Source organism: Acomys russatus, chromosome 11 (genome assembly GCF_903995435.1).
Source record: "Acomys russatus chromosome 11, mAcoRus1.1, whole genome shotgun sequence".
In the NCBI taxonomy this organism is placed as follows: domain Eukaryota; kingdom Metazoa; phylum Chordata; class Mammalia; order Rodentia; family Muridae; genus Acomys; species Acomys russatus.
In genome coordinates this window covers 29,364,961-29,653,318 of record NC_067147.1, presented here as the reverse complement: position 1 = coordinate 29,653,318, position 288,358 = coordinate 29,364,961, and the positions used below count along the sequence as shown (strand labels likewise).

The window sequence follows — 288,358 nt, the reverse complement described above, 5'->3', positions numbered from 1 at the left end:
CTTTTCGAGACAGGGTTTCTCTATAGCCCTGGCTGTCCTGGACTCGCTTGGTAGATCAGGCTGGCCTCAAACTCACAGCGATCCACCTGCCTCTGCCTCCCTAGTGCTGGGATTAAAGGCACCACGCCTGGCTCCCCTCTTTTTTTCAAGGAAACTATTTTTAAGGAAACTATTTCAGCTGGGCCTAGCCAATCACCACTTGCCATCAGTACTGGAATAATAAGCCACATTAAAAGGATGTTCATAAGGATGTTCTGCTGATCACTTGCCCAGTGAATGTGGCCTGCATCTCTCACAGTACTGTACCTGACCAAACCTACCAATCACATGGTCTCTCATCCATCGGAACTAACTTGGTGGCCTCAAATGCCGAGAAACATTCCCAGCACCTCCATGGCGGCTCAGAACCACCAGGACCTCCAGTTCCAGGTGCCCCTTTGGCTTTCTTTTTTTAAAATTTTTTTTAGTTTTTCGAGACAGGGTTTCTCTGTGTGGCCTTGGCCATCCTGGACTCCCTTTGGCTCCCCTTTGGCTTTCCTGAGCACTGCATACATGTGGTGCACGTACAGAGATGCAGGCAAACACTGTACACATGAAATAAAAATGAATTCAAGAAAGGAAGAGGGGAAAAGAAAAATGCTTGTAAAGGAAAATGACACATTAAAAGAATGATTTAAAAATACTAGACAACTCCCAGCCAAGGGTGGGAAGGAGTGTGCTTGAGCACAGCACAGCCAGACCACGAACAACGGTAACAGAGATGGAATCTAGGAGGTAGCCAAGGGCAAACGGGCAAACTTCTAATCGCAGAGCTTAGGACTAATGGTCTATGGAAATTATAGGAAAAATAACAGATGGAGTTTGTAAGAGCCCATGTTCCCTAAGTGAATCTTAAAAGTACTAAATAAAACTCACTTCTGTCAACAGGAAATGGACGGAACAATACTACAAAATTACTCCCACTGGAGTCCTCCTTCCTTCCATCTGTGTAAAATGAGAAATACGATTCTGGTATGCTTGGTTGTCACTGTAGTGGCCTCTTGCTCCCACCCTCAGCAGACATACCTGGTCCACGGGGAAAGGACAATTCTGCTAAGAAGGAATTAAAGAGACGCTGTATTGTCATCTGGTTTCTTCTGTAATGTAATTTTCCCTTTACTTCCCCAAACTGGAAACTAGTTCAGGATCAAGATAATAGCACAGATCGAGTTATTTTCCACAAATAAGAGTTACAGTAGCTTAGATACTGCAGACCAATCTCTTCTAAAGTCAGAGCTAGCCACTTCGCATGCGGTGAGCTACTGAGTCCCAGTGGATAGAAGGCTGGAATTACAGGACAGTGAACTATTTCAAGGGTTCCAAACAGCAAACAAAATGTTCCATGCAGTATCAGTGACTGCAGACACAGAGGACACAATCAGATTTTCCTGGTTGGTTAGGATGCCTGCTTTCCCCATCTGCTGCCTTCAGTTGATGATTCTACTATTCCATCACGTACAGTATTATGTCAGGTACAGAGGAGAAAATGAAACAAAACAAACAAACAAACAAACAAACAAACCAACCAAAAACAAAAAAGCAGCTGGAACTTGAAGTGCCCCAGGGACTCCTTCCTTAATGACTTTTCCTAGCATCCCTTTCTCTTTCTCTCTTTTCTTTTTTTTAGATTGTTTGAGACAGGGCCTCTCTATACATATCCCTGGCTGCCCTGGAACTCACTATGTAGACTACACTGGCCTTGAACTCACAGGGATCTATCTGCTTCTGCCTCCAGAGTGCGGGACTAAAAGCGTGAGCCACCAGGCCTGGCCATTCCCTTCTCTCACAGATTCTCTTTTGCCTTCTCGGCCTCATCTTGGTCAGATGCTGGGAATGAACATTCTAGTGATGAGAGACACTTAATAGTTAATAAAACATTTGACACTTGCCTTGTGTATACTAGAGGGAAGAAACACAAAAAACAAACACTGGGTATATCAACCTTAATCCAGAGTAGACACCATTTTTCTTGGAGACAGGGTCTCTCTATTCTCTACATAGCCCTGGCTGCCCTGGAACTCACTACTTATAGATATCTGCCTGCCTCTGCCTCTTGGGTGCTAGATTAAAGGCAGAATCCACACCAGCTACAACCTTACAAATTAACAGCCAAAGGCTGGGCTACTTCCAGACTTCTCTATTAATCAAATTTATATACCTTCTTTGTGGCTTCAGCCAATTTGAAACTGCTTTTCTGTTTTCAGTGACCTTATGGAACCCCACAGGAAGCACAGAGGGATGCCTCTATGTACTCAGTGCGCCTCCGTGAACCTGGACTTACTCAGATGTAAGTACAGGAGCTGCCACTGTTCTTGGCTTACTTCAGTCTGTAGGCTGAAAAATGCTCGCCTTTGTGGTTTACAAAAAGAAGCTCAACCAACCAAGTAACAGCAACTCCCCACTTCTTGACACTTTCATGTAATTGTATAAATAGTTACTTTACTGTGCTTAGCTTTTAACAGACATCTATTCATAAACTTCAGACTGCTTTAAGTTAAAATGATGTATTTACAGAACCCAACGCTATTTAGAGCGTTTTAATCCAAGGGAAACAGTAGAAAGTAGTTTAAATATAGTGTTTGCAATGCAAGTAACAACATGACGGCTGCTTTTAGTTCTGGAGAGGAACAGAGAAATGGTGTGGTCTGTGCTACGGCCTGTGCTTACCTAATAAGTGCAAGACTAGCCAAGCTGAGTGGTTTAATGCTGTAATCTCCACCCAGGAGGCTGAGGCAGGAGACTCTAAGAGTTCGTTCCTAGCCAAGGCTTCAATGCTCAGCAGCATCAAAGCATAAAAGTAAAATAACAAAACCCAAGTCTTACACAATTATGGAGAAGAAAATAAGCCTGACGCCCACGTTATCTGGAAGGAGGCACCAAAAAAACTGATGGGCCAGTTTCTAGTTGATTCTGTCTCCATGGGCTATAGGCATCACGTGACTTTAAGGTGGGAGAACTGTCCAGAGTACAAAGCTTTGATTCTTTCCAGATCTCTAAAAGGTTGCTGAAGTAGAACTTTTAAAAATCTTCTAAAAATTAACCTCCTTCCCTCTCTGTTTCTTTCTGTCTGTCTCACTTTCTGTGTCTGTGTCTGTGTCTCTCTCTCTCTCTTGAGACAGGTAGACCAGGCTGGCCTCACATTTGCCATAATCCTCCTGCTTGCCTCCCTGTGCTGGGATGACAGGCATGTCATCTCTGGCCAACACTGCTTTGTTATTACTGATGTTATCCTGGTTCTGGGGCCGAAGGCGGGGCTGGGTGTGTCAGGCAAGCACTGTAACGAAGCAGCAGCCTTCCCCCACGGTCTGTGCTTCTGTTCTTGCTTTAAGCTCCTGCCCCGACTTCCCTCTGATGCACTGTGAGAGAAAATAAACCCTTTCCTCCTAAAGTTATGGTGCTTATCAGGGCAGCAGAAACTCTTAAGTAAGACACCAAAAGAGCAGTGCTCCTTTATCTAGACAAACGGACAAGTTTCACATCTTACCTCGATAGTAGGCCTTTGTTATCGCATCAAACTCCTCTTGACCTGCAGTGTCCCATAACATCAGCCTGACGTCTTCATCATTAACTCTGAAACAAGAGATGCATTTATTCCATACAAAATGCAACAGATGTATGTATGTTTTTATTTTTTAAACCAAAAGTCTGAAAGCTCTATTGTTGGTTTCACTGAAAGTCAGAGCAAAATCATTTCAAATGATGAGCTGCTCCCCACAGTGGAAGTGCAGCTCAAACATTACACTGTGTCTGCTGGTTTTCTCCACAACGACCATCTGAGACAGCGGCTCTAAGGTCAGCAGAACTGGAAAGAAGAATCCCTTGGGAAGATCATTTTCGCCTCTTACTACACCATTCTAAATGGGGTTTGGTGTCCTAGCAATGAGATGAGGATAGGGAAGGAAGCAGCCTGCTTGATAGACCTCTACATGGAGGAGGAGGAGGAGAAGAAGAAGAGGAAGAAGAGGAGGAAGAAGAGGAAGAAGAAAGAAGAGGAAGAGGAGGGGAGGAGCAGCAACAACAACCTGCCATGCAGTTGACTATCACTATGTGGCGCTGGAGATCAAAGCCAGGACTTGTGCGTGCTAGTCATGTGCTTTCCCCACTGCTTTCCAATGTTATTGTGAATTTTAGATTAGCGATGCACAGCCACCCGACTCCTGGAGAATGGTCAGGCTCCAGAGCACAGGCATGCTGATCCACACCTGCAGTCCCAGCCCTGGATCCTGAGATAGAGCAACCTTGAATTCGCGCTGTGTTATAAGACATGGTCTCAAAGCAGAAAGAAGATGCTACTGGTTTTCCCATTAACTGATCAACATTTGACCTTGCTCTGAGTGTTTCTATTAAATAGTGCTTGGTGAGCTCATGCCCAGCAGCCGCAGACGGAGAGCACTGTAACTGCTCTATGAACAACACCTCTCTAACACAGTGTCTTTCTCCCTGAGGCACACAGAGCCTCCTGCACTACAGCTGAAGCCATGTGAGACAGCCAAATCATCGCCACAGTTGAAAGTGTGAAAAACGTGGTACTACACAGAACACAAGAGGAAGGACACGTTTATTGTGTCAGGGCAAAAACAAGGAGGATAACACCTTATTTGACCACAGCTGGGAAAGCATGTGTTGGACAACCTGGATGTTTTTGTCTATCCAATGTCTCTCCTTTATGTATCTAGTAAGTGACCACAAAAGCAATGACTCTGTTGTTACAGATATTTTTAGTAAGTAGGGGAATCTGCAAATACAGATTTGAGTGAGGGCAGGAGTATGGTACACTGGTTAAGAGCAGGCACATACTGCTCTTGCAGAGGCCCCACGTGTTCTTCCTGGGTCCATATCAGGTGCTTCACAACAGCTTGTAACTAACTCCAGGGGATCTGTAGGCATCTGCACTCATGTGCACACGCGCCCCCACCCCTGCAACACTCAGGTGCACATGCCCCCCACCCCTGCAACACTCTGGTGCACATGCCCCCCACCCCTGCAACACTCAGGTGCACATGCCCCCCACCCCTGCAACACTCAGGTGCACATGCCCCCCACCCCTGCAAAACTCATGTGCACATGTCCCCCACCCCTGCAACACTCAGGTGCACATGCCCCCCACCCCTGCAACATTGAGGTGCACATGACCCCCCACCCCTGCAACACTCAGGTGCACATGCCCCCCACCCCTGCAACACTCAGGTGCACACGCCTCCCATCCCTGCAACACTCATATACACATATCCCCTCACCCCTGCAACACACATCACTAAAAATGAAGCCTATAAATACTGAAAATCAACTAATATTCAAAATATTAAATTATGTTTCAGATCCAAGTACAAAATACAAATATCAAGACAAAATGAGTCCTCTTAAAGTGTGTTTTAAGAAGGCAAACACAGACATACCACAAAGATATACCAAGGCAAAGCAGAATCAAGACCACCATTATCTCTGCTGCAAGTTAGCAAGTGGCAGGTGAGTCAGGCACAGCATATAAGAGCCTTGGAAGCTTGAATGACAAAAGGCATCACTCCCGAGTGTCTGAGCATCCAACTGGATTTACTGAAATAGGAGTTTCTTTGGGTGGGCAAATCTAATGCCCCTAGCCCTATCCTCCCTTACTTCCTTAAGATAAAGGTACATAATTGTATTTCTGTGTTCTATGTAGTGTTGTTCAGTTTTTAAGGGAAACAACAGGTGTCAGGGAGAGCAAGTGTAATTCTGAAAAATTAGAAGGTGGAGGCAGGAGGATCAGGACTCAAGGCCACACTTACCTACATGAGACCCTGCCTCAAAAACATTTTTAAAAAAAGAGGCATCCTAAACAAAAGGAGCCTCTAAGAAGAAAACTGTAAAACAACTGGAATGTTCCTTCTAAATAACACAGCAGGTAGAACTCAGTTGAGTCCATTTGTGGTTCAAGTCCCCAAGGTGTTACTAATAAATACAAAGCACACAGAAGTGAGATGGGAAGCAGAAAAGAGGAAAAGGGAACACATTAGGGGAAAGAAAAAAGAGAGGCAAAGATTAAAGTACACAATAAACCAAATAAACCACCAGCCACAGAACCCTGACAACCGTTGCAGGCCTGGCATGACAGCACACACCTATGATCTTCGCACTGAGGAGGCTGAAGAAGATGAAGATAGCAGCTTGGGCTACAAGAGAACCAGGCTCAAAAATATAAACCTATGGGTCAGGTGCAGTAGCTGAAGCCTGTGTAATGCAAGCACCCGGGAGGCAGAAGCAAGCAGATTGAGAGTTTAGGGTCGTCCTTGGTTACAGAGCAAGGTCAAGGCCAGTGTGGGCAACATAAGGTCTTGTTTAAAAAACTGAACAAAACAAAAACCAAGAAAACCCAAGAGCACTCACTGCTGCATGAGCCGCTGCCACTTGCCACCTGGCTTGGATGATGGCATGGCCATTTCTCTTAGATACTTTACAAATCAGAAGCAGAGGATGAAGTGCCAAATACGTACTGAATCTGTCGCTCCAAGAAGTCAACACCAATGGTCTTCTTGTAGTCTTTCGTAAAGATGCCTTTGCAGTATCTCTGAATCATACTTGACTTTCCAACTGCCCCATTTCCTACGACCACCATCTTGATGGCCACTTCCATATCTTCCTCCAACATTTTTGAAACAGAAATGGGCTCTGGACCAGCTCTAATTCCAGGTGATCAGATCGTCTCTCTCAAACCTATAGTTAAAAAATGAAACTGTTTATATCAAGAATCACGTAACATTGCAATAAGCTGTCTGTAAAACTGAGGCTCCCTTCCGTTCCACTTTCTCCTTTGTTAACTTCTGAAAGATAAAGACCTAGTCGCACAATTCTCTCTCATAGAGACAAAGACTTGGCAGTGGAGCTGAAGAACTGAAGTTATTACTTAGCCTCTCCAAGATGCAGTTTCCTGGCAATAATATCCATCTCACAGGGTTGATGACCAAGGATGCACATAAAAACCTTAGCAATGAGTAGGCTCCACATGCAAACACTCATTTTATGTAACACAAATCCCACAGAAGTGTAACAACAAATCCATTAATAGATACAAAACCTGAGACCTGCCTTTCAATCTGAAAGATATCTCTTTTTTAAAAAGCGCCCCACAGAAAGGTTTTGTGGTCTAATATACAGTCAGGTGTCAGACTGAGCTCCTGGTGAACTGTTTCAGGGTTCGAATTACAGAGAGTGCTGCACAAGTTACCTAAAGCAACAAAGTCTTTGGTTTGAGACCAGTTATACTTTGTCAGACAATCAAAGTAATAGGATATGCCTATGTTTAGAATATGCAAAGAATAGAGTATGTTTTACATTAAAAAGAGTGCAAAGACAATTTCCTGTACTTCTTAAAATGACCAACCCACTTGGGTAAACTATTTTAACTCCCTTTATTGGAATCCCATCACTACACACACTGACGCTGAAATGCAAGAATACTCCTAAGCCTTTAAAGTTGTCCCAGGTACTTCATAAATTTGCATGGTCCTAAGACTTTTCTAGAAGTCCTTGTCAAAGAGGGCCTTCTGTGAAGATCTAACCATACATGATCAGAAACCTCAGAGCAGTACCCTTTGAATCTAGTTCTGAAGAGAAGCACAGGCTGGGTACGGCTGCGCAAACCCGCAATGCCAGCAGCACTCAGGAGGCAGAGGAAGGAGGATCACCACAAGTTTAAAGTTGGCCTGGTCTACCCTGAGACAGTGTCTCAGAAACACAGAACCAACCAAGAAAAACCAGGAAGCAAAAAAGGGTGCAACTTAGCCTTCTTTCCCAGAAAAATACCTGTACTGTCACCTCTGGCCTCCACTGCTACATTCATACTTTCCTAAGAGGGACAAGTAGAGTGAGGCCAGCTGTGCTCCCTCTGGGGTTCCTCTGTGCATTGGGCTCTCCACCAGAGCACTGCAGGCAGGATGTCCTTCCTCGAAATCCTCCTTTCGAAGGTGTCAAACAGCACTGCAGTCTTAACACCCTTCTCTTCAGCCGTCTCAGGAACTTCCCCCATAAATCTCTCACACTGCTAATTCCATCTTGGCATTTGCTTGGACGCTCTCCCCCACGTGATTTTATAATCGAGTAAGTGTTAAGAGCGATGAGCCTGTGCTAGTAACTGCGGCTGATGCTGGAATCTGAGAACTTTAAAGGGTGGTCATGATTGGATCCTGGGCTCTGAGAGTACAGTTTCCAGGTTCTAGGATGAAATCAAGACTTCAACTACCAGCCTCTTACTACCCTGAAGTTCAGGAGCAAATCTAAGGCTAGCAGGTGTGGTAGCAAGTGCCTTTATTCCAACCCTCATCCTGCACTTCCAAACCACTGTGGGAGGGAGCTGGAGAGCTGGCTCAGCGGTTAAGGGCACTGTCTGCCTTCACTGAGTTCAACTCCCAGCAACCACATGGTGGCTCACGACCATCTATAGTGGGACATGATGCGCTCTTCTGGCCTACTGTGGGGGTACACAGTGAGCTGTCATCTCAGAGAACAAAAATAACAATGCGATCTGCAACTCTTACCAAGATCTGACCTCGTTCATCCAGCTGTATTTCACATTGGCTCACTTTCGGGAAGTCAACTTCCTTTTCTCTAAACAATTCTTCACCCTAGAAGTTGTGAAGTTCAAAAAAAAAAAAAAAAAATCAATAATAATATCAGGAACAAAAATGAGCCATCTCTCCAGCCCTATAACAACTCTATTCATAATCACTTAAAACTGAAAACTACCCAAATATCCTTCAATGGATGGATAATATAATTGCAGATATTTCGCACATTCACCTAATTATTTAGACATATATATAATGCTAAGTATTATATTTTATATATAGCTATCAAAATAACCAACATGGCTGCATCTTGAATCTCAAAGGTGTTATATATTTAAGTCACTGAAGTAAGCAATTATTAACATCTCAAAGTGTTACACTTAAATGACGTTCTGAAAACAGTAATTTCCAGGAAATCAGGGATAGGAGGTATGATATAAAAAGACAGCACGAGGTTTTAATAGATACTAGGGCTGGTTTTATATCCTGACTGTATTAGAAGTTACATGAATTTAAAACTCTCCAAATGGTTAATTTTTTTAATGTGGAAGTTTAAAAAATAATAATATTTAAACAAAGATGTGAAAATTGACTGTAGCTCCTGGCATTACTGTAAAGATTCTCAGAAACTAGAGTAAAAACACTGCATCCCAGCATTGAAGAGGAAGAGGCAAGTGGATCTCTGAGTTTGAGGCCAGCCTGTCTACAAGGCAAGCGCCAGGCCAGCGAAGGCATCATAATGACACCCTGTCCCAAATCACACACACACATATAATTTTTTAAAATGCATCATAATAATTATCTTCTTAGAAAAGCACAATTCTAAGTTTAATTAAAAACTAGCAGTAATTATAAATATCTATCTATCCCTCTCAATTTTAAATCACTTGGCAACCAATGCAACCTCTCGCGTCAGCAAAGGAAAGGAAGGGTTAACTTGCTAATGAAAGGGTAGCGGGTTTGTCTCTGACGTCGAGTAACAGCCCGCACTTTAGAAAAAGCACGGGAATTGTTCTACTCGGGAGTCCCGCAGCTCTGTGCGGACCGCGCCCGCGCCAAGTTCTCACACATTCGGGCTCCTGCTCCTGGGAAACCACGGCGACGATCTGCGAGCCGTGGCACGGCAACGGAGCGGTCCAGCGGTCCACGCGCGGGCAGTCCCCACGCCGACCGGGAGCGGAGCGCCGTCCCCGCCCACAGCCCGGGAGCCCGCAGCCCCGAGCCGAGCGAGGCCGCGCAGGCCGCAGCAGCCGCACTCACCTCCTGCCCGCAGCCCGGAACTCTCGGCGCAGAGCCCGCAGCCCGGACCCTGGAACCCGCAGCACCGAACCCGGAACGCACAGCCCGCCGCACCGAGCCCGGCTCCTCCCCGCGGACGCCTCGCGCCCCCGCCGCTCTTTAAGAAAGAGTATGGTTTCTTGAGAACTTTATTCGTATCCTGGTTACCTGAGCCACTAGCCGAGGATTCCTGACTGCGGCGGGGATGGAGGGCGCGCCAGACTCCCGCCTGCCGCGATGAAGAGCATGCGCCACGTCGTCTGCGCATGCTCCGCGCCAGCCCCGCCCTGCGCTTGCCAGGGAAGGAGCGGGTTGGGTTTGTATAGCCTCAGGCCTTGGTACCCAAGGAGACCCAGGTAAGCAGGATGTGCAAACCTACTGAAGGAGCTCCTTGTTTCCCTACGCGGTGCCAGGCTTCCAGGCACCTCAGAAATCTGCCACTAACTGAGACGCACCTGGTAGCACGCAAGGGATAAAGTGAGAGAGAGAGAGAGAGAGAGAAAAAAAAAAAAAAAACTACAGTTGTTGAGTGAAGACAAATCGCATACAGCTTGCAGGGTATGACTGGACAAAACAGAAAAGCCTAAGATGGTTAACAATTCAGAGAATCGAGCCGCAAAGGAGAAGTTTCCGCAAAAAAGCAAAAATAAGTTTGCTTCAAAGGCGGTGTGGTTGCACGTGTCTGTAATCCTAATACCTGGAAAGATCGTGGCTGGAAGATCAGAAATTCAAGGCCAGCTAGACCCTGTCTCAAAATAAACTTGCTCAGTTGCTTCTGTATACTTCAGAATAAAATAAAACAGAAAAAGGTGCTATGAAATACCAAGTGCAATAACTGAATTTGATTGTGACGCTGGAGCGCCTCCTTTGTAAAACAAGAACCGGGCCTGGAGAGATGGCTCAGCGGTTAAGAGCGCTGACAGCTCTTCCAAAGGACCCGGGTTCAATTCCCAGCACCCACATGGCTAGCCCACAACTGTCTGTAACTCCAAGATCTGACACCCTCGTACAGGCATACATGCCAATGCACATAAAATTTAAAAGAAGAAAAGAAAAACAAGGACCATTTGTTACAATTGTGTACCCTTTGACCCCAGTTCCCTGGGCACACAGCTGATAGGAACTGTACTCATAATGAAGAGGCAAACAGGTGTCGGAACACCCATGGCTGCATCTGTCCTAAATGTCCCCAGATAGAAATAACCCAAAAGACCATCAGCAAACTAAGATACCTTTCCACTGTGTAATGGAACCACTGCACAGAGAGCAAAGGACTCTTCAGACTGTAACCAACAGCACGGAAAACGACAGACACAGCTGAACATAAAATTCTAGATAAAAAAGTACACGTTGCATGTTAAGTCCGTTTTTTTTCCTTCCTTTCTGGTTTTGGGTTGATTTGTTTTGTTTTTTGAGTCAGGGTCTGGCTATATACCCGAGGCCGGCTAAGAACATGCCATGTAGCTAAGGTTGATGTTCAACTCACCACCCTCCCATGCCAAACCTCTTCAGGCTGTGCCATCATGCCAAGTGTTCGGTTCATTTCTGCTGTTACTTCAAAAAATCTCGACACTAGTGTTTTCTGAACTAAAAGGGTTTGTGCAGCCATTACAGATGGGGGGAAAAAAAGACCTGGTCCAGGAAGGAGCCCCGTGTTTAGCAGCAGAGCTAGTCAAGAGCATCTTTAAATGAAATTTTGACAAAGAAAACTTACATTGGCCATAGCTAAGAGGGTCTATATGAACCACTTCTTGTTTCAATGCCATCTTTTCTTTTTCTGGTTTTTGTGAAACAAGGTTTCTCTGTATAGCATGGGCTATTTTTGAACTCACTCTGTAGATCAGGCTGGCCTTGAACTCAGAGCTCTGTCTGCCTGCCTCTGCCTCCTGAGTGCTAGGATCAAAGGCCTGTACCACCACTGTCTGGCTTGCTTGAAACCTGTCTTAAACAGAATGCTGTGGGCATTGGAGTCCTAGAGTTTTGAGTCCTGGTTTCAACTTTCATTCAGGAATGTGGAAGAGTCTTGGCTTGGTTCCATAGCAGTTGGCTGTTAACTTCCCTCGCTGCCACTTGCCCAGACCTGGGCCCACTCCATCCTCTGGTCTTTGTAATTAAATATAAGACATCCTGGAAAATTTCACTATAAAGAACAAGATGGAAAGATTGAGATGCTGGAAGTCAAGGTAGTAGTTCTGTGATGTGAAAGGAATTGCGTTTGGGAGAAGGGGCCTCCTGGGTGCTGGGAAGATAATCTCTGTTCGTCTGCAGCTCAAGCGCTACTCTCATCCATATTTTTCTCTGTATGAGAATTACACCTCACATATAGTAATTTTTAAATGAAAACTTTCAGGTTTAAAAACTAGATTACTTGTCCATGATAAAGATCATTTTTGAGACATCAATGCCATGTCACCAGTAAGTTTAGCTCCCGGATCTCGCTGGAAGTTCTTACCTTTTGTATGAAGTAACATTGGAATTTACTAAGAAAAGGGTTTAATATAAATGGGCATGAAGAGAGAGAGAGAGAGGCTGAAAGAAAGGATAGTGTGATATTGGTTTTAATTGTCAGAGTGACAGAACCTAATTGGGCCTCTGGGTGCATCAGTGAGGGATTATTTTGGTGCCATTAAAACCCCACCCACTGTGGGTGGCACTATTCCCTGACTGGAATTCTGGCCTATACAAATAGACAAAGGGAATGGAGCAGGACGTGGCATTTTCTGCTCCGCATCCCAGATGGATGATGCAATGCACCAGCTGCTTCAAGCTCCTGCCTTTGATTGAGACACCACAACTGTGAGCCAAAAATAAACCTTATCGCCCTTAAGTTGCTTTTATCACAGCAACAGGAAAGGGACTAGAACAGTATTGTCAGTCATGGTGACACACTCCTGTAATCCTAACTCTTAGGAGGCAGAGGCAGAGACAGAGGCAGGAGGATTGCCTCAAATTTGAGGCCAACTTGGTCTATGTAATAAGTTCCAGGCCCAACAGGACTGGGCCTTAAAAAGTAAAATATTAAAGAAGTAAGTACATAATGAAAGAAAGCGATAACGTTCCATGGCCTAGAATAGTGAAGGACTTTTCAAAATGGAGTCTTGAAGTTTTTGTGTGTCATAAGAACAGAAACGTCTGATTTTGATGGCTGTGAAGTTGTATAGCTTAAATAACTTAAAGGATTGAGTTAAATGCTTGAGGGTTGGTTTAGGTTTTGTTGATTTTTGTAAATGAAATCACAAGGTGGGCTCAAGGGTGCATTTGACAAGATTACAGGCTGATGAGACAGTGACAGGTTAAAGGGGGGTCTAAGAAAACCCTATTATACCAGAAACAATGATCCTTGCTTCATAATAAGAGCACTGGAGACTCATAGTAGCATAGGCGTGAGAGTTTGTATCACAAATGTGCAAGGCTGAGTGAGCATGCGCCTAGAATGGCAGGTACACTGTTGAGTGCTGAGAACAGTGTTTGAACACAAACAGATAACCCTTCCCTGTGTCCTCTTACTGAGCAAGCAGGAAGGTACTCATGAGGGCCTTGTCATTCCCTCCCACATCTCTCCTTGCCTCAGGAAGCTCTACCCTCTGAGGCACATGCCATTGCAGGCAAGCTTGGCTATTAGGAAGTTTCTAGTCTCTACTCCTAGTGTAAGCTGTGGGGAAGCCTGGATAGTAGCTCAGCAGGGTTTGGAGTGCAGCAGAGCTAGACTAGGAGGCATCAGGGGTCACGTGTCCTATGTTCATTTGGAGCTGGAACTAACATAGCTCAAGGCAACTTTTTGCCCCCCAAGACAGGATTTCTCATATAGTCCTGGCTGTCCTAGACTCATTTTATAGATAAGGCTGGCCTTGAACTCATAGAGATCCACCTGCTTCTGACTCCCCAGTGCTGGGATTAACAATGTGCACCACCATACCTGGCTGGCTCAAGGCAACTTTGAAAACAAATTCTCAGATTTTATTTTACACAAAGATATTAAGACACATTTTTGCTGTAAAGAAGGCTTGTGGTCTCGTTTGAAAAGTGTGGTTGATTCTCAGCCAGTTGGGGTGAGGGAGCCCTCTCCTGTCCCATGTCACATGAATTTTCCACTTTTCATCTTGCTTCAATTTCTTCTTAAAAGATTTTGATCCTTTGATCACAAGGATTGATGAGAGCCAGCATTCCATTTTCTAAAGCTTCTTCAGGCAGGATAGGAATGTAGACCTGTGGTGATCTGAACGAGAATGACCCCCATAGGCTCATATGCTTTCATGCTTGGTCCCCAATTGGTAGAACAATTTGGGAACAATTTGGAAGTGTGGCCTTGTTGGAGTGGGTGTGGCCTGATTGAAGTGGGTGTGGCCTTGTTGGAGTGGGTGTGTCACTAAGGGTGGGCTTTAACATTTTAAAACACTAAGTGTCAGTCTCAGGGTTCTTTCTATGCCTCCCATTTGCAGATGAAGATGTAAGCTCTCAGCTGTTCCAGCCACTATGCCTTTGCTCTCCCATCATGGACTCTTAACTCTGATACCATAATCTCACTTAAACAGTTTCTTTTATATGTTGCCTTGGTCATGGTGTTTTGTTGCATTTTCTAAATGGAAAGTGGAGGACTGTGGGTGAACGAAATCTGGAAGAAGGATGTCATTACTGAGGACTTCAAAGCGCATGAACACCAAAACATACAAAGGTTACTCTGTCAAACCCTCAGAGTAGCACCACAGAGAAGACATTTCCTGCCATGAGCTTCCTGAAAGCTAGGATGCCAGTGAATCAGTACGCTTGGCAGCACTGTGCCCGGATGCAGCTCTTCTTGTTCACAGGCCTCACCGATCTCTTCCTAACCAGGTGTGACAAGCACAATACGGCTGAGGTGGAACAAGAAAGACCGGTAGGGGACTGTGGCAAGGAGGGGGCTCCAATGTGCAAGACTGCCGTCTTCTTGTTCCTGACCCGCTGCCTAACTTTGTAAAACGTAAAGATCAAGTTTAAATGAGCATGCTGCCCTTTCACAACATCGAGAAGCGCAGATGATGAAGGTTACCCCTTGCCTCTCCCATCTGTATCTCTGTGTCAGAGAACTTCCGGGCGGGTGGAGGAAGAGCCTGGCTGGAAGTGATGACATCTGAAGTAAAATCTAAAATGCTTGAAGGTGTCTTACCACAGTAGAGTACAGTTTTGGTGGTAAAATGCAGCTTACTCAGAGTGCCATTTTTTTTCAAATGATTTTAAATTTTGGAATGCAGAGATTTTTGTTTTGGTTTGGTTTTGGTTTTTTCAAGACAGGGTTTCTCTGTGTATCCTTGGCTGTCCTGGGCTCACTTTGTAGACCAGGCTGGCCTCGAACTCCCAGTGATCCGCCTGCCTCTGCCTCTGCCTCCCAAATGCTGGGATTAAAGGCATGCGCCATCGCCAGGCTGGAGTGCAGAGATCTTAATAAGCAAAATTTAAAACCTGTTTTTTAAAAAAAGCTTAATACATAATCTAAGGACACAGTGCATGAGCTCTCAGGTGTATATGCACATTACTCTACTTTTGGGGTTTTAAATTTGTCTTTGTCTTTCTCTTGTATGATAAAATCTTTACTTTTTAAGGAAATCAGCAAACCAAATAATATCATGGATCTTATTGTATAATTGCTTTAAGTAATACTGTTAACAGGAACCAACAGTCTAAGGGTGTGCTCATGTTTGCTACTCTCGTCCTTAGCAGAAATATACCAGCTTTATACTGACTGCTGCCTCATGCAAGACAATACCTATTTCCGTGTCAGAAAGAATGTTCTTGGCTTTTAAGAAAGTATGGTGGTTAAAATTCATTGTCAACTTGGTGGGACATGGAAACAAATCTCTGGGCATGTGCAGTTGTGTATATTGATTGTCAACTATACAGGATATAAAATCACTTCAGAGATGCATCCTTGAGCATTTTTGTGAGAGATTTTCTAGCACAGGCTGATTGAGTTTAAAGACCCAGTCCACCTCCCCCCTGTCAGAATTAAAGGAAGAATGTGAGCTGAGCCCCACATTATCCCTTCCTCACTGGATGAAGTGCAGGCTGGGTATTATTGCACTACCATTTGTGTCTTGTGTGTGTGTGGGGTGATGGTGGAAGTTCATCTATTAAAAAACCCAACTGATACAAAACAAAGTGAAGAGAGTGCTAAGACTTAGGACTGAATTCACAAAACTCTGTGCAGACATATTGCCTCTTTAGTGTCCTTGTGTCAGTGAGATAATGCTCTGCACACAAATATGGCCACTTCTGTCCCTTAATACCTATAGTTAAGTTACCTTCCATGGCAAAGGGGATGTTTTAAGTGTGGATCAGTATAATTACAAGCAGTCCTCATAAGAGCAAAGCAGAGGGCCAGAAATAAAGAAGGTATGCAGTGTGAATGGAAAACGTCCCCATAGGCTCATGTGTTTTAGCAGTCCATTCCCAGCTGGTGGCTCTGTCTGGAAAAGCTGTGGAAGCTCTTTTCCTCTCCCATCACTCCCTTTCTTGTCCTAGACAGCGTTGCCTCTATTTTCATACCATCTACATATAGATATAAACATGCAAGATTGTACACACACACACACACACACACACATATATTAAGAATTACAAATGAGAACATGCCAGTCTTTCTGAGACTGACTAATTTGTTTAACACGGTTATCTCTACCTTCCCCTGTTTTCCTGAAAATGACATTGACTATGTCTTTAAGGCTGAAAGAAATTCCACATGAACACAGGACGTTTCTTCAGCTATTGCTCAGTTGTTGGACAGCTGGTTTGTTTCATTTCTTAGCTCCTGTGAACAGTGCTACAGTAAATACTGATATGCAGATAGCTCTGGGGTACACTAACTTGTTCTTTAAGTAAAAACTCATCAGTGATACAGCTGGGTCATATGGAAGACCTCTTCTCACGCTTTTGAAAAAGCTCCATACTGGCTTCCATAATGACTAGTTTACATCCCCACCAGCAGCGTACAAGGATTCGTTTTGTCTGCATTCTTGCCTGAATTTGTTGTTTTATTAGCACATTCTAATCACACATAGTTCCATGATAGGACTGCCATATGTGTGTATAGTGTATTTTGCTCATACTCCCCTTTCTGTAACCTCTTCTGTCTTCCCTCCACTGATGCTGATGCTGTCATCTTCTCAGATAGTTCCTCTTCTATTCTCCTTCCTTTTCCCTCTCCCTTCCCCTCCCCCGTGGTGTCCCAATGAGTTTAATTAGGCTTGCCTACAAAAGCAAAGGCGAGAAGCTATTTATAGGAGCTATTTTCTATAGGATCCCTATCAGTGGGTATACCACCAAAGAAGCTCTCTCTCTCTCTCCTTATTAACTACCTATTGATACTCAGAGAAGAAGGAGGCCTCATGAGCCCCTCCCTTCCTCCATGTACAATCTTAGCAGGTCTTGTGTGCATGATTACACTTGCTGTGGGCTTTAGCTTCTTTTTACAAGTCCATAAGACACACAAGTTATTCACTTGAGATTTCCCAGGTGTTTTTACGCTTACTTATTGATTGGCTGATTGACTCTCATTGGGTCCAAGGTGTGTATGTGGAAGTGAGAGGATGATTTAGGGGAGTCAGTTCTCCTCTTCCTCCCTGTGAGTTTCAGGGATGGGAGGCAGCTTCTCTGACTTGATGACAAACACCTCTCCCCCTGAGCCAGCCACTAGTCGCTCTCTGATTTCTAAATGAAGGCACTAGTAGTTATAAGCTTTCCTATATGACAGCTTTCACTTATCTGAGGGTTTGGTGTATTTGTTTTCATTTTCATTCAATCTCAGAATTAAAACTTGCTTTATTTTGATTTCTTCAATGATTCATTGACCATTCAATAGTGTGCTCTTTAAGCTTCATGTGTTTGTTTGTGTTCCATGCTTTCTCCTGTTATTGATTTATGTTTCCAGGATGGTCAGATAGACCAGAATGGGTTATTTCAAATTTTCTATGTTTGTTAAGACTTATTTTGTATCCTATTGTGTCATCTCCTTTAGAGAAAATTCCATGGTTTCTGAGAAGAATGTGCACTCTGGTATTTGGATGAAGAGTTCTGTATATATTTGTTAAGTCAATTTGATCTATGCTGCCAAATGGTTTTCTGTTTAATTCATAAGGATGATTCATCTAGTAACAAGAGTGGAATGTTGAACTTATCCATTGTTCCTGGGTTGGGATTAAGTTATGACTTTACGTTTACATGTATGTGCTGTATGGAATCGCGTGCACCTGGGCTTGATGTATGTGTGTTTAAATGGTAACATCGTCTGATAGATTAGTGCCCTAATTAGTATGATGCACCCTTTCATGTTTTTTATCTTATTTTTAAATATGTGCGTTTGGTGGGTACATGTATGGGGACCTTGCATGCAGGTCCCCTCAGAGGCCAAAAGAGGGAGTGGAGACTCCCTTAAAGCAGTGGTTCTCAACCTTCCTAATGCTCCAACCCTTTAATATAGTTCCTCATATGTGGTGACCCAACCATAAAAGTATTTTCGTCGCTACTTCATAACTGTAATTTTGCTACTGTTATGAATCATAGTGTAAACATCTGTGTTTCCTGATAGTATTAGGTGACCCTGTGAAAGGATCATTCAACCCCCAAAGGACTTGTGACTCACAGGTTGAGAAACAGTGCCCTAGAGCTAGGGTGGCAGGTGGTTGTGAGCCATCCTACATGGGTGCTGAGAGCTGAACACTGGCCCTGAGGGAGAGCAGAGGGTGTTCCTAGCTGATGATCCATCTTTCTAGCCCAGAAAGGCTCTTTTCTATGTATTCTGACTAGTTTTGTTTTGAAGTCTGTTTCTTTTTCAGACATTAGAATGATGTCACCTGCTCCTTTTCTTTCTATTTCCATCTGCTTGAATGCTTTTTATAACCTCTCATCTGGATGTGGGGGAGGTACGTTTGATGGGGGTGTGAATTTCTTAGAGGCAAAAAAAAAAAAAAAAAAAAAAAAAAAAAAATCCTATTTTAATCCAATCTGTTAGTTTGCATTCTTGATTTGGGAACTAGGATAGCTAATATGCTGTTAGCACTAATATTCTGTGCTTCATTTCCGTCCTTCTGTGGCTTTCTTGTACTGTTTGGTATTTTCCTGTTCCTCATTTTCTTACCTACTGTTCTAACATCGTCTGTTATTTCCTGTAGCATTGTGGGTGTGCTTATTTTTCTTTTCAATCTGGAGAGTTCCCTCCAATATTTTCTTTTCCTTTCCTTTCCTTTCTTTCTTTCTGATTGTTTTTTGAGACATGGTTTCTCTGTGTAGCCTTGGCTGTCCTGGATTTGCTTTGTAGGCCAGGTTGGGCTTGAACTCACCAAGATCCACCTGCTTCTGCCTCCTGAGTGCTGGGATTAAAGACATGTGCCACCACGCCTGGAGTTCAGTATTTTCTGTAATACTGACTTAGTTATAAATTCCTTTAGCCTGTTTTTGTCATAGATTTTTACATTTATATATCCTATGTGGTATAACCATATATATCCAAGTGGATTTTTCTTAAAAACATTTATACAAGTATATATTGTGCATTTAGCCTGTGCCCCCAACTCCAAAAAAGTTTTTTTTTCATGTGACTTAGAATTAGAACTGTGTATTGATCACCAAGAGTAATGTCTAGGCACACAGCAAGTTAACGCTGGAAACAGATGGTGGGAGCAATTTGAAACTGAGCCAAGCTCTTTGAGTTACAAAGCATCCTTCAGATTCATTTTGCTATTCATGGAGAGTGATGAATCACACTATTAACTTACCTAATTGTCCTTAGCTGCAGCTATGAGATTCAGCCTCACACTCCTTTAACTCTCATTAAACAGTCATTTAGATGGAATGCCGTATTTTGAAGGCACCTTACACTGAGTTAGTGATTTTCATTCAATATGCTCTGGTATTATTTGAAAATCACAGAACTCATTGAATAGTATATATTTAAACTTACACAGTACATTTTTCTCTGTAGATTCACGGTAAAAATGGTCACTTCCTCCTCTCACATTAGAGGCCGTGTTATTGTGCTGTGAGTAGATGTGGCTATCTCGGAATAAAGATGAAAGAATAATTATGAAAACATATGAATTTGAAAGGCTATAGACTAAGAGCACAGATTTCAGGTACTTGGCCCCCAGAAGCGTGTATAGCATGGGGTGACATGCCTGGGTGGTGTCATATGAACATGTTATAAGAAGTAACAGTCTGAACAACCTTTCTTTCCTTTTCTGCTTCTAGGGGAAAAACCCCATATTTCTCCCACATATTTTATGAACAGTTTTTCTTTACCTTGAAAATTGGGTCAATTGTGAGAAAAAGTCTTTTTCTAATTGGATCAGTTGTTTGGACATTTGTTGTGATCTATATTGAGGCTAGACTAACACCAACCTGCCCACCCAGGGCAGGCCAGGTGTTCCAAACAGGATGTAGACTAGCTCAGGGAAAAACCACAAATACCAAAACAGCAATATTTGGCCCAGAGAGGTGGCTCAGAGGCTAAGAGCACTGACTGCTCTTCCAGAGGACCTAGTTCAATTCCCAGCACTCACATGGTGGCTCACCACTGTATGTAATTCCAGTCAGTTCCAGAGGGTCCAGAGAATTATATGCATGACCAAATGCCTGTACACATAAAAATATAAATAAATTGTAAAAAATTAAAAATAGCAATAACTGGGCCGGGCTGGAGAGATAGCTCAGAAGTTAAGAGCACCATCTGCTCTTCCAAAGGTCCCAAGTTCAATTCCCAGAAACCACATGGTAGCTCACAACAATCTGTAATGAGATCCGGTGCCTTCTTGTAGTGAGTAGGTGTAAATGCAGACAGAATACTGTATAAATAATAAATAAATCTTAAGAAAGAGAGAGAGAATGACAGAGAGAGAGAGAGAGAGAGAGAGAGAGAAAGAGAAAGAAACTAAAAGTCCCCATTCCTCACTTTCCACATTCCTAAAACAGCTACTGTTAGAGAAACAATAAAATAAAATAAAATAAAATAAAATAAAACTAAAAAAATAAATAAAACAAGTCAGTGCACTCCTAAGATATTAGCAAAGAGCAACAAAAGAGAATTGCTGCAACATAGTGATGGAAATCCTGCAGAAGGGCCTAAGACAAGACTTCCAGAACTTTTGCTTCAAGACAAATTAATATGTGCAGTCAGAGGCAAGAGGATTGCTGCAAGTGTGAGGCTAGCCTGGACTACATAGTGACTTCAGAATGAGATCTTGTCTCAAGGGGAAAAAAAAAAAGAAAGACAAAAAGACATTAAAAGAAGATACCATTCCTGAGATATCTAGAAATAGAAATACAAATCAAAGTAACTCCTGTCAGTGAGATCTCACGGAGTGCCTGATCTCTTCAGCACTTCAGCAAAACCAATCACTGATTCTCAGGGTGGCCCCACGTGGCAGATGGAAGTATTATTCCTGTTTCATAGGTGACAAAACTGAAGAACTGAGACACAAAGACTTGAAGCAACTCCATTAAAGACACATAACTAGAGAAAGTAGAAACAAGATTCAAAACCCACTGTTGTAACTACAGGCTGCCACAAGCAGTTTACCATCGCTTCAAACTTTTGTTAGTTTCACCTCAAAAATCCATGGGAGGGGTTCAGGAGGATGGCCGATGGTCAAGGGTTTGTCAGTAATGGACATTTTTATTTTTTGGTTTCTTGAGACAGGGTTCCTCTATGTAGCCTTGGCTGTCCTGGAATTTGCTCTGTAGACCAGGATGGCCTCGAACTCACAGAGATCTACCTGCCTCTGCCTTTTGAGTGCTGGGACTAAAGGTGTGTGCCACCACCACTCAGCTTTAATGAGCCTTCTTGTGTGGCTTCAGGATACCATGAAGCTGATGCCCCCAGCACTTCTCCTCAGCTCTTCTGTTGAAGACTTTGGCCTGATTGACAGGCTACTCCAGAAGCGGTCTCTACCCTAGAAAGCATAGTAGCCCTTGAAGAACACAATGAACCACAGCAGGGACCAAATCTCTAATGAGTAAAAGAGTAAAGAGGCATGCCAGCCTAGCTCCCTAGGATCCAAGCCGGGCATGTTTCTGCTCTGGGCCCTAACAGGGCACTGGCCACCAATGAATCAGACCAGCAGATCCTTTGAAGAACAGTAGTTCACAAGACAAGTGCCCCATCAGGGTGTGCAGACATCCTCTGAAGCCAGAAATGCTGTGAGGCAATCACTTTAGGCATTTCCTAGTTTTCTATGTCTGATTTTGCATGGTGACAGTTTCTTCTATTACATGATCCCATTCTTTTTAATTTTATTTCTTATGATTCAATATGTGTGAAGCAGAGACAAAGGGAAGAAATATACTGGCTTCATCCTACAGGCCCTAACCTGACCCAGAAAATATAACCAGGAGGAAGGGATTCTCTGTGACACACAACCGGGCACAGCAAGGCAGAGACAAGACTAGGACAGAGTCCCTGCCCCCATGGAAGTATCTTTCTCCTCTGCTTTCTCAGAAGATGCCTCTGCCTTACCCAGGCACCCTTACTCTTGCTTGCAGGTAACAGGAGACATTGGTAGGACACTAGAAGGTACAAGAGAAAGTTGTTTTCTTCTCCTTGTTTTGGCTCAGCCCTTCTGGTTTTGATGGTGTTAGATCCTAATTGCAGCTGCAGCTCCACAGCTCTGGAACTCAGCAGGTCTGACAGATCTCACTGGGAGACTGTCTCTTCTATTGTTGGGTTTAGGTACCTTGGTATTTAGTTGTTAATTCCCCTAAGCCTGCCCCAACCCGCATAAGAGCATTCTGCATGAAGTCTTTTCATTTGAGCAATTTGGATTGGATTCTGTGTGTAGGCAGAGCCTTGCCTGATGCTGGGCCTCATGCCTTCCTGAGTGTTGGCTCTCCCCTTCTGCCAACAACAGCAGTATGGCACAGCCAAATGACTGTGGCTCCAGTGGCAGGCTTACTTGGCTCTACTTTGGATTCAACAGTGGTAATTCAGCAAATTGCTGTATGGAAAAAGTTAGATAGCATCATTGTAAATCTCCATATCCTTGCTTGTGAAGTGGCAGTGGGTCTTATGACCAGCTTCGGTTGGCTTATATTGGAAAATCAGAACCTGACCCAAGTATTCCAGGCCTCATCACTGTTTTATCCTAAAACAAGGTCTCACAACACAGTCTTCCCTTTGTATTCTGTTTTTCAATGCCATGAATCTCTTTTCTATTTGACTAAAGTAGATTAACTCCCTTCAAATTATCTCTACTCATTTCTAGAAGTTTCTTTAAACAATCTCTCCTTTATAGTTGTCTCAGACTGCTGTCCTGTCATTTTTCTTCCGCCCTAGTCCCATATATTTATCTTCTGTTGTCAGGGTCACTTACTGAGGCTTTTGCCAAGGCTGAACCTTTCCCAGTGTCATAGCCAATCTGTGGAATACAATTTGTGCCAAGGTTGTGGACTTTTATGCTCCTTACTAGTCTAGGCCATGGAAGTCCCCCTTGTGACCTAGGTTTTGTGGGGTTAAAGGGAGAATGGCCACCTAGGCTCTGAGCCATTTCAGTCCCAAATAGACTGGGCTTCTAATGCTCAGAATCTCTCATGTCATTACACACACACACACACACACACACACACACACACACACACACACACACCACAACTCGCAGGATAGTTTGCCTAATTTATTAAATATATCCACCATCAAAGAATGGAAAAGGCAGGGTCGGTGAAGAACATGAAATCTGTATGCCATCTATAGAGAATCATTCCTACCACCATGATTTGCATGGAGTAGATTCCCAATACATCTTAAATGGTATCACCACGAAAATGGAAAACCCATTTCCTGACATTCAGATAGCACAAATATAAACATATATATTGAGATGGAGTCTTAGGGTTACTACTCCTATGATGAAACACCATGACCAGAACAAGTCGGGGAGGAAAGGGTTTTTTGGCCTATGCTTCCGCATCACTATTCATCACTGAAAGAAGTCAGGGCAGGAACTCAAACAGGACAGGAACCTGGAGGCAGGAGCTGATGCAGAGACCATGGAGGGGTGCTGCTTACTGGCTTGTTCATCATAGTTTACTCAGCCTGCTTTCTTATAGAACCCAGGACCACCAGCCCAGAGAGGATCCCAACCACAGTGAGCTGAGTCCTCCACATTAGTCACTAATTAAGAAAATGCCCTACAGCCAGACCTTATGGAGACATTTTCTCAACTGAGACTCCCTCCACTCTGATAACTATAGCTTGTGTCAAGTTGACGTAAAATTAGCCAGCACAGATGGCCTCTAATTATGTTACCCAGACTACCCTGAAGCTCAAGTGATTTCTTGCCTTAGCTTTCTGAATAGCTAAGACCACAGGCAGGTGCAACATGCTTTACCAGATGGTAGCAGGTTTTTTAAAGTTTAATTTATATGTTACTTCTTACCAGCAGTCGGCCTTATAAACTAGTTTCCTAAGGCTGGTTACAAAGTACCCTAGCAGGGTGGCTTGAAGCAATAGATGTTTATTCTCTCACATCTCTGCCGTTTAGAAGTTTGAAATTAAGGTGCAGAAACCGCTTTGCCTTTGTTAGGGCAGTCTGTGTTGTCCCTTGTTGGCTTAGAGATGTGTCACTCTAGCCTCTGCCCTGAGCAGACTGATGGTGCCTCTGCTTTCCCATGATACTGTTATGTAAGGATAACAGTGGATCAAGGTCTTCCCTAAAGACCTCACTTTAGCCTCCTTATACCTGTGAAGACCCATTTCTTTTTAGAATAGCTGCTCTTTATTCCTTGACAACTTTATATATGCACGTAATGTATCTTGATCATAATCACCCTTAGTTCTCCCATCGTTCTCCTAGAACACCCCTCAATACATCTTCCTCCCATGTTCATGCCCCCCCCCTTTATTTTATTTTTTTGATTTTTGAGACAAGGTTTCTCTGTGTAGCCTTGGCTGTCCTAGACTCACTTTGTAGACCAGGCTGGCCTCGAACTCACAGTGATCCACCTGCCTCTGCCTCCTGAATGCTGGGACTAAAGGCGTGTACCACCAAGCACGCGCCCTCCCTATTTTATTTTTGTAACCCACTGAGTCAAACTAGGGGTGTTGTTGCAATGTTAACTGATCTTGTTGCCTTGACCTTGTGCAGGCACCCATAGTTTCAGGGAGTGTCCCATATCCAGAAGACAGCACTTCGCAGCACTCTTCCCTGTCTTCCAGCTCTTCTATTCTTTCCACCTCCTGATCTACAATATCCCCCAAGCCTTGCCGTGTGTGAGATGTGATGATGTAGATGTCCCATTAGATCCAAGCACTCAATAGTCTTATCATTAGGATTTCTGCACTGTTGTCCACTGTAGAAAGAGATTGCGAGAAATACTAATCTATGAGTATAAACATAAATATTTAGAAGTCAATCTGACAGCGTGTCCACTTAGCAAAGTAACAGTAGTAGATTTCTTCCAAGGCCTATGAACCCTTGAGCCAAGGGCTTTGGGGAAAGCTTACAGTACCAGGCATGAGCTCCTTCTGGTGGAGCATCCTCAAATCCAAACAGAAAGCGATTGTTTACCTGTTTAACCTTCATGCTACCATTGCAACAGTGAGCACATCTTGTTAGGCATGTTGGGGTCCTAGCAGTCACAGTCAGAGACTGAGTAAGACTCCTGATGTCATTTCCCCCCCCCCAGGGAAAATGTGGAAGCTAGGTATTGGAGAGCAAGTTTTTAGGCCACTTTCGTTTTGATCTCTATGTTCTGTAATCAAAACATGTTGTATCTTTAGCAAAAGGGTGTTATCATCTAGTTCTGGAAGGCAACCAAGAGCCTGTGTTGTTTCTTTAGAGCCTCCCTTGACCAGCATACATGGGGAAGTACTGCACGCCCGACATTGAGATTTTCACTCAATAACCCATGTCTTCTGGGGGAACACTCTATTTCTAAGATCACATTTTGACATACTTAAGAGTTCAACAAATGTTCTTGGGGGACACAATACAATTCACAACACTGTCCAGAAATATTCTAAAATTTAACAGCTACAATTTTACCTCTGCTTTGACATTTGTCACGCATAGCTTATTTGTCCTCCCCCATACATTACAAGGGAAGAAGCTATTCCTGATTCGCTTTTGTGTCTCTGATAATACTTAGTAAGCAGCTGGGTTGGGACTCACGCCTCCCTTTTCTGAGTCATGGCCAATCTACTCGATAAAAACATGGTGTTTTCTCCCTATTATATGCATCAGGGAGTTACTTGTGTTTTCTGCTCTTTAGGTGATTTCCTCCTTAAAACAGTGTATATCAGAAAGATGGGTTTGATAAACTGAAGTAGTTGCTTACAGTCACTTCAAGTGGCTCAATATTTATTGGAATTGAACAGAGGGCTCCATTCTACCAGAGAAGCAATCTTGTTTGTCTCAGGTTTATAGCTCCTTTTTCCTCTTTTGCATTTCCAGAATCCTGATGATGCTCTTGGTGACAGTTGCTATGGAAGTATTTTAGTATTGCCTACAGTGTTGGATGGTGTGGTACCTGGAGCTGTCATTAATTCAGATTTATGATGATGCCTAAGCTGCAGATTTAAATTTTGTGCTAGTTTTCTGGTCCTGTAACTGGTTCTCAGTAGGGAGGTGATATGCATTTATTTTTCACAGGACTTATCACATGATATTTTTTCTTTTTTTATTGTCTTGATGTGCTCCTCTTTGGTAAACATATGCAATCCCTTTGATGCCAGTATGGTGAGGTGTGGCTTAAACACGTGAAAGCTGCAATATTGTGTGTGTGTGTGTGTGTGTGTGTGTGTGTGTGTGTGTGTGTGTAGCCAGGAGTTTGATGTCAGGAGTTTTCCTTGATCCCTCTCCACCTAATTATTTTTGGAGATATGATCTCCCATTGAGCCTGGAGTTCATCATTTCAACAGCTGGCCTGGAGTCCTTCTGTCTCTGCCCTAGCACGGGGTGGGGGAATTTTTACGTGAGTTCTGGGAGTCAGTCCTTCATACTTACACAGCAAACACCGTAACCACCGAGCCATGTCCTTAGCCCAAAACTGCAGCCTTTTAAAGATATATAGTTTAAAGACTGAGACTAAATAACGAGAGGGAGATAGAAAACTGAGCGTTCTGGAGTCTTAGCTTCTGATCTCTTTGTAACACGGGATTAGTAGCAGTCGTATCTGTCCCATGTACTTGAGTGGATGGACATGAGGGTCACAGGATTCATGCCTGTAGTTGAAGCTGTGCAATGCTATACAATGCTCCAAATCATCATTCTTAGTAACATCTCCAACCTGAATAATCCTGACTCTGTCCTTCACGCAGGCCGTTACATTCTTCTCTGGTTAAGATCTCAGTTGCCTTTATGGAATCACCATACTGTAGTATTTCAGATCCATCAGGCTGTGTGTTTATCCAGTCCACCCTTCCACTACTTTTTTTTTTTATTTTAAAGAAGGGAGGAGTTTGACCAAAGATTTTAATTATTGGGTTGATTTTTTTCAATATCTTAATTTTTTTGGACAGATGTTTGGTATGTACCGCTGGCCTTGAACTCTCAGTGCTACTGTGTCATCCTACTAAGTTCTGGGAATAAATGCATATATCACCATACCCAGCTTCAAGTTATTTCTTTGATATAGCATCTCTCTGTTACCAGTTTGGGATGTACCTATAATTTTGCTCCTATGAACGCTTTTGTGTTTGCTTCCACTTGGTTTAATCAACATGCAGCTTTTGTCCGCGGTTAACAAACAACCACTTGCTGGAGTACAGCACACAGGCATGGGGATTTTGACAATTTTCAAAGCAATTCAGAATATATTTAGTGATTGATATAGTGACATAGTTTAGTTTGGAAAAATGACCAATTTGTTCCACAGATGCTCCAGAAGCTGACATCACTGCAATTGAATGAAATTTGTGATTCCTTGCCTGACAGCTCTAGGTATTTTTATTATGTAGATCCTCTTGAAGACTTTTCAGTTTGCTCATTTGGAACAAGTTGGTGAGTTGAATGTGGTTAGTTCCCAGACACTGAGTCACTTTCCAGACCTGTGCACATTTCCCCCCAGCTGACATTCCCCTGCCAGTAAATGGTCCAACTTCTCCAATGGGCTGTCAGAGCACTCTTAGCTCACTATTAACAGCAAACAGGCTTCTTGTCCACTCTTAGGAAAATAGAAGAAGTCACATAACTTCCTTTTTAAATGATAGGAGAAAGAGATAAAACATGGGCAACGAGAAATGAAATTTCCAGGCTCAGGATTATTATCACCCGTAACCTCAACCAAACATCTAGAAACAAAAGGAAAACCTACACTTCTCATACTCTTAAGTAGAATACACAGAGTTTCTCCCCACTTTAAATATCACATAGCTTTAGTATGAGTCGGTTTAAGTAAGTCAAGAAACAGGGTTTTGGTGGAGACAACAGCAGTTTCGTGTGTTTGAGGATCTTCACATGGACAGCTGGTCACAAGCTCAAGGTCATGTCTCTGTTTATAATTGACTATCAAGGCTATTTCTGCTTCTAGGAAACAAATCTGGAAAAGCTACACAACCAAGAGTCAATATAACTCCTTTTGCTAAAGGGTAATAATATTAATTCTGAAAATAGCAAAATCTTCAGCTTTACCTAGCCACATAATTACCCAGACAAACACTGCAGCCACAGCTGCTTTATGGGACTGACCAAAGTGACTGTCTAAAGTCAAGCCCCAGTTTAGGTAAGCACATACTGCATGGATCTGATTCAACTGTGCCTAATATGCCCCATATGTGTTCTTCATGAATTCCCAGGGAGGAGGGAGAGCCATTTGCTGTTGAATTGTCTTAGATGAACGTTCATGTGTGTGCTTGGTAATTTGTATGCTTATGTGTACACATGCATATTAAAGCCAAAGGTTGTTGATTGTCTTCCCAATCTTGTTCCACTTCCTCTTTCTCCTCCTTTCATTTCTTCTTGATCATCATCATCATCATCATCATCATCATCATCATCATCATTACAGAGACAGAGTCTTACTATGTAGCCTTGGCTGGCCTGAAACTCACTATGGAGACTAGGCTGGCTTTTAACTCATAGAGTTCCGACTATATTTGCCTTTGGAGTGCTGGGATCAAAAGCACATGCCACCTTGTCTGGCTCCACATTCCTTGTTGACATAGAACCTCTCGCTGATTCTGGTGCTCACTGACTTGGGTAACTTGGCTGGCCATCAAGCCACAGAGATCCTCCCATCTTTGTCCACCTCCAGCACCAGGATTACAGACATATGTCACCCCTGGGTTTTTATGTAGGTGTCTGGGATCAGAATTCAGGTCCCAAAGCTTTCATGGCATGTCCAACTCTCCAGCGCTGGATTCTCTGCCTTTACACTTTATTCGCATGTGTATATCCTTTGTTAGATTAACGTTTTTGCAGGTTACGGATTATCTCTAGTTTGACTATACATTTTTTTCCCCTTTCTCACATAAAATGTTGAATGGAACTAGTTAACTCTGGAAATGGAGGAAGCATTCCTATACTGTGGTGGAAAACAGACGACTTCCAAGCTCTCCTCTACCCATCCTGTAATGCTGTGTAATAATTGCCATATGCTAAGCCCTCAAAGGAGTTCCCTCTTAATTTAAGAACCCAAGGGCAGGCATTAAATTCTCCCTGATTTTACTGAGCATTAAATGCTTGTGAATCACTCTTGGCTTGATATTAGTCAAAAATAGTCTTGTTAATTGTTTAAAGCAGTTGCCATTGGCATCTCTCTTTAATTAGATTTGAATATGCCATTTCAGTGACTAACATCCTAGAATAACAGAGATGATTAAAAATAATCAAGAAAAGGAGAAAGGGGTTGTAAATTAATAAAGGCTGGAGACTGAAGCAAAAAATAGAGTCCGGGTTACAGACAGTAGAGAAGGTATGATTGTACTTAACTGTTGGAAAAGACCTGAGAGTCGCGAAGAATGAAGCCTTCACCCTGCCCGCTGAAGGAGAGGCCCGCGCCCTGCGGGAGCTGAGCACACAGGAGCCATCTGTTCAGCACTGTTCGGGCTTTGAAAACAAAAACCAGACCATCCTGGTGCTTCAGTCTAAGTGGGGTGGATATAAGAGAGCCCTGTGAACAGTGTTGAAGTTGTTTGGGTGGAAAGAAGGTTTTGTGAATTATGTAAGCTGTTACTTCATCCACCGCAGATGAAGGGTTGGCGGTCTGCAGGGACCTCAAGAAAGCACCACATTGCCGTTCTTTCACATCAGGAATGTAGCCAGAATACCCACAAGATGGCGCTCAAATTGCTATGTATAGTTCTGTGATCTGTGGAATAAAATATTATAAACTGTTAGAGTGAACACCACCAACTGGACAGAAAATAGTTTTGTGTTTTTGTTTTTGTCTTGGTTTTTTGTTTTTGTTTTTTCAAGACAGGGTTTCTCTATGTAGACTTGGCTGTCCTGGACTCACTTTGTAGACCAGGCTGGCCTCGAACTCACAGGGATCCACCTGCCTCTGCCTCCCAAGTGCTGAAGCTAAAGGCATGCACCACCATGCCTAGCTAGAAAATAGTATTTGAATTGCTCTTCAAGATATGAATGTATCATATAGTGAAAGAACAAGCACAGATTTTTAAAAAATTTGTGTCATCAAAATATTTTTACTTGGTTCCACAGAGATAGCACACACCTTTAATTCCACCACTTGGGAGGCGGAGGCAGGCAGATCTTTGAGTTCCAGATCAACCTGGTCTACAGAGTGTGTTCCAAAACAGCCAGGGCTACACAGAGAAGCACTATTTCAAAAAACAAACAACAATAACAACAAGAAAAATTATTTACTTAAAAGGTGGGAGTGGGGATGGGAGGAGCTTCCTTCCAGCCAAAATTCACATTCTTGGTAGGAAATTAGATTGTACTTTGTCCTTTTTAAATTTTATTATTTAGTTATTATATATATATGATTTGTGTATGTATATGTATGTATGTATGTATGTATATTTTGCCTGCATGTGTGTTGCAACATATTTGTACCAGTGCTGCTTGATCCAGGTCCAGGACCCTTGCAGGTGGGGATGAGTTGGTGCAGAGTCAATGACACAGACTTCAGAAGTCAGGCAGGTGGCAAAAGCAGGAAGAGGGTGCCCCTTTATACCCCACCCACCCACCCAGAGCGTCCCATTGGCTCCTGGACTGCAAGCTTATCATTTTCTGGGCATTTCTGTGCAGGTCTCATGTGGGCTTTATGTGGAAGCCCAGCTGCACATGTGCATTATTTAGCAACAGGCTATGTTTCTGATCAATGTCAGGCTTGGTTCCTCCTACATCCTAGAGCCAGGAAGGTAGGAAGGGAGTTTGACCCCTTGGAACTGTAGCTATAGATAGTTGTGAGCTTCTGGCTATTGGGAATCAAACCCAGGTCCTCTGGAAGATCACCCAGTGTGCTTACCACCTGAGCCATTGCTCCATCCTCATAGCACTTTCTTCTGTTATACTCAGATGCCTTAGATCCCCAAAGACCACCAAGAGTCCGAAGCTGTATGCAAAAGCAAGGAGTCTATTTTTGCAGAAGTCCAGCATGCTGGGATCACCATTTAGACAAAATGGCGATCCTGAGGTGAGCGCTCAGGCTCTTTTTAAAGGCATTCAGGGGAACTCCAATAGATGGATTGATGCCCTTTAATATGATTGGAGGATTCAAACTGAAAAAGTGAAGGCAGACTGAAAAGGTGTGGGCAACCTTAGTCAGCTGTTATGAGTTAATCATAAGGCAGTAAACTAACCTTGAGCAACCTTGTGTTCTTCTGGCCAGGTGGCTAGGCCGTCCCTAATTGGCTGCCCATTATCTGTGGTATTCCCAGTAACCGATAGGCTCATTTCTGAAGAATGGAGTCTCAGGCATGCTCCAAGCTAACAAGAAACTGAAGCCTGTCATGGAGTCAGCTAGACTTATTTAGCCAGGCCTCCTCACTTCTACTGAGCTTCCAAATGAATTCTAATATTTTCGTTACTGGAGATTTCAAGGCTTCACTTACATTATTTTCCTAGTTAGCCTCAGCTGTCAACTTAGGACAGCCCAGAGTTAGCAGAGGGAGCCAGCCGGTAAGTAGCATTCCTCCATGGTTCCCAACTCCAGGTTCCTGTCTGGAGGAGCTGCTGCTTGGCTTCTTCCAAAGGTGGACTGTGACCTAAAGCATAAATTCAGTAAACCCTTTTCTCCCCAGGTTGCTGTTGGTCTTGGTGTTTATCATAGCAACAGACAGGAAACTGGGACAATTGTCATATTGTTCTTGAGATTTTCCAACTTTACCACATGTGACATTTTTAAGAATATCATGTTGAAAGTAGGAAAATATAGATGAATAATTCTGCCAAAGTAGTGATTTTGGAACAACAGGCAAAATAAAGCAAGAAAAAGAAAGAAAGAAAGAAAGAAAGAAAGAAAGAAAGAAAGAAAGAAAGACACCTTAGTTGTTGATGCAAGAAAGTGTGCCAAATGTTATCAGTGGCCCTTGAGTCTAGTCTTCCTTCATGCTGGGGAAGAGCTCTGCCATCGAGAGGAGCCCACTCCTGAGACTAGGTAAGAGTAGAATATTTAACTACTCATGGTTTGCAGACTACATAAGGTACAATTTTTAAGTTTTCCCAGGCCTGTCCCTTAAGTCAACTGAAGTGTAAGTTGCCTCCTCTTCATTCTTAGTTGTGCTACAGGGTCCTAGAGAACTCTCATCTCACAGGAGTTAGGTGCCATTACTAAGTCAAAGTTTGACAAAAGCTCTGGAAAGATGGACACCCGAGTGAGTGCCTCGTCTCTCTCACTACACACACAGTACAGTTGCTGTCCTCCTGCTGTAGATGCCTGTGCAGGCAGCTGGGACCCTGCCTATGTTGGGGTCTTTGTAGAATTGGACTTCATCCCCATAAGTTAAATGGAATCCCCTTTTACTGCTACCAAAAGGCCAACAAAATGTCCACAGGATTGATGTTCACAAAACCTAAACTATAAATCCACCTACATGTTACCTAGCAAAATGAATTAGTCAATAGTCAGATACTGGAATATTATACAACAGTAACAAGGAAAGTGAAAAGCTGTGAAACAGTTGGACCTGTTGCATCTACCTATCAGCTCAGCACTGAGGAATCTGTGGTAGGAAGGTTTCTGTGACTTTGAGGTCAGTCTGGGGTACTTATACCAGGCCAATCAAAGCTACATGGAAAGATTGTTTTTAAAAAACAAGGAAGCAAAACCTGTAAACAATTATATAACAGAAATGTATGTTCAATTTTTTTAACCGATATATTTTATTAACAACTTAGTGACCAAGCATATGTCACTTATAACCCGACTAACCAAAACAATAGGAAATGAGGATTAATGGACACAATAACAAAACCATAAGAATATCAGTTCCGAGGAACAATTCTCCTGGCACAATCTGCAGGATTTCTTCTGCTGGAACCTAGGGTAACCAGAACCCAGAACCTCAGCAGGAGCCAGAGCCCCGAAGCTTTCTCTCAAGGGGTTCTCTCTAGGAGCATCTTGAAGTGCAGCGATGAATAGCCAAAACTATCCCAAGTCTTCAAAAAGCCCTGCCTCCAGTTCTGGGCTCATTTATATATCTCCTCCCAGAGTCTGTTCACGGGATCTTTTCAGCTGGCAACAATTAAGCTCCTGCATGAGGTGGTTGCTCTTCTAGTGAATTAACCTCACCTGTTCTCTCACGAGACCGTTCTAATCCTTCACTTGGGATCCTAAAAAACAGGTTTATCTCTCCTTCACAGAAAGGATTCAGTTATAATTATAATGGAACTTTCTTAGTTTGTAAGCTGAATGGTAGGTGCAGAAATGACCATGAGGATATAATTATATATTTTTTTTCCCAGAAGTTTTGCTTTCAGATAACGTCTGAACTGTCCTAGATTTCACTATGTAGCCCAGGCTGGCCTCAAACTCATGTTAACCTTCTTGCTCCAACCTCCTAAGTGCTCAGATTATAAGTGTGAGTCACCACGACTAGATAATTTATGCTTCTTTTTACATATCTCAAATAAACAAAAGGAGACAAGGTAGGATTAGGGAGGAGAGGAGAAAGAGAATGGGGTGGGGCAGGGGAAGAGTGAGGAGAGAAGGATTAACGTGGGAGGGCGGGGTGGAAATACGAAGAACAGAAGGCACGTGAGTTCCAGGAGGCGTCTTGTCAGTCAGGAAGCCATGCTAGTTACAGATTTGCCTGTTGTTCTTCCCTAATGACCTAAAACTCAAAGGCTTGACCCTCAGACCATGGCAGTGTCGCAAGAGTTCAATTCTAAGAGGAATGCCCTTGAAGGGATGTTGGAGCCCCATCCCTTCTCTCCTTCATCTCCTGGCTCCCATGGGTTAACCACATCTCCTTGCCATTCATTTGTTACTGGTCCAAAGCCTGAGCCCAGATAAAGCTTTCTCTTCTAAAGTTAATTTTATGTTCTGTGAGAAGGACAGAGTGCTAGCTCAGTCACCGTGAGATGCAGGGAAAGGGGAATGCAGGGAAGGAGTCTGAGGTCAGACTGCTAGGGAAACTGGATGGGATAGAGAGATGGGGAGCCATCCTTCAAAATCTGATGGGCAGACTCTATCAGCATGTGCTTGTGAATCACAGTGCTCTGCTTTGCCCTAGGACACAGCCATAAGTCCACTGCTATGGTGCTTAGACATCTGACAGGCCAGTCCTTTCTGTGTCTAGTCTATACACGAGTGTAAACTTACCAGCAAGGAACCCAAGAAAGAGAGAGATTCACAGGCTGAGCAATATGTCTTGGATATTTTGTATCTGTTATATAATTATACAATGCTGAATGATGGCGGCATAGGGTCCCTGTCAACAAGGAGTTCAAAATCTTAGATGAACTGTGGAACCTCCTCTGTCTGCTTCCTACGTGTGCAGATTGCAAACATGTGTCACAGGTCCTGACCTTGTGGCTTTTGTTTGTTATTTGATGTATTTTTTCAGGTAAACACACTTTGGTTGGGGTACTAAGGATGATCCTGGGGCCTGTACAAGCAAGAAAAGTACCAAACCACAGAGCTACATCCCTGAACTCTGCCTTTAAAAAGTTCGTTCTTTCTCCCGAGGATTGAATTCAGGGCTTCCTGAGTGCTAGGTACTGTACTAACTGGACTGTCCCTGTTATGTAGGTCAGGCTGGTCTTGCACTTGAAGCAGCCCTTCAGCTTCCCAAGTGCTGGAATTACAAGCATTATGACACCATGCCCAGTTTTTCTTTGTTAAACCTTTAAAATTTTGAAATAAATTTATAGTCATAGAAGTGTTTCAAAGGCAGTATAAAGTATTAGTAATAAGGCTGTCGGTCCAGCACTCTCCTCGCAACTGTGGACATATTCCTCTCTCCCATGGCCGCTAGTATTTTCAGTGAAATTTGAATTGTCTGCTAATTAGAATCAAGAACCACCACAATGCTGGCATCATGTGCACACTCCCAGCCTTTAGCACAACTGTGCTCAAACAGAAGTTCTCTGGAGTCAATGCACTCACTTGGGAAGTGGGGACCTGAGACCGAGGCAGGATACTAGACAGGGCAGTGTTCTTCCCCTTGGGATTTCAACATCTTAGCTCTGTGAGGGGGCAGCTCTGTGCACCACTTCCAGGTGAATTCTTCCGCACTAAGGCATTGATACATGACTGCTAAGTCTTGTTCCTCATGAGGAAAAAGCCATAAAAATGAAGTTTCCATGTGATTTTGGCCGATTTTGACTCTTGAGTTTGGTCCAACATTACTCAAAACCAAGATGAGCTCTGCTAGGACGTAAAACCCTGAGTTGAAGTCTATATTGTCCAAGTAAAACATCACATACTGCAACAATTACCCTGATTTCGCTGGGCTCAGCCCCAGCCTTGCTCATTCGTTCTGAGAACACTTGAGTGCTCTTTGTCCTGCAGCACCCTCCTGTTCTGCTGTGTGGGGTTGTCTGTGCATATTTCTTACCATAGTATGCATTTCCTGAGAGCAGGGCCGGGCACACTTTCTATGGTGGTTTAAACAGTTTGCTCATCTGAACTTAATTCTTTATGTCTTCTTCTTGGAGGTGCCCTGGTGCCTCATGGTTTTAGCTAGTTCTTTTAGACTTTTAGGCTCTGGGGTGTTTCTCAACTGCCATCTACATGCTTCTACTTCGGTGGCTTGTGTTTGCGAGGTCTTCCCATTGATCCTATTGGTTAAGGGCCAAAGTGAGTTGTGTCCACCACACCATTGATAACCCCGGTGCCTCGGAGTATGAGCATCTTTGTAGATAGTATTTAGTAAGAAAATTAAGGTATGGGCGCTGGAGAGATTCCTCAGCAGTTAAGAGCACTGGCTGCTCTTTCAGACATCTTGAGTTCAATTCCCAGCGCCCACATGGTGGCTCACAACCTCACAACCATCTGTAACGGGATCTGATGCCCCCTTCTGTCATGCAGGTGTACATTCAAATAGAGTGCTCATATACACAAATAGATCTTAAAATAATAATAATGATGGTGATAAAATCTTCAAAAATAATTAAGGCAGATAAGAATGATCCCTAATCCAATATGATGAGTTATCTTTTGAGATAACTTATAGGATCTCTTTGCTGGTCTGGAGCTCACTGTATAAGCCAGGCTGGCCTTGAACTGATAGAAATATACCTGCCTCTGCCTCCTGCCCGCTCACTGTGTTTAGCCAACAGTCGTTACTAATGCACCCCTGACTTATTCACAGACATGTGCTTTTGTGGACAGTAAGTTATATCACCAAGTTCTCCATGAGTGACGCTCACAAATATGAGAGTCACCAATTTGTTTCACTGAGATAAATGGACATAGTGAATCCTTCTGAAGTGGCAACAGCCCAGGAATACAGCCTTGAATTCAAAAGTAAGAGTTCCGTCTGGGAGAACTTCTCAGTGAGTGGAAATTACGGAGCCCATATGTAAACATGTTGCCCTTGGACATTAGATGTCAGATAAGCCATATGCAGGATACTGTAACAATTCCAAGTTTTGTCTTTGAGTTACCTGTGTTGGTCAGTCCTGAAGGCTATTAGTCATACTGCAGAAAGGTCATGCTAAAGACAGTCTGAGTTTGCTGCTGTGGAGATACAACCCAGGGCTCCTGCCACACCTCCTGCATCCTGGGGTTTTTGTTCTTTCTTTCCTCCTTTCCTTCCTCCTCCTCTTCTTCAAAACTTTCTCACTGTATAGCACATGATGGGCTTGGATTTATGATTCTCCTGACTCAGTCTCCCAAATGCTGGAATTATAGTCTGATTTCAAATATATTTTAGCCGGGCGTGGTGGCATACGCTTTTCATCCCAGCACTCGGGAGGCAGAGACAAGTGGATTGCTGTGAGTTTGGGGCCAGCCTGGTCTACAAGGGAGTCCAGGACAACCAAGACTACACAGAGAAACCCTGTCTCAGAAAACAAAACAAAACAAACCAAATATGTTTTATTTACTGCCAATTATACAGGACACAATGCATAGATAAAATGACATCAAAAGATAGATTAAAAATAAGTATCTTCTCTCACTCCCTTATCCATTTTTTCCATTTGTGAGTTAATTGTATGACTCTGGATGTAAATCAGTGATAGAGTACTTATTTTGGGGGTACAAGCCATTAAATTCTGTACTCAGCAATGCACACACACACACACACACACACACACACACACACACCAAACTACAAAATAAAACTGTGTGAATAAATTATAACTATCATGGCATTATTATAGCATACATAAAAACAACAGATTTTCAGGAGGTTAAGGGGTAAGATCATCGCATGTTCAAAGCCAGCCTAGACTATTTAGTGAGACCTGATTTTAAAAACAAAACAAAGCAGCAAACTAGTAATTTTTTTTAAAAAGTTGTATTTATTTAATTTTACTTGTATGCCCGTGTATTTGTGTGTGGGTATGAGCGTGCGAGTGCAGATGCCTGCAGAGGCCAGAGGAAAGCAATGGCTGCCTAGGAGCTGGAGATACGGGGGTGTGAGCTGCCCGAAATGTGCCCTGGAAATGGACTCAGGCCCTCTGTAAGAGCAGCACAAGCATTTAACTGCTGAGAAATCTTGTCATCCCCTAAATTTGTAATGTTTAATAAATTAGCCAAATAGTTTTAGAGGGAACCTTGACGTACATAGTACATTGACATGCCAAACGCACACGTTCCTTGACACAGCTACTTCAATACAATTGCAAAGACACACACAGATGTGAGCGAGTGGATAGTGATTGCATTATAATTTGTACTAGTGAAAATGTGCAGATAAATTAATGGTTAAAGAAGCTGGAGAGATGGCTCAGAGGTTAAGAACACTGGCTGTTTTTCCACAGGTCCTGAGTTCAATTCCCAGCAGCCACATGGTGGCTCATAACAATCTCTGATGGGATCTGATGCCCTCTTCTGTCATGCAGGATACATGCAAATAGAGCACTTATATACATAAGTAAGTCTTAAAAAAAAAAAAAAAAAAAAAAAAAAAAAAAAAAAAAAAAAAAAAAAAAAAAAAAAAAAAAAGAAAGCAAGCTGGGAGGCAGAGACAAAGGCAAGTGGATCGCTGTGAATTTGAGGCCAGCCTGGTCTACAAAGCGAGTCCAGGACAGCCAAGGCTACACAGAGAAACTCTGTCTTGAAAAACAAACAAACCAGACCTTAACATTTACCCTTAACAGTTCATATTCATCAGCATTAGGCAGATTCCTTTTCAGTGCATGGCTTCTATTTTGTGAAGGGTTACGATCCTCTCCCACTGAGGAATGCTAACTTTTAGACATGGTCCAGTGGGAATGAAATCTTGGCAGCATTGACAGCATCATATTTACACCTTCTTCAGTTTCCAAAGCTCAGCCAACTGAAGGAAAATATTTTCATCAGGAGTTTCGATCAGAAAGCCAAAATCAAGAATGAAAACACATCTCTGGGGAGGATTACATCATATGGCACATGGAAGCCCATCTGGAGTGAGGGGTAAATATGAAGGAATTCAATTCAGTCCAACAGGCTGCTGTGGCATGTCTGCTCTGTGCTAGAGATGGGATAGAGGCCGAGGGAAAAACCCAGAGATGGTCGTCAACATCTCAGGACCTCGTGGTTTAGGAATCAGACCTGTATTTAGAAAAATAAGATATTGAGAGTAGTTTGATGTCACATAGGCAGTTACAAGTTGTCAGGATCTAGCTGGATTAATGTGAAAAGACCTGACCACCTTAGATGCTCTCGCTGAGCAGGCTACAGGGACAACGGTGCTGTCAATGCATAAGGTAAACTGGATTCGAGGCCAGTTCTTGAATTTTTTTAGGCAGCCTTTTCTTTCAAGCCAACTTCTTTGAATGGCAGTTACTAAGATGATTTGAGGTAGATGTGTCTTGTCCAGTGGCATTCAGCCCAGCTCAAATTTAAATAGAGGACAATTATTTCTCATAATCTTTGGACAGTACTGTTATAAGATGAATTCTTCCAAAAAGTTAGTTTGACCAGTACGAAGACTCTTCATGCCATGCCTCCCAAAGCGCTCAGAGATAAGAGAGCAGATGAGGATGTCAGACAGCAGAAGTTACTTCTCTGGAAGTCTCCCCACTGAGACTTCTGGAATCCATTTTCTGAAATCTCGTTTTCTTTTACAATGTTACAAGATCTCTTTGTATTCCCTGGAGGAAAAAGGAGCCAGCGGGAAGGTCCCACCAATGCATCTCCCTCATCCTGAAGGCTACTAGTGTCTTGAGTCAAATCATTGTCTACCCTTCAGTATGTATTTTTATATAAGTTCTGAGTTGTAGCACTTAGAATCCATGAGAAGTCAGACGATGTACTCAACATAGGCTAGTTTTTGTTTTGTGTATGTGTGTATGTGTGTGTGTGTGTGTTGACATTGTCTATGAACCTGAGCTCTCTAAGTCAGTTTGTCATGTTTCTAGTCCTGTTGAGGGACAGGGATTGTCAGCAGAACCCAAAGCCAGAGAGCCATTTTGTCATATGACTATTAATATTTAATTTAATTTAATTGATGATTATTATGGTGCTTATTACTTAACCACTATTATAAAAATAAATATACACTGACGTCTGTTAGATTTTTAATATTCCTATATACTAGAACTGGGCAGAAACTAACCCCTGAAGCTATCTTGTCTAATCCCAGCCAAAAATCTCATAAATACTTGAACATGTTCCAACTGGGCCCACTTCTTTCCATCGCGCCAATCCTCAGAACAAGATCCTCCTGGCCCCGTGCTTCTTCTCTGCCTTAACCTACGGCCACCTGCTCCTTTCCTCCTAGTCCCCTCTCACCCTTCCCTCGATCCTGTTTTCCCAAGCCTATGACCCGTCGCTCCGCCTACCTCTCTTCTGTCCAACCCAGGTGTAGGCATTTTTTGTAGGTCAATCAGGGATAATTTTAGAGGCAAGGTTACACAGTATCATTTGCTGTACATGAGCACTTGCTGGTAGAGCAGTAAAGTTCCCCGGGGACAAATAATTAGTGGTCACTCCAGACTACGGTACACCACCATTTAGCACCAGCTACCTTGAGATGTGCCATGATGTGTTAGAGGACACAGAGCCCAACAGGGAAGGCACCTCAGGAAGTCACACAGTGACCCCTATTCTCTCTCTACTTCCCTTCTCCTTTCAGGACTAAATCTAGCTGTAAGCACATGGCACAGAAAAATGTTTATATATCCCAAACAAGTCAGTATCAGTGAGCAGGCAAGAGGGACAGAGTGATCTTTAGGTGACAGATGGGAAGCGAAAACACCTAACAAATAAGTGTAGGCTCTAGTGAGCTGTTTCCTTATGTCTTGGGCATCGTTCATGTTCCTGTGCTTACTTCAGCTGCAGTGTATTTGTTTACATCATTTGCTCTGTTTTGCTTTTTAAATCTCATTGGGTAAAAAGACCAACGGTTTATTTACCCATTTCCCTAGCAGTGGATAAGATCTGGTATTTTACTATTTTGATGTTCCTATGAATAGTCTTGTTAGTGGTCTTTTGTTTGTTTGTTTGTTTGTTTTTTGATGTTCAGGTACAACATTTCTCTTGAGTCTATAGTGCTGAGACTAGAACTCGTGAACTGAGGCCAACAGATTGAGGTCTGCCACGTGACACTAACTTGGCATCTGTTCACCTTCTTCTGAAGCACGTGGGGGCCTTTGGTACTTTCAGACTTTCATTGTGGTTTTGCTGTGCATTCCCGTTTCCTGAGTTGTTAGTGTCGTGTGACATGCTCTCATATGTTTCATCATCACCGTTTCCCCTGTCCTGAGGAGACTTCAGATCTCCCTCCACTCTGTTCTATGGTGTATTTATTTATTTACTTATATTTTTGGAGACAGGGTCTCATTGTTTATAGGCTGACCTTCAACTCACTATATACTTAGGGATGCTCCTCCTGCTCCACTTCCCCAGTGCTGGGATTACAGTATGTGCCACCACACTGGCTCTTGTGTTGTTAGGGATTGAACTCAGGGTTTCATTCATGCCAGGTAAACACTCTACCAACTGTGACGCATCCCAAACCCCTGCTTTTTTTCTTATTATATTTGGATAGTAATATAGTTACATTTGGATAGGAATCCTGTTGGTTATAACTGTTCCCATTCTTTGGATATTAAAATGCATGTGTATTTAATTTTAAACTTAAGTCCTTTATTCTAATGTGCCCTCCAAAATCAACTCATTCTTTTATATTCACCCTCATTATTTACTCTGGTGACCTCTTAATTTTTAGCTTGTGCTTTTAAAGTGGTTAAAATATATACAACACAGAGTTTGCCATTTTATGTGTAGGGTTCAGTACAGGACAGTATGCATATTCAAAATATTGTGCAACCATCATTTGCCAAGAGCGCCCTGTTCAGGGAGCTTACTAGGCATGTGGGCTGTCTAGGAGGTGATCTGGTGTTTGCAAGGTCTTATACCATGATGTACCCCAAAACTGCTTCCAGCCTCTGACATGCTGTCAGGAGCCATTGATTTGGGAAAGTCCAGGAGGCATGAGAGATCTCTGGAGGTGATCCGATATTTGCAAGGTCTGTATTGTGAGGTACCCCAGAACTGCTTCCAACCTTTGACTACCCTGTCAATTGTGCACTGCTGTATCTCTCTGAAATCTGGCATTAGAGCCGGGCATGGTGGTGCATGCCTTTAATCCCAGCACCCAGGGAGGCAGAGGCAGGTGAATCACTGTGAGTCTAAGGCCAGCCCGGTCTACAAAGCGAGTCCAGGATAGCCAAGATTACACAGAGAAACCCTGTCTCGAAAAACCAAAAATAAATACATCTGGCATTGGTGTGAATTGTTAGCTTCTGGGTACTGACCAGCTCTGATTGAGCAAACTTCCTAGAGGATTTTATTGAAGATGTACTTTTTGTTATCCAAATGAATTAATCCCTGATTATGGAATTCCTGATATGGCTCAAATAGTTTTAAAAGTTAAAGTTAGTTTATGGCTGCAATAAATACCTTTGTGGACCTCCAGATGCCTCACTTAGGATAGCCTACCAGCAGATTTGTGGCTTCAGATAAGCCTCCACCGCAGATGGCACCACAAATCCTGGTATTTGACCATAAATATAGCCAAATTTGTTTAAATTCCATGTGAATCTATATGGAATGATGTTACCTAAAGATGTCTGAATTTACTCTGTTTCTTAGAATGAAAGACAGACAAAATTATTGTCCTGAGCTCATATGAACTAAGAGATAGCTGGACAATGTATAGTCAGGTCCATCCTAACTGATAGGTTGTATACTCTTGTAAGTTTCAGACCCTGTTAACCTTAGACCCTGCCAACCTTCGTCATTTTGAACTCACCATGAACTTACATAATGGATACATAGATAAGAAATGTTTAGATTTAAAGCATGTAACCTGTTGTATTTTAGAATTCATCTGCTTTTGTGATTAATTGTACTCTTCTGACTATGAGGTAATTCCCTTTTCTCAGAAGTATATATATGGGCTACAATAAATGTGAGCAGGAGGAAAAGGAGAAAAGGAAGGAGAACGAGAGAGAAATGAAGGGGAACAAAGGAGAAAATGAGGGAGAACAGAGGAGAAAAGATTGAGCAGCTTAACTTCAGTTGAAGTTAAAACGCCTGACTTCATCCACCTTTTCTCCTGGTCCTCTTCTCTTGAACGTATGTGTGGGAGTGGTTTATTTTCTATCTCTCTCTCTTACTTCTTATTTCTCTATAGATTAGCAAATAAGTTAGCAGACTCAGGGGCATCAGCCTTCTATGGCTAATAAGCCTAAGTTTACACCAACTTATTGGAAATCTCCGCAAAGAGGCCTATCTACAGATCAAAGAGCCTCCTTTTACGACCCCGTGCAGTTTCCAGCCAGAAGCCGCTTTTACAGCCTCAGCCATAGGAAAAAAGGTGGTCAGTTTAAGTTCTCCTCAGCCGCAGTACAGCCAGTCCCTAAAGAAGAAACCTTGGGCTCTTTTTCCCTTTCTCTCCTTTTTCTTCTTTCAATCCTGATCAGTTGCCTGAGCCATCAGCTCTGGTCACCCAAGAGATAAAGTAAATTAGAAGGGCATCCGCAATCCAATACCAGAGAAACTACCCTGGACCCTCTCCAGAGCACCAGCCGGGCATTAACAATCATTGCTCTCCATCTCCCAAACTGTTTATATTTTTCTTTTTTTGTAATTTATATTGTAAGTGTGTGTGTGTGTGTGTGTGTGTGTGTGTGTGTGTGTGTGTATGTGTCTATGTATGGACATGTGCATGTGAGGCCAGAAAAGGGGATTGGGTCTTGGGTCTTTTGGAGATAGAGTCACAGCTAGTTGTAGATAGTCTGACATGGGTCCCTGTGCAAAAGCAGTACATACACACTCTTAATTGCTGTACCCCCTCCAGCCTCCTATGCTTTTATTAATATCTCCCCCTTTTGAAATATGGTCTTGCTATGCTGTTCCAAGTGGCCTCCAAATCCTGGGTTTAAGTCATCTCACTACTTTAGTCTTCTAAGTATCAGAGACTACAAGTGCGTGCCAAGTGTGCCTGTGTCTTCATGTACTGTTTAAGGACATCTTTGGTACAAACAACATAAAGACCATGTATATATTTGCTCTGAAAGCCTCACCATTTTGCCTTTCTTGAGTAGGTTTTCAACTGGCTGGAGTTGATATCTGTGGAGAGTGAGAGACAGAGGATAGAACTCCTCTCCTCAGCCATTCGTCCCAGAGTCATTTAGAGTTGTCCATCTTTTCTCCATTGACTTGAGCAGTGCATCTGCCACATGCTGGTCTTATTTACAGCCGTGGGACCACTTCTCCTGTCTCTATTCTCTCAAGTTGTTTTGCTTATCCCTATTCCAATATCACAGTGTTGTAAATACTTTAAGACTGTAACAAGTTTTCCTTTGATACATGGTCCAAAGGTACACAGCTGAAATCTTTAATTTTCTTATTGTCTTTGCTTCTTATTCGTATTCTTATTCAGCCTTTCCCAGCGACTCCTTTTAGATTTTCTAACGCTTCTCCAAAAACTGTATATACCCCTCCTTTGGTTGAATTGTTCATTGCTTGGCAGTTATTTATAGCAATTCATATGTTTATTTCCCTTTTCCACTAGACTATAAAGCTTAAGAGAACATAGATTTGGGACTCTTTCATCAGAAAACACTAACCGGCACTTAATAGGGCTAATTGATATTTCCAGTATAAAACAAACCCTGTTCATATTTGGAAGGGCGCTTCTTCCACCCTGTAGTACCTCTTAAGGTTACACATACTCTCTCTCTCTTCCTCTCTCTCTCTCTCTCCCTCCACCGCTAGACTAATGTATCCAAGGGAGAAAGGATGGGATGCTTGTTTTTAGATTTTTTTCATAGCCAAACTCTCAGAAGTAGGAAATGATGTCAGGAGGGTGGAGGGAGCAGAATGTGGCCAAGTTTTATGGTTCAGCTCCTCCCCCACCGCCCCTAGTTGGAAAGGCATCTTTTCCTGTGCTTTCCATTGTGAACAGGGCTGGTGGGGATTAGAGGTCACAGCATGCTCACTGGGTAAAGAACTGTAGCACATCCTTGGGCTTTAGGGCAACACACCCTAAACCAGGGGAAAACAGAGATGCACGTTGACTTGCCAAGTATGGCAGCTAAGCTCTCAACTGCGTAAGGCACCAAAGAACAGGAGTTGTCGGGTGGTGAGGTCAACTGTGGGTGAACGCCATCTGGGCTAGCCTGTCTGCGGCTGGCATTGTCCAGCACAGGCACTGAATAGAGCAGTGATGATTCACGGAAATTATGCTGCAAAAGGGACTCTGTGCTTTATTACAGGACAAACTGGGGAGCCGAGTCATCCTGGAAGGAATGTGGATCAAGTTTTCAGATGAGGACTCGGAGTTTCTTAGGTTATGGTCATATTTGATTCAAACCATCTGTTCAATGTGAAGCCAAACCCAGCATTTTACTCACATGTCTCTCTGGTCCTCATCAATCTTGTTTCATAAATATTTATTGAAGGCTCTTGGAATCCAGGAGCTGTGGTTACCAAAAATGGCACGGTAGTCCCTGCTCTTGACTGCTTATGGTTTAGCGAAAGTAAATTTGTGTATATTTTTCCCTTTGTGAGGTCAATGTCCATAGTTGGTGAGAGTCTGCCCCCTCTCCCAAACAGGGTTTCTCTGTGTAGCCTTGGCTGTCCTAGACTCACTTAGTAGACCAGGCTGGTCTCGAACTCACAGTGCTCTGCTTGCCTCTGCCTCCTGAGTGCTGGGATTAAAGGCATGCGCCACCACGCCCGGCCCTGCTGAGAGTCTTGTTTGCCATCATTGTTGATGAAACGGATGCACGAGAAAGCTTGTTCACTGAAAGCACCTTTGAAATGTCTGTGTCATTGTGCGGTATTGCTGTGGTGACAGGGATTGCTACTTTTCAACTGCCTCTGGATACAGAAAACAGTTTTTACAGTGTGCAGTGACCCACATTGACAGCAGGAAATAATGATGCTGACATAGCTGATAGACTCAAGCTATTTTGTTCTCTGAGATCAAATATAGGCTTTTTGGGGGCTGGAGAAATGGCTCAGCACTCAGGAATACTTGCTGCTCTTCCCAAGCACACAGGTTCTATTTCCTGCCGACACACGGTGGAGTATGGCCGACTCCAGTCCCAAGGGATCTGATGCCCTCTTCTGGCCTCTGTTTGTCACTGCATGCAAGAAGTGGACATACAAGCAGACCCTACACATAAATTCATAAAACACCACTACACGTAAATACATAAAACTCCAAATGAAATATAATTTTAATATGATGTTAAAGCAGCTATTTCATGACATAATAAGGTTTTGATAAGGTTAAACATATTTTCCTAGTTATTTTACGAATTAGTCATAAAATGACTCTAGTTATTCCATATTTTAATTTGAAAAATTTTGGTAGGCATTTAAGGGATTGTATGAAGGTATGAAGATAAATAAAAGGGGCTGTCTGAAAAAAGAGCTCAAAAATCAAGCCACAGGTGATGCCATGAACCTTTGGAAACTGTACAGAATTGGCTTATAGGTGCATTTCTTTAGGAGACAACTCATCATATTTTCTAGTAGCTCATGTTCTGAAAACTTGAAGACCCTCTGTAGTAGAGGGTTCTAAACATATAAAAAAATAAATCATAAACATGCACTAAATTCTAGCACTTGTGAGGCAGAAGCAGGCAGATCGTTGTTAGTTCAAGGTTGGCCCGGTCTACACATCCAGTTTCAGGCCAGCTTGGTTGACATAGTGAGACCTTGTCTCAAAAATAGAGTGTGGAAAGAAAATAATGGCACCATATAAGAATCATAAAGAATGGAGGCTGGTGGCTCACGCCTTTAATCCCAGCACTTGGGAGGCAGAAGCAGGCGGATCTCTGTGAGTTTGAGGTCAGCGTGGTCTACAAAATGAGCCAGGACAGCCAACGCTACACAGAGAAACTCTATCTCAAAAAAAAAAAAAAAAAAAAAAAGAGGGGCATTCAAGTGAATGACATCATTGCTGATAGTAACAAACATTTTCATATAATTAATAACTTTATGAGCTGAATTTTCAGTTTGTATAAGGATTTTTCTTTAATAAATTAAATATATACATACATACATATGTGTATATATATACACACACACACACACACATATATTGGTTTTTTGAGACAGGTTATCTCTATTATAGCCCTGACTGCCCTGAAAGTCTCTTTGTAGACCAGGCAACCAGGCTGGCCTCGAACTCACAGAGATCCACCTGCTCTGTCTCCTGAGTGTTGGGACTAAAGACATATGCCACCAAGCCTGGCTTAAATGTATATTCTTTAATTCTTGAAAGTATTAACTTTTTGATGTATTTATGCTAAATCTTTGCTTTAAAATAATTATGTGAACTTTTTTAGATGTACAATTTTATGTTTTATATGGCCAGATACTGAGATATTTTTGCTTTGTGATTTCATTTAAATTTCCACGGTATCCTCAGACTACTCACTGTTCTGTGCTCCAGTCTCTCTCTCTCCCCCCCCCCCTCAAAAGCAGTTCACACGTTTTAGGAGGTTTTTTGACTTGGTGACGTCAACTGTGTGTATGCCACTGAGGGGAAGTGTGTGTTCTGCTGTCGTATTAGTGAGATCAGGGCAGGGAGACGGTTGGTAGAGTAGAACTCCCTGATGGTCATGTCAGCTCTTTGTCAGGCAACCTTTACACATAAGCCTTTTGTTTATGTGGAAATTGGGGTTAATAGTAGAGCCTATTTTGTGTGGCTTGAGAATAAAAATTGACATACACAGTGGGTGAAGCCAGAGCCAAAAGCAGATCTGCAAGCAAGCAAGAAAAGGGTTTACAGAAGGCACCGGAAGCTGCAGCAGAAGACGAGCAGAGGGGGTGCAAAGTGAATCAGTGGATAACTGTCTTCAGTTACTGTATATTTATTTTGCATTCCATGTGTAAATACTTTCAGTGTACAGAACTAGCTATGCCTAATTAGGGTGCCCTTTTAAAGAATTTAAAATCTTTAAGTCAGTTTTTTTCTAAATAAAGCATCATCAGAAAAACAATTGACATATAAATAGGTTCTGGTACAGGGGACAGCCACCAATTTAGTCCATCTTAGGTGGGTATTTTTGAAGCTTCAAAAGTGTTAAGAACAGATCATACATTTCTAAACTCAGCCACTCCCAAGGGCTCCAGTCTGGGGCTTTTGTAAGGGAGACACGCCGCCTAGCGGCTACAGAGGGCGGAGGCGCTACTAAGCGCCACAGGAAGGACGCGCATCCAGCCGGCTTCCCAGTGGTTTCCTAAGCATTTTCAGTCAATCCTGCAGGTTCCTCCACTCCCTCAGGTCTGTGCTCGGATGTTACCCTACGAGGAGCCGCAGGAGAAACCGAGTACATCGCGGGTGGATGCACAAATATTATTCTTGCAGCTGTTTTCTCATCAGGAAAATGAAGGGAGCGTTGCTAACAGAATGAAGGACAGTCCTAGAGTGCCAGGAGCAGAGCGGACACGGGCCGGCTCCACTCCACCTCCCCGAACGAAAGCAGAGAGGCAAGCCCTCCATTAAAGCCACCCCCGGGTTTAGTAGTCTCAGTTGCACGGACTCTGGCTGCAGCGTGGAAATGTTTGCTGTTAGCATTGCAGCACTGAGTCCCAACGCCGGCTCCTCGCGCTTGAAGGGCAGCTTAAGTTCTGCAAAACAAATGAACAAAATCCACAAACACTTGTATTCAAGATGTTTTATTCCGGGCGTTGTAGCTCAGCCTGTAACCCCAGCACTTGGGAGGCGGAGGCAGGAGGATCGCCATGGGATTCCAAGTTAGTTTGTGCTACAGTGCAAGACCCTGTCCCAAAATGAGCCAAATTCTGCAAAGAAAACAAAACAAAAGCCAGAACCAGCATGAAAGAGGTTCAGCAAACCGAACGGAACGCACCGCCCCAGCAGCGGCTCCCAGAGCTCCCGCGCAGCTCACCGGTGGGCGGGACGTCAGGGGTGGGACCTGTGCGTCACATTTCCGCTTCCGGTTCCAAAAGAACTCTCCCGCCACTGGGAAAGAGTAGCTGTCAGCGCGGTTGTTCCTTCCAGTTTGGTTTCTGGCTGGTTAAAGAGAATCCTGTTGATTTGTTTGGGGCGGAGAGAAATCGTAGAGTTGAAAGCTTGAAGTTGACCTGGTGGCACTGAGTGACAGGTGATATTTGCAGGGGGTGGCGGGGGGGGGGCGTTGAGGGGAGGACGCCGGCCGGGAATGCGCTGGGGCCCGGGCGGGAACTTGAGGCACTTTTGAATGTTCTGGAAGGTTGAGTTTAAAGGATAGATTTATAAGTCTGTTCCTCAGAGTTATAAGATGAAGAGTAAGTCTCTCATCCAGGTACAATGTACTTTTTTCCCCTTGGTCACCCCCAACCCCACCCCGGCCCCCATAAAACTTCATCAGGGCTTGGGTTCCCAGCCGTCTGAGAGTGGCGACTCAGACTAAGTGAGGAAGCAACATCTTTTGGTTTGGCTTCCCTCTTGCCAAAACGGCCACCATCTGCATCTTTTCCAGTTTAACTCTTTCTCTCACTCGACTCCGTTATCACAGATGTCTGCAGCAAATAGGTCATCGCCTAGGAATAACTGTCAGTGTGTGTGTGTGTGTGTGTGTGTGTGTGTGTGTGTGTATGTACACGAACTTGTCTACTTTGTTGTCTTCAGCTCATTTCCATCACTTTAACATTTTCCCCATCACTTAAACTTTTCTTTTTATCCACTACTTTTAAAAGGTGGTCAACATGCAGTTCTCAGGAAGGATTCGGAAGAAGCTGCGATTGGCGGGTGACCAGAGAAATGCTTGCTACCCCCACAGCCTTCAGTTTTACCTGCAGCCACCGTCAGAAAGCATATCGCTGACAGAGTTTGAAAACTTGGCTATTGATAGACTTAAGTGTAAGTCAAACGTTTGTATTCTTGGGAAGCGCAGTTATAATTTGTGGCGGCAGATGAAGGCAGTTCGTCTTTACTCAGCAGTCCACTCGACATATATTGGTGGCTTGTGATGGAAGGGTTGTTACTCATCTACTCACTGTAGCGTGCATATTGAGTACTACTATTCCAGCAGGCAGAGATGAGTGATGAGTGATGCAGTCCAGCGGTTTGTTGAAACTGTGTCTATGTGGAGGCAGACATGTAGGGTAGAAGTCACACCTCAGATTACGTTCTGCTTCAGTCGAAGGAAATACTAACGCTCCTGAAGCATGGACGTGAGCGTAACTAGCTTAGTCTAATTAAGGAAGGGTTCTTAGAGAAGTTGAAATTTGGTCTGATTTCTGAAGAAATGAGTAGACAGTAGGGATTTTCCAACAGAAGAAGTGTAGGGCTTTCCCAAACTAAGATAACGGTCTCTCCAAAGACCTGGAGCTGTGAGAGAGCGCTATGGTTTCCAGTGGCTAGTTCAGGGTGAGTGGACAGGTGTAGATGTCTGAAGGCATACTGTGCCTTGCAGGATTGGAGTGTGAGAAGGAATGTGGGCAGTGAACTGGAGGCCTCTTATCCTTTGGGTGTGAACGAAGAAATGAATGAGCTAGCCATGAACTAAGACAGATACTAGCAGATTCTCAGAGTTCCTGTTCCATTCTTGCTGGAAGATTCAGGAGATGGGAAACTGTTAGGTTTTCTTGGAGCAGCAGAGTAAGAGCTGTTGACACAGGAGAAAGCGCTTATTACTGTGCAGTGTGGTGAAGGCAAGGGGAAAGGGTGTAGAGAGGTTAGCAGCATCAGCTGTTTCCTAGGATTAAGGTGGTGACTGAAAGATCACTTACACTGAGAAGGTAAGGGTAGTGACAGCGCCAGGTTTGACAGGAAGAAGAGCAGGAAGTGCTGATTATATAATGTGACGTACATACCGCAGTAGGATGGAACCCATGAAACCTGGGTCTGTGCTTAGGCAGCAATGTAAAAGAGTCTCATTTCTGGTGTTAAAACATGCCTGGGGGAATTTATGTGAGGCCCTCTTGTACATGGTTTTAGGAATGATTGAATAGTTGTGGCATCAGCTGGGCGTGGTGGCATATTGCCTTTAATCCCAGTACTTGGGAGGCGGAGGCAGGTGGATTGCTAGGAGTTCGAGGTCAGCCTGGTCTACAAAGCAAGTCTGGGACAGCCAAGGCTACACAGAGATACCCTGTCTCGAACCCCCCCCCCCCCAAAAAAAAAGAATAGTTATGGCATCTATTCAGGTGGCCCCTTTGGATGACCTGATGCTGTTTGCTGCTGTGTAGTCTCGAGTTATCAGGAAATGAAGGCCCCTCCCCTTTTCATCCTTTTCATCTTATTACTGTGCTCAGCTGAGGTATCTCCTGATTGCAAAGCTTTTCTTCACACTGACACACAGGGTGTGATGCACACATTGGTTCCGTGGTACAGCAGGAAAGATCACCGACCACTTTTCCATCTTCCCTCGTTGAGAATCTCTGGTGTTAGATTATTTTCTATTTCCTGCACATTGATTGGGTCTATCCTCTTAAAAGCATAATTTGTGTAATGTATGCACAGAAAACAAAGTTGTTAATACTGTCATGTTCTAAGAACAAATAATTAGAGAATGTGTTGTCTGTAGGTTTTATCTTTGATTTAGTTTTTTTAAAAAAAAATTATCTTGAATTCATACTTTTTTTTTTTCTTTTATTCTTTCCCCTCTAGTGCTAAAAACAGTTGAGAATCTCGGTGTGAGCTATGTGAAAGGTACAGAACAATACCAGAGTAAGTTGGAGGCTGAGATTCGAAAGCTCAAGTTTTCCTACAGAGTAAGTAACAGAAGGATGGCTGTATGTCAGTCTGTTTGTGCTTCTGTGACTGGTAAGTTACGGGAAAGGTCTCTTATTAGGCAGAGCTTTTATATAGATGAATGTAGTTCAAAGTGCTCAAAAGGATACGGTTTGCTGAGGTGACTGAGATGTACTTAGATGGTTATGGCACTGCACTTTCCTCAGGACTGCTGTCCCTCTTACTGCGCAGCCGTCCTCGGCATTGTGCAGGTGTTTCCTAGTCCCCTTGCTTTCTACCCACTGGCTGACTACAGAGATCACCTGTGTTTTCTGTGAGGCACAGGGCGATGCGTGCTGTTTCTTGCTGCTTATTCCAGGAGCATTGTGTGGCTGCCTGGCTCAGACGGGGACAGTTTAGAAGGCTTTCCAGAGGAAGGAGGTTCTGGAGTTTTGGAATTGCTTTTTTGTCTTGTTTTGTTTTTGGAGTGGGTTGTTCCACAGTCGAGGCTTCCCTTGGACTTGTGATGTAGTCCTGGTTGGCCCTGCACTGTTGATCGCCAGCCTCTGGAGGGCTGAAGTAGCAGGCGTGCCGTACCACATCCAGCTTGGGGTTGCATCTGGGCAGATATGCTAACATTTTTATTTTGGGCAGATAATTGCCAGCAGCAGTTTGATAGGGTCGGCTTGGACAGGAGAGAACAGGAGCCTGGAGTGATCAGTCTGAAGCTTTGTGATATTAACATAGACTGAAAAAATTTAGTGGATTATCACAAGAGGAAGCCAGACAGGATAGTTACATGCCCAGGTCTCTACTTAGGACCTAGCTAGTTAGTTAATTAAATAGCCAATAGAAATAATTCAGGGGAGGAGAGGTTTTACTTCATCGCAGCACTCAAGGCATGGCAGATTTCATGATGGTAGTAGTGAGCAGTTGGGGTTCCTCACCTCATTGTGGCAGCCAGCCAGCAGAGAACACAGGTCACAACCAGAAGGGGTTGTAACCCTCAGAGGTTACACCTAGTGACCTTACTGGCCTCCTGTAGCCAGTGAGGTCTAAAGGTTCTACAACTGCCAGACTAGCACCACCAGCTGGGGACCAAGTGTTAAGACACTTGAGTCTGTGGGTGACATTTCGAATTCAAATGGCACCAGTTTGGATGGTTGGTGATATTTTAGGGTGTGGCCTACAAGAGGAGCCAGTCCTGAAACCAAGATGTTGGATTTTGTTATAGATGTAACTCGGACATGCTTCTGACAGTGTCTTGTGGACATCTGCATAGGCAAGTCTGGGTTTGGAAGGCGGGTTTAGTGGGAGTGTAGGCTTCTGAGGCAGTTAGAATGAGCAAGGCTAAGTGAGAACGCACCAGAGAGATAGAGAAGGTGATAGGGGCAGGTTGAGGAGGAGGTGCTCTCCCGGAGCGAAGGGAGTGGGATGGAGTAGTCTGGGAAGGAGATAAAGAATTAGATAAAGAACTAGAGAATTTCTCTCTTTGTGAGAATAGGAGATGAACTGGGATAGCAGTGTCACAGAAGCCAAAGGATAATAGTGGCCATGTTAATCATGACAGGAAAACAATACCAGCCATTTGTATTATGCTTATTTCGTGCTGAATCTGGCTGTAAGTACATTACTTATGTACTTGGTACATTTTATCATAAGAACTAGGTAATGTAACCATCTTATTCTGTAAATGAGGACATTGTTTTCTTATACTTCGTGCTCATAAGATGGTAAATGGTAGAGCCAGAATTTTAACTGGGCATTTTATTTTTTTTAAAAGATTTATTTATTGTATTTATTGTATATGAGTGCTTTATCTGCAGAAGAGGGTATCAGATAACATTATAGATGGTTGTGAGCCACCATGTGATTGCTGGGAATTGAACTCAGGACTCCTGGAAGAGCAGGCAGTGTCCTTAACCACTGAGCCATTTCTCCAGCCCCTGGGGCATTTTATTTTGTGATAGTATTTTTTTTTTTTTTTTTTTAAATTAAAGATTTATTTATTGTGTATACAGTATTCTGCCTGCAGGCCAGAAGAGGGCACCACATCTCATTACAGATGGTTGTGAGCCACCATGTGGTTGCTGGGAATTGAACTCAGGGCCTTTGGAAGAGCAGACCGTGCTCTTAACCTCTGAGCCACCTCTCCAGGCCGGTGACAGTATTTTTAACCCCAACAGTTTCAAAACCCTAAGGCAGATCACATAAGATAAGTTGTACAGTGTGCAGTGGGTTTAGAATCTGTATGGGCCCTTGCACATGGGGCAGGGACCAGAATAGCAATAGTGGCTGGAGGAGAGAGGTGGTGCGGTGGGTATAGATGCTCTTACGAGATGCTTAGCTAAAATTTCTGTGGAGAGGCAGGGAAGAATGTAGATGTTGTAGGGAAAAGGGAAGATGTATATAAAACACAGAGATAGGTGATACACATGTATGTTAATTTTAGTTTTTATTTGTGTGAGTGATGTGTGGATGTCTGCTGGCATTCTCACCCATGTTGCTGCATGTGGGTTGATCAGTGGCCAGAGATTGACTCTGGGATGTCTTTCACAATCATTTTTACACCAAGGGCCATCAGCAGCAAATGAAGGAGAGGTTTTAGTTATTCCACAAGGAAGGCACCAGATGCTGTGTCCATGGAGATGGGAGGGAAGGCACCAGATGCTGTGTCCATGGAGATGGGAGGGAAGGCACCAGATGTTGTGTCCATGGAGATGGGAGGGAAGGCACCAGATGCTATGTCCATGGAGATGGGAGGGAAGGCACCAGATGCTGTGTCCATGGAGATGGGAGGGAAGGCACCAGATGCTGTGTCCATGGAGATGGGAGGGAAGGCACCAGATGCTGTGTCCATGGAGATGGGAGGGAAGGCACCAGATGTTGTGTCCATGGAGATGGGAGGGAAGGCACCAGATGCTGTGTCCATGGAGATGGGAGGGAAGGCACCAGATGCTGTGTCCATGGAGATGGGAGGGAAGGCACCAGATGCTGTGTCCATGGAGATGGGAGGGGAGGCACCAGATGCTGTGTCCATGGAGATGGGAGGGAAGGCACCAGATGCTGTGTCCATGGAGATGGGAGGGAAGGCACCAGATGCTGTGTCCATGGAGATGGGAGGGAAGGCACCAGATGCTATGTCCATGGAGATGGGAGGGAAGGCACCAGATGCTGTGTCCATGGAGATGGGAGGGGAGGCACCAGATGCTGTGTCCATGGAGATGGAGGGAAGGCACCAGATGCTGTGTCCATGGAGATGGGAGGGAAGGCACCAGATGCTGTGTCCATGGAGATGGGAGGGAAGGCACCAGATGTTGTGTACATGGAGATGGGAGGGAAGGCACCAGATGCTGTGTCCATGGAGATGGGAGGGAAGGCACCAGATGCTGTGTCCATGGAGATGGGAGGGAAGGCACCAGATGCTGTGTCCATGGAGATGGGAGGGAAGGCACCAGATGCTGTGTCCATGGAGATGGGAGGGAAGGCACCAGATGCTGTGTCCATGGAGATGGGAGGGAAGGCACCAGATGCTGTGTCCATGGAGATGGGAGGGAAGGCACCAGATGCTGTGTCCATGGAGATGGGAGGGAAGGCACCAGATGTTGTGTACATGGAGATGGGAGGGAAGGCACCAGATGCTGTGTCCATGGAGATGGGAGGGAAGGCACCAGATGCTGTGTCCATGGAGATGGGAGGGAAGGCACCAGATGCTGTGTCCATGGAGATGGGAGGGAAGGCACCAGATGCTGTGTCCATGGAGTTGGGAGGGAAGGCACCAGATGCTGTGTCCATGGAGATGGGAGAGAAGGCACAGATCCTGTGTCCATGGAGATAGGAGGGAAGGCAGCATGTCATGTGACTACAGAATCCCAATGCGGTTGGGGAAGGTGCTACAACAGGGGCCTTGGGGCACTTGAAGTCTAAAGCTGCTTTTCTACGAAGTGAGGAGGGAGATGATTATGCATCCATCCCAGCTTTGCTGTTTATAGGCTTTATGCTGTTTGATCTGGAGTGCCTCCGAAGGGTGTAGTGAGACTCTGGTCTCCTCCGCTCTTGGCTGTTTCCCTGACACTTCTATGCAGCTCTGCTTCAACATGTGCTCCCTCCCAAGAAGCTCTACTTTGCCACAGACTCAAAAGTAGCAGAGTAAATGACTATAGTCTGTGAGCAGAAATGAACCTTTCTCCTTTTCAACAGCTTATCTCCCCTCTGACTAACTTTGTTCTGAATGGTTCTTTGACTTCTTAGTGCCTAAATTTCCTCATCTTTCAGATAAGGACATAGGACTACTTTCACTGTACAGTTTTTTGTTTTTTTTTTGTTTTTTTTTGGTGGTGTTTTTGTTTTTTGAGACAGGGTTTCTCTGTGTAGCTTTTCCTGTCCTGGACTCACTTCGTAGGTCAGGCTGGCCTCGAACTCACAGAGATCCGCCTGCCTCTCCCTCTCAGGTGCTTGGATTAAATACGTGCACCATTACTGCCCGGCTTATTCAACAGTTTTAAAACTGTGTTTGTACATTCAGAACTCATTGCCAGTGCCTAGTAAGTGCAATGCACATATTCAGCCTTGATATTTTTGGGTGGATAGAAATTCACTGGCATTGATAATTGTGTACTTCAGGTTAGAGGCTGAATTTTATAGTTCACATTCCTGTAGTTGTGTATTTTTTCTCTAAACGTTCTCAGCATTTGGAGATAGGACTGTAGAGTGTGGTTATATATTTAAAATTAGAATTTAAATACAATTTCCCCCCATACCTAGAACAGTAAAAATGAAAGAAGTTAAGGGTTGACTTCGGGAAATGATTGTGAGGGTGAATACCCGGGGTGTAAGGAAGATAGGAGGCGCACCTGACAGGAAGGGAGTAGTTGGGGCCTGCTTGGGAGCTGCACTGGCTTCTTGTGTGTCAGCTTGACCCGAACTCTAGTCATCAGAGAGGAAGGAGCCTCAGCTGAAGAAATGCCCCCCATGAGATCCAGCTGTAAGGCATTTTCTCAATTAGTGATCAGCGTGGGAGAACCCAGCCCATTATGGGCGGGGCCATCCTTAGGCTGGTGGTCCTGGGTTATAAGAAAACAAGCTGAGCAAGCCAGAGAGAGCGAGCTCCGAGCAAATCAGTGAGCAGCAACCCTCCATGGCCTCTGTCTCAGCTCCTGCCTCTAGGTCCAGCTCTGCTTGAGTTCCTGTCCTGATTTTTTCCAGTGATGGACAATGATCTGCAAGTGTAAGCCGAATAAACCCTCTTCTCCCCAACTTGCTTTGTGGTCACCGTGTTTCTTCGCAGCGATAGACACCCTAAGGCAGGAGCTTCCGGTGAGGTAGTATGGGTCTTACTTTCACCTGGCTGTAGTTGGGCTAAAACAACAACTATCCTGGAAGGACATTAAGAAATGTGTTTTTGAAACTCCTGTTTTACCGTCAGCCATGTTGCATCAACATTTCTTTGCGCCTCTTGCCACTCTTACTAGCTGATTTATCCCTTTGGCTTTGTCTTCCAGGAGAACTTAGAGGATGAATATGAGCCGCGGAGACGGGACCACATTTCCCACTTTATTTTGCGCCTTGCGTACTGCCAGTCGTGAGTACACACCTACATCCTCAGATTCAGATCTGATCTCGCAGGCTATAGTCGGTGCATGGGAGGTTGTCGTGCTTTCGAGACGACTGTAGAAATACTCAGAATACATCGAGGGAACCAGCGTGCCGTAGGCTGAGCATGGTTGCATAGTCTTTGACATAAGTTCTTTTACTGGAAAATACTGAAAAAATTTATTGCAAAGGTGCTGGGTATCTAGAGGGAGAGGCTGCACATTTTGGGGTTTAAATTTATAAAGTATTTCATTTGGAAGACAACTTTTGATATTTTACAAGAAAAAAGTGGTAATATTACCAGTAAATATATATTCAAACACGTAGTTGAATTTGGTAAAAGTTTTCTAATTTGAGATGTAAAAGCTATTTTCAGCTGTTAGTCTGTTAAGTATAACTCAATGCTGCCCCCTAGAGGTAGAAAGGGCTAATTGCATTTTTTGCAGTAACTTTACCACTTACTAATTTTTGGTCAAATAGCAGCTCTGGTTGTTTATTTTTATTTAGGATATGAGTTGAGTATCCTGAGTTGCTTCTTCTCTCAAGAGCATAATGGTAGCATTTTGGTTAATAGCTTGAGACCTAGAGTTTTGGCTTTATAAAAAAAATATGTAGTTTATATAACCTACACAGTCACTGAATTATTGGCAGTCTATAAAAGTCATCTCAAAAAATGAAACTGTATTTTACATGCAGTAATTTTATAATATAATGCAAATGCCTGTGCTATGGATTAGTATATTCTTGTTTTGACTTTAATATATTAAAGTTACTATAAAGCTTGCACTTTTAGTTGACATAGTTTACTCATGTTAATCTGTTCAGAGATAAAATGACTTTTAAGATTTTGGTGTTCACTTTATGTGGACAAAACCACTTGAGAAAAAGGAGGAGTGCCTCACTTCCCAATGTAATTGGCTCTTTGAAAGTTACTCCAGTGAGTGAGAGTGTGGGGGTGTGGAGGTATAAAAAAAGAAAAAAAAAAGAGAAAGTTACTCCAAATGCAGTGAACTTTTTTTAATGTTAATCAGTGATTATTCAGGTTTCCTCAAAATACTGTGTATTTAACTCTTTTGTGACATCCCAGGCCTCACCTTCAGTGTCCGTGTGGAAGATGGTAGTTTAGAGTCCTCATAATCTGTGTTGGGTGAGGCGGGGTGCACATGCGTGGTGATGCTGTGGACCCCTCCTCTTTATTGCAGAGAGGATTTGTCTGCTCTTGACAGCTCTCTTGGCACCAGACTTGCCTTGAATATTGTTTCAGAAAAGCCCTCCAATCTAGTAATCATTGAGTTTTTAACTTATATTCATGTTTCTGTTTCAGTGAAGATCTTAGACGATGGTTTATTCAACAAGAAATGGATCTGCTTCGATTTCGATTCAGTATTTTACCCAAGGATAAAGTTCAGAGCTTCTTAAAGGATAGTCATTTGCATTTCGAGGCTGTAAGTGTGTATGTGTTTTTTGTATTTTCTCCTTCCTTCGTGTTATTGTTGTTTTGGGGTGACTGGGTGCTACTATATAGTCCAGGCTCAGACTTAGGGCAATCTTTGTGTCTCTCTAGTGAGCACTGGGATTTCAGGCTATCACCATGCTGGGCTTATAAATATATTTTTATACTTATTTGAAATTGTTTCCCCTTTATTATCTCCTTTTAAGTGCCGATATTAGTAAGTAGAGTTCTAGCTCTTTATGTCTTTTTCTTAGGTACGTGGCTCAAACAGTAGCTGATAGGAACTGATATTTAAAAGCACGTGACGTCTAGAGAAGGTTTGTTGGTTGGACAGAGTGAAGGAGTGAACTACATTCTGCAGTTATATAAAACAGAAATGTCTGGGGAATTTAGCACAGAGAAGTGTGGTGGATAGAAGTAGAAAGTGTCCTAGGTGGATCTGTGCTACTGACAAAGAAAAATTGTTTCTGAAAGGTTTCAGTAGTTGAGGGAGTGGGACTGTTTGTGACTTTGGCGTAGGTGGAAGGTTCTTGTCCTGTCTGCAGATGCCTCCTGTGTGTCGAGGCTTGTTACAGGTCAGTGTCACCAAGAGGACAGGGGTAGTTGCTTTTTCAGAACTCGTTTTTTTTTTTTTCTCTCCACTCATGGTTTTGATCAAATTTGGTTGCATGAGGAGAGGCAACGGACATTTAAGTGTCTACTTGGCAGGTGCCTTTTCTTCTTCTAAGTGCCCCTGCGTACTGTCCCCCTATGTGGTGGTATCTAGTGAGTCCTTACACAGGTTCATTGGACTCGAATCCAGTGCTCCCACTTTGATTGTGGCTTTGGGCCTCGATGAAGTCCATTGTTGCCATTATCAACAGTTAATTTATCTTAAGAAAAGAATCTAACTTCAGCCACGTTTATGCGTGTGTCTGGGCATGGGACATGCATATGAGCGTGGGTGCCCATGGAGGCTAGAGGCATTGGATCCCCGCAGGTGGAGTTATAGGCAGTTGTGAGCTTCCTGACATGGGTGCTGGGAATCAAACCCACATCTGTGGAAGAGCAGTTTGTGCTCTTAAGTGCTCAGCCATCTCTCCAGCCTTAGTTTATCTTTTCTTACTAGAAATAAATAATTTTTTAACTACACTGTTATTAAAATTATTGATTTCTAATAGAAGATTGAAAAAAGTTGTCCTTGATGCCTTTTTTAAGCTACAGAATGTCTGAACACATCACCACATATACTTTTAGAAAGTAATTTATTTAGGTACTGGAGAGGCAGCTCAGTGAAGGGCATTTGCTGCTGTTGCAGAGGACCTGGCTTCAGTCCCTAGCACTCAAATAAGCAGCTCACAACTGCTTGTAATTCTAGTTCCAGGAGATCTGATGCCCTTTTCTGGCTTCCTTGAGCCCCAGGCATATATGTAGTCTTCGTATACACATGTAGGAAGTCCTACAGACACATTAAATAAAAATAAATCCTAATCATATGTGTCTCTTTAAATAGAATCACTATATCTTGACATCCTGCTTTGTAAAGTGCCTTCTCCAGGGATGCAGGCTGCAGCTTCCTCTTCTGAGTCCCTCAGTACACTCTCATCTACTTCCTCACAGCACTTGGGCCTTTGTTGCTGTTCTGTATTTGCCCCTGGTGTTTTACAGTCTTTGTGCAGCTTAGTGTTATTTGTGTTTGGTTTTGTAGGTAATGAAAATAAATATTTATATTCAGGTTGACACGATTACCCAGCCGCTTCAATGGCCTTGATCATTACAGGTTTAAAATCAGGGGATGCAGATAAACCTTTGGAATGTTTATTCAGAGTGGTAAGCAGTGCACGCGTTGGTGCTGTGCTGTTATGAATTTTACTCTTTAGTACCTGTTAGTATTGGGCGTCTCCTTTCTGGGACTGTGCTCCTGCACTTCTTGCTGGTGACAGGGCTGCATTACCCACTCTCTCTCAGGCACATCTTACAACTGTGCTTTTTAAAAGTTGGTTTTTTACACTAAAAAAAGTCAGGGTGTTTTAATTTTATTTTGAGATTATAATATAATTACATTATTCCTCTTCCCATAAAGCCCTTCCTGCTCTCTTTCCAATTCATGATCTGTGAATTCTGCCAACTTTGTATTAGAAGCTTTTGAGAAAGAATTAGACTTGTGCTGAAAACGTGGTGACTTTTTTTGATCATTGTCTCTTAAACAATGTAGTTACCCACATAGCACGTATGTTTATATGTATTAAACATAGCCCATGGGGATGGACAGTGTAAGGAGGGCATGTGCATGTAACTGTGCCACTTCCATACCCGAGCTTCTGCTGAGTCTGGTATCTGGGCCCTGGAACCTGTTCACTGCAGGCACCATCCAAGATTCAGTCTGAAGTCCCGGATCCAACCTGGCTCAGTGTTAGCTCCCAGGTCCAGTGTTTCTCATGAGACTTAAGGCAACTGATCTGTGATCATGTAAAATTAATTTTATGTATACAAATGGGTGTGGGGGGTGGGGCGGGCAGGAGGCACTTACATTCAGGTGTTGCTGACAGGCTTACTCCTCAGGTCCCTGTGCATCTTTTCCATCTTACTTTAGGCTTTCCTAATTTTTACCACTTCACTCCTGGAAGTGTGTGTATTAGCTTCAGTTTGATCCAAGTATGTAGTTTGCATTTGAAGACCATCACCCCTAAGCAGGGATTAGTAATGCCTTCAGACTGGGGACAGAGCGAGGGTTTGAGAACAGTTATGAGCATCTGTCATCTGAGATAGTCTTTGAGGAGGAGGCCATGGGACTTGTGCTTTAGGTCCAGGCACATGGGATGGCAGAGTGAGGAGCTGCGGTGCTGTCATACCTTCATCCTGGACGCTGCCTTCCTGGCACACTTAGTCTACCTGGATTTGCAGTGCTTGTGTGCTTTGTATATATTTCTTTGTCTTTTCACTTTTCTTAGGGCTACAGTGACTTCCATCTTCATCCTCATCTGTAAGACAAGGTACTTTTACATCAGGAGGTGATGTGGTAATGTGAATTACGTGTACTGGGTGTGGTGGTGCACGCCTGTAATCCCAGCACTTGGGAGGCAGAGGCAGGTGGATCTCTGTGAGTTCGAGGCCAGCCTGGTCTACAAAGTGAGTTCAGGACAGCCAGGGCTACACAGATAAATCCTCTCACGAAAACAACAACAACAACAACAACAACAACAACAACAACAGCAAGAGCAACAGCCTCCCAAAATATGAATTATGTGTTTGCTTTGATAGAGAAACACGTTCAGAAAAAGGTCTCGTTGATTCTTTTGCACAGTCTTTTCTCTTTCCTTCACTTTTGTGTAGATTGCCATGCTGATGTTATTTCCTTCCCTTTTGTGTAGGTTGCCATGCTGATGTTATTTTATTGGGTAAAAATCTGGAAAAAGTACACTGGCTTCTTTTCTGGTCTTGTGCTGTATGCTTTTGACCCGGCAGTGTGCTGGTCCTTCTGCTTATTTGGTTTAAACTTGAGTTTCTAGCATGTGGCATGTGACTCATGGCACGACAGTGTACAAGACAAGAAGAACTAACACGCTGTCCTTTGCCTTGGGAGCTTGGATGCTAAATCAGGTTTCTAAGAAGGAATAGAGAGGATGACGTATTGTCATCTCTGAAGATTATATTGGATTTCTCGTAGCTGAGTTGATTGACTTAACCTTGAGTCATAACAAAGGTGACTGGGCATCCTTAAACAGACCGCAGCAGTGTCTTCAGGTGGTCAGTTAGGATGGCCAGGCCTTGACAGCCATAGCCTCAGACAGCCCAGTGCCCGATGGCAGCCTGACAATACACTTGGAGGCTTTAAAACGTCTTAGTGTAACTCATTTGACGAGCCAGTGGGTCTGAAGGCAGGGTTCTTTCTTGCACTCTGAGAAGATCAGGACAGTAAAGATGGGCAGGGGACTGCTCTGTGTGCCACAGACTAGATCTGATGCCACTAGAAAGAGCTCGTGCTGGTCAGCTGCCCTTGAGTTCCAGGAAGTGAGAGTTTGCGGAGAGGCTAGTAATCTTATTGCTTGACTGTCTCAAAGCACTTCACATAAAAGTTTGATGGTTTATTTTTGCTTATTTTAAAATGAGTGTCTTATCCTACACCTGGCTATTAGGATTTCTTATCCCATATTTCAAATACCTTTTTTGTTCATTTTTCTCTTAGAATATGTTTCATCTCACTTTTTGTTGTTATCATTAAAAAAATACTTGTTTGTTTGTTTTTGTATGTATAAGCGTGTGTGTAGGTGCACATACCACCACACACAAGTGCAGTTCAGAAGGCAGCTTTTTGGTGGAGTTGGTGGGTTGCTGTGATCAAACTTAGGTTGCCACCCATAGTGGACAAAGCTTAATTTGTTATTTATGAATTTCTTAGGAGCCTTTGGATGCTTTTCTTTGGTTAATATTGCAACATTGATTTAGTCTTTACATATGTGATTTCTTTTTTAAATTTTAATTTTTTTAGACAGGGTTTCTGTCTGTAGCCCTGGCTCTCTGGGAACTCATTCTATAGACCAGGCTGGTCTTGAACTCAGAAATCTGTCTGCCTTTGCCTCCTGAGTACTGGAGCTTAAGGAGTGCTGTTAGCCTGATAGGTATTGCTCTTCTTTGTTCTCTCTGTATAAACCTATCTTAATAACTTACCTGGTGATTTCAGTGTAGGACCACTGACTGGAGAGCTCTGTTCACTTTACACCTGGGACAAAGTGCTTGTGAGAGTTACAAATATATGGTAAACTGAGGTAGAATATGCAGATGTAGGAGAATAGTGGGCAGGAGAATACATCTTTAACATTTTTTTGAAAATTAATTCTTATTTTATGTGAATAACTATTTACTTGTGTGTATATCTGTGCACTGCATGTGTTCTGTGCCTGCAGAGACCAGAAGGTTCCTTGGAACTTGAGTTACAGACAGTTCTTATCCCATCATGTGGGTGCAAGACTAGTCAGTGCTTGTAACCACTGACCCATCTTGATGGCCTTTAACATTAAAAAAAAAAAATCATTAAATTTAATTAAAGATATCCATATAGTATGTTTTGGTCATGTTCTTTCCCCTTATTCCTACTCACCCAACTTCATAATATTTTTTTCTTGTAAGGCAAGGGGGAAAAAAAGCATACAAAAAAGCATACAAAAAAGCATACACACAACCCTCTCTCCTCAAATAGAATAACAACCAGAATCCCCAGAAGGAGTTTTGCGTTGGCCAACTACTCCTGAGCCTGTGGCCCGCCCTGGGCCCTGGTGATACCCAGTGCCACTCCTTTGAAGAAAACTGATTTCCCCTCATCCAGCAGGTGTCAACTGCAAACTAGCTTCTTGGTTAGAGGAGGACCTTTGTGCTCACTTCCCTTTCTCCTCCGTGCTGGGGTGTACATACCTGTGCCATGTGTGTGCTAGAGCCCTCGGAGCTCAAAAGAGGCATGGCATGCACTGGCATTGGAGTTGTAAGTGATTGTGAGCTACCATGTAGCTGGGAGCCAAACCTAGATCCTTGGCATTGACCCACCTCCCCGGTCCCGAGGCCTTCCTTCCTACGGGGCAGCTCACTTCATACTTTTGTTTTTCTAGTGGCCTGTAACATAAAATACAGACCAACCTTATTTTATGTGTCCCAACTGGGCAGATGCAATGTCGATAACTTATAATTGGAGAATAGAGAAAGGTTTGTTGAACTCTCAGCTAGTTGAGAGCTATTCATCTCTGCGTATCATGGCAGGCAGTCCTTTGTAGTATGTTTTAGAATGCATAGAATTTGGGTTTTTCTTATAGAGTTACAGACTTAGATTCTGTTCAGAAGGTGGCTTAAATCTAGGGATTGCCAAAATGTGGACTTTCAAGCTGAATTAATTACCTATTGAAGACTAAAATTTAACATATGTAAACATTTTCAAGCTAACTTGTGGAATTCACATATTTGTAAGTTTTTATATAGTTTCAAAATATAAAATTCCTTAGAGTCACATTGTTTGATTATCATACCTACAACTCTGCCCTTGGAAAATATGACTTTAAATTTGTTTAAGTTTCCCATGTAAAAGGTATATCCTAAATGTTATAGTGCAACAGATAAATGTACATGTACATCTGTACATAAAAGCATAAAATTGACCTTACTAAACATCATATCTAGTGTAAAGTATTAATGAAAATTACTGTGAGATGCTGCTCGTGTTTTCTGAAGCCATTCTGAAATACTGAAATACGTATTTTCATTTCATAATCATTTTAATGTTTCCCATCTTCTCCAAATGCCCTAAAAACTCCCTTCATGGTTGAGGTCATGTGCCAAAGCTTAGTTTGAAGTCTAGGTCAGATTGGCTTTTCTAGATGGTTTGGTGAGGATAGGCATCACCTTGGTATGCTCCTGGGTGTGGTGGCGCATGGCTGTAACCCCAGCGCTTAGGAAGAGGACAGCAAGTCAAGACCAGCCTGGTTCCCAGTGAGTTCCAGGTCAGGTAGGGCTACAAGTGAGACTCTCAAAACAGTGAGAACTAGGGATGTGGGTAATGGCTTGTAAAAAGTGGACAAAAGAAAAAGGCCAGGCGTTGGTGGTGCATGCCTTTAATCCCAGTACTTAGGAGGCAGAGGCTGGTGGATTGCTGTGAGTTTGAGGCCAGCCTGGTCTACAGAGTGAGTTCCAGGACAGCCAAAGCTACACAGAGAAACCCAGTCTCGAAAAACAAAACAAAACAAAACAACAACAACAACAACAAACCCCCCCCCCAAAAAAAAAACAAAAAGTTGTGTTTTCAGTGATGTTTTAGCTAATCTTGCTTACACAGCTCAAGAGAGTAGCTGTAGCAGCCACTATCCCATAGTTCTGGTGCTGCTTTGCTGCTCTGCGACGGTGTGTGAGAACAGACCAGTTGTGTCCCTGTTTGGGGTGTACCTCCATTACTTCTTTACCTACATGGTAATGTGGCTTCCAAGACTTGGTGCTTTTCTCTTGCCTTTGATTCTCCATGGCTTCCTTCTCTTGTTATCTCTGTTAAGTCCGCTGTCCCCAGACCCCTGTTGTAAACAACAGAATCTCTATTGGAACTTAATCTTTCACATACTTCGGCTTCTTTGGGTGACTCAAGGGTTAAGATCGCTTTGTAAATATTAGGAAGTAAGCCATATCCAATCTTGCATGGGGTCTTTATTTCCTGAAGGATGCTGCTGACTGCATTGCGCTGCATCACCTAGAGATGTAAGGGGAGGAAACTGATGACCCACAGCTAATATTTGCTGTGTCTACTGAGTGCTGAGCACTTGGCTGGGTGCTTCCGTGGCTGATATAATTTAATCCGACTCCACAAGCAGTCGGAAGATGAGAGCGGCCAAGCTCTTCCCCCAGTCAGACTAGTGGACATTTTGAGATGCGTAAATGAGAAAACGTTAGTAAGTCTGGATCAGATTTTTTTCCTCACAGGTAGTCCTTAGGTAGCATGGAAAAGAAATGACATTTGAAGTGACATATATATATATGTCAACAATATTATCTTAACCCTCATACTATGTCTGGGGTCCATTACTACCCTGTTTACAGCAATCTGTGCACTAACCCAAAATGACATTAAAAAAATTGTAGCATTCTCTACATCCAGCCAACTGGGTCTAATAATAGTAACCCTAGGTATTAACCAACCATACCTAGCCTTCCTTCATATCTGCATACACGCCTTCTTCAAAGCCATACTATATATATATATCCCCCAAAGCAGGAGGTGGGGGCTTTTTGGGTCTTAGTATTGTTTGGCTGTTCATTGCTCCACTTCGAGACTCTCCTAGAGAGAACCTCTCCAGAGAATGCTTTGGGGCTCTGGGTTCCAGGTGCTGTTCCAGGTTCCAGCAGCAACTTTGGTTAAATTGCTGGGCTGCTGAAATCCTGCCAACTGCGCCAGGGGACTCACCCCTAGGAACTGAGTCCAAAGAGGTCTAAGTACCTCTCCTGTTCCCATTAACCTCTTTTCTCTCCTAGCTAGGGTAGGTGGGTTGGAAGGGAGATGTAAAAATTAAAGAACCCCAGATAAAGTATGTTTGGAGAAGGTCGAAGCCTACACAGCTATGAGATCAGAGATTTTCACTAATGTTGGAAATTAAAGCATTGACTATAATTTTGCCAAAATGCTTTCTTTTAACTAACAATTCTTATGTGAATTAGGACCTAAGTATATTAAATATGCCACAAGTAGTTTCCCATCCTGTAATCTCTTGAGGAAACATACAGCTTAGTTGTTCAGTTTCATTTGTGTGTGGGCATGGGTGTGCTCATGTGTGGAAGTCATAGACGGAACTTGGATACCCCATTTTTTGCTCTCACTTTATTTTGGAAGTGGGGTTTCTCACTGAACCTATGGTACCGTTCTGACTCACCCCCATATCCTTTTTTATCTCTGCCTCCCAGGCCTGCACATGACAGACATCTGTCCACATGCAGTTTTTTTTATGTGGATGCCAGGAATATGAATCAGATCTCAATGTTTGTGTGTCACACACTCTCTCCTCAGCCCCTCCTTACCTGTTTAAGAACATTTTTGGATGTGTCAGTTCATGGCTCATGGTTTACTCATGGGATTGTCAAAGATCATTGTAAACTGAAGTCCAGACACCAAGCTTTGTGCTCCAGTTTGGAATAGTTACATTCAATTCACCAGGCACAGAACAGTTAAGGACTTGAACAGATTTTCCTCTTAGCTCATAAGAAAGAGAGAGATTATCAAGGGAGTGTTGCAGTTAACTTACCAGTGTGGCCTAATGATGTTTATTATCAGGCCTATAATTATTACAGTAGTATTTTCTAACCTGCTAGCAATCAGTCAAGACACAGACACCTGTTACATTTTGAAATAGCCTTAGTTAACCTGGGGCAGGGCAGATATTTATCCCATAGACTACCTCCCATAGTGGGGCAGGTATGGGATCCCTGTCCCAATCCCATGCCCATCTGCTTATAATAATTTCTATCAAGCTACCTCCCATCCATAATCCCAAATACTTCCTAATGTTCTTCAGCTGGGCCAAATCCTCCATCCACACTAGCCATGTGCTTCTCCTCCACCTAACCCATATGATGGCGAGCTTCCTCTCTTCTCTTCCGGTTTCTCTTCTTCTTTCCAAGCTTCTCTCTGTTTCCCCAAGCCTGGGAATCTTAGCCACACCTATCCCATTTGCCAGGCCCCGCTGTGATGGCCTTTTTTTAAAAAAATATTTAATTTTAATTTATGTGCATTGGTGTAGAGGTGTCAGATCTTAGAGTTACAGACAGTTGTGAGCTGCCATGTGGGTGCTGGGAATTGAACCCAGGTCCTTTGGAAGAGCAGGCAGTGCTCTTAACCACTGAGCCATCTCTCCAGCCCTGTGATAGCCTTTTATTGGTCAAACAGGTTAGGCTCTTAGGCAAGGTTGGTTACAGAGATAGCAAGCAGTAGTTAGCATCAAAGTACATCAGACAAACCTCCAACAATTCCCCTTTTCTGTCTAAATAAGAAGGCCATTCTTTTTAATGTACAGTAAGAACAATTATGAAAAATTATAAAAACCAACAGGTAAGACTTACACACATAATGTCTAATCAAAAGATATTTGGCAACCTTGAAGAAATATTATCTATTCTATTTTGGTGAGTCTAAAGTTTTGAACCTAAATCGATATCTATCAAAGCTCATATCTATCAACCTAAAAATATCTATCTAGACCAAAAAGTATCCTCTTAACTCCTAAACAACTAAGCTTAATTTTAAAACTATCTGGTCTTCAACCCCATCAGACACTTGAGAAGGAATAATATTAATTACCTGAGTAAGCAGGAAGTACAGGTTAGCAGCTTCCAAAATGAAAAAAATGGTAGAGACAGTTTGTTCCCTGAACAATCACCCAAAACTCTCTCTAACATTGGAGCTTACTGATTGTGTCATATTGGGCTTTTTAGGAGGGCTTGTTGGCTACTCCAGGGGCTCTGGACTATACAGAATACAGTCTCCCCAGTAGACCATCTAGATATTTTTAAGGTATTTTTGGTAGGTGGTATTATCACATACTTTAGGCATTTAGGAGACAGGATGCTGGAGTGCCTACAGCACCAGATAGCTCTATAACTGAATTTCCCCATGTCTTCCCTGATGTTTTATGGTTATGTGGCGACTTCTCCCCAGCCATACCTTTTCCAATTATTGAACTGAGTATCAAACAGTGTTTGATAAATCAACATGAAATACTAGCTCTGTTTTGCTTTGGGATTGTAGCTAGCATTGTATTGTAAGTGTTAAAGCATTTGAAGATGGTCAGCTTTGGTCTCTCAGAGCTGAGAACCACCTGTGCCTTGCAGGTCCTCAGTGACTCTCATTTGTACTGTGTAAGTGAGTAATACTAAAGAAGCTGACATTCCAGATGTGTTGGGTTTGTATCACAAGTTTTATTTCTTGTGGAATATAATCTTCACTTTAGCTCCCAGTGTCCCATCCTTCTAGTACCTGTTAGAACACAGGACCCTCTTAGTCGAAGAGTCAAAGCAAGATGACAGTGGTAACTATTTGTGCTCTCCTTGATAAGCATGTGAAAGCTCTTTGCTGTGGTGAGTGCATCATGTCCCAGAATCTGTGCGGGGTAGGTGAGCCAACTTCCTTGAGAGAAAGTATCAAGACCGACTGTGTGTTCTCCGGCCCTTTGGAAGGACAGCCCTTCTGTTCCCTTTAGAGACATCTTCTCAGTGCACGTAATGAAGATGCCTTTCTCCTAGGACCATGCCGCCCACAGAATGAGGCTTCTGGTCTTGTGGTCACTTTTGTATACTTTCACTGGGTCACAGGTCTCTTGTCATCTGCCCCATGTAGCTGAGAATGACCTTCAACTCCTGCTTCTCCCAAGTGCTGGGATTACGAGCATACTCCCCCATGCTCACTTTTACACAGTGCTGGACACTGGTCCCAGAGATTCATGAGTGCTGGGCAAACACTTGAGCAACTGAACTCTACCCCCAGACTGTCTATTTTCTTAAATTGTCTGTTCATGGTTCTGACATAAAATATCCCGTTTTGAAGAATAATAATCATGAAAAGAATTTCAAAATGGTTTTGGCCAGTGACATGGGTCAGAGGGTAAAGGCACTTGCCACACGTCTGATGCTCTGAGTTTGATATCTGGGAGTCACACAATGGAAGGAGACAACTGCAGATTGTCTTCTGATCCTCATGTCTTCATGCATGCACCAGGGTATGTTCCACTCTGCAGCAGATAACCAGGTAACTGTGACTTAAAAAAGATGGTGTGTGGTGACTTCTTACAAAGCTGTTTCCCCCTTTCAGTTTTTGTTATTGATGACGATGATGATGATGATAGTGAGCCCAAGCGGGGGGCGGGGTCTCTAGTCATTGTAAACCACCGAGGATGTTGTTTTTGGAGTAGAGCACCACAAATTTGGAGTGTCTGTAGGCAGGTCCAAGGTGGGGGCGTCTACTGACTGAGGTGCTAAGTTAGGCTCTCTCTAGATCCTCTGAGAAGGCTCACCCTCTGAAGCCGGGTCCTTTTCCCTGCATTGTTCATCAACAGTGGCTGGCTTTTCTGCTGCGCTGTGCACACAGTTCCAGGTCTCATTTCTAGAGTTTTGTTTAATTTTATTGTAGTGCTATATTCGTTTTAGTTAAAGGAAATACTTTGTGTCCCAGTGTTAATCTTGGTTCTTGCACACAGTCTTATGACAAGGAAATTTGTCTTTAAATTATGGAAAAGAATAGGGGATGAGGCTAGCAGGATAGAAGGGCAGAGGGCACCGTTAAAGGTTTTTGAGGAGCACCACGGCACCGATCTCTGTGATGCAGATAACTACAGCAGCCTCGGTTGAGACTTGGAATGCTGCGGAGGCATGCTATTTCTGAAGTACTCCTATGTGAGCAAGCCTGCGCGAGAGCAGGGAAAGTTAATCCTGCTGCTTCCTGTGATCCCAACTAAACTACTTTAGCGCCTCTTTTATTTTATTGTGGAATTGAATGAAACCATCTACATGAATTGCACAGTCCTTGGCAAGTACATGGTACATACTGTCTTATTTAATAAGCCCTTGGATTATGGATATACAAACTGAACTGATTCTAAGACTTCTAACTCTGGAAATGGTGTTAAATGTCTAAAGTGCCACGTGTGGTAGTGCTGGGTGTGGAGGTCTAGCCTTTTTTCATTGTAGTACTTGGGAGGCAGAGACAAGTAGATCTCTGGGTTCAAGGCAGCTGGTCGTCTACATAGTGAATTAGGCCATCCTGGGCTATATAGAGACGCTCTGTCTCAAACATAACAGAACAAAAGTAAAGTTAGAGAAGAGATCTTATTAGCAGCAACACTTCTATACATTCAGTTAGACTTTCAGGGTTCTGAAAATTGGCCAGTTCTAATCTTAGCACTAAATTGTTCGACAAATATGTATATTACTTTTGGGTGTTTTTATAAAAGCCTTCCTTTTACATATTCTAGTTAGTATATAAAAGAACGGGTTTCATTATGGTATTTCTTACATGCATGTCATCTTTATCCTCACTTTTAGAACTCTCCTCCCCAGTCTCCCTCCTTCCTGTTGACTAGACCCCCATTACCCTCCCTTAGAGTCCCCTTTCTCCACTTACGTCGTGTGTGTGTGTGTGTGTGTGTGTGTGTGTGTGTGTGTGTGTGTGTGTGTTTATGTAGTTAATTCTAAATCTAAGGTGTATATTAGGGAGCACATGCAATGTTTTGTCTTCCATTTGACTACCTTCTGGCTTTTAAACCCTGCTTGATGCCGACTTTGGCTTAGTAGTTCCTCTTTGTTTTTTCTGTTTCTTATAAATCCCTTCACTTTTTGGAGCTTAGAGGAAAGTTCTTGATTGAAAATGAAATGTTCTTATTTCGGGAGGCTGAGAGTGGGGTAAATGAGAGGTGATGATAATAAAATTGAATATATTCTGACAGATGTTTTTTCCCAAGAAGATGGGCTGCAGGGAACCCACTTGGTTTTGGTATGTGTTTCTTTCTTGGCTGACAGGACTATTGTGCTCTAGAAGTGTCATTTGGGGGAGCCAAAGGACTGTGGTTATCAGCGATCCACTCAGTATAGAAGAGAAAGAATGAAAGAAAGTTCATGCTTTGCAGGGGTGTGTGTGTGTGTGTTTGTGTGTGTGTGTGTGTGTGTGTGTGTGTGTGTGTGTGTGTGTGTGTTGTGTGTGTGTGTGTGTGTGTTTGTTTGTGTGTGTGTGTGTGTGTGTGTGTGTGTTCTCTTTCAATAGGAAATGGTTAGAAGGTTATTAAGAAGTGAATTACATGAAACGTTCAGCATATGTGTAACTCAATTTGAACGTTTTACACTTGCATTTTGTTCATCCTGATGATATCTTAAGAGTTTAAGAGACTCCAGTGTTTTCAGATGAGTAGAATAAGTGTCATGTCCCATCAGAGCCATAGTTACTCCAAATGCAAATGGATTCCTTGTCCCATTGAGGCTTGGGTTAAATATTAAAATTCTCAGCAGTCCTTAGAGCTTTTCCAGTCAGTGAACAGGCTGAACTTTACATGCACTCGGAAACTTTCTTAACAGCGTTGCCACTAGAGTAAGTGCTTACCACAGTTTTGGAAGTGTTTGGTTATCAGTGGGCACCAGAGCCTGGGCTGTGGATGCAGGTTCTTCACGATGAATGTTGTACACTAGACTTGGGGTTTAGAAAGCAGGGCATTCATATCTAGCTCTCTCTGGCCTGGTTTTCCTTTAGCTTGTCTATTTAGCTGCCCCTGTCAGTCAGCTGGCTGTGGATGGCAGCTGGGCTGTTCCTGGGCCCTGCTTTCTTCTTCCTGTGCGGTGATGGGATGGAAGTGCCTTACCACAGGCTCAGGTGTGTAGGCAGAAGCTGCTCATTCTCCCCCCTCCTTGTTTCCTCCCTCCTTCCCTCTCCCTGCCCTTCTTCCTCCTCCTGCCCTTCTTCCTTCCCTCCCCCTGCCCTTCTTCCTCCTCCTGCCCTTCCTCCTTCCCTCCTCCTGCCCTTCCTCCTTCCCTCCTTCCTTCCCTCCCCCTGCCCTTCTTCCTCCTCCTGCCCTTCCTCCTTCCCTCCTCCTGCCCTTCTTCCTCCTCCTGCCCTCCCCCCTTCCCTCCCCCTGCCCTTCTTCCTCCTCCTGCCCTTCCTCCTTCCCTCCCCCTGCCCTCCTTCCTCCTCCTGCCCTTCCTCTTTCCCTCCCCCACCCTTCCTCCAGCTTCTATGTTCTTCCTCCTTCCTTCTGTCCTCCTTCCTCTCCCACGCTCTCACTTCCTCCTTCCCTCCACCCCGTCCTTTCTCCCTCTTCCTCCTTCCCTGACCCCTGCCCTTCCTGCCTTTTCCCTTTTTCTAAGAGTGTTAATTGATTTGATTGTGCCTGGAGTTGACTCTGGAGAGTTGATTAAACAAACAAACAAACAAAAACCTGAATCTTTTTTCTTTAGAATTTTTTATTAATTTGCCCAGGTGGACAAAACTATCCTAACTTTTGTAAAATGCTGGATTTCAAGAAGTGAAGATTAACTTAAATTATATTTCTTTGTTTTTACTGGATATGCTGTAAAATTAGATAATTAACACAGTTTAAAGGAGATAATTAAGCAAGATTTAGAGGAATTCTAACTGGTGAATACTGTTTCACCTTTTAAAACTAAGGCATTTTACTAAATTATGTAAAATACTGATTAAAAGGCTTAATTTGTTAATCATCTCAGTTTGATTAGAGACAGATGCTGATTATCTAAGTGGACCTTTCAGAGATGACTTTCATTATTTAAAATCAACTTGTCAAACTAATTAAGACATTAACTTAAGGAATCGCACATGCCAGTAGTTACCTGTGTGCTAGTTCTGAGTCAAGGCCTTGCAGGGTAACTCACAAGTGCTCGGCACTAAGGCTTCTGGGTAAACACTGAAGATTTCACTGGTCAGGCTGGGGGTGTAGAGGGCTTGCCTGGCACGCCTGAAGGCCTGGGTTGCTTCCCAAGCACCTCAAACCGGTTGTTGCTGCACATGTGTCTGCAGTCCTAGTAAGGATAGGGAGGTGGAGCTGGGAGGACCAGAAGGGCCGGAAGTCCAAGGCCAGTCTATGCTACATCATCACTTTGAGGCCAGATGGGATACATATATGAGCCAGTCAAAAACCAGAACAAAGCAAAGTATCAAAATGTAAGAGTTGGACGGACCTTCCTTCCTTCCTTCCTTCTTTTCTTCCTTCTTTTCTTCTTTCCCTCCTTCCTTCCCTCCTTCCCTCCATCCTTCCTTGAGCTTATTGAGCTTCTTGGATTTTGTTAGATTTTCCTGGTCTCGCCCTTGTTAGAACTGTTGGGCTTTGGGCTCTGATCTTCCCCCCGGGTTTTCTTCCTATTATAAGGCAGAGCAGCACACAGAAGCAAAGGTTTATGCATAGAAAAGGAGGAATGCAGCACACACATATTCCAGGCTGTCTCTACTTGTAGCCAGATCGTCCTTTACACAGCTAAGAGGTGGCAGGAAGCAGAGGTCAGCGTGGGCCAGTGTCAGGGAGGCAGGGCGATTGTGAGTGCTCTCCAGGCTTAATGCTCCTAGGGTTGGGTGCCACTGCTGTTTATCAGGTGTTCCTCCTCCCTGCTTTGTTTGCTTATGTGTAAGTCAGAGGATACAGTGACATTACCTATCAGTTCAACGGCCACAACACAGCTGCAAAGCATCAGAGCAGTGTCTGCTACTCAGAACGCTCACAACAAGCTGTTAGTCATGAACTGTTGTTTTCATTCTTCCAGCTTTTGCATAAGATTTGTGTAAGAATGGTGTGTGTGTGCGTGTGTGTGCTGTGTGTGTGTGTGTAACATTGGATAGAACTCAGTGTGCACTTGAATCATTTCTATGTGCTACATGTGTATTCCAAGTTAAAGAAGTTGAGGAACTATAGCTAATAGAAATAGCTAATGGAGCTGGTCACATGGCCTCAGGTGGTGTTCATAACTACCTCTTCCTACTGCCCATTTCCTGCTACTGTCTGTATTTCCTCCACCTGATGATGAGCACTTAAAAAGTGGGCTTTTAAGGTACAGAGGGAGGTTCATTTAAAGCAAGCTACTTTCTTAGGATATAAACAGGTTATAGTGGGCTAGGATAAAGGTGGCACAATGTTCCCCTCTGGCAGATTCGTCATCCAGCTGTTAGCTCTGTTACATGCCTGTTAGAGTCTATCCACTTCCATTCAGCTTCATTGCCACTCTTGTCATTTGGGCTATCATGGTTTCTCACTCAGCCCATCATTCACTCTGAAGTGAGAGTGTAGCCCCTGTACAGTCCAGTATGTGTGTGTGTGTGTGTGTGTGTGTGTGTGTGTGTGTGTGTGTGCGCGCTTGCACACTTGTGGAGGCTGACGAGAGTGTTGAGTGCCCTGCTCTATCTATAACTCCTTGAGATAGGACCTCTTACTGAACCTTGAGCTAGGCTGGTAACAGGAAGCCAGGCAATCCCCATCACCCCTCCACCCAATAGTGCTGGGGTTACAGGTGCTCACAGGGTTACAGGGCCATCCCCAGATGTTTTTGTGTGGGTACCAGGATCCCATTGCAGGTCCTCATGTGTGTACAACAATACACATTCTTACCTACTGAGCCATTCCTCCAGCCTCATTCATCTGATTTCTTAATCACCATTCCTTTCAAGTCTAAGTGAATGCTGTTAATTTTGGAAATGTTTTGCTTCTTTGATCTTAAAGACTCTTCTGTCTGCTTCACCTGGTTCTGACTCATTAAGTCAGGCCTTAATATTGCATAGATTTTTCTTCTAGACACTTCTCCAAGATTGTCCTAGAAATGTATACTTGGATTAGGTATTCTGTACTGCTCCTATCAATGCTTTTGTGCCTGAGTGTCAACGCCATCCTGGCTGTGAGTTCTGTCTTTTCAGAGTATGACCCTTCTGTCTTACTTGTTATCAAACACGATGTCCAACCTATAGGAAGTAGTTAATATATGCTGGTTTAATGAAGGGGTAAGTAAATGAATTAGCTCCTTTCAGTTCAGTATGTGTGTGTGTTTGTGCACTCGTGAAGGTCAGAGGAGGATGATAACAACTGTTACCCAGAACAGAATATAGATTAGCTTCCTAGAAACTATTTGGCTTTTAAGTGTTTATTATGCTGTTATTATTGTTATTTTACACTATTAAATTTTGGGTTAGTTTGTTATGCAGTATTATAATTGAAATTGACAGCTAAGATAGGACTTCAACTTTCTTAACTTTGAGTTAAAAAGAAAACATTGCATCCATAGTGTGCCCAAATAACCCTTCTATGATTTGGAAAGGTATTATGAAATATAAGGAAATATTTGTTACTCAAGACTGTTGGTGTGATAGTTAAAATTCCAATAATCGGGTGAGTGGAGAAAGTAACCCTTAAGGGAGGGGCCAGACATTTTGCTGACAAATACTTTTACCTTCTAGAAAATTGGTATGAAAGGCTGCTTAGAAAGAATTAGTTGAAGAGGGTGGAGAGATAGTTCAGTGGTTAAGAGCCCTGGCTGCTCTTCTGGAGTACCCAGGTTCAGTTCCCAGCACCCACATGGCAGGTCACATCTGTCTGTAATTCCAGTTCCTGGGGCATCTGATGCCTTCTTCTGTCCTCTTGAGGCACCAGGCACGAATGTGATGCATAGACAAACATGCAGGTAAAACACCTATACATGTAACAAATAAAATAAAAGCAATAGGAGAAGTTTGTGACCTTTTCATTCTGAAGAAGATTTGCTTGGGGTTTGAGAATCTTTTTGAGACTTCCAAAGATAGCTTTTTCTGTTGGAGGACACTGGGATGGCAGGTGTAACATATCAGGCGTGTGGTGATGAGGTTATGTTTTTCTGTGGTGGTCTTCATCCTTGAGAACTTTCCAAAATATAATGTGCGTATTTTACAGCCTAGACTGTGGATTGTTCCTTCTGCTTGCTAACTACAGGTCATTTAGGATGTGGTAAATACCTCATATATTAAGGGCATCATGCAGATGCTTCTGGGGGCATTTAAAATACTTTCTTAAATAGGAAGAGAGATAGATGAATGGATCAAAGCAATTCTAAGGTATTATAGATACCACACCATACAGACCTACATTCTGGTGTGGCCTTCGAAGTGGCTGTGGATTTTCAGCCTTTTTAAGATTTTTGGGGAGGGGGGAGGGCTGTGGAGATGGCTTAGAGGTTTAGGCACCGGCTGTTCTTCTGAAGGTCCTGAGTTCAGTTCCCAGCAACCACATGGTGGCTCACAACCATCTATAATAAGATTTGCTGTTTTCTTCTGGCATGCTGGCACACATGCAGGCAGAATACTGTATAAATAATAAATAAATAAATAATTAAAAAAAAGATTTTCAGCATTTACTGCTCTCCACTAGTTCTTGAGATGAGGTTTTGTTCATGAGGCAAAGACTACTAAAGTTATATAGAAAATCTGTGGGGATAGTTTTTTGTTGAAAAACTGAAAATGCATATATAAAACCAAACCCTTTTCTTCTGTCTAGGAGGCGGAGCAAGTGGCCCTCCTGTATTGGCAGGCACTGTGGCAGTTCTTGTGACACTTTGCTTAAGGACAGCAGAGTTCTAGGTGGATGCAAACACTCACATAGCCATTTGAGTCTGCTGCTCACCTTCAGAATTCCTTAAGTTGCATCTCCTTTGAGTTTTAATGATCTTCGTGGAGACGCAAACCAAAATAAATGACATGCAGCATTAAGAGTCTTCTTTAGTCCTATCCCTTGGGGAGAGTGAGGCATGGGAGCTGCAAGTCAAGGCTGGCCTGCACTATATAGTAAGGTCAATGGCAGCCTGGACTATATAGTAGGACCCTGTCTCAAAAACACAAAAAATTTTTTTTCTTCAAGGTGCTATTATTTCTGTAAAATACATATAGTATTTCCTACTTTTCTTTTATCAAAATTAACATATATAACCTGGGATGTATAGATAAGGAACAGTGACTGGAACCATTAGAAAGCAATCAGTGTCAAGATTATAACAGTGTTATAATTGATTTAGAATTCATTAGTTCGGTATTTGCTCTTTCATTCTGTGGTTTTTGTGACATAGCAGGTGGAGTTGGACGGGACCAGAAGAAGACACCGGAGGAGTTACAGGAATGTTAGCTGACGTGGGGGCTCACGTTAGAATTAGACTATATGCTCCAGACTCAAGGCTGAGGTGCCCCCGATAAAAAGAGCAAGGCAGAGGACCGACATGGGCAGTGCACAGTTCTTCCTGTCACCTTTGGAGTTAGAGGACACAGCCTTTTGTATTTGAATCTTATTTTAAGTGTCAATAAAGCACTTGGGCGTTGACAGAATGTAATTAGGGATGTAACTGTAGTTCAGGACAGGGTATAGCCAAATGGAGGAGGCTGTTGTGGACCATGAAGTGTAATGTGTGTGAGGCATATCACAGGGCTTTCAGTAGGTATGGATAAGAATGCTAATTTTGGGCTGGACAGATGGCTTGGTGGTTAAGAGCTCATATTGCCCTCGTAGAGGACCTGAGTTCTGTCTCCATGTTGGGAGGTTCAAAATATTAGCTCATAACTGCCTGTAACTCTAGTTCTGGGGACCTGGGAGTATCCCTCTAACCTCTGTGGGCAACCACACACAGGCACATATAATTAAAAAGAATAAAATGAAATTTAAAGAGAATGTTAATTTCATGGTAGGTGTTTTGAATTGATGAGAGCCAGAGCTGTCAGATTGGGCTAGGTGGCTGTTGGGTGGCCCTTAGATCCTTCCCTTTTAGTTGGCTGCTTTGAGTGGAGTTGTTATTCAGCATTCTCTTTCACAACTATCCTTGCTGTTTTGAACACAGCACAGTGGCTCTGATGGGCTTTATTCTCACTGCAAGGCCCATTGCAGCCATGGCCAGTGTGGAAAGTGGCCAAGTCCTCACTCAGGAAGCCTTGCTCTAGGCATGACTGTTTCAGACACCTAGCCCCAGCTTTGGGAGACTCCATTATGTTTAAAGCTCACACTTGCTCAGGAAAGGAGAGGAAGCAGCGTTCCAGTGACTCAGCACAAAGCCTGGGATTGCTGCAGTCCAGAGCTGCCGATCCTTGGGGCTGGTCATGTTTGTATGTGCGGCTGTGCACAGGAGCGAGGGCTTGCCACTTGCTCCTTCTTTTCTGTTTATATAAACAGGCTATTTTATATTAGTCCAGCTGAGTCCATGAGATGTTGCATGTTACAGAAAATTCACATAATCATGCATATGTAGCGTGGGAGACTGTGAAAATACTAGTTTTAGGAAACGGTAGGATAACTTGGTGTTAGAATGTTTGATCTAGTCTGTGAGTTATGAAAAAAGAAAAGACATTTCTGTGGTTAGGCTAATCAGGAATGTTGCATCACACTGGCAGAAAGGGGATAGAATTCTGACAGACAGCATGCCATCCATCACCTTGGAATGTTGGGATAATTGTGTGAGTATTAAAGTGTTTGGTCAGCATAGTAGGAAGTGCTTTCCAGTGTTTAGTGCCGGTGTGCGCATGTGGACTGCTCCTAGAGTAAATGCTCTCTCCCTTTGCCCAGGTTCAAGGCAAAGCTAGTGTTCACCCATTTGAATTTGAATACAGTGGACATGTAAATTTAATAATTCCCAACTTGTTTGAATTAATCTACAGATTTGATTCATTAGAGTCTGCAAGAGAAAACAATAGCAGACTGATTTTCTGAAATCAATATGGCAGCGATAGTGATCTCGGTTGAGGACACTTGCCACCTTTCCTCCCTCGCTTAGAGAAGTGATGCTCTTTAGTGTCCTGATAGCTGGTGGACTTGGAGGACTTCAGCTGTCATCATGGTTTTCATTAATCAGGGTTTGACTGTCTCTTGTCCAAGAAACTGGAAATGACCAAGTGGCTGTCTTATGTAAGGACAGACTCAAGTGCAGTTGAACAGTTGTCTACTGGGCTGCATTGTGAAAAACGGGGAAAGAAAATTACTTTCTCTGTGTTTTTGGGAAAACATTTGCCAGTTGGAGCCTCAAAGAAGATTGAGTTTGGAAGGTTTTTAATTGTGCACTGAAAGGTTATTGCAGAAGATAACATAAGGGAGCGTCATAAAGAAGAAAATCGGAAGCTCAGTAACGGAACACTGGAGAGAAGCAGGCGTCCTGCCAGCTGACTGAGAACGTGGAGTAAATAGTTTGGACTTAAAGAAACAGTAACACATTTCAAAGACTTGCTTCCCTGAGTTTACTAGTAAATCTGTGAGAATCAACTCCAAGTGATGTGTGAAGCGTGCTCTGCTTAAAACACTTCTTGCCTTTCACCTGTAATGCTGGAAGGTGAGAGGGTTTATGAGTAGTTCATACTAAACTATGGGAAAAAATGGAGTAAAATGAATTATGATATTGTAGTTTAGTCTCTCAACTTGATTTGTAGTTAAATAATATTTCCCAAACAGAAAAACATGTGGGTGCGAATGTGGAAGCAGGAGATTTAATAAAGAATATAAATGGAGCCAGGCCTTTGTGGTGCACACCTTTATTACCAGCACTTGGGAGGCAGAGGCAGGTGGGTCTCTGAGTTCGAGGCCAGCCTGGTCTACAAAGGAAGAATTCTTCTCCAGCCTGCCTCTGCCTCCCTAAGTGCTGGGATTACAGGTGAGTGCCACTGTGCCAGCTGAGAATTCTTTTCTATTTGTTCTGCTTAGATTTCAGTAGGGTTCTTAAATATATAGATGGTGTCTTGTCTAGAGCTTGGGAACTTCTCTGCCGTCATTGTATTAAAGCCCCCATTCTTTTGGCTGTCTGGAGTGCCAAGCAGATGTGTTATAGGTCTTCTTAGTTTTTATACCTCACTTTCTTCTTTCTTCTTCTTAGCAGTGCTTATCTGCTGAGCTACAGAACTGTTATCTCTCAGTTTGATGCTTCCCTAGTCTGTTTTGTTTACTCTACTCTTAATGAAATTTTGATTTTGATTATTGTGATTGTAGATTCTCCCCCTCCCCCCCGCCAAGTGGTGAGGGGTAGGAGGTTGGACCTAAGATCTCCATACATACTAGGTACACACTCCACCACTGAACTAGATCTTGAGACCTCTTTTTGGGCCAGTTTAAAAAATTGTTTTATTTTCTTACTTACTGTGTGAAATGCGTTTATTGGGATTGTTCCCTAGATCCTGAATTAGCTGCTTTCCCTGCTTGTGCTGGTTGGTGTTTGTCACCTCGACGTGAATCTGCACGTACCTGGGGAGAGGAACCTCACTGGAGAAAAGGCCTGCCTATAGGCAAGACTGTGGGAGCTTAAAACTTGGTGGGAGAGCCTGTCCCACTGTGGGTGGTGCTGCTCTGGCCATATGATCCTGGCCTGTATAAGAAGCAGGCTGAGCAAGCAAGGCAGTAAACAGCATCCCCTGGGTCTCTGCTTCAGTTTCTGCCTCTTCCTGCCTTGAGCCCCTTCCCCTTGCTCCCTTGATAAGGACGGCCAGCCGTAAGCCAAGAAGAACCTTTCCTCCCTAGTTGCTTTTGGTTAGGTGTTTTACAGAGCAACAGAAGGCTACCCGAACAAACTCCTGGCCTCAAGAGATTGTCCTCAGCCCCCTCTGTCACTGGGACCGGTGCACTGGTTCCTTTTCCCCACATTGTCATAAGTCCAGCCTCTATTGGTAGAGAGGGGCTGCTGTTGAGACTTAAATTAAAGTGAATTCCTTCTAAATTGATATTATAAGGTTCATGTAACAGCTATATTGCTTTAATTGTTTCAGTGCCCATGTGTCCATTAGAAGAACTGGTGAAGGAATGCTTTTATTTAATAGTGCTATTTATTTTTACGTTGACCCAGCCATGGCTTCATAATATTTAACTTATTTCATGGGTATCTTTGTTAATTACTCATTTTTTGCTCCATTTCTATCACTGTCTCCTATGATGTGTTGTGCTCTGCTCTCCCCTGGAGTGCTTTCCAGTTAGCACAGCTGAGCATTCCTGTTTTCTTATGTGAGTTTTATCTTTTGCTAACCTATATGTTTTTCATAATCTCCCACTGATAATTGTAGTCTTTTGGTATTTCATTATACAGCACTTCCCCCACTCCTTGGTCTATATTTTTTTGAATTTCTTAGGTTGAATGCTGTCACCGTCAGTATTTGTATTTATTAGTCAGGGAACATGTATTGTAATAAAAACTAAGAATCTATAAGTAGAACACCTTTATACTTAGGCTCATGTTCTAGTAAAAATTCATAAGTATAAATTCCTATACTACAGTATAAAGATATTGCAGTATTCTGTGTTGAAGTGAATGGCTATATATAGGCATAGAATAAGAATCACGCTTTTTGAGGACCTGTGGGGAAACTTTGCAGAGATAATGTGTGAGATGTATGAAATTCTTCCAGTAGAAACATAAGGTGTGGAAGGGTATTTCAGAGATAGTCAGTCTATGTGACGTCACAGAGGTGAAGGTCATGGTGTACCATAGGAAATGCAAGTAAGTTGGTGAACAGAAGACAGTATATTTTTTAGAAAGAAAAGTAAAACTAGGAAGAATTTAAAGGCCCAAGAAAACCTTACTGGTCACAGGCAGCCTGTGTAGTGGGGATAATAGGGAGGGTCAGCTGTAAGAATAGGAAGTTGCCCGGGAAGAACGTTCGTGAGTGTGGGCTGCGGGGAGGCTGACCGGTGCTGGGCTGCGGAGGTGGAGTGTGCCTGTGACAGAATGTGTTTTAGTCATCTGCGTGACTTCGTCCATTGTGAGCAGTGGCAAGAAGGTTTATGCCGTGATGTTGACAAGGTTTGGGTTTGGACTTTGTCTTTCCACCTCCTGAGAAGACTCTGCATAGCAGGGTGCCAGAAGGTTTATTGCCTTCAAGGTGCTGGATGTCACAGAACAGCGAGCCATAGAGGAGGAGGCCCTGACTAGGTAGAGGGAGTATGTAGGTTAGTATTTGCTAGGGCGGTGTCCTTGAGAGATGAACGAGGAAGAGCTGTGTGAGTGGAGCGGGTCAGTAGAGGACCAGGTGGAAATTGGTACCTAGGAATGAGTTCAGCAGAGTACGCGAGTGAGTGAGGTGGACAGGGGATGGTGGTTGGATTAAGTAGGAATAACTGTAGGAGCAGAGGGATGCCAACTGAGGGGGAGATGAAGAGGCACAAGAGGGGAGTAATACAGCTGAAGAGTCAAAGAGAACTTAGCTTCCTGCTTGGCATAGATTGTATTGTAGTATATTCTAGTTCTTTCTCTTATTTCTATATGATTAGATACTTCTATATGTAACTCACTTTCTGTTTAATATACTTTTACATTTGGTCTTAGGGATGGATCTAAGTTTTGAATAATTAAATTTTCCTTTAAAACTTTAAAAATTACGTTTATTTATTATTTATTTGTGTATGTGTGTGCATGCATATGTGTGTACATGCTATGACGTGTAACTAAAAGGCAAAGGACAACTTGCAGGAGTCACTTGTCTCTTTCTCCTGTGTGGGTCCTAGAGCTTGAACTCAGGTCATCAGTCTTGGTGGCAGGTGCCTTTCCTGCTGAGCCATCTTGCTGCTCTTGAGTTAGTTGGGATTTCTTCATGCTGCTATCCAAAAGAGTCTGGATGGTCCCATTTATTAGATGGTGCCTTATTATTTACTCATCGTTACTTTAGGTATTCCTGTATTAACAGCATATTTGTAGGCCATATTGACCTAAGAGCGATTCGGCCATGCATTGGAGAGAGGTGGAGATAGTTACAAATACATGACTTGAGTAGAGGTGACTTCTGGATTTGATGCCCGACATGGGCTTTCTAGGCTCCCAGCTCCTAGGCTCCCAGCTCCAGGCTGGGATATGGCATATCTTACAGTGTGCCTGTGTGTGCGGGTGGTCTGTATTTCTCAGCACACCCGTTGCTTTAGCACTTCTACTATGACTTACACTATTTATGTGTAGGCTGGTGCTTTAGTGCCTGTGTGTGCACTGCATGTCAGCAGGAGCCTGCAGAGGTCAGAGGGCATAGAATTCCCTGGAATTAGAGTTTTGGCAGTTGTGAGCTGCCATGTAGTGCTGGGAACTGAATGGGGGTTCTATAAGATCAGTGCGTGCTCCTAACTCTTGAGACATCTCTCCAGTCCCTCCATTATGACTTTTCAATCTCTTTTTAGCTGTAGTTGCTTGAATAGTTTCTGGAATTAGGTCTCTGGGATAAGTCATCTCAGGTCTCTCTGAGGCTCCCCTTTGCCCCCTTTGCCTCCCCGTCCCACCCCCAGCCCAGGCCAAATGGCTTTCTTGGCCATTTGCTCCAGAGGCACAGTCCTTTTCTCCTGCTCTCCACAGGGCTGGAGGGTACCCTAGGCCTAGCAGAGCTCTTGTTCCTCAGGTGAGTACAGCAGCCAAGCCTTCTCCTTTCACAAGAGACTGCTGCGTTCACAGTTCCTTGCTTTCATCTGCTTCTACTGTTACTTTGGCTTGCTTAGGAGACTGGAGATTTCTGGTATAAATTAGTCTTTGCTACGTAGCCCCAGATGGCCTGCTATTTGCTATGTGTAGCCCAGGCATCCTTGAACTCAGACTCTTCCCTCAGCTTCTGGTTCCACTGTGGTCGTAGTAGTAGTAGTAGTAGTAGTAGTAGTAGTAGTAGTAGTAGTAGTAGTAATAATAATAATAATAATAATAATAATAATAATAATAATAATAATAAACTTTATATAATATAATATAATTATAATTCTATTATGACTTTATTTTAAAGAAGTTTGCTTTCCTATAGAAGAGAAGATTTGTGCTTTAATTAAAAAAAAAGTAGTCTTTTTAATTGTAAATTTTGGTACATTCCATATGTGCTCATTCTGCTACAGTGGAAAAAGCACTGTTAATGTAACCAGGTGATTGATCTTTACATCGATCAGCTTGGCAGTATTGCAGAGACATCAGCATACTTATTAGAATGTCAAGATGTTAAATTATCACCCATCTTCTAATATAATGCTTTAAATGATTATAAATGACAGCCTTGTGAGTGACACACGACAACACCCTATACATTTTAGTTAGCACAAGAGCTTAGTGGTGTTTATTTCCTTTCTGACTTTCTGACTTTGTGTTTGTGATTTTCCAATTAATTTTTTTCCCAAAAATATGACTGTCTTTTGTACATTTAAATGAAGACATAATTCAGTTGAAAATACAAAAATAATTTAATATTTATTTTAGCTTGATTAGTATCTGGTTATAACGTTTATGTTGCAACTATAAAAACAAAGAATAACAATACTTGTCCCTGGTCACAGGCCAGCCAGATTCCAAGGCAGGGCACAGAGATCTCAGTTCCCAATGGGGGGCATGTCAAAAAGTTCTCCAGCTGCTTTTTTTTTTTTCTTTGTTTACATTTTTATTTTTATTTTTTTTCCTTTTTTAAAATTAATTTATTCATATTACATCTCGATTGTTAGCCCTTCCCCTGTTTCCTCCCCTCCCTCCCATTTCTCCCCTTCTCCCCTCCCCTATGTCTGTGACTGAGGGAGACCTCCTCCCCCTATATATGCTCTCAGAATATCAAGTCTCTTCTTGGTAACTTGCTATCCTTCCTCTGAGTGCCACCAGGTCTCCCCATCCGGGGGACGTGGTCAGAACAGGGGCACCAGAGTTCGTGTGAGAGTCAGATCTCACTCTCCACTCAATGGTTGAGAGTATCATGTTTGTCGGCTAGGTCTTGGTAGGGGTTCGAAGCTTACTGCCTATATTCTCCTTGGCTGGTGCCTTAGTTTGAGGAGGACCCCAGGATCCAGATCTGCCTGTCATAAAGTTCTTCTTGTAGGTTTCCAGGACCCTGTGGGTCCTACTATTTCCTCTTTCTTCCATGCTACTCTTGCCTAAAGTCTCAATCGGATATCCTCTCCTCTGACCCACTTTCTTGGTAAGTAAAGATTTTCATGGTACGTATCCCTTGGACTAGTGTTTTGATATAAGTGAGTATATACCGTTTGTCTCTTTTTGCTTCTGGGTGAACTCACTCATTATGATAATTTCTAGATCAATCCATTTGTCCACAAATTTTGGGAATTCCTCGTTTTTAATAGCTGAGTAGTATTCCATCATGTAAATATACCACAGTTTCTTAGTCCGTTCCTCTACTGAGGGACACTTAGGCTGTTTCTATGTTCTGGCTACTATGTATAGAGCAGCTATGAACATGGTTGAGCATATGTCCCTGTTATGTGTTAGGGCATTTTCTGGGTATATTCCAAGGAGTGGGATGGCTGGGTCTTGAGGAAGCCCTATTCCCATTTTTCTGAGAAAGCGCCAGATAGCTTTCCAAAGTGGTTGTACTAGTTTGCATTCCCACCAGCAATGAAGGAGTGTTCCTCTCTCTCCACATCCTCGCCAACATGTGGTGTCATTTGAGTTTTTGATCTTAGCCATTCTGATGGGTGTAAGATGGAATCTCAGTGTCGTTTTGATTTGCATTTCTCTGATGACTAACGAGGACGAGCATTTCTTTAAGTGTTTCTCGGCCATTTGATATTCCTCTGTTGAGAATTCTCTGTTAAGTTCCAAGCCCCATTTCGCAATTGGGTTATTTGGTTTTTGTGGTGTTTAATTTCTTGAGTTCTTTATATATTTTGGATATTAAACCTTTGTCAGATGAAGGGTTGGTGAAGATCTTTTCCCAGTCTGTAGGCTGTCGCTTTGTTCTCTTGACAGTGTCTCCTGCCTTACAGAAGCTTCTCAGCCTCATGAGGTCCCATTTATAATTGTCGACATTAAGGCCTGGGCTGTTGGTGTATTGTTCAGGAAGTTGTTTCCTGTGCATATGTGTCCCAGGCTCTGCTCCACTTTTTCCTCTAACTGAATTAATGTCTCTGGTTTTAAGTTGAGGTCTTTAATCCACTTGGACTTGAGTTTTGTGCATGGTGATAAATAAGGGTCTAATTGCATTTTTCTACATGTAGACATCCAGTGAGACCAGCACCATTTGTTGAAGATGCTATCCTTTTTCCATTGAATGGATTGGCTTCTTTGTCAAAAATCAAGTGAGCAAATTTGTGTGGATTCATCTCTGGGTCTTCGATTCGATTCCATTGATCCACCAGTCTATTGCTTTGCCAGTACAATGCTGTTTTAATTACTGTTGCTCTGTAGTACAACTTGAGATCAGGTATGGAGATTCCTCCAGAGGATCTTTTGTTGTATAGGATTGTTTTGCTATTCTGGGTTTTTTATTTCTCTATATGAATTTGAGAATTGATCTTTCAATATCTTCAAAGTATTTTGTAGGTATTTTGATAGGAATTGCGTTGAATCTGTAAATTGCTTTTGGTAAGATGGCCATTTTTACTATGCTGATTCTCCCGATCCACGAACAAAGTAAATCCCTCCATCTTCTCATGTCATCTTCAATCTCTTTCTTCAGAGGTTTGAAGTTTTTTTCGAATAAGTCCTTCACTTGCTTGGTTAGAGTTACTCCTAGATATTTATATTGTTTGTGGCTATCGTGAAGGGAGTAGTTTTCCTAATTTCTTCCTCTGCCTGTTTGTCATTTGTATACAGGAAAGCTACTGACTTTTTTGAGTTTATTTTGTATCCTGCCAATTTTCTCCAGCTGCTTTTTATGTTCACAGTGACAGTAACGATTAGGTCACAGGGCATTTGGGAAGCAAATCATTAATAAAGAACCTATATTTTTTAGAAAGAGTAATAGCAATATTGTACATTAAAAGCAGAAATAGCCTTTACTTTAGCACACATTTTAAGTTTCATGATAAAAAGACTCAGTTGTTTTTGCTTGTCTGTTTGAGTGTTCCCAAGTACAGTGTGCTATACTTGCATCTTTAATGCTGGCCCCACAGGCCTTTCACCTCTAGTACAGGTTTGCTTTGCATGACACTAATACCTAACCTCCTTCCCTCCCCAATCATGCCTCTTTCCATAGGGGATTCAAGGGAAGTTAGAACAAGATAGAGATGTCAAATTATATACGAACAGTGCTAGATAATTAGGACCCGACAAACAGTAAATAAACACATCACCATCTACCTTGTGGTTAGAGCCTCAAACAGGAATTTCTCTCACACCTTCATTTGTAACTCATCAGTCTCCACCTCTAAAATGTGTCCTGAATCTTTTCACTTTCATTTCCTGCTCATTCTCTTTTAATTTAGGCTGGCATTGTCTTTTTGATAACCAAGTTAAATCTCTTTCCTTTTAATCCCTCTTACAATTTATTCTGCTCTCAGTAGTCATTTAAAACCCAGTAAATAAAATCTTACCTTTCCTCCGTGATGCCTCTGTTGAGTGTCCCTCTCAGTCCTCGCACAGGGGGCCCAGGCCTTGGGTGCTTCTTTAAGCATCCCCTTCCCCACAGTGCACCATGCCTTCAGCTTGGCCTGTTTTTTTTTTTTTTTTTGCTTCAGGCATCTTTGCTGGTGTTCCTGTAGGAGATGCCTCTGCCTCGGGTTTTGTGTGACGAAGACTCGTCCTTCAAGGTTTTGTTTGTATTCCTTAAATGACTAGAAAGTATCCATTCTGAGGGCTTTCTCAGTTTTCAGGATAGGCTGTCAGCTGATGGCGTCTTAGGCTTATGTTTCACAGACAAGATTCATCGTTCTCGCTGGAGCTGTCTCTTGTAGGTGGTAGCAGGGTTAGGTACGGAGTAGGACTTCTGTCTGGAAGACAATGGATGGCTTCTAGGAAAAAAAAGCCAGATGAGATGTCATTTTAGGAATTTATAAGTTGATTTTTAGGGAAGAGGATTCTTTTTCCTGGAATATGATTTTTAGACTAGTGATATGTACAGTAAAATCATTGTTGGAGAAATGTTGAGGAAAATACACATCAGGACCTAGTTTAAAGGTCTGTGTGGTGCCTGGGCTGGTAGTTTAAAGTGCTCCACCAGGGGCTGGAGAGATGGCTCAACAGTTAAGGGCACTGACTGCTCTTCCAAAGGACCTGAGTTCAATTCCCAGTACCCACATGGCAGCTCACCCACCCTGACACCCTGACACAGACATATATACAAGTAAACACCAATGAATATAAAATTAAAAAAATTTTTAAAGTGCTCCACCGGCCATTCTGGTAGGCATACTTGTTTAAAGACTGAGGCCTGAGAGTGTGGACTCAGGTAGAAAACTTGTGGTCAAACCATATAAGCATGGTGGAATATTGTTATTGGATGTTTATAGAAGCCTAAACTTTGGAAAGCCATATTTACAACTTTGGAGGCCATTGTAGTAGAGCAGGATTTGCAAAGTGCTACATTCAACATTGTTATTTTGGATGGAAAGGAACTAATCAATACCATATATTCACATACATGGTATCTATATAGAACATACATTTATTTATTCTTTTGTGTTTTTATTTTCTCTTTTGTTTTCTTATGTAACATAGACTGGCTGAACCTCCTCAAACTTAATTATCTCTTGCTGCCACCTCCCAAGTACTAGTATTATACCACTATATCTGGCTTTATTATAATTACTATTAATTTTTAGTATATTTAGTTTAAATCTTAATTCCCTTTATTTTAATTTTTCTAGAGAGAGTAGGTAGGGCATATTTTAAGGATATAGTACATAGCACTGTATACTTATAAATAAATAAATATGGCTTTACATATGAGTTTAAGACACTTTATTGATGAGAATATTTTATGCAAGCCAGGTGGACTCAGTATTTCAGTCAGAAGAGTTATGTACTGATATAGCAAATGTCCTTGTTATAGAAATGCTGCCTGCCCATGCTGCCACAGTGGGCCAGCTGTAGCCTGCCCGTGCTGCCACAGTGGGCCAGCTGTAGCCTGCCCATGCTGCCACAGTGGGCCAGCTGTAGCCTGCCCGTGCTGCCACAGTGGGCCAGCTGTAGCCTGCCCGTGCTGCCACAGTGGGCCAGCTGTAGCCTGCCCGTGCTGCCACAGTGGGCCAGCTGTAGCCTGCCCGTGCTGCCACAGTGGGCCAGCTGTAGCCTGCCCGTGCTGCCACAGTGGGCCAGCTGTAGCCTGCCCGTGCTGCCACAGTGGGCCAGCTGTAGCCTGCCCGTGCTGCCACAGTGGGCCAGCTGTAGCCTGCCCGTGCTGCCACAGTGGGCCAGCTGTAGCCTGCCCGTGCTGCCACAGTGGGCCAGCTGTAGCCTGCCCGTGCTGCCACAGTGGGCCAGCTGTAGCCTGCCCGTGCTGCCACAGTGGGCCAGCTGTAGCCTGCCCGTGCTGCCACAGTGGGCTAGCTGTAGCCTGCCCGTGCTGCCACAGTGGGTCAGCTGTAGCCTGCCCATGTTGCCACAGTGGGCCAGCTGTAGCCTGTCCATGCTGCCACAGTGGGTCAGTTATAGTCTGCTTTGTGTCAATTTGACTCTAGACTTTAGTTGCTGTAGCAGGAGAGGACCAGGTAAACCATGTTTTTGCTAGGATTAACACATTACTTCTGCTCACAGTTTCATTGGCCAAAGCAAGTCATGGGGCTCTACCTGGACAGTCCTTCCTCAGGAGGAAGCTGTGCACGGTCAGCAGCAATGCGGTCTCCACACATGCCTCCATTTCTCTGGTTATGATGCACTCTGAAGTTCTTAATTCCCTTTCAGAATCTCCAGCAAAGTGACACGGTTTTCCTAGTTTCAGAGTTGATGAATACAAAAAAGGGAAAACAGCAACAGAAACCACCTAGTTAAAATCCTTAATTCTGTTAGGAAGGCTGGATGAGACAGCATGCAGAAAAGATTAAATATAAAGTATAGAAACAGAACTTTATCCAAATAGTGGGAGTCCAGTGCATTTTTTGGTTTGTTTAAAATTATGATTATGCTCCATGCTGTTGGAACCCTGAGGTACTGACTCCTGGCTGTGGGAGTGGCTAGTGTGAAGTGAGGACCTGGGAGTGGAGGTAACCAGAGCAGACTAGCATAGCTCAAATTTCAGGGTCCCTGTTGGCTGGAAGTCAAAGTTGAGCATCTCTGGAGTAGCCGCACATGTCACTTACAGAGTTGGACCCCTTTTAGAGCAGTGTGTTTACAAACTACTTTTCAGGAGAGGTGGGTTCTGTACAGGGTTGTGAGCTGTAGTGGTGATCTTGCTTGCTTTATCAGTACCCTTCCAGACCACGTCCTGTGGTAGTTCATCTAGTGAAATGATACATGTATGGAAATGGGTTCTTGTTGTAAATATTTCACCTTATTTCCTAGGAAAAAGCCATAAAAATAGAAACTAATCAAAACATACATTGCAGAGGGTAGTAATAAATATTGTTATCAAGAGTGCGTTATTTGGTAGATGTATTGTAGGTACCTCACAAACAGCATTTCCTTAACCCTGTCAAAGCTAATGAAATATGTACTATTTCTTCATTTTGTTAGTAGGATAGTGTAGCGCGAGCTAGTTAAAGATTCAGAGTTGAGTTGCAATGAGAAACCCTCTCTCAAGTTGATGATCAGGGCAGTTCAGTATACCTCCAGAGCAGTATAGGCTATCACCACTGCCCTTGGTTGCCTCCCAGAATATTGCCAAAGGCACGGTGTGCACAGGGTGTGCACAGGGCATGCACAGGGTTTGGGGCTGGAACTGATCTGGAACCCTACTCCTTCCCTGAGGCGTCGCTCTCAGAGTGTCTGAAGCTGTTAAGAATAGACTGGTAATAATGACCAAGATATGGGATTTGTGCCCCATTGGTGCACAAGTGGCAATTTTATCTTGAGGTTTACCATCAGTTGCTCAGCAGGAAGGAAATCATCCCTGGTACTGTAAACCTCGTGAGAGGAGAACCTACAGCTGCCACTTTCCTCATCAGTATAATCTCCTAACTACTCAAAGTACTCATCGTTATAAGCACTTGTAAATGCCCGTCATCACCGAAGCTTCCTTCTGCAGCAGGAGATCATTACAGAAAGCCACACTAGTTAAATGCAGACAACAATTGGCCGCGAGATGCCCAGCCCTAAATGATACTGTGCAAACACGCCTGGACCTTGGGCTAGAGGAACGTTGTAGAAGGGGGCAGGGAAGACTGCTGGGAGAGTGTGCTGTATAACCTCGATAGGGAAGCTGCGCCCACGAAATCTCAGCAGCATGGGTGCCTAAGCAGGACCTGAACAATTCCAACAGTGGTTGACATTCCTGCGTACATAGGGGAAGGATCGTGGGCCTGACTCATAGAACTACAATCAGTTAACAGCTGCTGAGAGAGGGAGAGTTAGTCTTTGCCAGGGATGAACTTGTTAACTGATTCTCCAATACCAAGTGGCCAGCCCAGGAAACGCTTGCAGGCAGCACTGAGCAGCAGCATGTATTTGTCTGCTCATGCATTCATATGTGTGTGTAACAACAATGGCTAGGGAAGACGGCCTGTAAATTAGAGAGGTTAGGGAGATCCGTGGTAGGCTAGGAGCGAGGAGTGGGAGGGAGGAAATGATGAAACGATGTTTTAATGAAAATGGAAACGTCATGTTCTTTGTCTGTACTAATGTTCTTTGTAAAGGGCCCACTCTGTCAGTTTTGCCTCACAGCCTGTAGCGGCCCGAAGCAGGAGGCAAAGCTCTTGCTCTTTCAGAGGGTGAGTGTGTTTTCTGATTGCTGCAAACAAACCTGCTCACATTTCCCAGGAGAGACCTAGAGAAAAGGCGGTACACACGGTTATTCTGGGAATTTGAAATAATCAAATAACTAATAGTTTATAATAGTGAGTGAAGTTTCTAATAGTCATCTTGCATTTAGTGAGTTTCCTTTTTAAAGTTTTAGTTGTAACTAGATAAATGAAAGCCAAAATATGAATGACAAATGGGTGACCTTAAATATTTAATGATTTTTATGTGTACATCTGTTTTGCCTGCATGTATGTTTTGTGCCACATTGATAGCTAGTGACTGAAGAGGTCATAGGAGAGCATTGGATTCGCTGAAACTAGAGTGATGGACAGTTGTGAGCCGTAATATGGGTGCCGGGAACCAAGCCTGGGTCCTCCACAGCAGCAGATGTGCTCTTGACTGCTGAGCCATCTCTCTCCCGCTCCCGAGTGAAGGTTTTAATTCACAGAGCAAATGTGATATTTATTCATAACAGGAAGTGACATGAAATTTTACATTAAATATATTAGGCTACTTTGGAAGGGTGAATTAATTTTATCTTTTTTCTTATATTAGTGAACTCAGTGCCTTGTAGATGCTGGGCAAGTGCTGTAGCACAGAGTTACATCTTCAGAGTGTGTTCCTATTTTCCTAAGTTCTAATGTAAGAAAGATAACTTTCTGTTTTGGGGGAGTGTATATAGGGTTCAGAGGAAAAAAAATCTTATTACATGCTTTTCTTGGTTGTTGTTGTTTCTGTTTTTAGAGACAGGGTTTCTCTGTGTAGTCCTGGCCATCCTGGGATCAGTCTATAGACCAGGCTGACCTTGAACTCACAGAGATCCCCCTGCCTTTGCCTCCTGAGTGCTGGGATTAAAGGTGTGTGCCAACAAGCCTGGCTCACTTGTTTTCTTAATCTTAGCACTTGAGAGATTAACAGAGATCAGCTGAGGGAGGCTAGTCTGGGTCACATGACACACTACAAACAATCCAAATACAGTTTAAAGGTTGATGTTGGTTGCTTTATGAGTGAATGCTGGCTGCTTGTGCCTTAGCTGTTCAGGTATGTGCTATCATCACTGTTTCTGCTTTTGTGGGTTTAACTTTGGGTATTTGTAGAAACCAGGCAAGTAGAAAGGGGCCATTGTAGTAGACAGGAAGATAGTAGTGAGGATTTCATATGATGTAGATCTTTCAATATTTACTTTTGTTCCACTTTTATCTTTACTTCTGAACCTTTTTTTTTTTTAAAGTGGGAGAAAATTTCTCTCTTTAAAAAAGTATGTATTTTAAAATTTATGTGTATAGGTGCTTTGCCTGCATGTATGTCTGTGCATCACATGTGCGCAGGGCCTATGGAGGTCAGAAGAGGGAGTCAGGGCCCCTGGAATTGGAGTTATAGAAGATTGTGAGCTACCTTATGGGTGCTAAGTGAGCCCAGGTCCTGTGGATGAGCAGCCAGTGCTCCTAACTGCTGAGCCCCATCTTCTTGTTTTTTTTTTTTTTTTTTAATAGAATTTTAGAGTTTAGAATTTTTATCTAGTTAGAGCTGTCAGTCTTTTTTTGAGGACATAATCAGTGTAAAATAATAAAACGTTAGTTGTTCCTTGAAAACGTACTCTTTTAAGTTTTAAGTGACTATAAACCTGAGAAATAAGCCATTCTTAACTTTACTAGATACTTTAACACATTTGCATAACTCTTGATTTGTTCAATGCAGCTCAGATTGGCCATGAACTCATGTCATGGTTCCCCACCTCCCAGTTATGAGATGGAAGACTTTAACCTGAACTTTTATTATGGTTCTTGCCTTCTGACTGTTGCACTTTCCCTCTCCTCTATTTTTATTTTTATGTTTGAGACTATTTTATGTAGCCCAAGCTGACCTTAAACTCTCTTGTCTCCACCTCCTGTGTGCTGGCATATAAGCACACGTGCATGCCTGGGTTTCTGTATTGTGAGGATCTTAACCCAGTCACACTCAGTAAGCAGTCCACTAACTGAGCTACCTCTGTAGGCCCTTTGCTGCTGTTCTTTTTATGTATGGCTTCAGATACTGGCAGGAAAAAAACCCTGAAAATATTGTAGTTAAATTTTCTGCCACATTTTGCCTTTGTTAGGGGTAGTAATTACTTAGCAACCATTTGAAATCTCAAGACAATCGGTATATTAATGTGTTTTTATAAAGTGTTTCTCTACAGCAGGAAAATGCTTTGTTGAAACTGAGGGGATTTGATTTTTAAGCCGCATAAAATGTGTTTCATCTTAGATAAGCGATGAAGAGCGCAGTCTGCGAGAACAGGAGATCATTGCATCCTCGTCAAGCCAGAGTGGGGTGAGGTGGGAGTTGGAGTCTGTTTATAAGGTATGAAGGCACCTGCTAAAGCGCCACCCTTAGCTTTACCTGCATGTTTAACTCACACATGTGTATAGTGCCTCATCAGCCTCTTCCTAGTGTGAACACATCTGGCTGCCACACTTAGGAAGTTGGACCAGCCTTCACACTGCATCCTTCTCACTCTGCTGGGGCTCCCACCCATCCCAGGGCATTCTATTGACGGAAAACCTTCTGGGCATTACTTGGGTTTCCTGTGTATGGTGTGGGGTGCCTCCCTTGTCTCTGTTTTTTTCTCTAATACTGTTTAATTGGTACTTTTCCAGAAACTTCTCTTGGCTCTTGTACATGCTTTGGCTTATGGCTTTGTGTGGTCTCATTGCATTTGGGTCCTGACTGTAAGCCAGCCTACTTGCTTTCCTAGGGAATGAGCCTTAGTGTATGGGGGTTGCTGTTTGTCTCACATCACCCCCTTCCCATTGCTAGACCCTCACTGTATCTGTTGCTTCTGCTTAGGTGTTTTTGTTTGCACTGTGGCCACCATAGTAAACTAGAGGCATGACTATCACAGCAAAGGACATGGCGGGTCATTTAGCTTCTATCCTCATTACCTTTCCCAGGTTTACAGATTTGGCCTGGGGGGTTCAGAGGAATTCATTTCACTCACTAAGTCATAAGCCAGTATCAGATGAGAGTAGACTCTAGACTGGACTAGAGCTTGCTTCCTAATGCAGTCCTCTTCTTTTGCCTGCATTGCACTGACTCTTCTTCCCCGTGCCTGTGTTGTGCCTAGTGAGCCACCTGTTCCATGCTGTGGCATACAGGGCTCCCTGTAGTTTGATGTGGTTTGATGTTCCACAGGCAGTTTTTCCTGTCCTTAAATAGATGATGAACTCTTTGGGGACATGAACTATGCTGTTGTCATGGAAAGCAGTACATTTGTCAAACATGTACTGCTTGAGATTATGGGCTGGAGACATGCCTCAGTGCCTATGACCTCTTAGTGCTCTACCAAGAACCCAGACTTGGTTCCCAGAGAGCGTGTTGGGTAGCTCCCAATTGCCTGTAAGCCCAGCTCCAGGGGCTCCAGCACCAGTCTAGACTCTGGACAGTGAACTACGATGTGCTGCTCAGAGCCATACGCAAACACACATGTATAAACATAATTTAAAAATAAATTAAATTAAAAAACATTTAAATGACACATGATATGTTCGCAGTAGAGGTGTTGCCAGGCACACTGATGGCAGTTGTGTGGAGTCCGCTGTTGCCTAAGGCTTGCGTGGGCAGGCAGTTTGGGAAAAGTTCCATCCTAAGCTTTTGCTTCGTTTTAAAAAGAATGAAAAAATATTTTCCAGAATGATGATTTTCACAGTCAACTAAGGCCGTATTATGGTCATAGTGGGATAATTCATAGGATTTAATCTTTGTTTCATTTTAAATAAATACTTAAATGCTGAAGCAGACTTTACCAGCAACACTGAAGGGTCATTAATTCCACTTCTTGGTGTTGAGAGAAGCTTTCACATACACTTCTCCAGTGGAGGAGTAGAGTCTTAGATGAGCAGATTTGGAATTGACTTTGATTACAAGTAACTTTTAGCACTGGATACCTTTTTTAAAAATAAAAATCAGGACAACACTATTTGACACACAATTCTGAATCTTCCATGAGGTGAATATAGTGCACTTAGAGGTTTTGAAATAGCAGTTTGAAATTTTGGGGTTTATAATCCAGAAATGTATAGGTTACAACTAAAGGCATTCTGTTTTGGCTCTTTGTTGTTATTGTCACTGTCTTTTCAAACACAAGCTCTAAGACATCTGTTTTTATGCTGCTAATTCTTCCTAATGCTCACTGTTTGGGTTTAAGGAATGCATTTTCCTCCCTTCATTGTGGAGCCGCTGGGACGAACGGGTTTCTTTACCTTACTGTGTGAAGACTTAGGGTCTCCTAGCAATAGTCACTGACTTGCTTCCTGTTTTGCTTTGACTCAGGTCCCCTTTGCGGATGCTCTGGACTTATTCAGGGGAAGGAAAGTCTACTTGGAAGATGGTTTTGCGTACGTGCCACTTAAGGACATTGTGGCCATCATCCTGAACGAGTTTAGAGCCACACTCTCTAAGGCTTTGGCAGTAAGTGTTGCCTTTTGTTTCTTTATTTGACATAAATCCCTGATGGTTTTTTTGTTCTGTGCTCTTTTACCGAGTAAAATAATTTAATTTTCATAGTGACATTTAGATTGCCTGCGGTATAGTTGTTAATTGTGGCATCCGTAGGTTTTTACATGTTAGCCTCCACACTTGGTTTTGTTATTGTTTCTTCTAATAGCACTAGCGGTTGACGGACTAATTATGGCAGTGGCCTCTGTGGGTTATTCACCAAATCATTTCTGCCTAGAGATGTGGCCCTTAAAAGCACTGTGGCCTTTGGTGGAAGTAACCTCTAGGTTTCTGTTGTGAACTGTTGTTTTTATCAGCAGAGGGCATCATAGAAACAATCTTTTCTAGCGAGCCATCTGTGACTCAGCTGTGCCCTCAGCTTAGAAGAAAGTATTTGTAGTTAAGGACTAAAATCACTGACAGGCTACTGCTGAGTAAATAGCCCAGTGTTATGTGACATTCGAGGGAGCTGTGTGTCGAATAAATGGCAGTATATTCAGTTTGTTGAACTCTTACTCCACTTAGCAATTAATCTAGGTCAGGTTTGTTGGAAACACCCTTATCAGTACTTAACTTTTTTTTCGTGAAGCTATGCATGTGTGGATGTGTGATGGTAATGACGGGACGTAGGGCCTTGTGTGTGTGCTAACACACGGACTACTACTGAGTATACTCTTAGCCTGACTACGTATTTAGATGTTAATATTCCTTCTTCGTCTCTAATTCCATGACACATTAAAAACCTTTGTAGTTGATCCTCTTAAATTGTTTCTTCATTTCTGTCCCAGCATGTATTTATAGATGACAGTAGTGATGTCATCACTATGGGCATATTTGTTTGTAGGTTGGGGTTCTCTTTCTCCTGTGGTTCTTGATTTTCAGTCCATTTCTCTGTTGGCATTTTGGACAGTGCTCTGTGTGAAAGAGGTACATTCTTTTCAGGACATTACTCAGTAGTAAATGCTGTCTACCAAATCCTAGAAGTAGCTCCTGTTTCTATAGTCACCCAGACCATGTATTTGAAAGCTTCTGGGATGTTGGCATCAATGTGAGGCTGCCATGAGGCTCCTCCTTCTTCTCTGTTTCTAAGGCAGAAAGCATTCTGATGCTCCCCTGCTTCAGGGATGTGGGACATACTTTTTACACCAGCTTCCCAGATGCTGCTCATAGAAACAAGTCTGTGGTTTCCTAAGCAATAGCAGAGTGTTAGTCTATAAATTCAAGAAGTCCAGAGGTTGTATGAGTGACACTTGTCCCCATTAGTGTTCCAGCTGTTTCTCTGCAGTTGTCTTTACCCATGTACATGTACATATGCATTGTCCTTGGTTTGGTTCTTCTTACAGTAGCAAAAGTGGGTAAGACATCATATCCCTGTAGCATACCATCCACAGAAGCTTATTTGTTCTTGAATTCTGTTCTTTGTCTTAGTATTTCTTACCCTGGAAATGGCTTAAGACACTTGCCATGTTACCCCTAGGACTGCTCTATCAAAGTACTGTAAACTCAGGGTCTCAGAAGACTCACTCCTTTTCTCTGACTGTGGAGGGTAGAAATGTGGGACTGAGGTAAAAGCAGGTCCGTGGCCATCTGAATTGTTGGAGAACAGCCTTTCAAGGCACTCCAAGTTACTGGCTTGTGACAATAAAGCTGTAGATTTCACATGGAATTCTATGTATGTGTCCTGAATGTCTATTTTTATAATAATACCAGTTTATTGGATTAAGGCCCCTGCTCTAGTATGTCTACAGTGGCCCCATTTCCAAATGTATTCACCTTGTGAGGCAGTATCAGTTACAGCTTTAACACATCAAGTGTGGGGGGAGGGCTCATTTCAACTGTATCGTATACCTAGCCAACTGTCATGGCTAAAGGACTGTCTGGCCTAGGGCTGTGGTTCTGCCGCTTTGTTTGGTGGTTCATGGGAACAAGAGACTCCACATGTTCCCAAATTGCAATATCCCCAGCAGAAATGCAAGGCTTGAGTGGAGGGGAGGATGCTGTGGTGGCAAGCCAAAGAACCTTTTAGTGTTTCAGAGCTAATTCTGAGTAGGTGTTTTACAAAGCCTAAAAACATTTGAGAATCTTTTACCAGTTCATTTTATAACTATTGTGGGGAGCATTTGCTAGACATTTGTCTTTCACACACTTCACAGTGTTGTATGTGTATTTCCTGTTTATCTCCCTGATATTACTTGTGGAAAGAAGACCATATGGCAGATTTTCACAAAATTTTACTTTTTCTCCCTATTGTCTGTGTAGAAAATGAGCATAAAGACAAAATTCTGTGTGTTCTTTTTTCCCCTTGCTCATTCTCCCCAAAACGTAACATTTTTTCAAAGATTTGAAGTGATCACTTTACAGAAAAAAGTATGTCTAAAACATCAACTTTCTGTAAACAATTTGAGAATAAGACCCTGCTCTTGTGACTTCTGGACCTTTCTGTGTGAGTCCTGTCAGCAGCACATTGTCCCTCACAGCCACAGTTGAGCTGTCACCTAGGCTTTGCCCAGCCTGCTTTCAGCTGCCCATCATGTGTTTGAAGAGTCCTAACCTAAGTCCCACATGCTGTGAGTTCTCTCTTCTAGCCTCGCTGAGCTGCACCCATTCTTAGCTTCTCCTTCACGCTCATGGACTTTTAAAAATGAAATAGTAGGCATTTTATAGAACATTTCTCACTTTAGCTTTGTTTAATGCTTCTGCGTGTTTTAAATTCAAGCTATGTATTAAACAAGAATGACAAGAGTGGTAGGTACTGTGTTTTTGTCTTATTGTAGGATAAGTATTGACACTTTTGGATAAGGGATGCTATGGCCTGATGATATCCACCATAGGTTACTTTGGATGCTGCTTGAGAACTACTTTGGAGAGTGTGGGGCAAGTGGAAGCAGTCCACATAGTCATTCAGATGAATTCACTAATTTATGCATATTGAGCCAACCTTGTCTTTCTGGGATGAAGCCAACTTGGCATATTATATAATCCTCCCAACGTGTTGTTGAAGTTTGCTTGCAAGTATTTTGTTAAAATCTTTCTATGTGCCTTAGTTACTATTCTGTTGCTGTGAAGAGATACCATGACCAAGGCAACTTTTATAAAAGAAAGTATTTAATCAGTGGCTGGCTTATAGTTTCAGAAGCTTAGTCCAGTATGGTAACAGGCATGGCGGGCATGGTGCTGGAGAAGGAGCTGAGAGCTACATCTTAATCTGCAGTCAGAAAAAGTGAGAATGGGCCCACCATGAGTGTTTGAAATCTTAAAGCTGAGTGACACACTTCCTCCAAAAAGGCCACACCATGTAGACTTAGCTTTTTCAACAACCTACTTTATTTAGGGTTCTTAAATGCTTCTACCTCCCTTCCAACCCACTGACCCAAAGGAGAAGAGAAAGATTAGTAGGAAAGGGTGTTGTGGACCTCTTTTGATGCAGTTCCTTGGGGGTGATTCCAGTCTTTGTCATCAGGACACTAGCAGACTGGCAAACAGCAAACAACAGCTGCGCTGGCAGGAAGACTCTGTCAAATTAGCACAATTCAGAAGTGGCAAGACCCCTCTGAAGCAGCACAGGTCAGCGGGAGCTGCAAGACTCAGACGGAGTGCTATGAGAGGTTCTCTGAAGTGTTTTTCTCTGCAAAGGGATGTGTAGAAAAGCAAACACCAGCAAATCAGGGAATCAATTGCAAAGCATAGGGTTGCAAAAGTGTTGTCTCACTGTCTGTAGGCTTCTATTTGTCCCTTCTCAGAGTCCACAAAGGATGTTTTCTAGCTGGCAAAAAACCCCCACACCTCTTACATGAGACAGCTTCCAGCATAACACCACACACCCTCTCACAAGTCTGTTTTCAGCTAACAAAGGTCATGAGTCTGTTTTCAGCAGTGGAAAAAAAACTCCCACACCCCACACTTGGGACCAAAACAAAAAACATATTCACATTACACAATTGAGTTTTTAAAGAAACCAGATAGTTCCACTTCAATACCCCCTAATCCTTCTAATCCTGTCAAACAGTGTTACTCCTTGGCATTCTGTATATGAGCCTTCGGGGGGGGCATTTTCATTCAAACAATTCTATCTATGTTCATCAAAGGCATTGGTATATAGTTTTCTTTCTTTCCCCTCCCTTCTTCCTCCTCTCCCTCCCTCCCGCTCCCTTCTCCTCTCCCTCCCTCCCCCTTCCTTTCTTTACCTGGTTTTGGTATCAAGATGATACTGGCTTCATAGAATGAATTTGGTAGTGATCCTTCACTTTCTATTTAGTGGAACAAGCTAAGAAGAATTGGCACGAGGTCTTCAGCAGATGCCAAAGACAGCACAAAGCAATGCAAAGACTATGCCATAACCACCACTCATGACATATCACCAAGTGACCAGTTCCCTGATAAGGGAATTCAAAATGTTGAGAAAGAATTTAGGGTCTTAGTATTCAAAAGAATTAACCCTCACATAGAAGAGTCAAACAGATGCATAAATTAAGAAAAAGTCTCCCTGACTTTGACAAGATAGTCTCTAAAATGCATTAGTAAATTGGAGTTGAAAGTTCAAAACATGGAGGGAAAATTTAGCCAAAAGATTGGAACATTGAAGGAGAGAGTCAGATAAAAACTACAAGAAACATTGTGTTCAGCAGAAAAGAACATGCAGGAGAATGAATTTCAGGGATGAAGGTCAGAGTCAGGACAATAATACAAATGGACATATAAGAATAAAATGTTAGGGCATATGAATAATAGTTTCAAGAAGTCTGGAACACATTCAAGAGACCACACCTGAGTTCTGATGGTGTACTGAAGGAGCACAGGTAAAACTAAGTGGCGTGCACAGACTGTTGGTGAAATCACAGGAGAAAAATTCAGAGGTTTACAGAAATAGGCTTTCAAGCACAAGAGACTTATAGGCCTCCAAGTAGACATGACCAGAGAAAAAAAACCTCTCCATGACATATTATAGTCAGGGTGTTAAAAATACAAAGTAAAGAAATTATCCTAACAGGAGAAGAAAAACACTAACTTACGTAAGAAGGCAGAAACACCAGAATTGCCCCAGGCTTTTCAACTGCAAGCATAAAAGCCACAATGAAAGAAGTATTTCAGGCTGTGAGGGTAAACAACTGTGAACCAAAAATATTATATCATGCAAAGCTATCTTTCAAAAATCAGGAGAAATAAAGGAATTTCAAGAAAAACACAAATAAACGCAGTTCATGACAACCATGCCAGCACTGCAGAATGTTCTTAGTGGAGTCGTTTATAGGGAGGAAGGTGGCATAACTACAAATAAACTCAGTTTTGAAGAAAAAACACAACAACACAGCAAACCCTCAAAACTAATACAGGAGCCAGAAAAGAAACAAGAATCCAGTGACCCAGGGCATCTGTTTTAATTAGAGTGTCTTTTGCTGTGATAAAATACCGTGACTAAAAGCAACTTGGGGAGGAAAGGGTTTATTCTGCTTACACTTGCATATCACAGTCCACCATTGAAAGGAGTCAGGGCAGGAGTCCCAGGCAGGAACCTGGGGGCAGACACTGAAGCAGAAGCCATGGTGGAGCGCTGATGACTGGCTTGCTCCTCATGGCTTGCTCAGCCTGCCTTCTATAGAACCCAGGACTTCCATTTCAGGGATGGCACCACCCACAATGGACTGGGCCCTCTCACATCAATCATCAGTCAAGAAATTGCACCGCAGACATACAGGTCAGTCTGGTGGAGCATTTTCTCAATTGAGGCTCCCCCCTCCAAAATGACTAGCTTGTATTAAGTTTATATAATAGCTTGCATAATTTGGTTTCTTTAAAATGTCCTTTAAAACTCCTTTTCTAAGTTCAGTTTGTCCAAAATATCCAAAGTTTTTCTAAAGTTTGCAAAGTCTCTCTAAAATATACATGCTCTTTAAATTAAAATAGCCAAAGTCTCTGTACAGTTCCAGAGTTTTTATAAAATTTCAAAGTCTCTTTAACTGTAGGAAAAAAAGTTATATTCTTATCCAAGAGGGAAGAACCAGGGCACAGTTACATTTAAATCAGTGCAAACCAAAGTTGAACAGTGCAAAGCTCAGATTCAAAGTCCTGTGGCTCATGACCTTTTTGTCTTCAAAGGCCTTGGCACTGGAGCTTCTTCAGCTTTGCCACCCACAGCACAACGCTGAGCGCTCAATGGCTCTTCCAGCCCAATGTTCCATGCTCCTTCTGCCATCCTCCCCACCCAACATGGTTAGCTCTATCTCAGCCACACCCAACTCCTTGCACCACTTTCTGCTTTAGGATCTCTGTTACTGTGATAAAACATCATGGCCATAGCGACTGGGGAAGGAAAGGGTTTATTTTGCTTATACTTCTGTGTAACAGTCCATCATTGAAGGACATTAGGGCAGGAACTCCTGGAAGGAACCTGTACACAGGAACTGAAGTAGAAACCATGGGGGGATGCTCCTTACTGGCTTACTATCATGGCTTGCTGAGCTGGCCTTCTCAGAGCACTCAGGACTGCCTTTCCAGGGGTGGTACCACTCTAAGTTAACCAGGCTCTTCCACATTAATTATCAATCAAGAATAGTGTGGTCAGGCGTTTTCTTAATTGAGATAACCTCTTTTAAAACAATCTGGTTTGTGTCAAGTGGATATAAAATTAGTTAGCACAATAAATCAAATTTATGAAAAATAACTAACTCCTTTCTATAGTAACCTTAAATGTAGATGGCTTCAACCCATCACTAAAAAGATACAAACTAAGGGTCCGGATGAAAAACAAGAACCCACTGTATTACTGTCTCCAAGAAAAGCATTTAACCAGCAAAAGATACCCAAATACTACTATCAAAGGATAGAAAACAGACTACTAAGCAAACAGAAAATGTAAATAAGATGTCATATTTATTTTTATATGAGACAAAGTAACCTTCAACCAAAAACTTACTAGAAGATATAAAAGGGATAATATATATTTATAAAAGATACAAACATTTGTACATCAATTACTGGAGCCTCTAATTTTATAAAAAAAATAAAGATATAAAAAAATCACATAGGTCCTGACACAATACTCTCAAATTTAGATAGGTCTTCCAAATTAAAAACAAAGAAATTTCAGAGCTAAAATATATAATTTGTGAACTGTACTTAATTGATATATACAGTGTGCTCCACCCAACAGCTTAAGAAGATATATTTTTCTCAGCAGCAATAGAACCTTCTCTAAAACTGATCTCATCATGGGGCACAAGTCAAATCTCAAAAAATACAAAAAAATTGAGATATACCATGTCTCCTATCAGACCGTGATTCAGTACAACTACAAATTAACATTAAGAAAAACAACAGAAACCACAAAGTACTTGGAGACTAAACAACAAAACTTTGAATGAATAGTGGGTCATCTAAGAAGTTAGAGAGGAAACTAAAGAATTCCCAGAGGCAAAAGGTAATGAAAATATCCTATTAGAACCTCTATATGCAGCCAAAGTAGTCCTCATGTTAAAAAAAAAAAATCTGAGAAATACCAAATAAATAACCTAATGGTGCACTTCAAGGCTCCCCAGAAACAGCAAGCAGAAGACCCTAAATTCAGTAGATAGCAAGAAATAATAAAGATTAGGGAAGAAACTAAAATAATTTAGATTAAAAGAGAACTACCCAAAGTCAGCCAAAGAAAGAGTTGGCTCTTTAAAAAGTTGATGAGATAGACAAACTCTTAGCTAATCTGACCAAAAAAAAAAAAAAAAAAAAAAAAAAAAAAAAAAAAAAAAAAAGAGGGAGGAGATGCAAATTAATATAACTAGAGATCAAAAGGATCCTATTAGTACTGACTTGAATGAATTTCAGAACATCATTTGAAATTACTATGAAAATTAGTATTCTGAAAAGCTAGACAACCCAGAATAGAATTTCCAAAGCATATCATGAGCCACAATTAAGCCCTGACGATATAAATAGTAGACCTACTATAAGCAATGAAGTTGAAGCTGTTACCAAAGACTCTCTTCAAAGAAAATTACAAGACAAGCTGGATTCACTGCTGAATCCTATCAGACTTTCAAGGAAGACCTCTTACCTTACAAAATGTTTTTGATTATTATCTTTTTTTTTTTTATATTAGAGGAAAGTTTATTCTTCCTGAGACTATGTGCACAAAGTTTATCTTTCAAAATAATCTTACAAGCCTTGTAAGTCAAGCAGTAGAAAATGCAGTAAAAGAACAAACAGAATTAAGGTACCAGTTTTGTATTTGGTTGAGAAGAAAATTACCCAACAAAACTCATATCTTTTATTAAATGATCTGTCATCAACTTCCAAGTTATTATATCCAAATAAAATAGTATGTATTTTATATATAAACAAATATTGATTATTATCTTTTAACTGAAGTATATTCACTATTGAACAGTGGTAGCCATTATAAGATGGGAATATAAAAATGGATGTGAAAGCAACAGAAGTAGACGTAGTAATTTCTGTGCCATTTGAGTAGGCTGTGTTGCATTTACCTTCTTTGGAATCATTACTAGAAAGTACTGGTGTTTTTGCTGGGAAGCTGTTTGCAGTAGGGGTGTGGAACAGAACTGTTTGGGGTAAATGAGTTTATGCTGGGTGTGTTGAACTTATGCAGTTACCAGTGTACTGTGATACATTGTTTTGGAATATGTATGTACATATGTGTTATATGTACATATTGTTTATATCTGTACATATTAATTTAGTAAATATTTTATTGACACCATTGAACAATAAATAGTGAGACATTTCTAGGTTCCTGATTCATTAAGTTCACTCATTGAAAAAAGCAAACCAGTAAATACATGTGAAAGTGTTTTGACAATTCCAAACTGTGATGTGCAGTAGCTGTTCAGTTAAAGGGGTAGACTTTGGTGAAAAATAATATGATAGGGGTCTTTTTTTTTTCTTTTTGATTTCATTCTACAGTGCTTTACACAGTATGCATTTTGTCATGGAAATTGATAGGGAAAGCTTTAATGATTCACTCATTTTTGGCTTTCTTTGGTGTCTTGTTGGCAGAACATGTTATTAGCATGTGTACCTGGAATTTTGAGCAGGAGAGGATTTTAGAGTTGTATCATCTGTTTATGGCCTTTACTTTTTTCTTCAGATATTAAAATACAACTTTAAGTTAACAGATAATTGTCTCAGTTCAGTCTACTATAGCACGTTATCATATACAGTGTAGCAAAAGCTGCAAGCATCACTTCTGCATGTTCTGGAGGCTGAGAGAACCAAGGGCCTTTGGACCTGGTGTTCGTGAGAGCCTGCTTCTGGATTGGCATGTGGATTGTCTTCGTGTTGCATTCTCAAAAGGTGTGCATAGCGAGAGAGAAAAGCACACACGCTTGTATTTTTTTATATAGGCAATAAGCCCATTTATGACCTAGTTATTTTCCAAATGCTAACAGACCATTGTTTGTCCTATTTATTTTGTATGGTGGAGCTTAGCACAGTGCTTTCTTAAAAGTTACAATACTGCCGAGCGTGGTATTACATGCCTGTAGTCACAGCGCTCAGGAGGCAGAGGCAGGCAGATCTCTGTGACTTTGAGGCCAGACTGGTCTACAAAGCGAGTCCAGGACAGCCTGGACTATAAAGAGAAACCCTTCTTGAAAAATCAAAAAAAGAAAAAGGAAAAAAAAAGTTACTTTTATTAACTCTGAGAATTTCATACATGCATACAGTGTATTTTGATCATGTTTACTCCTCTCCATGATGGTTTCTTATATAGGGAGCTCTCTATAACAGTATGAGTCGGATTTCTTTATTTTATCTATGTAGGTTTAATTCTAGAAAGGTTGAATGGCTTCTGTGGTGCTTTGATAAAATGGCCCCATAGGCCCATACGAAGTGGTACTATTAAGAGGTATGGCCTTGTTGGAGTAGGTGTGGCTTTCTTGGAGGAAGTGTGTCAGGGGGCGGTAGGCTTTGAGGTCTCAGAAGCGCAAGCCAGTCTCCTGCTGCTTGCATATCAAGATGTAGAACTCTCAGCTCAGTCTCTAGCAGCATGGCTGCCTGCGTGCCACCGTGTTTCCCGCCATGATGAAACCACTGAAGCTGTAAATTAGACACCAGTTAAATGTTTTCCTTCCTAACAGTAGCTTCAGTTGTAGTGTCTCTTCACAGCAGTACAACCCTAAGACAGCTTCCAATCTCTGTGGGGTGGGTCAGTAGAGAATGCAGGTCTTTTACCACGCGTCTCACCGGCGGCTGGCGTTCACTGGTGTTTAGACTAGGTCCACCCAAGCCGCTCCTTTGTGCTGTTTTCTGGGATCACCCGCAAGCAGTGTTTCCATGAACGTTTAGTACTTCAGTGGCTGTAGATAAAGATCATGCGGAGTCAACTTGTGACGATTGCTACCGAAGTCTGATGGGTTATGGGGACTGTATGCTTGGATGCTTTTTTTCCTGTAAAATGCAAGTGGGATGGCCATGCTTCAGTTGTGTACAAAATGAGCCCAAAGTACCTGATGATAGGTGCCAGTGTGACATATGTAAACCTTTCTAGACTCTCAATGATGATTATTTCTGACTTAAGAAATCCTACCTTTCAGTTTTTCTCTTTCTCCCTCATTTGTAGTAAAAGTCAGGCAGTCCTGCACTCGTCTGTAAGTTCCCCTCTTTCTAAACTTCTTCATCATATTAAGAATTGTAATTACCCATTTGAAGACTTCACTGCAAACTGCTTAGACCATAATGAATAGCCTTACACACTGTCTTCTTTCTTTTAAAGAAGAAAGAAGTAGTGTGTAGACTCATGAGTATGTGAAATGCCAATTTTATTCCTGTTGCTTACTTGTGATGAGAAAATATCAGCAGATTCAGTTGCTAGGAAACAGCTGATTCCTGAAATAGTTTTGCGAGGAGGGTACTTATAAATGTAGTTCTTCAACAGTTCTGCTCTCATAGGAAAAAAATGTATTCAGTCACTACGAAGAAAGTTGTATCACCTGTTGGGTTTTCTAGTTAAAATTTTTTTTGCACAAGGGGAGCTAGTAATATGAAAACTGTTACAGGATTGATGCAGCGCTGAGGGTGTAATTTTTAAAAAGTGACTGGACATTGAAAAGTAGTGATTGTGTACCTGTGTGACTTTGAGTTTTAGTTTTTTGATTCAACATTAATGAGAAGAAGAACTAGAGAGGAGGAGATAAAGTCTAGCACAGGTGGCACGTAAGAATTAACATCAGGAGAAACACTGGATTCAGTAAGCCAACTTTATCTTCTAGAAGTAGGATTGCCAGGTAGTAGATTAAGACACTTACGTTTGCTTCTTCATTTCAGTTGCTTAGTCTGTGCCAGAGAAAGAATACTGAAAAAGGAGTGTTTTTTTTTAAATTGCCATTTATTTTTGTCATAACTATAATTTTATGTTTTTGAAGCAGGGTCTCGTGCATATAAGGAAACACTGTGTTACTGAGTTCCCCCCAGCCCCTAGCAGAAAGATGTTTATTTAGTATCAAGTCAATAACTTCTTATAAGTATGCCCTGTGTCAGGCAAAACCACTGCTGGGGAGACAAATCTCACTGAGCTTTCAGAACACAGCAGGGGGAAAGATGTGAACAGTGCGTCTTGTGGTCAATGAAAAGAGAAGGCTGTATGAAGTAAAGACAGGAAACCGTGCTGAACTTGGTCTGGGAATTAATTGCACAGAGGGCTTCAAAGATGTCAGTTTTGCCTTGAGTTCAGCAAGGCGGTACCTTGACCATGTCTCTTTTGGAGGGCAGGGAGTGGAGAACATGACAGCTGCTTTATGCATTCTTTGCCTTGTCTGTATTCTGGACTGGTTGAGCCTGGCCACAAGTCTTCCTGCCTGCTCCATTCCTCAGCTGAGCACTGTTCACACCCAAGTTCCTAATTCTGTGTGTTCAGCTTCACTGCTTGCCTGTTTAATTGCACCTACACATACAGGACTTTTTCAGGAAGTATAGATTCTATCTTCTGATTTACACATGTTGAAAATTTGTGTCTTAGAAATAAAATCCCTTGGAAGCTTTTTCTCTTATTTAAATAACCCTGTGAGGTTAGGCTGGCAGTCCATGCTTTAAAAGTTGGAGCGATGCAAAAAATGTTTCCTTTACCATGCCTGAGTAAGTGCAATCTAAAACTCAAAAGAAAAAGGAAGTTGTGACTACTTGCTCCTATAGCTAAGCTGTCCAGGAGAGGTGGAACAGGGATAATGTGGTGCAAGCTTGACTTCCCTTAAAATATCCAGGGTCAGAGGGTTTTGGTTTTGTCTACGTTTTATTTTTATTTATTTATTTATTTATTTTAATGATTAAAAATTTGCATGAATGCGAATTTTGATTGCGTGTGTGTCTGCTCTCAGTGGTGCATATGCGGGGTGGAAGGGAAAAACTTGCCTATTTCTCCTTTAGTTTCATATAATGTTAAACCAGTTGTTTAATGTCGAACCTTGACCTTCACCGTTTCTCTAAAGGATTCTTTCGCTGGGTAATGGCGGTAGTGAAAGGCAAGTATTTTTCATAACCTGGACTTGAGATGGGTTCACAGTATTGTTGTGGCACAATACAGTCAGAGTATGTCTCTTAAATCCTCGTACACTTTTCCCATGGCCATGGCCTCTCAGTTGTGGTGATGAAGGCCCTAGCTGCTTGGCTTCATTCTCGGGCTGCAATTTGGCTGATCAGCTCTCTGCTCTCCTCATCAAGGCAGCTAATGCTTTCTCAGAGTTGCTGCTCTTCTTTGTTGGGGAGAGTAAGTATTTTATGTCACCAACCACTTTTGGTAGAGTCAAGCAATGGATTGTGATGCCAACTGTGTATTCACCATGGAGTGATTGGTTTTGCTGACTGTAGGTGAAGTGTAGCTAGTGGGCATGCACACTCTTCCACTCAGGGATGCACTGCTGGGAGGCTTGCTTTCTCAGGCATGCACCATGCAACTTCTAGTGAGTTGGAGGCACAAGGAGCTTGAGCTTTTTAGTTTTTTATTTTTTATTTATTCATTTTTCCTGACAGAAACTGGGTTGAGATATAAATTGGAAATCAGGACTGTTTTGAATCTAAGATAGCCTTGTGTGATTCAGGGCTCCATGGTAAGGGACTAGTAACTCTTATTTTTTTCTGTTTTTAGTGTTTTGAAATGATCTGGGTTGTCCTATCTTCATCACTTAAACTACTAAGTTCTGATTGATCACTCTTAAGAATTGAGAAGCAGCAACTCCTGGGGATGGGATGTTTGTTCCTTTGCCTTCACATATCTCAACATGCCAAAGTTTCCCTGTGGGAGGCAGCAAGGCAGGGTGAATAAGAGCATCTTTATTAAAACATAGAGCACTTTTAGTTGGTTAGGGCTCAGCCCCCCAAAGAAAAACCTGCCGGTAGTGAGTGAGGGATGCTGAAACAAACATACTATTTCCCACTTTGTTGTGCCCAGGTGCTGGGAAGGCTGTCACAGTAGGCTTTGTCTGTAAACACCCTGTTTGCATGCTCTCCTTTAAACCACCAAGGCTCTTCCTTTATGGTTCATTCGTGCTTTTGTACACTGTATTTTAGAGGGAGGACTTGGTAGCTTAGAATAGTGGTTCTTACACTAACTCTTTTAAAATAAAATCTTAATACTTCCCTTTTGTGCCTTCATAGCCACACCTCAAGTTGTATGTTTCTCTCTCTTTCCTATCTCTAATTTTGTTTTAAACTTTTTCTCGGTGGCACATAATTAGGAGGTAAATAATTAAGTGGGAGGGATTTGTTAGTAGCAGCTTTAAATGTAGAAAATGAAGATACTATAATAGAAATAGCTTAAAGAAATGAACATGGAAAACAGAAGTTATGTATCTGTGGTAGAACTGCTGCTGGGCCATACCCTGCCGTGTTGTGTGTTGGTACGCGATTGTGTCAGCTTATTTACATCGCTATCACACTTCCTTACACTGCTCTTTATTTCCCCAGGGCTTCCTTTAAAGAAATGATTTATTTATTCATTTTATGTGCATTGGTGTATTACCTGCATATATCTGTGTGATGATGTCAGACTTGAAGTGGAATTACAAACAGCTGTGAGCTGCCATGCAGATCCTGGGAATTGAACCTGGGTCCCCTGGAAGAGCAGCCAGAGCTCTTAACCTCCAAACCATCATCTTTCTAGCCTTGTCCTCAGTACTTCTTAATATAGTTGGCTATTGGAGGTGTTTTGTGACATACACATTTACTCTCCATTTTTTCCTCAGCTATTTTTCAATTTGTTTTGAAAGCTACATTAATTTTATACAGTGATATATAATAAAATCAGTATATTATTAAGGTTTAAAATATACTATTATAAAATAATTATTGCCATTCTATTTTTTCTTTTTCTTTTTCTTTTTGGTAGTCTTGAATACTATTTATTATTGCGCAAAACTTACATGAGTTAATAAATAATGGTGACTTTTCCCAATAGCAGATCACACTATTGATTTTCTTCAAGAAATGGTTTTAAAAAAAGGTGTGTGTCATTGCACCCAGCATTCTTTTTTTTTAACCATGTAAGTTTTGCACAATAATAAATAGTATTCAAGATTACAAAAAAGAGCAACATTGCAGGTAAATTGCATAGTGACTGCCTATGAAAGTGAGTTAATGGTATGGAGTAAGTTGGTAAGTTGGAAGACTTTTATCTCTCTCCTGATTCCACCCTCTCTTTTATTTTTGTTGTTTTTTAAAGACAGGTTTCCTCTGTGTAGCCTTGGCTGTTTGGGAGCTCACTCTATAGATCAGACTGGCCTCAGAGAGCCTCCTGCCTCTGCCTCCTGAGTGCTGGGAGGGATTAAAGGTGTGAACCACCAGGCCTGGCCCCAAAGGCTTTCTTGTTCATATATAAAGTTATAAGGATAGAAGGGAAGTCATGGTTTATCTCCACTGCATTTTATTATTGAAAATATAATTAGCTTGTGAAAACATGCAAAACTCCAAGTGAGAAAATTGTACTCAATTTTGATTTTTTTGAAGTAAATCCTGGTGAGGAGAGCTTGTTTGCTGGTTTAGGTCTGTGGGACTCTGTTGAATGACAGTTGTAACTTTATTGGGAGATCTTGGTTCTGTCTGTCTGTCTGTCTGTCTGTCATTACCAAAAAGTATTGTGAAGTTTAGTTTGTAATTCCTGCATGTAGCATTGCTCAAAATATACAGTTAAATGATTAACAAAATTTTTTGCTTGTTGTAGGCCTAACCAACTTTGCATACACAGTTATATTTACCTTCAAATAACACAGGGACATGCTATACCTTAGATCAGTAGGTTACTTTCTAAATATTTATATTCTCTATTTCCCTTTTAAATGATTGTTTTTCTTAGTTTTTTGTTTTTATTATATAATCAAGAGCTATGCTGTATTTACTTCTTTTTTGTTTATTTTTTTGTGCATATGTGTGGTTGGGCGAGCCACGGTCCAGAAGTAAAAAGTCAGAGGACAGCCTGCAGGAGTTGGCTCTCCCTTCCACCATGTGAGCCCTGGGGATTGAACTCAGCTTGCCTGGCTTGCCAGCACACGTTTGTACCTGCTGAATCTTCTCACTGGCCCCGTTGTTGTTTTTTTTTGAACCAGAGTCTCACTGTGTAGCCCAGGCTAGTCTTAAACTTAGATCTTCCTGCCATAGTCTCCCATGTTGACTTTTAAAGATATGCAGCACCAAGCTTGGTGAACTTTTTATGAGCATTATGCTTCCTAATTATGCATTACATATTACATATTTTATATTTATGATTTTTGTGGTGTTGGAGAGCAACCTAGAGTCTTGCACATACTGGCAAGTGTTCCCCACTCACTTCCTATATATTTTACTTTCTTTAATGTTAATTAAGAATTTATGTTTTCATGGTTAATTTTTAGTATGTAGAATTGGTTTAAAATTAATAATAAAGATGGTGATGATGATGATGATGATGATGATGATGATGATGCTGCATCCCAGTAAGAAAGCTCATCCTTGGAGAGTCTAGTTCTCCATCTTTCAATAGACATTTCTTGACTGTAGTTCCTTGTCTATGGCTGGGACCCTGTAACATTTTCCCTCTTTCATGTTGCCATGTCCATTGATATGGCCATTGTTTTGGGCTCGTTTATGCAGCAATTTACAGACGGCATTGCTTCATGGGCAACGTCCTGGTATTCTGGCTCTTACAGTCTTTCTGCCCCCCTTGCCATTATGATTCTTGAGCTGTAAATGCCGAGCTGTGATGTAGATGTATTTGTTGGGGCTGGGCCTCCACAGTCTGATGATTTCTGTACTGTCCTTACCGCTGTAAAGAGAGGCTTTGTTGGTTCTGGTTGGTAGCTACCTTACCTGGTGAAGGTGGCTCATGTGCAAAGAGACTTTGCGGGATTTGCGTTGGGAGCTAGGCTTGTGGGCTTGATTATTCCTGATCTTAGTGGAAGGAGTGGGGTATACTTGGTCTTCCAGTATTAATTATGGCATTAGTTCTGTGTTTTCAATGACCTTCTTTCATCAGAACCAAGAAACTGCTCTCTACTTCTAGAATTTTGTCTGGAGTATTTGTTTTTTGTTTGTTTGTTTGTTTTGAGATGACTGTGTGGTTAAACAAAATTTCAGTTTATTAATGTGTCTGGTTTGACTGATTTAAAAGCATTAAACCAATTTTACATTTATGGCATAAATTTTCCATGTCAAATTTCTTTTTTTTATTTAAATTTTTTATTAATTTATTCTTGTTACATCTCAATGGTTATCCCATCCCTTGTATCCTCCCATTCTTCCCTCCCTCCCATTTTCCCCTTACTCCCCTCCCCTATGACTGTTCCTGAGGGGGTCTTCCTCCCCCTGTATATGCTCATAGGATATCAAGTCTCCTCTTGCATGTCAAATTTCTTGCTAAATGTTTTATTATTTACCACAAAGGATGTTAGCTTGGAGTTTTGTGGTACTATAATATCCACCTGATTCCAATACTCAGTTGTGCTTCCCCCATGAAATGATTTGAGAATTTTCTTCTCTTTATTTTATGTGACATTGTAGTAAAAGTCATACAATTTAATCATAGAATAGAATTACAGCCAGGCATGGTGGGTCACGCCTGTAATCCCAACACTCAGGGAGGCAGAAGCAGATGGATCTCTGTGAGTTCAAGGCCAGCCTGGTTTACAAAGCGAGTCTAGGACAGCCAAGGCTACACAGAGAAACCCTGTCTTGAAAAAAGAAAAAAAGATGCCCGCCAAACCCAACCCAAAACAAAACCAACAAATGAATGGAGTACTTAAGTTGTCATTTTTTTCCATTTCTCCATAAAATAGATCTCAACCAATATTGTGCTATAAACTGGCTTGATACTTTATAATTAAAATGAATAATTTTAATACTGAGGTATTTTGGGGGGAAACTGATTAAAATGTTTTATACTAATTTTAAGATTGTAAGCCATCTTGTAAAAAAATTGTGAGTATCAGAATATGTGAAGATGGAATTTTATAGCTTATAATGTTGATTATATGGTATGTAACATTTAGAACAGTCTTTCAAAATCGTTTTCTTAAAATATCAGGTTTCTTTCTTTCTCTCTCCATTTCTTTTTCTCCTCCTCCTCCTCCTCCTCTTCCTCCTCCTCGTCCTTCTCATCCTCCTCCTCTTTTGAGACAGGATCTTACTATGTAGTACAGGCTTTCCTCAACCTGTTATCCTCTTGTCACAAGAATGCATAACCCTCACCCAACTTAATAGCATTAAATGACTATATTATTTATTATTGAGATTTTAAAGTATTTTATTTTATGTGCATGACTGTTTTGTCTGAATAGATGTACATGCACCATGTGCTAAAAGAGGGTATCAGGTCCCCTGGAACTGGAATTACAAATGGTTGTGAGCTACCATGTAGATGCTGGGGTCCAAACATGGGTCCACTTTAACCACTAAGTCATTTATCAGCCCTATCATGTATGTTTTGGTAACCTATTTGTCCATTCCACTGACAGAACTTTATCATTTCTAGTATTTTTGCAGTCACATGCAATGTTGTATATACATCTTATGTATGCCTTGGTATTTATTTTTGGTATGTTCATGCAACTAAATTAAATAAATTTAGAAATTATTTTGTCAGCAAGTCTGCTTCTTTTGTCTGTGTATGTGCATGTTTCTGCATGTGCAGGTGAAGGTGTGTGTGTGTGTGGAGTCCAAAGGCTGATGGTCATTGTCTTTTTCAATGGCTCGCCACCTTAGTTTTGAGACAGGATCTCTCACTGAACCTAGAGCTCACCTATGATGTTGCTACACTTACTGGCCAGCAAGCCCCAGGATTCTCTTTTTCTCCCACTTTTGCCAGTGCTGGCATTGCATGTGCATGCTGTTAGGTGGAAATAGTATCTTAGTGCTTTTACTTTTGCTAGTAGGGAATGATTGAGAGGTCATATAGAGACCTTTAGATTAGTCTGGAAAGTTATGCAACAGAAGTGTCCTGAGGAAGTAAGTTTCTAGAGTCAAACAGACACAGAACAGTAACTACATTAGGCCATGCAACTTGTAAGGGAAGAGGGAGTCTTCATATGTTTAAATGATTGGTTGCTTTTCTTGGAAGTGGGTTGAATGATCTGGATTATAAGAGCCATGGTCTTATGTCCTGATTTCTGCAAAATACCCCAGCGTTGGGCTGACTTCCCTTCACACTGTGTGAAGGTGTGTCTCTGTATTCTGTTGTTGAATACTACACTGAAAGCCAAGTGCTGGCAGGATCTTGGTATTGTCATTTCTATGGTTCATCCCTTGCTATATATTTATAAATGTTGTCTCGCTGCCTATTGGTTGTAATAAAGAGCTGACGGCCATTAGCTGGAGCAGGAAGTAAAAGGGTGGAACTTCCAGGCAGAGAGAGTTACACATGGGGACTCAAGAGAAGTGGGAGCATCGCGGAGGACACAGAAGAGAACAGATGCTGACCAGAGCAGAGCAGGGAGGTAAAGCACTAGCCCTGTGGTGGGTCAAAGTGATAGAATAGTTGAGTTTAGACTGGAGGCTGCCGCAGCAAAAGTTCTAAGCTTTAAACTATATAGAAATATCAGCATCATTATTGAAATCACTGCCAAGTCCGAGAAAGTCCTGCAATACCCTAATTCTTCTTTCACTTAAAGAATCTTCTGTAGCTCCAAGCTTGCTTTTTGTGGCTTATGCCGTTGATGGGAGTTTTGAGGAAATAGAAGCTTGTTATCAGAACATAGGTGTTGGAGCATTTGGAGGTAGGCCACATTTCTCACAGCTCTTATACCGATCTGCTCAAAAACAGTAATTTGGAAGAAGTGAAAGAAAATAGCAGTGAAATTAAAACTATTTGAAAGCTTAGAGAGAACATTTTAGCTTGTAAGGTAAATTTGATAGGCAATACAAGTTAAGAACACGGTGACTGGCAAACACTTGGCAGACAAGAAAACAAAGGATGGGAATAGTCTTGAATAAAAGTATGTTTTGGTGAATAAAGAAAGTCTAAACTGTGAAGTGGAAATTTTGTTACTTTTTTTTTTTTGTAGTATGTTGTCTTAGGGTTTCTATTACTGTGATTCTATTACATCATAACCAGAGTCAACTTGGAGAGGAAAGGGTTTATGGATCCTGAGTCACAGTCCATTAAGGGCAGCCAAGGCAGAAACTCAAGCCAAGTGGGAGGCAGGAGCTGATGCAGAGGCCAAGGAGGGATGCTGCTTACTGGCTTGCTCCACATGGCTTGCTTAGCCTGCTTTCTTATAGAACCGAGGATTACCAGCTGAGGGGGCACTACCACCCACAAAGAGCTGGGCCCCCTTTAATCTCTAATTAAGAAAATGCCCTACAAGGCTTGCTTGCCTCCAGCTTGATTTTATGGAGGAACTTTTTAGATTGAGGTTCATTTTTTTCTCAGATGACTATAGCTTGTATAAGTTGATATTAATACTAGCTAGATGTATGTATATTAGTTATTACTATTTTGTTGTTGTTGCTGCTGTGGCAGAATACCAGACAGAAGGGACTTGAGGGGGGAAGATGCTCATTTGGGCTCAAGAGGGAAAGGCAGGGTGGGTGACTCTGGCTGTAGTAGTGCAGTGAGGTGGCAGGTTACTCACACTTTGGAATAGAGAGCAGAGAGCGCTTGGAGTGTGACTACAAGTAGATATTGATGTCTCACTGTCACATTCCCAGTGACCTAGTTCTAGTTAGGCTATAGTCTTACAGCCTTCACAATCAATAGACAGCTATAGTGGATATTAACATGTTTTTGTTTTGATCCCACGTGTGGGATGGGGAACAGACTTGTGAGAGATCAGGTGATGTTTATTCACTAGAAGGGGCTTTTTTTTTTTTTTGAGACAGGGTTTCTCTGTGTTAGCCTTGGCTGTCCTGGACTTGCTTTGTAGACCAGGCTGGCCTCGAATTCACAGTGATCCGCCTGCCTCTGCCTCCCGAGTGCTGGGATTAAAGGCGTACCAGCTGAAATGCATCTTAGTACAGACTCTGAGAGGATATCTATATCTATATATATATGCCCAAAAAGGACATTGGGCTTTTTGGGTCTTGGTATTGTTTGGCTGTTCATTGCTCCATTTTGAGACGCTCCTTGAGAGGACTGCTCCAGAGAACACTTCGGGGCTCTGGGTTCCGGCTGCTGTGGTTCCAGGTTCCATCAGCAACTTTGGTTGAATTGCTGGGCTGCTGAAATCCTGCCAACTGTGCCAGGGGACTTGCTCCCAGGAACTGAGTCCCAAAGAGTTACTTCTCCCATTCCCATTAACCTCTTCTCTCTCCTCTCTAGGGTAGGTGGGTTGGAAGGGAGGTATAAGCATTGAAGGACCTCAAATAAAGGAGGTTTGGAAAAGGTTGAAGCCTACAGCCAGCAGTTGGGGACCAGTGTTCCCACACATGAGCCTGTGGTGACGTTTGTGCTGAAGCTGCAAGAATGGGTGCATTCACTTACTGTTTGTGTATTTTAAAAAACATTCTAGGCAGGTTACAACAAAACACACTTGAATAGTAAAGGAAATAGAAAATGAGAAGTACCGAGCAAATCCTAGATCCTGCATGTTGGCTGTTCCAGTTGGTCTTTATAGTTTGCACTGGACTTTCTTCTTGGGAGTAAGAGGCAAGAAGGACATCAGTGCTATGCTAGTGAGTTAAAAAGATTTACTGATAGAAAATGCACTGCTGAATATAAAAACCAGTGCATTATCAAAGTGGCCAAGGCTTCTGTCTTGAGATCTTGGTAAATATTGAAGTAGACAAATATGATTTCAGCTTTTGTCTCTAGGGTTTGGATGTGTCACCTCGACTGTGTATAGTGTTTTTTGGGAAGGTGCATAGCATTGCTGCTATGTTGTTGAAAGATGTGGATTATTTAATATAGTCTCAGAATCTAAGTGCTGTGCAGGTAGATGAAAAGCAGTGTTAGAGCAGAGGCACTGGCTCACTGTGTCAACGAGGGTCACGCAGAGGACGTGATCAGAGTCTGGGAAGATTTGGAAAAGTGAAGAACGGCCTCCAGGATGCGAGTGACTCTTTCTGGCGCTCTGTTGTGGCAAGGATTGAGATGTGCCCGGCTGCAGCTCGGCGTGATGCTATCAGAGTGGAGATTGGTAGGAAGGCACTTTTCATTCCTTCTGCAAAGGGTGATCACACACGATACAAAACTGAAGAAGGGGAATGTGTCCAGCACGGCTGAGAACGCAGACACAAATGGACGCATTGTTCTTTTTGCAGCTTGGCGTTCCTAGTGTTTATTGCACAGCACTGCCTGTTACAAAGGTTCAGCAGTGCCTATAGAATGATCAATTAAAAGAAGAAATTGAGAGACAAGTGTTTTGTATTAACTTGTAACATAAAACACATATAAGATAGATTTACCATGTATAAAAGAATTTATTTTAAAAGGAACATTCTGGATTGTGAGCTATTTACTTTTCTAAAAGAGGTCTGATGACAGTTTATCAATATTGGTTTCCTTAGGCTCTCGGCTATCTCCAGTGTTTAGCAGGTGATAGTGATGTAGAGGAAGTGTGTTTCTGAAGAATAATATCATGTATTGGTAGATTTGTTATTAACTTTATAAGGAAAGGACAGGCTTAGAGCAGCTGCATACCAGTGGCTATTGAAGCCTTGGCACTCGACAGTAACGGTCTGTGATGTGACTCTTCCGTATTTGTTTCCACTCAGCCTGCTGTGGCTGTTGTATGCTTGGTATTCCTGGTATGAACCTAGTATCCTACTCAGTATTTGTGCCGAACAACTATTTAAGAGTCTGCTGTATGTCAGGTGTAGACTGGGACAATTTAAGTACTAATGTTCTTGTCTGGCCAACATGTAGGAGTGAACACTATCACTCTATGGTTAGTAGCTATGCATGCTGATCCAGAGAAGGAAGAGTTATCTAGTTGTTAAACATTGTGAAAGCAACAGTTTTAATCTTGAAAATAAGGAGTTGTTCATTAATTTATTCATTCAGTTTTCACTGGTTAGATAAAAGGACGAATTCATTTATGAGATATCATGTGTATAGCCATCCTGATAATGATCTGCAGAACACAAAGACACATATGAACCATTGTTTTACCAGGAGTTTACCCTTAATAGAAGTATATAGATGATTACACACAGATTGAAGGTCTGAGGGAACTACAGTGAGAAAGAAAACCTCGTAGAAAGAGCTTTTGCACACAAAGGAGAACAGGACATGCTGTAAATAAAGCTTTGGAGTGGGTACCAGTGTCATGACAGTAACACTCAGTGAGAAGTAATGAGCTAGGAGACATGAGATGAGGAGAAATTTTATGGAGGTAGCCCAAGAAGAGAAAGTTTGTATTAGTCAAAAGTAGTTTTTTTTTTTTTAAATTTAAAGAAGCCCAAGTTTGAAGTTAAAAGATGATTAGAGACTAAATTTAGAGGTGGTTGTATCTCCTGTGTTTTTATGTTCTTACTAATTTCATGAACTATTTCACAGTTGCCTCCTTGGCCCATGCTCTATAAAGAACTCAGGATTGAAACCCTTTTCATTATTTGGCTTTGCCATGTCACTGAGAGAGAGGTTAGCAGCTTCCTTCCCAGACGCGGTCATCTTTCATGTCTCTGCCCATGCTTATCTGTAAAGGTGAAAACCCATGGTTTCAGGCCATGGGAACTCAGCACTAGATTATATTTTAAAAATGAATTGCAAGAGAAATAGAAAATAATTTTGGTGGTAACAGGTCTGTTTGCATATTGGGAGTCAAGAAGCAATGACTTCAGTTTGGTCATGTTTGGCTTACAGTGCCTTCCATGCAAACAGACCCTTGTGAAGGCATCTGATCCATTATTGGAAATCAACCCTAGTATTCAGAAAACAACTGTGGGCAGAAAGAGTGTTGTTCAGTGGGGTGATGACATTGTCTTGAACATAAAACAGGGCAAGAGGAACTGAAGACATAGCCATAGGGGACATTCATAAGTATGGGGTAGCTAGAGGAAGTGCAGGCCGAGGAAACTGGAAAAGGAATGTTCTAGAAGGATGAAGTCAACCCAGGGTGTAGTCTTCTAGAAGACTAAAAACCTAGTTATTCTTGAGCCACTAATCAGGTGTATCAGTGGATCAGAGGTGATGGAGAAGATGGAGCGGAGGCCGTTTGTGTTCTTGTGATTTTGGGGAAAGACGTGGAGATGGAGCAGGCCTTCAGTCAGTAGATAAAGGACTGAAGTAATGTCCTTAGCAGAAGAGATGGGATCTGAGTCTGCTCAGATTTCAAGTGGGTATTTTGAACGTGAGTCGTGAAGTCTAGAACCAGCGGCACAGCCCTGTCTTGAGAATGTTGTCAAATTGTTGTTTTTGTTGGCTTGGATGACTTCACTGATGTTTCAGATTCTGTTGTTTTAATGACCTGACAGCCCTCTAGTGTGGGAAACTTGGGTGAATGTTTTGCTTTAGAAGTTAGTGCTCATTAAGTATTATTATGTAAGCAGTAAGCAAATGCCAGTGAGTGTGATCGTTTGTAACATCTGCTCTTGGTGCTGATGTGACTGTTGTGAGAACGGTTGTTAATAGTTTAACTGTCATATCTTAGCCACACTGGGGAACAATAGATATTTCCACCCTGTCTTCCCTCCCTTCTATCTTTGCCTTTCTTATATATGCTGACTTCATTATTGCCAAAGGAAAAGCTCGGCCACTGATGGGCAGAGCCCCTGCCACTCAAGATTTCATTTTCCTGTCTGTTTGAAGTGCTGTCTTTTTACATTTTCATTCTCTCTATTTAGGGCCATCTTTTTGCAGGTGAGATGCTGATAGAATTTATCTGCTGAAAATGAAAGCCTGTGCTCTTGGATTTCTGGCTTCAAAATAATCATTCAGAGTAGATATGAGATGTAAGAGCAAGATGAGAGGCGCAGAGATGCCAGTCTTAATTTATAAGAGTTTCCTTATCAGCAGCACTGGACCCTGACTGCTGCTGCTCTTCAGAATGTATCTGGGATTGTAATCTGAATTGTGGTATTGCATCAAACACACAGCTTAAACCTACAGAACTCTGGTTTTCTTGTTTAATTTATATAGTCGATAGAAGGTACTGAATTTAACAGTAATTTTTATAAAAGCTTTACATTTGGGCTGGGAGATGGCTTTGTCGGTAAGGTGCTTGCTTTGCAAACAGGACCTGAGTTCCGATCCCAGGACTATAATCATAGTGCTGGTGCTGAGGAGACTTAGTCCTGGGTCTTCCTGGCCAGACAGCCTAGCTCTATGTTCAGTGAGAAACCTTGTTACAAAATAATGTTACAAAAAGAAGCCATTGAGGAAGACACCTGAGGTCAACCTGTGGCTCCCACATGCATGCACGTGCAACCACCCATGTCTGCAAACAGATGCTTAACGTCTTCTGATGTTGTTTTTGGGTAATGCTTAAAAGTTAGTTCCAGTTTACCTTCAGCTTGTGAAAGAGTTGAATAGTATTACATTTCATGAAGGCTTTAATTAGCAATACACCAGTGGTCATCTCATTTAGAATTTGCTTCCTCATAAATTGGTCTTTTAAGTCACTCTTCCGTCTTCGGCTGAGATCAAATATAGTCATTCTTCTATGCATATGGAAGTCACATCTTTTAGGTAGCTTTTATTATTATTGTTTGAGTTACTTTCTCTTGCTCTAATAAATGAACCTTACGGGAGGGTTTTCTTTTTGGGGGTGGTGGTGGCCCACAGAGGGCTTTAGTTCATCATAATGGAAATACAGGGTATTGGGTATGGGGTAGTGGGTGACCAGCAGGGAAAGCATAGTGTCGCGAGCAAGAGGCTGGCTGCTCACGTTACATCTATGCTCAAGAAGAGAGAGGGCATGAAATGCGGGCTATAAAGCCCTAACACCCGCACCTTGTGACCCACTTCCTCCACCTGGCTCCTCTTCCTAAGGTTATACAACCTTCCCAAACAGCGCCGCCAGCTAGGGACTGAGTGTTCTGATCCAGGAGCTGCAGGCTCATGTCACAGTCAAAGTGACAAGGTCCCAGGTAGCAGGAGCATCTACGAGAAAGAAGAATGGTGAAGCTCAGCCAGGTCAGCTTGTGTCTATCAGATGCCCAGGGAAAAATGGGTGCTGTCAAAGTTTGGAAGTCTTAGCCTGACCTCCATTTTATTTTAGTAATTTAACAGAGGTGTTTTTGAAAAAAAAAAAAAAATTCATTATATTCTCTTTAGGTAGAAATGTTGACTGTTGAAATTTAGAATTTACTTTAGAGATTAAGTTTCTATTAAGAAAGACTTTAAATAGTTTTGTTAGTCTGTCAAATTTTCACTGGTGATAGTAATGTTTACATTTTTTTGATGAATGATGTTTTTCATGTTGTGTGGCTCGTATACAAATGGCGGTGTTTTATGCTAAATAAGTCTTTTTCCTAGATGCAGCAGAGCTCTGTTTATACTGTGACCTTTAGACTAAATTGGCAAGTATGTCAGGCCTGCTAAGAGTAGGATAGAGAGATGCATTTTGCAGGGAGATCCTTGGGATGCCCCATTTACTTGAAATGTTAAGCAGTGAGATAAAAGGCTTTATGTTGAAGCATGGGTGTTTCAAAATGATGATTAATGAGGACCTTGTCACTTGGAATTCACTTCAGGTACTGTGTTTCCAGTGTCAGCTCAGGGTTGCTCCTTGTAACACCAGGGATGGTTTTATAATAGGCACACACAAGGTTAGTATGCTATGATAATAGTGTAGCAAAGCAGTAAAGACTCAGTGTCCTTTTCACTTTGAAATTGACTTGTTAATCTGTCTAAAGCCCATTTTCATATCTTCATTAATATTTTACCTTTGTATTATTCTGATAACCTACAGCCCTTAAAAAAATCTGGGAACTGCTGGCTTAGAAGCATATTTTATTAAACTTCTCTGTGCTTTCCTAAAGTGCCTGTTATTTTCTATTACTTTTCAAGTAAGTCTACACATAAACTTCCTTCTAAGCATTGACTTCCGGAGTAGAAGTAACTGCATCGGATAAGGTGGAAGTTGGGAAACTTGTGAGAAGCCCAGTTGGTATTCAGGGCATAAAATGAAGTCATGATAGTCCTCTTGAGGTAATTGGTGTGACGTGGCAAATTGACCTGCAGCGTGCAAAACCAAGGGAAGCTTCCTATTGCCTCAATAAACATTCCTTACTAATTTAACTTTGCGGGACGAAGCTGCCTGGTAACTTCAGCCCTGAGAACAGTAAGCACTGTGATCGCCATGATCAAGACAAAGTGACCATCATGGAGTGGTAAACCACTGAGTCGATTCAGGAGCCTTAAAGATCTCTCTGCTGAGTTGAAAAAGAATGCCCCTTCCCCCCAATAGGCTCATATATTTGAATGCTTAATTATAGGGAGTAGACTGTTTGAAAAGATGAGAAGGATTAGGAGGTATGGCTTTGCTGGAGTAGGTCTGGCTTTGTTGGAGGAAGTGTGTCACTGGGGTTGGGATGGGCTTTGAGGTTTCAAATTTCCAAACCAGCCTGTGTCTCTCTCTGTTTGCTACGTATGGATCAGGATGTAGCACTCAGGCACTGCTCTGGCACCATGCATGCTGCCATACTCCCACCATGCCCCACTATGATGATAATGGACTGAGACTCTGAAACATAAGCAAGCCCCCTTGTCCCCCAGTTGAATGCTTTCTTTCTTTTTATGTGAGTTTCCTTGATCATGGTGTCTCTCCACAGCAATAGAAACCCTAAGACAGTTATTGTCTGAAGGGGGAAGCATACTTTTTGATTCTATATAAAGTACTGGTATGTGCCTGTATGTGATGGTGGTGTGTGCATGCCTATAAGTAGGGGTGTGTGTGTGCGCACATGCTTGAATATGCTATGCTGTACACGTGGAGGTTAGAGAACACTCTGGGAGTTGGTTCTCGTCTTCCATTATAGATCCTGGGAATTGAAACTCAGGTCCCAGACTGTATGGCAAATGCTTGTATCTTTTACACAATCTCACTGACCCCATTCTAGTTTTTTTATGGTGAATTTAAACTATATATTTTTATCTTTTTTGAAGCAGGAGTCTATGTAGCTTGGGCTATCCCTGAATTTACTATGTAGCAGAGGATGATCTTGAATTTCTGATCCTCTTGTTTCTATTTTCTCAGTACTGGGATTGCAGGGAAGCATCCATAAATTTAGTTATTTGATTGTAAGTATCCTTACTTTCTTCTTTCTTTTTTTCTTTCTACAGAATTATTTCTTACAATGTGGTCTAATGTGTAACAATATTAGATGTTTGAAATGTTAAAGATAAAAATCCTCAAGCATATAAAACATTCGGTCAACGCAAGTTTAATTTTTTTTAAAGAGTTGATAGATAATTCTCAAAATCCAAGAATTCTTAATAGTCTGAGAAATAAGGAGAGCTGTGGTAGGATACAGTGTGCCCAGGGATCTGAGGTGCAGAGTGGCAGAGTAGCAGAGAGGTAAGAGTTCTGTCTGTCTGAGCCATGTATGTTTTTAGTAGTGCACCTCTTCCTCAGTGGTCAGTGCCATCATTGTAAAATAAGTAAGAAATCAGAATAGCTTATTTGTGTGTGGCCCTTGGACATATTAGTTTGGAATTATGAGGGTGTTTTAAAACTTAAATATATGTAGGCAGCTAATAACTTAGTCTTTATTTTCATATGAGAAATGTAATATATTTGTGATATATAAAATATGTAAGGTAACTCGTATAGATATTTACACAGATATATACTTTACATATATCAAACTCCACAAAGTTTAAATATACAAGTTTCTAATTTAGTAAGAAGAACACACTCATGTAACTACTACCTAGAATAAGCAACTTGTGTTCTCAGCCTGAGACAGCCAGTGAGTGATTTCTGCCTTTATAGATTAGTTTTGCTTTTGTTTTGTTTTGTTTTGCTTTGGAGTTTCGTAAGCAGAATTTTGCTTAGCCAGCTTTGTGTTTCTTATTTGGTGGATCTAATTCATTTCTATATCTAAATAGTGTCCCATTGTATGAATATCCCCAAATGAGGAAAATATGTAAGCAGGTATTTTAGAAAGAAGGATAGGTGGATGTTCTTAAACCTGTAAAGAAGATTTTCAGCATGATGGGTCTTAAAGGAAATGCCAATCAAGCTGAAACTAGAAGCAGCTATCTTCCAGGAACAGCTGAAGTTAAAAAAAAACAACAACAAAAAAACAAAAACCCATTACCAGGGCTTGACAAACACGCAGCAGCAAAGTATTAGGTTGCCTCTGGGGCATAGAGTGATGCTCTGTGCCTGTCAGTTATTTCCAGCTTCCCAGCCTGACCATGCTTTTACCTCATAGGTAGGAACCCAACCAGGATTGGGATGTGACCTGGTGAGGATCTGGTGTTTGCCTCTTTTCAGAACTGTGATTACTCTTGAGAACATCAGCCATAACGCACACCATTATGGTGCCATGGAAAGATGACGGAGCATCTTATGTGGTTAAGCATGGCTTTATCATATGATGCAACATTGTTACTCCTAGATATTTACTCAAAAGAAATGAAAGTGTGTGCCCATAGCAGCTTTATTATCAATAGTTCTAAACTGGAAACGATTTTGTATTCACCAAGAGGGAGTAGATAAGATATTCTGATAGGTTTTAGAGATTAACTCAGTTTTTATATTACTATTTGTGTGTATGCATGTGTGCGTGTGTGCGTTTGTGCATGTGTACATGTATGCATGTGTGCATGTAAGCGTGTGTGCATGTGTACCATGGATGATAAGCTTCTGGAGCCAGTCCTTGCACCATGCTTGAGACAGGCTCTCTGCCACTGCAAGGGCGGCTTCTGGAGAGTCTCCTGTCTCTGCTGGGGATTACAGTTGATCTGCTTGTATGCTTGGATTCTAAACTGAGGTCATTTGGTTTGTCCAGCAGGTGCCTTTATCCACCAAAACCATTTCCCTAGCCTGATTTTACTTTTTATTTATTTTTATTTTTATATTTCTTGTACTTGAGGTTTGTTCATGGTTAATATAGAAATGTGTCAAATTTTCAGGAATACCAATGTGGAAGGCTTAGTAAACCAGTACCCAGGTCTGTGTTATAACAAAAACTATACTACAGTGTATTTGCTTTTTTCAGTAGAAACTAAAACAAGCAAGATGCAGGGTGGGGTTTGTGATGCAGAGTGAGTTAGAGGACACCAGCTGCAGTGTGCTGCGGCATGCTCTACCTCCTAAGAACAGGTCCCTTCTAACTGTGGGGGCTTAGAACTGACTCTTAAATAGGGCTTTGGTGTCAGCCTGGCACAAATTAACATACACCAAAGGCTGTTTTGCTTTAATACTTCCTGGAGTCTTTAGCTCTTAATTTTGTTTGCTAAGTTTTCTTTTAAAAATTCTGTGTGTGCATGTCTGTCTGAAAGTGTGTGGGTCAGAGGGCAGCTCAAGGGTTAGGTTTGTCATGTGGGTGTGGACGGACACATGGATTCCACCATGGAGCCATCTTGCCGGCCCTATGCTATGCTGTAAGGTAGAATTCTTTCCACCATGGAGCCATCTTGCTGGCCCTATGCTATGCTGTAAGGTAGAATTCTTTCCACCATGGAGCCATCTTGCCAGCCCTATGCTATGCTGTAAGGTAAAATTCCACCATGGAGCCATCTTGCTGGCCCTATGCTATGCTGTAAGGTAGAATTCCACCATGGAGCCATCTTGCTGGCCCTATGCTATGCTGTAAGGTAGAATTCCACCATGGAGCCATCTTGCTGGCCCTATGCTATGCTGTAAGGTAAAATTCTACCATGGAGCCATCTTGCTGGCCCTATGCTATGCTGTAAGGTAAAATTCTACCATGGAGCCATCTTGCTGGCCCTATGCTATGCTGTAAGGTAGAATTCCACCATGGAGCCACCTTGCCAGCCCTATGCTATGCTGTAAGGTAGAATTCCACCATGGAGCCACCTTGCCAGCCCTGTGCTATTCTCTGAGGTAGGATTCCACCATGGAGCTATCTTGCCGGCCCTATGCTATATGTTCTGAGGTTTTTTTGTTTCCAACTATACACATTTCATACATAGTTGATGAGATTTTTAAGAATGGATATGTCAAGCTTGCATTTTAAGCAAAAAACTTTTCTGGAATGGTATTACTTGTTCTACTTAATTCTCCATCTCATCAAATAGTGAGAATTTATATCAGTATTGTTTGTGTTACAGTTTTCTTTTGGGGGGTTGTAGTTTATCTATAAAGGACACAGTGCTGTCCTGTTTGACATGCTTAGGGGGATGAATTCTGTTGCCACTCTGGTGCTTTCCTGCAATGGAGAGGTGGAAATGAGACGTCCTGAGCTCTTTACTCACTGTGTGCATTGTTATGCTGCTTTGTCTAGAATTAAGACTATTTTAATTTGAATTTACAAATGAAATTTGGGAGATTAAGAGCAACTTTCAAGCTGTTTCAAGTTAATTTAAATTTTGATGGAAAACTCAGAGAGTGATAATTTCCTGAGGGGATGGGCGGGATCCTGTGGTTGCTTCAGAGCAGAGAAAGCCTAGATTAAAACTAACTCTTGGGGATGGTAGTCATAGTGGGCATGTGGCTTAATTTCAGGCACTTATAATTGATTTTTTACTTTACACCCTCAAAGTGTGTTTATACCTTGAAAGTAGTTAAAGTTTCTTTAATGAACAAAAAGTGTTAATCCTTTCATTATCTTACTGATGAAATATAACTTTTGAGGCAGCTTTGTAAGAATTGAATATGAAAAAAAAAAAAAAAAGGACTGAATATGAATCAACACTGGGATGAAGTTCTCATTGTCCCTCCTTCATTAGTACCTGTGTCTGAAATCAAACCCGGGAAGAATGAAATCAAGCAGCAGAAGTGTAGTGTGGGATTGCCCTTGGTGTCCCAAGCCTGTATTTAAATCAGCCCTGTCCCCAGGTAAAGAGGCTTTGTAAGAAGAGATGAGGCTGCTGGTAATCTTTGCCTAAAGTATTGATTCTCAGTTATTTTCTTTGCATTTATTCAGAGTTTTTCTCCCTGGGACAGCAGACCTACAAGTATTGTGGTGAGGTGAGAGTGTCTGGTGGGGGACAACTCAATGTCGCAATTTTTAACTTGGGGTTGGAGGGAGTGAACTGTGCCTGGCAATGGAGCCTCCAGTTTGTTCTTCATGCTTCTTTGCGGAGACTGTGATTTTTCCCTAAAAGTCTCTGTCAAGACTTTCCCCTAATATTTCAGACTAACATAGATATAGTTACTCTAAAATAATATGGATATAGGAAATAAATTGTGTGTACACACACACACACACATATATATATGAAAAATAGTACAGACCATTCTTATAATACACTTAGGTTTCCTCAGCTATGCAACTTTATATAACTTTACTGGTCAGCTTTGTTCATATCTCATCAGTTTTTAGGTCTTATGTGTCCTTTATATATGCTCATGTGACTATTCTGTGATACCTATGACTTCTTCCATCATATAGAGTTTTTGTTCACCCAGAGAACCTTACCACTTCAGAGTAACAGCCTCTCTAACCCTTGGGAATCTGAGTCCACTCTTTACCACCATCTGTGGGTTGTAGCTAGAATGCTGTATCCATGGAACCACGCTATTGTGAAAGAGGGAAAGATATTTGCTAAGAACGCCAAGGCCGACTATCCTCCACAGCCTACTACACTTGTGACTCAACTCTGCATCTAACAAGCACAAATAGAGATTTATAGCCAAAGAGCAGGGTGGGGCTCAGGGGCTGGATTATTACTGATTATTATTATTAAGCTATCAAGTTTAGCAGGGGCTCTTCCTAAACAAGTACAAGTGTTGAGAGCAGAGGAATTTTAGTAAACAGCCTCATCAGGATTCTTGAGACTTGACAAAAGTGTGTCAAAGACAGAATCAAAGGACGCGGACCAAGTCAGAAAGGGCACTTTGAGGGGCCCTGTTCAGGCTGTGTTAAGGAGAGAGCTTTGTTCCTGTTCTGGACTGAACTGTGACATGACCCTTCCCACCCAACAGCCACATGTTGAAGGCCTAATATCTGTGTGTGTGTGTGTGTGTGTGTGTGTGTGTGTGTGTGTGTGTGTGTGTGTTATATTTTTTCTCTTTCGTAGCAGCTTGACTATAGTTTCCCCCTCTCTTCTAGACCCCATTCCAACCTCTCCTCTGCATCCACTCACTTCTTTGTTCCTGCTCAGGAAAGTCAGGAAGGCCTAACATCTTGTACTTCAGAATATGACAGCAATTAGGAAAGGGCCTCAAAGGGGCAGATTAAGATGAGCCTTTGTGAGGCCCTTTGATTGATGTTTCCTTAGGAAGAAGAAATAAGGAGACACCGAAGGCTGCAAAGGCAGAGGACAGGCCATGTGAGGTGGCAGGGAGAAGGCAGCTATCTTATTCGTGCTCTTATGAGAAGAAACTCCATGTCCAGAGCCTGGAGCGCCTACGGTCCAGTGCTGTCAGATTCTGTGGCTACTCTAATGTCCTTTACTGTGCTTTTACATGAGTCTCTTCTTTGTAAAGGGCACTAATACCATTTGTGAGGGCTCCATCCTCATGAACCAATTATTTCCTAATCCCAGCCACTGCCTTGGAGGCCTGTGCAGGGGGCTGGGATGTTAGGGTCTCAACAACAGAATTTTGTGAAGAAATACACATCCAGTCCACTGTAGTAGCCACCCACATAGCAATAAAGAGAAGATTCAGAAGGTATCAAGCCAGCAGACACTGTAAACGTTGGCATGTGTCCTTAGAACTTTTTGGTTTTGTTTAAATTAATTTATTTAATGCACACAAGTGCCAAGCCTGCTTGAATAGCTGCATCACATGCATGCCTAGTGTCCTTGGAAGCCAGAGGAGGGCGTCAGATGCCCTGAAACTGGAGTTACACAGATAGTTGCGAGGGAGCCACCATGTAGGTTCTGAGACTTAAATGAATGCTCTGTTCAAGAGCAGCAGTGTTCTTAAGCACGGAGTCTTCTCTCCTTCTCTCTAGCCCTGAGAACTCTATTGTTTTATCAACATGGTCTGTGATCTTTTAGTTAGACAGCATTAGCAAACTAATAAAATATAGTATATCATCTGTCAAGAATGTTTTAAAACAGCCTAATTCTCCATCTGATGGTGTATTCAGTAGTTCATTTCTTTCCATTGCAGAATAGCATTAAAAACTGTAACTACACGTGTGCCCATGTGGAGTATGTGTATGGGAGTACAGTTGCTTGCAGAGGCAAGAAGAAAGTTTCAGCTCTCCCAGAGTGGGAGTTACAAGCCAGCAGGTACTGATGCTGGGAACAGAACTGCTATTCTAAGAGCTGCACACATGCTCCGGCTATCTCTCCAGCTCCTGATCAGCATTCTGCTGTGTGGGTGTGTGCAGTCATGGATATGCACTTTCTCTCTTGTCACAGGACATAGCTACTTCTTAGTTTTGCCATGCCGTGAACATTTATTTTTAAGGTAGAAATGTGTTTATTTGTCTAGGGAAGTATCTGAACTAGGATTATTGAGTTATGTGGTGTCTGGAGTGGTGCAGTGTTTGCAATCCTCCTGGCAAGGTGTGTGAGTTTTGGTTGCTCTGGATTCCCACCAGGACTTAATATTATATACATATATATTTCAAACAATTTTTATCACAGAGACTTTTATAGGCTTCTGTAATTGTGCTGGTGTCTTGTCATGGCTCCATGCAGTTTAGAATGGCTTTCATTGGAATCTCCTTAATGGTCAGCTTTTTGAGCAGCTTTCATTGCTTGCTTTCCATCTCTGCCTTTTTACTGGCGAAGTCACTGTTTCCTACTGTGGTTCAGATTTAGAGCTTTGCAAGCCTGCAGCTCAGCCGGGGTTGAGATTGGGGATGAAAATAAAAATCATTTGTCCTTTGGAGAATGGGAACATTTAGGGGTTGGAAAATTCTTAGTTCAGCCACAAATAGCTCTTTGAGGGGTCTGTCTTTGAGTTGTGTTTTTTAGTAAGAAAATCTGGGGCTTGAGTGAAGCATTCATTTTTGCTGGACTGTTAAAGTGCTTGAGTATTTCTCAAGGAGAGTAAGAGGGAACCACTTTCTATCCCTTTGCATATTTGCTCATGGTATCTCTGGCAAGTAGCAAACGAAAACCAAGATCTGGAAGACAACTTCATTAAAGTCTGCTTAAGTAGGTATGGAAATCAGAAAGCAGTCTCTGCTGGTAGTTTTAGTTCTCCCTTCAATCCACATGCACTTGTGTGTGTCCGTGCGTGTGTGTGCACGTGCGTGCGTGTGTGTGCGTGTGTGTGTGTGTGTGTGTGTGTGTGTATGTGTGTGTTGGGAGCAAGAAGGCTTTTATGTGTTGCAGGCTGGTCTTGGCGTTCCTTATGTAGCTGTGCTGACTAGCTTTATGCCAACTTGACAGAAGCTAGAGTTATTGTAGAGAAGAAAACCTCAATTGAGAAAGGGCCCCCACCAGATTAGCCTGTGGGCAAGCCTGGGGTGCATTTACTTGATTGATGTGGGCGGGACAAGCTCACTGAGGGCAGTGCCACCCTTGGGCTAGTGGTCCTGGGTGCTATGAGAAATTAGGCTGAGCAAGCTACGAGGAGCAGCAAGCCTGTAAGTTAAATAGCACTCCTCCATGGCTTTTGCTTAAGTTCCTGCTTCCAGGCTTCCACCTAACTTCCTTGGATGATGAACCTACACATTGTAAGATGAAAGAAGCTCTCTCCTCCCCAAGCTGCTTACAGTCATGGTGTTTCATTATAGCAGTAGAGACACTAACTAGCACAGAAATTGGTACCAGGCAATGGAATATTCATGTATTTTAGGTGCAGACTGTGGAAGGACTTTAGAACTTTGGGCTGGAAAAGCCATTGAGTTTTCAGACCTTAGTGGGCTGTTCTGTGGGAACTTGGAAGATGAGACTGTTGAGAGAGCTATGGATGACGCAGGCCTAGCTTGTGAAGCTTCAGAGAGAAACAAGGAGTTTCCTGGGGATGTTGGTGTGATATTTTGTGCTAACAATCTGTGGTGTCTGGTCAGCTGGAGCCAAAGAATAAGCCGAGATTAACAAGAGACAAGCACTTTACCTTGATGAGACAAATAATACCGGTCATTTGTGGCTGAGAAATTAGTGGTTAAGAAGAGACCAGCATCTTCTGGCTAAAAATCTTCTGGGGGCGTTTCTTCAGGGTCAGCACATAGAAACTGTGGTATAGAGGTAAGGCTGTACCTTGTGCAGCCAGCAACTTGGTAATGTGTAGTAAGTTTCCTAGGTGGTGCTAGTTTTGAAGCTGTGAAGGGGCCATAGAGAGCAGCTGAGGCTTAGCACCATGGTAAAGCTGACATCTCTGAATGGAGGCCAGGAGAGCCATTAACGAAAGTATAGCCTTAGTTGTAGTAGAAGGCCCAGGACTGAAGGGGCTATGGAGACCAGTTGGTGCTTGTCACCTTGTGGTAGAGTCAGAGTCCCTGAAGAGAGCCTAGGAGAGGTTATTGGTGAAGTTGTAGCACCGTTGAAATTGATTTCAGAGATGCCAGTACTATGGAACAGCCACCAAGAACAGCAGGTGTGGAGTGGATCTGGTCTGACTCTGAAATGCTCTATGTATGCTGTGGCAAGCCCATTGGTACCCAGAAGATTTTGAGTCCCAGAAGTCTAACAATGACCTTTATGTTTTTAGACTTTGGGTTTGCTTTGATATGATTGTGACTGTGCCTCGTTCTTTGCTCTTGGGATTCTTATCCCAAGCATTTAACTTATTTTTGATCCCATAATTAAGAGTCTTTGACACTTAAGAGATACTTTGGATATTTTAAAGAAGAAACTTTAGAATACTAGAGAGACTTTGGAGAATTAGAGAGATTTTGGATATCTTAAGAGTGAATTTTAAAAGTGTTTGAATTTTTAAAACTGTGTAATTTTTTATATTGTGTATTAATATTAGCATGTCATCTTGGGGTCAAACAAGAAAGGAAAGGGTCTAGTTGAGTATTGATGTGTTTGTGTACCAAACTGACAAGGAGTAAATCGTACAGGCTAGTTTTATGTCAATTTCATGCAAACAAGTGATTTTAGAAAAGGAACTTCAGTTGAGAAAAGTCCCCATCATATTAGGCTGAGATACATTTTCTTGATTGATGATTGATGTGGGAGAGTCCAGCTCACTGTGGGTGGTGCCACCCTTTGGCTTGTGGTCCCGGGTGCTGTAAGAAAACAGGCTGAGTAAGCCATGAGGAACAAGCCAGTAAGCTGCCCTCTTCCACGTCTTTGGCTTCAGTTCCTGCCTCTTGGCTTCTTTCTAGCGTCTTGGATGAAGGGCTATGAACTGTAAGCTGAAATAAACCCTTTCTCTTCCTCCAAGTTGCTGTGGCTGTGGTGTTTTACCTTAGCAACAGAAACCGTAGCTAAGACAGTAGCTGAGAATGACCTTGAAATTGTGATTGCTCTGTGTCTGCCTCTTTAATGCTGAGGTTACAGGTGTGTGCTACCATACCTAGTTTTTAATGGAGCTAGGAATTGAACACAGGACCTTCTGTATGCTTCTCAAGTACTCTACCAGCTGACCTACACCCCTGGTCAGTGTTGATACTTTGTACAGAAGTTTCTGAAATCCTGAAAAGCTACTACCAGTAGGGGTGGGTTGGGTTGTGATGTCTTTACTAAGGATGAAATTAAATCTTTAATGTAGGTTTAATAGATTATTTAAACAATATGTAGTTTTAATGTATATCTTCTACTGACATCAGATATTTTCTTCTTCTTTTCCTCTATCTCCACCTCTGTTTATTTTTATTTTTATTTTTTGAGACAATGTCTTACTCTGTAGCAAATGCAAACTTTAAAATCAGTAGCTCAGGCTAGCCTCAAACTTGTAGCGCTGATTCTTCTGCCTCATCTTCTTGGAATTGAGATTAGAAGTCCGAGGCGGAGAGCTAGATTCAAGTATAAGTTTCAGTAGTTTCTTCAAATACCTTTACACTAGTTTTAGTAAGATTGGGTATGTGAAACCAAGTTGGAGAAGCTTTTCATTTTTTTTAATTAAGTTTTTTCTTAGACAATATATTTTTATTATGTTTTTCCCTTCCTTCAAGTCCTCCCAGATACACCCCGCCTCCCTACCCACAGAAATTTGTATTCTTCTCTCCCTCTTTAAAATGAAGACAAAACAAAACAACAGAAAGTAAACCACACACACACACACACACACACACACACACACACACACACACGCGCGCACACACACACACAAACAGAAATAAAAATAAAGAAAAAAAAAAGACAAATAAGACAAAAATGCTCAAGTGAATCAAAATGAGACAAAAATTACAAATATACCAATTAGTTTGTTCTGTGATGGCCAATTACTCCTGAACACTGGCCATGTCCTGAAGAGTGGTTATTAAACCCAGTGAGACTCCCTTGGAAGAAAATGATGTTGCCTTTGTTAGTGGGTATAGTGCATATAACTTCTTGGTTCTGGATGAGAATTCATGTCCACTTACCCTTCCAGCTCTGGTGTTCCACCTGGCTTGAATCCATATAGACTTGCATGCTGCCAGTCTCTGTAAGTTCATACATCCCCTCTGTCTCTTGTACTCATGTCACCCCCTCTTTCCCATAGAGCCCTGATTCTTGAGGGGAGGAGCTTGATGCAGACATCCCATTAGGACTGAGAGCTCCAAAGTCTGTCTCTCTCTGCACATTGTTTACTTGACACTTAGCCATGAGCTTGCCTCTTAGAACTGCCTTCGCTCTGTCCCATAGGGTTGGGTATGCTGTGTTTACATTTTTTTCAATTCTAAAAAGTTTTTGCCTTCTTTCTTGTTTTCTCATGATTAATTTTTTTAAATTCAGTAGTGAGTTGTTCAGTTTCCATGAGTTTCTATTCTTTCAGTTGTTGACTTCTAGCTTTTAGTTCATGGCAGTTAAATAGGATACAGGAAGTTATTTCAGTTTTCATATATCTGCTGAGACTGAAGAAAGTTCCATGAACTGCTGAGAAGGTATGTTTGTGTGTGTGTGTGTGTGTGTGTGTGTGTGTGTGTGTGTGTGTGTTTGTGTGTGTTTGGGTAAAATGTTCTATAAATGTCCATTAGAGCCATTTAATTTATGATATTTAACTGCTTAGATTTTGTCTAGATAACTTGTCTACTGGTAAGAGTACTGCCAATCGTGGTGTATATTCAAGTCAAAAGTAGCTATTGAAGTCACCCACTATCTGTGTGAGGATCAGTATGTGCTGTTAGCTGTAGGGTTTCTTTTACAAACTTGGCTGCCCTCCCATTTGGTGCATAAATGTTTAGATTCCCAATATCTTCTTGGTGGATTTTTTCTTTGAGTATGTAGTGACCTTCTCCATCTCTTTTAGTTAGTTTTGGTAATTTGGTTTGAAGTTTATTTTGTCAGATATAATATGGTGACACCTGCTTGCTTCTTGAGTCCATTTCCTTTGAATGTAGTTTTCTATCCTTTTACCCCTAGAAACTGTCTGTTCTTCATGGTGAGGTGTGTTTCTTGGGATGCAGCAGAATAATGGATCCTACTATCTACTGCAGTCTGTGTTTTTTGTTTTGCTGTGCTTTTTAAATTGGAAAATTGAGACCATTAATATTGAGAGTTATCAATAAGCAGTGTTTATTGGTTACTATTATTTTGTTGTATAGTGTGTGTTTCCCCCCTTCTTTTGATTTACTATTTAGGGGTTACTTATTCCTTGTGTCCTCTTGCTGTGCAGTTAACCTCTTCAGACTAAAGTTTTTCTTCTAGGACTTTCTGTAGGGGTGGTTGATAGATAAAAGTAGCTAAAGTTTGGTTTTATTTTGGATTCCCCCCACCTCTGGATTTTGGTCCATAGTTTTGCTTAATATTGGTCTGAGCTGGCATTTGCAGTCTCTTAGAGTATTTGGTGTGTCTAGTCCCTTCTGGCTTTTAAAGTCTTCATTGAGAAGTCAAGTGTTATTCTAATGGACCTTTCTTTATATGTATGTGTTTTGGTCATTTGTCCTTGGAGCTCTTAATATCCTATGTTTGTTCTTTTCATTTAGTGTTTTGATTATTATGTGTTATGAGGAATTTCTTTTCTGGCCTTGTCTACTTGGAGTTCTATATCCTTTTTGTACCTTGATAGGCAACTCCTTCTTTAGGTTAGGGATGTTTTCTTCTTTGGTTTTTAGAAAGCATTTTCTGTGCCTTGGGCCTGGATCTCTCCCCCTCCTATCCCTGTTATTTACATCTCCCTGGCGCACTTGTCTTTTGCCTGGATTATCTATTCCCTGTGAACCAACCCCTTCTAAAACCTTTTTACATAGATAAACCATGTCGGAAGCAGCCTGATGCAGTGGGGGGGTTTAGATTTTTTGTTGACAGCACATGCCAGGCTCTGGGTTTGAGTCTCAGCATCAAAATAAAAGACAGACAACAAAAACAACTTGATGAATCCAAAGGACTTTGAAAGGCAAGAAGAAACAATCTACCAAAGACTACACCATAAGAAGTGTTCTCCGACAGTGTGGTGTCTGCTCCTGAGAACCCGGCTGCAGGCCTGAAGTGCTCTGTGAGCTTGCTCAGGTCTTTCTAGTAGCAAAGGAGTGGGTGTGACTGACGTGACTGGACTTGGCCTCCAGCCTTCACTTCAAAGACTCTTTCTTCTTTATTGCTGAATGAAAGCTGTCTTCTGCCAGGGCAGAACACAGCCAGATACTAGCTAAAATGGAGGAAGCATTGTATTCAGTAGCTGGTGGCAGCAGGGCACAGCCGGGCTCTATTTGGACACATGTTCAGGTGGTTTGGACATTTTAAAGATATGTATTCTTTTAGTTTGTCAATAAACTATGTAACATTTTTTTTTTTTTTTTGAGTATGCTTACTCATTTCAAACTTAAAATCTTTTAAACTTCTGATAGATTATCCTACTGACTATTTAGAAAATCAGATTTTGGGAAAATTCAACCATCTTCTTTTCATTAATACAGTTACCCTTACCTCTGCCTTTTGTCTGGTCCCCTCTTTTCTCCTTGCTGCCTTCCTCATGGGTTTTGTTTTTTCCCTTGATGCTTTAAGTTCAAGAACTTGCTGTGTTTGCCAGCAGCTCTATTGACTAGGTTGTAATTTTTAAAGGCCATCAGAGCAGCAGCGTTTTGGTTGAAGGGCATTTAAATGAGTGAGGAGTAAACAAACCACATTGTGCTATAAATCCTTATAAGGACCTTAAGTTTCTTCTAGAACATAATGTGATTTTTCAGTTGTCACCTTGTGTGAATTACAGATATCATCAATCATGCGAGAGAAAAATTCCTATTTAAATGTTTTGATCATTTGTCTTAAGAAAATGTGATTTTTCCGCTTTTTTAGAGTCAGAATCTTATAAGCAATAAGGAGTGGATTCCCACTGGCAGTACTGACCACTGGGGAGTGTTCATGAGTGAAATGCAGGTTGACTTGTCTTAGATTAGATACTGCTCACACAGCCCTTAGGGCCCTTGAGCTCTGAGTCAGGGTTCAGTGTTGATGGGCAGAGCACATGTAATGTGAATGTAATGAAATACATCTCTCTTTGCTGCCTTTCCTGTGAAGGTTTCACTGCTTTGGTTTTGATAAGTAGATCTTTTCTTGTTCTTGAGGAGAACTTAAATGAGAAGGTAAACTAGGTCTTTCTTCCTTCTGTAGATTCCTCAGTGTACTCAAGTTGCATAGGTCCCGTAAGGTATGTCTTGTGCATATATGTACCCTTAAGAAAAAATTATTTTGTGGATTGCCTTTTAATTATTTTCAGGTATTTCTTGTTATTATGGTGTTTCTTGGAAATAGACACCTAATGAGTAGCTTTTATAAATTTACCTGCTTAGGGTTAAAGGTTATCTTGTGATGTCCTTGTCATTATTTCTTTGTTCTTTGTCCTTGGTCATTCTGCTCTTTGCTCCTTGTTTTTGCTCAAGTTTTCTTCTTAGAACACATTTGAAGAGTGTATATGCAGTGGTAGGTTCACAGAAGTGTAAAAAATGTGTTTATTGGTAGGCCCCAAACTTTATTTTCAGAGTAGGGTTTTATAAGATTAAAGCGATTGAAAGATGATTTATTTATTAGCCATTACAAACACCCTTATAGCATTTCTTTTTGATTTTCATTTAGATAGTCCTTTTCCTTTGTATTTTTCCACAGTGTTGGGATTGGTTCTTATAAAGAATTTTTAATCAGTTCTCTCCCAGGTTCCAGTCCACACTTAAGTAAAGTGATACCATTGGCTACTAAAAGAGATTTGATGTTTCTTAACGTTGTTACTAACTGACAAAAGGTTGGTTTTCAGCCTCCATGCATCTTTTGTGCAACATTTTTAATAGATATTAGACACAAGAAAACCATTTAAGAAGAAGTTACTTGCTTTAGGATCACATTCCCTTTACTTCTTCAAGTGTGATTGCTCCTTGATTTCCTTTGAAGCAAATGCACGTGTGTGCTTGTGTTTTGGAGCTCAGTCTCTCTGGGTTCCAGGGTCTCCCATGTTCTTACTAATCCAGTCTCCATGAAATTTCTCGACATTGAAGCGTACTTCTGAGCTTTGCCTGGCAGCATTTGAATCACATGCCATCTACCAAGGTTTTGCCACAACTATATTCAGTCAGCAAATTAATTTGTATCACAGCAGCTTTGTGTATTTGCTTTGTGAAGTTCACTTTATGTTAATCTTTTCCTTATCCAAATTCCTGGAAAAAAATGGAAGTAAGGCCTTTCTATTTTCTTCTAAAGCAAAATTCCAGTAGAACTCCTGTGGTGGTTTGAATGAGAGTGGCCGCCATCAGCTCACATACTTGATCCCCAATGTTTGGGAAGAATTAAGAGGTGTGGTCTTGTTGGAGGAGGGCTGTCATCGAGGAACTCCCTCCTCTGTCTCTCTGACTCTGTCTTTGTCTCTCTGCCTTCTGCGTGTGGATAAGATGTAAGCTCTCAGCCACAGCGCCATGTCCGCTTGCCTGCTGTCAGGAGCCTCGCTGTGATTGTCATGGACTGTAACCCTTGACAACCGAAGCTCCAAATTAAATGCTTTCTTTTGCATGTTGCCTTGGTCATGGTGTTTTTTAAGCAGAGGAGAAAAGAAGAGTAAAATGAATTTGTGTGTGTGTGTGTGTGTGTGTGTGTGTGTGTGTGTGTGTGTGTGTGTGTGTGTGTTTATGTGTGTACACATATGCAGTAGAATCATGAGTTTGGGGTGATAACCTATGTTCTATTCCAGGAACTTAGAGCTGCTTATAATGGCTTCTCTGGCATTACAACTTTTGCACATTCTCCGTGTGAGAAAAGGATCACACATTATCCTCAGTATATTTTCCCATTTGCTTAATGAAAGGGAATTGACTGTGAAGGACCTCCCAGTCATGCTGCTTTCTCTGGTGCTCACTGGCCCTGAAGCTGCCCACTACTCCGCCTGTTGCTATGGCTCTGCACAGATCCCCAACTGCTGTATGTTTGTAGCTATGCCAGCCATTATGTTGCCGACTCATCCATGCTGAGAACAAAGGGAAGATGAGAGGGAAGGCAGACTGCAGTTATTTCATACTCCACAGACTACTCACAGCCCATTACATTTTCTTGAGAAATAATTACTTCTAGTGACCAGACCTCTCTTGTAGCCCAGGCTGTTCCTGAACTTCTTGTGTAGTTGAGGGTGACCATAATCTCTCATCCTCCTGCTTCACTTCCCACTCCCTCCCTCCCCAGGTTCCTCCCTCCCTTCCCCAGTCACCATAGCAGGCCTTGCTCTATTGCCCATGTTGGCCTTGACTTTATAATCTTCCTGTCTTTGCCTACAAACTGCTGGAATTACAGGCATGTACCATCACATGTATATAGTGTATTAAAATAAAATTCACCTAGGTATGTGTCTTAGTATGTAGGAGCCTGATACTCGCGAGGAGCTCCCTCTTCCTGGAGTTGGTCCTGGTTACTGCTGTCTCAGAAGAGAAACACAGAGGCCAGACTCCTTTCCCAGAGAGGCCGTGCTTGTCTAGCCTATACAGCTCTTGCTTTCTAGAGCAGAAAGTGGCTCTCCAGCTCTAGGAACAGTGTGACTTACATATGTGCCACCAGTGCTGCTCCAGCGGCTCCTTTACTACAGCTGCTCCATCATGCTCAGACATACCAAATGTTTTCTTGATACTCAGTCTTAGCATCAAGGTCTTGGTCAAGAACAGTTTGCAGCCTTAAATGTCTTATGAAATCGAAGGATCCTGACCCTTGAGGATAGAATCCATCGATTTCTTTATGTTCTTTTTCTTTCTTTTTAAAAAATACATCCCCTCCCTGTTCCCCTCCCCCACCTTACCCAGGTCTCTATTTCCCCTCAGAAAAGAGCAGGACTCCCAGGAATATCAGCTGAACATAACATAATGAGAAACAGTAAGACGAGGCACAAACCCTCATATCAAGGCTGGATGAGGTAACCCTGTAGAAGGAAAAGGGTCCAAAGAGCAGGCAAAAGAGTCAGAGACACCCTCGCTCTCACTGTAAGGAGTCCCACAAAAACACCAAGCTAAACAACTACAACATGTATGCAGAGGACCCATGCAGACTCTGTGATTAAAATTGCTGCTTCTGTCTTCGTGAGCCCCCAAAAGACCTGTTTAGTGATTGTGGTGCTGCATGCCTTTAATCCTAGCACTCGAGAGGCAGAGGCGGATCTCAGGGACAGCCTTTTCTACAGAGGAAGTTCCCGGAGAGCTAGGGCTACCTCGAGAAACTCTGACTCAAAACACAGAATCCATTTCTTTACAAGGCACAGCCTTGCCGTGTTACCCAGGATGACCTTAGACTCAACAATCTTACCTCTACTTTGTCTCCCAAGTAGGTGGGATTATGGACGTGCACTAGTATGGTTAGCCTTGAGTTCTTTTGGACTCGAGATGTCTCAGATGTCTGGTCTTACGCTTTTTCATCAGGCAGAGAGAGTTCCAGGATATCCTAAGTTGCAGTGTGAGACTCTTCAAAACAAAAAGGCTTTAAAGAACAAAACGAAGAGAGAGAAGAGAATTTTGAGGGAGACGGTATAATGAGCGGGCAGAGGGAGTTCAAAATACTGTACTTGGATCTAACACCATTTTGGGAGATAAGTTATTTAAGTTGGAATTTTGGATAATAAATAATAATGGACTGATACATATGTAAATGTCTATCCTAGAGATGAGTATTTAGCTCAAGGTGCTGAATTTATGTTAAGAATTATGATCAAATAATTTCTCATTAAATTGGTAAACATTTGCTCGGAAATGGTTTTAAACAGTTCTCTTGAACCATTAAAATAACTTTATTGCTCTTTTTATGTCTGGCACTAAACTTGAGAAACTAAATCTTACTGCAAGGAGAATGAGATGACAAAATGTCAGGTCAGATTGTACAATTATGTAAATACAAGCCCATTTCCCTCAAGGAGAACCACATACCTTTTAAATGAGATCAGTCAACACCTCTCTCAAAATTGCTTCATTGAGCTAATGAATAGACATTTTTACTTTTGAAATACTGCATTTTTATTCACTTTATTAACAGCTCTCTTTGTGTGAGTAAATAAATCACTGGGCTGCTGCTAATTCTAAGTGCCTGTAATCACTAAACAAAGGGCACTATAGATTGCACATGCTGTAAACTACGCGTGGAGGCAATGCCTTTTCATCATCTGTAACTTTAATGGAAAGAAAATGTTAATTTAGGGAAATGAAGTAGACCTCTAAGTATGATTGGTGAATAGACCATTAGGTTAATTAAAATGAGGATCACTGCTGTGGTGGAGCTTCTGGTGTGCAGGGGACAGATTCATTTAGTGCTTGAATAGTAAAATTCGGAACCAGTCTCTCTGAACCTAGATTTACTGCAGACAGAGCAAGATTGATGACAAAGGCCTTTTATTTTTGTGTCATTTACCTTTGCCTGTCACATACTTGTCATTATAGAGAGCCTCCTACTTGAAGGTGGAAATCTGTAGAGTCTTTGAAAAAAAATGAACTAAATATAAATTCCTTTGGTGCATTATATCAGATGAATTAACTACAAAACAAGACTAAGCAAATGTGAAGTACTCATATTTTGTAATTTAATACTAAAAAGGTCAGAAACTTAAAAGTTTATTGATTTGATAGATTAATGCATGTCTCAGTCCCCATCAGACAAGTTTCCTTGTGCAGTGGATGCCAGTTAACACAAAAACTTATAACTGGTCAAAATGCAGGGAATAAGGGTCTGTGGAGTGCTTAGCCACATACTCGCTATCAGTGTTGCCCTCCAAGCCCCAACTAGCACTCACGGATTATCATGGAAGAGGGGGAAAAGAAAGAACCAGAAGTTGGGGAATAGCAGAGCAAAATGGCGTCTTCTACACGTGATGGAACTGTTATATGTATGAACTCTTGGCAGCTGTAGTTGTCTGCACAGGTTAAAACATTGTGTGTGCCGGTGTGTGTGCCATTTCAGAGGGTGGATGGTCTCACAAGTTCTCATCCTTAGCTGAGACTCTGTTGACAGCTTCAGGGAGAGGGAGAATAAGTTTTCTTTCATATACGCTCTGAAGTATATGAATTAGTCCAATTTATACTTGATGGGTTTAAAAAAAAAAGAGCCACAAAATTGGGAGGGGGAAGGAGTGGGTGGAAGATCTTGGGACATATCTACAATCAAAATTCATTGTATGAAAATAAGAAATTCTCAAGGAATTACTGTAAAAGTTTTATATTAAATATTTGTTGGCTTGTAAGATTGCAATTGGGATGACTTGTGATTTCTTAGTTGTTAATTCTTTTCTGTGTCATAAACTAGCTTGAGACTAATTTGGTAGCTTGTTACCTTGGTGACCACTTTGCTGTTTTAGTTTACTAAACAATTCAATGCTTCGTTGCAGTATATGCTTTTTGAAAGAATTTTGCCTGCTTTTTTATTTTATTTATTTAGTTTTAATTTTTTACTTTTTGGTCTTTGGTTTCCTATTTCAAGCATCTTAGTGCAGTGCTGATGGGAGGCAGCTTTTCAGTGAGTGCTTCCTGCTTTGGTTAAGACGGCTTGGCATGTGTTAAAGAGGTACTGAGCTCAGTGTGGTCTTGAGTCATCCACTTCCCCCGCATACGCCTACTTACTCCTACTTAGGTCTTTCTTTTATCCAGAGTTAGATCATGTTGCCTAATAGTCATCCAACTTCTCATTCCCCATTAGCTTTTTTCTGCCATCTGAGGATGAGTGAATAAATGTATGTCCGGGCTACCTGACTCTCTTGAGACTGCTGAATGATGCTATCTACAAAACATGGTGGACCACATTCACAGCCATCACCTGGCCACGTGCAGCCCTCAGGTTGGCATCCGTGTGAGCGATTGTAAAGTGAATGATGATAAACCTAATGATTTGCGTGGTCACTTAAATGAGAACTTGTTCCGAGCCTAGTACTTCATGGGCACTTTCTGCCTGTTAGGCTTTCCTGGGAAGATTGTAGAGATTAATAACAGAATCAGCTCCTCTGACTTCGTAAATCAAAATTTATGGAGCTGAGATTCACTTTTTCTTCTTCCAGACACTTAGTTTTGAGAAAGTGTTTTTTTCTTGTTTTTGCTGTACTTGTCTGTCCATTTTCCTGAATTCTTAAATGACATAGGAAGCACTTAATGAGTTTCCATAGGATGTATATTTAGTGTTTTCAGGATATATAATATTAACTTAGGAGAGCCTGATCCAATAAAAATTTAATGTTTATATTAGAAGTGAATGCTTACTCTGCAAATGGACTCATTCACCTTATACTTCTTATAAATTGTTGACTTACACAGCAGCTCTCATTTTTGTCTTATTTATTTATTTTTCCTACTAAGGCCCACTTAATGTGTTTAACATAAATGAAGGAACTGGAAAGATTCGTTTTAACTGAGCTGGGCCAGAACATGTAGGACAGAAGGCAGAGATTATAATCTTTCTTGATTTCAAGATTATAACTTTTCTTAATATCTCCGTTTCTTTTTTATGTATGATCTTCATTCCCAAGTCTTCATCTTTCCTTCTCTCAAAGCTTCTGTTTCCTTGAGAGTCTTCGGTCTAGTCTTGACGGTGCTGTCTGCTGTTCATCACCTAGTTCTTTCTCTTGTTTGTATTCCCAAGGAAGTGACCTGGGCTGATCTGTGTGTCAGTTACAGTAATGCTGCACAACAGCAACCAAGGGCACATATTTTCTCATCCATCCTAGTTGTTTTGGTTGACTGGGAACTGTATTCTGTATTGTCTTTATTCTAGAATTGAGACTGTAGCCATCATTTGACACATTCCTTGGATTAAAGGGTGTTAAGTTCTGCACTGACTTATTTAGAAAGAATATATCAGTTTACTTCACTTTTCATTCATCAGTCAAAACACCCAATTACTGAAATATTAATAGCATAAGGAAATATACTGCTTCCATATTGAGTGGGCAGCACTAATGCCTTTAGTAACCTCCAGTTACGCCACCTCACCTTTTTTTCCCTCTACAGAACACACACTTGTCTCTTCATAGGAGATAGTTAGAAAGTCTGGCAGGAGGAATTAGGTCTCCATACTCATGAGACTTCTGGTAGCTTCTGGTATGTACAGTGTACTTGCCCTACAAGGTGAGGCTGAGCTATGCGACTTGCTTGGCTCCTGAAATATGGGTAGCACTGATATATGCAAGCCTGGACTAGAATCTTTAAATGGAGTTACTGTGCTATGGCTTGAATTCTTGTATTTTTGACCTCCAGAGATGTTACTAATAGCAAGAGTTGACTTGATAGAATAGCGAGTTTGGAGTTAGGCTGTGTAGGCTTGAGTGTCAACTCTGCTAATTTGTGATGGAGGTAAATTAAATTTTATGGTGCTGGGTTTCTTATAAAATGAAGGTGATTATGCCTACCTGACAGTTCTGACATGAAGATTGAATTGGGTGGCTTTAGCAAGGTGCTGAGGATGGCACTTCATAAGCAGAAGAGTTCATTGCAGGTCATGTTTTTTTCTTTTCCTCCTTAATATCTGTTATTTAAACACATGTATGCAAAAAATGCCCTAGTAAGGATTTAATTGTGTAATTAGGAACTGGGTAAAATGATCTTTATTGATGACCCTTTAGTCCAATTTTTAGAATTTCCTTCTAGTTTTAACTCAAGATGTTCTAATAACTATTCTTTTTCACAAATGATAGAATAGTGATGCTTAGTTTTATAATCGACAAGATTACAACATACCTCTGAACTTTAATCATTATAAGTTAAATGCCTCTGCTTCTTGAGTACTTAGGTTTTATGGAGAGGCTTACTACCACCATCACCAACAGTCTCATCCATGCAGTTGGCCTATCACCCTGCAGTCAAGAAAATGTGCACCAGAGCTGGGTGGTAGTGACACATGCCATGAATCCCAGCAATCAGGAGGCAGAGGCAGGTGGATCTTTGTGAGCTTGAGGCCAGTCTGGTCTACAGAGTGAGTTCCAGTACATCCAGGCCTATGCACGTACATCCAAGTACATCCAAGACAGGGTTTCTCTGTTTAGCCTTGGCTGTCCTGGACTTGCTTTGTAGACCAGGCTGGCCTTGAACTCACAGAGATCTGCCTGCTTCTGTCTCCCAGGTGAGTGCTGGGAATTCAGGCTTACTGTGCTGTTTTCAATACCATGAAAAAAAATCAGGTATGGTGATGTGTCTAGTAGCATAAAAAAAGCCCCCCTCCCGTGGATTGCTTTGCCTAGCTAGACTCACTTGTGCTTTCATAGGAATTTTAAGATTGCTTTTCTTTTTCTGTGAAGAATGCTGATCGACTCTTTAAATTGCTTTTGATAGGTTGGCATGATTACAGTATTTGTTCTAACAATTGCCCAGCATGGGAATTCTTTCAATATTCTAGTACTATCTCCAATTTCTTCTTCAGTGTTGTAAGGTTTTCATTATAGAGGTTTTTATTTTGTTTTTGTACCCTTTCCTAAGTTTATTCTACGATGGGTTTATTTATTGAGTCTTTTGAAAACTTTTTTCTCAGTCTGATTGTCAGTGGTATATAGGAAGATTACTGATTTTTGTATGTTTATATTTTATTCTGCCACTTTGTTGAAAGTGCTGTCAGTTCTAAGAATTTTTCTGGTGGAATCTTTCTGGTCTCATATATTGAATCACACCAGCAAACAGAGATACTTTGACATCTTACTTTCCTGTTTGTGCCCCTTTTATTTCTTTCCCTGTCTTCTTGTTCTAGTTAAGACTTCAGTACTTCATTGATACTAGTAGATCCTGATTTTAGTGGAAATATTAGGTATAGGCTTGCTACATCTAGTCTTTAGGATGCTGAGATATAGTTCTCCTATTTCAAGTTTCTTCAGGACTTTTAATATGAAAGTGTGTTACGTTTTATCAAAAGCCTTTTCTGCATCTATTGAGGTGACCACGTGATTTCTGTTCTTGAGTTTAATTTATAACATTTATCAACTTACTCACTGAACCATCCTCATCTGTGGAGTAAAGCCATCTTGATCATGGTGAATTATTTTTGCCGTATGTTCTTGAGTTTGATTTATATCATGTGTTTAAACACTTGGCGTCTACATGCAGTAGTGCTACTTTGGGAAGTTGTGACACTTTGAGGATGTCATGATCATGATGGATGTGAGCCACTTAAGGGTTATGGCTTCACTGTGGCTCTGGCCTCAGCTTTCTGCTTTCTGGTCGGCTGCCATGTGAGCAGACTGTAAGTTCTGCCATGGATCAAGCTAGCACACCAGGCTGCCTTCACCATGGTGGACTTTGTTCCTTGAAACAGTGATCTCAAAATAAACCCCTCCGGCCTAAAGTAGCTTCTGTCAGTGTTTAGTCACAAAGTAGCTAACACAGATGGTATGGCAGCCTTGTTATCCGTAGGTCCAGTATTGCTGTTTGCTCAGATCTGGAAGAAAAACTGGATACTTTGCTGCTACAAGTAGCTTGTTAGATACCAGGATGATGAGGAATAGGGGGAAAAAAAAAAGAAAGAAAAAGGCTATGGTTGGCCAGTAAGTGTCAGCAGAAATGATAAGGACATATTCATGGATTTAATGTTCAGTGTAGTAAGAGTTGGTGAGCCCTTGTAACAGCTTTGATGGGTTTTCAGGAACATCCCTGGGTCTCAGTCAGCTCTTCCTTTGAGAGTAAGGCATTGCAGTCTCACAGATGGCAAGGCTTCAGAAAATCACAGAGTGGATAAGACTTTCAGTGCTCGTTAAGTTCTGTCTTCCTAACAGGTTAAATACATTGCTGACAGCTTCATATCTCTTTTTTTCTAAAGAATGCCTTTGAAGAATCTGCTATTTCAAATCTTATCATAGGCCAGGCTTATGGCCCACAGGCTGATTTCCCTTAAAAACAAATAAAGAAACAAATGGCAACCCTTAAGTTGAGCTTTGCAGTTGACTTGTAGGTGTGACTTCTGAAGTCTCTTTGGCTTGATTTACTACCAAAGTGATATTGTTAATTTTATGAGTGCTTTTAAGCTGTGTTTTCTTTGCTCTTAGAATTTCCCTATGAAAAATGAAGAATGACTCTTTAGCCAAGTTTTATTGGGATAAAGATCAATTTTATGAAGCCTGATGACTTTATATTCTGAATTTTACCTGAGCAATGTTCCCGTTTAACTGAATGGTGTATCATATTGATTGTCTCTTTCATCAGCTCCTTCATTGATTGATGACACAGAAAGATGTACCTTGTTGCACGGGGGTTAGAACAGGAAACTACAAGTTCTTCATATCTCAAGACAGCTAATTTATGAATGTATTTATGAATGACATGATACACGAAAGACAAGGGAAGTCCAGGATTTAGTTAAGACTGGGGAGAAACAGCGGAGAGAAAGAGAAAGCGCTTGTGGTGATCTAGTATTGAAAAGGGAAGGGCAGTTACCTGGGCAGCCAGCAACCCTCTTATGCTGGCAAATGAGTGGCTGGGCTGACCTGATGAGCACAGTTGCTGAGCCTCTATTGGAAGACATTGTGCTGCTTCTCACACCTCTGCCATGCTCACTGCTGTATTTTACTGAGATAGCAACCTCATGGTTCAGGACTGTCCTAAGTCACCTGGCTCTGCCAGTGTCTTCTGGCCAGGTATGTCAGTGCTTCTGGGTGTCTGAGTGACGTTGTAGAGTGTTCAGCATGCCAGGTATGTCCATCTAATAGTGAGTTCAGTCTAAGTTCGAAAGTGAAATTTTAGCAATCAAGATGGGTTGTTGTTTTTGCTAATCATGACCAATTTTGGACAAATTTGAGGATGGGCACCTTTCCGAAGATACTGGGGAATTCACATTTCTTCAAGACCTTCTGGACAGAATCTGTGCATAAACTGTTGGTGAGCTTTAGAGGCAGATAGTGCCTGCTGGTGCCTTTCACTGCATTGAATTAGCTGCTTCTGAAATGGCATATAAACAATAGCAGTGTAAACCAATCCGTTCCTGTGCCTAGAGGTGTTGCAGGTGTGGCTGCTGCATCACATGTGCATCACTAGGAGACAGAGAGGTGATGTCTACACTCAGTGTTCTGACCTATGGCTAAAAATGACTAGTAGCCTAACCTTCCGGGAAAAAAAGCATGCCTGACAGGAATTCAAGATGGTCTTTGGGAATATAGAAGTTCTAGGCCCGGATGGGCTACATAAGACACTACGTGGGGGTGGTGGTGGCAGTGAGCATCAGACACCAAGTGGGGCCACAATGAGCATTAAAGTCCCTCCTCCATATCTTGGTGAGTAAAAATGTCCTGCTTTGCTTTTTTCCATCCTTATGGTGAGAGTAGATAAAGCTTGAGATAATGAATATATGCAGGCCAAGTTCGAGTGTCTGTACAGAGATAGTTCTTGTCCAAGCCACCAACCCTTGCAGTTGTTCTACTTTCCTGTCCATTGCTGTGGTAAACATCCTGAATTAAAGCAATTTGTGGAAGGGGGGAAAAAAGCATGCCTGAGATACCACCAGTCTGGAACCAGGGTGCCCATACAGAGAGCTAGCTTGAGACGACCACCAGTCTGGATCTATGCAGGCTCAGATTGGGAGGGGCAGGTTGGCACCACTAAGAGGAGCAAGTATGTGGTGGAGAAAAGGAAGAGAAAGAGAAATGGAAGGATATGTATGGGAAGAGAGGCAGAACTGGAGAGGGTAGTGAGGAATAGCCTGAAGTAAGTAGCCGGAGATACCATGGTAGGGTCCTGGCCCGTGCTGCCAGCTGGTCCTGGAGTCAGGAGAGCAGGAGAGCTGGCCCTGCCTCTTACCTGCTGCAGCTCTTGGCATAGGAGGCTCTTTACCTCACCTGGGCAGCACAGTACAGCTGGCCCTGCATGTGGGGGTTGCAGGTGAGTTAGCCCTGAGGATGTGAAAGCAGGAGAGCTGGTGGGCTGACCAGCTTAGATACTTCTCAGGCCCAGACCCAGGGCTTTGAATTGCCTCACTCCAACCCCATTGATGAACTCCTGGAGTGAAAGAAGGGACCGATCCTACAGATCTAAAAGTACAGGATCTCCATGACACAAGGCAACAACAGAATATCCAAGAGGAGTCCCAGTGAGGTTCCAGCATTGATATTGTAGCAGAAGCCAGAGGCTTCATATCAGACCAGTGAGTCATTGCACTGGACATTTACAAACAAAAATTGAGGACAAAAGAGAATACTGTGGGACACAGTGTGATATGCTACAGTGTGATATGCTGTGAAGTTTTTTTCTTTTGGGGGGAGGTTACAAGGGTGGAAGAAGGGTACAGGTGATGGGGAGATGAGTGGGCTTGGGGTGCATGATATGAAATTCACAACGAACCACTAAAAAGTTAAAAAAAAGAAAGAAAGAAAGAAAGAAATCTACTCACAAAAGCATACTGGTTACAATAAGAGAAGATTCTTGGAGAATTAAAGTACTAAGGATTTAAATGCTGTTGATAGCAAAATATAGCATGGCTAGAGCTTCACTTCAGGAACATGTGTGTATGGTCACGTGCTTTCTCTTGCCCAACAGGTAAACTGCATTTCTCCTGCTCACTAAGGACAATGATGGGCACGGTAAAGTGAGATAGTGGGAGTAAAGGTGCTGCTCATGTACGTTATCTTCAGCATGGTGGCGACTATAGGACTTCCGTTTTCCAAGCTAATAGACCAAAACAATCCAGAGTGATAGGTGTAGGTAAATACAGATGGTTTCTGACCAGTTTGAAAGAATAGGAGGTAAGTGATTAATATGAAAAGGCTGAATGTAACAAATAACTAACTTAAAACTAAGGGAATGAAGAAACTGCTTTATGCTTAGTCAAAGTAACATCTTTAACATTCTCAATTCTGTCCATTTAGATCTATGGTTTGGTTTCACCATGCTTTGCCCTAAAACCTTGGAATCAATGCTGTCTTTTAAAAAAACTGTTTTATCCTCCCTGATAGAAGGCCATTGATCTTCAGAACACAAGAAATATAAGAAAAATAAGAGTGACTCCTTTTCTTAACAAGTACCTGAACTCAGGGTTAGGTGAGTAACTCTTTCATGTCTGGCTCCACCCTGAGAGCATTTGGTCAGGGCATCTGCAGTTCACTCTCCTGCAGTTCTCTGTGAGCTGCTCAGACTTGAGTGTTTGGTCTTGGCACTCAGCTGCAGGAAGGGATCTCTGTTTGGTACCTGAGAGAGCCCTATACCTCCTGGAAGCTGCCATCTCAGCCATGTCTTCCTTCTGTGATGCACTTCCTCGGTGTTCCTCAGTGTGCTGGAGAGGTTCTTGTTTCCGTCAGCTGTGTTTACACACAGGTTCTTTCCTTATCACCTGTCTTTAACAGACAACAAAAGAAGGGGCTTTTAGTGCATCAAGATTTAATTGCTTTGGAGAAAAGCTGAGGGCTGTAAAACAAATGCAGCCTGGCATCCTCTGCTAGGCGACTCTTTTCTTTATGGTTCAGTATGCTGTATGTCAGTGTTGTCTATAGCAAACATGGCTTCTGCTCAGCCAGCTTCCCAGGCTCTTAGGGCCTCTTGGGACCTTATGAGTGGCACAGGAGTAGAAGGAGATGTACCAGGTTGGAACTGGAGAACTGCGTCCTAGTTCTGATTGTGTCACTGATCACTGGATCGTTTCCTCAACTAGAAAGCAGAGGCAGTTAGGCCAGGTGATGTCCCGGTTCTTCAGTCTTTAGCTCACCCTTTGTTTCTATGAACCAAAACACTGTTGTCAGGAGGGGGAAGGCAGAGGTGTCACTACTTGAATTGTTGGAGATGTCAGAGCTGTCCAGGTCTGCGCATGAGGCCTTGGAGCATGCAGAGACACAGAAGCACAAGGCCCTAAATTGTCTTCTACCTGTGCAGGTTCTTCTTCACCAGTGAGGTCTGACAGCCACATAAAGAAAAGCAGCAGGCCACAGAGTCCATGTCAGAGATAGCCCTTACTCCCCTTACTAGGGGACCCACGTGAAGTCTGAGCTGCTTATCTGCTACATCTGTATAGGGCACCTAGGTCCAGTCTGTGCATGGTCCTAAGTTGGTGCTTCAGTCTCTGCAAGTTCCTCTGGGCCCTGGCTAGTTGGCTCTGTTGGCCTTCTTGTGGCGATCTTGTCACCTTCAGGTCCTTCTACCCTTCCCCCCAGTTTTCCACAAGGCTCCATGTGCTTTGCCCAATGTTCGGCAGGGAGTAGCCACATCTGTTTGGATCTGCTGCTGAGTGGAGCCTCTCAGAGGACAGCTACATTAGGCTCCTGTCTGTGAGCATAGCAGAGTATCATTGCTAGTGACAGGGGTTGGCTCTCTCTGGGATAGGTGGGTGGATGGGTGGATCTCCCCTTTTCTGAGGAATAGGGGAGTGGGGAGGGAAGAGGGAGGGAAAATGGGGGCAAGAGGAAAGGAAGAAGGGGCTACATTCAGGATGTAAAGTTAATAAGTACATTTATTAAAAAGCAGCAGGTTACTGATGTCTCCTCTGCTTTTGGGACTGTCTCAGCATCTCTTATGTGGCTTGCAGTCTCCTTAAACATGGTGTGTGCCTCCCCCTTTCTAACCATATTGCTGCCTCCTTTCCCCTGGGATGCCCTTTTTCTTTGTTGCCACACTCTTTGAAGGGCTTGTTCTCTGTCCTTCTCTTTTCTGTGGGATGCTCTTTGCTGCCTCATCTCTCTGTTCAGTCTCCAACTCTTCCCTCCTACATTACGTAGAAAGGACACTCCTCTGGCCTGTCTGAGTTGGTCACTAGTCCTTACACACACGCACAGTCCCACCTATTTTTCCTGTGAGCAGCTACCGCGGTCACAGTATCATCTTTTTATGTTGTCATTTCAGTCATCATTTTCTTCCCAGATGTCCTGTAAGAACCTTGAGAATGATACAGATCATGCCCAGGTTGTGTATTTGTTTGTTTGTTTGTTTTGGCGCTCTTGACTTGAACTAAGTAATTGTAATCAGAAGAGAACCACAAGGGAGTCCTGAGTGCCAGGCGCTGCTCTGCCCTGGCTTCATGCACATCATTTTCACAATCGTCACCACTACATTTTTGAGTAATTATTGTATTCCTTGTACATTATTAAGTACTTTATGTGTTGTTTAGTAGCCATAGGTTTCTTGACTCTTGATGCTACTGTTTGCCAGTAGAAACTCTGAGATGGTACCAAGTCAAACAGAAGGGGACTTTATTGAGTGGAGCTCATGCTTGCATTTTCTCAAACTGAAAACAAAAGGTTGTTGGCTAATTTGGGGTCTTAATTTGCTCAGGGAGAAGGAGTCCTGTGGAAGGACGGAAGGACAGGTCATGGGCAAAGCTGAAACTGCTCGTTTGTTCGGGAGAGTGACTCTTGTTCCAGTCAGAGTGAGGAGTTACCACTGTAGTCAGGGTGCGGTGGGTCCCCAGGGGCCCTGTCTTTGCTGTGCTGGGCGTGCTTATATTCTGACTGCAGCTGAATCAGCCAGTCACTCTCAGGGCCGTAGCCAGTGCTGTCACTTCTAGGCCCTTGTTGAGCCATGTTTATTAATTAAGTGAACCCAGCCTGTCAAGCGAAGACAGTGAAGCATCTACATGATGACAATTTGGAGAGGTGACCCTAAGCTGTTCTACCAGCTCAGGTTCTGTTATGGCAGTTTTGAGAACATTGAAGGTCATTGAAGTTTAGTCACTGAACTGCTGTTTTAAGCCATGGACCCTATAAGCCCCATCACTGACAACTGTGCTTTACGTAGGGGAAGATTAAAAGCTTGTGAACATTTGTTTCTTAGAGCTGTGCGACACAAATTAACTGCTTTGCGTCTACTACCAACAGGACAGTGCATTTTGGTATTTTACCTCTTATTTTGGTTTCCATGCATCTAGCTTCCTAGGAAAAATCCTGCATGTGGAGAGCTGGAAGTGTAAGATACATGCTTTTCTTACATAGGTAGAATGCCCCATTTGCCCCAGTTTTGGAATCAGAACACTCACGTTTTGCTGAGGATTGGGCAGGGGCAGTAGCTATACTGGATGTTCAGAAACAGCATCCAGGGCCAACGTTAGTCGTGTGGGTGGTGCAGACTGTGGAGTCTGTGCTCAGAAGCAGCGGCTTTGAGGGTGGGAAACAGGAAAAAAAAAAATGGCATGTATCTCAGGGCCATTGTGATGTTTAGATGAGTTCATTTAGAGCTTGTCTGGCTTGTTGGAGTAGTTTCTTTTATTACTATTCTTTATAGTATGTTGTAAGCACATTTTTTATAATGGATATTTTCTGGGGCTATTTGTCAATTATCACAACTCAGAACCCTGAGTAAGACTCACAGGATGCACTGGCTGAGACTGTGTGTGGAGACTTTGGGAATGCCGCTCAGTGGGAAATGCCTTGCCTAGCAACCACACATCCTGGCTCTGAGCTCTAGCTTTGCAAAAACAAACATTACAATGTAATTATGAGTTTGTTTTTGTGAGAAGGGTTTCCTCAAGCCCATCCAAAGTCAAGGCTTCTGTGATAAACATGTTCACTTCTTTGCCCCGTGCTTACTTGCTTCATTCTGAACTTCATATTTTGACGCTAGGCTTGTCGCAATATTTGTAAACCCCAAGGCAGAGGTGGGTAATTTGAGACAAGTGCCTCATGGAGAGATACACTGGCTGGTCAGGTGGTGATTTCATATTTAGCAGCTTTGTGGTTGTCATGGTGTCTGTCTATTGCTGGTGTCTGTATATAGCCATGAGCCGAGTTTCCCTCTGGAAGTCTTTTGTGTTTCTGCAGAGCACAGTGCTTCTTAAAACACTCCTTTTCAACCCATGAAAGCAGAGACTTCGAAATGAGAAATGTCATGCAAGGTGAACTATTGGTATTTTCACAGCAGGCACATTTTAGCATCTTCTTTGTAAAAACACTATTGAATCACATTTTATGGTTTTGTCACCTTTACAATGAGAACAGATAGTGACATTTAAGCCTAGGAAAATCCAGTGTCTTATATTGACTGTTAACGTGGAAACTTGAGGACACAGGTAGAACATTGTGACCTTATGATGTGAATTCTTTAATTAGAGCCTACGGATCAGTCAAATATTTGACTTATTGATTTTGGAGAACCAAACTGTTTTGTATGCAAGGTACAAACATAGTAGGAGATGTTACCCTTGATTCAGAATTGGCAATTAGTCATGTTCTTGTGCAGTGTAAATAGTATGTATTGCCACTATTTTAGTGTATACCAACAGCATGTATCATCAGTTTCTTCGTTTATAGCCACATATTTAAAGTGATTGTATTTCTATAGTAACTTCTCTAAGGCAGTGTTAATTGATAAAGATGAACAATTAAAATATAGCATGTTAGCCATTCTAGCCCATCTCCATTTCTTTTGTGTCACTCATAAACCCACAGAAACACTTCCTACGAGGAACTCCCAGTGGCCACACTGGGATGGGATGCAGGTAGGTGATTTTACTATGCTTTCTGTCCTCCATTTTGTTCTCCTAGTCCTGCAGCACCTCCTTGCAGGAGCCCCTCCTCTCACCTTACCTCCACTTTCTAGGAATTCCACCTGTTATGACAATCCCAGTGTCCCCCTAGCTCTTCTGGCTGCCCCTCTTGGCCTTTTTCCCAGTCAGTTTACATTCCTTTGTATCAAATGCCGACTCTCAGAAGCACGGACACTCATCAGACACCACAGTCACAACACTCGCTTGCCTGTGATCTGGAGTGAGCAACAGTAACCTGAGGATGGGCACCTAAGATCAGACCAGACATGTCCATACTCCAGATGCCTAGATCCGAGCACAAGCACACGAACAGTTAAGACAGTGTGCCTCCTCCAGAAACCAGCCATCCTGCTGCAATAGGCCTCGAGAAACACAAGTTAGCTGAAGCACAAGACAAGGACTTAAAGTAGCAATTATGAATATGTTGAAGGACCTTAAAGAACTATATGATTAAATGTCTTAATGAAGTCTATGAAAACATTGTTGAATGAAGTAATAAAAATAGAAATAGAATCACTACAGAAAACCCAAACTGAAAGAAAACTGGAAATGAAAAACTTAGGAAGTTGGACCCCCCCCCCACAAAAGTCTCAGAGGTAAGCCTCCCAACAGATTATGGCAAGGAAGAAGGGATTTCCTTCCTATCTTGTTGAAGACAAGGTTGAAGAAATAGACGGCTCAAAGAATGCTGTTGAATCTACAACAAAACCAAAAACCCAGGCACAAACATCCAGGAAATTCGGCAGACTATGAAAAGACCAAACCTATAAATAATAGGTGGAGAGCAGTGGTTCTCAGCCTGTGGGGAGCAACACACAACCCACCAGTGAAGTAGAAGCTGTAATTAGACAGCACCAACAAACACCACCAGTACCACCACCACCACCACCACCACCACCACCACCACTACCACTACCACCAGCCCAGGGGCAGATATTCTACCAGTGAAGAATTCTACCAGACAAGGATGAATTAATACTAATACTCCTAAAATTACTCTATAAAATAGGTACTAAAAGAACATTTCTTCATTAAAAAAAAAAAAAAAAACTAAGCTAGTATTTAACATAACAGAAGCACAATCCCCTGAACAGAACCAGAAAATTATAGACCAGTATTCCTTTTGAACATATATCTACAAGTTCTCAGTACAGAAGAACACGTTACAAAATTATCAACTATGAGGGAAGATTCAGCATCCTTAGATAGACAGATAGATAAATAGATAGATAATCCACTGTATAAACGGACTGAAAGACAGAAACCACATGATTATCTCACTAGAGGAGACAAGTTGTGACAAAACCCAACATCCACTCATGACAAAGTCCGGACAGCCTAGGGATACAAGGGATATTTCTTAACGTCATAAAGGTGAACTCACAGACAAATCAACAGAAGCAGAAACTCAGTGCATGCCCACTAAAATGAGGAACAGGCACAAGGTTCTCCACGCTTCATACCCAGTCAATAAAGTATTTGAAGTCAGCCACAGCAATAGGACAATGAAAAACACCAAGGTGGGGAGATAGAAATAGGAAGGGAGAAGATAAAATATCTTTTGTTTGTATATAATATGGTTTTATACATAAACCCCTTATAACTCTACCAGAAAATTTTACAGTTGGCAATATTTTCACAAGTTGGGTGTGTTGGTACACAACTTTAAGCCTAATACTTGGGAGGCAGAGACAGGCCAGCTTGGTCTACATAAGTTCTAGGACAGCCAGAACTACGTAATAGAGAGACCCTGTTTCAAAAAATATATAAATCTTTAATTTTCAGCAAAGGACCATAGTTATAAAATTAATATACAGAAGTCAGTAGACATACTATATACAGATGACAAACCAGTCAAGAAAGAAATCAGGTAAAGTACATTTTGCAATAGCTTTAAAGAAGAAGAAGAAGAAGAAGAAGAAGAAGAAGAAGAAAAGAAGAAGAAGAAGAAGAAGAAGAAGAAGAAGAAGAAGAAGAAGAAGAAGAAGAAGAAGAAGAAGAAGAAGAAGAAGAAGAAGAAGAAGAAGAAATATGTTGGAGCATCTCTAATCAAGCAAGCAAAAGACTTGTATAATAAAAGCTCCAAGACACTGAAAAACCCATTAAAGCAGGTGATAGAAAGATCACCATCCTAAGAACAGTCTAGAGATTCAGTGCAACCACAATCAACATTCAAACACAGTTCTCCACAGAAAGTGAAAACAGTCTACAACCTTATATGGAAATCCTATGATCACAGGACAGCTAAAACATTCCTGAGTAATAAAAGAATGCTGGAGTGTCACCACCCCAGAATTCAAGATGTATTAAAGAGCAATAGTAATAAAGCAGCATGGTATTGGCATTAAAACATGTTTATCAATGAAATAGAACCAAAAGCCCAGACATAAACCTACACACTGTGGACACTTGGTTTTTTATGAAAAAGTAAAAAGTACACACTGGAAAAAAAAGCATATTCAATAAATGGTGCTAGTCAAACTGATGGCTACAGTACAAGAATAGATCCACATTTATCACACTGCACAAAACTTAATTCCAAATAGATGAAGGACAGCAGTGTAAGACCAGATATCCTGAATCTGATAGAAGAGAAAGGGGACCTCCTCCCCCATTATATGCTCATAGGCTATCAAGTCTCATCTTGGTAACCTGCTTATTCTTTCTTTGAGTGCCATCAGGCCTCCCACCAAGGGGAGGTGGTCAAATATGGAGCACCAGAGTTCATGTCAGAGTCAGTCTCCACTCTGCATATAACTGTGGAGAATGTCCTGTCCTTTGGGTAGATCAGAGTAGGAGTTCAATGTTTACTACTTGTATTATCCTTGGTTAGTGCAATAGTTTGAGCAGATCCCCCTAGGGGAGGGGAATAGGGTAAAAACGGGAGGGAAGGAGGAACGGGAGGATACAATTGATGGGATAACAATTGAGTTGTAATCTGAATAAATTAATTGAATGAAAAAATTAAAAATAAAAAGAAGAGAAAGAGGAGAAAAGGCTTGAGCTCATTGTCACAGGAGAGGACTTTCTGAACAGGATACCAGTAACACACGTACTAAGACCAAGAATTAGTAACCGTTACCTCATAAAGCTGCAAAGCTTTTATATGACAATGAGCACCATCATTTGAGTAAAGCATCACCCTACAGAATGGGAATAGATCATTACCTATAACTATACATCTGATAGAGGGTTAGAATCTAGAATATGTAAAGAATTAAAAAAGAACAGCAAGAAAACAAGCCACTCAATTAAAAGGTGTGGTATATAGAATTAAGCCGAGTTTTCAAAAGACGAAACAGAGAAGCCATTAAAGAAATGTTCAGCCTCCTTAGCCATGAAGAAAATACACATCAAAACTACTTTGAGATTTCACCTCACCCATTTAGAATGGCCAATATTTAAAAAAAAAAAAAAAAAAAAAAAAGACAGCTCATGCTGGGGTGAGGCAAATACTTATTCATTGCTGGTGGGTGGGTGTGCAAACGGGCACAGACACTATGGAAGTAAGTGTGATGGTTCTTCAGGAAGCTGGGACTACATCTATCTCATGACCCAGCTATATGCTCTTGAGCATATGCCCAAAGGACTTTAAATTCTTCTGCAGAGATACGTGCTCATCCATGTACATTGCTACTTTATTCATAACAGCCGGAAATTGAAAACAGCCTAGATGTCCATCAGCTTATGACTGGATAATGAAAATGTGGTACATCTACACAGTGGAATATTACTCAACTGTTAAGAAAAATGCAATTATGAAATTCACAGGTAAATGGATGGAGCTAGAAATAAAATCATCCCAAGTGAGGTAACTGAGATCCAAAAAGACAGCACTTGGGAGGCAGAGGCAGGTGGATCTCTGTGAGTTCAAGGTCAACTTGGTCTACAAAGCAAGTCCAGGACAGCTAAGGCTACATGGAGAAACCCTGTCCTGAAAAACAAACAAATAAAACAACCAAAAAGACAAATAGTGTATGTTTTCTCTTATATGTAGATATTTGCATTTAAGCTATATGTGTTGTTGTAATCCAAATTACCACATAGATTAAGTACATAGTAAGGAACTGGGGGTGGGGTGGGGAGAAGAGACCTTTCCAAGGTAGGGGGTCCTTACCTAACACTGTTAGAATAGCCTAGATCCTGAGACAAGGCAGCTCATAAGCCTAGGGGAAAACATACTATTATTCTACTAAAGGAACGTGGAATAAAATTACTGTTAAAAAAGAAAAGCTACTTTACCCGTTGATCCTTGCATCACTCAGCCCACATCAAAGAAGGCTCTCCTTCCAGTAGGTAGCTGTGAACACACAGACCCACAGCTGGACACTGCTCAGAGTGAGATACTTTGATGCATTCAGGCTTACATGAGGCATCGTCATCAAACCTCTCCCCTCCAGGCTCAAGGATTTATTTGGAAGAGAGGCAGACAGATTGTTACAGCCAGAGATGATGGTTGACTCCAAGGAAACAGCAATTCGTGAATCAGACCAGCCTCCTGCATACATGGAAAGATGGATTTCACAGACTTTATTCAATATATGAGGAAAGGAAGGCTCTAACCAAAGCTGAACTGTTACTAGACAGCAAGCTTTGGGGGCATTCGTTGCAGGGCTGGTTGAGATATGCTGGTTCTCCGAGGACTGCCACTGTCGAGCACTTTACCGGGGAAGGAGTATAAACCTACTGGTTTTCTGGAACCAGCTGCTGTTTAGATGGCTTTGGTGTGGGTCAGAGGGAGAACCTCAAGGAATACATCTGGAGCTATTGGTTTGCACCTTGCCACAGTGGACAGACACAGCCCCTTAGCCACAGCCTTTGTGTGCATAGCAGTCTGTCAAGGGCTGGTCTTTCTTTCCTAAGTGACGGTCTGGTCGAGTCCACCTTCCTGTTCAGTTACTGCTACTTGGTGGCTCCTGGCAGGGTACTCTCCATTCTGGTAGAATCCCCAGAACAGTGCCTGTGGGCCCACCTTGATTTGTAGTTCTGTGTTGGAGCAGTTTTACCTACTCTGTCATTCAGTTCAGGGAGCAGAGGAATTAATCAATATGAAATCTTGCAGTGCTCAAATCTCTGAGTAACTAATTAAATACATAATGAGCAAATGTGAAAGTTTGCCCATATTTTTTTTTTTATTAGATTGAATATAACAGGGTTGGAGGTAGCCAAAGAAAAAATATTTTGCTTAAAATAAAAGCATACTTTAAAAACTTTTCTTTGGAGAACAGAAAGTAATTGTATTATAAGCATGTGTAATTATTTGCATCTCTTTCCAACCTCCTTGGGATCAAATTGGTTTTCTCAAGGAAAGGCAATTAGATGCGGGAAGCTACTTTTGTTGAATTACTGTGTGTTGCATGCAGTGCACCACACAAACCTGAAATCAGCGTTGCACTGCTATGATTTATAATAGCCATTAATTACAGCTTTGTATTAAAGCCTTTTAGTTTTCTGCATCAGCAAGCCTGAGTTCTCCTTTGAAGAAGAGTTACTTACGTTAGGTCTCAGGCTAACTAGTCAATCCCATCTTGAGCATCTCATCAATGGCACTGGATGCATCTCTCAGCTAGCTTGAAATGTGTTCTCCTGAAGCTCTTAAACACTGTGTAATGTTGACATAACAGGGAAGATCCCATTCTGCTGAGGAGAATGCAGCCCGGAACATGGCCCAGAGTGTTAACAAAAATATTTATTTACCACATTTATCATCTGTACGGCACCACACCCACCTCTGTTCTTCCTAGCATACAGTCTTCAGGTATCGGCTCCAGCTCCGTGGCTTTTCTCCCTCGCAGTCTTACAGAGCGCTTCATTCACCCCTGAAGAATACACTATGAGGTTGGGGGTTTGTGAAGGTCTCCTTGTGGAATCTGGTGCGCAACAGAGACTGAAAACACAAATCCTCTGGTGAAGTTTTATTTGAAAAGCCAGGTGTCTCCTCCCTTTCAGAGGTAAAGGATATCTGTAAGGCAAGCAAGCAAAGCCAGGTCACAGCACCTCTTGCGTGTCTATGATCATCTTCTCTATTTGGGGACAGGCACTTCCCTGGCGTTCCCCTAGCATTTGCAGCATCACCCCTCTCCTCAGTCTGATGTATGTCTAGCTGTCATTTCTTTGCTGCCCTCCACCATTTTACAACTTTGTCAAAGACCTGTTTCTTGGTGCTGCCTTCCTGTGAATAAAGCCACATTTTGATTTAGAAGTCTAAAATTCGGGTAACATTTAATCACATACTTCTTAGAAATTACACACTGACTTCATTTTCTTTTGATTTCATATACCTGAGAAGCAGGTTTTGCCTATATTTTTTCTCTTTCTGCCCCTTTGGCTCCCTGTCTTCTTCTCTTCTTTTTTAAAAGACAGGGTCTTGCTGTGTAGCCAAGGCTCGTCTTGAACTTGAAATTTCCCTGCCTCCGCCTCCTGACTACTAGGCATCTGTTGTTTAAGAAGTATATTGAACATAGTTTAATGCCGTGGTTGGACTTAATGTGTGTTATTCACTTCTGGTACTTTACTGTGTTTCATCTGAATAGATTTGGGATAATTATTTTTACAAGTGTTTTAAATAGTGTAAGAGGTTATGAAGGAAGAGGAATACACTACTGTGGTTTGATGTACTATGTCCAAATTCAGATGTTGTTGACATGGTAGTGTCCAGGTGTGGGCCTTTCAGAGTTGGGTAGGGTACATGGCTCCTCCTATGCTGGTAGGGTTAGGTGCCTAGAAAGTTACTTGATGTTGTGTGCTGCTGTTCCTAGGAGGTGTGATGAGTGTCTGCTGACCCCAAACAGGCACAAATCAAAGGAAGGATACCACTGCAATCCAGCTTGGCAAACCAAATAGTTTTTTTGGGTTACTAAAAGGAATATGTGTGAAAGGTTATTTACAGGAGCCAAAATGACTCAAAGTCAGTTCCATTACCAATGCCCATGTGTGTGACAGCTCACTGAAGCTGGGGACTCAGAGCACACCTCCCAGCCTGCAGACAGTTCGGCAGGGTGGAGGGTGTCCTTTTGAGGTGCCTCAGATGGTCTAACTTCTTGTAGGCAGTCCAGCTGCTCTTTGCTTTCCCCAGATAGCTCAGCCAGTCTGAGAATATGTCTCAGTAGTCCTTACCCCTTGTGTATGTTTGGGGAGGGAGGGGTGGAAGGGAGGTCTAGAGTGTCTGTTTTGTTCCGGGGACTTCTGGAATCCATTTGACTTCCGAACTTTAACAGCCTTCCTTGCAGGATGGATTGTTTCACCTCCCTATAAACTCTTGTGTGTTATGGTGCTTCCCCCTTAAGACATCTGTACACAGACTATCATTGTCTCTGTTTTATAGAGATAACAAAGTGGAGGCTAGTGTGTGGACGAGCCTAGCTTTGCAGTTCCCAGAGCTGTGTTCTCCTCCTCCACCTCCTCCTGTTCACTGGTACTGAACCTTATCAGTGTGGAATGTCTGCTCGTGTCCTTCTTTCCAGAGGTGCTGCTCTCGGGCTTGTCACTTCAGGTTGCTTGAGCATGTGGCACCAGGTGCTGTGCGAATCCTTTATTTGGGCGTAGTGGACACGGGGAGATGCATGTGCTTTGGAGCTGGGCAGGTCAAGGGAGAGCCAAAAGGTCCTGCAGAGGGTCCTTAGTGTTTTCCTTCATGGGTGAAAGTGTAGTTCAAATCGTGACCATGTCTGTTTCTGTTTTCGTCTTCCCTGTTTGAGAGAGAACTCACATGCCATATAACCCGTCCACTTAAAGTCTATAGTTGTGGTTCTTAGAGGCACACAGCTGTGCAGGTAGCAGCTCAGTCAGCTTGGGGACATTTTCATGACTAAGGGGTCAAAATGCCTCAGTCTGGCAAACTCTTGCCCAGAACAGCAGCCAGCACCGGCAGTTCCTATCCGAAACTGCAGAGGGAGAACCAAGGCTGGAAAGTGACCCCCTGGCCCCACCTTGATATGCCCCAGCTACAAGTGCCCCAGTGCAGTTTCCACTTCTTCAGAGACTGTGGTCCTTTGGTTGGTCTGATTAAAAGGACAGTTCTGTTTCTGCAGATGTCTGTGTACCTTCAGTCAATCCCAGTCTAACAGTGACCTGCTATGGAAACACTGATCACCTTTACTGTAGACCTTGAGTCTGTCCACCCAGCAGCTAGGCAAATAGCAATCAGCTTTCTTACTATATGAATTTTCTGAGTCATTTTCAAACATGATCACATGAGCATGTGGTTGTCTGGCTTCATTCATGAAGCATGCTTTCAAGGTTCATACATGTTGTTGGATCAATATGCCATTCCTTTATAATGCTCAGTCATATTCCATAATGCTGTATACAATGGTATTATGGCTTCTGTCTCTCTCTTTCCAACCCCATTTCAGGTAGTATAGCCGAGTCCAGGTCCCTTAGCACCACAGCAGGACTGGCCTGGAACAAAGAATAGTCTAAAGTTGAACCCCTCACCACAGGTAGAATGACGCTATCTTATTTTGCTTACCTCCTTTCCTCCCTCATTTTTATTGAATAATTGATGTATGAAAAACACTGTTATACTTTGATGTGTAAACATGAAAAACAAGACCTGTTTTCTAGCAGATCATATAATCATGTAGAGAAGTTGAGACAGTGAAGTTATCTGTGTGTCTTCAGGTGTGGCACATGTAAAATCAGGTTCAGAGGAGGCGAACTGTTGTTGCTTCTCATTGCTGGCTGTCAGTTTTCCAGGCTCCCGGGTCAGTGGCTGTGCATACACACCTCTCCGTTTCTTCCTCTCTACCTTTCCCTGTTCTCTCTCCCTCTCTCCCGTGTGTGTGTGTTTGTGCGCGTGCGCGTGCGTGCGTGCACGCACGTGTGCCTAATTTTAGCTCTGTTGGCCCGAGTCTTCAAGATTTATGCTATATCAAACAAGTTCATTCTTGCCATTTCTCCCACAAATTAAATATTATAGTAGCCATTTTGGAAAATGTCTAGTTTAAAACTAATAAATAGTGTTTTATTGTGCTCTTTGAATGTTGTAGGTTATGATGGATTTACAAATTTATTATCAGCACCAGATTATACAGAAATGTTCAGACATGATAAAACACATTGAGCTCCACATTGCCTCATGGTGATACCCTACTTAAGTCAGCTGGAATTGAAGGTAAAGGCAGGATTAATGGATGAAACCTTGTAGCATCTGTGGATTCTGATAAGTAATGCAAATAAAGCACTTGAGTGAAGAAGAGATTTTCTACAAGAGAAATTCTGCTTCAGTTATTTTGAGATACTATTCACCTGCTTCAGTCAGCTATGTAGGTACTGTGTTATTTGATAATAAGCCATCTAAACTGTTTATAATATAGCTGCCACTGCATTTGTGATACAGCACAATTAGCTGTGAAAGATCAATTTTCAGGTGTGTACCCACATTCTTTTTTAATAGACACTCAGACCATTCCAATTTATAGTTTACATAACACATGGTGCGATTGAAAATGTATAATAGGTAAGAAGCCGCACAGCAGTCTTAGGATTTTCTGAGTGAGCTGCGCTGTGGGGGTATTGTGAGCTGGGAGTGTGGCTACGCAGCTGTATGTGCAGCGCCCCTGGAGACTGAGGCAGGAGCATCTGAGGAGAAGGATCATTTGAGTTCAGGAGCTCAAGGCTAGTAAGACCTAGCCTGGGGAAAGGAATTGTGAAGTGTAAGTCTTGAGTCTTAAAAAAAAAGAAAAGATAATAGTTTGGTTATAAATGGTACTGAGTGGTAAGGGTACAACACATTTGTATTTATTTAAAAGATATCTTGAGAGTTTATAACATCATATGTCAAGCATGTATAATTAAACTTGAAGTCCATAGACAACGTGTATGTGCTTAACATCCACCAAAACCATGACGTATAGGAAATTTTCACTTTACAAAGGAAGATGCTATATTCTCCAAAGGTCACTTGATTTTGACTAGTGTGGATCTCAGTGGACCAGCTATTAAATTACCTTTAAATTTTTTCCATGCCTTCCCTTAAATTACAAAATACTGTGTGTGTGTGTGTAGGTGGGGGCTACCAAGTTGAAGCAGTAAGAAATACATTGCTTCTTACATGTACATTTCTTGACACATATAAACACATGATATAGATATGAACATACTCTATTAAATATTTAATTAAAAAAAGATTTATTTATTAAGTATACAGTGTTGTCTGCTTGTAGGCCAGAAGAGGGCAACAGGTTACAATTATAGATGGTTGTGACCCACCATGTGGTTGCTGGGAATTGAACTCAGAACCTTTGGAAGAGCAGGCGGTGCTCTTACCCACTGAACCATCTCTCCAGCCATAAATATTTAATTTTTACTTAGTGTAAAATGCTTAAGCTTGGAATTTGGCAAATGTGCCAGAATTTATCCTACTTTGGAGTCTGAAAAAAACCTTGACCTGCTGGCTGCTGTGTGCACTGGAGCAAACTCCTTAGCACCTGCGGGAATCCCCATCTGTGAAGCAGTTTTCTGTGCTCCCTGCTCCTGTCAGTGCCTTCTGAGATAAAGATAATCAGTTAGAGCCCACGGCAATCATTTCACTCCTGATGCCTTTTAGACACTAGCCTAAAACTGGAACTAAGAATTTACTCAGGGAGTAAAGCAAGCACCTTGTAAGTATGAGGACTAGAGTTCCAGCAGCCAGAGCACACGTGAAAACTGGTGGAAAGGTATGATGGGCCCTGTATGCCCCGCTCAGGGAGGTAGAGGTGAGATTCCAAGGGCAAACCCGTTCAGTTGACTAGTCAGAATCAGTCAGCTCTGGGCCCAGTGAGAGCCCTGCCTCAATAATTAAGATGGGGTTGAGGGACATGTCTGGAGATGTCAATGTTACATTTCTGTTTGTGTCATATCCATGTACAGGGAGATGTGCCCCGCAGGCAAACACACACACACACACACACACACACACACACACACACACACACACACACACACACTTATGCGTACTATGCCCATGCTCCCTTCCCCCTCTAAAATAGCTCATCTGATGTCTCTGAAGGTTGCTGACTCAGAACATTTGCAGTCTAGTTTATAAAGCAAGCATTGGAAATTGGCCACTGTTGCTTGGTTAATGTGTCATAGTCTGCTTTTAAAAAAGTACTGAAATTAACTAAAAGTACCGAATAACAGGAGCAGGGAAGGTTACGTATACACCACTTTTATGTTGTAGCCTTTTATTGACCTTTAACAATTTTCTCCCATCTGAGCAGGGGTAACTTGTAGATGTTCCTTTGAGAGCTTGAAAAGATACACGTTAAAGTGCGATCCACTGTGCTTTTACTTGTGCTATTTTATAGGGCAGGGGAAGCCTCGCCTCTGTCTCTTACAGCTGGATGTTTTGTCAAATATACATAAGGCCTTTAAGGAACATTTTATCATCCCCACTAATTGTGTGGTTAATATGTATGGTTGAGGAAATATTTGAGTAAGATATTTAACTGTGTGTGTGTGTGTGTGTGTGTGTGTGTGTGTGTGTGTGTGTTCCACTCCGGATGAAAATCCAACCAGTATGTATTATGATTTCCCCTGCTAGGTGCCCAGCAAGATACAAAGAAGTTAATGGCCGTGTGTACGGAGAACCATGAAGTCTGAGGGGAAGTTAAACCTAGTAACACTTAGTCGGCAACTACAGTAGTTCCCAGTATAGACCAAGAAGTATTGCGTTATACAGGCGAGGCCCTGTGTGCATGAGGGAGGCAGAGGATGTGCTGTGGCAGAAGGTACTTGAAGTATACCTGAGGGTGAGCAGTATTTCTTAAAGTGTCAGTGCAGTGTCAAGAGTTAGGCAGATACTCTGATAGTGAAAACCTGTGGGCTGCAAATTGAAGTCTAAATGTACGGCAAATGGTTAGTGAGCAGCACAGGCTGGAGCTGAGGAGAGAGGGTGAGGAGTGGGGCACAGCGAAGGGTCTTTGAGATGAAGTACATTTGTACTTGACTCAGTAGGACACCAAAAGTTATGACTTTTGTAAATCTTTTTTGCACATACACAGAAAATTGAAAAATAAACACGTAGAGGAGTCCTATATATCCTTTATCCAGTTTCCTACCATAGGAAAGCTTCTGTGTCATGTCTTAAAACTGAGAGATCAACATTGGGAGAATTCATTTAGCTGTTCAGAATGTCAGTTTTGCGTGTGTGCGTGTGTGCGTGTGTGTGCATGTGTGCACGCGCGCGCGCGCGTGTGTTAGGAAGTTTCTCTGCACTGGTGTATTTGTTTAGGCATCACCCCAGGGCTTCCTTTTATGTCATTGATTGCTTTTTATTCCTGCCCCAAGCCCTGCTATCCACTAATCTAGTCTATATTGCTACAACTTTACTTAAAAAATATAATGTAAAATGACATGGTGTGTAACGTTAAAAAATAACTCTGAAATAATCAGAGGGACACAGGATTGTATGTGTGGTTCAGAGAGCTCCTCGCCTGGTTTTGCCTCATGGTTGCATTTTTACAGCTGTAATTCAGGACCTGGAAGTTGACAGTGCACAGTGTAACATATGCAGGTTTGTGATGTGTTCTCTTGTGTGCATTTGTATGACCAACCTATATTGAAAATGCAGTACTTAAAGAAAATTCAGCTCTACAGTCATACCTATCCTATCCTACTTCCATTACTGAACACGACCCACAAATAACCTATATCCCCAAATAACACTATCACTCAAAGAGCATTACATGTATGGGCTTGTAGAAAATTGGCTCTTCTTTAACATAAGGTCCTTGAGAAACATCAAACTGGATGCATGTATTTTACACCACTGAATACTACTTGTTTGTTTCTTCATCTTTTGAAAGACATTTATTTGTCTTCAGTGTTTTGATAATATGAATAAAGCTGCCATCAGTGTTTGCGCCATGTTTTGCATGAATATATGTGCTCTTTAAAACTTTGTAACAACAGAGCGCTAGTGCTGGGCCATATGGCTGCTACATATTTGCTTTTTAAAGGCACCACAAAACAGTTGGCTTTGCCATTTTGTATTCCCGACAGTATTGTATGCTTTCTGAATTCTCACCAATATTTGGTATCATATTTTAATTTTTATATTCTGGTAGGTCTCTTGAGATAGTGATGTCATTATGTTTTACTTTGCTTGTTCTTAATGGCTAATGACATCAAACTCATTTTCCATCAAAGTCTTTTTGAGTTTGGTATTAGATGATTGGGAGACACAGCAGCACACTGGCAAATCATAGACTCCCCCTGTGTTCACAGGCTTAGTCTAGCACATTGGTTCTGAATGGGCCTGGTGGGTAGGTGTGTCTGCCTTTACTCTGTTGCGTGTTCGCCATTGCGCTGTTTTCCAGGAGGTATTTTAGCAAATGCTGTTCTCCTCCCCCTCCCCCCCTTTGGATTTTGGAGTATGTTTTGTTCTTTGAAGAATTCTGCTTGATATCAGTGAGCCGGGACAGCTTATAGGAATTAGCTCAGAGTTTAATGTTGGGAACTACTAGCATTAGACTGAGCAGGAGTTAGTCTATAGAAAGCCATTTTCTTGCCCTTTTAGTTTGGGATCTCCAAAATACACAGGCAAGGAAAGGCATTTATATCTGCATTTGGGAGCTTTTAGGATTATAGAAGCATGAGCCTCTATAGTAGTTCACGTTCATTTAGTGAGCAGATATTCAGTGAATCTTACCATGTGCAAGCCCCTTTCTTACAGAAGTATGTGACTGAGCCGTATTTCAAGGGCAGAGTGTGCTGTTTTCCAGACACTGAGAAACAATAAACAAGTGTTGGCCTCTGTAAGAAGAACGGGGAGTCCAGGAGAAGGGGAGCTGCAAGGAGCAGATTGTGCAGCAGTGCAGGAATGCTCAGGGGATGTCAAGGAGGGATTATCAGCTACAAGGAACAGAGGGTGTGGAGGAGCTGGAATTCCACGAGAAGAGCTGGGGAACTGCTGGGAGAGCAGGGGAGCAGTGCTCCAGCATGTCTGGAATGCGTGAGCTTGTGGAGGAAGGCGGATGGGATGACAGTGAGGCTGTAGGACAGCCGCAGAGTGGAAGAGGGTACCAGAACTGCAGCGTGAAGGCACGAAGGGGGCACTTAAGCCATTTATTCAAAGGAACAACACAGCACGTTTGTATCCTAATAGACCCTGGGCATGGCCAGGGCATGAGCTGGATGAAGGGAGCCTCAGAGAGCACATACCGTGGAGCCTGTGTTCTTAGACACAAATTTATCCTTAGGGAAGAGTTCTAGTCTGAGCAGAGGCTCAGGGTGGACGTTCTCAGGTGCCACAGAGGACTGGGCATAGCAGACACAGTCCTGACATGTCCAACTTCCCCAGAAGTTGTATTTCATAATTCAGCTAGTCACACTCACATTAAATAACACATATAATCTCAGGAGACATCTAGGCCACTCTCACTGCTGTAGTACCTATTGTGAAAGAAGTAGCCTTGGATGTTTATAGACCTCGGATGTTTGGGGAAAACAGAAAAAGTTGAACACCCACACAATGAATATTCTGTGGGGAGCTCTATAATCTTTAATCTTCTTCTGTTACATAGTGTTTCCATTGATTTCTACTGTGAAGCATGCAGATTTTATTTATATTAAAAATAATTTCAGAAAACTTGATACAAGTGGCAAATGCGTATAGATTTTAGCTTTCTTTAGTGGGTTATTTAACTCCTTAAATTTTGATAGCCACTATTACATTAGGAAAAAATATATGAGATCACTGATAAAGTTAGGTTTCAGTTAATACCTTCAAGTATACATTGTATAGTGCTCATGTAGGTAGCTGTGAAAACATATTAGAAAATAACATATAACTGGCTTTCAAAATTTGTATCCATATATTTCTCTGAGAACTATGTGCTTTTACTACATTCATCATGTTTGGAGTTATGCTTGTTTGGAACTGTGATGGTTAGCCTTAACTAGATTGAATGAGGACCTGTCCACAGTGGGTTCGCTTGTGGGCATGTCTGTGGAGGACCCAGCCCACTGTAGGCAGTACCATTCCCCAGGCCCTGAGTCCTGGTCTGTATAAGATTGGAGGAACTGAGCTGAGCACAAGCACACAAGCGAGCATGCATGCGTTCATTTCCCTCTGCTCTTGACTGTGATGTGGCTAGCTTTCAAATGTTCCTGACACCTTGACTTTAGCACAGTAATTGACTAGATTGTGTAATTACCAGCTAGAGTAAAACCTTTCTTTCCTACTTTGTTTTTTGTAACGATCCTTTATCACAGCAATGGAAATGAAACTAGGACAGAAAGAGAACCGTTTTTAAGGTAGTATAAGCAGCATATTTAGACATACTGAGACACAAACATATTTAGCTTGCAGAAATAGTTTTTTAAAAAATATATGTAATAAATAATTAGATTTTTTTTCTCTTGTGTTGAGAATTGAATCCCATATCTTGCACATACCAGTCAAGTGCTCTGCCATTAAACTAAATCCTCAGCCAAGAATTAGATTATTTTCAAAAGCAGATTGGACTAATTGGGACTTGAAATAATTTGAGAACTCAATAAATATACGCTCATGCCAGCTGTGCTATGGATAAACGCAGTTTCTTCATGTAGTCTTATCAGTGGATCCAAGAAGAGGGATAATGTGCAGCAGGAGCTTTACTCTAGCGCGGTTAGCACCATCACTGGCTCCAACACACCCTGCTGTGTTGTTACGTGCTTGCCGACACACAGGTGACGAATTCTGCGTGTTTCTTTCCTTTCTCCGTTTTAGTTCTGACAAGTAGATGGGATGATGCGATTGAGGCCCTGAGGAATGAAGTCGTTATCCAGGGCCATATTGGTAGTAATGGTTAGGATGTAAACCCAGGAGAGATTGCTTGGAAACTCAGGACACATAGTTGGTCTGTGTTCCTTCCTTCTTGCTTCTCAGTTCTCCATGAGATTAACCGTGGGTAAACTGCAAAAAGGACAGCGTAGATCAGAGGAGTACCTGCATTAGCTATGAAAATTCTGCCTGTTGGTATGTGTAGTGGGTTGAATAGCAATGGCCCCCATAGGCTCATTATATATATGAATTCTTGGTCATCAGGGAATGGCACTGCTTGAGAAGGATTAGGAGGTGTGGCTTGGTTAGACTAGGTGCGGGCTTGGTGGAGGAAATGTGTCATTGGAGGTGGGCTTTGGGGTTTCAAAAGCCCACACCAGTCCCAGAGTCTCTTTCTTTTACTGCCTGCAGACCTGGATTAGAACTCTCAGCTACTTCTCCAGCACCATGCCTTCCTGTGTGCTGCCGTGTTCCGTGCCAGGATGAGAATGGACTAAGCCTCTGAACCTGTTAGCAAGCCCAATTGAATGCTTTCTTTTCTAAGCGTCGCTGTGGCATGGTGGCTGTTATGAGTAAATGAGCTTGTGTGGGCGTCTTAGCCTGTGGTATACCATGACCTGGACAGAATCAAAATTTTCTATCCTGTTTTTATTTTAAATTCTAATTTTGACCTTTCTCCAGTAGCCTCGAGACAATAATTGCTTGCCCTACTACGAAAGAAATGGATGTAGGGTCATGTCAGCCTGCGGGGGTGAAGAGCTGATGTAAATGGGTATAAGCCAGCAGCAGGCTTTTGCAGATGGCCCCCGCAAGACTTGCCTTCCCTCAGTGCTGTGACTTTGGCTTTACAGGCTAGCTCTGCCATAGGGAACATCCTGTGTCAGACAGCAAGCTCACTGGTCAAGAGCTGCCTGGGACTCATCCTATGCATCTTTCTCAGATTCATTCAAAGTGATGCTACTAGGATTTGCATTTGGGCCATTTTCATGTACATTTCTAGAGCTAGTAGGTCATATTTTTGGAGATCATGAATACAAAAAATATAGAAATGTGAAGCCTAGCCACTGCAAGCAAGTAAACAAACCCCAGTACAGCAGTGCTCCCTTCTCCTGGGCGTTAGTTATGTGTGCTCAGCCGCAGTCTCAAGTCACTGGTGTGTCTAATGCATTAACCTTAACACAGGCGTGTAAGCGTGCATGCAAACATGCAGTGATGTGCAGGGCTTGGCGCCATCCATAGATTCAGAATTCTGTTGGGGATCTTGGGACGTGTTCTCTGTGGGTCAGGGGAGACCCTTGCATCATGGAGTCACAGGAATAGGGATCAACACAGTAAGTATAAATTATTCAGCTGTAAGGACAGTAGTAACCTGAAGGAAGGCGTCATAGTGAACCAAGTGGGAATACATTAACTCTGACAGATACAGTATTTGAGGTAAGGAGCTCAGCACATCAGATGACTGCGATGGGGACAGGCATGGAACTCTCAAAGTGAGAGAAAAATGCAGAAAGAAAAAAACAAAGCCAGAGATAGTGGAGTAGTGTGCCCAGCCCCGTATCACACAGCCCAGAAGCAGGAGAGGGAATGCTAGAGAGAATGATGGGTAAATTCTCTAGGATAACGGCAGAGCAGCGGCACCGTATAGGGAGAGCTCTAAGTGCCGTGCAGGAATGGCGGAAAGACCCACAGCACTACAGAATATTGTGAAATTTCAGAGTCTCAGCACCAAGGAAATCGAGCAACTTTTATAGTAGAGTAGATCATCCACAAAGGTGCATGATCAGGGTAAATAGCCTTTCATCCCTAGGTGCACACTTATTTTCATATCGAGGTGTAACAAATCATCTGAACAATGCATAATTTAAAACTTCATAATTCATAAGTTCATGTTCTGTTTGATAAAGTATTTATCAGTGTAAGAAGGGCTTACATTTATCAATGTAAGAAGGGCTGTATTTTCTTCATAACTTTTAAAACTGAAAAGAGCTGTAGGGTGGTAGATCATGTTACACAGTTTATAAATATTTAGAAAGTGCTATTATTTTCATTAAATAAATACCTTTCTTTACTCTTGGGGGTTTGTGTGTCCTGTTGTCTTTGATCTCATGTTGGAGCACATTTTTCAGAGTTATGTTTTAATATATATATATATATATATATATATATATATATATACACATACATATATATACACACACACACAAACTACTTTTTTTTTTTTTTGCAATAGGACATAACACATGTGGTTTGAGACCTCTCCCTCGCAACTCCCAACCTCTGCTGGGGTTGAACGCATGTCCTTACACATGATAGGTAAGGGCTATCTTCAACCCACAAGTGATTATTTTTAAATTTAGTTCTCCATGCTCCTCTTCCTGCTTGTTTGTTGGACAGAAGTTATATTCATTGATGTTCAGGAATTCTCTGTCTAGTAGAAATGCAACACAAGCCATATTTTCTCCTATCCACAGAAAACAAAATTTAAAGGATGGAGTTAATTTTAAACGTTTTAATTAGGTCAGTATCTAAACTATTTCAGTTTATTAAAGTACAAAACCATTGGGCTATTTTACAGCCTTTATATGAGAGTTTTGACACTGGGTATTTCTCTTGTGCCATATCATGGCTGGATGTATTTCAAGAACTCAGCCACATGTGTCTAGTAAACACTTCATCATCAGTGTGTTCTTAAAGCAAATGGTACCCGGCCACTTTGGACAGCTGCATCCACCTGGCCATTTTATGAAGACTTTTAGACTTTGACATCCGGTGCCCAGCTGATGCTGATAATACAAAGGAACAGCAAGGATGCAGGATGCCATGAGATCACACCAGCCTTCAGCACAGAATCATTTTAATGCATGACAGCCTGCAGACTTCTCCTATACTGATTAGAGTTTGGGTGTTATTTCTTGAGCCCAGGCAGTTCTGCCTGGACATATGACGGGCAGTTGAGTGTGAACGGAGTGCCTCAGCTCCCGTTCCAGGTGTGCCCTTGCCTATGTCAGTGGATGGCTTGTGCATTTTTGCCTTGCACATGCAAAGTCAGTGCCATGAAAAGGCAGTCTGCTGCTGTTAATGTCAGTTTCCTTAAGTCCTTTGCTGCCTGTATGCTTACAGTAGTGTGCCTTTAATGACAAATGTCTCCTGGCCTTTAAGTAATGCTATTTATTTATTTAAATTTTATTTATATTTTTAAAAATATGCTTGTTTTTTGAGGCAGGGTCATATTGTGTATCCCTGGGTGCCTGGAACTGGCTACGTAGAACTAGTTTGCCCTTCAATGCACAGAGATGCCGCTGCCTTCCAAATGCAGAGGTTAAAATAATGTGCTACCACACCTGGCCTAATGCTTTTTATGAAAAATAGCTAAGTGGCAAGTACTAGTTTTTGGTAGATGACTTTAAATTTTTGTGAAGTTAAAATTTTCTGAATTAAAAATTTTGGTATTTCACGTAACATTATTGCAATATCTTAGGGCACGTTCCATTTTATGCTGATGTTTTCTACATTTGATTAAAATGCACAAACCAAGGGTTACATGAAGCAGAATAGGAAAGTCAAGCTTCTTAGGTAGTGCCCTAGTTAGCTTCGTCTGTCTTGCACATGGCCTAGAGTCTTTGGACGTAGTGTCCATAGATGGATTGCCTAGATGGCTCTGTGGACATGTCTGTGAGGCGTTATCTTGGTTGATAATTGCTCCTCGTCCACTGTAGTCCTTCCTACCCCTAGGCAGGCTATCTTGGATGTATAAGAAAGCCAGTTGAGAAGGAGCCAGTAAGCACACAGCCTCTCCATGTTTTCAGCTTTAGCTCCTGCTTGAGCTCCTGCTCTGACTTCCTTCAGTGTTGGATTGTGATCTGCAAGTTCAAGTAATACACCTTCCCCTCCCCCCAAGTTTCTTTTGGTCATAATGTTTATTGTAGCAACAGGAAGCAAATTTGAATAGTTGGATTGAGCTTTTCGTCCAGGGGATCTTGTGACTAATTTGTTCAAAATACATTATCAGAGGGACCAAAATGTGACACATGTACGATGCAGACATTTCCCTGAGTTACAATAAGATGAATTTAGGGATGGTGGGTGCATCCAAATACGCATTTTGGAGCTTTCTGTGGATGCTAAGATCTCTTGGAACTCACATTGCCTATGGGTTTTTGTTCCCTTTTTTTTCCCCCCTAAAAATATGTAGCAAAACAGGGAAATGTCAGCTATAAAGGATGGCAGTTGCTCGGACTTGGCCTTTGTTTGTCTGATTTATCCATCAAACACCATCAAACCTCTTGTGCCAGAAAGCATGAAAGAGTGCCTTTGGAGAGGAATCAGTCAAATGTGTGCCAAGGTCTTTTAAAATCTCAGCCAGCTGTTTTGGTATCAGAGGAAGTTTTACAAATATGATACAACAAAATGTTAATTCCTATATCTCTCAACTTGTTTATTTTATTCTCATTTCTTGACTTTATACCATGGCTGGTGGTTTAAGCACATGCATGCTGCCAAGAGGAATGTCCAAGATGCATTCCATCTCACCATTAAGATAGGAGTTAATAATGTGGGTTATTAGAACACGGACTGCATTGTTATAATAGCTACATTACTGTTACTTTGTAATGCTTAAGCTAGTAGGTAAGGGTTCTTTATTAAAGCCTTTCAGATCTCTTCTCCCCTCGCTCCCTCTCTCTCTTTCCATGGAATTTATTTATTATTAGACATAAAAATAGAAAAGGGTCATAACCTGAAAACAAGAGCTAACAAAAATACATACTTCTCTCTAAGAAAATGGAATTCTGTATGCCAGTTTGGTTTACTAAATGGCGTCTGCTGGCATTGAGCTAATTATTGTATTGTGAATGCAGTACGTTCAGAAGCCTCGGCCTGTTACTGCAGAGGTTTTACATCACTGCAGACTTGCTGGAAGTTAGAAATGGACAACAGTATGCATCTTTCAGGTTGCTACTTGCTTCAAAATATGGAACTTTTTGAATGTCATGTCATTACTCATAAAACCTTAAGATTTCAAGTTTGATGAAAGTCTGTTTAATATTGTAGAATGTAAAAACTGAAATCAGAAACAATTACAATTCCAGACATTAATTTTAAGATAAAAAGATAAAGGAAGAAATGGGGAAGAAAGGGATTCTGTCAATCATTATGGGTTTATTGAAACATTCAAAATATGCAATTTCTTTTCGTTTGCCTCTAAATGTGTGATGAAATAAGGCCATTTTGAAAGTCTACTTTATTTAAAGGAACATGATAACATTTGGGTGAGAAGACTAGATGGTGTTGTATGTTGTGTTTTCACCAGAGTGTACAGTCTACTCTTCTATCTTCATTTGTGTGTATGTGTTGACATTGTGCATGTGTGTATTGTATGTACATGGTGTGTGTGTATGTGTGTGTGTGTGTGTGTGTGTGTGTGTCTGTCTGTCTGTCTGTGTGTAGCCTGGATATTGATGTTGGTTTTCTTTTCTCTATTGGCTCTAACTTTATTTTTGTGTCTATTTGTCTTTCACTGAACCTGAAGCACATAGGTTCTTCAAGACTGCCTGGCACTGATTGTATCTCGATAGAGAAATAAGTGCTGAGTGAGATGTGCAGGCACATTGGGCTCTGTCTACACTCTCCACATGTACAGAGGCAAGGTCTCCATTAAGGAGGTCCTCACGGAGTCTGCAGAAAGCAAGGAGAGCAGCTGGAGAGCCGAGGAAACGAGTCCTCCCAGCAGCAACTGTGAACACGAGGACTCGGGCTGCGTTCTTAACAACCTAGGCCACTGTCCTTGAATTGCACATTTGGAACAGTGGTTTGAGGTCTTAGCTGTAGGGGAAATGGAATACCTCTGTGTCCTTTTTGGTTATTTGTTTTTAATCATCATCAGGGTCCCTAGTACTTCAAGTACATTTATAAGGACTATGCTTTATAGAATTCCCGTTTCCAAAGCGTTCATACTGATCTTACCCACCAGCTTGGCTTTGCTCTCCATTGCTCTACCTCCAGTTCCCCCACCTCCCCTTTCAAGTGTTTGTGCAAGTCCAAGTTAGTGGGGAATGACTTCTTGCAAAGATAAATAAATTATGTATTTACACATACATATATCCTCTGTCTCTTCACACTGGTAATCAAATATAATGGTGGCTCCTCTGAAGTTGATCTCAGATTACTTAATACACCGTGCTAGGTATAGGGCAGAATAGAGAGGAGTGCCAGTGCGGTGGGGAGCGTAGATGGCGGAGTTGAAGAAGATAGAGATTCAGCAGGATTAAGAGAATTGTTGACTAAACTACTTAGAGAATATGAGTGACATACCCTGGGAAGCCTTTTAGACATTTACCGGAAGTCTGCAGAGACAGCTGGCATCCCTGCCACACAGAGTATAACATGTGTGGTTACTTAGGAGGCTTTATGAGCAACGTCCATCTAATACAAGTTAGGTTAATGTTATTTATGCCTAAGGAACAGTTTAGTTCTGCAAAACACAGGAAAGGCATTTATTTTTTCTTTAATATGCAGTAAGAAATAACAAATTTCTATTTAGGTTAGTATGGTATAGATATTTTAAAACACAGATGATGAATGAAGATATAACAATAAGAACTTTAGTACTTTAGTTGTTGTTTCACAAATTTATTAAGTGAGTTGGCATCTAGAAACTTAAATGGTTTGCAGCATCTTTGAATATAAAGCTTTTTGGCTGAAGCAGACATTGGCTTTGTCTCTTAGTAGTTGTGGTGAGTATAAGATGCAGACCCAGAGTCCTCTCAGCCAAGCTTCTATGGCAAGTGTATCATCAGAGTCTTCTTTGGCAGGGGCCTGCAGAGAGGGAAAGTATAATGCTCTGTTTTTAAAATAATAAGATGTGCAGGAGGTACAAGAAAGTCAGTCTGCAAAGCTACAGGGGTGGCACTGCCCCCACCAGAGATATGCCAGAGCAACGCGTATTTTATCTGTTTAAAGAGAGCTTTGCTGGAGTTTAGGAACCAGGGCCTTGGAGATGCTGGCAAGTATCCTCCCACTGAGATGGATGGTGACCCAGCCTTTAAAGGATCAGTCTTTTGGTGGTCCAGTTTAAGATACTACCATGTTGGGGAGTGTCCTACATGTGGAAAAACCACTGAGTGTTGCTGCATGGTTCTGTCCTTGTTCCATAAGAAAAGTCGCTTAAGAGGCTGCCAAGAAGCCGACAGTTCAGCCTCTGGTTGTTGGTATGAAACAGAATGTCATTTGCCAGGTTTTTCTCTTCTTGTCAAGACACTGCTTATGAGGGCTGAGGCTGTGGCACTAAGTGGCTGAGTCCTTGCCTTGCGAGTACCAGGCCCCAGGCTTCATTACCAGGACTGGAAAGAAAGGAGGACAGGGAAGGAGACAGAACCAGGAGAATCTTTCGGTTCAGCAGTTGTGAAACTGCTTGCTGTAGCTTAAGCATTTGGAGCCTAAATTACAAAGGCACGCTCAAAGTCAGAAGATTTGTAGGAGGTGGGGGACTGAATGGCCCGCATATGTGTCTTTTGCATATATTCCTGATAACTCTTTTCTTCCTGCCCAAGCACTTGTTTTATATTTTATATTTGTAAATGATAGCAGCAGAGTACAGTGCTCAGGATAGCCGCCCATACCTATTTTTTTCTCATACTAGGTCCCATGATCAAAAGTGAGCTGGAATATCTGCTCGCGTGGGTCCTAGGCTTACTCCCCTCCATCTATGTGTCAGCCAGCCCCCTGAACTGGGAACATCTTATTACCTCTGCAATGCTTACTATTCTTTGGAAGTTAAACCACTTGGCCTGTTTAGAACTCAAATGGAATCTGTTTTGTTTAGCAAGGCTATTTGCTGGTTTTGGAGATTTCATATTGAAAATCATCTTCGTGGTCAGCAAATAGGGAAATTTCCAGGTGCTGCTACAGACCAATAAAGCCACTTCTGGTGTGCTGACTCAAGGAGATAAACTGTTTATGAGCACTGGAAAAACCAGTAGATTCTGGGGGCGTTTGAGCACTAGACATTATGATTAGCAAGGAGCAGTCTCACCTGCCGAGGAAGATTATGAGATGGGAGAAGAAATCTGACTACAGAAGAAAGTAGAAATAGAACCTAGACGTTCCCAGTGTGGGCTTCGTAATTGGGATCCATTGCTCTTCCAACAGAATGCAGTTCAGAAGGACACAGGATTTTCTGTTGTTAAAATCAATGAAGTTAAAAGAGCAGCTGCTTGTAAAAGTTAATTTTCTTTGACATCTGCTTTGGTCCCAGTAATAAAAACGATAGCGCTGTTGAACAGCCTGTCTTTTCTAACCTCACATCTTCCTTGTTACTGTGAGATCTGTTTGGAAAATTGCCTTTTGGTTTCAGAAAATGAACAGTGAGTCATTTGCACAGGTGATTTGATATGTTTAAGATATATGCAAAGCATAATATATGCATCTTTAATTTAGTAAGACACGTGTTGATAGGTAGGATGCATAAAGCCATCACAGACCCGTGAAATGAAGGGCATGTGATGATATTTTGATAAGGATTTTCTGTTTCCTTTATTTAAAAATCTAAATTTGATTCTTTTTATCATTCTTAAAGATACACAAATGCTTCTGTGCTTTTTAGTGGTACAGAATTCTGTTCTGCTTCTTTGAATAAACAGTGGTAAGTGACAGACAGCACCTGACTTTGCATCACTCACCTTGGATTTCTGTCTGGGCACACTTTTGATATTAGATATTTTCATATCTCTGAGTTTTATAAGAAAGCGGAAGTACCTGGTGGAGGGTAAAACTACCAGAGAACAAACTCGAGCTGTATTTCCCAAGTGAGCCACGTTTTCTGTCATTTTTATGTGTTTTAATTTAGCTGGTGTTAGGTGAGCAATTCAGAGAAGAGGACTGTACTCTTTTAAACGAGCCACCTTGTTCTTCACTTCCAACCAATTGAAACACCTTGGATTTTAAAGCCTCTATTGTCTCTTCAAGATCTGTTTACTAGATTTGGCCACGTGTTTACCTCTTCATTTATTCATGTTCCCATTCTTCTGAAATAGAAAATCATGAAGAACATTTTTTTTTTCTATAGGCATCTTATGATCCCCTTGAAAATTCTCTTGGGAAACAATTTTACTTATTTTCATGTGTCTGTGTGAGTACCTGCATGGGTGTGCTTGCACCACGTACAAGCCTGGTATCCTCAGAGGCTAGAAGAGGGTGTCAGATCCCCTGAAACTGGAGTTACAGGCAGTTGTGAGCGTCAGTGTTTCAGCAAAGATGTGTGCAGAATAGGATGGCAAAGAGCACGCACTTACCTCCAGGGGTCACCCAGAGGTGACAGACTGTCATCGCTTCAGGAGAGAATGTCACTTAGAAAACATAATCTTCTGTAGTTACTTGTCCCCTTTCTTTTTACTTTTCTCAGATAAATATAAAACTGCTTTCCACACATTTTTGTAAAAACGTACTATTGAGTAAACAGCATAATCCTAAAAGTTACTCTTTCTGTACTGACTACAACTTATTTTTAGCTATTGAAGATTGTATTTAAGCAGAAGGCACACATATATATTATTCTGTGGGTTTTGTTATTGTGAGTTTTGTGGTGGGTGGAGGGGGTATCAGGGTCTCACTCTGTAGATAAAGGCGGGTGGAACACTCAATCCTCCTGCCTCTACCTGCCTCCCCAGTGCTGAGATTAGAGGTATGTACTGCCGTGCCCCACAAGTGTTTACTCTTAAAAAATGCACGAGTGCTAAGCACGCTTTCTATCCAAGGTTTCTTATGCTTGAGTAGGTTAATTTTTGAATCACTATTTTCATTTCAATTTCCATCTAATTCATCTAATTTCCTATCTAATAATCCATCTGATTTTGGGGGTAGGGTTGTTCTGAGATAAACATTTTGTATTTCCTTCAAAAAGTTCTTGTGTGTCAGAGACCACAACTCTAACATCTTAGAAAGTATTGAAATATACAGTTGGAATTCAACACTGTTGACTTACATGAAGGACCTGTTTCTTTACATCAATTTAACTGACCCTTGTTTAGAGGTGCTATGTTTACACTGATCCTTACTGTTTGTCATGTTTTGAAGCAGTCTCAGTCTAGTCAGATTTTTTCAATCATTTATTTTTTTTTTAAAATTTATATTTAAATGGGTGTCTCAGTGGGTGGGCCATACACACTTGAGTGCAGGTGCCTGAGGAGGTCAGAAGAGGGCGTTGGATCTCCTGGAGTTGGAGTTAGAGCTGGCTGTGAGCCTTTGCTTTAGGTGCTGGGACATGAACTCAGGACCTCTGGAAGAGTCTAAATGCTTTTAACCTCTTAGCCATCTCCAGGTTAAAAAAAAGTCTTCATTGATTCAGAAATACCTTATATTTTTAATAATCTCTCAAAAATGTGTCTTTACTTGGTATTTCTCTTTTATTTGTAGCAATTATCCAGCGACCAAAATTCCCCTCACTGCAAACCAGGAAGACATTGATTAAAAGGAAAGAACGATGACATATGGTTTCTCCATAGGTTATAATGTATTATAATGTATTTTATATTTACGTACTAAGATTTTATGAGTTTACACTATACCTATAATTTGTGTTTTGAAACAGAAAGCCACAGTTCCGTTGTCTTAGGGTTTCTAATGCTGTGATGAAACATGATGACCAAAAAGCAAGTTGAGGAGGAAAAAGTTTATTTAGCTTACACTTCCATATTGCTGTTCATCATGGAAGGAAGTCAGGACAGGGGCTCACAGGACAGGAACCTGGAGGCAGGAGCTGATGCAGAGGTCATGGGTGGGGTGCTGCTTACTGGCTTGCTCATCATAATTTACTCAGCCTGCTTTCTTTTAGAACCCAGGACCACCAGCCCAGGGATGGCAGCACTCACAATCGGCTGGGCCCTGCCCCATCAATCATGAATTAAGAAAATGCCTTACAGATGATCTTAGGGAGACATTTTCTCAAGTACGGGTCCCTCCTTTCAGATAACTGTAGTTTGTGTGTCAGGTTGACCCATCTATGGAACACTTGCTGTATTTAAAGGACTTTAGATGTCCCATTGAGGTAGCAATGAAAGGGGAAGTGTGAATGGCCTTCTGATTGGTAAGTGACATTTACTGATGGATTTATTAGTATTACAAGACCAATAGGATCATTGCCTAGGGCAGACTTTCTAAACCTCATGGAAATGCCTTTGAGGACGAGCCTCTTTCTCCACAGCTGCTACATGCTCACCACATCTGTCTTGGGCATGGTGGGAAATGACAGCGGGAGATGACATGCCTGGACTGATGGAGCTTATGCTTTTGTGGGCAATGCAAGACAGTGAAGAAATGAGTAAGAGTTTAGCAGTAATGCTAAATGCTATGAGAGAGAGAGAATACCAGTTGGGAGTGCTGCTTTCTAGGCCTGGTTAGGGAAGGCCTCTGTGTAGAGGTGGCATTTGAACAAATCTCAGATGATGAGAAGGAAAGGTTTGATCATCTTGAAGTCCAAGAGTGCAGAGATAAAGTAAAACCCTGTTCTGAGAAGTGAGGGGCGATGGCAACACATTAGCATCCAGGGATCAGGCACAACTCTTGGCTCCTCACAGGCCGTGTGAGCAGGAGTCAGGGCTGATGGTGTGGCTGAGAAGAAAGCTTTGTGTGGTGTGTTCAGACCTCAGGTGTTAACATGGGCTTGGTGTACATGCCAGCAACTAGCTGCCTGTGCCTTAAATGGTGAGAGGTTAGAACAGACACCACTGGAATTAATTTTCTACACCACATCTGTGTGGCAACCATTTAAAGGAGCATTGTTACTTAGCAAAATACATTTATTTTTGTGTGCGTACTTGTATGTGTATGGAAGCCAGAGGCCAGCCCCGGGTGGCTGTCACCCACCTAGTGTTTTGTGGGGCAGGGTCTTTTGCTAACCCTGAGACTGCTGGGTAGTCTAGGCTGACTGGCCAGGTGCTCCAAGGAAGCAGATACCTATTACTGCTGCCCCAGGGTTCTTATGATAAACACATACCAACATGCCTGACATCTTTTTCTGTGGATTTTGAGAGTCGAACTCAAGTCTTCAAGCTTGAATGAAAAGTACTTTACTTACTGTCTACTTACTGTCTCCCAGACTCCATTCTTAATATTGTACCCAATATTATATATACCTCAAAATGTAGGATTATTCAATGATAGCAATCCTTCAAGAGTCATTTTTATTATTTTAAAATCATGTGTATGTCTGTGTGTGGGCATATGCATGTGAGTGCAGGTGCCCACAGAGACTAGAGGAGTGTGACTCCCAGGAACTAGAGTTACTACAGGTGGTTGTGAGTTGCCACTTGTGGGTGCTAGGAACCAAACTCATGTCCTTTGAGGAGTGAGCAGCACATGCTTTGATCTGCTGAGTCATCTCTCCAGTCCAGTGTCCATCTTTAAAACAAAATGTATCTAAGCATCACCAAGTCCAGGTTAGTGGTTCATTCCTGTGATAGCAGCACCTTAGAGACAGAGCCAGGAGGGTCGCCTCAAGTTTGAGACCAGCCAGTCTGATCCACAGAGCAAGTTCTAAGCCACCCAGTCACAAAAGCCCAGATGGGAGGAAGATCAGTCACTTGTTATGTTTGCTTAAAAATAATACTAAACTTGTATTGCTTACTCCAGTATGCTAGATGTGTTCTTAGGTCTGCACTTCAATGTATCAGGTCTAAGTTGTGCTAACTCGTAGGGCGCTTTTCTTGTAGGAGCCATAATCTGGCATTCATACAGAGCAAATTTTTAGGTTTTCTATTTAAAAAACCCAAATTTGTAAATGAAAATTTTTATTTTTCTTCGATTGCTCTTCATTTTAACTTGTAGAGAAAATGTTTAGCACATCTACTAATAAACATCGTGATACACTAGTATACTGCCTTCCTGGAAGGCTGGTAACTGTCATTTAGTTTTGATTTGGATTTCATTTTTGTGAAAGCAGGGATCCGAAAGCCTTTACCTATCAAATGTAGATAGAGATACTTTTTTCATCAGTTAATAGAGTGAGTTGCAAGTTCTCGCCTCACATTCTGCAGCTAGTTGTCTGTTACGCATCTGTTGTTACTGCTAGGACTGTGGCAGACTCAAAGAGGAATGCAGGAGAAAAACCAATGTAGTAGCTTAAGGAGCCATCTGAGGAGCATCCGCGAAGCTAGCAGTCTCCTGATGACAGCCGCAGTAGTCATCTGAAGTCAGTGTATGGGTCTTCCACTTTAAAAAGTTCGGGGATAAATTCATTACCATGTCTCCTTAGCCCAAAACCATGTAATATTTTGGAAAATGCTAATTGTTTTGCAAGTTGCGAAGGAGAGCCCTTGGAAACATTTTACTCAGATCTCCCATTTAAAAATCATTCTTGGTAGATACTTATCCAAGTTTGTTTTCTGTTACTTCAGGGAACACCAAGGCCAAAAGCAACTTGGGGAGGAAAGGGTCAATTCCATATTATAACCTAGAATCAGCCAGGGCAGGAACTCAGAGCACAAAGCTGGAGGCAGGAACTGAAGCAGAGGCATGGAGGAGTCGCTTGCTCCCTCGGCCTCTTGTGCGCCACCTTTTACCACAGCCACAGTGGCAATCAAGAAAATGCCCCCAGGCGTGCGCATAGGGTAGTTGGAAGGAGCCCATTCTTCAGTTGAGGTTCCTTCTTCCCAGATGTGTCCAGTTGCCCACCGGGGCTAGCCACTACAGTATTCAAACCAAAGAGTAAGTTGGTAGAGAGGCTCAACTGGAGCCTCTCTGTTCTGGAAACCAGAGCCGTGGCAGCTTTCTACCTGGGAACGCCTGTCTTGGTAGCTGGATGGAACTGGACTTAGTCACTTTTGGTTGAGTGTTTCACTAATATGACCCCCAAATGAAAAAATTGAAAAAATTTGCATGTAAGATCATTGTAGTAACTTGAACCTGAGAGCCTAAGAGAATTCTTAGCTGGCTTTAATTAGGGAAGAAATTAACTCTTAATTTGAAAACCTCAATCTTTTGGTGGGAGATAAATGAGCCAAGAAGCAAAATGTAGAGGATGGAGATGCATTAATAGCTGAGGGAAAAGGGAGTGGAGGGTGCAGTTGAGATGAAGGACTATTTGAAGACTCCGCCATTGGAGTGAACAGCTGTCTAGGAGCGGTGGCATGGTGGAGAGGTGCCTGCCTGCTTTCACTTAGAAAAGATGGTTTAATTAGGAAGCTGTGGAAATTGACAGGTGCCTGGAAAAATCGAGCCTGTCTGCTCTGTTCTCAGAAAATTGGTTCTTACAGTATCTAGATAGGTTAATTAAGTCTTTTTAGAGAATAGCTTCAGATATGAGACATGGAATGGCTTTAACAATGAAAGTGATAGTAGAGGGATTTGGCATTTAAGGACTATATTATAGTGTGGGCATAAGGTTTGCTTATAAAATCTGATAACTTTGATAACATTTCTGGTGATGTCATACTAGACAACATTTTTCCTTGATCCTAAAATTCCATTTTTGCTAAAATTATAGCATACTACGGTGTCACAGTATTGTGTTAGTTAAAAATAACTGTTGATGCGTTGACTTAGGTGAAACCCAGAATGCTTGATAGTCATTACTTGATTAAATAATGTCATACAGTATTTTATTTTTTTTTGTTTTTGGACGTATTCTGCCACTGAGTTACAGCCCCAACCCTACACCCTACATTAGAATACTTTGAACTATACCTCTATTTCTAGATATAGTATAAATAGCTGGTTTGAGAACTTGTTTCTGTTTTCAGGAACTCGTACATGAAAACAGTAATGCAAGGATGCCCTTTAGCAGAATATAAGAACTCCTTTGATTAGAATTAAACCCAGAAGAAACGTATCTTATTTTGTTGTCTTGAGTTTATTTCACATTATCTAACTGCTTTGGGTGAGTGTTTTTAATTTGTAGGGGAAGTTCTGAGCAGGGAATGCAATTCACATGGCTATAATGTGCCAGAAGTTGGCCTATTGTTGGCCTGATGCACAGTAGTATTGTAAGGGTTTGGCTTTCAGTTTTGGTCTCTGAATTTAATTTGAGGTTGTATTTTAGTATGAAGTGCTCTTAGTTGAGTCTGAACTTTAGAAGATGTCCTTGGTTTCTTACAGTGGTTGTTAAAAATAAGGACAGTATGGGAGAGTCTCACAATCGCTTAGCCGTAAAGGTTCCCTCTCCTCAATGCCTCCATTACCTTAGAATCACACTGGGAAGTTTTTATACATTGTAATGCTTAGAGCTTTCCCCATTTCACTCGCAGAGATAATGTGCTTGTGAGCAGAGGCTTTTGCACAAACTCAGATGGACAGAGCTCTTTGCTGATGTTCCTTTCTCTTAATTCCAAGCCCAGTAACTTAATTTGTGTCCTCAAGACAACTGTAGTTAGCTTTTCCTTTTGTTTTGCTTCTCCATCCTCCTGCTTCAGCCTCCCGAGTGCTGGAAGCTGTAGTTATTTAATGCTGACTAATTAATAATTAGTTCCTTGATTTAGAGCACAAGTTTTCCCTTACGTTTGTATACTGCCTCCCTGTCCTGGCTTTCATTTGGCAATCCTGTTTGCTGGGCGTGCTGCCTGTGCACGTTCTGACCTTTTTCTCTCATTTCAGCTTACGGCCAGGTCCTTGCCTGCTGTGCAGTCTGATGAACGACTTCAGCCTCTGCTCAACCACCTCAGGTAATGTGAAGGCATAGCCTTGTCACACTTTCCTTCCTTCCTTCCTTCCTTCCTTCCTTCCTTCCTTCCTTCCTTTCTTTTCTTTTTTGTTTTTGTTTTTTTTTTTACAAAAATATAAATTTTATTTAAAATGCTCAATTATAATTATACAAATTAATTATACATCCTAATCTACATATGTACTTAACTATCTCTGGAAAAACATACAGAAAGCATTTACAAAAATGGAAACAAAGAAAATGTTACTGATGACACTTCTTCTTGTGTCTACATGTGGAAGTATGACTGTCCAATACACTGTGTCAGTGTGACACTCAGCAAAGACTTCTAGTCTTCCTTCCCCATTATTTCATCAGTCCAGAACGTAGGCTAAGGTGACACCTAAGCAGTAAAGACCTATGCTAACACTGATCTGAGGAGCGGCTCCCAGGTCTTCGCCTCCTTGGCTGTGTAATAGGATCGCTCTCTTAGTCACAGCATCTGAAACCAGCATTCAACACACAGCCCCCCTCCTCTTGATCGAAGTCATGCTCGTCACACTTTTCAGTGTTAAAGTACTGTCAGTTTGCAAGAACTAATGTTTTTATTAGTTTAAATTCTGTTAATCAACTTAAATACTTGCTATGCTTGACTCTAGGATGCTGGGCAAATTCATTCACTAAAAATGTATAAACTATTTGCTATATTTAAATCAAGTTGAGAAGAGATAACCAACTTTATGGAAAAAATCTAGAATTAAAGTGCTTTTAACTTACTTAAACACAAAGCCAAGGTATACTTTCATCTGGAATTGATGAACGGATAAGGCTTGTTCCTAAATATAAAAATAACAAAGCTTTTATATTTAAAAAACAAAAAAAAAATATAAAAGAAGGAAAAATCTGTCATTACTATTTGCAAATAACATTCTTCCCTCTATTATTTTTAAAACTCAGTATTGAAGCAATGGCTTTATTAAATGTGCTTTTTTTCCATTTATCACAAACATGAGACTTGTCACTTTATAGAAATCATCCTAAAAACATCATTTTTAGTGATTACATGAAATTTTCTTTTACAGTTGCATTGTAGTGTATTTATCACTATCTTGAAGATACTTAGACCATCTCCAATTCTTTTGCCTGCAGTAATAATGTCATTGAAATGGTCCACAGGAGATACTTAATGACAACTCTTCTGGTTAAGCCAATTAAAAGTATGAGTCCTTTTATTAATGGCCAGACTAAGAGTGGGCTCATGACTCCAAAATTTCTCTTGGTGCCCAAGCTCAGGGATACAGTGTTTTAAAGACAAACCCACAGTCCATCAGTGTTCAAGGTTAGCAATATTTTCCAGATACCTCAAGACAATCATTTATGGTTTATGCTTCTTCTTAGTTATCTTCGTTTCTGCTTAAGCTTGCACAATGACCACTTATTTTGGTCAATGTGTCTGAACCATGGCCAGGGTCACGGACAGTCCCACAATCACTGTCAAGGCAGATGTGGCTGTTAAGGGGTAGAAGGCTGAGACTTGTCCAGGCAGACACAAAAGAAAGTCAGGACATGAGCTGAGTCATTCTATCTCATGTAAGCCTGTACCTTTATCTGTAACTCGGGTTATTTTGTTAGGATAGTTTCTTAGAAGCAGAATTACTCTGTCAAAGTGTTATTGACCACTTTAAAGATTTCAGAATATATATATTTTCAAATGTTACTCTACTTACGTTCTCATCCTGTACCTGACCACCCAGGCCACTTTAACCTTGAATGAGGCGGAGGAGGCAGGAAGTGGCTGCAGGACACCTAGTCAGTCATAAAGCTGCTCCTGTGGCCACACGCATCTCAGCTCTCATGAAGAGTGGCTTATCGACATTTATTAGCTATTTCTGTTTTAGGCCAAGGTTAACAGTTGTGTTCTTTGCTCAGTTATTGATAGCGTCTCCTGACTTGATTTGATCTCAGGTATTTAAAGTATAAAACATTGTAACTCTGGTATATTTGCTCCATGCAATTCTCTCTACTTTTTTTGTTTAAAAAAAAAAAAAAAAAAAGCCTGATTACATTTACACGATGCAGTATAGTCAGTGAAAATAGTGTTTCTCTTTAGGACTTCTAACTTTTAAGGTTTTAAAGATTTGTGAGTATTTTACATGCCTATATGTATGTGCACCGTGTTCAGGGTCAGAGCGGGTATCAGATGCTCTGAACTGGATTTACCAAGGTTGTTAGCCTCCCTGTTGCTGCGGGAACTGAACCTTGGCCCTGGGCAAAAGCAGCCAGTGTTCTTACCCACTGAGCCATCCCTGTTCTCAGCTTTCTCTTCCCCTTTGTCACTCAGAAATTTTACATCCTGGTATTTTTTGCTTTTCATTCTTTGCTGCCCCCTTTCCTTTCCTTTTCTCCCTCAGGGCCAGCAACTTTCATTTTTCCATGTAATTGATATTGGGGGGCAGGGTACGGTGTGGGATATGACTAAGACTGGTGTTTTTGGTGCTGAGTAACATGCATCCTATAAACGTCTGCTTCATATCCTAGAGTGTGTTCATGGGTCAAGAAACCCAGGCCTCCAGTATGCATGTGTTGCTCAGTCTTTACTCTCTGACACTTCTAAACCTTTTGATTTTATCTTCAAAGTGTCTCTCTTGCTACACGAGCTTGTTCTCTGTTCTCCTTAACTCAGCTTTCCCCTCTCTGATGTAGTTCATACCACTCCCAGATGCCATTATATTCTTGGCTTTAGCTCTTCTGTCTGCTCTCCCCACCACACCCCCAGCTTCATTCTACTTGAAGCTTTAAGCCTGAGCTTGGTGCCTGCTCTGGAAGTCCTGCTGGGCAGAACTGTAACCTGGTCACTGGTTGTTTGTCCTTCAGTTCAGGTGTCATGTTCTCTGGTCACGTAGGTCCCTTCTTCTCAGCCTGACCCAGATGCCTTCAGTGGTAGTTTCCTGCCATCCAGACTTCCTTCATTACAGATTTGATGCTGCTATACTCTGCCCAGGAGCCAGGATAATATCCCACACTTACTAACTACTGTGTGCTCTGCAGAGAAATGCCACTTGTGCCATTTATGCTTTCTTTCTTTTTCTTCTGAATGAAATTTTTATATTTCATAAATCAGTTTTCCCTAAACATTTTGCTGCTTCAAAACGTAAGACAAAAGAGGTTGACGTCTAGCTCTAGTGAATACTTGATTCTCTGCAACCATGATAGATTCCCCTTCTTCTATCTCAGTATGGTAATTGTCACCTAGAATTTAGATTAACTACTGACATCTCGTTGAGTCCTTGAAACTTGCACAAACTGTACATTCATTTAGGGCTTTTATTCTCTGTGGAGTTCATTCGAGACTGGTTGCTAGGCAACGAGGGCTGATGTTGCTTTTTTATTGTTATTAAACCAAATGGCTTCTCATTTTATTACTGTGTCAGAGACATCTGTAGGTAGGGTGGCAGCTGGTGTGCATAGCTTGGCACTTCCTGTTCTACAGAGTAACCCCGAGGAATATGTGCCTTTCAAGCATATTGGATTGTCTCTTGGCTGTCAAGTATGATGTTTTTCTTTTTATCTTCCTTTTTTTTAAGGTCAAGGTGGCAAAGAATTGGGCTGAGGATGTAGCTCAGTTGGTGGAGTGCTTTTGTAGCAAGCAATAAGTGCTGGGATTGATCTCTCCAGGATGGCATCAACAGGGTGTGACAACACATGGACTTGGGAGATAGAGGCGGATGGTCTGAACATCAAGGTCATTTGCCAATGTGTAGCGAGCTGAAGGTCTAGGATGCCAGAGACTCAGTCTAAAACAAAGAAAGAAACAAGCAAAAAAGATGAGAAAGATGATCACTTGCTTAGAGAGATTCTAGAGACAGTCTTGTTAGGAAAGAGTAATTATCATTGATTTGGAACTTAAGTGTGGCCTAGGGGAGATGGGGTTTAGAAGGTGTCATAGAAGTCATTATTTGCCCTAACTTTGGTGCCACTAATGATCAAAGAGGAAAGATGAATAGCATTTTAATTAAAATTGCCAATAAATCTCATTTGGGAGATTATTCTGATACCTATAAAAGTTGAAGGAACAGTAGAGAGAAATTGCCAAATTATTTTACAGCATCCCATCACTCAGAATTAGTGTAACACTTTGCCAACCTGATAATCTAGGCCATTTCTTAACGATATATTACTAAGACTGAAGATGTAATATACCTATATTTTTTATTGAATTTAGTTCTCTTACTAAAAGTTAAACACAGAAGAGCACTTGCCTGAGTATCTTGTAGAAGTAAGTTTATTTTCTCTCGTTAATAGCACTCGGTGACTACTGACTGCCTACTATGGGCCACAGTTAAGTAAGGCAGTCTGTTATCAGCAAACTCACTGGTTTGGCTTCATCTGAGAGACCAGCATATTGATAGCTCACAAACCTTGCTATGTTTTTTGTTTTTGTTTTTGTTTTTGTTTTTTTTTGTTTTGTTTGTTTGTTTGTTTTTATTAGAACTGGATACCAAGCACACTGCTCTGTTAATTAACCTGTTTCCCCATGTGATGATTTCCTATGATGGTACCAAGACTCACTTGGCTTAGTATTTGTACATTCTAGCACAGTAGTGGCTCAAATTGGTTGTTCAGACTACAGGAAGCCTTAATCCTACTTGTAGAATGTTGTCTTTCACTCAAGAATAGAAGAGGAGGAGACTATAGTTGCTAGCAAATTAATAATTTCAGACAATTTAGGCTTGAAATGATTTAAAGACATTTGTAAGGAATATATTTAGTGAGTAGCTAGGTACAAACTTACAATGTAAGGGTGATTTTAATGTGCAAATGTTTCCCAGCCATTCTCTATAGGTGATGGCTGCAGTCAGAGAAATGGATGAGCTAACTGAGGAAGAGAGAGTGAAGGAGGAGAGGGATAGAATCGCAGCATAGCAGGGTTGACTTCTGTGGGGAGGGAGTGGGAGTGGGAGAAGAGTCAGAAGTGAAACTGGTTGATATACCAAGGTGAGCTCTTCGGAATGCCTGGAGTACACCGGGAAGCTACTGTTTCAAAGGTGCTAATGGGCAGCATGGAGCGCTGTGGCACACCACAGGGAAGTAAGTGCTCACTGAATTGAGGCCCTGGGAATTAGCCATGGTGTTAAAATAATGGTATGGCTGGAAATCTGAGTCCTACCAAGGAATGAATAAGAAATGAGGCTGTGGAGGCAGGGTGTGCACACTTCTCTTGCTAGGGGCTTCAGTCTAAGGGCAGGGAAGGAAGGAGGGGTGCATTCATGGTTGTCTTGGTTGAAGAAAGTTTTAACTTTTCTTTTAAGCTTGCAGAGGTAGATATATTTATAGGGTGAGGGGAAAAGGGCTGTGGGGAAGAGAGGGGAGTAATCAAGAGCAGAAGGCTGGAGAGTAGGGAGTAGGACCAAGAACTCAGACTGGTTGGCATTTGCAAAGTACTGTTGAGCATAGGGTGTCAGCTTCTGTTCAGAAGGGCCCCTGGGGAACAGCATGCGACATTGTTGTTTCTGTTTTTAAAGAGTGGCAACCTTTAGAGAAAGATCTCTTTATGAAAGCTTAGTTTCTTTAAAATGAAAACTACTGCCCATCTCTTTCCTCAGAGGAGACACACAGTGAAGGTCCCCTCTATTCCCAGGGATTTTGGAGATTGAGACAGGGGAGTGCCTTGAACCCTGAAGTTCCAGGCCATGTGATTAACACAGGAAGACTCTTTTTAGAAAACAATGAAAAAGGACAATACGTGGATATTTCATAAGATACCCAAATTTCTACAAGAAACACTCTTTAGTTAGGAAGACTTGCTGGTTTTGACTTGCTGAGAAACTGAATGGAGCAACCAAAGAAACAACAACAAAACCCCCAACAGCATACCAGAATAGGAAGAAATTGTGTGGTTAGTTTGAGTTTTTCTTAAGCCAGACATCCTTACTGAGCTACTGAGCTGCATCTCCTTGTACATGCACTGTCACCCCTGTGGTTCTGTCATTGCGTTTTTGAGGCACAGCTATTTAGCAAACTGGTTTATTTTTGAGCTGCACAAAGATCTTTGGTTATGTTCCCTTAAATCTAGGCATTTACTGTAAATGAGAGTCTTTTACTCCCTAAGCCCGGTATGCAATGGATAGAATTTATAAGTAATATGAATTTTTACAATTCGTCCATTTGTTTATTTATGTGTGTGTAGAACCTGCAAGAGCTGGCTTTCTTCCCCTACTAGTTGTCCCAAGGGTCAAACTCAGGTTAAAAGTGGTGGCCAGCACCTTCACCCACTGACCCATCCCATCAGCTCCCCAGGCTCCAAGGGTGTATAATAAAAAGTATTATTTCCACTTGTTATCTCATTTAGAATTTAAAGTGTGAAAGCATGAAGTTAGGATACCAGATTTCCATATAATAATTTTCATGAGAGACTTTATCCCTTAAAATACACTGTAGTGCCTCGCTGTTATGTGTGTATTTCTCCTGTACCATCTGTTTTGAGAGAGAGAGAGAGAGAGGGGGGGGGGGGGGAGAAGGTGTGTAGGAGGGGACAGGATGGCCCACTCATGGCTCTCTGTAGTGTTTCTCTTATATCCCTTCACTTTACGATAGGGCAGTGGGGGTGAAGTCGGGGAAGGCAGGATGTTACCAGTCCCTCTATTACTCTTATTTAGCCTCTTGTCCTTAATTGAAGGATAAATAAAATTTAAACTGTGTTCGCTATTCTGTTTCTCCTGATTTTATCATCCTGTTTCAGCTCTAGTGAATTAGAACTTAAATAATGATAGTACCATTAGCAGCGAGAGGAGTGCTCCAGGCCCAGGGTTATCTTTTAATGCCCCTGAATCTGTAAAACAGTCAGACTCATCTTCCAACATCATTTAAAGTAATGAAAACGTCTTCCTTACTCTGCATTATCACGTCATGTCATTATAACTGCTTGTATAGCATTCCTGTTCCCACTGCAGTACATTTGTTTACTATGCCCATGTTTCTGTTTATTCCCTTAAAGGATGTGCTGTCACTAATCCTATGTCAGACAGGCAGCCTCCCAAGGAAGCTTTTCCTTGTAGGCATAGTGATAAACTCAAGTGTTTTCTCTTTGAATAAGCTCTCATTTTCAAATCAGAACATTGCGTTAGTATTCATGTGTCAGTTGTGGTAAAAATGAAAGTAAATGCTAGAAAGTGATTTAGTAGATTGGGGCTTCTACTAGACAGAGGCTAAACGAAAGCCTTGTTAATGGGAGGCACACAAGCATCAGTTGCTTGCTAGCTCTGTCTTGTCACCTGTTCCCAGGCTCAGGCAGTCCTGTGAACTGTTTATTTCCTTTTATTTATGCAGCAACATAGCCTTTAGTTCACTGACTGTTGCAAAGCTCTGTGTAATAAATTAATAAGATTATTATACTGTTATTGGAGCCAATTTAAAATAATGAATTAGAACGTATACTTTTCAATTTATAATCTTAGTATTATGTTTTTATATCTGTATCAACAATAATTATGTTGTTAAGGGTATATTTGCTAAAAGTTGACATTGAGAGTTATTAGATATGGCCTCTTAATTCCAATATATTTTCAAAGGGGGCAAGAACCAAAATTTATAAACATATACATGTGGATGTATAATCAAGTAGAGAAAATGGAAGGTCTTATGAGAGGTAGTGTATTGTAGTGAGAATTGTGTAATATTGGTTTCTTTAAAAAACACAGTAATATTATAAGAATATGTTTTTATTTTAATTCCAGGTATGGGAATATGAGGCAGCTTTGCAGCCGCTGACTATGATTTGCCTTGTGCTCTGACAGGGGTGTGGCTTTGCCAGCTACAGATAATTTCTGCTAGTGTGTGACATTTGAAATTCTGGGGGCTTTTCAGAGGATATGTAAGTGCTAGAACCCCAGTAGGTGTGGCTGGTTTGTGGCTGTGTGCTGTTGGTTGTGGTTTGTCCAGTAGTTGTGAACAGTGAAATGAGAAGAAGGAATCAGATATCCTGACTGCAAAGAGCAAACTTGCCCCAGGGATCTCGATACCAGCAGGAGGTATCTGATGATAATGATGCCCTTTCCCCTCTATCCTTTCCCCCTCTCCAGTGTTAGGAAAAAGTGAAGGGGTGGAGAAGGACGGAAGAGAGAAAGAAGAGCCCACACAGTACTGAACGCAAGCTGCAGTGTATGCTCATGGATTATTTTAGGAACTTAAGGTTAGCTCAGCAGTCAGTTATGTGTATAGCTCGTCAAGAAGGCCAGTACTTCGTGTCCAGGACTCACATCCATCCACCTGTAGCTCCAACTTCAGGGGATCTGACACCTTCCCCCTGTTCCTGTGGACACTTGGATGTGTGCGTGCGTGTGTGAATGTGTGTGTGTGTAGATAATTTTTAAAATTAATATTAAGATAATTTAATGCCACTTAGTGTATTCAGTAACATATGTAGTTATAGCATAACACATTTGGAAGAAAAATGGAAGAAATGAATTTTTGCTTCCAAATTTAGCCATTGATGGCTTTGGTATAACCTATATGGGTTTTTGTATGTAACTATAAATTATTGTATATTTGGTTATATATGTATATGTGCAATTATAAATTATTGTCTGTAATTATAAATTTAAAAGTTAAAAATTGCAATTAAAACATTTTAATTATGAATTTGAAACAGTCTTTCACATATCTCATAATAATGTAACAAAATAGAAATTGATTTTCATGGTTCTAGAGTTGAATGCCTACATTTTGTTCAGTGGAGAGCAGGCAGCTTTATCTTTTACTTAGCTGCTCTCTTTTACTTGAATCTTGAGGCTCCTCTATGTGTGTGTGAAAAGAACTTAAGTTTTTGTGTGACATGGCGAACTGCACCATGAGAAGACACACTGCTAAATCTCCTATTCTGGAGTTTCCGTCTAACATTGACTGGCCACTAGTTAAGTAATAAAGTCAGTTCTCTTCTGCCGTGTCAATCCAAAGCTCTGATAATCACAGTGATGAGGATACGGGAAATGACGTCCCGAAAAGGCTGGAGAAAGCACTGTAGTACCAGCTGCACTACATTAGCAACTGCAAATAAGCTATGTGCAGCACAGTTGATTGTTCCAGGAAGATGGTTTGTGCCTGTGCTGTGTAGTCCAGCAGCCAATAGTCACATAAGCTCTCCAGTGCTTGTCTGGTACAACGGAAGAACTGCATTTTACTTTAATTAAATTAAAATTTGAATACCCAGTTACATTTAATGTTTATAGGACAGGACAGCATTGTTCCACATCATGTTTGAAACACAGTTAAATGACAACATTAAGGAAAACATAATAGTGGGGCCAAGAGTTCTTAGTCCAAGGTGAAGTGAGCTATAGTTTGCTATCAACGTCTCTGAAGGACTTGGGGAAGGCTTGGCCCTAATATAGCAGTGTTCAGAGGTGATGGATCACAGGCTTATAGCATTGTCAATGGCAGAATCCACTGCTGGCTTAGTAATTGAAACTAGTGCTGGGGGTTGGTGGGAACTCAGGAGATGGGGTCTAGCTGGAGGAAGTAGGTCACTAGGAGGGTGCCCCAGGAGGTTGTATTTTAACATAGGCATGCACCTAACTCCCTTCTCTTTCCCTGTGTTTTTCTCTTGATGTGTGTGTGTGTGTGTGTGTGTGTGTGTGTGTGTGGGTGTGTGTGGGTGTGTGTGCGTGCTGCATGTTTTTTGGCCTACCACAAAGAGAATAGCCTTCCCTATCATGTATTTCTGTCTCCATGACATTCTGCGTCACTTAAGGCCCAAAGCAATGGAGTCAGCTAACACTTCTGAAACCATGACCCTAATAAATATCTCCTGCCTTAAGGTGATTTTCTGAAGTATTGACACAATGATAAAGATGACTAACATGTGTGAGCTTGTAAAAGTTACTCTTCCAGGGTTGTGGTAAGACATTTGGGTAACTCGATGGTCATGAATGCTATAAAGGAGTGTTGGTCCTTTACTTGGTATGGGTTTTGTCTCTTTGCACCTGAGTTGTTCACCAGTGCAGGACTATAGCAGACTACACAGAGGAGGGACATTTGAAGCTACCCAGTTGACTAAGACGCTCCTACTTCAGCCAAGTGCTAAGATGACAGGTGTGTGACTTCATCACTGGGCTCCAAAGTTCTTCATGACAACTGTGGAGGTTTGAATGAGAATGGTTCCTGTCTGTATTTACATGTGTAGTCTGTAGTTGATGAGTTGTTTGGGAAGGGTTGGTGGGTGTAGCCCGTTGGAGTAGATGTGTCCTTGTTGAAGGAGGTGTGTTCCTGGGGGGTGGGCTTTGCGGTTTCAAAAGCTCCAGCTTCCCACACGCTTGTTGCCTGCGGATCAGGATGTAAAGCTCTCAGCTATTGCTCCAATGCCATGCCTATCCCTGTCTGGATAACAGTGGGCTGAACCTCTAAAACTGTAAGCAAGCCCCCTAATTACATGTTTTCTTTTATGAGTTGCTTTGGTCATCCTGTCTCTTCATGGCAATAGAACAGTAACTAAGACAGCAACATGTATGAGAACAATCATTTTTAGTTAATTATTTGTGTGGTTTTTAGCGTGCAGTCTCTATGAGAATAAAGAAGTTGTCCATCTTGTTTACCTTTGTTCCCTTATTACTTAAGCACTGAATGCCATAATAAGAGTTTCGTGGCCATGTGACTCTATCTACTGCATGGATGAATACATGATAGAAAGAAACACTTTGAGCTCTAAACGTTTGCAATTCATTCTTTTTTTTTTTTTTTAGAGTTGCTAAATATTTAGTCTGAATGAGATGGTAGTTTGTTGATGGTATTCTGAGTGTCAAACCCAGAGCCTCACTCACGTTAATCAAGTATCTACCCTAGCCCCTGAGATGATACTTAGGACCCAGAGTCACAGAACTTTTTGTCAATTCCATGAGGGTGTGCCATACTTTATCTCCTCAGGATTTTGCCTTTGGTTTTGTGACTCTAGAATTCTCTGTGTACATAGGACTCTCTATTCCTGTGTGACCACGTAGAAGTGCTCTGGGGCTTACTGAGTCTCTTAGACTCGTGTTTGAGTAATGAAACTGCTAGAGTTTTAATACCTGAGACAGAACCCATAGATACAACAAGGCTTCAGTGGCTGTTTCAGGATTAAAGAAAAGTGCATTATGTGATTCTTCGAAGTGTGACTTTTAGTAAAAACTGCATTAGCTGTCTCCACAACTTTTGCCTGATACCCCTCTCTCCTTTGCTAATACTGAGCAATCAGAAAAGACTACACAACTTCCTCAAATATAATATCCTAAATATGTGTGAACAAATGTGAGGAGATAGCATACCAGTCTCAGAAGCATTCTGTACTCTGGAGGGTATTTGTAAGAGAATGGAAAGATAGCCATCAATTTAATGTGTTAATTTTTGCCGAGACCGGAATAGTTTTAGGGATTGACCTAACTGGGTGATGGGGATTGAAAACATGACAGGCACAGGTACAGGTAGAGACCAGCAGTGGCAGCTAGAAGCTCTGCATTTATTATGCACAGTTTATAGGAGAGGGGTTGGGCTGGCTAATCTCAGGAGGGATCTTTGTAGGGTTCAGTCTCAGGGATGGCCATCCAGGAGGGGGAAGCAGCAGTTGATGGTTTGGGTATACTGATTTTAGCTGAGGGTTGGCCTTTGGCCAACAACTATGTTCCAAGTTGGGCATGACTTTGCCGTTTACCCCAGCCTCACCTGCAGAAGGCTTTGTCACTCCTGTGGTCTGAGGCGTTGGGGTCCTTCACAGCGACACTCATGTCAACAACGCACATTTACTCAGGGCTTCAACGCTGGCTGCACGTTAGACCTTCATTCTTTCAGCCTCGCAGTCTGTCCTGGAGCGTCACTCATTGTGCACTGCAGCACCAGACCAGGCACCGAGAGCAGAAGGAGTGAAAGTCTGCTGCTGCAGGCAGAGAGACTTGTTGATGGCCGTGTGTGGTTTTTATCACACACACATGTATCATATGTATGAATCTACGTCTGTATGGAATATATGTATGGATGTGTATATATTTAACGTGTGTGTGTGTGTGTGTGTGTGTGTGTGTGTGTGTGTGTAAGAGAGAGACAGACAGACAGACAGACAGACACACACACGGACATGGACACGGACAGGCAGGCAGACAGGCAGGCAGATTGCCTAACTCATACATTCACCTCAAGTCTAGGATTCTAGGTGTGCACCAGGATGTTCTCCATGAATTTTATGTTTAAAACTAATTTTAAAGAGAAATACACCCATTTTAAAAAGTAGAGCTTGCTGAGTTTTGACTAGTGAGGACAGCTGATATCTTTTGACAGAAGCACAATGTGTAGAATTCAGCTTTATTGTACTTTATTGGATCATTGTGGTTTTACATTGGAATAAACAAAACGCGGGCCCCAGGGGGAGATGAAGGGAGCCACACTGGGGCAGCGCTCACCAGTGGCAGAGCCCCGATTGCTCCTCATTTTTATTATTGTGCCTCCTGCTATCCAGAAACACAGGTTGTATTGCATTTTGTCTGATGATAGATTTCTGAGGAGACTTTTTAAAAATAAAATTGAGTAAAATTCATGCTCGTGGAAAAATAATTTATATTCAATTTTGACAGAATTTTATTGATTGTTTTCTCATTTGGAATAACTACCAGGAAAATCACCTGGGCTAACACAAGCTAGATACCATTTACTAGGGATTTAGCTGTAAAAAGAAACTCATTTCAATTTCAGTGATGACAGCTGCTGAGTGAGTTTTCTTGCGATGTCCTTCGCAGCAGGAAATGATACGTTGTGACTTTGGCTTTCATGATTTCCTACCCACCCAACAAATCCACACTGCGGGATTTGCAAATGTGTGAACAGCCTAGCTTATGTGGGCAGAGTAGCTTTTTTTTTTTTTTTTTTAAATGTCCAAAGTGGGTAAAATTGTGATGGCACAATGGATATATGTGTGATGTGCAGAGACTCTAGTCTCCTCGTTGTGAAATTGTTTTCCATCGGTGCTGTGGTACATGTTATTTGAAAATGTTAGACTGGAGCTTGGCATGCTTTATAGAATGATCTAAGAGATTACAATTGATTTTTGAAGGTGCTTTAACTTACTTTTTTAGTGGTCCAAATAAGTGTGATTCCTCATGTACCCATCAGTTTCAATGGCTTGTGCTTTCTTTGCTGCTTTCATGCTTTATTTTAGCGTGTAAATATGATAACTCAGACATGCCTGATGTTGGGAGTAAATAGCAGTGGCCTCTTTAGGGTCTGTGGTATCAGAAATGCTAGGGTCAGTGTGGTTTGTATGTTATTGTTTTATGGACCTCAGAATCTATCTGTTAAGGAAAGATAGTCCTAGAGGAGGGGACAGAACTGCTTTTACTGTAGTTTAGAATCACATTTGCACTCTGTGGCTTCTTATACACGACAGAAGGATGGGCAGTGGTAGTTGCATGTTGAGGTGTACCAGGCAGTCCCAGATTTACACACAGCAAAGTGTTGAAGCCCGGCTCTTTCGAGAATGAACCTCAGGTTAGCCTACATCCAACTTATCCCAACCCAACATTGCTTAAGGGCAAACTATGTCAGTATGTCTGATACCCAGTTCCCACATAGAATGCTTTAAAAACAAGCTCTTTGAGTAGCCTGGTCCCTCTATAGCTTATGTTCTGCCCATGACCATCAGGAATTATAGTTTGGCAAGTGAAGTGAGGGCAGGCTAGTGAGTGTTCTGTAAGCATGCCCACCTAGCCTTCCACAGGACCATTTGGCACATGTACAGCAGTGCCATTATTAAAAACACAATGGAAATCACATGAATACTTTATATCATTATATACTTCTTACTAAACATTTTAACTAAGAAGGTAAATTTAAGTGTTCAATAGTCATATTTGTCTGATGGCTCCTAGCTTATGTGGACAGAGAATTTCTGTTTTTTAAATATGTCCAACATGAATAAAACTGATTGAATGAAGTTGAATTCCATTTAAATCTCCTGAATTTACCTTTTAGAAATGTCCCAAAAGAGTGAATAGATTCCAAAAAGGCTTCCATATATTGGGCACCAGAGGCCATCTAAATGCTTCTACCTCAAGGTTAAACATTTCTCATGATGGTTTAAGAAGGAGGATAAAGATGGCCTTCTTGTATTTACTGAGAGAGATTAGTAAATGGTAAGAATAGAAAAAAACAGCTGGGCGTGGTGGGGCATGTCTTTAATCCCAGCATGTGGGAGGCAGAGGGAGGTGGATCTCTGTGAGTTCGAGGACAGCTTGGTGTACAAAATGAGGACAGCCAAGGCTACACAGAGAAGCCCTGTCTCAAAAAACCAAAACCAAACCAAAACAAAACAAAAAAAAAAAAAATAGAAAAAAGCAAATCAATGGCTGGGAGTGGTGAACTATATCTTTATGAGGCAGAAGTAGGAAGATCTTTGTGACTTCAAAGTCAGCGTGGCCTACCTTGTGAGGTCCAGGACAGCCAGGACTTTTCAAAACAAAACAAACAAAGAAATAATTAAAAAAAAAAGAGAACAACCAAAGCATGTTTAGGTCTAATAGATTAGGCCTTGGTGATGGTGATTTCAATTTAGGTGAAAGGTACAGTGATGAAGTTTGGAAATCTCCTGATGCTCATGGCGGCCTTTGATGGCGCTATTCCGATTTCCTGTATAGCCCCTGTCTATCAGATGGAACCCATGACTGTGAAGTTCCAAGAGGCCGGCTTGCTTCCTTGCTGCCTGAGCCTCCAGGACTGGCCGGTGCAGACTGGGCTGGGCGTCACACACAGGATTGCCCTGTGCAGACTGGGCTGGGCGTCACACACAGGACTGCCCTGTGCAGACTGGGCTGGGCGTCACACACAGGAAGTAGGGTTGCAGCCAAGACCTCAGCACTTGCAAATGCTCCAGTGTGTTTTCACTCCTGCCTACAATTGGAAAAGGAGAAGATGCATGGTGGCATAGTCATCCTTGAGAGCTGACCGTTTCCTCATGTTTGTAGTGATGAGGGCAGTGCTCATCTTGTGCTTGTCATCAGTCCACAGCCTGAGACGATCCCGCCCGCCCCCACAACCCAGCTTATCTTGCTGGGAGACACACAAATCCACTTTTGTATAGTTTCTGTTTGTTTTTTCTAGTTCTCGTTTTTCCACATTCCAATAAATGTCCCTGCTGAGGGTATAAGTGTTCAATTGCTATGCATGTGTCTCCAACAGGACTTAGATTTCTGTCGCTTCTACAGAGTTCAGAAAGTTTGCCTGTCACTTGGGATTCACGGTGTGTGTGTGTAGATGTGTTTTCCAGATCTATCATTTTAGATACTCATGGCTTATTTATTTAGATATCCATATTTTTCTGTAAATTAGATACTTGTATGAATGTTTTGGAAATACTGTACTTTAGTGTGAATGTGACTGTCTGTCTTGTCCCAGTCACCTGTCACACGCCTATGCCCGAAAATTGCATTGCCTTAACTAAGTTAAAGGTAATGCCCTGTAAACTTGGTTAGATAAATGTAGCGTTGGTTGTGATAATTCATCTTGATAGTCAGCTTGACAGGAGACAAGCCTCGGGCCTGCTGGTGTGGGATTGTCTAGTCTAGGCGAACCTCTGGGAATCCCTGTAAAGAATTATCTAGTTAGGTTAACTGAGTTGGAAGAGCCACTGTGAATGCCTGTGGCTGTCATCCTTGGGCTGAGCAGTGTTTCTTGTTCTTTGTTTTGTCTTGTAATTCAGTAATTAGGATTTGATATGTAGGGAAAGATGTGGGGAAAAACCTATTGACTCTGTGCATCTACTGCATTTTTAAAAGGAGTTCGTCCATTCATTCTGTGCACCTGTCTGTTTTATTAAGGCCGTGACCAGGTTTATTTTGCTGGCACACAACACTGTTGTCTTAGCTCCGTTCTCTTACAGCCAGTATCTTCAGAACATATTCTAATGCAAGTGAATAATAATGGAGCCACAGCTTTCCTGATTTTGCTAATTTTCAGTTCACTCTTGGTGCCTTTTATAGGCAGTCCAGCAAATAAAGGTAATTCATGCATAGGAAGCACAAATAACATTGGTATTCCTAACCCTTACCTCCTGTATTTATGAATGAACCAATTGGTGTATGGTTTGTCTTTTTCCTTTTATATTTATGGCAAAGTGGTGACTCAAGAAATAAAAAAGAGCAAGTTTCAAGATTTCCCGATTAGTTAATAAAAAACATTTCTCTTTATATTTGGCAAGATAATGATTATGGACACAGTGAATTTTGTGAACCATTTAATGTTTTCTTAATCTTTTTGGAGGAAATGACATATGGTGATAGTAAAGGTTAGGAAAAAGCAGCCTTGTGCCCACTGATTCCACCTTGTTGAAGATGGAACAGTGGTGACAATGGACATTTTCTGTTGGATCTGCATGTGTGCCTCCTGTTGAACCATTTCTAAAATGTATGTTGTTACTTAACATCTACTTAACAAAGAAGTCCCACGAATAATGGAAGAAAGCTGAGAGGCAGATGTAAGAAGGTTTGCAGAGAGGAAGGGAAGAGGAAAGTAATGGAATTGTGTTATAATCCCCAAAATAAACAGTAAAGGGGAAATTGCTGTTACGACTTCTCTTTAATATACGCACTATGACATATTTATGAAATGGATGTACTTTATAAAAAATTACAGCATAGGAAGACACCAAAAGTTCTCGGATGCAGTGTCTGCTTTCATTTGGCAGCACTGTGACAATGAAGTTGATAGCATCTGGACCTAGTAGGGACATGCCTCACACATCTTGGTCACCTACCTGCAGCAGCCATCTTCAGGAGCATCCCTTTGGCATCCTCACATCCAAAACTGCTGTGTGAGGAGCTGGTGTGCATTGTTAAGGATTTTATTATTGAGGCAGCACTGCCTTGCCTTTTGTCTGTCTTGATCTTTGAATCTCTGTCAGTGCTTCACAGTAAGAAAACAGGAACGTCGGTCCTGGAAATACTCCAGTGACCTGAGCAATGAAGTTAGTGACTTTTCTCTCTTGAGACCAAAATTACCTGACAGAAACAACTTCACTGGAGAACCTTGATTTTTGACCCATGGTCTCAGTGTGTCAGGGAAGGCAGTGCAGACTCTGTAATGCAAGAGCGTGTGGGAGAGGGTCCTAACATCCCAGCGGACCAGCATGCGGAGACCCTGAGGAGGACACCGACGTGGGGATGTGGGCATTGCCTTCACAGGTCCTCCTAGTGATGCACGGATTCCGGTCAGGCTCGCTCTACTTACAGGCTCCATAGCTTTCAAAATAGAACCACCCTTGGAGATTGGGCATATTCCCCACCCGCTTCTTTCTGGAGTTCATCTTTTTCTTTCACCATATAGGTCACAGCAGTTGAACGCAGGCCATCGGCTTGAAGGCGTTTTGCCAATACTTGCTTAGCCATCTCACTGGCCTGAGCTGTGGGTGATATTTTTAATGTTCAAGCCAAAGGAGAGCTTTTAATGATTTTTAAACTTATGTTAATTTTTTAAAGTTTATACTTGAAGTTGCTTTATTTCATTAAAATAGTTTTTTTCTTTTGAAGGTGAATTTATATCTTGGAAGCACTTGAGTAACTGAGCTGTAAATTCCCTGTGATTCTAGACTCTTCTGTCTTCTCCCCTAAGTTATAGCCATTCTTTTTCAGAGAAATCTAAATTCATCTGTTGAGATTAGTCAAGCTTGTACCTTCTTTGACCTAGATGTAATATTACCAAAAATATTCTTCCAGATAGGTTTTTAAAAATTATTGTTCAGTTCCTCTCCCTTCTGCTCATTTTTTTCACTCTGTGTTCAAGCAGAAGCCTGATTATGTTAGTTCGACGCTCAGAGATTCTCATGGTTTTTCATTTCCTATGGAGCATGGGATCCGAGGCTTTCTTGTCATTTGTCTTACACTTTCCATGTCAGCTCTTGCTATCATGACCAGGCTAAGTAATAGTGAGCATCAGTCAAGACATAGATATTTCTTATCTTAGATGAGAAGAGAAATCACATTTCTAATTCCATTTTTGTCATTCCTTCCAGTGGGTTCCAGATGTGGCCATATGTGGCAGGTGGCTTCCATTGTGTTTTGGGAGCTTGTTGTATATGCTGTCCGTATTCTCTCTGTAGTATTATGCTGTAATTCTCTGCCTTTTACCCCTTTCCTTAGAAATTAGCCCATTTGTGCATTATAATGGAGGGGGAGACCTGGTGGCACTCAGAGGAAGGACAGCAGGTTACCAAGAAGAGACTTGATACCCTATGAGCATATACAGGGGGAGGTAATCCCCCTCAGGAACAGTCATAGGGGAGGGGAGTAAGGGGAAAATGGGAGGGAAGGAAGAATGGGAGGATACAAGGGATGGGATAACCATTGAGATGTAACAAGAATAAATTAATAAAAAATTAAAAAAAAAGAAAAAAACATTATAATATTTAGAATCATGCATTTTATACAAATGATTGTCATTTTTGGCGCGCGTGTGTGCGCGCCCCCCCCCCCCCACACACACACACATACACACATTTTCCTTCTGTACTGGCTTTATTCTTGCTGTCTAGTTCTGAATGGCCTCAGATTCCGAATCTCCCTGCCCCGCTGGACTGCCGGTGTGAGCTGCTGTGCTCTGCTTGTGCTTCTTCTTAACACAATCTTTTAAACTCACATGCTGCGTTAATCTGGATAAGACAAGTTCCTGTGGTATAGTAATTATTTGACTGTGTTTTTATCGGTAGCCATCTATAATTTTGTCCATATATCATGTACTGTTTATTTGTTAGCAGTTGAAGAGTTCTTTTAGATGACTGCAGTCACCGTTTTCACTTATGCATTTGAATGCTGACAGGGGTCAGAGGCGCAGCCTAGTGTGGAGCCTGGTGATGTCTCCCCAGGTGCGCACACCAACCGCCTCCCCAGGCGCACACACCGACCACCTCACTGGTTACCTCCTGTCCATTCACTGGTAAAGAATGTCGCTTCCCTGCTATACTAGGAGATACTTTTATTGATTTTAATTAGCACTTTGAATATACCATTTCATTTGCTTTCCTTAGCTTTTCTAGTCAAATCTGGTGTCAATAATTCCACGTTACAAATGAGAATGATGGCAAATCAGGGTAATTAAGTGACTTTTCCCATTGTATAACTGGTGATTTAAAACCTGAAATATCTTCGGACTTGCAGCCTTCTGCTATTTGCATTGCTATGTGGCACTTCTTTGCTCCACTGGAAGATTGGGAAGTGAGGACGGTTTTTATTCTTATGCCTTTATAGAACACATGGTCTTTTATGCCTTTGTGAGAGTGTAGGGTGGGAGCAGCAGTGGATAAGAGACTTTCGTTGTCCAAGCATGAGGACTGGACTTCAGGCATCCACATAAAACCCCGCCTGCTGGGCGTGGTGGCCGCCTGTCACCCAGCACTTGGGAAGTGGAGAAAAGGATTCCCCAGGGTTATCTGGCTGAATCAGGGAAGTCCAGGTTTAGTGAGAGAACCTGCCTCAATAAATAAAGGGGAGAGCAGTAGGCAAAGGTGCCTGCATTACCTCTGCTCTTCACATAGTACACACACACACACACACACACACACACACACACACACACACACGCACCCAGGAGCCACCTCACCTGTGTAAACACACACGCACATATACTCTACATACATAAACATGCCAAAACAGTGTAAACCATTAAAGTAAGAGCTGTGGGTTTCCCTTAGCATGATATTTGTATGCTTCATGTTAATGTCACTGATGGAATATGCCAGAGCAAACGATACATTACTTCACCGAGGAGGGAGACTGTGAGAAGCAGGTGTTTACACTTAGGTCTGACAGTCACATAGGGTAAGTGCAGCACCCTAGCACACTAATGTGGGCTTGTTCCAGGATTCATATCTATTGCTCAGTCAGGGGAACTAACTGATTGTGGCAACAACAGCTCCTGAAGGAGCATGTGTGTGGTCCAACAGGAAGTCTGGACCTAGTAGATGTGTAGTAGAGTCTGGAATTCCTTATGATTAACCTGACTCCTCCCTCTAGACTTGTTTTCAGTTGTGTCTGTGTGAGGCATGAGTTGACAGGGCTCACTTTCCTATGCAATGTAGCAGCTGTTCTTGGTGTCACTGAATGCAATGGGATCTTTGTTTATGGGGTTGGATGTAAGTAGTAGATCTTGTCAGGGACATGAAAAATGGTTTTAGAGAGTACATGTCAACTCTAACGCCACAGAGACATTCATCCTAGGAAGAGGATGGCAGCATTGTGAAGAAATGGGATGAAGAGACAAGGCTGCCTCTGACTACACAGCAGACGTGGTATCTTGATCCTAATTTCTAATTTCCTCATTTGCTAAGTGTAGACTGTTCTCCTTGAAGGATGGGAGGTTTAATTAGAGAGTGTACACAGAGTCCGTGTACACTAAGCACTTAAATATTGAACAGGACCACATATGTTAGGCCTTTAACAAAAGTCATTCCAATTCAGACTTCAGTTTGGATCCTGGTGTCAGCCCAGAAGGTAGGCATCACCATCTCCATTTGATGGAGAAGGACCACAGGATGCCAATGACGTGCTCAGGGATCTGTGCTCCAGGGGTGGTTTCTGAATGAAGCTCCCCTTTCATTTTTGCTCTGTGGCAGTGCTTTTAATAAGACTTAAATAGTAGAGGTTTAAGTTTTTACAACATGGATTAAGCTTATAAGAAGTGAGAGTAGTGCTCTCGGTTAGGATCAGGAAATCCAGGCTATTACTGTATTGTGTCTTACTGAAAGTAATTCATTGTATATGTCTTATTAAAATTGTTAAAAGCACTTGGCTTCCTGTTAAGGTTCATGTGTAAATGCTTTCTTACTATAACTTTGATCTCAGAGTAGAAACTCTCTTTGGAGAGATAAAGGTATTTACAAGTCCCATTTTTGTATTTTGTTCTGCTTTGTTTTTCAGTCATTCTTACACTGGCCAAGATTATAGTACTCAGAAGAACCCTGGGAAGATTTCCTTAGATCAGATTGATTTGGTAAGCACCAACCCTTGTTAAAACAGATTTTCTAAAACTAGAGATCCTAGGGTGGGAAGATCAGGGAGTGGGTACCTCACTGCATTCTGTTCATTTGAAGAGAAAGGTCTCATATCTTATGTATGTGTGTGTGTGTTTTAATTATATGAAAACCAAATTTAACGAGAAGTTGTTTGCAGTTTTTGAAAAACAATTTGATTATTGGAAAATGGAATTCTTTTAAATAATGATTGTTGATTGCTGCTTATGCGTTTACATTTAAATACTACACATATTAAGAAGAGAAATGATGTGTGTTAATTAGAACCGCTTTAACACAGTGCCACAGACTGGTGACATAAATATCAGAAAGCTAGAGGCTCAAAGCTGAGGCTAGAGGGTTTCGGGGGCCTTTCTCCTTGTTTTATAGACTCTGTGTTCCTGTCTCATCAGATGGTTTCCCACTATGTAGCCCTGTTGTTTCTTTCTTTTCTTATAAGGACGCTAGTTACCTTTAATGCAATATAATGACTCCCATAGAACTTAATTACCTCTTTTAAGGGTCTGTTTCCAAATATAGTCAAACTCTGGGATACTGGGTTAAAAGTTCAACATGTAAGTGTGGGTGCAGTTCCCCAGAAGCTCCCACATTTGGGATTCCTACATTGACACACGGCTCATCCTGTTTTGCTTTACTTTACAGTCCCACGACAAAAGCACTTCATTATCCTTCAGTTTGAAGTCTTTTTCTTTAATGTACCTTAGTACGTGCGAGTACTCTATCCCACAGCGAAAGAAGACACCTGCTATCAATAATATTTACTTACAACTACCACTTTACTTGCAATAAATTAAAAATATAATAGGATTTTAGTGCTGAAATACAAAAAAATATAGTAAAGTTACTGGAGGTAAATCACCATGAACAGATTGTCTCTTGTGAAATATCACAGTCTAGGAGTCAACAGATCGTATGCCTGGAAATAACAGCAGGATTGTCAAATGTGCTCTTAAGGGTGCCTCATCTTTCAATTCTCTCTAAACAATTATTTCCCCATAATAGTCCCTTCCTTGCCTTTCTGTTTCCCCATGTGTTCACGTTATATTACATTACTAGTTGGAGGTAATCCATTGCTACCTGTAGCTAAGTGTTTTCCTACCCAGCAGCCACTGCAAACTGGGGATGCCAAGCAGTATATGTACGGATTCATGTAGTGAATGCACACTGAGCCCATCAGCTGTGTAGCAGCCTTTGGCTGTGAGTAGAGTTGAGTGTAACAGTATATGTATGTCTTCTTAGACCTTACCTGGGAGAAACAGACAACGTAGCGAGTGAGCATTGTCCTGTAAAATCACTTTGCATGGCTGTGCATGAGACTTAACTTTTTTTGGAAGCTCCCTGACTTTGTCGCTTCATCCTGATAACCGTGCCATCAGCGTATCTTGATGTTTGCATGCACTGTTGCTTCTAGATTGCTCTTATGACTGACATCTGTACCTGTCAGTGGCACTACTGTCCCCATGGCCCTCTTCTAATGGGGTCTGTGCTTTCTCTTGACCCTCTGTAGGAACGAGGTGTCTTCCTTAGTTCATACAAGCTCTTATGAGCCTCCTTGTCAGGGCTCTAGCTCCTCTGAAGTCCTGGGGTCATGACTTAGAATGGATGCCTCCCTAGAAGCTGACCCTACCCTTTCCTCTGGTGATTCTCATTAGCACAGCACTGCCTCTGGTCTTGTTGCCCTGTGCAGCAGCCCATATCCTGTCCATACAGTTTCTCTGTCAGCTCCATTTCTCCTTTTCTCTGTCTTATGGTCAGCTCTGTGCTTTACTGTTTTCATTTTCATTATTTGGACAGCCATTAGGCTCTCCTTACTTCCACTCCTGCAGCTATAGTCTCTCTACAGTGTAGCAGCCCAACTTCCTTATCAAAATGTCAAATCCCTGTGGTGTTTGCAGCCCATCTTCCACTATTGTTGCCCATTCATTGTGTTTTTCTTTCCACATTCATTCCTTCTTCATTTTTAATTTTCATAACACGAATAGTATTCTTGCATCCCCACTTAACTGGAATCAGACTTGGAATATGTGCCTTAGTTGAACTGTGGTTTCCTTAGGGAGTCTTCCATGGCATTTGGCTTGTGCCTTTGTTACAGTCCTCTTTTTTTAAGTTATTAGATGGATTTGGTTTTGGTAATAGTGGTGTAACAGTCATCATACTGTACCTTAACTGAACGAAAGGGAAAGCTGTTCTTTTGTCACCTTGTTTTCTAAAATGCTGGATAAATACTTGTTCTTTTATATGTAATTGAAAAGCTGGCAGGCATGAGGAGATGGCGTGAGTTTATATACTAAAGATGTTGAATATAATAATAATAATAATAATAATAATAATAATAATAATAATAAATTATTATTATTATTATTATTATTATTATTATTATTATTATTATTATTATTATTATTATTATTTTTGTGTGAATGCCAGGGAGCCACACAGGTCCTCACACAAAGTAAGGCCATCACCAGGCCCATGCCTGGTGGAGATGGGGGTCAAGCTGGGTGCAAACAACAGAAATTAGACAAACAGAAGAGATGACTCAGCTGGTGATGTCCTTGCTGTGTGTGAGGACCTGTGTGGCTCCCTAGCATGAGGATAGAATTTAGTTGTTCTTTACAGAGACACATTAGATGGTCACTAGAGGAAGCAGCAAAGTCAAACAAGTAAGTCCTGGCCCTTCTTCCAGGGAGAGCTGCAGGCAGGCGCCCTAGTGAGAATGCCAGTCCTGGGAGGAAGTTAGAGGGGATGAGGTTGAGACTGTAAGTGGAAAAGTTGAATTAAACATAAGCAGTGATACCTTACGTTTGACATGAAAACAAAGACTGCATTTTTAAAATATTGATTAAACTTATTTATCTGAATTTTCATTTTGAAACTGTTTCTTTTAATTTTGTGTTCTACTTAATATCTGATTTATGTTATGAATCGATTTGCTGTTCTGCAGTTGTATTTTCAGGCTTTTCTCTTAGAGAAATGGAATATTATGTCCATGTAAGCCCTCTAAGGATACGTGGAGAAGTTCTGTTTGTAATAAAAAGGTAGAAGATACCTAATGCTACTAAGTGAGCAAATGCTTAAGCAAAGCCAGCATGTTCGAGCCTTAGACTGGCTGATCATTGACCTTTCCGGAGTTGTCACAGGTGAACCTCAAACCACAGATGAAGAAGTACCAGGAAGCCAGTCTTCAAACATGGTGTACTGTGTGGTTTTGTTTAGTCGGTTCTCTTGAAATGACAAAGTGACAGAAATGAACAGATTAGCTGTCTCCAGGTGTTAAAACTTGAGGGAGACGGGGGTCGAGCTGGATGCAAACAGCAGAAATTAGACAGACAGGAGAGGGGCTGGTGAGATGGCTCAGCTGGTGATGTCCTTGCTGTGTGGCTCCCTGGCATTCACACAAAAAGCTGCTTGTGGTGGCATGGGCCTGCAATTGCGGCACAGGGAGGTGGAGCCACACCCATCCAAAAGGTTTGTGCTGGTCAGCGGTCTAACTGAAACAGTGAGCTCTGTGTTCCATGAGAGCAATACAGGAGACATCCAGTGTTGACCTCTGGCTTCCACACACGAACTCACAAGTACGTGCACACATGCAGTAAATAAATACAGATGGGAAATAGGATCCTTTTGATATTAAAGTCACTTTGCATCCTGACAGTGGTGGTGGAAGTGCAAACCTCCATGTGATGACACGTATGCACAGAAGTGTATGTACAACTGTGGGAGTCTGAGGAAACCCAGGGGGACATATCCATGTTGTATTTGTCTCGCAAGACTTTGTATTTGAGGAAAATTGGGGACACGCCATCTCTTTGTATTATTTCTTAAAACTAATATGTGAATCACTAGTCATCTAAAAAATCTTAAGAAGCAGCAGTGGAGACAGACATTATATAATTTAGTATGTTCAAAGTGTTACCAGCTTGATTTTTTTTAACCAGAGAAGTCCTGTTTACAATCACAGTATTACAGCAAAGAACAAAGCTGTGGCTTATGTTCTTTAGACTGATTGACCCAATTCCACAGTCACAGCAGATAGAGTAGGGGGCCTAGTGTATCTTCACCATTACCAAAGCTTGCCTTTTTTCTTGCAGCTCTCTACCAAATCCTTCCCACCTTGCATGCGTCAGTTGCACAAAGCTTTGAGGGAAAACCACCATCTTCGTCACGGAGGCCGGATGCAGTACGGCCTGTTCCTGAAAGGCATTGGCCTAACTTTGGAACAGGCATTGCAGTTCTGGAAGCAAGAGTTTATCAGAGGAAAGATGGATCCAGACAAGGTAATGCTGAAATGGCAGCATTAACATTTGTACCAAAACACAGCTGAAAGTATAAAAGATATGAGTGTCTTCATGTACAAAAACAATTCACATTTTTATCTAGCAAGTGCCAAACAAGAGCCCAGGAAAGGTGTCTTCTTAGGTAGGCATGTTACCAACACACACACACACACACACACACACACACACACACACACACACACACACACACACTCATCAGTCAAAGGTTGAAAGAGCTCAGGAATGCATGATATGAAAGCAGTAAAAATGCTATCGTTTAGGCTGTGCTGAGTCTGGAGTGCATTGATTTCAACAGTCCTCCCTACAGACCCCAGCAACTGCTGTCAAGCAGTCTCCACGCAGCATCGTATTCTTAGTCCATTCCTTAGTTCTTCCTTTTCTTTTCTACAAAAAATCAGATGGCAAAATTTTATCTAGAAATGTGGTTTTCATCTCTTTTATGTCATGCACTGTATGAAAAAAAGTTTGTGCTGTTCATTTCTTGAGTTGCCTCTTCTGGAAAAAAGGCTAATAGGAAACGAAGAATGTTTTTATATACATAAACACTGTGTGCTGTCCCTTTAGCTTTCTCAGGCTGCTGCAACAGAATTCCAAGTCCCGTGACTTACGTGACAGAAACTTAGTTTCCTGTGGGTCTGGAGTCTTGAAATTCAGATCAGAGTATTAGCAGATTTCGCCCTTCCTGAGGCCAGGCCCCATAGCTTGGGGCCCTGTGCGTGGGGTCTTTTCTGTGTGAGCACTACGGCTGCTGCTGCAGGGACTCCAGTTGTATTGCATTAGCTGGACTCAGAGCAGCTTACATAACCTTGCTCCCTTCTTAAAAGGCGCTCTGTCAGAGTAGAATGCAGTCACATTCGGGATTAGGGCTTTACAGAAGAATTTTAGGATGGCATGGCTCAGTATATAATCATGTTGGTCATTATATACTTTGTTTAAAAACCTGACTGTGTCTGAGAGTGTGTGTGAGTGAGAATGTGTGTGTGAGTGTGTGTGGTATGTGAGTGTATGATATGTATCTGAGTATGAGAGTGTGTGTGATCGTGTGTATGTGTGAGAGGTGTCAGAACACACATGTGGAAAATGAGGACAACTGTGAATCAACCTGACATGGTGAGGCTTGTGGAACCGTCACCTGCACCTGCTGCGGCATGCTGATCCAACTGCTTACTGAACAAAGGAAGGGCAAGTGTTTTATTGATTTGTCACAGTAGGTTAAGCTGGTACTTTCACTGGTCATGGACACAATTTCAAAAGGTGCCTTCCTGTGAACCAACATCCTGACTCTGAGGTTTGCATTCATTTGGTGGCTGCATAATCCAGGCATGCTGAGGTTTGCTTTTGGCACCATCACCTTGCAAAAATCTGGCCCTGGCTTGACTTGGCTCTTATAAGGTTGAAGGGCTTTCAGTGCTTGCACTGTCGAAAAAACACAAGAGTGGGATAGAAGAAACACATATAAAGCTTTAGAGGTACCAGGGGCAGGGCTCTGAGCTCCTTGGCCTTTTATCCTCCCGTGGTCATCCTTGTCTCATATCTGAGAAGGCCCACAACGCATCACCATTGGGGTAAAGTTTGTTTTGAACTCATTGGTTTAATTTTTTCTTATGATATCTCCCCAATTTAAAAGTGTCAAAATTACGTGTAAAAAGAAATTAGTGGATAATTTTTAATTTTCTCTGTAAATAGATGAGTTTATATTTTCATTAGATTATTGATTATAGCAAATATAATCTTTTAGCAGAGATTATGTTACACTTAGGCTCTGTTGTTGCACAGGTTGTACTTGTGGATAAATGGTCATGTTTTTCCCAGTATTTTCTTACATATACAAAGTATAACGGATTAAGTTATACTTAATGTTATACAATGTTAAGTTGTGGTACCCTTTCAATCTAAAATAGCTTTTTGTCAAGTAGTTTGTAAGTTTAATATAGCTGGGTGTGGTGGTACATGCCTTTAATCCCAGCACTTGGGAGGCAGAGGCAGTCAGATCACTGTGAGTTCGAGGCCAGCCTGGTCTACAGAGTGAGTCCAGGACAGGCAAGGCTACATAGAGAGACCCTATCTCAACCCCCCACCCCCCCAAAAAAGTCTAAAGAGGTGTAGAAAGTGTTGGCTTACAGTGCTACTCATGGTGGTATTTTGTTAGATGGCTATGCAGAATGTTCATACAGAAGCCATTTTTTAAAAAATGGATGTTGTACTGACCATTTTTTATGTCAACTTGATACAAGCTAGAGTCATCTGAAGGGAGGGAAGCCCAATTGAGAAAATGCCTGTGTAAGATCCATCTGTAGGGCATTTTTAAACTTAGAGATTGTTGGGGGGAGGGCCCTGCCGATCGTGGATGATGCCATCTCTGAGCTGGTGGTCCTGAGCAAGCCAAGGGGAGCAAGCCAGTAAGCAGCATCCCCCATGGCCTCTGCATCAGCCCCAGCCTCCAGCGTCCTGCCCTGCTTGAGTTCCTGCTCTGATGTCCCTCAGTGATGGACTAAGATGTGGAAGTGTGAGCCAAATGAACCCTCTCCTCCCCGACTTGCTTTTGGTCATGATGTTCCATCATAGCAATAGTAACGGGAATTTAAACAGATGTCCAAATAACACAGTTAGGTGAAATGCGCAGTATTTTTTAGGCAAATTAAAAATAAAGTTGCGAAGGTGGATTGTTTTAGAGAACTTAATCAGGATTTGAAGAGCATGAACAAGGAATCAGAAGACTGTCCCCTCGCCCTTCTCTCTCTAGTACTTGTCTCACTGACTGGGCATATTGCTATCTGCTCTTAGGACTGTTGTGGTCTCGGTTGTTGTCACTAAAGAATTTCTACTTTTCTACTTGCTCTATGATTTTATTTTTTCATTTATTTTAATAGTTTTAGAGGATCAGATATTAGCATTGATAGACCATTCCTGAGAATATTTTGTTGTGAATTAATATCCAGCAGACCAAATTGCTTTATGGTACATCTCACTCCCAGAGAATTAGATTTATAATGTAGGTTTTAGTCTTCATTTTAACTGTGTTGTATTAATATGTGTGGCAGACTAAGACTTTAAAAACAAAATCTTTAAAAAAAATTTTTTTTTATTAATTTATTCTTGTTACATCTCAATGGTTATCCCATCCCTTGTGTCCTCCCATTCTTCCCTCCCTCCCAGTTTCCCCTTATTCCCCTCCTCTATGACTGTTCCTGAGGGGGATTGCCTCCCCCTTTATATGCTCATAGGGTATCAAGTCTCTTCTTGGCAACCTGCTGTCCTTCCTCTGAGTGCCACCAGGTCTCCCCCTCCAGGGGACATGGTCAAATGTGAGGCACCAGAGTACGTGAGAAAGTCATATCACACTCTCCACTCAACTGTGGAGAATATTCTGACCATTGGCTAGATCTGGGTAGGGGTTTAAAGTTTACCTCCTGTATTGTCCTTGGCTGGTGCCTTAGTTTGATTGGGATCCCTGGGCCCAAATCTGCCTATTATAATGTTCTACTTGTAGGTTTCTAGGACCCTCTGGATTCTTCTCCTTTGCTATTCTCCCATGCTTCTCTCATTTAGAGTCCCAATAGGATGTCCTCCCCTCTGTCCCAGTTTCCTGGTAAGTGAAGGCTTTGGTGGGACATGCCCCTTGGGCTAGTATGCAGATATAAGTGAGTATATACCATTTGATTCTTTCTGCTTCTGGGTTAACTCACTCATTATGATCATTTCTAGCTCAATCCATTTATCCACAAATTTCAGGAATTCCTTCAAAAACAAAATCTTATTGTCAGTTCAAGGCACTTAAAAATTGCCACCTTAGTTGTCAAATATGATTCTTTGGTTTATAAATGATTTTACAAAAGCTATTTGAAAATTTAAATGTCTTATATTTCTAACATGAATGCATCATGCTTTATGGAGATAAGTGAACTTAAATAATCATAATGCATATTTGAGGAGTTCTCTTAGTTATAATTTTTGTGTTCTACATTACATTTATCATAGCGCTAAATAGTCTTTTACCTAGAACTTGCTCATGAAGTCGCTCGGTCACTAGACCTAAATGGAAGTGGTACTTGTAACACATGTATGCACAGTGCGCTCAGCCGGCCCGCTTCAGGGTTCGCCTCGGTTGCCCTCCCCTGGCTCCATGGGCATGAAACACGGCACAGAGCATGTGAATGACTGCAGTTTCTGCTCCTCGCGTGTCGTCTGCAGGGCCTGTCACATGCTTTCGTGAGTGCGACAAGGAACATTTTGCACTTCTTTTGTCCCTGAACTCAACAGGTGATGATATAGGGTACACATGAGCTTATTATCAAGGGTAGAAATAGTTTTTGCTCATGAGCTGTGACTGTACATATCAAGGTGTGGGGACAGGATCCACACTTTGTGTTCTCAGAACCTTCCACATGACGCTGGTGTTCACTAAAGATGGAGAAAAATTGTTTTGTGAGCTACCCTTGAAAAAATTCAAATAGGTAACTAGCTTATCCACCAAGCAGACACTGTAAGCCTTCAGCTTCTATTTGTTCTCCTGTCAGCCTCCATGGGCAATTTAGGCATAATGACCTGTCCTTTGTCAATAATCCATCCATACATTTAGAGGCCTGCTACATGCCAGGTCCTAGTAAATGCAGAGTGTCTCAACTAATGTACTGCTAATGAATCTCCAATATACTCCAGTATTGATCCCACGAGCCCTTGGGGAACTTAGGCTAGACCTGGAGCACTCATAGCTTGTTACCTTTGATTGTAAATAGTGTCTTCCTTTAATTTAGAATGCTTTTTAAACATTGTTTTATATGTGTTAAGTGACATGAGAAGGGCAGGAATGAACTGACAGAGAGTGCAGGGGCTTGGACTCAGGCAAGCATATTCTCCTGCTGTTCATGTAACTATGTGTTGCGGTTCTCAAGTGGGGAAAACTAATAGAATGTGTCTATATCAGAGGGGATACATAATCCGTTGGCTTATTCGTACTGTCTCGGCGGTCCATCTGTGGCTGCCTCACTCTGGGGAGGCTGAGAACCCGGTAGCTGTTGAGTGCACAAGGGTTCATGTTTCAGAAGCTGCAATCTGGTGCTAAGGACCTAGAGATTCCCAGAGAACCTCTGTCCTTCAGTCCTACACCAGCAAAATAACGTCATAGTAGTAGCAGCAACAGCCACCAGGTAGATGAACTTGCTAGCCAGAGTAAAGCAAGTGGAAAAACCCAAAGTTGTTTTTTTTTTTCTTAGACCTTCTTTTATCTGTGCTGCCTTTAAAAGATGCCACACCCATTTATGCTGCGTCTTCCAACGTTGAATAACTTGACCAAGATAATTCCTCACAGGTAAACACTTCTCTGCCAGCATCTCTTTCTTCTACTCATTCAGCGGTCCAGCAACTGGACACTTACTTCCTCACACAGTGCAGACATTCACAGCTGTTGCTGGGCATCTGTGATCCGTCCAGGACCCTCATCAGATGTGAGGAAGACAGCCATAGTTCCTAGTCCCTGAGAGCATCATATGGGATCGGGGAGGTGCTCACAAAGGAACTCACCAATGTCCTAAAAAACTGTTAAGCTACAGAAGGGCAGCTTAACTGCTTATTGACGCCGGCTCTTTGGCAGGCAGTATAGCTGTTATTGTGTATTTGATTGCCTAGCCCTTTAAGCATCCTGAAGAGAGAGAAGTGTTGTATGTTTTGCCCTGATAGAATAGTGCTAGACCGTAAGATTGCATTCAGCCTAAGTTAGCGATATTTGGTTTCTGATGGTGTCTTCTGGCCTTCGAGTGAAAGCAGAGAAGACATAGAATGAGCTCATTGAGGGTAGAAAAGTGGGATGCTGCTTTTAAGGATGCCTGTGATTTTGAATCAGTTCAAGTTGAGACCGTCACCCCAGGTAAACATTACCCTTTTATGAAGAGTACGAAGAGTTTTAGGTGGGAAGATGGCACACCACTAACCCTGGTCAGATGTTATTCTAAATGCTCTAGAAACAGACACTGGGCACATCACAGGTGGACTGTGGCATGAAAGCTGATACACTTGACACCATTTTGAATAGAAATTTTCAGTTTTATATTTAGTCACTTGAGGTTCAATAAATGAAGACTGATGCAGTTTCTACCTTGATGAAACCTAGCGTCACCTAGGAAACCAGCTGCAGCATGCCTGGAATGGCTTCTCTTGATTGGACTGTTTGAGGTAGATGACCCATGTACTCCCTTGCGTGCCGCCCCCTCCCCCGCCCCACTCCTGGGGCTCCCACATTGTGTAAAAAGAAGATGAGCTGAGCGTAAGCATTCGCCCTCTCTGCTTCTTGATGGTGGATGTGGCGTGACCAGCTGCCTCAAGTCCTGCTGAACAACTCCCTACCTGATAGACTGTAGCCTTAAACTGTTCTCTCTTTAGGAAAAAAAAAACCAAAAACCTAAGACACAGACAGTAGTGGTTGTCTGCTAAGAATGTCAGAGAAGGAGCAGTGTGTGTGGAGTAGGTGTGCGTTTGCTCCTGAGAACTGAGGTGGGGCCTGACACTGTAAAGTCTTGATAAATGTGCTGCTCCGCAGTCATACACACATTTGCCTTAGAGACCTAGACATCTAACTTGTAGCACATCTTGCAGGCAGGATACCATTGTAGATCAAAGAGTTTGTGGCTGCGTTGGTGTTCATGTCTCTCCATTGGTAGCACCCAGAGTGCCATTTTGTACTAAAGACCCTAGTGCGCAGGGGTGAAGGCTCTGTGTACACAGCAGCTTGACTTCTTTCGTTTTCAACAAGTTATGCAGGTGTTTTTTGGCAGTAGGGCCTTCCTGTCACTTTGTGGTGAACAGCCAGTAGTGTTGACAACAGCCTGACTTGTTTGAGGATTTCCATGGGATCCCTTTGGCCAACAGTTCATTAGATGTAACCCATTCCTGGTACTGGAAGCTTCATTTGATGACAAGAGATATCCAGTTAGGGCTCTGTCTCCTTCATTATTGGCAATTTCATTTAGCTCACCTTCATAGGTGTATATATTTTAGGAAGCTTTTGCTATATTAGGTTTCCATACGATTCCTCAAATAGCCCATAATTTTAGCTGTTGTTTCTTCCCTTATCCCTGTCTTCCCTCCTCCCTACCACATGATCCTCCCATTGTAGGTCTCTTCCCCCCACTCCAATTCCATAACAATCTATTTTATTTCCCTTAGGGACTTATGGAAATTAAATGATAAGTAGATACCTTTAACTTTTTCATTTATTTACTTAGTTTTTAAAAATATACATACATACATACATACATACATACATACATACATACATACATACATACATACATACATGCTGGGGGTTGAATTCAGGCCCTTGTGCATAGCAGGTAAGGGCTTTATTATTGAGCTATGTCCCTAAGCCAGGACTACAGCTTCAGGTGTTCATTCATGCCAGTGGTACCTGTGGACTAAACTGGTGATGAAATGACACCACATCTAACCTCTTAAAGTGGGGGGTCAGTTCTGTTATGTATCTGATGCTCTTGGGGAAGGTGGTATTCAAATGTGTAGCTTCTTTTTATTTATTTAATCACTTTGTAGCCTGATCCCAGCCCCCTTTCTCTTCTCCTCCCAATCCCACCTGCACACCCCTCTTCCCCTTTCTTTCTCAGAGAAGGGAAGGCCCCTATGGCTACCAGTCCACCTTGGTACCTCAAGTTACATCAGGACTAAGCACATCCTTTCCTACTGAGGCTAGGCAAGGTAGCCGAGCTAGGAGAAAGGGATCCAAAGGCAGGCAACAGAGTCAGAGACAGCCCTTACTTTCATGATGACCAAGCTGTACACCTGCAACATATGTGTAAGGGGTCTAGGTGTAGCTCATGAATCCTCTTGGTTGGTGGTTCAGTCTCTGTGAGCCACCATGGGCTCAGGTTAGTTTACTCTGTAGTCTTCTTGATCCATCCTGCTCCCTCAATCCTTCCTCCCACTCTTCCACAAAACTCCTCGAGCTTCACCTGTTGTTTGGCTGTGGGTCTCTTCATCTGTTTCCATCAGTTGCTGCATGAAGGCTCTCAGAAGACAGTTATGCTAGGCTCCTGTCTGCAAGCATAGCAGAGTATCATTAACAGTGTCAGGGGTTGGCTCTCTCTCATGAGATGGGTCTTGAGTTGGGCCAGTCAGCCATTGGTTTGCCATTCCCTCAATCTCTGATCTATCTTTGTCCCTAGAATTCTTGTAGGCTAGACAAATTTTGGGTCGAAGGTATGAATGGATTGGTATCCCTCTCCCTCCACTGGAAGCCCCACCTGGTTACGAGGATTGGCTATTTCAGGCTCCATATCCCCAGCTGCTAGGAGTCTCAGCTAGAATCACCCTCATAAACTCCTGGGAGCCTCCCCTGTCCTAGAGATAACCCCCTCGTTTCTATTCTCTCTCTCTCTTCCCTCTCTCTCTCTCTCTCTCTCTCTCTCTCTCTCTCTCTCTCTCTCTCTCTCACACACACACACACACACACACACACACACAAAAGAATCCATGGCTTCTTAAGAAAAAAAATTAGTTTAAGATTTCAGTGTCTCTTTTTATTACTTTTATGCGTTTATTTTTTTAAATTATCATTATAAATATATACATGCGTCAACACATATGTTGCTGTTACAGAAGACATTTCAAATAAGTACTTTTTGTATGTTGAGCATATTGTTTTTGTAGCCTTACACCTTCCATTAGCCTCTGGTGTTTCTCTAGTTTTGCTTTTATGATAATATAATATATGCAAACATAATTTGTTTTTTTTATATAAAATCTAGGATTATCTCATTTGTACCTGTTTTCCTGAAACTGACATACATTCATTCATTGGTTGAAATCCAGGTAGACTGGGATACATAAGAAGACAGGTGAAGGGGAGAGAAATGGAGGCGGGGTAGAGGGAGGGAGGGAATATGAATATGCAGAGAACACAGGTAACAAAGTCTTTACTATTTATTATATAACTCTTGAATTACCTTCCAGTTAATTACAAGCTTTCTGAGAAGCATAGTGTTTGGATTTTATATTCAAGTAGCATTTATTGAGCATCCAGAGATGTTTTACATAGTTTAACAAACAAATCTCTTGAGTAGGGGAATTCAGCTTGATTTGGATGGCAGCATAGGCTAGTTGGGAGAATGTATATTTTGGAATCAAATCAGAGCTCAGACTCATTGGCTCATTATAAGCTGTGTGATTTTGTGTAAGTCTGCCCTCAACTCCAGCTTCTCATGCCTTGGGTAAGGATAATAGGATAATGGTGAAATTTATATAATGATTGTATATGATAGTAGCTTTTCTATCCCACTTATTAGCAGTGTCTGTTATTTAGCAGATAACCTAAATTGCTTGCCCCCAAGTTCCCATTTGACACGAAGTAGAAAGTGGTAATAGCATGAGAGCGAGCTCAAGAACAAAATCGTATGTCCACCCAGCGGCATCATAGGGCTTCCTGGGGAAGGCAGTGTTTGAATTGAGCCCCAATCGTGCTAGCATGTGAGCGTGTAGAACTGGGAGACAATGTTTCCGAACTGTGATATGTTTCTATTGTAGAAGCTGTTGATAACGTAACAAAGGATCTTTTAAGCTGTGGTTTGGCTAAAGACATAAAATCATTACTCAAGTGTGTGGTTCTCTTGTTCAATCTTTGTAAAAGCTGGATATTATTAGATCTCAGCAAAAGCATTCGTGCTGAGAAACTTCTTGTGGGTTTCATTGCTCTGCAGTCCCATGAAGTGTGAATCTCTAAGTGGATGATTCTTTGAGACGTGTCACATGTCCAAAGCAGGCCATTTGTTGCTGCAGTGAATTTATAGTCCTACCTTGGCTTTATGTCAGTGCTCTTGTTTGTTTTTAATCTGCAAGTTGTACTTTTCTCAAAAGTGTATCTAAAGATCCACTTAGTTTACGGTCTCACCTGATGGGCCGTACAGAAACCAGTCTTTTCATTTGTAGCAAAGATAGGTTTAGTCACCGCTAGAAAACTGGACAGCTAGCTCAGCAGAGTTCCCATGACACTTGCTGTGCAGATCCCAGGTGACACAGGTGTCGCTGATGCTCATCATCTCCGAGGCAGAGACGTGTCCTTCTTGAGTACACTGACTCTTGCTAGTAATCTCATTCATTTTATGGTACTAAATTACACGCATACGTTTATGAATCAGATGCATGCAGTTCATAGATCAGCTCGGGTTTCTAAACCTGAGTTCCTGGTCTGTGGTCTGATCAGCCTCTGTCTCTCCTAACACATTCCTCTCAGGGAATGGCTGCTCCATTGTTCTGATTGGTTCATTTTAAAAAGGCATGTTCCGTCTGTGCCTGCATACCTGTGCAGTCAGAACAGAATGTGTGCTACTGTTGTCTCTGGATTTGGAGCATCCTGTACTTGGTACTAGAGGTGGTGAAGACTTAAGACTTATCAGCAGAAGGTCTTCAGGCCCTGGCAGAGGACAGTGGGATGTTACCCTTTCCTCCTCTTCGTCAATTACTTCTTAGCTGCCATGAAGTATCACTGCTAGCACACTGCTTTCCATGACAGCGGCCTCACTGAAGCTCTAGAAGCATTGCACCGTCACCACCCTCTGGACTACTGTGATGGCTTCATAGCTGCGCTTCTGGCTTTTGTTTCAGAGGCCTTCATCAGTGTCAATTCAAGAGAAGTAGGAAGGCTGCCATGGGCTAGTCTGTTTCCCTAACGGGATTTTAAATTCCTACAAATCCTAGGACCTTTAATAATATTTTCTCCAGCATCCTGCCCTAAATTTTGAGAGGGATAATTATTTCCCAGGTGCATAGTCAATCAACTATAATATAAGAGCATTCCTGCAGAACTGCAGATTGACTACGGCAGCCTCCTGATGGACAGCTAGCCTGTATATCCTAGATAGATATAGCACTAATTCTAGGACAATGAGAACATAATGAAGTGCACTCACTGCCAAATGTAACTGAACGTAGTTCCATATTTTTAATGATTTAGAGTGGACTCCCGGATTGGGAAGTGCTGGAGGCTGAACACGCAGAAGCATTCACCACTGCACAGTAAAGGGAGTGCTGGGTAGCAGAGAATTCAAGTTGTCAGTGTCAGAAAAGCAGCTTCTGTGCTCAAAAAAGAAAGAACAGTCTGCCAGGCCTATTTGTGGCAAAGTCTCACCTACATGAGTTTGTTTCATGGTAGCAATGCTGCACAAGTTGACTTTATTTAGTACTCTTATAAAAGCAAAGCGCAGCCAGTGAGTTCTGCAAACATTTTATTTGGGTTAATGTTAAATTTTTGTGTTTATTTCCAGACCATGCAGACATGAGACTCTGATTTAGTGACAAAGTAGAACATAGTAATGAGAATGTCTTTGGGACATAATTATATAGACTTAAAGGAGTGATGTAGTTTTAATTATGCCCCTTGGCTAGTGCACTTGCATAGTAAATTCACCCATGTCTTTTTATGTTTTCCTCTAAACTTTGCTTTTCTCAGACCCCGACTTGCTAAGGGACTCACAGGTATAACCAAAAGTCACATAAGTTAAGCTGAAGGCTGTCAAAAAACTCCGGATTACTAGTTCAAGACATGTCTAAGTTGAGTAAACTTTTCCAGTTTTAGGAGGAAGAACGTGCACCTCTGTGTGTGTTTACCTTGCTTCCTCCTTCCTGGAGAAGCAGCACCCCTTGGTTGTGATGTGTGAAGCCTAGTGATTCATTTCCTCCCTCAAGCTACTTTATTAAAGTGGGGCGGCATATGAGATTAATGAATGGTATTTCAGAATTAAAATTCTTGTTGTGTGGTTATTTTTTATTTACCTCTTCACTGTTTTTGACTTTGTTTTCTTTCCTGTGGGCCCTCAGTTTAACAAAATCAACTTCCTAGAGCTATGGAACGATATGTCCATGTTAAGAGAAAATTATGAAACCACTCAGCATTTCTTAATGGGGGTTGTTTTTGTGAGAAACTACATTAGGCAAAAATCATCAGTAAAGTTTAAAATGGAAAAAAAAAAAAAAAGCTCTGAATTATTATTTTCCATTTGCGAAAAAGAACCTAGAACAAACTGTCCTTGAATTCAACTTTATAGCCAAGAATGACCTTGAACTCTTGGTCCACAGGCTCCTGCTTCCCAGTGGTGAGATTCTCCGAATGTCACCCTATAGTGAAAGTGCGGAATTTAAACTAGAGTCAGTGGGCTTTCTTTAGAGAGCCAGATAGCAGGTATTTTGGCTTCTGTTGCAGCCACTCTGCTGCTATGGCAGGATGGCATCGCAGGTGGGACCTGCGTGAATGGACATGGCTCTGTTACCCATAAGGCAGATGCCCACCTGGATTTAGCTATGTGCTGGCTGTAGTTTGCCAGGTCCTGATTTAGAACATAAATTCATATTTTTTTCTTCTAACCGACATCATGTCCATGTGTGCTGTAGCTGCTTTTTTATTCTGTCTATCACTGGTCATGATAAGAGCTTAGGAAACAGGGAGATAGTGTTTCTTAAAATTATGTATCCGTTTCTACATTGGATTTGTCCTTTATTCTTTTATTATTCTTTTATTGTAGCAGTCTTTTGTTTTGTTTTGCTTATGGAAAAGATTGTTCCAAACTGTGTTTATTTGGTACTGTGGGTTAGAATTGTGTAGAGCAACAGAATTAATGACACACACAGGTGCAGGGAGGGATGGTGGAGAACTGTCTCATGTGACTATGGAGACCGAGCTGCGGTCCAGGAGCTGGAGACCAGGGTAGCCAGAGGCCTGAGACAGGACAGCTGGCAACAGACGAGGACGATGTCCCCAGTCAGGCTGTGAGGGAAAGGGCACATTGGATGGTGCCTGCTCACACTGGAGAGGAAAAAAACCACTTCACCCAGACAGATGTAGAAATCCCAGACACTCCATAATCCAGTTACAACACACAAAATTAGCCATCATAGGTACCTCTGCACTCCAGGATGCGCTCTACACTGCTGTTTTTGTTTGTTTTGTTTTGTTTGTTTTGATTTTTGTGTTTTTTGGCTTTGGTTTATATATATATATATATATATATATATATATATATTTTTTTTTTTTTTTTTTTTTTTTGGTTTTTCGAGACAGGGTTTCTCTGTGTAGCCTTGGCTGTCCTGGACTCACTTTGTAGACCAGGCTGGCCTTGAACTCACAGCGATCTGCCTGCCTCTGCCTCCCGAGTGCTGGGATTAAAGGCGTGCGCCACCACACCCGGCTTTTGGTTTATATTTTTAATGTAGTAACTTTATAAGGAAGCGAGCCAGTTCTATAAAATGCTTCACCACCCTTCTTTGTTTGCTGCATTCTTTGGACCGTAAGACGCACTTTTTACCCCACAAAGTGGGCGGAAATTAGAGTGCACCTTATGATCTGATTGCTGTTTTTACTGCTTTTCTTGTTTTACCGCTTTGAAAACTGGTGTGTCTTATGGTCAGGTGCATCTTATAGTCCGAAAAATATGGTACATCTCTGGTGCTGTGTTGTTTCCTGCTTTATTTCTCATTTTCCCTGTAAGTAGCCAGTCCTGCTAGGTTCAGCAGTTTCATCAGGAATCCTTCCTAAGCGATTCCCCCTTACATTTCACCTTCTGTCACCTGAGGGGGATGTATTGGTAGCCATAGCCTTCACCACTGAGGTTTTACCTGATGGTTTGGCAATAGAACGGTCTTCCCAGAGCAATTATGCTAATATTTTACCTCTAAATTTATCGGCCAGAATTTGTCAGTAGAGAACCTTTCCCAGGTCATCGTGAAGATTGATTTCCCCTGAGATGTAATGCAGAAGGAGCAGAGTGGTTTTAAATCTCACTTTATAGATTGGGTTGAGATCTCAAAAAGTTAGGTTAATTGCCTAAAGTCACAGGCCTTGTGACAGGTCTAGCAGAATCAAGCCTCGTATTGACACACTAGCGCTTTTTTTTTTTTTTTAAGAACCAGTGCTCAGTAAAAACCTATTTTTGTTTCTCTGTAATCTCAGACTGAGAAATAGCATGGTTTTATTTGTCTGTCTTCCTCTATTTTTCTAAATAGCAAAGAAGGGAGTAGATAGTTTATCTGATAAACTAGAGATAATTTTTGAGTACTTATATTCAAAGTCCTGCTCTATCAGACAGCAACTGACTGTTGACTTTGGGCAAGCTGCTTAATCTTACCACCAATCTTAATCCTAGGGAAGATGGGATCTTCCCTAAAGGCTGCTGTAAGCATTAACTGAAATTAGTACAAGCAAATTGCTTAGAATTGTACCCTGCACACAGTAGGTACTCAGTATCATTTTGTTTTCTGTAGTCAAGCTGTTCCATAGTGATACCTTTGGAAATAGTGCAATAATGGTCAGGAAAGTGATGTGATACGGTTTACTGATTCATAGGGGATGGCTGCTCAGCCATGAGCAGAAGCCGTGGAGATTGAAGAGGTAGCTGGACCTGAAGAGTGAGAGCAGCTGAGGCTGCATCTCGCTAACTTGTAATTGCAGAGATAAGTTTTAAGGTTTCGTTTCTCCTGTAGGATTGTCTAGTAAATGTATGGATTGTGCTTGAAGAGATGGATGGAACCAGAATGTTTTGCATTAACAGTTTTCTAGTGTTTGATCTTACCAAACAAAGAAAGTTGTTGAGTTTTTGTTTTTGTGTTTAATTTTGAGTCTGAACACTTCCTACTCTGATAACAGGAAAAGCTGTCGAGTGAACTTCTGTCTGTTCAGCTTGACATGAAATACTTTATTCTACACTAGATGGAAAAGAAGATGCCTTCTGCCTGTGCTGTTTTCCATCCCTTGCTTGTTAGTGTACAGATGGCAGCACTTCTTTTAAATTGCACTTCTCATCTCTGTTGAGGTTTATTTGTGAGGAACTTTGGGGGGGTGTCTAGGAGGTGCTTCTAATCGTGGTAGTTTTGACTGCTATACAGAGCCATCACACTACTCTCCAGATGGCCTTCAGTGAAGGGTGCTCGCAGCTGGCATTTTTATTGTCCCTGTACTGTCTCTGTCTGACACGGAGGCTGAAGGGTGCGCGAGCATTTGGTCTGATCCCTGGAGTTTCCCATTTGCTCCTCCGTGCCTCTTATCTTACTCATTGCGCTGTGTTAGCCAAGCTCTTCACTCTACACTTCTTGAATTATCAGTTATATTTTGAGCCATGTTTGAAAGGGCGCCTAGGCTATAAGTTATTTGTGCCATCTATAAACTTTCTGAGAATTTAAAAGAACTTTGTATTTGGCAATGAGAAGTGGAACCCTTGCATTTAACACAGCTTTCTAGGTGCATAAGTAGGCAGATAGGCGGCAGGGATGCCATTTAGCATGGTGTGGTCCAACACCAAGTAAGTAATGTGATTCTGTCACTGTAAAGATCAGCACAGGTTGTTCTTTATCAGTTTCTACATTATTATTTTTTTATGGGAAATTATATCACCTAGAGTAAGGAAGAAGTATCTGTCGTGTGCACTAACTGCAGGTGTGTTTTAGGAAAGATAATATTACTCATTTTATTTTATTTTTTTAGAATATTACTCATTTTAAACTGCTTTTTCAGTATTTATTTCTTCACTGTATGTCCTACAAATTAAATACCAGTGTAGAATTAAAGACAGAATAGAATAAAACGATTGTATTCAAACTTTTGTATTTCAGTAGGTTCCTTTTCTGTCCAGTAAAGGAAAGTATGTGTAAAATGTGGTTTCCTGGATATTAAGGAGATAATGAAAATGGAGAGACTGGGATAAAATGAAGAGGGTCTAGCTGTAGACAGCCTTCAGGTGCTGTGGAAAGACACATGTCCTTTCAACTCTGTCTTACCAACAAAACCTAAGTGCTATAAATAAAAAAGTGCTCTAAATCCAAAGGACACAGCCAGACCCTTGCACCATCTTGGGATCCTGAAATTCTATACACACCTCTCTCCCCAGCAAATTAAAGAATGTTGTGTCTTTCTTGTGTGTGGAAGGATGTTCTCTCTAAACTGTGGGTTGCTGATTTGCACCTAGTTCAAAACGAGCCTTATCAGTTATGTGGAAGCATGGTGAGAGTGGACTGAGGTTTGCTTCTGTTCGGTCATGATCTTGGTGAGGTAAGCTTTGCTGTACTGTGATTTGTCCTGTGTCCTCATTCGTGTGTGGCAGCAGTCATCTCAGTTTCAGTGGGCTCTTGAGATGAGCAAGGATAACCTCTGCCAAGTGTGGGGCACTGCCAGGCATGTGCAGGAGCTTTTGTGCATAGTAGCTGTTGTCATTTGCTTTAAAGGTTAATGATAATTAGTCAGTATGTGTGCACATATTAAGTTAAGGAAGGAAGAGGTTTCGGTATTAATAATAGAAATATTTGTAGAAAAAGCCTTTTTTGGGTTTAAGTTAGTGTACTAATTAGAAATTAGTAGTACAAAGTGAAAAATTGATTATTAGCTGGGCATGGTGGCGCACACCTTTAATCTGAGCACTTGGGAGGCAGAGGCAGGTGGATCTCTGTGAGTTCGAGGCCAGCCTGGTCTGCAAAGGGAGTTCAGGACAGCCGGAACTACAGAAGAAACTCTATCTATTGATTATTCTTGAAACCAAAATATTGATGACTAATGAAATTTTATAAGCCTGAAATTTGTATGTTCTTTTTTCCTTTTTGCATGCTCCATGCTTACTGTTTGCAACTCAGACTTTTTTGAAAAATAAACTGAATGAAGAGACTTACATTTTAACATTAATATTTAACGTATAGTCCCAAGGTGAATTCAGTCTTCAGCTCTCACTCTCTCTCTCATGCACTGGCTAATTCTCTGTTAGTTTTCTTGCCCATTCTCTTCTTGAGGATGTGAAAGTGAATTATGTGTGCATGAGAAATCATCTTTTTAGTTTGTTAATGCATTGTGGCCCCTGCCAAGTCACAGTGACATATTTAAAAAGAGCTAATAGAGGCTTATCTGGGAAACTGTTAGGGATCAAAGCTAACAGGTGTGTAGGAGCTGTGTCACATGCCTTGTAAGAGCACGCTGGTTTTCTACAAGTTGATATTGAAAGCCAAGTGCCACTATCTCAACTGTTTGCTTTGATGATCAGGGTGGATGCGGTCCTTACTGTTTTTTTTTGTGAGCACCTTGGTCTTTGCTTTTAGACTCTTTTCCACTCTCCAACGACATCTCTGGTTAGCCCAGCTAACTTGTGCTTTGCAGTGTCTGTTGACGTTAAGATAATTTTTCTGCACAAACTTTATAAAATATTTGGGTACTGAATGTTGAAAAGATGGCTTCTTAGGATTCTGGTAAAGGTGTTGGTGGCTTTGCAGAACGTCCTTAGTGAGTCACAGAGGCTCCTGCCAGCCTTTTTGTGGAGCAGCAGGCAGCTGGGTGAGAATGCACCATTTGCTATATTTTCAAGAGTGAATTAATTGGACAATTAAAACTGAAATACTGAGATTTTTGTTTCAAAAAGAAAACTGTTTTCTGGTGTGCTCTCTCAGAGAGTCACATGCCCTGTGATGACCTTGCATTACGGCTCCTCTTGGGATGTCACATCTCACAGCACTGTTATAGACGGCAGAAGTCACATTTCACAGCACTGTTATAGACTGCTGAAGTCACATCTCACAGCACTGTTGTAGACTGCCGTGAGATACCGTACAACTTGTTGGCAGAGAGGCTTTGATTGTGTACCTACACACAGTCAATCTAATCACATAACAGCGCATGTGATTCAGATCAATTTATTTGATCTGGAAGGAAGCATTAGCCATTAGGTATTTATTTTTTCAATCTGTGAAATGGGAAGAAAAATAGTATATTGAAAATAGTACTGGATGCTGCTTTGGCTTCACATTCATATTTGTAACCCATTAACACTATGTCAAAATTAACATTTTCAGGGTCAGTGAAACAGCTCATCTGGTGCTGCCAAGCATGACAACCTGGGGAGCCCACATGTAGAAAGAGAGAACTGAATCCGGCAAATTATTTTCTGATGCCTCGTGGCACACACGCACACACACACATAAATGTAATAGAGCTTTTAAATAATATTTGCAGGAAGGTACATATACTGCATCGGAGTGCAGCCTCAGTTGCACTACTCCCTGAGGTGCAGATCTCACTCAGGTACCCTCATTGCTCAGAGCCCCCACTCCCCTACCTATAAGGTCAAACTGGGCTTACTTTATGGTATTAGGATTTATGAACAATAAATATAAAAAGGTATGTATGGAAAAATATGTAAAATACTACCTGGAACAAAGTCAGTAAATCAATGTCCATCATTATAGCGAAGACAGCTTTGCTGAAAAGTGGTGCAGATGTGAGCCATGATTCTAATTTACCTTGGGGTTGGCATCACCATTTCATGACTAATGAAGGGGCTTGTTCCCATTGGCCGTCAGTTTTTAGTGAGACATGTCAGGGTAAAAGTATAGGTTCTTTAGGGTTACAAAAAGGTTTTTTAAATTACAGTTACTACTGAATTGATGTTATTTCAATATTTTTTTTGAATTCAGGATATGTATATTGGCATTTTACTCATAGAATTTCTGACAAAATATCTACTTAATTTATATAATGATAAAGCAAGAAAGAATGCCTGTATTCCTCTACTTTCCCTGTAATGGGATATTAAAAACACATGAAAGGCATTTTTCATGTCTCTCAAAGCCTGTGGATCACTTCCCTATAGAATGTCTACTGTTTCTGTCAAAAAAATTTTTTTTTGCATAAGTGAATTTAATTGCATTACTATTTTGAGTTTTAGACTGGAAAAATTAGAGGTGACAGATACACTTTAAATCATTATGGAGGCAGAAGTCAGTGAGGAAATCGGTAAGAAATCCATTTTCCTTGCCATCTTCCCACACTGTTACTACACAAAACAAACCAGCAGGAATGTGTCCACCTTTTCCTTGAGAAATGCAAGGAACCAAAAGTATCGCTACTAATTAGCCTCATAGCCTTGCCAACTAAAGGCCAGAGCTTGGAAAGTGCGCCCTGTTTAAGCCTCCACGCTGAGTGGTCCATACATAACCCAAGGCAGGAGTCTCCAAGAGCCTGTCCTGTCCTGCAACTCTGTTAAACTCTTACCAATTTACTGTGTGTGCTTTATCATTTGGGAATACTACTTTGTATCTCTAAATAGAATTTTGTAACAAAAAATAAACCATCCTTTGTATTTTCTCTTTTCCCAGTATCCAACACAATGCTCTGCTGTCTTTCTCTTTAAGGAAATAGTTTAATTAATGAACAAGGCACTGTTGGTATTGTGCAGCAAAAACAAGAAAAGACAGATTAAAGCTCCTTTCATTTGGCATTGCTGAATCCCCAGGTGAATGGAATAGTGTTGACCAGCAGCCAAAATGTGGAATTTGAGATTACTTGTTTCAATATTGAATGAAGGCTGAGCTGAGGGAGAGGGGTGTGGGACATTGTTTCCCATGGTGGAATTGAGGTGACTTCTTTTGCATGCCATGGTGCCCTGAACCCTTCCTTCAGGAGCCACACAGCTTGTGCTTCTTGAACAGGCCCGTGCACTTGCAGGTTTATGCTTTCTGATGTTTTCATAACAGAAAGAAGGGGCAGAAAATGATGATACAAACCAAGAAAAATTTGCGATCTGGCAATCCACAATTTAAAAAAGATTTTTGTTATTGAAAACAGGCAGGATGCCCCTGCCTCACAGTCCATTATATATCTGGATTTTAGTGCAACTCAAACCTAAGCCATGTAACTGGCTATATTCATGCATAAAACAGGCCCTAGGAGCAAACATTGTCAGTTTGAATTGGGTGGTACTGAGAAAAGATAAATTCTGCAGCATTTATCTGAACTGTCTCACACAGTTGCTTGGTGAGGGTCTCATTGTCTGCTGTTACTCAAGTTTCAAAAGTAATATTGTGGATATATTTTTTAGAGACAAATTGATTTGGGGATTATTAGTATTCAAGAAATTACTCTTTAAAGCTGCACATCAAAATATTATTCCTAAATTGTACGTGTGTTGTGTTTCTCATTATGGTTCTGCTCATTGGCATGCCATAGAGGACGTCAGAAGCAGTGTGTGAATTTCAGTGAACGTTAATCTACATATGAAGAGGCTGGTAGGCTTGTGAGCCAGGAGCTGTCAGTGCAGAGCCCTGTCCTTGGATTTCCAGTTATCCCTAGCCTTCTTTGTTGTTACTGTCTCACCATTTAAATGATTACATTTAAATTAATATAAAAAGTTCTTTCTTTAGGAGCAGCTTTCCTTGAAAACAGAATGGGAAATAATTTCCATTAATATTGAGTTTATGACACAGTAATCTAAAAGCCTACAACAGACATTTCTATAGCAGGATGGTAATTTGGAACATTATTCACATGTATGTATTTAAAGATAATATGCATGTGTGTGCTTCATGAAGAGAAGCATTTTGCATAATAATGTATTCAAACAGGCTGTTGAGGTAAAGTTATAAGCAATTGATTTTTTTCCTTAATGTCTCCAAGTGTGATGTAGCATAGGGAAACAATTAACACAATTATGCTAAGGGAAGGAATCCTTTAACTTAATTCAATACCGTATGAGACGCTAATGCCTATACACAATGGTGTGTTCCTAGATAGCTGGGACAAATGAAATAAACCTAGCATAACACTGAACTTGGAGACTTAGTGAGATAATCATATTACTTTATTATCTTAGCTCTAAAATGGTGATCAGAATCTGGGTCATGCTGCTGTAAAGTAGCGCTTATCATAATCTGAGTGGCTGCTTTTAGATTTTTAAAAAGTAATTCTTTGAAAGCTTTGTACAATGTATTTAAAATACATTCACTATCTCATTTCTTTTTTTTTTAAACTACCCTTTCCACCCTCCCATCCATTCCCATCCAACTTTGAGATGTCTTCTCTTTTCTTCTTCATCCCGCATCAAGTCCAGTATGTGTTTCCCAGCCTTGGGGGTGGGGCCTGCCATGGTGTGTAGTTAGCCTATTAGAGGTCACATCATTAAAGGAAGCTGACTCTCCTCTTCCCAGTAGCTATTAAACATCAATAGATCCTCAGCTACTGTCTGGGTGGTGTCCACCTTCCTCCTCTTATGCTGGGTTTTGTCTGGCTGGAGCTTCCAAAGGCCTTATACATGCTGTTACAGTTGGCGTGAGTGAGCCTATGTGCATCTCCCCTGTGTGTCTGGAAAGCATTGTTTCCTTGGTGTTATCTATCCCCTCTGGCTCTTACAATCTTTCTGTTTCCTCTTTAGCAAAAATCCCTGAGCCTTGAGGGAGGGTTGAACACTCTACAGTCTTGTGGTGTGGGTTTGTTTGTTTGCTCTGCATGGTGACCAGTTTTAGGGGTGGGACCTCTGATTAATTGCCATCTATTTCAAGGAGAGGCTTCCCTGATGAGGATTGAGAAAAGGCTCTCTCATTTGTGAATATAGAAATAAATCATTATGGGTCATATATCCATTTAGAAGAATAATGTGTTGAGTTCCCTCCGAGGGCCTATAACCTCAAATTCATGTCTCCCTTAACAGTGCCAGGTATAGGTTTCGTCTCATGGAGCAGGCCTTTGATCCAAGCAAAAAGTTGTTGGTTGCTCCTATAACAATTGTGCCACTATTAACGAGTGAGCCTACCTTGTCAGGACAGTTGTAGCTTGCTGGGTTATCGAGGCTGTGTGATATTGAGGCTTCCTCTTCTCCAGCAGTGTGGATAGCGTCCTCTAGCACCATGAACACTAGCCTGTAGGGCTGAAGCTTTCAGGTGAGTGCAAGCTTGCCTGCCATCTTCCAGGTTCTGTGACTCAAGTGCACGGTATCTTTAGTAACAGGAGTTGACTGTCAAGTTCTGGAGGTAGCAGGAGGATTGGCATTAATCCTGCTAATAGTAACAAGAGATGTTGAGAGAGGGCCATTTTGTCTTCATTGCAGTGAACAACTGTTTATTCAGTGTCTCTAACACACTGAGTAGAAAGGATGGACAGCCTAGAGCTGTCAGATGGAGCAAGGGTGTGTCATTTACTTCAGTCCTCCACACAGTCTCTGTGTAAAATTATGGCACCCTAAAAAAAAGCCGGGGCCAAGACTGCTTTCACCTGTGACAAAGCTTACAGTCCTTCCCACACAACTCAGATGTCCCTCAACCAAAGAATGGATAAACAAAATGTAGTACGTCATATCAGCTGTTAACAAAATGACATCGTGAATCTTGCCGGCAAATGGGCAGAACTAGCAAAAATCACCCTGAGTGAGGTAACCCAGACTCAGAAGGACACACAAGATCAGTGCCTAGGTCAGCTGTCATCAGAGAGGCTCTCTCCAGCAGCTGATGGGAGTTGATGCAGAGACCCCCCTCCCCCCGGCAAACGTTAGGTGAAGAGAACCCAAGTTGGAGGTCTCCATAGGGTCCCTACCCTCAGAGCTTGGGGAACCCTGTGGGAGAGGCGGGGGAGGAGGAGGAATTGAAGGCCTGAGGACACTGGAGAGCACTGCCCACAGACTCAGCTAAGCAGGGCTCGTGGGGGCTCACAGAGCCTGAAGCGGTCTGTGCTAGGCCCTTTGCATGTATATTATGGTTGTTGGATTGATGTTTTGGGGGGACTCCTGCCAATGGGAGTGGGGGTGTCTCTGACTCTTTTGCCTTCTCTTCAGGCCCATTTCCTCTTACTAAGTTGCCCCACGCAACCTTGGGGATTTTGTCTGGCCTTGCTGTATCTTGAGCCATGTTTGGTTGATGTCCCTGGAAGGCCTGCTATAGTGTGAGGGGAAACCAGGACAGGGGTGTGTGTGTGGTGGTGGAATGGATCTGGGGGAGAAGAGAGGGGGAGGAAACCGCAAGAGCAGAGGGAGAAGAAACTGTGGCCAGAATGTGCTATTTGAGAGGAGAATAAGTTTTTAAAAATTAAAAAAAAAAAAAGTCAGTTCCATAAGAGAAATTGTAGAATGAGAAATGACTACACGTTATCATTCTTTCAGCAAGTGCAAGTGCAGTGTATGAAATATGCCAATTGTATAGTTTAATACAGTGTAAGTTGGCAAGTCCATGGCCCTGCCTGTTTATAGTGCTTTTATATGCCAGGTAGTTGTAAAAGACACAAAATTTAACAAAATAGGCAAAACTTCTGTCTTCAAGGCTTCAGGTCGTCGGGTGTGTCCCCTTGGTCCAGCCTTAGCTTGCCTGCCGCTGACTCTCCATCTTGCCCTGTGAGCAGAAGCCATCCCTAGAGAGGATGAGAATGTACGGCTTTGCCCCAGTTGTCACCTCCTTCCCCTCAGTTCACGCTCAAGTAAGGCAGTCACTTCTGTAGTACCAAATGGCCTTTTTCAATCTGTTGAATTTTTAAATGCTCCTGGACATGAAAGTGGAGTTTCGTAGACTGCTAAACACAACTAAGATGTATTTGTTCTTCTTAAGCATACTGGGGCAAGCTCTTGCGTGCCCTTGACCACACATAGTAAACAGCTGAGAAGTTTCATAATTCAGTGAATGAACTTTGGACAAGGGATCAGACTGGAGGTTCAGAAGTGATATCTTGGCTAGACGTGGGCTTGGTGTGATAGTGGTTCTTCATCCTGCACTGCAGCACTCACATGTTTGTGTTTGTCAGTTGTTAAAGGTGCAGCACATATAATTGTACACAGTTTATAATACTTGATTATAATTGATTATGTTTATGTTTCCTGTATTGCCTTACCTCAATCCCCAGTTTGGGGCTCAACTCCAGGACCCTGTGCATGCTGGGCAAGTACTCTACCACTGAGCTACATCTTCAGCCTTAGGCTTTGCCTTTATGATAACTTTTGAGTGTTCTCTTACTTACACATTTATAGCACTAGGCAGACAGCCCAGGATTAGAGTGTTTGCCCGCCATGTCCAAGGCCCTGGGATCGATCCCCAGCACTGAACAAAACAAACTCCAGACTATGAAAACACACCATATTGTGCGGCCCTGTACATTTCCTGTCTCCGGGTTGTGTCAAGAGACCACAGTGATCAGTGTTCTGTGCACACTGCTGTACTGATAGACACTCTCCTCTCACAGCTCCACCTCATGCACACTTTTGAGAAAGATTATCCATTCTTAGTGACACTTCAGTGATGTTGTGAGAATAGTTACCAAGTGGCTTCAAAATTAGCTTTTAAGGTGAGAATTGTTATGAAATTGTGTGTGTGTGTGTGATTTTGTTCATATATGCACTACAAACTGAAACATGAGTCTGTGTCCAGTAGACAGTTTGGCATTCCCCAGCTCCTCTCTGGGCATGTTCATGTTTGACCAACTAACTATTGACATTTTCATCTTACATTAAATTCATGTGAATGAACGAGAGATCTGTTATGGTGTCCAGAACACCTACAACATCAAGTAGTGGTTCCCTTTACACATAACTAGGGTGGTAAAACTGAAGGATAGAATGCATTGTCTTTCTACCTTTTTCTGTTTCCTGTCTCCTGGGTGTGGATTGTTTGAAAGGATAGCATGGCAACATAAATCCAGGGTCTTAATGAGAAACCACATTGATGCTGAGAAGCAAACAGATAACCTGAAGCCAGACAGTGAAATTTACATAGCCCTCCCTTGGTAGAGCCATCTCCCGCATTGCTGAGAGCGCAGTCTGTCAGTAGTTTGCTGTGTGTGGTAACCAGAAGCCAACCACTTTGTTTTAGTGCTCCAGCTCAGAACCTTCATCATAAGCTACAAGATGAAGTAATCCATCCTGTGACACATCACCAAAGGGGAGGGAGAAACAGTTCTCTTCCTTCAAACTTTGCCTTATTTCTCTGCTGTTTTGCATGCTGCCCCTTTGTAGCAAATCTTATTTGTGTGCTGCTTATATAGGTAAGTGATGGCACCGTTCTACTTGCAGAAAAACACTGGCACAACTCTGAGCATATAATCTTTTTGTACGAGATATATTTCAACCCTATAATTAAGTAATTACACCCGTTGAGACTAATGAAGTTTGTTACTCAGCCTGTTCGTCCCTCTCACTGGGAGGTACTGAATGTTCTAGTTTGTGTGGTCTACAAGGCAGGCCATGGCTTACAGTGACTTTGTGCAAACACAGACATGTATGATCCTCACTGCTATAAGACAGAAAGCCTTTTTTGTTTTCCTGATACTATGGACTGAAGGCTAGACAAAGAAAAACAGGGAGACTCTCAGGGAAAGTGGGCAGAAGCTAAACATGAATAAAGCCTGACAGGATGATGCTTGCTTAGCAGAGCTGAGTACCTTCACTCCGTGGAGTGTTTCTAAGTTGTTGCTTTACCCCTGAGGAGAAATTTCATTCATCTCCACTTGTGGTCTCATGGAAGAGCTAGCGGGCAGGGAGCTGTGGTTCCCATGAGCTCACAGTCATAAGGGAAACAGTTAACCACTCTGGGGCACGTCCTGCTAAGTGGTTACATTTGATAGGTTAAGGCTAGGAAACAAAGGTTCAGTGTGAATTGTGGATTGGCTTGTTATGAATGAGGGACCAATGGTGGCAGTTAGATCTGAGTTGTGGTGCCATCATGTTGATAAGTTAAAAGCAGAGATGGACAGTAATTAACTCAATACAAGCAGATTTTCTTAGGAACTATAATAGAGAGAATGAGTCATTATAGAATTGGGCACAACATCAAATACAGCACCAGCAAGTGAGCATTTCTAGGATAAGTGAGCCACTGGGTGTAAATGTAAGGGAGAGAACCCTCAGGGATACGGAAGGATCAGGGAAGATGAGAGTTGAAATCATTACCTTTGTAAGTTGCCTCACTGACTGCAAAGCCTGGCATTCAACACCGTGATATTTGCTGGATTACTTTCATAGTGAACCTCAACAGAGAGCCAAACTTGTGTCCCGTGTTCTCCCGCCTAGTGCAGATGGAGCGCACACACGTCCTGCCCACTCAGGTTTTCAGTTTATTGCCCATTGGCACACTTATTTTTAGGCTCAAAATAACATTTTTTTTTTTTTAACTTCTGTCTACGCAATGTATTTAGTTTTATGATTAGTAATTTCACATGAGGATCGGCTCAAAGAGCCTTTTTCTCGGCTTCCCAGGATATGCATTTTATTTAAAGAAGCATGGAAATAAAGTGTAGCCTTTTATAGACATTCATTCTGACGGTTAGATTCAGGACTGAAGATTTTGCCCTTTGGAAATGAATTGTTAGGTGTGCTTTGTGGCTTCTCAGGACTTAGCCAGTGTTGCCTCTGTGTCATGGAGGGACATTTGACATGCTCTGGGAACACTTACAGCTTCTGATGACTTCATTTTGAAGGCTTGGGAAATTGCCGAGGAGCGAAAGCAGGGCCTAGTCTCAGATTCTCGTTTGATTATTTGAAGACTTTTGTCATCTGCCATTTGTAGTAGTCTGATACTCATTTTAGAAGCTTTTTTTTCCTCATAGTTTTTACCCAAGTTAGTACTTTACGTGAGACATTTACCTTGATTTATACTCCTCAGTAAAGTTGGGTTTTACCTAGAATTTTGTCATATTGAATGGTTCCTCTAATGAAACGTATTACCAGAGGTACATTGTCTTCGTTTACCAGTGGGTCATGGACATCAATCACTTGATAGAGGAATTAGAAAATCACCAACCACCAGGCATGATGGGAGCATGAAGATGGATGATGCTCTTTCAATTGCCCTGGTAGGCCAAGGAGTCCTTCCATGTGCGCTGAGTTCATTTTCTTGCATACTGATGTAGAGCGGGAGAGTGCAGGAGCAGCTGATCACCACACCACAAAGTGCAGGAGAACATGGCATAAGATAAGCACAGGGGCTCTCTGCTCCTCCCTGTTCCAGAGACAGCCGCATCTTTTCGTGCAGTGCCAGCCTTGTCCCTTGACACGATGGTGAAGGTTGGAGTAAATGGATTTGGCCGTATTGGGCGCCTTCACGTCTGGCAAAGTGGAGATTGTTGCCATCAATGACCCCTTCATTGACCTCAACTACATGGTCTACATGTTCCAGTATGACTCTACCCACGGCAAGTTCTGCGGCACGGTCAAGGCTGAGAACAGGAAGCTTGTCATCAACGGGAAGGCCATCACCATCTTCCAGGAGCGAGATCCCGCTAACATCAAATGGGCTGATGCTGGTGCCGAGTATGTTGTGGAGTCCACTGGTGTCTTCACTACCATGGAGAAGGCCAGGGCCCACTTGAAGGGTGGAGCCAAAAGGGTCATCATCTCCGCCCCGTCTGCCGATGCCCCCATGTTTGTGATGGGCGTGAACCAGGAGAAGTATGACAACTCACTCAAAATTGTCAGCAATGCTTCCTGCACCACCAACTGCTTAGTCCCCTGGCCAAGGTCATCCATGACAACTTTGGCATTGTGGAAGGACTCATGAGCACAGTCCATGCCATCACTGCCACCCAGAAAACTGTGGATGGCCCCTCTGGAAAGCTGTGGCATGATGGCCGTGCGGCTGCCCAGAATATTATCCCTGCATCCACTGGTGCTGCCAAGGCTGTGGGCAACGTCATCCCAGAACTGAACGGGAAGCTCACTGGCATGGCCTTCCGTGTTCCCACGCCCAACGTGTCCGTCGTGGATCTGACACACCGACTGGAGAAACCCGCCAAGTATGATGACATCAAAAAGGTGGCGCAGCAGGCATCTGAGGGCCCACTGAAGGGTATCCTGGGCTACACTGAGGACCAGGTTGTCTCCTGCGACTTCAACAGCGACTCCCACTCTTCCACCTTTGATGCTGGGGATGGCATTGCCCTCAATGACAACTTTGTAAAGCTCATTTCCTGGTATGACAATGAATTTGGCTACAGCAACAGGGTGGTGGATCTCATGGCCTACATGGCGTCCAAGGAGTAAGAAGCCCTGGACCCCATTCCCCACCCCAGCAAGGACATGAGAGTAAGAGAGAGGCCCTCGGCTGCTGAGGAGTTCCTGTTCCAACTCTGCCCCTGACGCCGAGTATCTCCCCTCACAGTCTCCATCCTAGACCCCAGAATATTAGGAGGGGTCCAGGGAGCCCTACTCTCTTGAATACCATCAATAAAATTCACTGCAAAAAAAAAAAAAAAAAAAAAAAAAAGATAAGCACAGGGGAATGCAATGGAAATCAAATATGTAGCGAAGAGAAATACCCTAGGAGTATGATACGCCCAGGAAAATGCCACTGAGGTGTGGAAGAAGAGATTGCTTCCAATGCCATCATTTCAAAGATGTTGCTGCCTAGGAGGTCCCCTTCTGTCAGAGGTCTGGGGGAGGGGAATAGGGCAAAACAGAGAGGGAGGAAGGGGCAACGGAGGAAGTGAGGGGATAACAATCTGGATACAATCTGAATAAATTATAATATAAACAAATAAATATAAGATAAAAAGATATCATCAGAGCCCGTGATTCTTGAAGAGCTTATTATTGAGGAAGTGCAGTGTTACGGAAAGAGCTTGGACTATGGAGTCAGACTCTTCTGATTCACATGCTTTTCAACTCTGCTATTTATTTAATGTCTGTGCCGTCTGTGTTTATTATATTGCTTCCTGTCTTTGAACTTCAGTTTCCTCTCGTGTACCATCATAGGAGACTGATTATTTGAAGTGATCAAGTGGGGATTGCACTGCTAAAAGCACCTAACAGTATGTCTAGTGGCACCTAAGTGTCTTTCAGTGACTGTTAAGTCCATTTTCTTCCTTTTATCTCATTCATTCCAAAGTCCCTTGCATCCTGTTAGCCTGTTTAATGGACGCAGAGGAGAGGCTCCAGGTAAGAGGCAGTTGCAGTGGCTCATTCCTTATCTGACGAATGCTGACAGCTTGCTTTCTGGGGTTGAAATGCAGAGAGCAGCAGTTATTTGAGGAGGCATTTCCTAAGTGGAGTGAGTTAGAGTGTAGAAATGAACGGGCGTCTTAGGAGGAGGGCAGAGCGATTAACCTGGTTTCCACCCTGTGTAATTTCTGAAAACAAATTATGGAGGACAAATTGATTATTCTTTTCTGCAACAAATTATTCTCATCCTTAGGCATGTACAGTTGTCCCTCCATGGCTTTGGACTTTCACATCTTTAGACTCAGTGAACCTCAGATTGAAGTATTAAAAAAAAAAAAAGTCTTGCAACTGTGCTAACCATGTACAGACTTTTTTCACTGTTATTCCCAAACAATGACAGCGTAACAACTGTTCCCATAGCACTTTGATTGTGTTACTTGTTATAAATAACCTGACGACCATTTAAAGTGCATGGGAGGCTGTGCTAAGTTGGATACAGATATTAGACTCAGTTTGTGAGCTGTTGGCCCTTGACTTGTAGATTCTAATATTCCTGTGATTGCTAGCAACAATCCTCACTAGATGCCAGAGACTAGGGGCGGATTGTACCCATAACTGGATCCTACTTGAGTTTTTACTGTTGTTTCTTTAAGAAATTTGGTACACTGCAGAGGCCAGTGGGCATGGCAGTAACAGAAAAACAAAACAGAACAAAACCCTGCTGCGCCCACCTGCATACATACATGCGTGCGTGCATGCGTGTGTATGTGTGTGTGTGTGTATTTGTGTCATAAAAGACCCAGAAGGTGCATAGAATATGCATGTCTGTGAATACTGAATCACTTAGCTCTTTGATCCCAGCTGGTATTTGATCCTAGCTGATGCCTTTGCTACTGTATTGACTAACTTGGTGTCTTTCCTTCTATCAGTTTGATAAAGGTTACGCTTACAATATTCGTCACAGCTTTGGGAAGGAAGGCAAGAGGACAGACTATACACCTTTCAGTTGCATGAAGATTATCCTAACCAATCCGCCAGGCCAAGGGGATTATCATGGTAAGTGTTTGTGCTGGATGCTGGTGAGTGGCCTTTGTTACTCCTGTCAGTCATCAGAGTCAGGTTAGAGCACCATTGCTCTGCCAGTGGCTTGGTTCATCTTCTTACTGAGCTCCCTCGGCCTTGCTCAGCTTGTGCTGGGGTAGGCTGCCCAGCTCTCTCTCATCTGCTGCCCTCTGGTGTGTGTTCTGCAAGGGCCTTAAGAGAGACAGAAGTGCTCTAGAGCTGTGTGATGTGGGAGATCTTTAGTTTCAGAATAGTGCATTTTGTTAATGTTCAAATAGCTTTGTGCTGAGGAACAGTATAGTTTTCTTCCTTCAACTGTCATCTGATTAACAGAGATCAGGTAAGCAGTTTGATAAGTCGTAGTGTCAAGTATATATATCAGTTTGCCTGAGTTGTTCACACACACACACACACACACACACACACACACACACACACACACACACACTAAATTGTTTCTCCACTCAGCAACTTATTTTCTAAATTAATTCTATCCTCACATCTTTAAAAGCTCCCCATTTTGTCTGGTATATCAGGGAATGGTTGACAGGTTTTATTAGTAACCTTTCTAGTTTGCCAAAGCTTGCCATAACTAGATGTCAGTTTTTTGTTTTGTTTTAGAATCTTAAATGAACTGTTGTAAAAAGATCCCATACTTTTAAGCTGTTAAAAATTGGGCAATCACAAACAATATTTTTAGAAAAACTCCCTGTGTTCAGAGCATTCAAAAATGCATGTAGATGGGGCTGGAGAGGTGGCTCAGCAGTTACAAATATTGTGTGTTCTTACAGAACACCCAGGTTTGGTTCCCAGCACACATTTCTTGATGTAACTCCAGCTCCCTGGTGTTTGGTGCCCTTTCTGGCCTCCAGGGGCAATTGTGCCAATACACATGTGCTGTAAGCTAAATGCACAACTATGACGTCATGAGAGTTGATATCTTAGTTATCTAAGACTACCAGCAGTCACTGTGCTCAGTGCACACACATTAGATGGGCTCACACCCTAAGATTCCTAATACACTACTCAAGATACCGCACAGGTGAACACTGGTGTAAAATTGCACTTGGGTATTTCTGAACTTGGGTAATTGAAACCACGGAAAATCAGAGAAAGTAAACCTGTACAGATCTTCACAGATGCTTAGTTTGCTCACTTACTGTTTGCTTCACACTTTTCCCGCCCTCCTTCTCTCCCTTTTAAACAAATCAGCTGTTCTAGATCTACATTAGGTTCACAGCATAGCTGAACAGGAAGTCAGTGCTGCCGTGCGCCCTCACCCTCACATGATGACTTCCTCCATCCTCAGCATCTTGTGGTTCAGTGAATGGCTGGGACATGCTGTTATTGCCCAAAGCTGAGATTAGGGTTCACTCTTGGTGTCTGTAGTCTATGGGTGTGGACAAATTTATAAGGCCATATCTATTGTAGAAAATCATTTTACTGCTTGATGATTTCCTGTGTGTTCCTCCTTTCCCCAACCTCTGACAGCCACATCTTTTGACTTTTTAGACATTATTATATTTGTTTTATATTTATTTTCGAAATACTTTGTCTATAGAAAATATGAAAAATACATAAAAATGTACTCATTATCTCACATTTAAACACAATTACTATTAACATCCCCTTTCTCTTGGGTCTAGATAGCTACCTCTTAACTGTTTGCCTCCCATTTTAAAGCTTGTCATTGTTTTATGATGTTTCATGTTACTAACTAGTCTTTGAAACATTATTTAATTTGTTAGATAATATGTCCTTTGAAAGTGATTTTTAAAATCATTACCCTGCTTTTGGGCAATTGATTTTATCTATGGTTGTGTTGATATATGTATGTGTGACTGTTATGTATCCTTATGTGCATGTGTATGTGCAGATGTGTGGCCATGTGTGTGCCGGTGGAGGCTGAAATGCAGTGTTAGGTGCCTTTCTCTATTGCTCTCCACCTTAGTTTTTGAGACAGAGCCTCTCATGGAAGCTGGTCCTGCTTTTTCAGCTGGGCTGGAGGCCACCACTCTGAGCTTCCTAGTGGAGGCTGGGGATCTGAGCTCATGCCCTTATGCATGCAGAACGTCTCCCTAGCCCGTCTTTCCTTCCTTCCTTCCTTCCTTCCTTCCTTCCTTCCTTCCTTCCTTCCTTTCTTCTTTTTCCTTCCTTCCTTCCTTTCTTTGGTTTGTTCATTTTTTTATCTGTCTTTCTTACTGAGTCAAAATTTTCCATTGTCTAGGTACAGCACAGATTTTTTTTTTCACCTATTAAAGAACATCTTAATTGCTTCCAAACTGTATATAAGAGCCTAGCTGCTGTGAATGCATGTGGCACGAACTGTGGTCTATTTTCTGTAGGTTCCATGGCTACCACTTAGAGTGTGTATTCTGTTTCTTCTGGGTGTAATACTTTGTAGATTTGTTACATGCATTTCAGTATAATTAGTTTAATCTGAGGCTTTTTTGTTGGTTTTGGGGTTTGGTGATCTATCTAGAATGGGGAATCAGAATTATTATTTTATTATGACTTACTTGGCCCTTTATGTTCATCAGTGTTTGTTTTATGAAATTGGAAGCCTCAACATTTGGTGGATATATATTTACAATTTTATCTTCTTGGTGAGTTGTTCCCTTTGTTAATATGTAGTGACCTCACATCTCTTCTGACTAATTCTGGAGTTGATGTGTACTTTTTCAGACAACAGAATAGCTGAGATAGCTTGTTTTCTATTTCTGTTTGTTTGATAGATGTTTTCCATCATAGGACTCACAGTATATGTACCAGTAAGACGTGCATCTTGGGGACAACAGAAAGGAAACCTTAATTTCTGTAGTATTTTTAATCTGTAGCGTTAGCAATGTTTAGGATATCTGCTCTGCTTTAACACCTGTTCTTGCATGCTGCCTTTTTCTAGCATGTGAGCCGTCGTGTTTTAAGCCTGGTCTCTTCGTTCCAGCATCCTTGCTGCTATAACTCCGCTGCTTGTTAAGCATCTTCACATCGAACTTCTCCAGTGCTTTACTGGGTTCCTCTCCTTGAATGAGATTCACTTCTGGATATGAAGCAATGTCCCCAAGAACGTCAGGCTATAGTAGAGCAGGCAAGAGTTCTGTCAGGTGGTTTCTTTTGAGAACAGAATGTTCTCTTGTAACTACCTCTCCCTTCCTGCTTCAGAAGCTAGGCTTATTATTCATTTGTATTCACGTGACAAGCACTGAAATGCTGCTAGATTCTGGATGTACAACTCACAGAGTGTTAGAGTTGTCCTCACCCCATCCCTGCCCCCAAGCATCTCTTTGCTGTGTTCATACTGAGGCTCCAACCATGCATCAGTGAGTTGGGTTTTCTCAATGGCACTAACTGGGAGGGAGGGTCTGCTGACTCATTTCTTCTGTAGTCACGTATGAATCTCTGCATTTACTTACTTCTCAGAATTAGCCTTGAGACCCTATCTCTTTGTTGTTGTTTTTTCAGTTTAATTCCTTCCCCTTTATTTCAGGTGGAGAAGTGACTTCTAAACTCACTAGATGCTCAACCAGAAACTGGAAATGTGTTTGTTTTTGTTTTGTTATTTGTAAAATTATTTAGTCCCCTGCTTTGATTTTGTTTCACCACCTGATGCTACCTAAACTAGTTGACCAACTAGTTAGGAGTCTATGTAGGTCCAACTGCATTCTGCTCTATCTCTGGTCTACCTCAAACAACTTCATCTCTCTCTGGCTTTTCAACACTGGTGCTAGCTGTGGGTGCACTCACCATCTTTGGTCATGTATGTTCAGTCCTGAAGATCGTTCTCTTTGAACAGTGGGAACAGAGAATGTGTCTAGCAGCTGTAAGAATAACACCAGCTTGCCAAGTGCTGCTTTACTTCCTCCAAGTACTTTTGAGTGAGCGTATCTTGAAAGGAACTTTGTCTTTTCTTCAGTTTCTTTTTTTTTTTTTTTTTTTGGTTTGCAGGGAGGGGTGGTTCAAGACAGGGTTTCTCTGTGTAGCCTTGGCTGTCCTGGACTTGCTTTGTAGACCAGGCTGGCCTCGAACTCATAGATATCCGCTTGTCTCTGCCTCCCAAGTGCTGGGATTAAAAGCGTGAGCCAGTATTGCCTGGCTTCTTTAGTTTTTTCTTGGCTTTACTTTTCAGAGTACACAATTCTGTTCATCATGTCAAGTATAATTTGTGCAATTCCATCCAGTCAGTATCATTTTTTATTCACCTTAATTATTCTGTAAATAACCAATAATTCTCATGTGGACCATCATTTTATTCGAATTGGAATTTTGTTCTATTTTCACTACTGCATTTTTTGAGAATAATGACAATAGCTAACATGTTTTCAGTGCTCGTTGTGTGTGTCCGGAACATAGCAAAGTTTTGTTTTATAGGAAATTTGTGAGATGACTACTATTATTACCCCTTTTGAGGGGACATGAAGCTGATAGAACATTTGTCTGTGGTCAGTTGATATTTCAAACCAAGGCAATGCTTCAAGACTAGGATCTTTTAAAAAATTCAATACAGTATTTTTATTCTTTGAGAGTTTCATACATGTTGCCACATGTTTTGATCATATTTAATCCCCACCATTCCCCCTAACTACTCTCAGACCAACCCCTCCTCTCCTCACAACTTCATCTCCCTGGCTTTTGTTTTAAATAATTTACTGTGTTCCATTCATACAGCTCATATAGTCAGTGTTGTGTGGAGCCACCCACAGGAGCACAGTCTACCCACTAGGAAGGCCAGACCCTTTACTATCTATTACACATTTTCTCAAAATGCTTCCTGTACCAAAATGCATTTGTTTAAGTCTGAGTAAAGGATATGCTATAAATTTTGCAGTTTTCAGAATTCCATAGTTTATAGAGATCTCTAGTGTGGCAGTACAGGCTTTATTTATAGTTAAGATGTTTGGTAAATGCATTTGTTTGGCTTCCTGGCCCCTTTCCTTAGTTTTTGCATCCCCTGATTTCCACTGACTTCATATACAATGTGCAGTCACTCCCAGTTGGCTTGTAGATGTATTGCTCTGCTTACAGTCTCTGTTCTCCTTCATGCAAGTTCTAGTCCATTCTTTTGTTTTGTTCATGATGATGCAAATACATGGTGTGTAGCATTTCTCTGAAACAATTCCTTTTTTTTTCTAAAGTATTTTTCATATATTTTTAAGATGATTTCCCTTGAAGTGAAATATTGGAATATTTTTGGTACAAATTATGATACTAAGATAAATGCTATAATATTTTGCTTACTTTTAAAAATATTTTTATTATGTTTCTTTTTAACATATATATTTATATTATTACACATGAATAAAATAAACTACATACAGCAGGAAGAAACATGAGACAATCAAGAATTATATAAATGTTACATTCATAGTGATTTTGGCTATTTGTATTTGGCAAAATTGAAGTAAACATCTTTCCTATCTTGTTGGGTCTAAATTTATTAATGGAGATTGATATCTATCATATCTCATCTCTATTAACTTAAAATGTTTCTTTATGAAAACATTTATAAAACAGAATAACCTGATGGGGATTTGGTGCAAAGACAAATTGAACATTAATTTTATCTCTCTTTTTAAAATATTTTATTAATTTATTCATATTACATCTAAATTGTTATTCCATCCCTTGTATCCTCCCATCCTCTCTCCCTCCTGCTTTCCCCCTACTCCCCTATCCTATGACTGTGACTGAGGGGGACCTCCTCCCCCTGTGTATGCTCATAGGGTATCAAGTGTCTTCTTGGTAGCCTGCTGTCCTTCCTCTAAGTGCTATCAGGCTTCCCCATCTAGGGAATGTGGTCAAATATGGGGCACCAGAGTTCATGTGAAAGTCAGTCCCCACTCTCCACTCAGCTGTGGAGAATGTCCTGTCCATTGGCTAGATCTGGGTAGGGATTCGAAGTTTACCGCATGTATTGTCCTTGGATGGTGCCATAGTTTGAGCAGGACCCCTGGGCCCTGATCCACCAGTCATAATGTTCTTCTTGTAGGTTTCTAGGACCCTCTGGATCCTTCTATTTCCCCATTCTCCCATGCTTCTCTCACCTAAAGTCTCAATAGGATGTCCTTCCCTCTGTCCCAGTTTCCTGGTAAGTGAAGACTTTCATGGGTCATGGCCCTTGGGCTAGTGTCCAGATGTAAGTGAGCATATACCATTTGAGTCTTTCTGCTTCTGGGTTAACTCACTAATTATGATCATTTCTAGTTTAATCCATTTGTCCACAAATTTCGGGAATTCCTTGTTTTTAATAGCTGAGTAGTATTCCATGGTATAAATGTACCACAGTTACTTTATTCATTCTTCTACTGAGGGACACTTAGGCTGTCTGAAACAATTCCTAATGATACCTCAAAGCTTATGTGGGTTCTGGGCTTCATGAGATCAGTGTCGAATTTATGTCTGAATCCTATGTTCTTCTGAATCCTGTGTTTTTCTGGGTTGAATATTTTATTCCTATTATCTATACCCCCTCTTCTATGTCTTTAGTGCAAAGTTTTTAGATTACATAAATGTGAGAGTATGTAACTTTTTGGTAACTCTTATGGCTACTTGCTGATTTTCTGTTTTGGTGAGAGAGCATCAAGGTTAGAACTGTTTCCTTCCTCCTAGTGAACGGCCGTGCAAGCCTGAGAGTGCTACACTGCCTTAAGTAACTCTTGAGCTGGCAGTACCCTGATAACAGAGCAGCTAAATTCTTGTTTAGAGAGAGAGGAAAGCTGTCCTACCATGGACAATTGACTTTTTATTAATAAGCTGTTAGGCAGTTAGGGGCACTTCGGCAACTGCTCGAGTGTGGTGCTGTGCTGGATCCTGGTAGATAACTGTGTTGTGCCGCCTTGTGCTTTGTTGTCAGGGTGCCCATTCCGTCACAGTGATGCAGAGCTGCTGAAGCAGAAGATGCAATCCTACAAGATCCCTGCCTCGGGCATCAGCCAGGTAGGTCCAAGTCGGCTCAGGGTCCTCAGCGATTCGGCCTCAGCCATATCCTCTCGGATTTCCTTACAGAAGTAATGCTGTGTAGTGTAGTATCAGGGCTCACAGCCAGCGTCCTGACTTCTCAGGTTCCTGGTCCTTGGAAAGTCCTGTTCTTCCATCTGCTGTGCTATAGTTTTAGTTCTCTTGGTAGTAAACGAGCATAGAAATCCCACCCCCACAACTGCTTTTCTTCATCAATTGAGGGCCTCGTTTAAAAACAAATGTTTAATGTATTGAGGTTTATTAATGAACCTGAAAACTCATGGCAGAGTATTTCATTTTAGACAATCCTTTCTGAGGGAATGATAGCATACTGTGCAGTCCATGAATGTTCTGGTAGGCATCAGCTGTCGCTTGGTTTAATATGTACATCTGATGGTAGCTTATTAGGTTGAATGATTTTTTTTAAATACTTTGTTTTGTTAAGAATTAAAGTTAAAAAATGCACAATTTGTAAATAAAATATTTAAGAGAGTACATCTTTTAATAAGTTGACTTTTAAAAAGTACCATGCTATTGTTAGGACAGTTGTCTGCAGTGGGGTTCTGACTCACCTTGGATTCTGCGCCAGCTGAAGGAGCCTCTCCTTCCTGGCCCCAGAAGAAGCTAGGACATCAATGTTATTGCCCATTCTTAGACAGTTCAAACATCAGTGTGTAAGAAAGCCCTACTCTCCAAAGTTTAGATTGAGTCTGATTAGTTCAGCTTGTCTTGTCAGGTTCTGAGTACTTACTGTAGGCAAGGAGGAAGCCCGCAGGCGGTCTGCAGTCTGAAAAGCACCTTCTGAAGAGTTGATCACGGGATGAGGACTAATAGAAAATCAGGAATTGGAGGCAAGAATGCATGAATAGAAGGCAGGAGTGCGTAAGGCCAGTGGCATTCAAGCTAGTGATGAGGATAGAACCAGTACATAGGAAGTGATGGACCACTTAGAAGAAGTAGTTGGCTTGGGGGTTGAGTCTTAGAGCTAAAGAAATTAGAATGGCAGAGAGAAAGTGGTTTTATAGCTAATTAGAGAAGCTAGGACAGCATTTTCCATTACAGTAATGAGATTGGGAAGACTACTAGAAAGCCAAGGAGTCCTGTGTGTGCCAAGCCACGATAACTAGTGGGCTGGTGGCGGTGGCTGAAGGTGAAGTCAGCTCTTCTGAGGCCAAAGTTTTGTCATTGCTGTTTTCTATTCTAATCCTACTTTAGCTGAGAACTGGTTGTCTGGAATATGTTATGGGGGAAGGGTAGAGGAACAAAAGCCAAAACAGATGCTGGTTACTACTGTCAAGGTTAAGAGGAAGTGGGATTAATAAAGTCTGAACAGAAATAGGAGCAGGATTAGGCTTCTCTAGAGTAATGCATCTTACACAATGAACCCCTCTGTCTCTGTCTCTGTCTCTGTCTCTGTCTCTGTCTCTGTCTCTGTCTCTGTCTCTGTCTCTGTCTCTGTCTCTGTCTCTCTCTCTCTGTCTCTGTCTCTGTCTCTGTCTCTGTCTCTCTCTCTCTCTCTCTCTCTCTCTCATATGGGATTTATTAGAATGAGTTATAGGCTATGGTATAGCTAATCCAACAATGGTTGGCTGTGAACAGAAGTTCCAAGAATCCAGTAGTTGCTCAGTCAACGTGGCTAGACATCTCATCTGGTCTTTGGTATAGACTGGAATCCTGAAGACGTAGGCTGTAATGCCAGTGAAGGAATGGACTTGCTAGCTAGGTGAGAGCAAGTGTCCTCCTTCCATATCCTTATAGAGGCTCCCAGCAGAAGGCATAGTCCCGATTAGTGGTGAAATTTTCCAGATCAAAAGATCCGGATTAAAGGTGTGTCTTCTTACCTCCAAGATTCCAATTAGAAGTAGATCTTCCTACTTCAAATTAAGCAAAAACAAAACAAAACAAAAAACAAACAAACTCCTCAGAGCCTATGGCCTCCATATTTGGGTTTTAGTTAGTTCCATATGTAGACGAGTTGACAACCAAGAATAATCATCACAGGGAGGAAATACATCTGAGAAGATAGTTTCACAAAATACCTTGTAAGGAAGAGCTTTGTAAAGGAGTTTGAGCAGAGATTGTTTAAAGTAGCGTCTGCATGTGCTGAGTGAGTTACTTATTATTGGTGTCAGTAGAGGAGTCAATGTAATGGTGGAAACCAAAAGCAAGAATATATTTGTTTAAAAGATAATGAAGAAAAGTGAATTTGGGTGACTGAGAGTATGTTCTAATAAAGAGGTTTTCAGGTTAAGTGTATGGTTAAGGGGATGATTTATTTAAGCATTTAAAAATAAAGAAGGGGCCAGGTCCCACCCTACCTGCAGCTATCAACAAGTCCCTTCTGCACTGTCAGTCCACGCATCCACACTCTGCATTTCCTCCTCCAGATTCTAGCACTGTGAATCTCCCGGATCTCCCACCACCACTCATGCCTTTTCTGAAGCCTACCAGTCTTAGCCTGGTTTCACACTCCGCCTAGTCTGGCCATCTGGCCTCTACCAGGACCCACCCTACCTGCAACTATTGACAACCATTGTTTCAAACCACCCCATCTAGCTAGACTTCCCACGTTCTCCTCCAGGCTCTAGCCTGTGAGCATCCTTGGGCTTCCCGTTGATGCCTTCTCCACAATTTATTAAGTCTAGCCTGGATCCCACAAAGAGTACCCCAGCCTAGTGTAGGCACCTGCTCCTGCAGCACAAACAATTTCTAGGCTTAGGACAGGATCCTCTCAAACCCCTACCCACCCACCCAAAGGAACCTCTGACACCATATCCAACTTGTCCACCCAGCCAAATCTACCCTGACCCTCTAGGCTTAAGCCAGGAAGCACATCCTGTATTCCAGCGCAGTCTTTTTTCCATGTGACTTAGGCCCAACACATCCACAGCTCTTCTCTCCAGCCTAAACCTGCTTTGTTTCTGTCAGACTCAGATGCAAAAATACCAGCAATATGAAGTATCAATCCAATATCTTCTCTCCAAAATCTGCCAGTACTATAGAAATGTTTGCTGATAAGAATTAACTACTGAGCCCCAGGACCAAAGATTTAAAAGGACAATCATAAACTTCATCAAGGAAATCAAGAAGCTTAAAGAAGACACAAAGAAACAGCTTAATGGAATTAAGGAGAAAGAGTTTAGGGAGAAGAACTGCCTGAGTCATGCCCAAGAAAACACAAACATAAGGCTGATGGACATGAAGGCAATCACTTGCCAAGGAATCTAATGAGGACATAGAAACACCGAGGAGGACTCACGCTGACATGAAGATAGAATTGAAAAACCCAGTAACTCAACTAGAAAACTCAAAGGAAACCCTTACAAGTAGAATGAATGAATCAAATAGAAGATGGAGTATCAGACCTTAAAGATTAGTAGAGCCTTGACCAAACAATCAAGAAATGTGAAAATATTCTACAACACAGGAGAGGAATACACAGGCAGTATAGAACACTGGAAAACAAACTCCTAGGATTACAGGCATAGATGAAGGAGAAGAATCCCAAGCCAATGACATAGGTGAGTTTTTTTCAGTAGATCATAGAAGAAAATGTCCCCAAACTAAGGAAAGACACACCCACATAGATACAAGAAATTCAGATACTACCCAGCCATTAAAAACAAGGAAATCTTGAATTTTGCAGGCAAATGGATGGAACTAGAAAAGATCATCCTGAGTGAGGTAACCTAGATCCAGAAAGACATGCATGGTGTATACTCACTCATGAGCAGATATAGCTACATAATACAAGACAACCACACTACAATACACAGACCTAAAGAAGCTAAATAACAAGGAGGTCCCTAGGGAGGATGCTTGATTCCCATTCAGAAGGACAAATAAAATGGACACCGGAAGAAGTTGAAGAGAAGGAACAAGATGGGAGCCTACCATAGAGGTCCTCTGAAAGACTCCACCCGGCAGGAGATCCAAGCAGATGCTGAGACACACAGCTAAACTTTGTGGTGGAGTGCAAGGAGTCTTGTGGACGAGTTGGGAGATAAAGGGCCTGGAGGGGACAGGAGCTCCACAAGGAGACTAATGGAAACAACAAATCTGGGCCCAGGGGTGGGACCTGTAGAGACTGATGCACCAACCAAGGATTGTGCATGGTGGGGACCTAGAACCCCTGCTCAGATGTAGTCAATAGGCAGCACCGTCTCCTTGTGGGTCCCAGAATATGGGGAGGAGGGGCTACCTGTGGCACATGGACTCTGGTGTACACTTGTTGATCACTTTCCCCTGGCCTTGCCAGGTCATAGAGGAAGAGAATGCAGGGAGTACAGATGAGACTTGATAGGGTGAGGTCACGTGATAAGGGAGGAGGGCTTCCCCCTTTCTGAGAATGGAGGGGGGGGGGGGAGGGGGTGGGAATGAGGGAGGGAGCTACAATCAGGATATAAAGTGATTGACTTTTTTTTATAAAAAATTAAAATTAAAAAAATTTACAGAATGCCAAATGCAGAAGAATGAAATTAAACCCATATCTATCACCTTGTTTAAAAACAAAACAAAACTCTAGCTCTGAATGGATGACAGACCTAACTGAAACTGTTAGGAACGAACATACACCTATGTGATAAAGGGGTAGGAAAGGACTCCATTTGCCCAAAAATCAAGGTGAAGATCCCCAAATGAGATGTCATAAAGCTGAAAAGCTTCTGCATAGCTAAAGAAACAATCAGCCACGTAAAGAAGAAGCCTATAGAATGGAAGAATATTTGCCATCTATATATCTGACAGGATTAATATTCAGAATATATAAAGAACTCAAAAAAGGCAGAGTTTAAAATGGCCTTGGACCTGAACAGGGAGTTCTCAAAAAATGAGAAAAAAAAAAATGGTTTAGAGAAATCTCAAGAAAATATTCATCTTCCATGGCAATTATGTATGCATAAATCAAAATATCTTTGAGATTTCATCTTACCCCAATCAGAATGGGCAAAGATCAACAAAAAAAGTTGACAACAAATGCTGGAGGGAATGGCCTTCATTCACTGTTGGTAGGATTGCAAACTCGAGCAAACTGCAGCCACTATAGACGTCACTGTGGAGAAGTCCCCAAAAGCTAAAAATAAACCCACTACATGACCTCGCTATACCACTGCTTGGCAAATACCCAAAGGACTTAACATCTTATTCCGTGGATACAGCTCAGCCATGTTCATTGCTGCTCTATTTACAATAGCTAGGAAATAGAAACAATGTGTGTGCTTCAGCTGATGAAAGGGTAATGAAGATGTGGCATGTTTACACTGGGAATACTATTTAGCAATATGGGAAAATGAAATATTAAACTTGGCAGGTAAATGGATACAGGTAGGAAATGTCATATTGATCGAGGCAATCCAGACCCAGAAAGACAAACATTCTTTCTCATTGGAGACTCTTAGCTCCAAATCTTCAGATGTGAGTACATATCCTGGAGTAACTGCAGCAAGCAGAAAAGTAGAAAGAGACCAATATTGGGGTGGGGAGGTTGGAGAGCAACAGACACGATAATTATAGTGCACAGTTGACCTGAGCAGTGAAGTTGGTGAAAAGGGGTCTCTTTAAAGAGTGGGGAGGGAGGTTAATACAGAACTAGGGAGGAGGGTAAAGGTGACTCTCAGGGTACAAGTCAACTGATTGGAAAAATGGGAAAATGAATGCTCTATACAGAAGAAAGAGATAATAAGGATTTCTGAAATATTAATCTATAGAATTCTATATATAAATATACATATATGGTTTAAATGAATGTTTTTCATCTGGCCTGACAGTGTTCCCTCCAAGAGCCAAAGATCACCTAAACAAACAAACAAAAAAAACCAAACCAAACCAAAACAAAACAAAACACCAAAACCCAAACCAAACCAAAACAAAAAAACTCCAGATGTGTGAAATTCTCTGTAGAGTTGCTGAAGACACCATGCCTTTTAGAAGCATAGCTTGGAAGCCCATGAGCTGGAACTGAACTGAATGCCTCCTCCCTGAGAAATAGCTTTCATGGTACCTCTGGGTACCATGCAGACTTCTAGACGATAGAAACAGCCAAAAGTCCTAACCAGCTAGGATGGCCTTCATACCTTGGGGGTTGCCAAAAGCTCTCGAATTAGACTTAAAACACACTCAGCAAGAGGGAAACCATCCTGGTCCTGGAACTGTAGCCAACAATTCAGTCATGAATCCTGCAGGAGACTCCACTTTTCAGAGGACCAACTCTTCATTTTCATTTTATTGATCCTTTGTAGTGTTTGTTTGTTTCTATTTTATTAGTTTCAGCCCTGATTTTGATGATTTTTTCCCCCATCTACTGTTTTAGGGTATTCATTGATCTTGTTTTTCCGGATTTTCAGGTGTCTTACTGAGTTATTGCCGAGAGAACTCGCATTTTCATAGTTTCCTCACAGGGCTTCTTTCATGTGTCCCACGGATCTCAATGTATTGTGTTTTCACTTACATTCATTTGGGGAAGCTTCTGATTTCCTTCTTGATTTCTTCCTTGACCCAATTACCCAAGTGTGTTATCTAGTTTTCATGAGTCTGTGTACTTTTATTTTCAATGTTACCCAGTTTTACTCCTTTTGATCGGAGAGAATGTGGGATGTTATTTTATTTTTCCCGAATTTCTTGAGACTTGTTTTGTGGTGCTTTGGAGAAGGTTTCATGGACTGCTGAGAAGAATGTATATTCTGTGCTTGTGTGGAATGTCCTGTAGATTTCCATTTGGCTTAACACGTTAGCCTTTTCTGTGTTTCTGTTCTGTCTTGAACTCAGGGTTGATGTGCAGTGGGATATTAAACTGATCCCAGCTCAGCTAGGCCCAGGTTCAGTTTCTAAGCACAGGAGCAAACCGATACTTACAACGTTTTTGCAGAAGACTCTCAGAAGTCTGGGGAAGGCACACATGGTGCTACAGGGTGTTACTTAGGTGGCTTCACAGCGGTAGTGTGCAGTGCCATGTGAAGGAGGTGCCTTTTTTATTAAAATAAATTGCATTAACATACACTTAGTCATTTTAAGTTGCATAATTCATATATTCATTGTATTCACAAGTTTGTGAATCAACACCTCTGTCAAGTTTCTAATCTTTATGTCACCTTGAAAGGAAACTTAGCATTTGTTAGTCTGTTTATTAATGTCTTGATAATATAATTTTCTGGAAACAGATGTATTCTTTTGTTTCATATGTCTCTAATGTTATATCTAGAAGTCTATTGCCAGAATTAAGATCATGAAGACTGATACTTAGATTTTTCTGTATCCGCTTTATAGTTTTGGCTTTTAAATTTGGGTCTTTAATCTGTTTTGAGTTAATTTTTGCATACAATGTTATGTTGAGAGTTGTATTTGTGTGTTGTTGTTCAATTTTTCAAATCCTAGTCTTTAAAGACATGGCTTGTCAATTGTTAGTCTTCCACGTATGATGAAAGTAAAGTATAGCCAGAGATGTCGCTTAGGGGTAGAGTGCCCAAGATGACAGGGTAAACTGGATGTCGGTGTGTATACGGTGATTTCTGGACTATTAGCTGCATTATTTTGGTCTATATGCCTGTCTTGATATTAGCGCTATAGTTTGGATATCACAGCTTTGTGCTGAGTTTTGAACCCAGAATTATGAATTCTTCTATTCCTCTGTTCCTCCTTTTAAATGTTGCTTGGCTATTTGGAACCTGCTGTAATTTCCCCTACACTTCAGGATCAGCTCTAGAGCTTTGATGCTTACACTCAGTGTGCCTGGGGAGAAATGCACATTGCCTGCCAGTTCCTGCCATAGGACATCTTTCCTTTCCTTAGTTCCATCAGTTTTTTCTTGTGTTTTACACTCCCCAGCAGACATGATTTTGCTCTAAATGCATTCCTGGTACCTTATAATAGAAATGCTTTCTTCTTTCTCTGGCCATTTATTACTGATGTTAGATAGACAACTGGTTTTCATTCATGTATCTGCCAGCATTGTTAGATTAATTTATTGTGGTCGGTTTTTATGGATTCTGTAAGAACTGGTCTTCTGAGAATAGATGGAATATTACATCCTTTCTATCTGGACGCCTTGTATTTCTTGTGTAGTTGCCTTTTCTGCTAGAATTTCCAGTACTGAGCTGAATAGCAATGGAAAGGCAAGTACCTTGATCTTGTTGCTACTGGCAAGGAACAGCTTTCAGTTTTTAACTGTGGGTGTTCATAGTACCCTTTATTATTTTAAGTAAATCCCTCCTACTCCTAGCTTAAAGGAGTTTTTGTTTGAATCTTCAGAAAACATTGGCTGTATCGGGTGCCTTTTCCACATCAACTGAGGTAAATTGCATACTTTGGTTTTGCTTCACTTTATTAAGGTTCTGTATTACAATTGACTTTCATGTTTTGAACCACTTAGTATCACTACAGCGGGACTTGATCGTGACTCTAATCCTTGTAAGTGTGCTTCTGGAGTTGACTGACTAGTGTTTTGATTTTGTTGACTCTTTTCAGTATCAGGGACTAAGCCTAGAGCCTCCTTGCTCATAACAGACAAGCACTCACCACTGAACTGTAACCACAGCCCAGACTTGCTAGTGTTTTATTGAGGGTTTTTGTATATACATTCATAAAGGATCTCCATGATACCTTTGTTTAAAGATTTTTTATGTTTGCTAGGAGGTTTTTAGATTTTGATTTGATACCTTGCTTGTTATAGTTTATTCTGATAACCTATCTCTTGGATTGGTTTTGACAATTTATATTTTTCTAAGAAGTTTTTTATTTTATCTAAGATGTATGTAACATTCACTTAGTTGCAATGTTTTGTTTGTTATGAGATTTTATTGGTTTCTTTTACTTTTTTGAATATGTTTAAGGTATGCCTGTGTTGCTTGTGGCTAGTGTGTACTCCTCCTGTGAGTAAGTCCTACTTTCTTGCTTCTTTGCATGTTTCATACTAATTTTCAGGAAACTAGAGAATGTGAGTATGAAGGAGGCTAACTATAGAAGCCCACTTTCTTTTGTGTGACCTGTGCTGACAGCCTGTATAGAGGTGTTACTACCTGTAGTACGTATGACTGACTGGCATGGGCTGACGAGCTGCTGAGTTACTGATTTCTCCAATTTTGCATGTGTCAAAAGGCAGAACATTACTAAAGCCACTCCTGAGAGGCAGTGTGCATCTACTCATTTCTCTTGTGTAACTGTCACCCATCAAACCAACAGCGTTACAGTGCTATCCCTGTGTGTGTAGCTCTCAAGCCATTGGTGTCCGCGCTAATATACTACTGTCTGTGCATTAACAACACCACCAGAAATTCATGCAAAAAGCACTGTAAAATAGCTTAGTTGTATTTTAGGTTAGTTAAATGCTAGAAGTGATTACACTGATTTCTTACACTGATAATATTTTGACATTTGTTTTAAACTATTTAACGTAATTTTACTTATTTCACTTGAGCCTTTATTTGTGGCCATATAAAGTGTAAACTACCAGCTGTGCCCCGAGTTATAGCATGATAGGAGAACACGGCTCCTGATAGTGTGATCACGTGAGACTTTTCATGAGCAGAGTGATTGGGTTCTGGTTTTCCATTGTACTTTAGTATTTGCTTCTGTATACAATTGTGTTGGACTTTCTACAACTAACAATTTTACAAATAAACTACTCATTTACAAGTTTGTTGGTAGAAATTATGCTATTTACAAATGTCTTTATTTTTGTTTCATCTTAGTATTTTTCAATAGAGAAGGAATATTTGTTGTAGAATTTTTAGCATAACCATTAATAATTATTTCTAAAAGTAGATCTAATTAATACTTCTAAGAAACTAAGTAATGATGTCAAAGCCAACGAGTGTGGAATAGTATGTATACTTTGTAGTTTTGGAGGCTAGTAAGCCTGTTTTTCACAGTCCAAAAATCTTTAGGCAACTACTGACCACATTAATTCTAAACTGGCAAGTGCCTTTTAATGAAGAAATCCTTTAAAATGGACAGTTTAAAAGGCTTAAAAGTAATTATGGCAGGATTTCATGGTAGCGCTGATAAGTGCTCGCTCCAATAAAGTTGCACGGCTCCTTACTTGATGTGTGTGCAAATCTGAGGTGCTGAAGAACACTGTCATGTGGTCGGAGAAGGAGCGCCCACCAACGGTGGTGACGTCAGCCTCCCTTACTGCGGGAACAGTGTCCGCTGCTGTGTAGGCGCCACTCCTGACCCGGCAACAGCACGTGGTGCTTTTCTTAGTGATGTTGTTGAAAATGTGCATTTTCATTAGAAAATTAGTAAATGTCATTAGTAAATCTCAGAACTGCAGTGGAGATGAGATGTGATAACCATAGTTACATTTTTGCTTATGTCACAAAACCATCAAACATTTAATTTGATTTTTAAAATATATTTTCCTTTTTAGAGGCTACAGATTGTTATTTAAATTTCTTAAATATTATTCAAGATAAATAGTTCAAGGAAAAATCATACATGAAGTCGAATAATACTTGCCTTTGTTGATAAAAACATTCACTAAACTTTTAAAAATAGAAAGTATAATCCTTAAAAAAGTATTCTTTATAGTTATACATTTTTCTATAGACGTTATGTCAGAAACTTTGATGCAGATGGAAATTCATTGAATGATATCTGGTATTGTCACATAAATTCAAACTGTCTACTGTAGGCATAAAACTACTTTTCTTAGTTGTTCTTGTTCATTTTTATGAAGTATTTTGTCAAAGTTCCCACCTGTTTTGGAGAAACAAAATTTAATAGAAAATTAACTAACTGTATTTAAAAATTAAATAATTAAGATTCTTAATCTTCTGAGCTGATTTACTTCAGAGCTATGGTGTTTACCATTAGTTTTATATAATATAAGTATACAAATAACATATATATTATAAATAAAATATATGTTTATTATATACTATTTACAATACATATATGCATGCATATAATGCATATGTACCTTTTAATCCCCTCATCCTTGGAAAGCCATTAAGTGGCAAGCTTTAGGCGTGGCTTTTCTTTCTGTTCTACTAGTATATCCACTAGATACAATTTATCTTTTTATAAGATCTTTAAAAATAATCAATGTATAAATGTCTTTCCTGTGTCTATAAAGATCACAGGGCATAGTAGCTCTGAACTGTCTTGCCTTTTTATCAGGACAAACAGAGTAATAGTTAATAGCTAAACTCTTGAGCTGAGGTCAGCACTACTACTTGTCATCCCTCTGGCTAGGCAGGCTTGTCACCTGTGTCCTCAGTTGTTCTTCCTTCATTTCCTAGTTCACTTAGTTGTTGATGTTTCCTATACACAAAATACTGACATTAGTCTGCTGTGCATGGCTATTAGTCTCTAGCAGGCTTCTCCACCCTCACTAGTGCCCAAAACATTGAGACAGAGACCTTTTAGATCTATAAAAGCTTTGAAGCACACTCTCTAAGCTGTTTTGCTGTTTCCCAGCCACACACCTCATGTTACTTGCCTTAATCAGTCCTGTCTGGGCTGCTTCTGTCCCATCCGGCCAGCCCTCATGGCCTTGTGCTCAGGGTCCATACTTCCTTCTCTCCGGGTTCCTCTGCTCCTGCTACAGCTTCTCTTTCCTTTCTTCCTTGCAGCCTGCGGTCCTGTGGTTCCTCTGAGACCCAAGCCCTGGAACCTAAGCCCTGCCTGCTTTTCTTTTGCCCAGTTACAGGCTCCTGCAACTTTATTAACCAACCAAATTTAAATTAGGCAAGGTTTACACAACAAAGACCAGTGTACACGAGAAAGCGCTGGTCTGGGTGGCATCAGCTCTTGGGGGCCAGTAATTAGCATACATACACATTAGGAATACATAGCACCAGACCAACCCCCAACATTGATTTGCACTGAGATATTCAGTATTTGAGACAACAGTTTAAATTACTTTATAAGAATTTTTTGGTACCTCTTTTGCTGTAATAAAATATGGTAAATGCTCTTAAAAAAAAAAAAAAATCAGTGTAATCGTGGTGTCACAGATCCGAAGGAGATCAGAAGAAAATCTTGTCACATAGAGACTGGTATTCACATTAGGTTTGAATACTGAGTAGGAGTTTTTCCCGTGGCAGGAAGTGAGGATGTGAGACAGCAAAACCACATTCACTCAACTTTAATGAAGAGCTATTTGGCTGGCATAGTGGCTCAGCAGGCAAAGACACTTGCCACACAAGCTTGGTGACCTGAGTTTGACTCTCAGAATTCATATAAAATATAGAAGGAGATGCCCATCTCCACAGTAAGCTGTCCTCTAACAGCCACATGTGCACTGTGAAATACATATCCTTACCCCAAACGATTATCTCTAAACTCTTAAATAATAATTGCAGATGACTGTATTCCAGCTGCCACTGAAGACACTAGAAATAGTGTGAGAGGGGACACTAATGACACCTACCTGATGGAGCTAACATTGCAGTGGGAGACAGGCAAGAGATCCTGGTGAAAGTGAACTACAGCATGATAAGAGGCCAGAGCGAGAACTTCTGGTAGGCCAGGTCAGAGTGTGTTCCAGGAGTTCTGTGACAGCACAGAGCAAACACCATTCTGATAACTATCACTGATGGGTTATTTCCATAAACCAGATGGTGGCGCATGCCTTTAATCCCAGCACTCAGGAGATAGAGGCAGGCAGATCGCTTTGAGTTCCAGACTAGCCTGGTCTACAGAGTGAGTCCAGGACAGCTAGGGCTACACAGAGAAACACCTGTCTCAGAAAACTAAAAAACTAAAAAAAAAAAAAAAAGTGTCAAAGGGCAGGTTTATTTGGTAACTGAGGCTCCTGGGCGAGTTCAGCAGCCTCAGAGGATGAAGCCAGAGGAAGTCGCCCCTGGACTGTGGTAGATGGCGGTTTTAAGGATTGTCTGCTACCTGCTGGACTTGGGGAGCTGTGGCTCCAGGTGAGGAGGTTGGAGCAGTCCCCAGGAATGTCAGGAATATGGAGGCTTTCCTCTGGGGGGGAAGGGTTAGAGAGAGGAGTGGGATTTACCAGACCATGTTGGGGGAGGGGAGGGCAGCTGGAGATGCCAACCAAACAATCACCACAAATAGATTTAGATAATTCTGGATCAAACCAAATCAACATTTTCGACAAAAGACTCCCATAGATGTTACCACTAGGATTTTGTGAGACAGGATTCCACTAAACTTCGTAGAAAAGCCTAGTCCATCTGTGAGCACTGCAGGGCCAGACCAGCTGGAGCAGCCCAGGGGCAGAGAGTGGGTCTGATGAGAAAGGCCTTTGAATCATGCAGAGTGGTGTGCGCTCCACCCTTGGCGGTCACTGGATATAGGGCTGGGGGTGGCTTTTAGGAGTTACTCTGGTAGCAGTGTGGGGCTGCCTTAAGGAAAAACCAAGAAGCCTGGTAATAAGAGAGAATGATGGGCCAGGGGTCTGAGCAGTGGAGAGGAAAAGGGAGGTCTAACATCAACTCAGGACTGTAGTCATAGTAACAAACGAGACAGTAAAATTCTTGACATGCGACATCCATAAGCAAATGAAAGTGCGTAGAGAAGGTCACAGCGGAGGTGTGGGGCATCCATCAGATGTGCCAGGTGTGTGAGAAACAGAAGCACAGTAGTATGTGCAGGCGTGTTCCACTTCTACCAAGCTCTTCTTTCAAAATAAAGAAGTGTAGACATGGAGTGGGAAATCTCTGTGGGCTAGGTTTTGAAATGGTGAGCCTTTTAGGAAGAAGCAAGGGAGACAATGACCTTGAGTTAGAGTCACTCAAGCCATTTGTCTAATTGTTGGGCGCAGCGTACAGACATAGGTGCGCATGTGTAGTACTGCAGTTGGCAGAGCCAAGGGTGGGCAGGTGGCTGCTCTCTGCTGCCAAGTGCTTCTTGAGCACCATTGGCAGGCACTAGAGTAAATGGTGGGAGGAAGATGCACCTGTGCTTGAGTTAGACTTGGAACATGCAATGTGCGTTGATATTTATGTTTATATTGTTTGGCGTTTCCCACTGGTGTTGGTGAACATCATATGTGTTGATTGACTGGCAAAGATCAGTTTGAGAGAGCATAGTCATTCAAAACAGAAAACCAGGTACATCATTCGTCTTTAAAGAGAACTTGGTTATGGCACTTCATTAGACTTCCTTATCAGGTGTGGTGGTACATGTCGGCAGTGCCAGCACTTAGGAGGCTGGAGCAGAAGGGCAATGAACTTGAAGGTAGCCTGGATGACATAGCCTGTGGCAGCAGGTACAAGTCTTGCCCAAATTCAAATCTTAGCACTGAGAAGGGGAAGTGAACACAAAGCTCTACTTCTGACCAAGAAGCTGTTTTGGGGGGGAAGGGAAAGTCCATTTTCCCCAGTAGGGTCTCACTGGGTAAGTGAGCCATGCTCCAGGCCAGGAGAATGCAGCCTGCACAAAATGAACTCTATGTGGGTTTTTTTGGGGGAGGGGGCAGGGGGGTTTTTTTTGTTTGTTTGTTTGGTTGGTTGGTTTTCATTTGTTTGGTGTTTTGGAGAAGGGGAGGGACAGAATGGTGGGAGAGGGGGCCGTGAAGTTCTCTAGGTACGAATTGAGGGAAAGGAAAACATGATCAAAATGTATTATATGAAAGAAATTTAAATTTAAAAGATTAATGATAATTAGGAAAAAGAAAAAATAATTCTCATGGGGAAATAACCAGTAACTTGTCCTGAGGATAATGTATAATTAATCTTCATTACTAAACATAGCCAATACAAACTGATGGTACTTTTTTGTGAAGCTGAAAAGCTGAGTTATTTCTTTTTTAAGAGTTTAGAATTATTCTTGGTGGATTGTATTCGCTTGTTAGAGGATAACTGAAGAGTTGTGGGGAAAATGAAGGTGTATACATGACGTAATCCTTGTCCTTCTGTATCCTAAGAGGCAGGCTGCTGTAAGGATGTGCTTGCACCTCAGCTCTGCTGTGTAAATAGAAGTATGACAAACTAAGTGTCTTACGCCGTTTGAGCACTATTAGGACCTCATGGAGTTTTCTTCTGGTAATTTTATGTTCTCCACATTGGTTGTGCTTTCCTGCAGCATAATTAGAAACCCTGTTAGGCAGGCATCAGAGATGCCTGTGGCTCACTTCCCTCTGGCCTTAGGGCAACTGCTCTTTGGAGTTGGTGCTGTCTGCAAGAGAAAGTAGCGTTTCCTGGGGTCTTTCAGAATGTAATAGGAAGACTGGAGAGTCCTTGTCACAACGGTTGAAGGACACTGTGGAGCTACAGCAGCCACAGGAGTATCTGAAGGACCAGGCTGCCGACAGCATGCACCTTCCTTCTTTCCCTGGCTTTTTATTCTTCCCCTACCTGGCTCACTCTTCTTACTATATGCTTCTTTATGTCTTTTTTTTGGGGGGGGGGGGCTTCAAGACAGGGTTTTTCTGTGTGGTCCTCGCTGTCCTGGACTCGCTTTATAGACCAGGTTGGCCTCAAACTCACAAAGATCTTCCTGCTTCTGCTTCCTGAGTGCAGCTATTAAAGGCATGCGCCGCCTTGCCCAGCTTCTTTGTGTGTTCTTTACGTGAGTGTCCACTTTTGTGTGGTTTGTGCTTCCTTCACCTGGTCTGTTTCTGATCCTTACTCTAGGCTGATCTCATCTCTGCCTGACATCCTTCCAGAACATGGTCTGCATATAGTTTCAGTTTGCACAAGCTTAGATTCGCTGTGGTGAGCACATAGGAGTTCAGCTTAGTGGGCATCCTCTCGGAAGGACCAACAGTTGTCCAGACCCCATGAGACTGGGCTACTATGACTCTTGAGTCCTTCTGGGTTCCTTTCTTGCCATATGATAGCTTTTTCCATTTCTCCCACCCTCAATAGATGCCAAACTAATGCAGCTTCACTGTCTTGGACCTTTAGCCTTCAGAATTGTGAGCCCATAACCCTCTATCAGGTCAGGAACCCAACTCTGAGCATTCTGGTATGGCAGCACCAGTCAGTGCGGCAGGGCGTGGTCTCTTTGTGGTCCTGAGGCTTCATGCTCTGAAGAAGTCCTGTGCCTGACGGCTTCATCTTCCTCATTCTTTACCCTTAGGAGCACGGATTCTGACCCAAATTCTTTTCCTCAGAGTCCATCTTAGGCATCTCCTAGCCTTTCTTGGATTTTTGTCATTACTGAGCATAGAATGGCGCTTTTTATCACAAACTTGATTAGAATATTTTGGGCCTATCTTGGTTGTCTTTTCTATTTCTAACTTTATATTTCTTGCTTTGAAGTCATCCTGTCCACCAGCAAGTTGCTCATCTTGTTGATTGTCTTAATATGATATTTAATGTTCCTGTCAAGAATATTCAACAAAACTGAGAGCAAACCAACATCAAGTTGTACTACATAGGCAAGCGCCGGCACTTCAGAGTCACTCGTGCAGTTTCTGAAGTCAGCAAAGTAGGCGACACAAGATGTTAGCGTTACAGCTCTATGGGCCGTAGCTGTTATTTCACACACATGTGCGCACACACACACACCCCTCTCAACCAGCTGTGTTTAGTGACTAATATATGGTATTTTAAAAATTTATTCAATATGAGAAATAAATGCCAGCATATAAGGAATAGCTGAATCATTAAAAAGCTTTGCTGCCATGTCCACCTCCCTGAAGAGGGTGGGAAGATTTTAAGAGCCACAAGACTAGGAAGTCAGGTGAAATGCTGTATCTTCTGCATAGGACACGGAAGCTGCATCTGGGACCCTCAGCAGCATGCCTACCTAAACAAGACCTGGACAATGGCAAAAGCAGCTGACACACCAACAGTGTTGAGGGAGCTCCCTCACAGGGTCCCCCCTGGGTGAAGAGCTACAGGCAGCTAGCTAATGGACACAGAGAGAGGGAGAATCTGTCTCTCCAGGGATGAGGCCCTAACTGGCTTATCCAATACCAAGTATGATCCCTAAAAGCATATACGTACAAGCAACAGTGAACGGACTAAGCAGGTTGTATTGTTAATTTATGTGTGTGTACATATAAGAGTAATAATTTTAAAAAGAACAGTGCAGATAATACATGAAAGGCGAAGGAGGGTCTAGAGGGAGAGGAGGGAGAGCAGCGGGAGACAGGGGCAAGATAGGATTAAGGGGCTGGAGATGACCAAAGCATGTTATGTACACCTATCAAGTGCCATGGCGAAACTCATTAGTTTGTACAATTAATAGGTGAAAATGGAAAGACTTCATATGTGCCTTTATGAAAAATTCAAGTCTCTTAAAAAATGTTTTTAAAAACTTAGTTCAGTATATTTAGGAAACGGTTTGAGATGGGTGCTTGGCCAGGTTGAACGGTGTGTAGTGCGCTGCTGTGAAGCATCAGAACGGATGCTGGTAGGCATTTCCTTGTCAAGTGCCTGCTTCTTAGAAACCGTGTCTGCCTGTTAAGACAGGCTTCAGTCTCCATGTCAGTGTTCCTCTCCACCACCTCTGTCCTCATCCCTCTGGGATCACCCAAGGCCCTAGATAGAGGCTGGAGAGATGCTCCTTGTCCCTAGCCTGCCCTTTACAGTTACGAGTCTGACGCAGGAGCAAGTCAGTTCACTTCACTCCTGGGCTGAGAGCATGTTTCTCTTCCTGTATTTCTGCAATGTAGATCACAATCTGGACTCTTAATAATTGTGTTCTTTGGGAGTTTCACATTTTCTGTTTGATTTTGAAAGCTTATAAGTTGTTTCTGTATTCCTCTATGGAAAGCTAGATTAAGTTGTACATGATCTCTTAATTCTTTTTAAAATGGATCCTGTCCCTAGTGAGACCTCTAGGCAACTTTATTTTAACAGGATGTATTTCTTGTCTAAAATGAAGATAGAGTCTGACAGTGCTGCCTAATTGCCTCAAAGCACCCGCCTCCTGGAATTCTCTTTGATTCACTTTTTTCCTCCATGGTTTTTTTTTTCCAACTTCTTCTGCTTCATCTCCTTTATTCTAAATTTTTAAGTTTTTCTTGCCCCAAAACAAACAACAGAAACCCAATATTGTCTTTGTTTTCATCACACATTTACAGTTATACAAATTTTTTGTTCCTTTCAAATATGCTGTGGTGTGATTAACAATTAGTGATTTAAAAATAGACGGGTGAGTGATTTCAAACCAAAATATTTTTGTAGCTTCCCCTCTGTAGGGCGGTGGTAAAGATAGCTGTGTTCTTAATCTGAATTTAATTAAAAACGAACAACAAATGTAGAATTTTCAATTAGGTTTGATTTTGTCATATTCTGTGTCTTACTTGTCAGTAACTTTTTACATGTGTATAACACCTGTGCTGGGCAGCCTTGACTGACTGACCCACTCCCTTGTTTCAGTTTTACATAAAAGGGACATCAATATGCCACATAATTTACCTTTATTTCTGTGAATTAATTTCATATTCAGATGATTTATGGCATCAAATCTTAAATTTGTGTTTGAAGTCTTCTTTGAAATGGCAGTTCATATATGTCAATCTGTTGTTATCGTTTTCCTTAATTAATTGCAAGTTCATCATTACATTAATGGCTGTGTGGAAAAATCATTGGGGTGTAAGCTCATAGTATAGGCATTACTTGCAAAGTTTTGTAGGTTTTTTTTTTTTTTTTTATTTATTGTTGCTCATTTTTAACTAACTTATTTTCCATTTTTCTCTGATTGAGGGGAAATGGGTCATGGAGATTGACAGAATCCTGGGTTCTGTGACAGGTTGACATTTACACAAATTTTTAGATAAATGTTAATTGAAGGTGATATAAAATTTGGATCTAAGACAATCAGAAGAAAACCATCCTTTTACAAATTCTTCCTGGTGCGTGATGCCCATTCTACATCTGTAATCTTCTTGTTTTCTGTCAAAAACTGTCAAGCAGTGTTCTGTGATGGGGATAGGGGAATTCAAGGCTGTCTTTTTTTTTGTCACAGGAAGGTTAGCCTTCTGAAACAGGTGCAAATGAACTTTCCTCTGGGATTCCGTGTCCCTTTATTTTAGGTTATCTCTTAATTCCAGCATTTTTCTGTGCTTGGTAAATGGGTCAAATGTATATTTTATATATCTGGGAGGGGCAGAAGGCTGTGAAGCTTTACAAGTTTCAGCTACCATTGCCCTCTGCTGATAAGGATGGGCGTTTATACCACTCCAGTTGTAGAACTGGAAGGCAACTTGTATTTACAAACGATATGGTGGACTTCCTAATAGAGGCTCAGAATAGGCTTCTCACGCTCACGTCTGCTGAGTGTTACTAGAAATGACCTCACTACAGAAAAGGCAATCCAACTGAAGGTGAGTTGTCACTTCTGTGCTGCTCTAGAGGGCTTCACGTCACTTCTCCTGATGGGTTCATAGCAGTGTTTATTGCTGCGTCCATATAAATGGGTAATGTGAAAATAAGTCCAAAGAGTGTTTTTGATTGCGTTATGCCTCCATTGTGAGCTTACTAGGTTTATAGCTACACGTTTGTTTGTTTGTTTGTTTGTTTTAAAGATCCTACAATATAATATGCTGACAGTAACCATTGAAATCAAAATGTCAGGATGTATTCTTGTTGTCAAAGTAACGACATTAAAAGCCACGGGTGGCGGGTCAAAAAGATCACTTGCTATCTCTTGCCATCTGTGTTTTAACGCTGAGCTAGACCACTCCTGGGTAATCTCAACATCATTGCAGTGTCCAGGCTATGGAAGCACAGCACGCTGCAGGATTTATTTATTGAGTTTCTTTTTTGGAGTGGAGACTGTGAGAAGGCCAACAACTGTGCCACAGTGACTTAGAAGAAACTTAACTTGTGTGTTTTCTTTCTTTCTTTCTTTCTTTCTTTCTTTCTTTCTTTCTTTCTTTCTTTCTTTCTTTCTTTTTTTCTTTTCCTGATTCATTTTAGATTCTGGATTTAGTGAAGGGGACTCATTACCAAGTAGCCTGTCAGAAGTACTTCGAGATGACACATAATGTAAGTAAACTGACTAACTTTATAGACGGCTTGTGTGCGGCTGCGACTCTGTGCTTTGTTTGACGATGTTCCATACTGCCACTGGCTGCACCAGCCACTCTACATCTAGGTTCCAGACCCAAGGTTGCTGAGATTTTTGGTAAAGAGGCCAATTGCAAAGCCTTTAGGCTTTATGATTTCTGTCACAGCTAGTCAACTCTGCCACAACATTTCTAAAGCCACCATCGAAAAGCTAGTCATAGCTGTGAACTTATAGAACTTTGTCTATAGCAGTAGTTGTCAACCTGTAGGTCACAGGAGTGACCCAAAGGGTCATTTGGGGTTAAATGACACTTTCACAGGGTTTGCCTAAGACCACCAGAAAACACAGATATTTACCTTATGATTCATAACAGTAGAAAAATTACAGCTATGAAATATCATTGAAACAGTTTTACCATTGGGAGTCACCACAACATGAAGAACTGTATTAAAGGGCTATAGCATCAGGAAAGTTGAGAACCACTGATCTGCAATTGGCCCGTAGGTCTTAGTTTGCCAATCCCTGGAGCCTTGGCTATGCCTATGCAGAAGAACCAGAGGCATTTTCCATCTTCTATGAAGAAACTTTGATCTATTTGTGGCTGCTACTGTCAGTCTGCCTCCCAGGTCTCTTCTGTTTGTATGGCAGAGCTGTGGCTTACATGTAGATCGGTATCTGCAAGGGAACCAAGAAAAGTGATAATCTTGCCTACCTCCTAAGTACTCAAAGTAGGGTAATGAAGATGAGTGCGGAGCGACTCCATCTGTTGCAGAGGGGCGTGGAATGTGGAAAGAAAGAGTCAGCAGCCCAAGAGCCTGCAGTGACTACATAAATGACCCAGGAAGGTGGCGTTGGCTGCAGTTGGAAGAAATGTGGTAGAATGTATAATGCCTTGCTACAGGCATTCATGTGGACAAAATGTGGACAAAAATGACAGCTCTAGCCAGCCAACAGAGAACATGTGGGGAAATGCAGCCCACTGGCCCTTCATTTACCACCACTAACTTGGGTGTGGGTTCCTAACCTGGAGCACATATCTAAGAGTAGGCCGTGGAGGTCTTTGCACCTCCTGAAGTAGCTTGTCATGGGGTGCTTGTGTGCACTCTTGTGGACTGTGATATTATCCTGAGCTTCTCCACAAAGGTACTCGTTATCAGCTACTGTACTACATTTTTTATTTACATTTTCTATTAAGCCGTCGAAAGATGATTTTTAAAAAAAATAAATTCTGGCTTATGCAATTGCTAAATTTTTTATATGTTCATAGCAAAATTGTCTTATCAATTATTAAAATGATAAATAATACGAGCCTACCCTTGTGGAACCCTTAATGCATAGCAGGCATATCACTAAGTTCTTTGACCACAGCAGCAGCCAGGAACTATTGTAACAAATCAGTGAACACAAAATGGAGACGAGCAGGCTAGGTAAGTTCTTGTTAGAATGGAACTTGGATTTGAACCTGGCCTATCCAAGTCATTTAAAGTCTGATCGCCTAACTGTGCTCCATATCTGGTACAGGCTTTGAAAGACTGTGAGCTGAGGTGATTCTAGACAGGAAAGTGTTAAACACTGAGGCATTTCAAGGTTAGCTGATCTAATTCATAAACTATGGTTCATGTATGGAAAACTGTGGTTCCAGTGCATTCAACATGCCTTAATCCAGAGGGGCCTTTAGAGCTAGAGATGGGCCTGCCATGAATCTTGTCTTCTACATCTAATTGGAAACTTACCCTTACCTTAAAACAACTTGTTTTTTGTTTGTTTGTTTGATTTTAATAAAATTGAAGTATTTGTCATAAAACATTATAAGCAAAAACAAAATTTCCTTAGTTTGGTCATGACAGGACCTGTGGTCACATCCCATGGTTAGGCTTCTCAGCAACAGCTGTGAATGCCCTGCCCCGTGAGCACGTGTGTCACACTTCCTGGGAAGATGTGAACAGAGATCTACTCACACAAATAGGGAACCAACAACACACCAAAGTCCACCTTGGTGAACAGTGAGTTTTATTGGGGTTCCACAGGAAGATGGGTAAGAGGTTACAGACAGGAGTCAAAATGACTCAAAGACAGCTACATCACCAAAGGCCATCCCAGCACGAGTGAAAGCCTACGGAAGCTGGAAACTTGGAGCACACAGCCTGCGTGCAGCTCAGCAGGTTGGAGAGTGTCCTTTCCAGGTGCCTCATTTGGTCTGAGCGTGTTTTAGGCACAGTGGCTGGCCTTTACTTCCTCCAGTCATCTGGGCTTCTCTGTCTCTTCCAGGAATCTTAGCTTCTCTGAGAGTCTCTCAGCAGTGCTCATAGCTTTTATATGCTTAGAGAGGAAGGGAGCCTAGTGAATCTGGTCACCTTCAGGTATTTCCTGAAGCTGTGGAATTGTGTACTTCCTGAGTTTAGGAAGCTTCCTTGCAGGATGGCATATTTCACCTCCCTTTTAACATCTTTATCTTAAGGAGCTTCCCTCTTAGAGCATCCTTTTGTGGGTTCATTCCCTACCCCCAGTCCTTAAGTTCATATCACTCCCCCACTTCAGCATCCTTTGTCTCACAAGCTTCCCCCCAAAATGAAAGATTTTTAATCTCAAAGGAAACTACTACCAAACAGAACTGCATTTCTTACTTTGCTTGCTTAGCTTGAGAGTTTTAATTTCATATATATGCTCTCAATCACTTGTGGACCTTTTAAGTAAAAAGTCTCTAAACTCCAAACTTTCAAATTTTGAGATCCTCTATCTCATCTTTATTTATTTATTTTTTAAAGTTTAGGTTTAAACTTGAGTTATAAAATTCTACCTCCTCTCCCCTTTTCCATGTTTGTTTTGTTTTCTTATTGTAGCTCAGTCTGGCCTCAAGTTATTATGTAGCCTTAACGTGACCTTGAGTTCCTTATCCCCCTGCCTCCGCCTTCTGAGTGCTGGGATAATAAGCAGACACTGTATCAAGTGAGCCACACCCCAGTTCATTGCGTTCTTCAGTATGCTTCTGTAATGTCCAGTACAACTAGGGCTGTAATTACCCATTTTCAAATCTTGCCTTTGTTTACTGAAGAAATGCATCTAAGTCCTTTCTTACATAAAAGTAGTGTAGCTTGGACTACACCTAAATCAGTGAAATAAGGTTATTTGTATTCATTACATCTATTACTATAGACTTTTAGATGCAGATATCTCCATTTCTTATTTTTATAGTGTAAAAATAGAATCTATTTTCATTGCTCACTTTCTGCCATCCTCTCTCCCTCCCCTGTAAACCTCTGTGTTCATTTTCCTCAGGCCTCAAAATGCAAGTTTTGAAAATGAACTCGTTAATTGATACCATTTGCAGCAGTACTGTGATAGCTCCATATGGCTCTGTGGTAACACCAGCTGCCTCATTACAAGTTGTCATTGCAAAACCTCTTGATTAAGGCCCGAATACCCCATAGGTAAAACAGTATTGCTTTCATCCTACATTTGCTGTGGCAGAAATGTGAGACCTACGTGAGTGTGAAGGTCATGTGGAATGTGTTAATTCCTTCTGAGAGTGTCAAAAGCTGACCTAATGAAAACTGTCTGCCTCAGTGTTTTTAAGGAGCAGAGTTCAAAACAGTTGAGTGTTGCTACACAGGATCATTTGCATTCTTGCATGCCTTGACTGGAAGTGGCAGCACTAGGCCTTGTGTAAGTTAATCTCTGGGTCTCAACTGAAAATGGTTTCTTTAGAAATAGATCCCTTTGAAAATTGATTGGTGACTTATTTTCCAACTAGGTGAGCATAATTTCTTGCTCATATAAATTGTTACCAAGGCCTTGTAAAACCTATCACACATGTTTCTGAAGTCTTAAGTGGGGTATATGAAAGCATTGAAGAAACATTCAGAAGTTAACAGCCCCATTATTAAATAGATAAAGATTGTTCCCCCCCCCCTTGGTGATCTGGGTAATAACTCTTAAAGCTATATATAAAGAACCAGTCACTTAGCACAGCCACATAGCTAAAATTGCTGGCCCAACATTTATTAAATGACCAAAGAAGCAGGAAATCTGGAGCCACCTACTTTTCAGAAATACACCTTTTTTTCCTGGTGCATCTTCCACCCACTGAGGGCTAATTCTGAGCCATAGCAGCTTCTTTTCTCCCAACCAGTCTGGGTTAATCCATGACAAGATTGTATATAGATCCAGTCACACTCTCTCCTCCTTAAGGACTCAGAATTCCAACCCCCTCGTGCCCAGAGAATTACTTCTACACAGACCCTGGCTTTCCGGGGGATCTCTGAGGTCTGGTCCCTGCCAGCCTTTCTGACCTTGTGTCTTCTTATCACGTATGTGCCTTTTATACCAGGCCATGTGAACCACTTGCTCCCTGGGCTGTTCCTCTTCACACTGCTTCCTGCTTCTGCCTCCTTCTCCCAGGCATTTGCCCTCTCTGTCTAGCCAGCCCCAGCTCAAATAGCACTTTCTCACAAAGCCTTCTTTGATATGCCTAGGCAGAATAGTGGACTTTTATCTGTGATCTTTACACTTTCCATTTCTGGAAACAACTTTTCAGCTTATGAATTACAAGGCTGTGATTTTCTTTAGCTTTAGTTTTAGTCAAATGCCTTCTTGGGATCTGAAAAATTACTGCTTAGAACACAGCCATCTGTATCGTAAGATGTGAAGTATATGACTGGCTGGTTCTGGGATCAACTGAGTAAATATTTATTAGATACCTATTGTATACAAATGAGTTCAAGACAGTTGTGTTAAAAATAGTAAAAGCCAAAAACGGGAGCACAGACTATAGTCTCAGCTACTCAAGAGACTGAAGCAGGAGAATTGCAAACTCAAGGCCAGCCAGGCTAACATAGCCAAACACATAGATAGAGACACTATATTTAACAAATAAATAAATAATAAGACATAGTGTAATGGTTACAGGTTTGAAAATATCATCTTTTTAAAACCAAGCAAAGCTCAAGGAAAGTGCTGTCTGTTGTCACCTCTAGCTGCGGATGAGGAGGTTTGGGTTCACATTAGGTTGCGTCTTGCATAGAAGCAGCAGCCTAACCCCTTGGTTGCGTGTGAAGAAAGTGACTTGAAGATTGACATTTTAGATAGGATTCCCCATTATATTATACCCCACCAGGTAGGAACCATTAAAACATGAAAGACTTCACAGTTTTCCGGAATGCATGTTGTATATGTATTCAATACTGGACCCTGACCCATGGACAGTCATTCATATCCCATCTCCAGCCTTGGTACTGTAATTTGGAACAAGATCCTTAGCCTCTCTTTCTCAGCTGTGTTGCCTAAAACCCTGAGAATGAGTGATACTCTGGCTGAATATGAGAGGACAGAATGTGTCTGTGACACCCAGCACGTAGTAGGCTGTAGTAAGAAAGATGTTCTTGTTTACCATTGTAAATTTGAGGAGCAACGTGCAGGAATAATACTGCTTGCTCCGCCATTCTCCATGATTACTAAAGGCACAGAGTAACAAGAATTATGTGATAATACTCAAAGTTCAGTGCGTGAGGAAAAGAAATAGCATAAACTCTTAGGTTCCCACTAAGGCACAGTAAAAATTTAAAAAGGTTTTCTACAACAGTACAGATTACAGGATGCTCCAAGTTAACATGGAGAAGTTACATTAAGTAAAATTGCTTGTTCGGCCTTTTAATTATACCAAATGAGATTGCATATGCTGGACCTAAGTTCTGAAATGCACTGGCGCTGGGACCAGCATCAAAATGACCAAAGCGATTTTAATACCACTTCGAAAAGCTTAACCAGAAGTGTGCTAAGCCTCTTGCTCAGGGCTAGCTAGGGATGCAGTACCGTGTGCATCACTGATGGGCACTGAGACTTGCCCAGATGTGGTTGCCAAGCTCTCCTCCTTTTGGGCAGGGGCCAGAACCCAGGTGGCATGCAGACCAGAGAAGGGCTCTACCACTGAGTTGCACTTTCAGATAGACCCCGTGGAGTATTACTTTTTATCCTGAGTATTCACCAACAGACACTGGCATGACGTGGATACACTAAGAATTGAGAGTTGATAGGGGATAGAGGGCTGAGTTGTTGTCCAGGATGTCGCAGAATGGGGATCAGGTAATGTGAACAGGGCAGAGTAGGGAAGCAACAATGCTTGATGCAACATTTGAGCAGCTTTGGGTCCTGTACTCTGTGGAGTAGGTAGTGGGCAGGAATTAGAGCCAATTGCAGAGGTTTGGGCTGGTCCACGTGTTCTAGCCAAGATGCTTGTGGGGCCTTCAGCTGAGCCTCCGCTGCATGAAGTGGGGTAAGTGATGACAGCAGCTGGGCTCTACATCGCAGGTGTTGAGCAGTGAGGCAGGCTGGGGAGCATCTTTGAAGCTTTAGTCTGCCATTGCTATGTGCTAATATGGTAAACATTTGCTTCCTTGGACAGGTGGATGATTGTGGCTTTTCTTTGAATCATCCAAATCAGTTCTTTCTTGAGAGTCAGCGCATCCTAACTGGTGGCAAAGACATCAAGAAGGAATCCAGCCAGCCAGAAACACCTCAGCACAGGCCCAGTGTCCAGAAGCCCAAGGACGCTGCGACTGCTCTGGCCTCTCTAAACTCCTCCCTAGAAATGGAGCTGGAGGGTCTAGAAGATTACTTCAGTGAATGACGTGGCCACTGTAGTAACCCTTCCCCAGGGAATTACTACACAGGGAATTCATTCCTGTTTGTAAGGTTTGCCTTTGCAAGCCTTTCTGTTGAACTGCCTCTACCCACCCACTCATGCACACACATTTCTCAGGAAAGCAGACTTGATTCCACCTTACTTTTGACAGAATGAGAAAGGAAGAGTTCCTATTGAAACCTTTTGTTGAATATTTAGATTTGAATTCTGTTTAAGAAAATTAAAACAGTGCTTGGGGCAAAAGTCCTCAAGAAGTACAACTAAAGCCAACTTACAGTTCCACGTAATTTTGATGTAGTCCTCTTTTGCACTATTTTTGTTAATAAATATCAACGTGTATATGACTGTATCTGTGTAATTGGGAGTCTTATTTCACAGCAGATTAGGCATTCTTTATTTAAAATGTCATTTGAAATGAAATACTCATCACTGTCCATTGATGTGGGGAGTAGAGGAAGCCCTGAGTGAGTGTGTAAGGAGTTGATGATGCCATGAATGAATGTGCAAGGAGTGGGTGAAGCCCAGGGTGAGTGCGCAAGGAGCGGGTGAAGTCCTGAGTGAGTATATCTTGTTGGCATGGGCACGGCCATTGCTAGGACGCCAATGCCTGAGACTTCATAGGCGCAGCAAAGCCTTCCTCTTGGTCTGAGTGGGAATGCTGAGTGTGTGCAAAAGTAACAGCCACTGCCTCCTCCTTTGTGTGCCTGCAACTTGGGACTACATCCTATGGAAACTTCTAATGAGGTTAGCTAAGCTGCCGCCTCACTTTGGTGTGTAAGAAAAACACAGTGAGCTCCTGTTGCTGCTGCAGTGGTGCACTCCATTACGGGAAGCACAGGCTGTGCAATCCCAGGTTTTCTGCATATGTGTCTGTGCCAGTGTTATGTCCTTCCTTCATTTCAGTCAGGTTTCACCAGTGAAGATTAGACACTGTGTGTGTGTAGTCTATAAGTTCACTATCAGGAAAGAGAAGTTCTTAGTTCCTTTGAGTGGCAGCAGACACACTGAAATGAATGGTGACTTGAGAACTAGAATTACTGTAGCTATTCCTTAAGGGACAGGCTGCTAAGTAAGACATGGCGCTCTGCATCTCTAGCGTGTTCCACCTGCTTCCTACTAAAGCAAGACAATATGAAGTCTAAAGTACGAATTATCAAATAGTTTGCTAACTCGAATCCCTTTCAGTGCAAGCACTGGGACTTAGCAAGCACTGTGAGTGAGTGTGATTGCAGGCCTGCAGCATCAGCTCCCCGTCTTACCTCTGGTGAGGAGAAGAGGTGGGCCGGGACAGCCTGTGTGAGCAGTGCTCAGCAAAGCCACCTCTACCCACCGCATCTCCACACTCCCCGAGGCTGGGACTCTAAGAGAATGGGTTCTTTGAACTGAGAGAAAACATTCATCCATTTCACTCACTCTTTTCTTGTGTAAGGGAGTACCTGTCCTTTGTTCCCGTGCATCAGAATCTAGACTGAAAAGACATTGTATTTAGAAAACTGGACTATTCAGAATGATGCAATTTCAATCTTATGTGCAGCCTTGTGGAAGAATTGAAATAGGAAGAGGTACTGAAGCCTAAAAGGGGCAGTGGACCTTAATTTGGGGTCTGCGTCAAAGGTATCTTGGAATATTTAGTTACACAATTAGATGAGATGCTATCTGTGCAACTGTTTGTTTTTCATGAATTTCATTACTTACTTCAGAAAGTAGCTTTATATTTGCCTACTGTAAATCATTGCTCTTCTGTGGAAGCCTCTGCTACATCGCCAGCACTTAACTCTCAACAGGAGCCTGATGATTCCCTATGACTGTAAACCCCAAGTCTTTATTTTATTTTATTTTATTTTTAACATTATGAACAAATGCTCCACGGAGTTATTTTTAACCAGAGAATTAAAGTCAGCTTTAGAACATTGAGCAGCCACATGTAGGTCTGTTGTATAGAGTAAGGGAATTGGACACAATCTCATCACACAGTAAAACGAGAAGTCTTAAGATCTCTGTAGGTGACAAGTGTGCTGACGGGGATGGGGTGGGGGGCATCTTTTGCTGCTGAAGGACAAGGCTGTGGACAAACTGGTAGATATGTCTTAGTACCTTTTTTTTTTTTAATGACAATTTCAAGAACGTATGTCATCTTCTTGACTGTCTTAATGTCTAGATAACATTAGTTTAGGTCTTTGCTGCAAATTCAGTATCTTAGTAATAAGGTTTGATCTCTTATCTATTATGCAGAAAAATATGTAAGAATTTTGTAGAGTCTACAGATATGAGGATAGAAATTAATGGCTTAAACGAAATTAATACTTTTCTTGTGCTTTTGGAGATTGGAAAAAGCAATTCTTCCCCCCCCCCACCCCCGATGCTTCACAGATCTTAACAGTTTTGGCTTTTTTCTTGAAGGCAGACTTGTTTAAGTTGGATAATGTAAGAGTAACCCAAATGATGGTGGCCTTTTGAAAAAGTAGCCAGTGAAAAAATAGTGAGTATTCCAGATTGTTACTGTAAAAAATGAGGCTACGTGACTCTGAAAGACAACAGGTGAAACAGTCGAAGAAAAACAAGGTGGGACTGTGTAACTGTTGGAGTGATGACATTGGTCATGGAGACGCTACTGGTTTTCTTTTATGCTGCTCTACAGTTCTCATCTTACCCATAGGATACAGAGCTCTTAGATTTCATGCTCATAAGAGAACGCTGTAAGTAAACCTTTTAGGACTTGTTATATTACAGACCCATAAGACAGAACAATTACAGATTTTGAATGTGTTAAGAGTGGAATAAAGCTTGGAGAAGATCTTTAATTCATACGGATTTATAGTGAGCTGAGGGATCTCTCTCAGATCATGGAAGGATGTCTCACTTGCTGTAGCAAGCTTTGTCACTGATGCTCCGCGCTGTTCATGCAAATTTCTGTCATTTGCTGAGAAGGAAACTCGTGGGGCTTAAGCTTGGAAGATGAAATGAGACAACTCTAAAGTTCTCATTGGGTTAGTGTGCAGTTTGCAGATTTAATCATGGACTTCCACAGGCATCAGCTTGACATTAAACGTAAGCGCCCATAAAGTGAGAGTCTGACAGCCGTTCTGCCTCTGCAGCCATCTGAGGACTTCTTTCTAGCTCGAAGGGAGAAAATGTTAAAAAGCCTCAAAGCACTGTGGTAACCAGATCCATCGTTAACTTCTTCCCTAATGTTAATAGAGGAAGGGAGAAGGTGGACAGGCTGGCCCTCCCTATGGATACCAGGGTAAACAGGGCTCTGTGTCACACTGATAAATATCCCAACTAACGAGTGAGACGGAGAGGTTATTTCAGGGACAATGTCTGGTTTGTCTCATTTTCAACACAGATAGCATCAGGACGGAGGCTGCGTTTTCAGCAGTTCCGACTTGGAAGGTTTGGTTTTACTGCTCCTTAATAGCCATAGGCATCTCTTGAGCTGGACCTCCAGTGGTACATCGGAGTGTTTCTCATACAATAGCTGGCTTATATTTACCCAGAGCATCTGGCTGCCTTTTTGGTGTTGAGTCCTCTTTTGACAGGTCTTTGCCCTCATCTAAGCCTTCTCATCATAATTGGCATTGCAGACAATTAGCTTTGTGACTCTATGGAAATTGTGTCACTGAGGAAATTATCTTCTGACTTTTCTGACCATCCTGCCAAAAGCAATACTATTTCCTGTTATTAGATTCACTTTCTATCCAGTAAGCTCTTTTTGTCTGTTGCTCCGTGACATTTCATTTTATCAAAGAATTGTCACTGCAGCATCTTATCAACAGCTAAGAAGTATGTCTCTATACAAAGCCTTTATATTTCCCCGGAGCCTTTCTTTGGGGTTCTGTTTTTGAACATTGATGACAAAGTAGTGAAATGATACTGCCAATAAATGCATGATAGGATTTTCAGTTCACTGTAATAGAATTATGAACCTCTTTAGGGTTTTGCCATATATTCCTTTTACACTGAAAGCTTAGAAAGAAGACCAGTTTGGCAAACAATGCATTTAAGACTCTGTAATAAGGGAGTGAATCATCATACTTTCCTGATTTCCTCCATTCACGTGATATATTTATTCTTAGCCTCCACATGGGCCATAGAGGGTACCAAAATTACTTACTCTCTTTTATTTTCCCTTTCTACTGACTCAACACTTATTTAGTAATTTGGTGCCACCCTTAGCCTTTGGTTTGCTGTTGAGTTCCTGCCTAGTTCTTAACTCACTCTACCAGTCTCCCTGGCTGAGTCCATCCACCCACTCTATGGTGTTACTTCTCACATATTTGTGCAAATGACTCCCATGCCTTACCTCCTATGAAATCTTCTCAAAGTTCAGACCAATCCATCCAATTGCCCCCTGCACATCTATATGAGGAACTCCTACCCTGTATCTTATACATAATGTATCTAAAATTAAGCTTGTGTTCTTTCTTTGTAAGTCTCTTTTTTTCTCCCCCAGTCACCAGATATCCAGATCCTCCTAAGAGTGTGTTTAATATCAGAAATTGGTTTAATGTCTAAAGCAGTGGGGCTCACTTGGGGTAACTTTGCTTTTGGAGATATTTGGTAACGTTTAAGACAGTTTTGGTGCTTACAACTGACAGGGACTTGCTCCTCTTACTTAGGAGATAGATACTAAGGAGACTGCCAAGCCCCCTGCACGATATTACTCCAAAACAAAGAAAGCATCTGGCCCAAAACATGAGTGGTGCTATGACTGGGACCACATTAAGCTGTTCTTCCTATTGTTAGCAGCATGTTTACTGAGTAGCAGGATTATCATGCATTACACTATGAGCTCAACACAATCCTAATTATTAGAATTTGAAATATGTGCACATGGCACACACAATCATTTCCCATACTCAAAGATTTTATAGTCCGATGAAAGGGAACATAAGTAAATGATTAAGTTTCTAAGTAGATGCCAATGACATGTTAGATGATCTAAAGGGACATCATCTCATATCTGAACCTGGTCCCTTTCCCATTTCTCTCCTCAAAATGTAACTTAGGTACTTTTCTCCTCATGGGGTCTTCTTCCCGTGACTCTCCATCACCTCCATATTGCTTTGTGCACGAGACTTTCCTTGATACCTTCACCTGTCTCTTGGGCTTCATTCATTCATTCTGTAATCCAGTGCTGTGTTTTGGACCTTCTGAATCACCTCCCTGCCACCCACATTGCTTTATACCTTCTAATCCCATGTGGGCTCCATGTCACATTTAAGCCAACTGACACATGCTATAGATAATGTAGATACTCATTTTCACATGTGAATTCCTAGTAAATAGCATCACATCTTATTCATAGGCAGATGGTTGACTGTCTCAGGTCCTCATTAAACATGACAATAAATCATTGCTTGCTCGTTATCCCACAGAAATCTCAAATTCCGTGTTTCTAAAACCTGCAAGTAAAATTGGGCTGTGGAGGGTGAAGGTATAGCTCAACGCTCTTGAGTTCACACTTCTTGGCAGAGGACTGGAGGTCAGTTCCCAGCACCTGCTTTGGTGGCACACAAGGGATGGAACTCAAGCTGGGTCTCCAATGCCCTCTTTGACCCCCGTGGGCACCACATGTACAAGCCCCTTGTCAGCAGTGGGGCATCTTCCCTATTCTCCCAGCTCAATCTTATGGGCACAGGAAACAGTCTCCCATAAGAAGTGACCTGGGTAGTCCAGAAAGAGCAGCTTCAGATTTTCTCCTGCTGTCCCTGCGTGGTTCCATGTAATACAGTGGCTGATCTACCCAGTCAGCACTGCTAAACAGCTGTAGACTGTGGGTCATATGAAGCAAATCACTTTGATCCCTCTAGCAACTAGATTTATGCATCAAAGTAAGAACTAGGAGTTGTACACAACTTCTGTCTTTACCCACATTGTAGGCTGTAAAATGCACCAAGACAGACAGGAAGAGGGAATGACTCATACGGCTTATTTTTATGAGGAGAGCCAGCCTACTTGGGAAGGTATTAAGAGTTGCTTAAAACAAAGTCAGTGGGAAAAAAAATCCACAGGTTTCCACCACTTGCTAGGTGAATGCAGCCTACTTAAGGCCTTGGATATGCCCCTCTTTCATGACTCGCAACAGGCACTATTCAACTCTAAACCAAAGGAGTAAATACTTTATGTTGTGGATGCTCTTAGCTCTCGTGTAACTACTCAACTCTTTGAATAATGAAAAGAAAACATGTACAACACATGGGCAAATTAATGTGACTGTTTTGAGCATGAAATGGGCCAGATGTGACCTGTGGGAAACAGTTTGTCAATGATTGACCCAGAAGAAGAGCAAACTAGTTGAAGGATGCAAATGAATAAAAGTGACTAATACTTGAATAGATACATCTATTCAGAATAGAACATATGATTCAAACACCTTCCTCCAAGAAATAATTCCAGTTACTCCCACTGACAAATCCTGTCCAATGTTAAAACAAATAATAACATCTCTACACAAAAACAAGAGGTGATGGCTGGAACTTCCCAACATATGCTCTGAAGCTGGCATTGCCCTTCAACTAAAACCAGCCAGAAAACAATTATAGGCCAATATCTCTCAAGCATAGAAGCAATAATCCTTAACAAATAAATTATAAGTTTATGATCAAATGGGGTCTACTGCAAGATTGTAAGGTTGGATTAATGTGCAAATATCAATGTAGCTTACCATGTTAACAAAGGGGGAAACATGATTATTTAGTAGAGAATAAGCATTTGATAAAGTAACATCTGTCCATGATAAAATTATCAGCAAACAGTAATATAGGGGACTGTTCTTACTCTAACAAAGGCATCTATGTACATCCTAGAGGAGGTACAATACTTAATGGCGGAAGGTAGTCACAAGGACACACAATCTCCCCATTTCCATTCAACAGTGTACTAAGAATTCTAACTACTGTAACGAGGAGTCTTAGCTAGGGTTTTATTGCTGTGAAGAGACACCATGACGACCACAACTCTTATAAAGGAAAGCATTTAGCTGGGGCTAGCTTTTCTAATACTCATGCAATCTCTTAACTGTGATCCCCTGTGAAATCAAACTGAAAAAGCAGACCACAGTTTTCCAACATACAATGGCATAGGATACACATTACCATTCCCAATGGGAGGAAAAGGAGCAGAGTGAGAAAATTTTGGACCAAAGGAAGACTGAAAACAAGCTGGGCAAACTCCAAGTTCTGTGTCTCCATGTCTGATGTCAACTCCTTTCGGTTTTGTTATCTGCAACATTCTTCTTCCTCTTGGACTGGTTCCACTCCCTGTGAGCAGCTTTCCTCAGAAGGTATCCCAGGCCTCTGGCGTCTCCAACACCTTGGGGTCTCCAAAGCAATGTAGGCTGTACCATCACAGCTTCACACAATGTCCTCTCTGGATCTCCACACAGGGACACCACGTCACACTCTTGGCCTCAGTCACTTTCCTTAGTCACAGAGGGAGATTCTATAATCTCTTTTTTCTATCCTTGACTCTAAAGCCGGAACCATGTAGCCAAGTGCCAAGTTCTGCTGCTTGAGAGGCCCCTCTGTCAATTACATCTTCACTAGCTTTCTAGTTTTGATGGTTTCTTTCACTGCCTAAGCTTGGCTGTCCTGGATTCACTCTATAGACCAGGCTGGCCCCAAACATAAGAGATCTTCCTGCCTCTTGACTCTTGAGTGCTGGAATTATAGACAAGTATCACTAAGCCTGGGCCTACGATGCTCTTTAATTCTTTTTCTTAAGTTGGAAGCTTAGCTGACTGGGGTCTTGCCCTGAGGTCACCACTTTTTAAAAGTTCCATTTAATATTAGACCTTAGACTTGACTGCATTCCACTTCCTGGTGTCCCTTTTCTCCTTGAATTTTACATTTTGTATTTTTTTTCTTGCTCAGCTTGTTCCTTTTCATTATAGATATTCATAAAAGTGAACACTAATAACTCCAGGACAGAGTCAATACAAGGCTGCTTTGAGATTTCCCTCTGCCAACACAACCAATCCATAACTTCACTTTCCCGTCAGGCAGGCTTTTCTGACAAGGGCAAAATGTAGCCACACTCTTCGGCAAAACATCATAAGAACAATCTCTAGGCTACATAATAAAATTCTCCCCTGAAACCTCTTGAACCAGGCACCCACAGTTCAAACCACCCTCAACATGACCCAGTAAGCTCCACTTACAATATTCAATACTTTTCTCATTCAAAGTCCCCAAATCCTCCAAACAAAAGCATGGTAGGGCTTATCACAGCAATACCTCAGTCCCTCTATCAACTTCTGTCTTAGTGAGGGTTTTATTACTGTGAAGAGACACCATGACTATGGTAACTCTTAGAAAGGAAAATATTTAAATGGGGCTGGCTTACAATTCAGAGGTGTAGTCCATTATCACCATGGCAGAAAACATGGCAGCATGCAAGCGGAAGTGATGCTGGAGATAAGAGTTCTACGTCTTGATCTGTAGGCAGTAAGAGAACTGGCTTGGGCTTCTGAGACCTCAAAGTCTACCCTCTAGTAACACACTCCCTCCAACAAGGCCATACCTACTCCAAAAAGGTCACACCTCCTAAATAGTGCCACTCCCTATGGGCCAAGCATTCAAACCATCAAATCATTCAAAATGGGGGGCCATTGCTATTCAAACCACCACATGAGGCAAGAAAGAGAGCAAGTTATACAGGCAAAAAAGATAAAACTTTTTCATCACTGGTGACATGATTGTGTCAGTAGAAAATTCTACCCAGTCTTCAGAATGAATCAGTGAGTGCAGCAGGGTCCTAGCGGTCAAAACAAACATTCCTAGCAATCATAAATAGTTGAAGATTTTACAAATACCATTATGATAGCTTCTAAAATATGGAATACCTAAATGTAAATTTACTGTAACACGTAAGCCCTATGCATCGTGTACTTCAACACACAGCTGAAAGAAAAGAGACAGATTCAGGCAGTAGGGTTAGGCCATCCAGTGACAAGTCTCTCCACTGAAATGTCGAGGCGTACAGCTAAGGGAACAGTGAGAACACAGCTCCTAGTTTTCAGCATCCTTAAAGCTGCACTGAAGGCATCAGGAAGGAAAGGGCTGTTGCCTTTGCAACCTCCTCCTTTAAGCAGAGCAGTGTGAAGAGAGATGCCTCCTTACTTGGGGAAAGGACAGATTAATTAACTGCAGGCCTAGGCCTAGCACATGATGTATATCCCCTGGCTATAAATAGAGCCTCTGCAGTCAGTCACATTAGCCGGATGTCTCAGGACCCCTCACTCAGCCTCAGGCAGTATCACATTGAGAAAGAATCCAAGCACTGGGGTACTATAGGTCAGAGAAGTAAGCATGGAATTTGGCCTTGGAACTCAGCGCTAGGCCCTCCATGCTGACACCCAGCATTCATCAGAGCTCATTGGTCCAGAATCAGTGCTCATACATGAGGCCCCTGAAACTGCTCTGGTGTCACATGGGGCCCCACAGGGATATTTGTATTTTTACCTGTGTTGCCGCTAGGCAGCCATAATGGTCTTGACTATGAATAAACAGGAGCACTAGGCAAGCATAGCAGTGTGGCCCCTGCTCCTGCTGTTGGGAGCTGCCTGTGGCTGTGAGCCCTACATGTAATTCAGCCTTGTAGTACTGAGGCCAAATAATAAGGTAGATTCCCATGGTGCCTGACCAAGGCTGCAAACTGTAGTCTCACAGGGCAGGCAGAGGCTTTGGGGGGGGGGGATAGACTGCTCTTTCTAGGTAATTGAGAACCCATTTTGACAGGCAAAGTTGCAGTCATGGCAAATACCTCTCTGTGGCTAACACAGTGAGTACAATGACCAGCCTCAGTGCAAACCCCACTTGAGGATTCCATCAGATGAAATGTCAGCAGTGGCCACAGGCTCAGAAAAATTAAACAGCCTGTTTAGAACTTCTGGAAGGATGGGTAAAAATAAGTAAATGACCATGAGTATATTTCCAGCACTGGTGACCTTAAGACCACAACTGAGACCCTGTCTCCAAAATGAAGTCGAAGAAAAACCACAGTCCAGATCGTGAAGACTGGAATATGCGCGTCTCACCATCTGCTAAGACGCACCATGAAGGGCAAAATAAAATTATACGGATTGAATGATTGACATGTGTTTAAGTAGACAAGACTTATACAAACAGGAAAAATACAATTATAAGAGAAACTTAACAGAGATGGATGCAACTTGGAAAAAAAAAAAAAAGCAAGTAGGAATCCTCATACTGGGGTCATCACAAATGATTCAGTGGGTAAAGAACTTATTGCACAGGCCTGGTGACCTGAGATCAATCCCTAGAACCCACATAAAGGTGACATAAAGAGGCAACTCCACAAAGTTGTCCATAGACCTCCTTGTGCACACTGTGACAAACCCCCTTCACAATAATAAATGTTTAATATTTAAAAAATCCTCACACTGGAAGTACCGTAGATGGAATAAAAGGCTTCTAGAAGTCATCACTAGTCATCTAGGTCAAAGAAAAGAATCAGCGCGCGCGCACACACACACACACAGACACACACACACACACACACACACACACACACACACACACACACACACACACACACGCTGCTCGAAAACACATTTGGAGAAGACAAATGGAAACAGAATGAGACAGCTTCTGGGAACTTTGACACTGCATTAAAAAAGCAAATATCTTGAGGTTGCATGAGAATACCAAATAGGTGGAAAGCTTGTTCAAAGACATAACAGAAAATGTCCCAAAGCATTGAATGAGATAAAGATAGCCAGGTAAAATGCGGTTGCAGGTCACCAGTCAGATTCAGTGCAACCAAGTCAGCCCAGATAAAATCGGGCTCCTGAGAAGGCAAGAGAAACGAAATAACGTGGGTCTTAATTTATCTGACAACAGAGCTTAGCAAAACCTTATCAGCCAGGAAGGAGTGGGGCAAGATAGAATATTAACAGGCGTGGGGCAGGTGGGATAGAGGACACCTTCCGAGCAAGAATGTTGTATTCACAGAGCCCTTCCACAAGTACAGGAGATGTAAAGAAGTTTGGAGGAACCTATTTCAAGTACACGGAGCACAGAGGAATGCAGAAGTAACCATATTTTTACACTAGACAAAAGTAGATTTCACATGAGGGCAGCTCTTAGAAAGTAAACAAAGCAGGCTGCTATATAATGAAAAAGGAACCAGTCAGTGAAAGAAAACAATGTGTTTACGTACATTTACTATGGAAGCACATACATATGCAAAGCAAATATAATAGACCGACAGAGAAAGACAGGCTCTACATGGTGACTAGAGGAAAAGGTTTGTACCACTCCTGACTGATGAGAGCCAGCACTCCCCATCTCCACAGACAAACCCTAACATAAAGGGCCTGTGACAGCATTCGGAAGGAGAACTTTGGGGAGAGAGAGTAGGACATTTTTAGATTCAGACAACAGTACAGAAAAAGAAGACATCTGTCCATCCTAGCCATTGTCACACTGGCCTCGCAGCCCAGAGAGAGGGAGACTCTTCACTGTAGAGTAGAGTGAATGGAAGAGTCCTGGCGCTGCGTCTGCGTGGCTGCTGGCAAGCTTGGCTATGGGACAGTTTCAGTCTGTGCTGGCTTGCAGCTCAGGTAAACAACCTGAAATCTGTACAGTCTTTGCTTTGGAAAAGGATTCCCCATCATCTCTGTGGCTCCCCAGGCTACAGTTGCCAGAAGCCTTCAGCAGACACGAGACAGTACCTGAAGTGGGGATGCTCTGTGTATCAGGACCTCCCCGTGCCCCCCCCCCCCCAGATTCTCCACATTCATTGCACTGGCTTGGGAGTGACTGGAGGGGACCACTATGTGGCACAGAGGGAACACAGGTCACTACCCTAGAAAGCCAGGAGATAGTAGGTGCTTGACTCTGAGACCAAAGGCCAACCACATGTGTATCTACTTATATCAACAGGACTGAGGACAGGCACCCATACGGTTTCTACTCCATCCTTCCATATCCACTTTCGGTGCCCAGTGCTGCGGGCAGAGAGCAAGCCATAATGAACAAGCCAGTAAGCAGCATTCCTTCATGGCCTCTTGAACAGCTCCTGCCTCCAGGTTCCTGCCCTGGCCTTCCCCAATGATGGACTTACAAGTCTTCTCCCAGTTACTCTTGACTTGTTTACCACTGGTGTCCCACTGCTGGTGCATTCTGAGACCTGAGTAACTCCACCAGAGCAGCGGCTGCTTCATACCTAGACTCTATGCTAAAAGGGCCAAGAGAAATGCAAGCTCTCCAGCTCCACCCCAGGAGTGCACTGCTGCTCTGTAGAAAGGACCTGCCACGGTTGCCGCTGCTGCCCCAAATCTGTTGTCTTAATTAGGGTTTCCTTTGCTTTGATAGAATGCCATGGCCAAAAGTGACCTGGAGAAGAAAAAGTTTATTTCACCTTACATCTCATAAGTCCATCACAGAGAAAAAGCCATGGCAGGAACCTGGAGGCAGAGCTGTTGGAGAGGCCACAGGACTGCTGCTTACTGGCTTGTTCAGCCTGCTTTCTTATAGAATCTAGGACCAGTTGCCTAGGAGTGGTGATACCCACAATGGGCCAGGGCTGGGTCCTCCCCCATCAATCACTAATTAAGAAAATTTCCTAGATGACATTCTCCACAGTTAAGTGGAGAGTGGGGACTGACTTTCACATGAACTCTGGTGTTCCATATTTGACCACGTCCCCTGCAGAGAGGAGGCCTGGTGGCACTCAGAGGAAGGATAGCAGGCTACCAAGAGACTTGATACCCTAGCATCATATTCAAGGGGAGGAGGTCCCCCTCAGTCATAGTCATAGGGAAGGGGAATAGGGTGAAAGTGGGAGGGAGGGAGGAATAGGAGGATACAAGGGATGGGATAACAATTGAGATGTAATATGAATGAATTAATTTTAAAAATTATAATGCAAAAGAAAAGAAAATTTCCTAGATACTTTTCTTAATTGAGGTTCCTTCCTCTCAGATGGCGCTAGTTTGTGTCAAATTGACACAGAACTAGCTAGCACATCTGTCACATCAGAGCTGGCTTGACGCCCACAGAGGGGTTGCTTGAGTTCCTGAAGTGTCAGGGACTTCGCCACTGCCTGCTTAAAGAAGTGCTTCAGCCTCTTCACCGCTGTTGTGGCTCCCAGGGCCAGAGTTCCATGCTAATAGCAAAGCTAGAATTTCCACTGCCCAACGCCACCTGCATTGCCCCATTTAGGGTTATTGTCCTTGTGGTAGAGGCTTTTACACCACAAGATCCCCACCCATCCACACCTACACCCACTTCTGGGTATACCACACCTAAGCTGATAGAGTCCATACTTGCATGGACCATAAAGAAAGAGGTCCCCTCAATATCACAGCAGTAAGAACTGTCCCCAATTGCAACTCAAGAAACTACAGAGAGACTGCACTGTGGTACCTAGACAGAAACAAGACCAAACGCATAGAACGTTGACACAGCTGAAGAAAGCCACCCAAAGGCTACCTTACAAAAGTGAGGGAGACTACTAACCCACTGGAGGCCTCCTCTCCCCAAGTCAATATGGACAAAATGAATCATTTCAAAGATCTGGAATCTCAATAAAGTCCAAGAGAATATAGATATGAAACAAAAACTGGGAAGACAATTTGGTATGTGAATGAGAAATTTAGCAACAAAGCTTTGCAAGTACAGATAGGGAACTTAGAAATAAAGATGAGGTAACCAAACAATGAAGAGC

The 288,358-nt window shown here is 41.9% G+C and overlaps 2 protein-coding genes and 2 pseudogenes across 4 annotated transcripts in view; 3 read left to right on the top strand and 1 right to left on the bottom strand.

The window, feature by feature from the left end:
* The window catches only part of Rab23 (RAB23, member RAS oncogene family), a 20,503-nt gene extending 10,410 nt beyond the window's left edge, over positions 1 to 10,093 (bottom strand). Inside the window, exons 1-4 of one of the 3 annotated variants that reach the window (XM_051153017.1) lie at positions 9,840 to 10,093; positions 8,550 to 8,636; positions 6,510 to 6,729; positions 3,524 to 3,609 (exon numbers count right to left, since the gene is read on the bottom strand). In XM_051153017.1, coding sequence (XP_051008974.1) covers positions 3,524 to 3,609; positions 6,510 to 6,664 — 241 coding nt within the window. In that variant the 5' untranslated portion in view covers positions 6,665 to 6,729; positions 8,550 to 8,636; positions 9,840 to 10,093. The other 2 variants (XM_051153019.1, XM_051153018.1) reach the window with 2 other exon arrangements.
* Positions 10,094 to 48,817: 38,724 nt separating this feature from the next.
* On the top strand, positions 48,818 to 274,676 carry Prim2 (DNA primase subunit 2). The gene is made up of 14 exons (XM_051153016.1): positions 48,818 to 48,973; positions 49,548 to 49,710; positions 51,463 to 51,566; positions 57,027 to 57,106; positions 58,442 to 58,562; positions 94,313 to 94,408; positions 96,377 to 96,514; positions 186,139 to 186,206; positions 207,097 to 207,169; positions 211,298 to 211,483; positions 241,065 to 241,191; positions 248,048 to 248,130; positions 267,936 to 268,004; positions 274,424 to 274,676. The coding sequence occupies exons 2-14, from the start codon at positions 49,557 to 49,559 to the stop codon at positions 274,646 to 274,648; spliced, it is 1,524 nt and encodes a 507-aa protein (XP_051008973.1). The 5' UTR covers positions 48,818 to 48,973; positions 49,548 to 49,556; the 3' UTR covers positions 274,649 to 274,676.
* On the top strand, positions 148,334 to 148,456 carry LOC127195997 (uncharacterized; annotated as a pseudogene).
* Positions 238,255 to 239,238, top strand: LOC127195551 (glyceraldehyde-3-phosphate dehydrogenase-like; annotated as a pseudogene).
* Positions 274,677 to 288,358: the final 13,682 nt, after the last annotated feature.

Bases quoted from the DNA above. Each gene is read 5' to 3' on its own strand.
- Prim2 (XM_051153016.1), top strand. From the start codon at position 49,557: ATGCAGTTCTCAGGAAGGATTCGGAAGAAGCTGCGATTGGCGGGTGAC. The intron at 51,567-57,026 runs GTAAGTAACAGA...TTTGTCTTCCAG, and splicing joins AGCTCAAGTTTTCCTACAGA to GAGAACTTAGAGGATGAATA. The intron at 57,107-58,441 runs GTGAGTACACAC...TTTCTGTTTCAG, and splicing joins CGCCTTGCGTACTGCCAGTC to TGAAGATCTTAGACGATGGT.